This window comes from Macaca thibetana, chromosome 1 (assembly GCF_024542745.1).
Source record: "Macaca thibetana thibetana isolate TM-01 chromosome 1, ASM2454274v1, whole genome shotgun sequence".
Lineage (NCBI taxonomy): Eukaryota > Metazoa > Chordata > Mammalia > Primates > Cercopithecidae > Macaca > Macaca thibetana.
Genome location: NC_065578.1, coordinates 65,730,553 through 65,979,229, shown reverse-complemented (window position 1 = coordinate 65,979,229; position 248,677 = coordinate 65,730,553). Strand labels below are relative to the sequence as shown.

At 37.9% G+C, this 248,677-nt stretch overlaps 1 protein-coding gene across 15 annotated transcripts; it reads right to left on the bottom strand.

The window, feature by feature from the left end:
• Positions 1 to 5,101: 5,101 nt before the first annotated feature.
• On the bottom strand, positions 5,102 to 214,912 carry SGIP1 (SH3GL interacting endocytic adaptor 1). 15 transcript variants are annotated; one of them, XM_050762279.1, is made up of 26 exons: positions 214,537 to 214,912; positions 214,106 to 214,228; positions 123,982 to 124,045; positions 117,432 to 117,456; positions 110,316 to 110,372; positions 107,253 to 107,307; positions 106,367 to 106,542; positions 89,173 to 89,184; positions 82,216 to 82,227; positions 78,723 to 78,747; positions 77,747 to 77,798; positions 76,396 to 76,481; positions 72,708 to 72,800; positions 70,030 to 70,104; positions 67,398 to 67,898; positions 60,481 to 60,608; positions 59,411 to 59,537; positions 55,225 to 55,290; positions 54,232 to 54,291; positions 30,188 to 30,299; positions 19,986 to 20,141; positions 15,525 to 15,657; positions 10,573 to 10,775; positions 9,080 to 9,144; positions 8,370 to 8,534; positions 5,102 to 7,118 (listed from the first exon to the last, which is right to left on the bottom strand). In XM_050762279.1, exons 2-26 carry the CDS (start codon positions 214,113 to 214,115, stop codon positions 7,096 to 7,098), a joined length of 2,481 nt encoding a protein of 826 aa, XP_050618236.1. In that variant the 5' UTR covers positions 214,116 to 214,228; positions 214,537 to 214,912; the 3' UTR covers positions 5,102 to 7,095. The 15 variants fall into 15 exon arrangements, with proteins under 15 accessions (XP_050618236.1, XP_050618155.1, XP_050617121.1 ...); XM_050762198.1 differs by lacking the exons at positions 55,225 to 55,290; positions 214,537 to 214,912 and adding an exon at positions 116,356 to 116,439 and having other exon boundaries at positions 214,106 to 214,186; XM_050761164.1 differs by lacking the exons at positions 54,232 to 54,291; positions 82,216 to 82,227; positions 89,173 to 89,184 and adding an exon at positions 116,356 to 116,439.
• Between the last annotated feature and the right edge of the window lie 33,765 nt (positions 214,913 to 248,677).

Sequence of the window (248,677 nt, the reverse complement as noted above, 5' to 3'; positions counted from 1 at the left end):
AAATAAGATTAATATATCATCATATCAACACTTGGCTTTTTCAAGAAAAATTATTCAGCAGCAATTTTCCAATTCCCCTTAGACAGAGAGGAGAGAGAGAGAGAGAGAGACATACACACAGAGAGAAAGAAAGAGAGAGAGAGAGAGAGAGAGAGAGAGAGAATATGAATTAGACAGGAGACAACTCTTCCATGTATGTCTATTTAACAAAGCAAGAACTAAATTCTGACATCAAAAGTCAAAACAGCTATATGAATGATCATTCTAGCAACTTGAAAAGAAAAAAAAAATCTGACTTTGGATCTTGGGACAGTGGTCCTTGTGATAGTTACTTGTTGTATGATTTAAAATACCTTAGAGCGATGGTATATGAATAATATCAAACGTTTACTTTGCCAGATAAAAAGTCATAAAAGTAATATAAAACTGAATGAGTGAGATGGAATTAACATTTGTATGATATACTCATTCAATGGAACATTTTAAAATTATACATGGCTTATGATCTATCAGGCTGATTCACAAATTCTGGATGGATTAAAAACTGAACTATCTTTAGAGAAATGTAAAGTGATTCAGTTTGATTCTTTTCTATATGATAACAGACAATTTACCCAGGAAGTTTTTAAAGAAACGTTGTTGATTTGCTAAAAAAGCAACTGATTGGCAAAGTAAAGCAAAGCAAAAAAAAAAAGCCACCACCACCACCACCACCACCACCAACAAAAACCTGTGAAATGCTCATTAAGAGTAGAGAATCTCGCAAAATCTGTGCTAAACAGTGCACTGCTCTTGGCTTTCCCCAAAATGTTTTAAATATAATTTCTGACAAGCTTATGTAAAAATACTGTCAACATGGATCTATCATGATTCAGTTTCCTAAAGCTGTTTAGTAAAACATTGCTGCAGATTATTCACTGGCATTAATTCCACACTGCAAATAATTGGAAACATCTTCAACAGATGGAGTCTGATATGCTGGTCATAGGTGCAAGCCTTAAAAATAATACAAAAACAATTTTAAAAATTTTATTGTTTTGAATATTTTAGATGATAAAGTTAAATTCACTAAGAGATACTAATGAAATTTAAAATAGATAACAATTCATTTGAAATGACAGGAATTCCCTTAAAATTAAAACAAAATTCCAGAAGCATTTTTTCAAAGCATTCCTGGTTATTTTATTTACAATTATTGAAGGATATATAAACTAGTGTTAAAAGAAAACTTTTCCAAAGGTTTCTCAAGGTGTGCTTAGAAAAAAAAAGTTTTTACCTCATTCAATAACTTTCTTAAGCTTCATTAAACACTAACATTTATTATTAATGTCCAAGGAGAGAGAATTACAGTATAGGACCATTTGTTCTCAGACCACAATGAATATCTTCCAGAACACAATTTGTAAAATACTGGAATATTGGTGAGCATAGCCCAAATACTCTTTACTTCTTTCCTTTAAAACATTATGGGACATTAAAAAATATATTCGTTTTTTGCCAAAACATTTTTTTACAAGGATAAAGATGTATTTAAGACAGGCAAGGTATTACTCTAGGGATAGAAGGAGGCAGTTAGAAATCAAAGGAAAAATAATTTTAGAAGTTAATCCTGGAGAATAAATTATTATACCCATGGTCAATGTCAACTATGAGGTATCTTTTCCTCACAGACATACCCATTTAGGAAAGAAATCAGATATTAAACGAGGGCCAATCAAGAGATTCACCATGGTCAACTCAACAGACTTTACATTTAACATTCCTTCATGAAAGATATTTAGATCTTAATTAGATATCAACAATGCAACTCTAGCTTGCAGAAGATGACAGAACATTGAAGCAATGACACAAGAGAAAGGCAAGTGTTTTGTTGTTGTTTGTTTGTTTTAATATTTAGAGACTTAAGCAATGTATTCCTGTTTCATTTTCCTGCCATACACTCCACTGACAAAAAGGAACATTAATGGTAGCCATATTTAATTCATAAGTGAGAGAATGGCATTTAGATACTGTTTCCACATGATAAAAAAGCCTAAAGGAGCAGGGAAAATACAATAAAGCCTTAAGAGGAAAGTGCACACAGTAAAAGGTGGTGAGGCTGGTCATTCGAATAGTCCCTTTAATCAGTGTGACTTGGATTGATTTGTACATTTATATCAACCATTTAATTTGACTCATTGTATGGATACATAATATTACATTAAGTTTCAAGGCTATATTTAGAGATCACTCTTGTTTTTCTATTATTAAATATAATATCATGCTTTCATTTTTTAAAAAAATTTGCTGATCAGAAAACCATGTGGCAAAATGAGTACATTCAGACTGAATGGGATTTTGCTCAAATATATAATCTTTTGGAAAAGGAAAAGCTTAAACACAGACACATACACACACACTCATCTGTTTAGTATGTATCCGCATATTTTACTGTATTGTTCAATTTAATTTACAGCCTGTGGCTATTTTGAGAAAAAATATTGGTGCGACTCTTTTAGAATGAGGATACCACATGTTTGTAAAGTCAAAAGCTTACAAAATAAATAGGTTCAACTCACAAGTTAGAGATCTGAATGTCCCTTGCAAAGAAGGAAACATTTATTAGGATTTTGTGTTTGAATAAATAACAGCTTGCAACCTCCCTTCTACTTCAAGTCTTTTAAGACACTGAAGAAAAGGACAGAAATACGAAAATGAGAAAATGCATTTCAGGCTACTTTGAGACTGAGAGAGTATAACAGAGTAACTTTAAGAAAAAGATAGGAATTTTCCTAGGAAAAAAATATATATTTTTTAAGATTGTAGGCAATTAAGTGGACTGAATGAAAAATAAACTGACTAGAAAAATGTTTTTCATCTTAGAATTTAATGCTTAAAATCTGATATAATGTCAGAACTAAGAAGGACCTTAGAGATCTACTAGAGCAATGATTCTCAAATTTGGGGCACTTATCAAAATGTATATTCCCAAATCCCATCCCTAGAAGTTTATGCTGTCAATACAAATTTATCGATGCCTACTGTGTATAGCTTGTATGAACTTGATTATACATGTTACCTTATAATGCCTCAAAAGGTGGTTTATCTGAGTAAAGTAGAATCATGGAATTTCAGGGATGGAAGACATTGACATTTCATAGATCATTGTGTGTTGTTACGGTGTTTAACAATGTTTATCAGTCCCTACTATCTTCTAGGCATAGTGGTGACCAAGACAAAATCATTAATAAGTGATGATACAAAACATTAATAAGTGATGACACCAATCATACTTTGAGAAGCAGTGATTCTTTTTTGACAATTTTGTTATTGGAATTATCCTTATTTTGGTAATGGTTTTTCATGGTGGCTTTTACCTTGGCATTCAAATGAAGTATGTACAGTGACATAAAACAGATTTTTTTTCTGTTCAGGATGGACAAAGCAATTAAGGCATTTCCTTTGCAGTCAGAATAACTGGGTTACTTTCAGCTGCAGTGTCATTTTGGGGAAATTAATTATTCTATTTAAGCCTCAGTGTCATCACTTGCAAAACAGGAATTAAAAAGAATACTTACAAGTTTTTGATTGATAAGAGGATTAAATGAGCTAATATCTGTAGTGACTGCTACGTGGTAAACACTCTGTCAGTTTTTATTGTGTATCATTCAATTACTATGATTTTTACAAGTTTGCTTATAAAGCCTCAAAAGGTGGTTTATCTGAATAAATTACAACTGTGGAACTTCAGAGTTGGAAGACACTTGACAGATCATTGCATGTTGTTATGGTGTTTAAACCACGCTTTGGGGAGCCCTGATTTAAACTGTTGGAGAAACTCCTGCATTTCTTTGAGCTGTTTTGCCTACCAGGATTCCATGTGCAATTTTATTAGAAACAAATGCCCTGCTGTTAAGAAAAGCTTGAAAACCACTGGCAATCCCAACTCCTCATTCTAAAGATGAGAAACTGAAAAGGGCAGTGACTTGTCCAATATCATACAGCAGGAGTTAGGGGTAGACCCAACTGTAGTATTATAGTTATCTGCTTTCTAAAAGAAGATTTAGAAGTGGAAATATGTGTAATTATAGCTCAAATACTTTGCTGACTAAGAATATATAAAGCGAAAAAAATTCTGTAGTTTGACTGAGGGATTCCTATTTATTAACTCAAAACCCTTTGAATTGTGGACATTCTTTCTTTTACAGGTGAAATATATTCCCAAATACCATACAGTGAATTTCCATTTTGGCTGTGGGTGTAGAGAAGAATACAACTTTAAAAATGATTAAAAATTTAATTCTTAGTAATTATAAATTTCAATTATGATAAAATTCAGACTAATTCTTAATAAAAATTTATTTTTAAAAATTTCATGAAAATATGGAATTTATTGGAAAAGAAAAACATACTTTCCATGTTGCCAAAATAAAGTAGCATCATTTATACTTTTTATCTTACTAAAGCAGAACCTTTTAAAGACCATAACGTTCAGGAAATGGTGTTCTGGTTAACTGGAACCATTTCTTTTTGTTTTAACCCCTAGTACTGAAAATAGTTTTAATACCTACTAGTTCATTTTATTCTGACTTGGGAATAAAATGAACAAATGAATCTGACTTAATGTCTTTGATAACTGGACTCTTTCATTGCCTAGGATCATTTTCAGGACATGAATTCTTATTCTACAGTACTGTGGATATAGATGTAACAGGAGATTATAATCTACAAAATTAAAAAAAGAACAACAAAATGTCAAAATACAAATCCCTGATACCAGCTTTCTGTGTTATCATTTGAGGTCTTTTCTGAGAGATGAAGGGATACATTTTCTATTGAGGTTCTGGTTATTCATAGTTCAATCATTTTGAAATTGCTGACTCCCATTCTGTTTCATAAAGACCAATTAAGGAATTACAGGATTTCTTCATAGTTTCTAATTTAGTCCCTAGAAACATTTGAATAATGTTAGAGATTACTGTAATCTATGCTTTTAATTACATTTTAAAAAATCAATAAAATTATTTTTTGGGAAAAAACCCTTGCGTTTAATTACTAATTCATTCCAGAGCTATACAAAATAAAACAAAATAAAATATAAATACAAAGACATGAGAACCAGTAATATTTACACGTTTTTTAATATGCTTTGTATTAATATTCAAATTTTTAAATGAATTGATTACTTAAAAACACATTGTTATATCCATATGCTGGACAATTCTCAGTTTTCTGCTACTTACTCTCCATTGATTTTGGTGTCATAAATTCCATGTTTCATGGAATTTAGAATTTGCATTTTCTATTTTGGTTTCAAAACCAAATTGGATACCTTTACATAAAATGAGTATACTAATTAGTTTGTTCAAAGAAACTTCAACACCAGACTGCTTTAGGGAGCCGACTGAGAGTTTGTTGAATAGTAAGAATTTTCCCAGGGTAAAACAAATCATCTGGAACATTCTTTTGGTAGCAAGCACTAATAGAGGAGTACAAAGATTAATTTAAAAAGTTGCACTGTAAACAATTGCCAGTCACAATCTCATTTTAGAAGTAAGACTTTAAAAATTTAATTTGATTCTAAAATTTAAAGGGGCTAAAGATTCTTTGTTAAATTTGAGTGGATATAAAATGAAAATTTAACGACTAATTATAAAAATAATAACTTAATAATTACAGTTATTTAATAACATAACCTATAATATAAATTGGTTTATGTTTCAATAAGTTCTAGGACTTAAAGGAAAACTAACATTTTCAGATCTGAATGAGGGAAGGTTTTACAATTGAGACTCCTGAAGAAGTTCGTCTTTCTAAATGTTCATATGGTGGGGCCAGATTGAATAATTACAGTTTTTATTATACCTTGCAACGATGAAATGACATACATTTTTGGTAACTCTCCTCTTACTTCTCCAAGAATGGCAAAGATTTACAGTTTTATACAATGAATCTTAATCATCTGAAAGGAAATTTATTACACAGTAATGTGAATAGAATTTCATTTATAAAGCTTATTTTTTCATTCTCAAATGATATAAACAATGATTAAAATCCTTCTGGATCTAAACAGGGGACTTTTTTTTTTCCCTAAAATTCTCAGTCTCAGTGTTTTGATTTCCTGTGGAGAAAGAGGAAGACGCGAGGTATCATTCCCCCATACTGGATGAGTAAGATCATCTATTCAGAGTAATTAAGCAAAAGTTGTTAGCCAGTTCAGCTATGGAAAGTCTTGAAATCTTAAAATCACAATTTTGGTTTTAGTCTGACTGATTATTCAGCAATCCCCATATTTGCTAAACTGTAGAGAGGGGTGAGTAGTTAAGACTTCAACATCTTCTTTACTCTTGATTATAATTTAATATACTTAAACTTTAAATATGAATTGCTTTCCCTTTTTACACAAGTTATAAAAATAAGAGGCCCTGTTTGCACAGTTTGCATTTTTATGAAATTTGCAGTTTGAAAAAAAAGCTTTTTAAAAAGTGGTAACTAATGCTTTTCTTTGAATATGCTGTAACCTTAGAATTTTTTTCTGAAATAGTTTCTCAATTTAACCCACTAAACATTTGAAGATAGAATTTTTATTTAGCACTAGAGTAAAACATACTAAGGATTGAAGAAAAGTAAGTTTGTTTCTTTTTCTTCTGGTTCCACTTAAGTTTCTTTAATGTGTGGCACCCCCTTTATGACAGCTATCAATATTATATTTAAATTTTATATATTGACAAAATGCAATCTACCTCTGTAAGCATTGTGCCATTCAACAATACTACTATTAAATTTACATACCACAGTTTGAATTACACCCATTTCAGGAATGGTAAAATGCTAAAACTCAAGTGTCTAACTGCTTTACTGGAATGAGAGTACAATTTACAAATACAATAATTACATTTTAAAACCATTAACAATATTACACCTAGAAGTAAATACTGTAGGACTGGTCATCATGGTATTGTGTGAGGGAAATCACAGCTGAAAGTCATTGACTTTCCACCTGATATATCCCAAGTGCAGATATTGGTTTGTTTTCATCAAACCAAAATTAAAACCTGTTTCTCATACATCAGTTCTCCATTATATGAATCCTCCAAATCCTTGCATAAGATATTATTAGTTATCTGCCAAGTATTTTCCTGCAAAACAAAACAACATGTTAACACGTTATCTGCTAGTTCAATAATGTAATTATTATATGGGTAACATTTCTATTCCTCCTTCCCTACCCCTAGGAGCCAGATACTGCATACTTTAGAGGTGCAATACAAATAAAAGATACATAATGTTTCCAAATCAATTTTCAATTTTTCAGATCGGCTAGTTGACTTTTCACATTTCCATAGATCCACAATTTGCAGAGGTTTGGGGTTTGCCCAGAATAGATTGGGAGATTTATTTCTGGATGTGAGAATGCAACTTATTTTAGAAAGGGTGCTCATATAACTTATTTTCCAACTTGGATCATTTTCGAGAGTGAAAAGGGTATAATTAATAATTACATCAGTACAACAGGCATGAAAAACCAGGATTTATCCCAGCAAATCACTGAAAAGTATAATCACTCTAGTATTAGAGAGTTCCTCTCCCCCAGTTGAAAAACAAAACAAAACCCCATGGTGTGTGCCAAATAAAACTTGTCTCATGGCCACATTCAGCTTATGGGTGACCATTTTTGATCTGTGGCCTAGATTCTTTGAGTTTGTGATTAAAATGAAAAATAGATTCTCCCAGATCTCAGCTAAACCTGACAAGTCTAAACTCTATGAAGCCCTGTCAGAGAATAAAAAGTTTTCAGGTGGGAGATACATTAAAAGGCAAGGCTGGGGGCAGTGGCTCACGCCTGTAATCCCAGCACTTTGGGAGGCTGAGGTGGGCAGATCACGAGGTCAGGAGATCAAGACTATCCTGGCTAACACGGTGAACCCCTGTCTCTACTAAAATACAAAAAATTAGCCGGGCTTGGTGGTGGGCACCTGTAGTCCCAGCTACTCGGGAGGCTGAGACAGAATGGCGTGAACCTGGGAGGTGGAGCTTGCAGCTCTCCAAAAAAAAAAAAAAGCACACAGTATTTGTCTCGTTCATCAGTATAATAAAAGTAGGATTTACTCCATTAACCTCAGTATATACATCTATATAATGGGAACAACTAGTCCCACTTAAGAAACAGAGTTAGAAGTCAGAGCCTTCTGACTTCTGATTCACTGTCCTATTTCATTGTCCTATTTCTACTTCATTCAATACCTGGTTTGTTTTCTAATTGGGATGGGGGTTGGGAGTGGAAAAGAGGTGGAGGAAAAAGATGAGAAAATCACAATCTATTCCTCTTAAGGAAGAGTAGCTAAGGCAACATTATTTATGCAAATAAAAAAATCAAGATACTCATTTACCTGCAGCAAACCTTTTCTTGATGAGCGAAAATCGATACCCTGCTCCAACAAGTTCAATGTCACAGCCAGAAAGGGTGCTTCCTTCACTTGTGAACTGCACAACCAATGGAGAAGGTTTGCTTGGGCCTTCAGATAACTGAAATCTTGCCAACAAAGAACCCACCCCTAAAAAAAACAAACAAACATTATTACAAGGTAACAGTCAATGTAATATTCTGGATATAATTTTGGAGATTGCATTCAAAAATTAACATACAAAATCAGACTTCATTGACAAAATGGTGATTAAATGAAGTTTATCATTGAATATTATGAGCAACTCTATTTGCACACTGGTAAAAGTGTACTTTCGTGAGATGGTACCTCAAAATTTGAAGATGTGCTACTTGGAAGCCCTTGTATTTTCCAACCTATGATTAATATCTGAGGAGAGTGAAAAATGTCTAATCAGGGAGTGTGGAATCTGACACAGGATGAAAACATGCCTCCTTAAAAGGCCTAAACGATAGTTTGATGAGTCTGTAGAAAAGGTGTAAAAGAGAATTGATTGAAGAATTATTTGCTTTTATTAATTGAAATAAGTAAATGCAAAAATGGAGTGAAATATTCTGCTTGTTTTTATTGCTACATGTTTTGGGTAATAGTTGGCAAATACCTAAAAGCCATTTTAGCTTTACATGTTAAATAAAATAAGCTTGTGATTCCATTACCTCCATTTTCTGACTTCTGAGAGATATCAGGAATCTTCCACAATATTCTCTGTTGTTCGGCATTCCTAAAAATGAATTAGGTAAAAGGTTTTTGCATATCCAAGAGTTTTTGTTTAGTGGATGCTGTTTTTTTTTTCCCCAGATAGTATTAATTTTTAAAAATAGAGCTTGAAAAGTTTCACTACAATTTTAAAATTCCCTGTCTCTCTCTCCCCTCCCAAACATACATAAATCTCTTTTTTCCCTGTCCTTATTGTAACTAGCTAGAAAACGGTAAAATGAATATTTAGAGGACAAAGTAGAGCTAAAATTAAAAAAAAAAATAAATTTGCTGAAACATACATGGGAAGATAGATGGAAGTATTAGTTAATCAATTAATTAAGGTAATTTAAATTGGGGTCATGATCTGGCTGACATCCTTTTTTTTTTTTTTTTTTTTTTGAGACGGAGTCTCGCTCTCTTGCCCAGGCTGGAGTGCAGTGGCGCGATCTCAGCTCACTGCAAGCTCCGCCTCCCGTGTTTACGCCATTCGCCTGCCTCAGCCTCCCGAGTAGCTGGGGCTACAGGCACCCGCCACCTCGCCCAGCTAGTTTTTTGTATTTTTTAGTAGAGACGGGGTTTCACCGTATTAGCCAGGATGGTCACGATCTTCTGACCTCGTGATCCGCCCGTCTCGGCCTCCCAAAGTGCTGGGATTACAGGCTTAAGCCACTGACATTCATTTTTAAAACAAATTCCAGTTTTTGCTTCTGACAGTCATGTGGAAAAATGAAATGCTCTTTCTAGAACAAGTCCTATATAACAGATGATATAGGCACAATGTATCTATTCAGTTTCTAGTCCCATACCTTCTCTAGTGTGCCTTTTTATAGTTCAGAGGCTACAAAATGAAACACTACATTTCTCAGAGGCCTTTGCAGTTAGGGTCCTAGTTACAAATTAGGTTTACCAATTGCATGCACGGTTTGAGATTTAGAAGACAGAAAGGAGGCAGAGGCCATTCTCCCCCAGCTTTCTTGACTGTTCTCCTCTGACCAGCAGTCTAACTCAGATGTGGGGATCTTCTAACACCAGGGGTCCACTCTAGCCTCTAATTTGTGGGTGCCAAGAAGCACTTAAGGAGGTATCAATAGGAGCTTGCTGGTCCTAGGATCAGAGTTACAGCTGTGGCTTCTTGAATGCTGTGGCTCTACCGGTGGCCTTCTAATTTCTCTCCTTCCCTGGATTGTGGCAGGCCAGTTCTGTAGAGCTCTGGGAGGCATTTTTGGAGATCCAGCCTGTTTCTTTAGCACTTCCACCATTGTGTGAGCATTGAAGTCCCTGTTGAATTAGTTTTTGCTTAAAATAGCTACCAGCGGTTTCTATTTCCTGCCCTGAACCCTAATACACAGGCCCGCTGTCATCTCCTCCTACAGGACACACAAGCTCTAAGAAGTCTATGACCCCTTGACCCAGAGGAGCCCTTTGGTGGAGAGAACAGGAGGCTTCATACCAGACTGCTGGTGGGAGCACCGCCTGGAGCTTGGTGACTCCTCCATCGATGGGGACCAGGAACTGCACATTGTTGAGGGCCACAGCGGTCGTCATTGCATCTGTATTGTATTTGTAATCTATGCGCAGGTCAGTGCTTGAAGGTTCACATCGCCAATTCACTGCCAGGTTCAGGGGCGTGGACTGAATGCCCTGGGCAGACACCTTGCCAAATGACAGGGAAGAGAATATTTAAGGCTCGACCAATAATCTGAAACAAAACCAGAAGCTATGATTTTCTCCCACAGGGATGTTCTTAGATATCAAAATGTCATAGTGTTGTTTATGCTGCTCACAAGCAACTGTGAGTGACAGGCACCGTGAAGGGTGCTGTGAGAGAGAGCTGGGTGCTTCAGGTAAACTGTTACAGACTAAAAATAGCAGCTACTAGTCTCAGTGGCACTTTGGAGTTTCCAGTACACTTCATGTCAGTTAAGGAGGTGGAATAGTACACTGGCTGGGAGCTGAGGCCAGGAAGCTAGACAGTCCCAGGTGTGAATTCTGATTCTGCTGCTCCACTTATAAGCTGAGTGATCTTGGACAAGTCCCTAAACCCCTCTGAGCTTCAGTTCTTTCCTCATCTGCTAAATGGGAATTACAACAATAATATTTACCTATAGAGTTGTCAGGAAGATTGAAGGAGAATTTTTTTTTGTGAAACACTCAGCAGGATGCCTAGCACACACTAGGAATTACATTTTGATAAATGCCACCTATTAATATTCTTACCATATTTTCTCTTCAACAACAAACCAGTGAGTTAGACTAGGGTAAGTTATTATTACTCCTTTGGGATTTCATACCTGGTTTCAAGTCCTTACTTTGGCAAATCCCAAAGGGAGTAAATGAAGTTACTTCCAGTTTTTACTTCCTTTGGGATTCCTTTAGCTGGAAGTGCTACAGCGCTGGAATCTACTGTCGATACTAAATAGAATCAGCTGTGAGCCTCACCAGGAAAAAGCCAGGTTTGAAGAATCAACAAACATTGATCTAAAGACAATAATATTGATGTGAATTCTGGGTCCATAGCGAAAAATTTACAGTGTTACAATTTCTCGATCATTCATTATGGCGCTGAATAAGTCTCTAAGAAAGTCACCTCTCACAAGTACATGTACATTGCAGGGATCAGATGAGTGGTGTCTATGCCCTTGGATTTTTATTCATGGAGTGTGATGAGCTTTGCTGATTTTGAAGGATATAAACAACTGTCTAGGAAATGCCTGCACATATGATCACCATGGAGAAGGGTCCTGAGGGTAGATTGAACTCTGAAGGCAGGAGTGGCTGTGGCAGAAACAAGCCCCAAAATGAATTCTTTTATAAAATGACAGATACGGCTTTTGATGACAATTTAAGCTAGTTAACCATTATAGTTTTTAAACTTTGAAGATGATTGGCAGCATAATGCTTTCTGCAGGCAAACATTTATTTAGAAATCTATTAACTAAAGCAGATCAAAAGCAGAGCAGAATCCCCCTCCCCCACCCCTTTTTCTGAACTCTGTCTTCAGCAGTAGTTCTCAACCTGATTATAGTTCCTCTACCTGGGGAGGTGCTTTTTGGATATATGAAAATGTGTTTTTGATTGTCCCAATTTCTAGGGGATGCTTTTGGGCCAGAAACTAAATGTGCTGCGTTTAAGGGCAGTTCCACAAAATGCTAGTTGTGCTTCTCCACCCAATTCCTTGCATTGTTAAAAAACAACAACAAAAACACAGCTAAATAACAGCAAAAGGGATTCCTCAGAGCACACGTTAAAATAAAGCAGCAAGTCTTGGGCTGTTTACATTTCACAAATTACTTTGAAATATATTAGGCTATTAACTTCTTATAGCAAGCTATAAAATAGGTAGATATCATTATTACCCTTATTTGAAGATGAGGAAACTGAGGTTCTGGGATATTAAGTACCTATGTCAGTGGCCAGTAGAAAGCTGACTTAATTCTAGAATTCAGTATCTTGCCTACACTTTATTTATTTTAAAAAAGTAGAGACGGGGTCTCACTATGTTGCCCAGGCTAGTCTCGAACTCCTGGGCTTGAGTGATCCTCCCGTCTCAGCCTCCCAAAGTGTTAGGATTACAAGCGTGAGCCATCATGTCCAGCCCTTGCCTACACTTTAATACTTTACACAAAGTTCATACTGCAATAGGTGAATCCTGTCTAATTTCTAGATTTACTTAATAACAAACATGGAAATGAAAAAACTCTATAGGATTTAATGATTAAAAATTTTTTTTATCTGAAGTGAAGATGTACATGCAGTGTATATAACTAGCGTCCACGAAGGAAAGGAACTGCCATCTTATTTTCACACTTTGGGGATGCAAACCATACATGAAATTTAACTTCTGCCTTGAAATTTAATTTCTCATTCAGAAAAAGAATTACATTTAGAGTTTTCCTTTCTTATTTCCTTTCATTTCTCTCAAAGCATAAAGCAGTCACTAAGCATTTTAAAATATTTTGGGAAAAAGTTATATAAAATGTGTTTTCTATTATATTTTAATTTGTAAGTGATGAATTTATACCATATTACATATTTTTTCAGTATTATCCATAATGTTTGAAGAGTATATACTATTCTCACAAGGAAAAATTATATTCTTTTGCATTTTTGGAAAATATACCATTATATAGATATTTCACTTTAAATGGTTTCCTTACAACAATTTAAATAAATGTTTTCCAAAGCATAGGATGCATAGACTCCCTTGAGAAACTTACACAAAGTACAGATACTTGGATTGCATTCTAAACCAATTAAATAAAATAAAAAAATTAAATATATATATGTATCTGCTAGGTCCTAACACTCCCAAATATACATATATTACATGTATATTTAATAATGATATCTACCTGTATTTACATATAATATATAATATATTCACATATAATATATTCACATATAATATATTATATATTATATTCACATATAATACATCATATTTATATATTTGTATATTTTATATAATATTTTAAAATATTTATAGATATATTTAAAATATTTGTATAAATAAATATATTTATAAATATAGTATATATAACTATTATAAATAAATATATATATATTTAAATATATATAATGTATATTTCTTTTTAGCATCAATTCAGAACCGGCATTTGATTGAGAAACACAGTCGAGTTTGAGATATCCTGATTTTTATTAAAGTACAACTTTCTTCATTTTAAGAGAATTAATCTGAACATACTTAATCAAAAATCATAATGCATTAAAAATATGGTAAATGAAATGAGCCAGGCACAGAAAGACCAATACCACATTATCTCACTCTTATGTAAAATATTTGAAAGTTGATCTTGGCAGGGCACAGTGGCACTTTGGGATGCCAAGGCAGGGGGTCACCTGAGGCCAGGAGTTCGAGACCAGCCTGGCCAACATGGTGAAACCCTGTCTCTATCGAAAATACAAAAAGTAGCCAGGATGGTGGTGCGTGCCTGTAATCCCAGCTACTTGGTAGGCTGAGGCAGGAGAATCGCTTGGACCCAGGAGGTGGATGCTACTATAAGCCGAGATCGTGCCACTGCACTCCAGCTTGGGCAACAGAGCGAGACTTCATCTCAAAAAACTAAATAAATAAAATAAAATAAACATAAAAATAAAAGTTGATCTTATAGAATTAGAGAGTAGAATGGTGGTTACCAGAGGCTGAGGTAGTGGTGGTGGAGGTGGTTGGGGTGGGGGTTTGTTTAGGGAGATGTTGCTCAAAGGACAAAAAACTTCAGTTAGATGAGAGGAAGAAATTCAAGGATCAATTGCATAATGTGGTGACTATAGGTAATAACCATACACTGTATTATTGAAAAACGCTAAAGACAGTGAATGGAAAGTGTTCTCATCACAAAAAGAACTATGTGAGGTAATGCATATGTTAGTTTAATTTAGTCATTCCACAACACATATATTCAAAATATCATGTTGTACCTAATACAGATATACAATTGTACCTGTCAATTAAAAAATAAAAAGGTTTAAAAAAATCTAGGCAGTCAGCTGGTGTTGTGGCTCACGCCTGTAATCTCAGCACTTTGGGAGGCTGATGCGGGTGGATCACCTGAGGTCAGGAGTTCCAGACCAGCATAGACAACATGGTGAAACCCTGTCTCTACTAAAAATATAAAAAATTAGCAGGGCGTGCTGCTGCACGCCTGTAATCCTAGCTACTCAGGAGGCTGAGGCAGGAGAATCGCTTGACCACGGGAGGTGGATGTTGCAGTGAGCTGAGATTGTGCCACTGCACTCCAGCCTGTGTGACAGGGTGAGACTCTGTCTCAAAAAAAAAAAGAAAAAAAAATCCAGTCAGTCAAGTGGCTGGGAATCAATGAGAGACTCAGGCACTATCAGGATCCCGGTATGAATAATAATTTGAGGTAAGGTCAATCCTAGACACAAAAAGAAAGTTCTCATATATTGTATGTATCAAACATTGCTTTATTATTGAACTATTTCTTAACGTTAGATTTTATTAGAATTCTTTCATAGGACTCTCTTACTAGAAAAACGAAAGCAGATTGTTTACATTGAATCATTTAAAATAAGAGGTTGTAGTATAGTAATGTTCTTAACAAAATTATAATCATCTTGTTTATCAATATAAACTTATAATCTTAATTAGTATAATGTTCTGCGACTTCATTTTTTGTGGCACATTTCTCTAATTTTGTGATAAAATGTTTTACTTGTAAGCTTAAACTAATAAGAACATGTATGAATATTTTTGTCAGTAGTCCCCAAGTTGTCTTTTAAAGTTTCCATTTAGAAAAATGAGTTATAGCTTTTAAATAATGTTAAAAGAAGCATTACTTTGGTTATTTTTATTCAATAACAGGTACTTTAGACAACAAGTATGTCATGTGAAAGACATACTGACCATGTAAATAGGCTTACCTGATATTTGAGCATGTCAACGTTATAATATGTAGCCTGGGGTTTTTGTTCAGACACTTTCTTTAGGTGAGTCATCAAATTTGGCATGTTTACCCAGAATTCCTTGGTATTGGCATCATTTTGTGTATTATCACTGTTCATTTGGGAAGAAAAATGATTGAGTAGCATCTTAAAACAAATACAAACCCTACAAGAAGCATCTTAGCAAATTGTCTTCTGATATGTAGAGCCATCTTTTGACAATTTGTAGAGATTATTATGAATCTATTAACAGTGGTGTGGTTTTCGTACAAATACAGTTCTGAATGCTCTTGTGTTGGTAGATTAATATCCACAGGGAGGAGCTACTGTGTTGCTATCAGTCTCAGTGAGTGCTCAGTAATATTAACTAATTGCAGCGATAATTGGGTGCTTTCAAGAGTGAATTATTTATTAACTCAAACTTAATAGCCCTTTCTACTGCACCAGTTTTGTCTAAATTAGTCAGTTAATGCAATTAAGGAACTGAATACATTTATTTACTTTTGAATTACTTTGACCAGTAGTTTCTCAGAAATTATCTAGCGAAATATTTGACCAAATGTAAACATGGCCTTTATCACCAACTAAGCAGAAAACAGTGATACTAAAATTACCATGCTACCTTTTCAGCATTCATAATATTTCATCCATGAGCATTTAAATCATCAAAGATTTCACTTCACTTATAAGACGATCCTGGAGTTTAAATGACAATCATTGTAGTTATAATACAGAAGAAGAGCAGAATCTTTACAAGCTAAGAAGTTTTATATCCCTATGAGAGTCTTAGCTTTGCTCAGAGGCCTGTATACAGACCACTTACCCAATCTATCTTGCAAATGCTCATCTCAGTGATAAAAAGAATCAGGCAAGAGTGTACAAACATATAACTCATTTCCCATATAATGAGGAAGCTAAAGCCACAAGTGATTCAGTTACTTGTCACACACATTTGCTGACATTTCACTTTCAGAATATCCTATATAGTACAATAACAGTAGTTATAATTTCTTGAGCACCTATTATATGCTAGGCTTTATAAACTATTTCATTAAAATCTACCCTACAAAGGAAGAATTATTGTCTTTGTTTCTAAAGATGAGCAAACTTGTTATAAAAAGAGAAAATTCGGGGTTGAGAAGAGAGAAGACTGATACAGTGAAAAATTGAAAATACAGGTCAAAAGCAAGTTGCTATGATTCAGTCTCCAGAATTCCTATAAATCAAGAAAGCTGAGTAAAAAACACCAGGGCCTTAAAACTGTCACTGATCTGTTAGGAAAGGGTGGCCAAGTCTCAGTGTGACCAGTGTGGTTTTGCTGTCCTTGGATATAAGGTTATTGAGGACGAGGTAAAGCTCTTTGGCCCTGGAAATAGAGGAAGGGGGTGGAAAACACATGTTGTCCTGAAGACTTTGCCCCTTGTCGGCTGAGCTAGGGATGCTGATAAGGGCTATCTGAGTGTTTTAATTGAAAAGCATCTAAGTTACCCAAGCTCTCCGAGCTGTTGCTACACAAGCGGGCAGGAGGTAAGAGTAACAGAGGGTCAGTGAAATTAAATAATTTGCTTAAGGTCATGCAGCTAATAAGAAACAGAGCCAGATTCCAGCCCATATCAGTTGTACACTTTCCCACTATGCCAAAACAGAGGTTCAGAATTAATATCTAGCATCATATCATTAATTTGTACTAAGTAGATTTGAATAATTGGGAAATCCTCAATTATATAAAACAATTTTAAAGAAATACATTTGCTGAGTTTAATAGCAAAATAAGTTGTCGTAGGTCTGTGATAATTTCTTAGAGAACCTGCTTTAAAAAATATCCAAGAAAGCTTTGCCAATCAAATGCTTACACAGAGATGGAATTCTTAAATGCTCAAGGCTTCTTGAGCATTCTTCAGTCTCGTATTTGACTTGACATTTGTTCCCGCATATTTTTTACAAGCAAAACTTTTTTCACAAGAAAAAAGTAGACGTAATCTTCAATTTGACCCCTGTCATAGGGATTGCAAACCAAAATGTCCAGGGGCCATGGTCACATATGAAGTCTTCTTCAGTAAACATTAAGGAAACAATTGGCTGATGATAGACACTAAAGGCTGGGACTGCAATCTAGAATGATGCCTGGTCAACAACACCTTTTTAAAAACTGGGGATGGTTGTGGTGGTCGAGGTAGTGGAGTGGCACTGCATAACAAAACTAAAGAGTCTATAGATGACTAAAGGGTCACTCATCACAGCCCTGTTATAGTGATTAAATATTTAGAGTTCATAAGATCCAAATTAATGTGATATATTTTCTTTCTTTCTTTTTTTTTACTTTTGCAAATAATAATTTAAGGGTCTATATAATATTTTGGGAAGCAAAACCCTTTTGAGTGATATTTGATTCTATGTATAAGACCAATATGTTAATACATGTATACAACTTTTGCACATATGCGTAAGAACTTGGCAACATAACTGCCTAAAAATGCAACAAAAGCTGTAACTATGACACCAGTCATATTTACAAACAAACTGGCAAGATATTGGCACATAATTCCTAATTTCCGATGGAAGAACCTTGAAAAATAAACTGGCTCAACGTGCGCAATCAAAACACGGAGGGAAACTGAAGCAAGAATTTGAATTAAGAGACTTTTTCCATTCCCTCATGGTTTGCACAGTCTTGTATGGCAGATGGATGAATGAAGAAACACAAATAGATATGTCATTATTAACTGTAGTAAGTGCCACAAAGGAAAAGAACAGGGTACCTTTAGAGAGAATAACAAGAGGACAGAATTTATTAGGTTGGCGCAAAAGTAATTGTGATTTTTGTCATTTAAAAGTAATGGTAGAAACTGCAATTACTTTTGCACCAAGCTACTAGTTTAGGGCTGGTTGGTGGGGGTCTGGGGAGGAGAATGGGATAGTGTCAGAGGCAGAGTAGAGCTGAGACTAAAGGATGAGTTGGAGTCAGGTGAAGAAGGTTGAAATGATATTCCAGGCAGAGGAAACGTACTAAAAGCCGTGTTGTGGGAAAGGACTCAGCCTGTTTCTGAGATTGACAGGTCTTGCTGGAGCTAAAAGGATTCTGAGGCAGGATGGTGGGAGATGAGAACAGAGAGGCAGACAAGGTAAATAACTCAAGGCCTCAAAGGCAATGGTAACACGTTTAGATTCTGGGACAAGGGTAATACGAAGCCACCAGGGAGTTGTGAACGAAGATGACCTGATTTACTCATAAAAGACCACCTGGCTGTTAAAATGTACTGGAGACGGGCAAGATTGGATTCAGGGAGAGAAGAAGGCAATTGCAGTGCTACGGGGAAAAGACAGTGGTCACTTGGACAAGGGAGGTGGCAGTAAAGAGAAAAGTGGCCACTTCAGACAGAGCTTTGTAGATGACCATCAGGACTTCATGATGGAGAAGCTGTCAAGAAGACTCCTTTCAGCTCATTCACTGCAAATAATTAACTTGTATAATTGACCATTTTAATAGCATGCATGCATGTGGGTTTGTGTGACTGTGCATATGCATAATAAAGACATCAAATTCAGGTTTAATAGCTAGAAAATGTGAAAATTATATTTATATAAACAGATTTGCATAAGTTTATTTTATGTCATACATGTAAAGTTCCATCAAAGCAATGATCATTATAATGAAATTGTATTAAATATTAAACCTGTATTTGATGTCTTTATTATGCATCTGCACATGCACAATCACACCTACACACACAATTGATTTAAAGAGAAAGCCAGGCGCGGTGGCTCAAGGCTGCAATCCTAGCACTTTGGGAGGCTGAGGCGGGCAGATCACTTGAGGTCAGGAGTTTGAGACCAGCCTGGCCAACATGGCGAAACCCCATCTCTACTAAAAATACAAAAATTAGCCAGGCGTGGTGGTGGGCACCTGTAATCTCAGCTACTTGGGAGGCTGAGGCAGGAGAACCACTTGAACCAAGGAGGCTGAGGTTGCAGTGAGCTGAGATGGTGCCACTGCACTCCAGCCTAGGCAACAGAGTGAGACTCCATCTCAAAAATAAAATAAAATGAAATAAAATAAAAATAAAAAGATGCTCATACAATGAAAGGATTTTATTCTTGTTATTTGGCTCATTTCCCGCCATTGTCATCCACTGTCTGTTGATAATGAGTAAAACAGACAATGAATAAACTGTTGCTGATACAGATTTTCTTACTCTGTCTCTCTAACCACTTGAGATAGTCGGCCATTAAAACATGTATATGCATATGCAGTCACACACATACACAATCACCCACAACAAATTTTGATAGCTGGTAGATTCCATGTTTGAATCTACAAATATATTTGAGTGGTGGTAATTTCACTATAGTGCGACTCTCTTGCTAAGATATATCCCTCATCTAAGTACAAAGTACTAAGCCACATATATCTCTGGAAAATTTATGCAAAATCATATTTACCAGCAGAGAAGTTGGGGATTTGGCAGGACGTGTTCTAACCTGCTGAAATTTACCACCCGAAAAGTCAGAGCAGCTGGGGATGGGTTGTTGGCAAAGTGTCTGGTGATGCCAGCAGGAAATGACAACACCATTTCTCCAGTAATCTTAACGATACATCTGGCAGATCAAAACACAGAGAGGAAAGAGAGAGAAAACCGATGTCAATACACTGAATCAAACTGAATCAAAACAGCTGTGAAAAACAATTTATGAGGCAATGTTAAACAGCAGAAGAGGTGCAGAAGAGATAAAAGGTATTTTCTTACAATTCCATTAAAAAATACTTTAACTTCCATTTTAGGTTCAGGGGTACATGTGCAGGTTTGTTATATAGGTAAACACATGACTTGGGGATTTGGTGTACAGATTATTTTGTCACCTGGGTGCTAAGCATAGTACTTGCCAGGTTTTTTTTTTTTGCGAACCTTTCTCTTTTCCCAGCCTCCTCCCCCAAGCAGGCCCCAGTTTCTGTCGTTCCCCTCTTTCTGTCCACGTGTTCTCGTTATTTAGCTCCCACTTATAAGTAAGAACATGAGGTGTTCGTTTTTCTGTTCCTGTGTTGGTTTGGGAAGGATAATGGCCTTCAGTTCCATCCATGTTCCTGCAAAGGACATGATCTCATTCTTTTTTATGGCTGTGTAGTGTTCCATGGTGTACATATAACACATTTTCTTTATCTAGTCTACCACTGGTGGCCATTTAGGTTGATTCTGTGTCTTAGCTATTGTGAATAGTTCTGCAATGAACATACCAATGCATGTGTCTTGATGATAGAATGATTTATATTTCTTTGGGAATATAACCAGTAATAGGATCTTTGGGTCGAAGGGTAGTTCTGTTTTTAGCCCTTTGAGGAATCACCACACTACTTTCTACTATGGTTGAATTAATTTACACTCTCACCAGCAGTGTATCATTTCTAACTTATCTGAGAACTAAATGGTCAACATTTATTTTACAAAGTGACTATTTTGTTTTATATGTTTTGAAATGTAAGAAGAAAAGCACGGCTTTTCTCTTTCTGTAGAAGTCTATAGCTTCGCCTCATGAATAGAATCCTCTGCTCTGGTGGTTCTCCCTCACTTTGATTTCTGAATCTTTGGCAGCATATTTCAAGATAGTAAACTGTACAATGTCATCACATTATTTCTTGGGACTTGTCCTAGTTCTTCGAGTAACATGAGTAATGCCTTTAGCATGTTCTTTTATGTACTCATGAGGTAAAGTTTTTGCCTGCATGTAACTAGTTCTTCGTTCCATTAATTTGTCTATTTGGTAAAAATTGTAAAATCAGTCAGATAAGTTAACACAATGGGATGATAGTGTGGAAGGAAAAATAATTCTTTGTTTTTTAAAAAAAGACTTTATGAAGATATAATTGATATATAATAAACTGAACTTATTTATAGTGTAAAACTCCATGAGATTATATGATGTAAAATCATCATACAATTAAGAAAATGAACATTTCCATCATCCCTGAAAGCGTCCTTATGCTTTTTTGTAATCCCTTTTTGTAATCTCTCCCACTGCTTCCTTTCCCTGTCCCTAGGCAAGAGTTAATATGCTTCCGGTCACTATACCTTCTTTTGCAATTTCTAGAATTTTATATAACAGAATTGTAAGGTGTGTGATTTTTTGTTTCTTTCACTCCACATAATTATTTTGAGATTTGTCCATGTAGTTGTGTGCACTAATAGTTCATTTCGTTTCGTGGCTGTGTAGTGTATGGATATACCACAGTTTTAAAAAATACGTTCACCTACTGAAGAACATTTGGGTTCTTTCCAGTTTTTGCCAATTACAAATAAAGGTGCAATGGATACATGTGTACAGGTATGAGTATGAATATACCCTGTCATTTCTCTTGGTCAGTACATAGGAGGAGAGTCACTAGCTCACACAACAGGTGTGGGCTCTCAAATTCATTGCCTCTGCGTTCCAATTCACCCTTTACTAACTGCGCTGAGAAAATTAATGGACTTTTGTTATATTTTCTCTTTGCCTGCAGGAACCATGCTTAGTTTTGTCAGTAGAGGGCGCTAGAGAGACACTGCAGGAGAAAGGGGTTTTCCTTCTCCCTTCCAGCGTGCTTGCAAATGCTTGCTCTTGCAATGCACAAGGCTTATGTAGTGCCAGGCTGTTGCAGAGCAAGAGGTTGTGTGTGGTTCCTGCAGTGCATGTAGTGTCCCCAGAGTGTGAGTTTTGCAAGTCATTTAGCTCTAACTGTTTTCTAAAGTGGAAAATACAGCTGTGCATGAGGGTTTTAGTTATTCCACACTCTCACCAACACTTGGTAGAATTGAGAATTTAAATCTTAGCCATTCTCATAGATGAGTAGTGGTATCTTCTTGTTGTTTTCATTTGCATTTGCATAATGGTTAAGGATCATAAGCATCTTTTATGTGCTTGCCATCAGTTATCTTCTTTGGCAAAGTGTCTGCTTAAACTGTCTGCCAAGTTTTTAAATAGAGTTGTTTGTTCTCTTATTGAATGTTAAGGTTTCTTTACACATTCTGGGCATTTCAGTTGTCAGATATATAATTTGCAGCCCAGTCTGTGGCTTGTTTTGTTTTTTCTTTCTCTTAAAAACACATTTGAAGAGCAGAAGTTTCTAATTCATCAATTTATTCTTTTATGGGTTATATCTAATCCAGTCATTCTTTTGATGTCTTATTTAAGAAGTCTTTGCCAAACCCAAGGTCACGAAAATTTCATTTATATTTTCTTTTTCCTTTCTGAGACAAGGTCTTTCTCTGTCACCCAGACTAGAGTGCAGGGTGCAAGCATAGCTCACTGCAGCCTCAAACTCCTGGCCTCAAGCAATCCTCCTACCTTGGCCTCCCAAAGTGCTGGAATTACAGGCATGAGCCACTGCAACTGGCTCACTTATATTTTCTTCTAGAAGTTTAAAAAAAATCTTTGATTTTACATTTAGCTTCATTACCCATTTTCACCTATTTGAGTCTTACAATGTATATAATGTCAAGTATGGATCTCAGTTCATTTTGTGTGTCTGTGGATATAAATATCCAGTTGTTTCAGCCATTTTCTGAAGAATATTTTTTTCTTCAGAGAAGATTAAAACCATTTTCTGAGAAGACTGTCCTTTCTCCACCGAATTACTTTGAAAATTTTGTTGAAATCTAATTGTCCTTATCTGTGTGAGTCTATTATTTCTGGATTCATGATTCATTCTGTTCTATAGATCTATTTGGTCTATTTTTTAAGCCAATATCGCACTGTCTTGATTACACTAGCTTTATAATACTTATGAAATCAAGTGATGTTCTCTAACTTTGTTCCTTTTCATAATTGTTTGGGCTATGGTAGGCCCTTTGAATTTCCACATGAGATTTATAATCACTGCGTCAATGTCTAAATAAAATCAATTCATTGCCTCTCCGTTCCAATTCACCCTTTACTAACTGCGCTGAGAAAATTAATGGACCTTTTGTTATGTTTTCTCTTTGCCTGCAGGAACCATGCTTAGTTTTGTCAGTAGAGGGCGCTAGAGAGACACTGCAGGAGAAAGGAGTTTTCCTTCTCCCTTCCAGCCTGCTTGCAAATGCTTGCTCTTGCAATGCACAAGGCTTATGTAGTGCCAGGCTGTTGCAGAGCAAGAGGCTGTGTGTGGTTCCTGCAGTGCATGTAGTGTCCCCAGAGTGTGCGTTTTGCAAGTCATTTAGCTCTGCCAGTGCCTGGTAGCACAGACAGCTTCCCTGTCATCTGACTCATGGAGTACAACTGGCTGGGCTGCCACAATGCTCAGATCTTGCAATGCAGATGGATTCTTTTCCAGCCTCCTGCCATGTTCATGCCTTCTCCACTGCCATCTTCTGCAGTGCATGGTGGCGGCAGCACCCACCGACCTTAGCTTCCCCTGGCACTTCCCTCGGCCAGTTTTGTAGTAGAATGCCTCAGTGAAACACCTCCCCATGAGCAGCTGGAAGTCAGCTGGGCTCTCCTTATGCTAGGCCTGAAAACTCTCAAAGAAGTAAACTGGAGCAATCATAGGGCGCAACTCCTCTCTTAGGGATCACTGCCTTCGCCTGAGGTCCAGTGTCTTGCAAGTAATTGTTTTATATATTTTGCTCATTTTTAAGCTGTTTGAGGTAGAAGGGTAAACTGGTCTGTTATTCTACCTTGGCTAAAGCAGGAATTTCACGAAGCTCATTCTTCTTTGGGAAACAGTAAATACTTAAAGTGAGTGAGCTTCTTTATGATTTCCTCCAATGTCTCCACAGTTGACTCTTATAGTACTTCACCTCTAAGTTCAGGTATGTACTTTCTAGGGAAATTGATGTTAATAAATGAAAACTTTGCTCACATTGTAGCATGGGGTCTCCACATTGTCCCATAGTCACCTTGTATATTGTGTAACTCTAATTGATGAAACACACCTGGTTCAGGTGAGGAGCTCTCTGGCATACATTCAAAATAGCTTAAATGAGGAACTGCTATAGCCTTGTATGTTTAAGGCTGGGTTTGGGGCAGAGACGGGGAGCAGATGAGCTTCTTAAAGATGCCATGTGAGCCTCCCTCACTCAGGTGTTAAATCCATAACTTTGTAGTGCTCTGAATGAGATTTTTGGTTTCTGGAAGTCTGCATCTCCATCTTTCCTGGAGAACACTGCTGACCTCCCAGTTTGGGAGCAAGCTGCTGCCTTCCTTCTCTAACTTTTAGATCCATTAACCCTCTTTGTATACTAGTGCCAAATTGGTTCTGAGCCTTGACTTCCCCTCAAGCTGAGTCTACTCTTGATATTTGTCCATATGTGGACATGGAGAATATTGTTTGGCAGCTATTAATAAACTATTAGAGCACTTATAAAATTAGATTTCAGCACCTACCATCACTCAGTATATTGTTATTAGCAGTGGTGGCTCAATTGTTTTTTAACTGGTAGGGAATTTTCTCAGCTTTCTTTCCAGGTTGCTCAAAATGAGATCTAAACGGTGTCTTGGTAGGAGATAAAGTTTCTGTTTTGAAAGCAAGTCAGACAGGGGAGGAGGTAGCATTTATGACAGGCATCTGCCTATTCACTCCTAACTATGCAAGTTGTCATTATTATTTTTTCCAGTGGGGTGTTAATTTAAAAATGAGCAAAATAGCCTCTGCTTTCAAAGGGCTTAGTGTCGGGTAGAAGGTGGGAGAGGTAGTCCACGTAGCCCTGTGTAAGAAGTACTGAAGCCTCAGTTACGTTTCGGCATCACAATTGTCAGAGCCAGAACTTTTGCTGACTTAATAACCCATCCAGTGTCTAAATTGACCTGAAATGTTCTATAAACAAATGGAATATTTTCTATACTCACTAAATAATTTTATTTTTAACTTAAGGATTGTTCCTACCAGTATGCAGGGTGGCTACATTTCATGTGAGTTTGGATGTGGAAATAATGCGAGATGGAAATATGAATAGATGCTTACTTCATGAATAAAATAAGAAATCATGTGAATCCTCATAAATGAAATATTTGTCAAAAAATGGCAAAACTTCAAAGTCAACCAGCCAAGTGACTTATACACTGGATTTTCCCTAGTGCCATGGGCAGCACCCATTCGCTGGTCACAGAAACACTGGCCAGTTTTGTTCAGGGAATGTGTGAGGTCATCAGAGATGCATCTCTCTCATAAAATGTGATTTATATGTACTGCTCACTAAACTCCCAGATCTCTTTCTCAGTGTACATCTTTGTAGATGTAGCTTCTCTTCTTTTCTTTACAATTCCCTTTCTTTGGCTTATGTACTGCTTTTCATATTATGAGACTAAGTTCAAAAGAAGGCCTTTCCAAAACATTTCTTAATATCCTTTCCATTTAGCCTTCCTTGGTTTTTCCTTTCTCTGGGTTTGCTTGGAGTGGGTACAAATCTTTTTCTAGAAAACTGCGTTGCAGTTTTGTGCACATCTTATTTACTATTGTGAAGGCAAGTTCTGTGTCATAGGTTCTGGGAAGGCAATGGTGCATAACGCAGAACTCAGAGTAAGAACTCAGTGTTTAAAATATAAATTTATACATTTACATATTTATTTATAGGGTGCCTACACAATAAACCAGGCACAATGTAATGTGCTAGAATTGGCAGTGACAAATTGGACAAATGGTCCTTGTGCAAACCTCTAGTTTAAACAGGAAGACATATACTGAATAAATAATTAAAATGTGACGATAAAAGAAGGATAAGAGACAGCTGAGAAACCTAAGCTTTTCCAGGGAATTAGAGAGTTAATCTCTGACCCTTATTTTTAAGCACCAAGGTTCTTTAAATAGAAACTAACAGTGGGAGATGTGTTTCCCCAATCAATAGCAAAGGTCAAGGAATTCGCTGCCAGTGAGCTACTGAGAAAGTCTTACATGTCAGAATACCTGTTACAGGTGCTCCGAATATTTAGAGTATAACTATATTTAAATGGGTTACATATCATAGTATATAATAATTAAGATAGTAGATTTCTGTTCCCAGTGGATGGTCTGAGAACAAATGGCTTTGATGCAGGATGACAGGGAACTATAGACAAAATCAAATCCAAATGCCTTTGCTGCATCATTTCTCTCTTTGGTACCTTGGTTGGCATTATTTCCACCTGGTGATAGAACTTGAGTTGTTTCCTTGAAAGTGAATAATAAAGGAAGAGCAATTAACATGGTGCTGAAGATGCAATTAAATATATGAGTGTCACTTCATGATTCATTTATGTTTATAAGTTACTCATTTATAAGTTTCTGATTTCAAAATTTTAATGAAATATATTGGATCTCCCACCTACCAGCATACAGGACATCCTACAACTATTTGTGGCAATAAAATTGAAAACAGATATACATCCACAAGTCAAAGGCTCAGTTAATTTAGAAGGGTCACTAATATTAATTTGGCTCAAGTGCCATGTCATTGGAATGCCAAGGCTGCAGACACCAGGCTTACAGGTGCAGACCACCCTACACACCTGTCATAGTGTATTGGGAAACTGAACCAGGGTGAAAACTCTGGCTTATATTGTGACAGGCTGACAGGGGATAGGCTGCTATACCACTTACTGGAATTAAGAAATATGTTATTAAGGGCTTCTTGACTCCCATTGCACCATAGTTACATGTGTTCTATGGTGCACTTTTTATTATATTTATGCACAAGTCCTATTTTGCATATGAGCTGTCTTTATTACCAATATGTCTCCTGTCTAGCACAATGGCAGGTACATAGTAGCCATTTTGTAAATGTTAGGAGAGTAATTCAATTTAACTTGTTCAGCAAATATGCCTTGTCCTGTTTAGCTGAGGACACAACAGTGAACCAAACAGGCAAAATCCAGCTCTCATGGTGTTTACATTCTAGTAAGGAAGAAGACAAATAATGGACAACAACAACAAAAAAGATGTTAAGAGAGAAGGGCTATGGAGACAGAGAATGTGAGGTAAAGAGGAAGAAAATGTTGACGGGGTGGGGAGCTCTGCTATTATTTTATACAGAATGGACAGGGAAGGTCTCTTTGATAAATTTACTGAAGAATCATGAAGGGAATGAGGGGACAAGTCACTCAGAACCTAGGAGAAGAACCTAGGAGAGAAAGCATCTGAAGGCAGAAAGTGCAGCAAATGAAAACTCCTGAGGTGCGGATGGGTTGGGGTGATGGAAGAGAGACGCCAGGAGGCCATGTGGCTAGACTGGAGTGAATATGGAGGTGAGGGTTGGAGGCATGGTCAGGGATAAGGAAAGGAGTGATGGAGATGGGATCAGAGAAACAGCCACTGGGGTGAGGCTGGGGGAGTCTCCAAGGGCAGATCATGGAGGGTCTCGTAAGAGTATTATGAAGCATTTTGTTTTTACTTTGAACAAGATAGGAGGATTTTGAGCAGAAGAGTGACATGTATGTTGAGACTTTGTAGGGGTGCAAAAGTGGAAGAAGGGAGACCAATTAGGTCTCCCTGAATAAATTAGTGGATGAACGAATGAAAGCCAATTAGGAAGCAGACAAAGATGAATTCATTCTTGTGGATCCCCAGTGGTTTTCACTTAGGTATACACTTTCACTCCACACTCCTGACTACTCTAATTTTTAAAAAGGGCATTTCTGGCCAGGCACAGTGGCTCACACCTGTAATCCTAGCTCTTTGGGAGGCCAAGGTGGGCAGATCGTTTGAGCCCTGGAGTTCAAGACCAGCCTGGGCAACATGACAAAACCCTGTCTCTACAAAAAATACAAAAATTAGCCAGGTGTGGTGGCGTGTGCCTATAGTCCCAGCTACTCAGAAGGTTGAAGTGGGAGAATTGCCTGAGACTGGGAGGTTGAGGCTGCAGTGAGCTGTGATTGTGCCATTGTGTTTCAGCCTCGGTGACAAAGTGAGACTCCATCTCAAAAAATAAATAAAAACATAGAAGGGTGTTTCTGTCTGCTTTTCTCAATTCAGGCCAACCTGATTTTCTAAGGTATGGTCAGTAGTCAGTGGTAAGTATTTCTTAGAACTGGAATAACAGAAAATTATGCAAATCCTTTATCCAAAGAAGATTCTACAGAACAAATATGTATGAATAAAGCATATCTACAGCTAACGCTCATGGTGTCTACTTGCTTTAACAGTTCAGACGTATGCTCTATAAGAGGTAGCTTGTAATTTCTATTGATACAGGGATGTGGCAAATGGCCTTTCTGTTTTGAGGATGAAAGAGAAAAGACATGGAAAATCCAGAGTCCACAGTGTTTGTTTCTCTATAATATTCTGGGCATAGAATGAAACCTAGATGTTTAAAGAGACATGAAGTTGATAGATCCTAGCGGCTGGCTAGTACACTTAAAGGTGGAGTGACTAATTATATTAGTTTTCCAGTATAATATTGTTAGATTTCGAGTTTTAGATTTCTATATACACATTGACTTTTTCTTCTCCGGTTTTTAAAATTGTATTTATTTTTCTGAAACAGGGTGTTGCTCTGTCACCCAGACTGGAGTGCAGTGGTGTGATCATGGCTCACTGCTGCCTCTGCCTCCCAGGCTCAAGTGACCCTCCCACCTCAACTTCCCAAGTAACTGGGACTGCAGGTGTGCACCACCACACTCAGACAATTTTTGTATTTTTTGCAGAGCCAGGATCTCCCTATGTTGCCAGGGGTGGTCTCGAACCCTTGGCCTCAGCAATCCTTCTGCCTTAGCCTCCCAAAGTGCTGGGATTACATGTGTGAGCCACCATGTCTGGTCTCCAGTTCTTATGTCATAGATATTAAGTTTTTCCAAGCCCTAGTCTTTGTAAGTAAAAAAACTAAGAGCAGTTCTTTCCTCACGTAGGCGTTCCCTTTATTGATCATATTCAGACCTGGAATTATATTAATGACACTATTGAAACTAAGTCTGACTTAGTTGTTTAGTTTTCGGTGTAGATCACTAATCACTTTTAATCTTTTTTTGGATTACAAATCCCTTTGTTAAGTGATAAATGTTATAGACCCTTTCTATAGAATAATGCACATGTGCACACACATAAAATACACAATATAATTTGAGGGAAACCATCGATTTTCTGAATCCTATCTATGGAATTCCTTAGCAAGAGGTCAAATATTTAATTATATAAATGTATGCATTCAGACCAAGTCCATTGTCAGTATGTACATGTATAAGTGAAATCAGGCTCATGTAAATAGAAGGTGGTGAACTCTCCCTAGAATTTTTACTTTGCTCTGATTATAGTTTTTTTCTTTCTCTTTCATTTTTGGCCAGTTTTTCCTTACTTAGTAAGCATCACAGAAAATTTGTTCCCTTGATACTTTGAGTGTTTTGGGAAGGTGTTTTTTCTTTCATGTTCTCATTCCAGTGAACCATCGTTTTAATTTATACGTGGGTGATTCCCATCCAGGAAAGATTAAGACAATAAAAGACATGATCTGTACTTTTACTCTTGTGAGACAATAAATTTCCTCATTGTTGACAGACTGGGTTAGAGTTTTCTGTTACTTGCAACCAAAGCAGAATCAAAGATTTCTAGGTTTCTAGAGTAAGTTATCTAGAACCAAAACGGAATCAAAGGTTTCTAGAGTAAATTCTCTTGATACATTTTAAAAAGCATGAAATCAATATTCCTAATGACATTTTCACCTCTATTGTAGCTGTGCCACCTACTATTGCTAACTGAATTATTTTTTGCATGGACCAAGTATCAGGCTTACTTGCTTGGATCAGCTCCTTTGAAGTAGGCATTGACTGTTTCTGTAAATGCTGCTGCAACAGGGAGAGTGTCCTGGGCTCCCATGGTTAGGGGGCTGGGTCCCCTGGAAGAACCTGCATGAAATGAAAAGTTTTCATTTATTATGAAATTAAGAGACACTTTAGTATATGTGAAATTAAAAGCCCATTAAAGGATTAAGGAATAAAATCTACCCCTTAATGTTAAAAAAATGTTCTAAGAACCATAACTCTGTATATTCAACATAGAGCTCAAGTATTTAAAAGGAAATATTTGGCTAGTTTACAGACAAACACACTTGAAATTAATTCAATTACGTATTTTGGCACAGAAAAGAAAATCCAAGCAGAACAAAGTCATAGGGGTTTTCAAATGTTTTGCATAAAACATAAGGCAGTATTTGCATGACAGTTTGTACAGCAGGTGGTTAATAAAGACAATTATTAGTTTCCTATTTGAGCATTCAGTTCAATCAATTGCCCATACTAAAAACTTTTTTCATTTCTTCATTTTGAAGAGCAGCCAAGTGGTATCACATTACCCATTTTTTTTTTCCTGGATTATTTCCATTTCAAAAAGCCCAGTTACTCTCAGACCAAGTAAGCTCAAGTTTACATGTCCAAAAACATACACAACCAAAATATACACATTGACTTAGCACAAGACATAAATGCACTAATTCACACTATTAAAAATAACGCCAGCTCTCATATCTGTTGAACACCTGCTATACACAGGTGTTCATGCAGACATGGGCAAGGCATGTCTGTACGAACATGGTGCCTTGCATGAATAATCTCATTCAAATTCCACATTGGCCTTGTGGGATAGGTATGATTATTCCCATTTTATAGCAGAGGAAACGGAAGCTCCATGTAAGTGACTTGCCTAAGATAATATAGTTAGTTAAATGGCAAAACAAAAATTCAAACCTAGGTGTATCTCCCTATGGAACTCACGTTTTTCCCACCATACCATGCAGTGTTCTAAATGAAACATTTTCTGTATCATTTTACTGTAACCTGTAGCTTCTGAAAGCATCAACATTTAAGACTATTGTTTTTGTTATTGATCTGTGGGCATGGTATTGAGCAGTAAAGTTTTGGTAATTATTACATAAAGTATTTAATTATGTCACATACGCACTGCTTCCCCTTCCTGCCAAACAAAATGCATTTACTCCTCCCCACTCCCAGCATGGACTATATACTTTAGTGTTAGGCTTGTTTTCTTTCACCTTCAATAACTTTTGTCCTCTTCTCCAGGTCTGAAAACAATCTACCATTCGTACACCTCCCTCCTCAATAAAGCTTTCCTTGATCACTCTAGTTCATGCTAGCCTCTTTTCTGTCTCCTCTTGGCTTTCAATATCTTGGACTTGGCAATTGACAATTAATTTAACAAACAGTTATCTAATATCTAATATCTACTATGTATCAGGTATTATGGTAGGTGTTGGGGATTCAAAAACACATGGTCTTTGCCCTCAATGAGTTACAGTTCAATGTACTGATGTCATCAGCAGCAGCATTGTGATCATCAACATCATCAACAGTCACTAATCTTAATTACCTCCATTAACATTATTTGTTGCACACTTACTGTTTTATATATATTACCTATGTAAATGTATGAAGTAAGTATTGTCTTCATTTTACAGTTTGATGGAACCAAGGCTCAAAGAGTTTATACAACTTGTTCAGTCCTGCACAGCTGGTATGCATAAAGTTTAAGATTGGCACTGGGGTATGTATGAGTTCAAAGCTTAGACTCTGAGGACATTATTATTTTGCCTTCTTAGTACGCAATTATGTACCAAGTGGGCAATTACAGACTCACTGGGTGAGTCTGAAGTTGGAGTATGCATGGCTAAGTCTTTGCTGCCCATGGAGCCCTACATTTTAAAAGGGAGTTACAATGGCATTAGCTTCTTTAATGAGACCTTGACAGTCCCTAAAACCCAGCCTGGATGATATTGGCCTTCCACTAAATACGTGTTGAATTATCCACGGTTGGGTCTCAGAAAAGTAAGGTTTAAGCACATTTATAAACAATAAAGGCACAATAAACACAGGCCATTATTTTGTAATGGTGTTGTTCAGTTTAGTTGCTCTTAGTTGTTAGTTCAAATGTTTATTGAGCGACTACCAGTTTCTGGAGAAGAATGGCTTCTCTAACTGTTGGTTAAAACTAGGCCACAGTGGTAAGAGGGCTGGACTGTTACCACTCTATCAGGGTCATTGCTACTACGTGATTGAAACTTAGCGTTTGGTGAGGAGGATAGATAAATCTACAATCAAATGGAGTGATTTGATAAATTCTTTAAAAAAATGAGCAAAGCTCTATGAAAGCACTTAATGATGCTTGCATAGGTCAGGGAAGGTTTCATTAAGATGATATTGGAGCTGAAGTCTGAGGAAGAAGATGATCTTACAAAGAGTAGAAGGAAGGAGGTCTACCTTGTATCTACGTGTGGAGCTGAGCAGACACATTTAAGAAACCACAGCAAGTGTGGTACTGTTTGTGTGTGTATGTGAGTGTGGTGGGTATTGAAGGGTGACATGTGGAAGCAGATGAGGCTTGGGGAGTTAGCAATTAGGTCATGAAGAGTTTTATATAAACATTTAGGAAAATTTGTCTTTATAGCCATTAAAATCCTAATTCCTTTTTGATAATCTAATACAAATCTAAGAATACTTTTCAGAGCAAATCACACACATATATATCATATTTATTATTTAAAGTAGCATTATAAATTTCCTGAGGTTCTTGGGGTTCTGGAACTTGGCTTAGAACACCCTGAATGGAAGATGGGAGGCCTCTGAAGTATTTGAAACAATGGACGTCAGTTTAGAGCACGCTAGCTATGTAAATGTATGAAGTAAGTATTGTCTTCATTTTACAGTTTGATGGAACCAAGGCTCAAAGTGTGGTGCATAGTTTAGTGAAGGAGACGATAATGTAGATGAGGAGATTTCTTAGGAAAAAAGATAAAAATGAGGAGAGAAGCAGATGCTAGTATATAAAGGGAATGTCATCATCATAATATTTTTCAATTCTGCAAAGCATTTAATAGTCTTCTAGGATAGTCTTATGAATAAAATAGTAAAAGTTGTATGGATCATAGTCTTGCCAAGCGAATTGACAATTAGATAAATCACAGTATCCAATGAGCATGAATCAGTAGCTATACATCCATTGCGAAGGAACTGTCTAGTGGATTATCTCAGAGACTGGTCCCTAGTTTGGGCTCTTTAGTGGCTTGGATAAAACTGAATAAAGTGCTCAGAAATGGCACATTGTAGTGGCTAAGAGCATGGGATTTAGCATCAGACATACCTGGGATTGAGTCCTGTCTCTGACACTTGTTATCTAAATGATCTTTGGCAGGGATGATGTCATGATACCCACTTTGTAGGCCTGTTCTGAGGATAAAATGAGGCAAAGCATTTAGCATCGCGCTTGAACCACAGTAAGCACTCAGTAATGATTAGCTACTTTTATGATGATCATCATGGCAGATTCATTAAAAGAGCTAAAATTTTTCTTATAATTTTGAGGTACTGAACTGGAACTTATAAGAAAAATATCAGCAGAAACAAATGTAAAATTCTTATATATCAAGGTTTAAAATTAATGAAACAATTGTGGTTTGGTGAAAACTTGCTTGGTAGAAGAATACTTGAAAAAAAGCACCTGGAGGTTTTAGTTGATCATCAATTTTCTATTGTTGAGTTCTAAACCTCTTGCCTAGCTTGGGCTATATCAAAGGACGAGTAAGAGACACATCACTAGAAATGACGGTTGTAGTGCTTTTTGTTTGCTTGTGTGCTTTGTTTTAAAGCTCACAGATGGCAATTGGAACATATATCCACAAGTCAAAGACCACACTCTTCAGTGTAATGATACACAAGGCCATCTGTGGCATGATCAAGACCCATTTCTCCTTACCTACCTCCCCCCACGTCCCCCAACAACACATCCTCTAGCTATGATAACTTCTGGGCACTATAGTCCTTATTGTAGAACTGATCAGTGATGCCAGGGAAGGAGAAACACACAAAACAACAAACATTTACAAAGAACTTTCTTATCTTTAAGGATACAAAATTTATAACCCTAATTTCTTCACATCCATATACATTGCAATTGATATGCCATTTTGTGTTTTACTTTTTCCCACTTACAATATTTTTTATTGCTATTTAGTCTACATATCATTTTCTGCAACTATTTGTTATTCTACAAACATTGTCCAAATGTTGAACCACTTCTAGATAGCAATCTAAATCCATCTTTGTTTAAATTGGTATTGTTTTCCTTTTTTAATTTCCTTAAGATGTAATGTATTCCTACAAAGTAGAATGACCAAATCAAAAGGCAGATCAATGTTTAATTGACAAGAATACCAGGTATTTTGCATAAAGATTATACTCAGTGAAAATGATATGAGTAATAAATGAATGCTTTCATTCCCCCATAGCACCTCAGAGAGTTTTTGTTTAGTAGCATTATTGGAAAACAGGGCTAAAACCAGAAAAGTGTCCAAGATAATGAGAAATTCAAGCCTTATGGCCTAAGAGGACTAAGAGGGGCCTGGAAACTGTTTTCTAATAACTGAAATAATATTAACAGACAGCGACTCTGGAGACCAGAGTTCAAGGCTATAGATCTGCAAGTTAATAGCTCTGTGGTCTTGGGGAAATCTCTTAAACTTAGGTTCCCTCGATCATGAAATGAAGGCAATAGACTGCATAGTGTCTTTGTTTTAAGATCCTATGATTTTAAGTCGTCTATAGGCATTTAAAATTTTTACAGTAAGAATAACTTTCTAACAGAAAAATAAACTGCCCTGGAAACAGCATACCTTCACTGGAGATTTGGATGGCTCTGTCGTATTTACTGAGACACTACCATGTACAAGATAGTGGTGAGGACATAAATATGTAGTCTTTCAGGAAAAAAGACATAAACATATGGAAAACTAAATAACAATAATGTATGCAAACAAGAGGTTAGGTAAGATGATGGTTCAAGTGACATCACTATGGGATTATTTCACTGCAAGACTAATTACTAAATGAGTGGTATAGCAGATGCTATTAGTTGATTTAATAATGGAAACCTGGACTCTAGAGTCATATAGACTTCGGTGTGAATCCTGGCTCTTTGGCTTACCATCTGTATGTCGAGGGACAATGTATTTAAGTCTCTCTGTAATCAGTTTCCTCATCTTTAAAATGGTATAAAGATAGTATCAATGTTAAAGGCTCATGGTGAACATCAAACGGCATAACATTTGTGAAATACTTAACATGGTATGTACTTGAAAACATATGACTAATATTATTGTTTTTGTTGCTGTCATTTTTGTCAGGATGAACTTTACTGAGGTTGTTGAATTAGAATTGGTTCTTTGAAGTTGAGTAGGTTTCTAGGCAGAAACAAAGGGAGATACAAAACAAATAGAATTCTTCACTGAGCATGGAGTTAGCGCAGAATTCTTTCAGCTTCCTTCCGTCACTAAAATTCTATCATATAATCTGTGCATGTGTGCCTAATTTTTCACATATCACATAGGTAGCTATTATATTGATTTCAGTGGCTTGATAATAATACTTGTGTCAATAGGAGATAAAGTTGGTTGAATGCATGTTTATTTTATTCAAATAAACAAATTGATTATTTGAATAATCATAATTAATTTATTAAAATGTGAGTTCTTGTAATAATTAGACATTGTGCTAGGTGCTGAAGGATACACAGAAATGTATGAGGCATATCCTTCCCTCTATGGAGTTTATTGTATAAAAGAGGATTATAATATTAACTACAAATGAAACACTGTATGAAGTTAGAGAACAGTCTAATATTGTAATTATTGTATTATTGTTGTTAATAATAATTTACCAAGAATTCAATTGGAGGCAGTATTTATTGACATGGTTTTTTTGTCTGTCCTTCAATAACATCAAAAATCAAACACTAACGTGGCTTTACGTCCTTTGTACACTGGAGTGTACACAGGTTAGGTATAATTATCTCTAGACCAAAGTAACCCTGCTGGTAAGTGGTGAAGCTGAAATTCAATCTTAGGTTTTCTGGCTCTCTTAATGGTAATTGTAGCAGCAATGAAAATTTCTATCTCTTACTGGATACCAACCACTATTCAAAGGACTTTACTTATATTAATTACTAATCCTGGTAATAAGGTAAGTTTATGAGCGCTGTAAGTACCATTCTTGCCCTTGTTTTACAGATGAGAAAATGGTTTCAAGTCATTCAATAGCCTTGCCATCGTCACCTGGCAAGTAAACAATCAAAACAGAACTGTGATGCAAACCAAGCACTGCCTGACTCCGGATGCCACCATCCTCCCTACCTGGCTCAAGGAGCATAGAAGTCAGGAGAGAGTTATCTTAGGAACCTGATTATGTATTTGTGGTACCCCCAGAAGGATGAGTTGCTGCCATTAGCCTCTGGACCTCCAACAGAAAAGCATCTCCAGAGTACTGGGAAGTAATTGACATGCACGCTTTGAGGGGGTTCTGAGGAACGGAAGAGGGCACAGAGAATCGCCAGTGTGTGACTGTATGTTTTCTGAAAGGCAGTTTTCTGTGACTCTCATTACCAAGCAAGGTCACACAGATATACACATGTAGACAGGCTGAGGCTAAAAATAATTTAAATTCTTAATAGCAGCATGACTTCTGACATCTTTAAAAGATGAGGTCCTTAATTTATGAAAGCATTTCATGGGAAGACAAATGAAAAATGAACGTGGGGAAGGAGAACAGATTGTATATGTAAGTGTTTAAAGAAGAGGAAGAGAGTTTTTAGAAGAGAAATAAAAAATTAGAAAAAAAAGAGGAAAGAGAAAAAAAGCAAAATGCACAGGTACAGAAATTGAATACAAGTATAAGGTTTTCTTTTATAAATAAAGGAGCGTTTGCCTCCTGAGTTTAATCAAGGTGCCTCCTATGCACTTCTGCCAATCATGTGCAGTGAGCAAGCCTGCATTCAGGCAGGCCAGTCTCCTCTTCCTGTGCACTTTCTCCATTTTCCATATAATCTCGTTCACTTTGCAATGTCGAAGTTTAGCACTTTCTCTCATCAAAGCCAGCTCATGAAGACAACGTATATTCAGTTTTACATTTAGTATGAATTTATGTCAAACTAGTGGCTCCCTTGGGGGTATTGTGGCATTTTCACAAAATTAACAATAAATGGTAGTATCTATTATGTAATGTATTCATACTCTGTGCAATAATTCACGTGTGTTATCTTCCTTAATTTGCACCACCATCTCACCAAGTAGGTGCTATTTCAAACAACTGTTTCTTATAGGAAAGCTAGAGTGCTTAAGTAACCTGCTCAAATTCAGATAACAAATGCCTGCAATAAGGAGTCTAGGATGGCGTCAGAGGGTGTGGGCTTCAGTCTTGACTGTGCTTCTTCAATATTTGACCTGAGATGGTCAATGATTCTAGCTTCACCTCTGTTAAATTGGGACAATAATACCAGTGCTCCCAATCTTATCCAAATGCAGGAAGGATCTGCACCACTAATGCCAGATGCCAAGACAGCTGCATATTTTACCTTCTGTTCATCTGAGGTTGGAAACAGTCACCCCGAAAACACAATCTGAAGCATGGACAGCAGGAGAGAGTGGTCTGATTTGTTTACTGACTGTCCCCATTTTGCAGGCTATCAGGCCAAACAACCGCCCACCCTACCAGATCTGCTGCAGGCAGGGGGCAAATGACCCTTATGCCCAGGGATGACAATACAGGGATATAACCAACAGATGGAGACATCAGAAAGCCTCAGAGTGCATAGAAGAGAGACAATGCTCCAGAAGATATATGAAGTAGCAAAGAGTGAAAATTAGACTAGTTTTTTCTTTAAAAGCTGATTGTATTAGTTAGAATTAGGAAAAAGATAAATGAGACCCAACTGTATAATAATTTATAGAATATGTTATATATAATGCAGGGACAAAGAGAAAGAATGTTGGAAAGAGATTGGATTAATTCTGAATCTGGGTTTTACCCTTACTCTGTGACCCTGAAAAATTACCTGACCTCTCTGAGTTTCAGCTTCATCATATTGTAAAATGAAGAGAGTACCTTTTGCAGACATTCGGAGGATTAAATATGATGATACAAGATGTTCTATGTTCTTGTTATTTGAGGATAGTCAATAACAGAGAAGTCATTTAACAATTAAGGTACTTAAAATGGATACTAAAATTTCATAGTACATAATGACAGACAGGTTTGATTGAGATTCTAACCTGTCATAAACTAAACTTGTGAAACGATCTTTTATTAACAAAGTTTAAGCTACATTAATAATTGAGTTCTTAGAATGAATAAAAATAATTTGTGTTGATATTTTTGGGAAGGGTATATTTTTCTGATAAAATTGTATTACAGCTTTACACATCACCCAAGATTTAGGTTTGGCTTTGATTCATGATCGTCAATAGAGCATTATTGCAGAATTAATTGAGAGTTTTATACATTATTCTAAGGGTCTCTCAGTTTCTCGTCGTTGTTTTGAAGTGGCTCGGATGTAAGCTTATGCTTTTCCCTCTTTTTTAGTAATTAATAGTTTTAATTTCTGTTAAATTCTAAACTGACAATGTCTTTGGGTGTGATGAAAAGCTTTACATCACCAGTTTCATAGACTTCATGGAATCCTATATCCTTTCTAAGACTGGCAATTTCACTTGCAATAAATATGCACTGTATTTGCGTGGTATATCCATTGTTTATATGATCAGATGTCTACGGGAAAACTTATTCGGTTCTGCATTCATGTAATGGGTGGGGATGGACACCAGTGTTAATTTGGGAAAAAGTGTATTAGAATGAGGACTAAGATTATAAGTAAATAGTTTCATGTTGCTGTGGTCTTTGCTTGTCTTCAGAATCCAGTAACTGCAAGGTAACCAAGAGTGAACACTGGGACAAAGAGTTTCATTAGTTTGTGTAAATTACAGTACCTGGCACACAGTAAAAACTCAATAACTTGGCAGCCATTATCATTAGCAGTGAAGAAGAATTTGCCTCACAGTCATGACATGTAACATACTGTTTCAGGCTCTCCTCAGCACCAGATGCATTTAGTAAATGAGGAAAGCATAAAAAGAAAAGTAGAAATTCTTTCTATATAGTTCAGTAGAAAGAACTGTATCGTGAGAGCTTAACTTGAAAAGGTAAGTATGCTCCTGTGACATTGTAAATCTTAGCTGAAGTGAAGTTACTTGTTTATCATAGCAAAAACTTTTCAAAAATGTTTAGGATAGATTTGGGAGAAAAGAAGTCAAAATAAAGTTATCACATACAATTTTTTAATTTTTTTCCCTTTTCTCTAAATCTTGGAATATTATGATTGTAGTTGGCTTAGATTATATAAAATATTATATAAAATATATGATATATAAAATATATCTTATACGTGTGTAAATTGTGTGTGTACATGCTGCATATAAATATCTATCTCTATATAATATTTTCTTGAGTGTTTTGATACTCTTATACCATCACCTAATCTAATTGATAATAATGCTACCATGAGAACTAAAAGAACATATACTTTCTGAATTCTGGGGATTGTGCTAAATGTTCCACACGCATTTCCTTATTAAATCCTCACACTTTTAAGAAAGATGTATTGTTATCCCCATTTTACAGCTGACAAACTGAAGCTTAAAAAAGTCAAGAAGCTTCTGTAAGTGCTGCCTTGGCTTCTCCTGTCCCGAGTAGCATCAATTGACCTGCTGAGTGAGAATACAAAGGAAAAAGGGCAAACCTCAAAAGGGGAGGAACAATATTATCGAGTACTTGCTATGAGCTAGATACTGTCTTTTATGCTTTACACACAGTGCATCATTTAATTATGACTACAACCAGGTGTCCAGATAGGCATTACTACGTATTACAGATCAAGAAACTGAGTCCGAGAGGAGAGAAGCATTTACCCATGTTTTTGCAGCCAGTAAATGGTGGAGTCAGAATTCAAATCTAGATTCACTTGACTCCACACTTTTCCATATAAGAGCCCCATAGGCCTCGTCCTCACCCACGGTGGCACTGGGTGAGTTATCCTTGCTACATACTTTTCAGAATGCTGCATATTCTCCTTTATGAAAATGAGGAAAGTGTACTTAAGAAAGTCAGTTCTCCAACGAGAACACATGGACGCAGGCAGGGGAACAACACACACTGGGGCCTGTTGGGGGCGGGAGGTTGGGGAGGGATAACATTAGGAGAAATACCTAATGTAGATGACGGGTTGATGGGTGCAGCAAAACACCATGGCACATGTGTACCTATGTAACAAACATGCATGTTCTGCTCATGTATCCCAGAACTTAAAGTATAACAGTTAAAATAAAAAAGAAATTCGAATGATTAATAAACATGCTTGGATGCCCTAAATAAATAAATAAATAAGAAAGTCAGTTCTCATAGAGTAGAATTAAGAGTACGAGATTTCTGAGTATGTAAATAGGATTAGAGTTATTTCCAGTCTTCCTCCTCATAAATCTCTGCTCACTTGCCCTGGTTATATATATATTTCATGTGCATATATATTTTTTCACTTTTCAAATTCTGCTCAGTCCAGAAACATACAATCAATTGACATTTTTCTCCATGTTTGGTAGAGAATTTGTCTTCAACCTGGGTCTTTGCCTAGAGCACCTAAACTGTCATCCAAAATTAATGCCCACTTGAATTAACTTCCTAAAGTGTTTGACTCAGAAAATGAGAAAATTATACTTTCTTTTTATTATTGAAGTCAGAACAAGTGTATTCAACAAAAAAACTACTGTTAAATATGAACATAAGGCAGAAGACAAAGCCATAATAAAAATGAAAGAAAAGTGAATGTACACTTGTTCAAATTGATTTCCTCAGGTAGTCTAAAAACAGGATTTCCTTTGTCTTAGTATGAAGGCTCATACAGCCAAATTTTAAACACTTTCACATAGACAGCAGTGAGAGTTTGATCAAGCATCGGAAACAGCCAGCTATAGCGTGGTACTATGAAGAATACGAATAAATATATCAAAAGCTAATTTATGTAAAGCACTTGTATACAATGGCCACTGTGCTGAACACATTACATGCCTCATGTCTTCTAATCTCAAAACATCTCTTTGAGATACACTCTTTTAAATTAAACCTTAGTGAAGTTACATAACTTGCTCAAGGTAATTTGCTCTACAGTAAGTAGGGGAGGTGGGACTGAAAACCAGGTCTAACTTCCATTGTATTATTAAACCCTACCCTGTGTTAAAGATGTTCACCCCTACATCCTAGGAAGTTGTGATCCGAGATGTAGCTGCAGGCATAGCATGCCTTCTCAAAGCGGAAGTATCACCCCAAAGGGAGTAAAAATTGGTTCTTTGGGGAAGGTGAAAGAAATCTTACTTGTTAAATATATAAAGCACACAAATATACATATAGCACATGACCAGATGTACAGTACATCTGTGATATTAGAATTCGACTTGGGGAGCAATTAGGGAAAAACAAGGTCTAATAGAGGCTCTCTGGGCAAGGAAAGAGGGATAATGAAAAAAAAGTTTGAGAAGCACTAATCTCAGGCTTAAAAGGGCCAAAGATGTGAACGCCCCTGGACAACTCATCAACTCTCTTGGAAAATTAACAGTCGTCTACCAGACTGTGCAACTGCTGGTGGGAGAAACTGCCACATTCTTTGGAATCTAAGCTACAGGATTTTGAAAGATGAAACGAGTAGGTTATGACTGATATGCATCCTAAAGGGACACTCAGATGCTAAAACTGTATCTGTCAAAAATTTCTTGTTGACTTTCAAGGAAATTGTTTACTTTGCAACAATTTATAAGTAAATTCTGGAAAGCTAATACAGATAAAATTCTGGAATTTTTGATGTGTCACAAAATTAAACCATCAATGCAAAGAGTATAAAGAGGTCAAAGTTATAAACATATGGTACAGAAAAGTCATCACGCCACTATGATATTAACTGTAACTGCTGATGGCCAGAAGTGATTCAGATGTGTCTGCAGATTCTGAATACGAAATAGATTTAGGCTCTGTTTCTGATGGTTATACTGAAGATAGTGGCTTGCATTTGTCTATTATTATTGGTCAGGAAAAAAAATGCTTTTCTACACTTGAAAAAGTTTATTTTGCACCCAAAAACTTGTGAAAACAATGGAGCATATCCCAATGAATGGCTTCGTGGGATCAAGTAAATGCAGCACACATATTTGTGTGTGTATGTGTGTCAGTGTGTGTGTGTGCAGATACATGCAGAGAGGGTTTCATCAAAAATTTTCACCAAAACATCAAAAATGTTATTTCTACTACTCTCTAGATAGTGTGATTTTGGGGTGATATTTACTCTTTTATTTATACTTTCCCATGTTTGAATTTTTAAAAGTAATAATATGCTTAAATTAATGTCATGATCACAATAAAGCCAACTGTGAGCTATTTCTAAATTCTTTGAAGTGTCAAGCGGAATACTAGCATATGTTAAAATAAAATGATGCATAATTATACACTGTGTGATAATATAAACTATACACGCACACACGCAGACTCACATTCACATGCAAAATCTTAGAACTGAAAAACATCAAAATGATAAAAGCAGTCATCTACAGTTATTTGATTATAGATCTTTTTAAAAATACCTTTCTATTTTTCCAAGTTTTCTGTAATGTGTGTTACTTTGATATTGAGGAAAAAATGTAAGTATATATTGATTATGACTTTGGAATTTTAAATATCATTGAGATTTCTACATTTCTTCTTTATTTCTTTTTTCTTTTGTCATCTTTACATTTATTTATCAAAAAGAAAAGACAATAGATTAAAATATCAAATATTATAGATATTTATTATATTTATTAAAATATTTATTTATAATATATATTATATATAAATATTATCTCTCTATATAAATTATATGATACATATAAATATATATTATGTATAAATATTTTATATTATATATTTTATAGTATATATATTTTATAGTATAAATATTTATAATATTTTATATATTATATAATATATAGTTTATATCTTATGCATAATATAAAATATATACAAAATTAAAAATATTTGATTAAAATGTGAGATAAAGGTAATGAAGATGAGTAACCAAATTAAAATAAATGGTTTGATAGTAAGAAGCAAATTATAACAAAAAAAGTTTCAGATTATACTGAAAACAATAATTCATTAAAAAGAAGAAATACATTGGTGATCCAAAGTAATGAAGAAGTTCTCTTGTTTTGTTTTGTTTTTGTTTTAATATAACTGGAATTCAGAAAAATTTTGTTTTTTATTTATTTTTTAAATTTTACTTAAGTTCCGGGATACATGTGCAGAATGTGTAGGTTTGTTACATAGGTATACATGTGCCATGGTGGTTTGCTGCACTCATCAACCCGTCATCCAGTTTTTAAGTCCCACGTGCATTAGGTATTTGTCCTAATGCTGTCCCTCTCCTTGCCTCCCAACCCCTGACAGGCCCCGGTGTGTGTTGTTTCCCTCCCTGTGTCCATGTGTTCTGATTGTTCAACTCCCACTTATGAGAACTCTCTTTTATTTCTTGAATGGGTCCTTGCAGTTACAAATTGGATGCTGGTAATTTTGAGCACTACTGAAAGTTATTCCCCCAATGAGACTGATAAATATGATTGGAGAAGCAGGAAGAATGCAGTCTGCCACAGTTTGACTGCCTGAAAGCCTGCTATTTGAGCTGCTAGTTTCATAGTAAATGGGCTGTGTGTAAAGTCCAAAAAAGGCAAAAATCTAAGGAAAGGAGTAACCGACATTAAATAACTCATACTTCCTCTTCCTAGATTCATTTGCCACAGTGATGATTGCAACTTTTCCGAAACATCCTTGAACAATTAATATTACCCTTGGGACACTTCTCCAGAAAAACCTTTCATGTTTTCTCAGGGCATATTTCAATTCTCTGAATCAGATCTTAGGGGAAGTCATGCTGTTATTACACTGAATAGAAGACTAAGAAACACAGTTGTAAATAGCACACACTGCCTGTGTGAATGTGCGTCAGCAAGAAAAGAAGCCCCAAGGCCATATTCACTTGGGTCCTGGTGACTGGGTACAGCAGAGTCAGCAGAAGAGAAGACAAAGTCCACGACATTTTTTGTCTGCTGACAGTCCATGATGTGGCAGAAATGATTACACACACAGTGCAAAATAGTTGAAGACATAAACAGGTTAAAATCTTAAGGACAGTGACTTATGTTAATGCCTTATGTTAATGTCTCCCAGTCAATCTTTGATGTAATAAACGAAACGATTAATATGAAATTCTTAGCATATGCCTAGCACGTATCAAATATACCTTAATACTAATTATTATCTTAGGAAATGATTACTTTTCAATAGTACTTTATAGTTTGCAAAAACCTTATACAAGTAACTGTCTAAAATTTGTTTGGAGTATATGTGGTGCTGATCAAATATATCCACACCAGACACTTAAAAAGGCTTATAAATGGGAGCTTCTTCTGAGTCTTAGTAAAATCTCTTTGAATCACTAGTATACTTTCTTCATTCATTTATGTCAGAGGTTCATAAAAAGAGTATTCTGAAATGGGGTAGGCAGCCGAAGTCTGTGGACAGCTCTTCTTAAAAGACATAATAGGAACAAACTCTATTGAGGTCATCAGCCAGCAATTGCATGTTGAAGGCTCAGAACCATCCAAAGATGAAGCAGTTTCCCCCTGGAATTCTCAGCTTCTCCATTCTTTTCTCAGGAAGTTTGAAATCATTTGTCAAGTCTGCAGAAGTGCTATGATTTACAAATCCTTTAATAAAAGAGAGGGTAAAAGATTTTCTGCCACATCTCCCATCAGTGTTAACACAGAACCCCCAGGAGGACACTGCCATGCAGAACATTAGTCTCAACAAGTCAGCTTTAATAATGGGCTCTAGTGGAGGCAAAGGGTGTACAGCAACGCAGTGGCGTGATGCTTCCAAATCATTGTCTTGCTCCATACCAGCACAGAAAACACTGCTTATCATCTCTGCTGACAAGGAAGGGAAACCACGTAGCAACTCACAGCAGAATCAAATTGTCATATTTTCATGTAGAAGAAGACAAGAATGCCACAACTGAAACTTCTCCAAAGCAGCCAAGAACTAAGTAAAACACAGCCATGTTACAAGCAAAGGATGCGTGAAGTTGGACAACAGTTGCTTATATCTGAGTGCTTTGCATGCACTGTTCTCAGTGTTTAATTTTAATCTTGACCACAACCCTATGAAAGAGGTGCCATTATTACTCCAATTTTCAGAGGAGGAAACTAAGTCTTAGAGAGGTTAAGTAACCTGCCTAAAGTCACACATTGTGCTGAGGTTGTAACTAAGATTTAGAAGGCTTATTCCAGAACTCATGCATAAACACACATACACACACATACACACACACAGAGTTCTTTTTCTCTTTATATATGTGATATGAAATATCTATGATATGCAATATACCATGTATATTCCATATTTCATGTATATCATATATGAAAACATGATATATATCATATATGAAAACATGTGATATACATCATATATGAAAACATATATATCATACTGTAGATTAGTCATATATTATATATGATACATATCATATGTAAAATGTGATATAGGTGACATACTATATATGTATACTATATCAATATGTCAATATATCAATATATCATACATATGGTATAGAATATATGTGATACATATCATATCATATATGACACATATATTCCATATCATATCATATATGATATATATATTCCATATCCTTTTCTCTATTATCTCTATGTGTGTGTGCATGTGTGTGTGTGCATATGTATGTATATGTGTACTGAGAGCAAATGGATATGCGTTAATTATTTCTAATACTAGGATAATACCAAACATAGCTTAGGTTAACATTTACATATCTCATAAGATTTTCTATTAGACTCTAACATAGCAACATGTTATAGTGCTTCAAAGTAGAGTCTATGCAGGTATAATGTTGCTCCCATTTCTTCCATCACCCTAACTACTAGAACATTTTTGCAATTCTACCATTGCCTTTGCTACAGGATGCTTTATATAGGAAGTGCCAAACTCTTCTATTTCTTCTGTTCTTCTATTTCTTGTGAACTACTGGAAGGCAGAAGTTGTATTATTTCACTTCCATAATTCCAGCACAAGGGCTTGTAGCTAAGAAGAGCTCATGGACTGGTTGTGAAGCACTGAATGCAGAAATAAACGAGTGAATGTTCTTTAACTTTTCTATTCTGTTACTCATTTTCCTGCTCTGGGGAGCTATTTAACTTACACTTCAGGTTTTAAAATTGTCCACACATAGTAACCCTTCTTTTTGGGGGGCTCAGGACTTTCTGCTATTGTTGTTAGTTCCCCATTTGATTACTCCAGTCAGATGAGAAGTCCTGTTCTAGAATCTACTTTTGCACCCAGGGAAGTGCAGCTGACATGCAGGGTTCCGTTCCTCTATGGGGAGTGAAAGGCTTCAATCTTGAGCAAAGCAAATGCTGCCCAATGTTTATCTATTTTAAACCTATTGGATTGTGTTTTCTTTTGCATGAGAGACATATTCAGAAACAACTGTTTTTTGGACCATTATGGCCATAAGAGGAAGAAACTACATTATCAGTGAGTCTGATAGACACACAAGAAGCTTCTAAGCATAGTCACCCTCAGACACCCATGAGATCACTTTAGAGACCAGGAAGAGACCAGAAATGAGAAACAAATGCATCTTGGATGCAATACCTTCTTGGTGTCTTCCTTTAATTCTTATTTAATTTGATGCAACTTCAAGGCATGGATAATTTAAAACCTTTCCTATGTATAGTACTTTATTAAACAAAAACAATGTATCTTATCTGATTTTCCTAATTATCCTGAGAGGTGGTTATTATGCTTTCCATTTTAAAGATGATAGAACAGAGACTCAGAGACATTAAATATCAAGATCGCATGGTTATTGAGTGACACAACCAAGACCTGAGTAGCATAGTGGTTAGGAACATCAGTTTTGTGACATAATAGTAACTCCCATTTAACGTATTTAACCACTGACTAGCTGTGTTATCAGTAACTCCCCTTTAACGGATTTAACCACCAACTAGCTGTGTAATCTCAGAGAAGTTACCTAAGTGCTCAGAGCTTCTGTTTACTCATCTGTAAAATGTGATTAACAATAGTACCCACTTCCTAGGACTGTTGTGTGAGTGACATGAGCTTGTGGATGTGGAGTAACTAGCTCAGAATGTAGCCCATGTTAAGCGCTCATCAGCAATACATTGCATCAGCATTACTGGCAAAAACAGCAGCACCCCAGATATGCTGAATCCAAGCAAAATGATATTTTCACCAACTAGGTCCTCCTTGCATGGTGACATGCTTGGAACAGAAGGTAACACCTGCTCTCCAGCTTTCCCATCAGTAGAATTCTCACATGAATTCTGTACATTTGTGTCCTCCCTAGAAGCCTATTCCTTCCATTTTGGCCTAGGCCTCAGGCCAGAAACAGGGGACACTTTGCTGGCTTTCTGTTCTGTCACTAGCATGACAGTCCTACACTAACCATGAATAAGACAGGACAACTGCCTCAAAGAGCAGGACACCAAGTATAATCAGCATGCTGGTCAATGTCAAAATTTTCAGAACCAAGCAACTAATTTATTATGAAGAGGTAAAGTATACTACTGAAACCCTGGCAGAACTGCCTGATAGAACATTTTGCAGGTTCAGCTCAACTTTAATCTTCTTAACAGGTTTAGGCTATTAAAAAAACTCTCTGTGACCTTCAGTTATTTTAATAGAATGAATTTTTCATTTTAGATATACAATACAGTCCACATATAAAAACTCAGAATAGCTAGGGAGCGTGGTTCTAATATTTCTAATGAAGACAGTCTTGTAAAACTGCTTTTAATGTTTCTGTATTGTTTCCCCAACCTGGTCGTACTTAATGCTGTGATTTGCAGAGTGGGTACTTAAACATTTTCCTGTTATAGATTGAAAGGGGCCTTCAGTGGGGAAAGTACTATGTCCCACTTGAGAATAATGTGAATTTGGCATAGCCATTGCTTCCCAGAAAATTGGTCATATCTTCCAATTTTCCTTTCTTTAGTGACTCTCAGATGAATGAATTAGTATTCTTGTGACTGCATGTGAGAAATTTGACCTGTTCATTTCTTGCTTTATTGCTACGTCAGGGTAAGAAAAGTCGAATGCTCTATGGCTATAATTGTGACTTGCCAATTACTAAGCAGGGGTATTTAATAACCTGCTTAAGATGGTCAGACATTTAAAATACCCAAGCGTTTATTTTTTTCACAGAGATAATATAACTCCAAAGAGAAAAAATGTAGCTCCTATTATGTAAATGATTAAGGTCCTTTCAGAAACGTATTTTTCCTCTCTCAGGTCTCATCTGGATAATGAAAAGAACTTGAGTGTCTCCACCTGGGTTAGTGGACTGAGAACAGGAAGAACATGAGGACAGAGGTCTCAGTGGGGTCAAAGGCTGGTTAATAGGTACAAAATTACAACTAGGTAAGAGGACTAACTGTTAGTATTCTATAGCACTGTATGGTAAATATTGAAAACAATAATTTACTGTATATTTCCAAAAAGAGGATTTTGAATGTTCACAACCCAAAAAATGAGAAATATTTGAGATGATGGATATGCTAATTACCCTGATTTGATTATTATACATAATACACATGTATTGAAATATTACTTGGTATCCTATAAATAGGAAAATTATTAGCTGTCAACTAAAAATAAAAGGGAAAAATTAGATGTAGTATCAGGAAATTAGAGAGCTAGAAGGCTAGATTAGGGCAAAACCTTTGTGGTAAGGACTGAATGAGATTATGTAGGTACAGTAGGGTGAGGTGATGGAGCAGAGTGGCCTCTGGATAGGTGGCCAGAGTTTGAATCATTAGTCTCCTTTTTTTTTTTTTGAGATGGAGTTTCACTCTGTTGCCCAGGCTGGAGTGCAGTGACATGATCTTGGCTCACTGCAACTTCCGCCTCCTGGGTTCAAACAACTCTCCTGCCTCAGCCTCCCAAGTAGCTGGGATTATAGGCACATGCTACCACGTCCAGCTAATTTTCGTACTTTTAGTACAGGTGGGGTTTCACCATGTTGGCTGTGCTGGTCTTGAACTCCTGACCTCAGGTGATCCACTCGCCTCGGTCTCCCAAAGTGCTGGAATTACAGGAGTGAGCCACTGTACCCTGCCACTCTGTCTCTTTTGACTGTGTGACCCTGTGAAAGTTACTTACATTACCTGAATCTCAGTTTCTGCATCAGTGGTTGTGCAGGTGAAATAAGATAATAGATGGAGACTGCTTTACACATGGTAAATTCTCAGATGTTAACTACTCATATTCATTATTATTTTTATTTTATTTTTCATTTTTCAACCTCAAATCCCCCAATTTAAAACTGCAACCCTCACTATACTCTATTCTCCTTTCCTATTTTATTTTTCCTATAGAACTCATTATCATATTCATACTATATATATTTTACTTATTTATCTTTTTATTTTTAACTTTCCACAGTAGAACATAACCTCTGCGGGGACAGGGATTTTTTCTGTTTTGTTCACTAGTGGGGAGTGCCCAGGACAGTGCTAGTATACAGTAGGCAGTCACTTAATATTTGTTGAATGAAAGAATATTGCTTCCTAAAGTCCCTGGTGTACAAAAAGGGTGACAAATTCTTAATTATGAAACAGCTGAAATGAGACTTGCCAGGGGAATGATTTCCAGGGTGTGGCCAGAGGTGTGGAGTACTGAATAAAGTGGAGAGAAAGCTTGTTGGAGCAAAAATCAAGAGGCCCTGGAGCCAGCGTGTGAGACAGGTCACACACATACACTCTATGTCACAGGATGATGCTGGGAAGTGAGGTGGCACAGGGGATGACACGCAAGCTGCCAACACCTCTAACGTAAATGCAGAGGACTGCTCTGCCGTCAACTGTTAACAGCAATAAGGAGTGGAAGAGGGTAGAATTATCAGATGGCTGCTCTCACAATCAGGAAGGCTTTGGAAGTAGCAATAGGGAACTAAGAGAATCCAAACTCTGCCTGCTAGTCCCATGATGAACAATCCACCGAAGACTGAAGAGAGGTCTCCATGGAGAGTTCTACGGAACTGATGGCTCCTAAGAGTCAGGATTTTGTCAGGAAACAGGTGGACAAGTTCATCTGAGAGACTGAAATGTAGAGAAGGATACTGCTAGACATGTGATGTTCCTGGTGGGAATGATGGGGAAAAGACCAGTAAACAGCAGCACAGAGCAGTCTGGAGATGAGAGTGTGTGAGATGTCTAAGAGGCTACATGAGCAGACGATAGAGCTGATATTCCCACACGAGGCCACTTAAGAACTTAAGGCAGCAGACTTTTTGTTTGTTTGTTTTTTATCACCACATATGAGATGATTTTGTAGTTTAAAAATCTAACCAAGGAAAAGTGCAGCACATTTCTGGAAACATCTAGATGTTCAAACACTCTAGGGAATTGTTCAAATATCTAGCAGTCCTATCTTCTATTTAATATTTGTCATGAAAATATCTTGCCCTCCCACCTCAGAATACTTGATAGCTTCAATAGGATACAGTCTTTGATGAATTTAAAAAGTCATCACCATTTGGGCCGGGCGCGGTGGCTCACGCCTCTAATCCCAGTACTTTGGGAAGACGAGGCGGTTGGATCATGAGGGCAGGAGATCGAGACAGTCCTGGCTAACACGGTGAAACCCAGTCTCTACTAAAAATACAAAAAATTAGCCGGGCGTGGTGGCGGGCGCCTCTAGTCCCGGGGAGGCTGAGGCAGGAGAATGGCCTGAACCTGGGAGGCGGAGCCCCGGGAGGCTGAGGCAGGAGAATGGCCTGAACCTGGGAGGCGGAGCTTGCAGTGAGCCGAGATCGCTCCACTGCACTCCAGCCTGGGTGACAGAGGGAGACTCCGTCTCAAAAAAAAAAAAAAAAAAAAAAAAAAAAAAAAAAAAAAATCACCATTTGCAATCTTTACTGAGTTTCCCAACTTAAAATAAATATAATTCTTATTATAAATTCATATTTCAGTGAAGCTGTTTCTAAAAGTAAAACATTCAGAAAAGCACTAGGACTTGTGAATTAGAACCACTAACACTTTTCTATCTCTATTATTAACTTAAATTTGGAAGTGCGAAGCACCTCATGTTATCCTCAAATAAAGTCACAGGCCACTTAGTTGATTGGCTGATCAGTAGCTCAAATATTGACTAAGTGATAATGATATCTAAAGCATTGTAAGAATAAAATGATGAATAAGACAGAATAGGGTTTTGAACACTATAAAAATACTATTTAGAAGTCAATAAATAATAGTTGAAAAGCTATTTGGAACTGATGACTATTTTGATGTGGGAATCTTTCTTCTTCTACATTCCCTGAATGAAGAATTGAAGATAATGATAATTAATATTAATAATAACAAATGCAGGTAAAACCAGAGTGCCCTAAAAGAATATGTTAGAAATCCTATTCAATAAAGCATGTTGAAGGAAAATGTTTTTGCAGTATAAAAATTTAGGCGGGGGCCCTATTTTCAAGGTAAATTAAATTGTCACCATTTCTATGTCATTTTATCATCACAGCAGAAAAATTAAAAAAAATTCTTCTAGGTTTTACTAGCTAAAAATACCCAAGTCTAATGACTGTACATGATGAAAACAAATCTCCATGTAAAAAATATAGCCTTTTTTGCTCAGAGATAGCAAGGCATCATTTTTAGCTTCTTCTAAGGCTTCCCTTGATGTGCATTTGAATATACTTTTACCTGCATAAACATTTTTTAGCGAGAGAAACAGTGACACCGACATTCTTGATACAGCTATTCACATATCCTTTCAAGTAGCCTCCTTTATACTTAAACTTGAACAAAGTCCAAGATTAAGATAATACAGTACTAGAGATTTCAATTAATTTCTATTAAAACTCTTCTCGCATGACTTCTCTTGGCCCAAGTTGAGATGCTTAAGGAATTTGGATCTCACTAATTAAAATGGCAATGTTACCAAGTTTAAATACCCAGAAATCTACTGACAAATATATTTTCATAAAATGTGATATGTTATTCTATACATTTATTAAATATTTATATTTGATTGATAATATGTATTTTTAAAACAAACAGACAACCAAAAATGTCTTTAGATTGGTTTCTTCAAAAAGGATCTCTCTCTGTCTCTCAAAATAGATCCACAATAAAGCATAAACAATAAGCTGACACATACACTAGCCAAAACAAACAACAAAAAACTGTCAGAGTTTTTTGTTGTTGTTGTTGTTGTTGTTGTTGTTGTTGAGCTCCAGACAATTATTTGAGGTTGGCAAAGTGCCTTGCTTAATTTCCTAGCTAAAAGAAGGTAAACTACATCATCTGATGTGACCAGATGGAACCAAAGTGCCTTTAAGTATACAGGTATTGCTTTACCTCAAGATTACCAACCTATGCAACTGGAGTTTCTTCTTTGGCAACATGCCGATTAGTAAAAAAAAAAAAAAAAAAAAAAAAAAAACCTGGGCACTTATTAATTTCGTTTAATTCAAAGAGAAAATTTAGGAGGTCACAAGTTGCGGACTTTGCATCTTGGTTATCACAAAATTAATGGCCCAAGGCAATGAAGGCTTTGACTTCATGTGCAGAAGATACATCCTCTCCTGAAGACTGCTTATTCACCTGTCTTCTGCCGAGGCCAGTTCAAGAAATCAGGATGTCTGCGAAATTTGAAATCAGACCATCTTTCCTAATACTACCCAAGCTTTTTCTGGGTAAGTTCTACCTAAGAACTTCCATCTCTATGACTATCTTGCAAGCAAAATTCATTGTTGAGAGAAAAAAGCCACAACTATACAAACTATTTATGTATATCAGCCATTCTGGTTTTTAAAAATTGCATTAAAACACACACTCAAGTTACAAAAATTCTATTTTGTTGCCATGAAACACAAAAACAAGTTCAATATTTAGATTCAATTCTAGAGTGAAATGTGTTTTGGCCAACTTTTGATCCTGGGGTAAATGTAGCTATTTAAAATCCTAGAAAGTAGGATTTTATGTGATAAATTTTTATGTGTAAGATGGCCCATAAATTAAATTACTTAACCTCTTCCCCCACCATTAGTTTAAATGGACCATTTAATCAAATGACTGGCCTGTTAAGATGATTTAGAACTTAAATAGAAAACAGAAGAATGCTTATCCTTAATGCAGAATATAACAAATGATCAAACAGTGAGGTTAGATATTTGACATTACATTTATGTATATTTTCCTTAATCTTCTAAAATGGCAAGTCCAGCAATAGTTGTCCATTTTACTGGAGTTATCTTAATTGCAATTTCAGGAGATGCAGATCAAACTTACTAATATACTCCTTTTTTTCTTTTCCCAATTTTTCTGATCTCTTATGCAGCATTCCTTGTCATAAGAATGTTTTTACATATTTAGATTTTACAATAATAGATGTTGCATCTAAAATATTAATCATCCAAAACAAGTTAAATGCCAATACCAATCAAAAATGTCTTTATATTTGTTGCACTGCATTTGCAAAAGAGTTAGGAAAGAGCCCTGGTTGACAGAGTTAAGTTCCTTGGCCAAAAAAGTGTGTTTTGTTTTGTTTTGTTTTATTTTCAATTGACCTTAGTTCATTAAATAACCAATATTAACTGCAAATTAGCTTGAACTTTTTTAATGTGAAAAAATTGAAGATCATATACAAACCAAATTCATGTAGTATTTCCTTTAGTGTTGAATATTTTCTAAGTAGCCATAGCATTTTCATATGGAAAGCGAGACCAGAACTTTTGAAGAGAACTGGGACTTGGAAATGCAAATGAGGAAATAAGGATGAGGAGGAGTATAAATTAGAATCTGGTATGCTATGCACTACTTACCTTCAAAAGTCAAATAAAACTTTCCTCTGTCAAACCAAACGAGGGAAGGCTGTTCATTCTCTGTATGGCCAGGAGTTGAAGCGGGATGGGAAGGGTTAAGGAGAGGGAGAGAGAAGGACACAATGTGAGTTACAGAGCAGGTCATTAATCTCACTATAGGGAAGGGTGGAGGCACTACATGCCATTAGCGTGCAGGAAAAAGGAAAGGCTGGCAATCTACGCTTTTTTTTTTTTTTTTTTTAAGTTCAGGAAACAGAAAGCAAAAGCAAAGCTATGGAGGCCTAAAGGAATGGGCATGTGTTGGTGGTCGCTTGATACTTGGTGCTTGTGTGCATGGAGCGGAAGTCTTCCTGGCCATGCAGGGGCGTCAGCATATTTTAACTGCACTAATTTGGGCAAACTGTCATCCAGCAATTGCTGTATCCATTTCATCTTCAATGCCATCCCCTTCTATGTTTCCAAAAAGATAAACTCAGAGTTATGGATTGTAGAAAACATTAGCTTAGGTTTTAAATGACAAAGCATTGCATATCAATATAAATTTCAGGGAAGATGTCACATATCTTCCATCCCCTCCCCTGGAATCACCTTAGGCATCCAGACACAAAACACCCTATACCTATGTACCAAAGAGAAAACAAGATTACTAATGATGCTCTATTATTTTTAAATTAAAAAGCAGTGACCGGACATGTAATTCTGAGCAGTTAAATTATTCTTTCCTTTGTAAATTCACACAGCAATAGCATCTCACCTTTTTTGAACCTCTTCACTGAGAAACTGTCATGCAACCTGCTGTTTTTTAATATAGTCACTTAAAAAATTTCAGTGGCATGAGTTCCACGAGGAACAGTAAATATACAGGGTGCATCTGAGAGGCACTGGACACTCATGAGGTGAGGGGCATGTCCATGAAGTTTATAGCATTCAGATGGATAATGACTTGGATTTTTGGAATCTAGGTCTCTAGAGATCACTTGGCTAGCACCATACCTGCAGGCGTTTCACAGCGCCTTTCAAACGAGGGCAGTTTGTCATTAAAAACATCATCTTCTGACACTACGAACCAAAGAAACATAAACGAATGGAAAACAAAAACACAAATACAAATCCCAAATGAAATCAAGAAGCCCACTTTACTGACTGAAACACAGGAATCATTTTAATGGAAAAAGGAAACAAAACTGAAAACACTGGAATTATGATTACGATATAAAAAAGTGTTTTGCTTATTTTGTGATGATTCTATGAGAGGAAATTAAAATGTAAAAAAAAGCCAGGGTTTAGCATCTGTGAATTTGTCTGAAGTCAGCTCCAGGGAAGAAGTCACGCCCCATCTTCTCAGGGAGTTGTTAAAGGAACTGTCATTAAAAATTGACTTATGCAAGTGTATTTCACTCCAACACAATTCTCAAATGGTCAGACATATGTCCATCAACAAGAATCTCCTGATAGAGCACTGACAGCTCAATAGGATCACTCAGTATGCACCTTCCTCCCATGGGGAAAGTAGATGCTTTTAACATGGCCATAAAAAAGCAACAGTATAAATCCAAGGTCCCTGTATGAACTATCCCATTTCAGCCTCATCAGTATCCAAATTCAATTTGCCTTGCACCTGCCTTTGATAGTTATGGACTGTTAATTTTGAACAGCATTATCATAATTTTATCTTTGTCTATGGTATCCAGCTGTGTCTGAATGTCTTTGTAAATTGGTCACAACATCATGCATGAATTGGTGCTCTGGACTGTAACCAATTCAGCTCTTTCTAAGGTCTCCCTTCTCAGCAACTAACAAGTGCAAGTAATTGGGATTTTGACTCTATGTGATTTTTAAAAAGTACTCAATGTCACAGGTCTTATGCATACTATTACAACTTTAATAGAAAATGGAATAAAATCTGTACAAAGACCAGTAAGAAAGAAAAATGCAGAGAATGAAATGGATGAGGGTAGAAAAAATATTCCACAAAGAATAATGTTCCTTGGAAAATATTCTATTAGCTTGACTCCATATTTACAATTTAATGATAATATTCCTCATTATCTCTATTGTTATCTCTGTATCTTGAAACGTCAAGGAGCTTGGTTCTTAGAGTAACTTTAAGCAATTTCCCTATCCTCATAATATTAATAGGATTTCCCCCCAAATCATATAGTAGAGGTCCTGTGAGCTTTTACTAATGCAAAAGAACTTACTGTTTTTCATTGATTCTTTTTATTTATTTATTATTTTTAAAAACTGAGATGAGAATCTTGCTGTGTTGCCCAGGCTTGTCCTGAATTCCTGGGGTCAAGTAATCCTCCCATCTCAGTTGGGATTACCACCAGATTACCAATGCACACCACCAAACCTGGCTCATTGATTCTAAACTGTGCACTTTTTCACATTCTAACCTGTCTGAAATAATTAATGTAATAAAAAAGCATTTTATGTTAGCTCAACCAGTAGTTTTTCTCCCCTTTCTCAGTTGTATATAAAATAATGGTACATTTTTCAATCGAGGGTGTCAATTCAGTAAAAGGCAGTTGTATAGGAGCTCTTCCTTATGCGAGTGTGACAATACACAAAAAGTCCTATTTTCAGCTGTGGCATCAGACTTGCTATTGTGTAATCACAGCTGTCATGAGACATTTCATATCCAAAGTCATTTAGGGGCATTTTCTTACATGAATTGCTGTGTAGAAGGTTTAGACTTGCTCTTAAAACTTTAGTTCTTGAATTACTTTAGATTTGCCCCAATTTTGGCTCAAGTACCATAGGAAATGTCAAAAAAAAGTATTGTGGTGGGAGGGAAATGTTGAGCTATCAACCTCAGAGAATTTGCTGCTGAAATTCTCTACCTCCCTCACACCATTTGACTACATTAAGTTGACATTCCAAGTCAGTCGTGATTAGGCCCTTTGGTGTTAAACAGCCGAAGCGCATCCTCTCCGGAGAGGAAGAGCAGTGCACAGGAAGCCTGGGGACAGTCAGTCTTGACAATATATTTACTTCAGAGAAAAGTGGCTGTCAGGTGACCCACAGCAGGTGAAAAGACAGAGCAGGAGGGTGAGGAATTCAGCAGGAAGATGGACACCAAATAAACACAACAAAATCAGATTAAATCAGTATGCTCCTTAGTAATAAAGCAATGTGACTATTGTCTTACATGGCTATATATATTTTTTAAACCCGCTCTGGTTCATCTTGAAAGAACCCATACTAGATGTGTTAAGAATCAAAGTTTCTGGCCAGGATTTGAGATTTCTGCAGCAGAGAGTATAGAAACACATTGTACAAATATGCACAAAGTTCAAATTCTCTCTTTTTTTTTTTTTTTTTTTTTTTTTTTGAGACGGAGTCTCGCTCTTACCTAGGCTAGAGCATGCAGTGCACGATCTCGGCTCACTGCAACCTCCGCCTCCCGAGTTCAAGGATTCTCCTGCCTCAGCCTCCCGAGTGGCTGGGACTACAGGTGCCCGCCACCACACCCGGCTAATTTTTGTATTTTTAGTAGAGATGGGGTTTCACTATGTTGGCCAGGCTGGTCGAACTCCTGACCTCGTGATTCGCCTTCCTCGGCCTCCCAAAGTGTTGGGATTACAGGCATGAGCCACTGCGCTTGGCCAGTTCAAATTCTTTTTGTGTGCTGTTTTCTCTATGAATCACAGTGCATTGAAAGAACATGTTACAGGTTTATCTGAGGTCACTTGGGGCCAGGTTTCTGAGTGACAGTTTACTCTTACTTTCCTCTCTGACCAACAAGGCAAATCACATGAAGGAGGTGAAACAACTCATCTTGAAAAAGAGTGACAGTGTGGGGAATGGCTTATAGCAATCAAGAAGTATTAAGGAGATAGAATTTTAAAAAAAGTTACAGAAACAAACAAACAAACAAAACAGAGGGAAATGAGTTACTAGGCATTGAAAGATAGGAAGCCCTAAATTGCCCCAATTGATGTTGCAGACAGGAACAAACTTGGCTACATAAATAATGTTAAATATCTGTCTGTTGCTAACTCACATGAAACTAGGTAGCTGGCTCTATTTTCACCAAACTTGAAAGGTTCTTTTGGGAGGATCTGATTAAAAATATAAAGCATGTGATGTAGTTTAAATTCCCTTTGGGGGACTTAAGAGGCACACCTTAACTTATTTCTCTGGGAAAATAGGCAGTTCTTTCTCCAGAAGGGCTTCAGACTTTGATCAAGCTACTTCTCACATAGGCAACTGTGCATTCTACTCTTCCAAGAGTAGCAGAAGGAACTTATTTAGCTTTAGTTAACCATTCTCCCAAGCAGTGTGGGATGGGCCAAGTGGTTTACACTATGGAAGAGCCGGAGGGGAGTTCCGACAACAAAGGAAGACAGTGGGGAATGGGAATCCCATGGGAAAAATGGAATGGGAAAGCCCTAGGTGGGAGACACCATGCAAAAATGAGAGAGGCAACAGGACCTTGTCTCCTGCTGGGAGGTGGAAAAAGAGAGAGACCAGCTTTGGAAAGGGGAATGATGCTCCAGGCAAAATGAAGCATTGAAACCTTGGAAAACCATCCAGCTGAACAGCCATTCTCAACTCTTCATTTTCATCACAGCATAAGGAAAGAGGCATAAAGGCATTTCCTGAAAATGCCACCAACGACTTATTTCTCTGGGAAAATTGACCACACATCACTGAAAAGCACTAGAAAAAAAAATGTCGAAAAGTTTGCTCAGGTCTCACAATGCCGATGTTTATACCATTTGTCAACATAAGGACACCCAAAAATGATGAAGAAATGAAAGCTTCAAGAAAATACACGTTCTAAATTTTGTGATTTCTGATGTGGTACATGGTTGGAATTTAAACAAACATTTCCCCTCAAAGGAGACATTTTTATTTAAGAAATAATATCTAAATTACAAGACCTTCCTTGGCGATTTCTTCCTTATTTTTTGAATAGCTCTGTATGGAACAGCATAAGAAAATTCCTGCAAAACACAGGCGTTAATGTTCTTGTATTTGTTTATTTGCTTAGGTAAAGCACTTTGCCTCCTTTGCTGAGAAGGTGGTTTTAAAAGAAGAGTCAGGTAATAGTAGCAAAACACACAGCAAAACAATTTCAACCAGAAACACAGGGCCTTGGGGATTTCAGACAATTAAAAATAGCCAGTCAAAACCACAAACGGATTAAAAGAGAGGAGAGAATTTTTACCAACTGTGGGAGTGGTGGCTGCGCTCAAGGAATTGGTTGACGATATTGAAGAAGTGCTTTCAGCCCGCGCTAAGGGTGCTATTGGAGGAGGGCTGGAAGAATGAATGGGAGGGCTAAAAGGTCTGGACTGTAAGGAGAAGAAAAGAGATGAAAAGTTAGATACACAGGTTGCAGCATTTTTGTTCCATATTGTTAATGTCTCCCAGCCCCAGATACGACAACTTAGGTTTTTAAAGAATAGACGACACCATTTTTACACTGTAATTAATTATATCTATACGAGAGTTTGTGGAATTGAGCTGGAGAAACGATAAACCATAATATGCTAAACCTGAGCTTAGAGAAGCTGGGATCTGTGACACGGTCAGTGGGTCTGTTTCAGCACCGAACTCACATGCCCTCAGGGACTCAGCAGGTAACACAGAGTGAGAGTTCATACTCATCTAAAGCTAACAAAATACAAAAATACTGTACTGTGCTAGCTCAGTCAAATACTATGGACATCATTTGTTTGTGACTCCTGTGTGCAAATGCCAAAGAAATCTACCTCTGCCACAAGTCTCTCTTAATTGTTCACACAGAATGTTTTCCACTCCTCAGCCTTAAAACACACGGCAAGAAACTTCTGCAACAAATTCCCCAAGCCACCACTCCTTCACTGTATATTCACATAGTGTGCCTACTATGAATAAGTCATCTGCATTCTGGGATCAGAAACCAGGATTTGCCCTCTCTTGGAGTTTTCTAATATCAGACAAATATTGTGAAACAGCTCTCTTTCTAAAGGATTTAGTGCTATTGAATGTTACTATCATCATTTGCATCTAACCCACTGTAGCAGAGATGAGGGCCCAAGCATACCATGCCTGTCATTTTAGACCTTGGCTTGAAAGATGGCAGAAATTTGAGGAGGGTTGAAATGTACACTCATACCACAGTGACTGTCTTTCAGATGCCACCTGTCAAGGTTGTTTGTACAAGTTCTCTAAACGCTTAGACCTGAAGGCATTTGGAGCTTCTGTTTGTCATTCTCACTGTTTCTGAGCAAGTCAGAGCAGAAGGGAACATACCACATCTCCAACTCCAGGCTTGCCTGGTGGTAGCTTTGGCCGGGATGGAGGCCGGGGAGGGGGTGGAGGTGGAGTGGTACTGCTGCAAGGAACCAAAGGAGTGGCTGGTCGAGCAGGGGATGATGCACCTGAAAAACAAGCTGGTATTAAAAATGGCTGGAAACACAGGGGGCCAAAGCGCTGTTATCACAGTACAATGCCAGTCCCGGACACATTTATTTATTTATTTATTTATTTATTTTTGCCTTGGCAGTTACTACACTAAACACTGTAGCATTTTGTTTTTTCTCTTTTTTTTCTTAATAAAGAAAAAAAATTACTCAGTTCCACTATGGGTGATGGCAGAAGCTCATTGCCTTTTGTTGTCATGTGACACCCAGGGAAAGGTAAATCCTTTTATTGCTCTGTGACAGAGGGTAAGGTCTTAAGACTCTTGGCTGCGTGGTAGGTGCCTTTCATTATCATCATATACACACTAAACACATAATAAATTCTCTTGCATTTTGCATGTATTTAGAATTTGTTTATGTCCAAGATGAAAATGGGGGTTAGAACTTGAAGGAAGATGAATGATTTTTTCCACTTTAGGCTTTTCTTCTTCAAATGTGATTAAGAGAATTATGCTTTTGACTGTAGTTAAACTATGAGCGCCAACTTTATTAATGTACCCAAACACTGGATGGTAAGCAAAAGACAAAATACAAGAAAATAAATTAGATGTTGCATGAACACTTTGTATTTAGAATCTTAATAACAGAAATGCACTGAATTTAGAGGATTTTATTTTGTGAAGGAGGCTGCTTGGGAATCTGTCAATGCAGAGTTTGCCCACGATGATTTTTGAAAGAGCCTCTTGGATTTACTTTTCTGGCTGTCAATGACAAGCGCATGAAACACAGAAGACACACAGAGCTGGCATGCACATCAGTCAGCACACCAGTGGGGTCTCTGGATTCAGGAATCTGCCTAACTTCAGTCGTATGTCTGAGATACACAGGGAAACTTTACTAAAAACCTTTAAAAAGTCAAATCAATGTTCAAACCGTTCTTGTTCAGAAAAGTTCCGACTGCTCCTGAGGTTTTTGTCACTTCCGTTAGAAACACAGGTCTCAAATCATCCCAAGAAAATTCTAAGAAATCCTGCCCTGGGAAAATATCCACACTTCATCCCCCATACCTGCCACCCCCTCACCACCTCCCAAACAACACACCACAAAACTGGGCTCTCTGGAGAGTTTTTATATCAGCATCTCAGTCTCCAAATTCTCAGACTCTCAAAAGCTTTGAAGTTGAGCAGCAAAACCTATCATTTCAGAAATCTGCTGTGTTTTAAGAGAGTCCCTGGGGGATTAAACCTTGTGCCTTTTGTTTAAATAATCTGAAATCCTAAGTGTGTTTCTCTGTGTTGTTTATTCTATGTGTAATCACATTAGTGTGAAACCTACTAATTATTACCCCCGCTCCCTCTCTATCTCCACCTTCCTCTACCACTACCACCTGTATTCTTACTTTTTTTCTCTACTGGGCCAGGGTCTATGCTAAGCACTTTACACGTATTACCTTATTCCCCTGACAAGCTTTGGAGGTAGGTACTGTTAGGCATCTATGCAGAATCTGAAGCTCAGAGATGTTCAGTAACTTGCCTAAAGTCATGTAGCTAAAACTGTGTATGTACCTCCAAAGCTCACGCCCTTAAATGCAATCTCTTATAGCTTGAGATGGACTGTGGTGGAGAGTCCCACATTTTGCATAAAGTCTGTTCTTATTTTTGCTTGGCTTGCACATCTCTCTCTCAATATAGATGTTTTTAGTCTTTGGCTAATCTTCTCTTTAAAAAAAGGTATGTTTTGACAGGCCCCACTACAAAGTTTTCTTTTGATCATTGTGTTAGTAGATTTACACCCAGGATATTTTCAGAAGACAGAAGCAACAGCATAGAGATCAATAAATCTTTAAACAGTGAAGCCTCAGAACTTTTTTTTTTTTTTGGTGGTGATGGAGGAGGAGGTGTTCTATTTAGCTTTGTGAAAACCATGCCATAGGAAAGGCCCAAAATGTCTATCTGTAGGTCTGTTTCCAAGAAATAGTCTTTTGAATAATTCTAAAAAAAAGCCAACTCTTTATCCTTTTCCTACATGTTCCAGAACAAAAAAAAAATTTTAAACTCCTTTCAGTGATGCCTGGGAAAGTACTAAGGAGCCACCACCAAGGCAGTGTGGAATACTGAAAAACACTGGATGAAGAACCAGATGATTTGAGTTCTGGCCCTGCTGGCCTGAAACCTCAGCTTCCTTGTTTTAAGAGACATTGTTTCTACCTTACAAGGTATTTGTAACAAATAAAATTTAAAATGCTTATGAAAATGTTGACTATATAAAATGCTACACAAATAGAAAGTAGTAGATACTGGTGATGATGATTAAGATTGTGTTTTTTGATACAAATACAACTAAAAAGTTAAAAAAAAGTTGTTCATTGAAAAGTTAATTGTTTTCCTTTATGGATGTCCCATTGAAATCACTTTTTTCTGTACTGAATTGAAGTAATTGATTTGTTTTGCAGCTAGAAGGACAAGGATATTTCAGTTAAAACCCTGCTTGACCAAACCCTGAGGCTTAGCAGAGGATATTCAGGGCCTGAGGGGTATTTCACAATTGAACTAAGGCTTCACATACTTTTGTGAAATTACTCAACTGTTTCACATTTTATTAGTGTAGATGGCTATCATTTGCACATCTCTATCCTCACTCTTCAATTTTGAAATGCATTTTCATTTCCCCCTTAAAAACTGTTTATTTCCAGAACAATGCTGGAAAATGATTTGGACAGCACCACTGTTTAAGGTTTAACTTTAAAATCCCCCAAAACACTGAGTTTTGTGAGTTAAAAAAGGTTGGCAACCATTGACATGCTCTCAATCCATTCGTTGTTCTCAAGCTGGTTTAATCAATTTCTTTGGCAACCCCCAAAGACCACGTATCTACCGCTTCCACTTTCATTTCTTTTTTTATGTGTGTGTTGGGCTGGAGCAGTGGAAGCAGCTGGAAGACATGGTCAAGGCACAGTCTGTGGAATCCAACAGATCTGGGGCCGTATCCTGGCTCTGCTACTTACTAGCTTTGTGATTACAGCTAAGTTACCTTTTTGAGCTTCAGTTTCCTAATCCACAAAATGAGGCTAATAGTTCGTGCTGTTGCTGGGAGAATCAAGTGAGTTAAAACATATGCACTTTGAAATATGTGAAGAACTAAACAACCTTTCCCAAGTTGTGTTTCTTACACCATAATTATACCATTTCTTTGAACAAACCATTAAATATGTATGTAAATGATTATATGCTATGTTTCCCTCTTTGATGACTAACACATTAAAAGCCCTGAAACATTACTAATAGAGCTTTCTGCAATGGTGAAAATATTCTAGAACTGTCTAATAAGATAGTTGCTAGCCACATATAGCCACTGAGCACTTGAATTGTGGCTGCTGTATCTAAAGAATGAACTTTTTGTATTAATGTTAAGCAACTATAATTATAATTAAAATAACCCCATGTGGCTAGGCACTACTGTATGGACATTGCTGCTCTAAAAGACTTGTGGTTAGGAAATATATTCAGTTAATTCAATCCCAGGTAGCTCAGACTAATTTGTTTATTGACTTGTGTGTTTGCATATAACATCTTTAGTTTACAAAGTTGGAAAATGTTGCACTGAACATTCTTTCTTTACTTACTCCTTTCTTTCCCTGGCCCTCAAACTTGGTGCAAGCCAACAAAACTCTTTTCCCCCCGGCCTCTGGCACACAACCCCCATGGGAGAAGAGATAGCCTTTGCCAAGAACCAGCGTCTGCATTCCAGTAAAGTGCTGTTCTGGCCAAAATAGGTATTTATAACTTTTGCCATAAGGAAATTGAAGTTATTGGAGCAAATTCTTAACTTCCAACTGCTTTTCAACAGCAGGTGCCTCTTCTGATTCACAAGGTTATCAGTACTGTCTATACTTGGTCAGTGACAGTCACCTTGCTGTAGATAACATTTTAAAAGTGAGTGCATAATGGTATGCAATTAAATATGCTTCGAGAAGTGCAAGAAAGTTAGTTTCATCAGGCCTGATGTTATAAAAAGCAGGTAGTGAGAAGCATTGCTAATCTTTAAAACATGAGGCCATACCCTATTGTTTCAATCTTAAATTTATATTTCTTCCAGCTTGTAAATGTTCCATCAATAAAAGATTAAGCAGCAAATAAACTGGGACTTAATTAAGGAGATCATGCTGCAGAGTTTTATTTATTCACACGCTTCAGTAACCCAGTTCAATCTTTTACTTAGAAATCCAATCTTTTAATACCAGTAAAGTCAAGCTTTTTCCAGCTCAATTATTAAGATCAAGAGTCTTTACTGGTGACATTTTAAAATAATTTCAAATACGGGTATGGAAGCTAAACATTAAAATCACAACAAAACTCTCAAAAATTCCAGAAAGAAAACAAAAGTTCCTTTCTTCCTAATTAGATTAGTGATAAATTCAATTGGACAAATATCTTCGAGAGCTTTATGAAAGGTGTTCGATGAAACACAGTTGAATTACCAAAGCCACCTGTCCTCTCTACTCCTGATAAAGGTGTTTCCTTTGAGGACAGCATTGTGGCCTACCCTTGGAGGGAGGTGGGTATTCTTTAAATGTCCTTTCAGGAGTCTGAGAGCCTGGCTTAGGAGAGCTGCATAGAAAATAAAAGTACACACCCCTCTTTTATAATGGACAACTAACGTCTTTGGGTTTGTGGTTTGGAGGATTTACATAGTCATTCTTTATTATCTTTACAGGTAGATAAGGAGCTTTGTATCTCCCCAAAGACCTAAAAGAACAATAGAGGAATGGAGATGGATGCTGTAACCCTCTAGAATTAGAGGAGCACAGACCGAGTACATTTTGAGAGAAGACTTTAGGTGATCTTGTTGATGACACTGTGCAGTGTAGATGGGTGTCAGTAGTCAAATAAGTTTGGAATATTTATAACCAAACCTTACAAAAGTGCCTGGAGACCACACTGGTTAACAACATAGGCTCCAGATCAGAGAAACCTGAGTATGAATCCAGTTCATTGCCTCCAGCTTGTAAACTTGGGCAAATTACTTGACATCTCTGAGCCTCAGTTTTCCCATCTGTAAAATGAGAAAGATAACAGTATCTACCACTTGGTGGTGTTGTATGAAATAATGCACAAAAAGCATTTAGGGCCAAAAAGCATTTAGGGCTGGGCACGGTGGCTCATGCCTATAATCCCAGCACTTTGGGAGGCTGAGGCAGGTGGGTCACTTGAGGCCAGGAGTTCAAGACTAGACTGGCCAATATGGTGAAACTCTGTCTCTACTGAAAAACTGAAAAAAGTAGCTGGGCCTGGTGGCACGCACCTATAATCCCAACTACGCAGGAGGCTAAGGAAGGAAAATCGCTTGAACCCAGGAGGCGGAGGTTACAGTGAGCTGAGATGGTGCCACTGCACTCCAGCCTGGGCATCAGAGCAAGACCTTGTCTGAAAAAAAAAAAAAAAAAAAAAAAAAAAAGAAAAGAGAAAGAAAAGAAACAAACAAACAAACAGTGTGGTGCCCAGGACAAGAAACTGTAGTTTCTATTGTTTGCAAAATAAAGGCTCCCAAAGGTCTTATGGTAAAAATACTTGCTGATTTTGAATAGTTTTCCTTTTGGGAGGAAGAGGACCTGGAGACATACACACCTAAAAATATAAAACACTGGTTTTGTGTGCAGTACAGGTGAACTCCTAGCCGTCTTCTTGATCACCATGGACTCTGTCACTTTAAGCACAGAAGAATTTGCAAGCATAGAGCAAGTACTGCAAGACCTCATTGAAAGAGGCAGTGATGATGACTGAATATTAGAATTTCTCTCTTACTAGATTTAAGTACCTTTCACTTTATTGCCTCTTTCACAGCAAATGAAAAACAAATACATGGCACCCCCTGAAGGCCCCTAAACTGAACCCACATGCACAGGAAGGAAAGCACTGGGGGGTGTTGTCAGACAAATTTGGGCAAGAGTGGAATAAATGATATGGGGGAAGATGCATTTGAAAATCTTGATATTGCTTTAGTATGCATGGTAGGTGTTACCATAATTAAAACACACAAAATGAAGCTTCAAATAAGGAAAAAAAATAAAATTCAATGTCAGAATTGGCATAGAGTCCATCACCTGTCACCACACTTAGAGTTGACCTCATAGCCTGATGAGTGTGTCAACTGGTGAGAACAGAGAACAAGTTTGTCTTCAGTGACAGCTTGATGAGATTACAGATGCAATATATGTATCTCTCTTTTTTTTTTTCCTTTTGCCTTTTCCTAAAATCTCCTTTTCAAACCTTACATCTTTTTAAAGAAATTAGAGGGGTTAACGTGGTTCTTCCACAACCAAAAAAGAAAAGAAAAAAATTGGAAAAAAAAAAAAAAGAAACCCACCCACCTCCTCCTGCCTACATACACACACAACACACTGGCCCACAAAACCTAGTGTCCTTGTGGGGGCATCCGACAAGGAAATCAGACATTTAACATGAAACCTACTCTATGGGAAATCTGTCTTCCTAGAACTTTCCTGAATTCCAAACAATGGCATGACAGCTTTGTTTTAGAAATCAAGACCTCTTAACTGCACGGTAGACGGCAGGGCACACCTAAGGGCTGAGAGTGCAAGGCAGGACACATCCACAGACTTGGACCATGACTGTGAGCATCTACCATCTGATGGACTAGGACATGCTGCAGGGCCACAGGACACCCAGACCGGAGGAGCGAGGGCTGAAGCTCTGAAGCCAGCTGCCAGGCAGGAGGAGGGTGTTGCTCACACTGCAGCAGCCATGGCCATTCCCCGGCACAAGAAGCACACTCAAGCGTAAGACATACCACTGGTGGTCCCCGTACCAGGGCCCGAGCCAGGTCCGGGGGACGAAACCACAGTCCTGTAGGTGGGTGGTGGTGGGGGAGGTGGAGTTGCTCTTTGTCCCAACCCAAAATCTTTAGGAGATGAGATTGTTTCTAAGTAATCATCTTTAATGAAGGTCTGCTCAGCGACTTTCTTCTGGACTTCTTCTAAATTGAGCGGCGATGGTACATTGCGAGGAGGCCCGGGAGGCCCTGGGGGGCCCATGGGACCTGGGGGGCCGAGAGGGCCTGGAGCTGGGGAGTCAGCTGGGTTGTCTGGTGTAGCTGGTGGGGACACCACTTTTTCCCTTGGAGTCAACTCCGGAGTAACATGTTCCGGGGACGTATCAGAAAAATGGACCCACTTTTCTTCAGCATTAACAGCAACAGACTTGGGGGACAATACTGGCCCAAAAATGCTGTCCAAGTCATTGATGGATGGTAGTTTTTCAATTTTGATCTCTGTGGCTGACTGGTCATTTCCTGTGGTTAAAGTAGTTGATTTTAAACTTTAATTGACTTATAATTTGTGTGGGGATTGAGGGAGGGAGTCAAAGACTGGAAAATACATTGCTGTGTGAGGTGCCTCAGTGGGCGTACTTCATGATGTAAAAATATCTTTATTGGATTAGGAGCCTAAGGTGAGGGGAAAGATCCCCCCTCCATAAAGTGAGCATCATATTTTTATGCTATTATTTACTCTTTTTCGCAAGCTGAGCACAAGCCAGCTACTTTGACCATCATGTAAAATGCCGTGCATGATACTGCTCTCAAAGGCTCCTCACAGGTGCACAAAGTATGATCATTTTGAGAAGTTAGTGTCAGATTCACAGAGAAGTACATGCTCTGGGACTGCAAATTCCAAAAGCAAGGTCCCTTCTGAAAATCTGACCTACTAAAATACACATCACACAACATAAAAAGAATTGAGAAGTGAAAGCTGGCCTCATATTTTATTAAGATTGTCTACTCTCGTATATTAAATCAAGACTTTGGTGAAACTGATTATAATATTTGTTAATTTAAAAAAGTGATCACATCATATTTAGCTGTATATCCTCAACCTTAAAAAACACCAGAAACACAGTGCAAAGATTAAGAAGATATCACCACAAAGATACTTACAAACACAGATATACACACCCCACACACAATACACACATAGATTATTGAGGAGGCATTTGCTACTTATTAGAACTGTCACATATATACCTGCTTAATAGGGAAGAAAATAATTTTAAAATTTTTAAGTAATTTATTTTCTCATTAAGTCTAACCTGTCAACATCATAGGCATAACTGTGATATTTATCTATAGGATGTCATGATACCGAAAAGTCTCTGTTTTGCTAAAATATTAGCATAAGCTATTCCTTCTAATTCATAGCAATAATAAGAGAAAAAATTAAAAACGGTCTTCTACAGCTCTGTATGAAGAACTGCACTTTTAAAAAACTGAGATTATTCACATTACAAATTGTTACCTAAACAACTGGAAGGCATGAGCAGAAGTCACTTTACCTTTATATAACTTTTGGACTATATGAGCCATCTTAGTATTTCTATATTTCTAGTTTGAAAGGAATTAACTTTCAAGGTTCCAAGCTGTAGATAAATGGGGAAGCATTTTGCATGGTCCACAATATTTATAATCTTGTGCTAGTAGGTATATTTATATCTAACACAATTTGTGGAAATACAAGGGGCCAAAATGTCTTGAACCTGCAAACATCTTTACTTACGAAGCTCTGGATGACTCTCTATTGGGTTTGAGTCAATATAAATTTCATAAATGACTACATCTTGCTTTTGCTTTTGTTGATGAATGCCCTACTCTGCAGCTATCAAACTCACCAGGCTGCATAAATAGCAAAAGATGAAGCTGCAATAGAATTCCGAAGGTGATAAACAACCACATTCTAAGGGCCCAGGCACATAAAACAGCCATTACTACTTTTGACTTGCTAGTCTCGTAAGACTTGGCAGACTATAAGTTGTATGAATACATAGTATTGATTTTAATAGATGGTAAAGATATGCCTTAAGCATTATCTGTCTACAGGCATGTAGCAATTCCTTGCCGTATTTCATAGTCTTCACATGTCTCTTTGCCATGGGATAATAAATACTTGAATGACTACTGGAAAAAGAATTTCCCCACCACCAGTATACTGCACACCCTAGGAACCATTTTATGTCTTCATAGACTAGATAGTTTCAGTCTTAGCAAAATTGTCTTGAAAAAATACCAATTGTGCTTTGAGATTATGAATTTGTAAATCATTAAAATGAGATCCAATGAAGTGAGGGGTTAATTAAACAATGACTTTCCATATTGAGTTTTTTTTTTCTTTCATTTTACAAAATGGCCCTCATTCAACAAAATTATACCAAGGAAAAATTAATTGAGAAATTATTACTTTTTTTTTTTGTGAAACCTGGAAGTGGTGCTTTAAAATAAATCTGCATAAGAAATTCTAATAGAAGCAAAACTAAATGTCAACATTGTAATGTTTTTGTGTAGCCTACAGTTTTCAACACATCAAGGGCATGTTCATCCAGGGCCACTGCTCTGTTTGACACGTCATCCCAGAACTGAAAAAATAAAAGCGTACCTGGTCCAATTGTTAAAGGGGATCCTGTTCGGGGTGGGGTAGCTGGTACATTTTTTGGAGGCAGTGGTGGAGGTGCTGCAAAGAGATGAGAAATCAAGTATCATTGGTCATGTTCTTCCTAAGCTATACAACACACTTTAAATAAGCAGCATTTGGGCTTTCAGTTATATTCCTGCTATTGGAAATGGAATAGCAATCAATGGTCTATTTGTTTAAACTTCGAAGCCAAAGAACTGAAGCAGAACCCATTCAGATTCTTCCATTTTATGAGAACAAGAGAATGTCAAAAGAATGTTGGACAATAATAATAATATCACCATTTTATTCATTTAAATATGATTCAACACACAAACCTCAAGCGACAACTATGTCCTACCTCCTGTACTAGGAACTAGGGTCATAGGGTTGAATAAAAATAGCCTCTGGCCTCAAGGGATTTATGACTGACTGAATGAACTCATGTTAGCTGACAGTTACAGTTAAGGGTTTGATAATGGAAATAACAGGTTGGGTGGGGGCTCCTGTGAGGGGTTTTTAATCCAGTCAGGATCTTGGTGTCCGGATTGAGTTGGGAAAGATTTCTCAAAATTATATTTCTTAAATTTTAGTACATTTTTTAAAGTTAGAAGCAAACTAACTCCTTGGGTCAAGGAAGAATGAACAGATTCCTTTGACAAAAATTACAGCCAAAACAAGTATCATGGTCCCTACGAAGAGATTCACCCTTCTGAGTTGGACTTGTCAACTTTCTGTGCAAAGTTTGAAATTACTGTTTCAATGGGTTCATTTCTTCTTCCTCTTTCTTTCAGTGTATGTTTTCTTGTCACTGGCCCTATTTGGTAGATTCAAAGAGTTCACACTAATTCAATAGGCCATCCCAAAGTTTAGCTGTGAATCTGAATGCCATCCACTCTCTCATAACCTAAACGCAGAGGGAGGCAGGTGGGCACATGGCTGGGGAGTGCTTGCTGGTGCCTTCCACTTGACTAAATTAGGAAGAAGCTTTTCATGTCATTCCTCCCTCCTCCTCCCCTTCCCGTACTTTATTTATTATTTTTAGGTAGCATCCTGTTCTTCCACACAATAAGTATGACTAACAACTCTCATCCTAAAGCCTAGGAATATGTGGTTCTTAATCTTAGTTATGAGCTTCTGAAAACTACACCTCTAGTGGATCATATTTTCCCACAGAAGTTAACAGTCAATCAGGGGCTCTGCTCCTGATTAAGGATCTCTGCCAAAAATCAAGGTCATAATCAACAAAATACGATAAAAACAAATAAAATACTATAAAAGCCTACTAAGCTAAAATAGAAAACATATGCTGCAACTACAAAATGAGCAGAATGGTACAATGCACATCAATTAAACAACAGTCTGCATGGTGCAAAGTGCAACCACAGCACTTAAGACTCACAACTCTGAAATACCAATAGTTAAAACCAATACATCATCCCCATAAACAATTCACTTACTTTCTTGGCATTTAGGAAAGGGTTTTCTAGGGATCACTTGTATAGCTCAGGTCTGTAAAGAAAGCTTTTCAAAGAAGTTACAGCTTTTTCACTGGTTTTGTTTTGCAGGGAAAAGCATTCAAAATCATGCCACTGTGGTTCAAATATTTTAAAAATATGTTTTTCAAAGTTCAGAAGTTTTTAAAAAATTGTTGATAATGATGTTTTTCCTATCCTGTTTAATGAGAGAAACATCTTTGGAAAGGCTAGATCACATGGCTTTATAGCAATAATATTTCCAACAAACAACCTCTCAGCCTTTGATTATGAATCCCCTCGGTTAATTCTCAGGATCATGTTTAGGCACCAAGGTGCAAGCTCTGGAGATACTGAACTGGAAAAAGTATTAGTTGGTCTGTATGTGAGCCCAAAGGAGCAAAAATACCCTCTGCATCTCCCTCCTCCCAAAACGCATCTTTTTGAAATCCAGTTCTCCAAAGAGTGCCTTCCACAGGCGGCATGCTTCAGAGGCAGTATACTGAAAAGGGAATTCAATAAATCTGTAAGAAGGGTGGCTTTGCCTGATGAACCATCCATTCAGTCCAAATAGCCCAACCCATCACCGGTGAAGGGCTATCTAGATCTTCAGGACCTCCTTTCCCAGCCACCTGGGTCATGCTGGAAGAAGCCAGACTGATGGCAACTTTCACATACATTTACTCTGATCTACTGTCTCAGCTTCTGTCTACCATATAGCCTCAGTTCTCTTGTTCCCCAATTGTCACTCTTTTCTATCAATGTGTTCTTTCTGTCCCGTGTAGCCTCAGTTGTTCTATAGGATGAGCAGAGACCATATCAGACTTGTTCACCTCTGTGTTATATGATAGCTTAATGCCCGGAACGCAGTAGTTTCTTTAGCTCACTTGCTTCTTATTCTTACATATATACAATGAATAAATGAATGAATAAGCATGTGGGATTTCAGAAAAGGCTATGACTCAAGGTTAATAATTTGCTTTATTGTATTATTTTCTTCCTGTCTTCATAAGCTGCCCTGAGTTCTTTAACTTGTAAGTCTGTTAGAATAACATCTCTTCTTAATATTATTCAGTTCTAACGTTGCTTACGTAGACTTTCTAAGAGTTGCCTATGCATGTTTCACTATGCAGACAGACAGTAAAATGAGTCACTTATTTTTCCAGACAGAGCAGACACGTAACTTACTTCCAGTGGGAAAAGGCCTTGTTAACTTTGGCGACTCCATGCTTGGATTAATTGGTTGGCCTGAACCCCATATCTCAGGCTGGTCTAAAAGAACTGGAAACAAAAAAGAAGATTTCCCAGGGAGAATTAAAAAAAATCCCCATACTTTAGAACTTAAAATTTCAATTTCAATTCGAGCTTTACAAAATTATTTTCCTCTTGTCTCAGTACTAAAACATTAATTTAGGAATGTGCTGCTCCTTATTCTTTTCAAGCAGAGAATAGAAATAGGAGTGTGGTGAGAGTGTGGGTGGGAGGAGTATCTGTGTGTGTGCATATAGCTACATAAAAACTTTCAGAGCAGAATCTGCATTTTCTTCCTGGGTGGTCACTTAAGGACATTCTGAGTATCAGTACATGTACTGGCTCTGTTTCAGGTACCCATTTGAAAATCCAGACATTAACCCCATGAACACTTGTTTTGTTGTAAGTTCGTTTATTTAAAGCCTCCTATGAATATGCTTCAAAACCGAAATGCCTGCATTCTATGCAGTGGTTCCTATCCTTGAAGGGTTCTACAGGGTTTTTACATAAACCTTTTACAGCATCATAAAAAGAAATTAAAAACGCTTGGTGAATATGTTAAAAGAACCAGAAAAATGAGTGCTTAGACGTTTAACATAGGGCAATTAGGTTTTGGGCCTAAGGACACTGAATTTAACATTTCTTCTCTTTCTGCTTTCTGTTCTGATTTTTAAAAATAGCTATGACAATGCAAATAGTTAGTGCTTCTCAGCCCCTATCCTGTGGCAGGGACTATGCAAGTACTCCTGTCATTCATTATGTCGTCTAGGACAGGATGAGAAGTCAGTTGGATGCGGTTTGAATCTATCCTCTGCACTGACTGTAGGACCTTGGCAAGTTGCTTAACCTCTCTGCGCTGCCTTCCTTTAGTGTAAAGTGGAGATAATAAAAGCAACCTTAGGGAGTTATGAAGAGAATTAACAGATGAAAGATATATTAATATAGTATATATAAAATGTATATAAAACACATATCACAAGGCCAGTAGCTATTACTATCTATTCGAATACTCACACCACCACCATGTGGTTGAGACCAGTACCACTTGTGGGAGAGGAAACTAATGATTGGAGTGGTTTAATGAAGTGTCCATGGTAAAAACAGAAGAGCTAAGATCTGATGCAGCAGACCTAACTCTAAAATACATATTTTTTTCCCCAGACCATTTCAACTAGTGATAGAAAAATCTTTCTAGGCCAGGCACGGTGGCTCACAGCTGTAATCCCAGCACTTTGGGAGGCTGAGGTGGGAGGGTTACTTGAGTCCAGGAGTTCGAGACCAGCTGGGCAACATGGTGAGACCCAGTCTTTACAAAAAGTACAAAAATTAGTCAGGTGGGGTGGCATGTGCCTGTGATCCCAGCTACTCGGGGGGCTGAGGCAGGAGGATCGCTGTGGGAGGTCGAGGCTGCATTGAGCTAAGAACTTGCCACTGTATTCCAGCCTGGGTGACAGTGAGATCCTGTCAAAAAAAAAAAAAAAAAAAAAAAAAGGAAAACAGAAAGAAAAAGATAAATCGATCTAATGAAGAATGAGTAGATACGAAAGGGAAGTGTGGGTATTGAAAAAGCTAGTGTGGCTGGTGCAAAGGCAGGAACTTTACAGAAGTTCAGGGGCTGAAATCATCTAAAGAACAATTGGAACAATTGAGGCCACAGTCACAGACAGGTCTAGGTAGGTATCTCCTCTCCACCACAGGCCTCAGAGGTGGTCTTCGCTCTGTTTAACATGAATGCAAACATTCTCCAAAGATATGAAGCAGCATTTTCTTCATGAATTCAATGTGGAGCACAGCTTTGATTTTTAAAGAATGATTTCTATTCTTTATATAAAGTTTCCATATAGTTATGGGATTCCTTAAACGGGCAGATTTAGGTGCAACCAATCAAATTCCCTCTCCAGTAACCATACAATATGTCATTAAAAGTGAGACTGATAGTAGATGAGTTAATAAGGAAACTGATAGCCTCACTGCAAGGCCACTTTTACATAAGGATTCTAAGTTATGGGCATTTATATCACTAAAGGAGTATTTAGAAATGTTCTTTGTACATTTTCCTAACAAAATCATTGAAAATATTCGGTGTGGCTGACTGATGGCTGTCTCCCAGAATTCATTCTCCAGTTCTTCTATAGTAACAGAATTTTAGCTGGCTACATGGCACCCAATTCTCTCCAGTGGGGTTTGGCAGGAAGTGACCTGTGTCTCTTCTAGTTTTGCTCTTAGAATAGTTAGCAGTGAGTTCCAGTGGTCCTCACCCCACTTCCTCTCTTCTGAATGGGAGAGGAGGAGAGCTACAGCAGCCACTTTGGAGCCAGAGATAACAGTAACATTTTAAAGACAGCAGAGCTACTTTACCAGTCCTATATTGTTTACTTCTAGACTGTTAACATGAAAGAGTAATAAGATTCCATCTTGTTTAATTTATTGTACTTGAGGTCTCTTTGTTAATGTAGCTTATTCTACCCATTATGCTTCTAATTCTTGCCATCTTTAACACTTAAGACCTTCACCAATAGATCCTAGAAAGATAATATGTTATTATACATTTACCATGGTGCCCCTAAGTCAAATAATTTTTATAAAAACTTTCTATGTTAGCAAACATAGCTACTGGAGATACATGCATTAGACGTAAACACATTTCGGGAATAGATAAGATGCATTTTATAGAGAGTTGATTTTATATCAGTAAAGTACACAGTATTTACAGCCATCCAAAAAATGGTTAATTTTAAAAAGTTAAATCTTTAGGAATAAATATTTACTAGGTAAACTCAAAAATAATGGCAAAAATAAAGATATTCCTTCAGTAGCGTTTTATTTTTATTTTATTTTATTTTTTTGAGGTAGGGTCTTGCTCTGCTGCTCAGCTGGAGTGCAATGGTGTGATCACAGCTCCCTGCAGCCTTGACTTCCTGGGCTTAAGTGAACCACCCACCTCAGCCTCCCGAGGAACTGGGCCTACAGGCATACACCACCATGCCCAGCTAATTTAAAATTTTTTTTTGTAGACATGGGGTCTCCATATGTTGTCCAGGCTGGTCTTGAACTCCTGGGCTCAAACAATCCTATCTCAGCATCCCAAAGTGTTGGGATTGAAGGAGTGAGCCACCACGCCTGGCCTTGTTTCTAAGTTTCTAAATGATTCAAGGTCATTCCTGGGTCTTCAGGCAGCAAACAATGACTGTTGTGAGCAATCCAACTGAAGCCTTCATTATGAGGTGGGAAAGAGCAAATGTGGTCAGGGAGGCTAGATCCCAACGACAGTGGCAATGACGGGTGTATGAAGGTCTGTCTCCATTTGTGATTCTGTTGATACCTCAAATGATGATGGTCTGGTTCCCAGAGTGTTTACTCTGTGACAGGGATTTGTGTAGATTTGCAGTAATTTTTACTGACTTCTTTTGAAGAATGAGCTTGTTAGTAATGTTTCAAATCCTAAAATAATACAGATTTGCAAACTAAACTTCTGTTCTTGACAGCACACCTATATTGAAACTTTTCTTTCCCATGAAGATAATATGTTTAAAATATACCTCAAAGTACATACATTTTATCTAGAAAAGCTGTACTTCAATAAAAGAAAAAACAAATCTATAATATATGGAGTTTCTTTTCCTACCTTCTGTCTTCTGTTCATCAAAAGCTGATTCTAGTGGTGGGCCAAAGAGAGGAGCAAGGGCCGTAGTGTCATCAGGAGGCTTTTTGCTAAATCACACACATTAAGGCAAAATACAGAGAAAGGGCTCAAAAATTAATACTCAAAAAGATATACAAACTTTAAAATATTTTTCTCAGTAAAACAAGTGTGTGTGTGCACTAGTGTATACAAGCCCCGTTAGGACCAGAAAGTATTTTATGAGGATGTCAGATGTATTATGGGACAAAACAATTCATAGAAGGTGAGATCTTTAGTTCTCAGTGGAGAACTGAGGTGCTCATCCAATAGAAATAAGTTGAAGGAGAATAACTCTTTCAAAGCATCCTGATTCTCTATACCTAGAAGAGATAATACTAGAGCTGAGTTTACTGCAAAGCACCTTTCTCTAAGACCTCAAGTACCATTTATATTTGATTTCACCACATCTCTGTGTTGTAGTTAATGCAGTTTATAATTAGTGAAAGCCAAGCATAGGAATATTAGGTAAAAAGCCACCGAGAAGTTTCATCCTCTAATAGACTAGTTGTAACCTCCTAATACCCCAATACAGTAAATCTCAGAAAGAGAAGTATTATGAAATCAGGGGAAAACAGGAGGATAAGTTAAACTTGCATCCTTTCTCTTAATTATTACTCCAGACTGATTATTAAGAAAATGATGCATAATTATCTTCATTTCTTCTCCAAATCTGATTCCCCTCATTGATCCCAATGAGGTCTATATGGTATGGTAAGGGGCAAGGGGTGAAGAGGAGAGGGGAGAGGTTGGAGGAGGATAAAGATTGAAAATAATTCAGCTTTTAAATAGAAATAGCAGTCTTTTTATAAAACAATGCCCATTTGCACAATACTTACCTAACCCACAGAATACACTGTAAAATACAATGCTTTGCCAAAAATTAAAAACAGATAGGAAGATTCCTTTGGTGGGTGGCAGGTGGAATGCATCATGAGATGGTATCCAACTAAAAAGGCTTATTTTTGTAGGGCAATATAATAATATTGAAGATCAGCATTCCAGACACCAAAAGACCTCTTTAGAGAAAACTTTAGCTGTCCCATCAGGAAGGGGCCTGCACATTCTGATAGACAGTTACTTCAGATAAGTGCAGAATATTTCCCTAAAGGTCTCCCTTGGGCTGCACTTTTCAAAAATAATAACATATTTGACCATGATATGGATATACGGACTGACATATTTTGGTAGAGCCTTTGTTAATGGGAGCTGAGAGTTTAGCTCAAAGGAGATTTGCTTAATTGTTAAAAGTTCATGATGCCTTGCATAAAACACAACTAATGTTTTTCACACTCACCTTATAAGTTCTGGAGTTGGTGTGGAGCGCCTGGGTCTTGCCACTTCTTCACCTGATGCACAGGACAAAGGAACTTTTTAGACATATTTTTACCATTCCCTGATATGTCTTATAACCTACATTTGGAAACATTTAGAGATTTAAGTCCCATCAATAAGCAACTCAGTATGAAAACTTTGCAAAACAAACCTTCTCTCCTGGCAATGCAACAGCCATATATTAGGCATATGTAGTGGTGTTTTCTCTGGCATTTGTAAAACCTCATTAACTAAGGAACTTCCGTGACAAGCCATCAAATAGAAGATCTGGATAGTGCAGCACTTAGTGAAAGAGCACACCATTCTTGGAATGTCTGCTGCCTTGACTGGTTCTGCTTTCCAATGAAGAGAATACTAAGCCAGGCCATATGTGTAGGACATGAATCCAGCATTCTCTGCCTGTTCTTTTCTTAAAATGCCAAGAAAATGTTGTATCTTTAACTATGACACATGAATTTAGAATTTCCTAGGATGTGTTGTATGCAGCAGAGGAGAATTGTGCCCTATGTGTATTATAACTTATATCATATCGCTTTGGTTGACCAAAATTTTCATATCAAATAACACAAGAATGGGTAAGTTGCTTCTACTTTCAGTTCCTTCTGCCCGCCTGTTCTTCCCACCCCCAGCAACAAATACACACTTGATTAAATTCATTTCTAAAGTTAAATAATACAGCAAGAGTTGACAAATATAGAAAGAAAATAGCAATGCTTTTCCAAAAACATATTTATTTTCAGAACTTAAACATTAATCACTCAGAACCCACAGGGGCCCTCTATCATTACAAGAATTCTTTGCTGTAAAAGTAAAAAATTTGTAAGTCTTAAAAATTAAGCCCAGGAATGCATAATTCATATGCATATATACTCCAAGATCCAAGGAACTGTTCTTTCTTTTAAATCATACGCTATTTCTGGTAGCTAAGATATACTTACTGGATAAGTTCCTTTTAATTGCACCCTAGAATTAGAAATAGACACTATAAGGTTTAAGACCACATATATGTTATGTACAATATGTATTATTTCTGTCATTGCAATTAAACTGAACTCAAATAAATGCAGATAGGGAAATGAAATTTTTCTCAGAACCGCATTTAAGTAGGAAATTGTAGGTATACACACAGAAATCAGTTTTTTTTATTTCATTCAAAGATTATAGTGAGGAGGGAAGGGTAAATCATAAGTCTTCTGAACAACAAAAACCCCTTACCTGGGTAGATTTGGTAAATTAAATTCAAATATTGAATAGGCCATTAAAAAAAACCTCTTAAACTCTAGTAGATAAGAAAGTAAATCGAAGTTTAGCATATGTTTGATGCTTAAAAATTACAGAGTGTATTTAGGAGTAGTGCATGCTCCTTGTCAGGTGGGGTCCCCAGGTTGCTAATGGAAACAGTCATCAGTTTACAAATGTGGTTTTAACAGGTATAGGTGGCAAGTGTAAAAGGCAAGGGAAACTTGAGCCATCTGCCATTGAATGAACTGTTTTATTCAGAAAGTCAGGGAATTCCACCCTATGCACTCATCCTCCCAATTTATTTCACTTGCCGGCCACTAGGCCCATCGATTCGTGAATTGGAAGTAATGTCTTGTGTTCAAGACATCGTGATATTATTGGAATACAAACAGCCCTGGCAGGAATAATCTGAGCACCTCATCTCCAGTTTTTATAATGCCTTAGCATAAACTTATTTAGATAGTAGAAGGATTGATTAGATAAAAAGTTTTGATTAAAAACCAGAAGTTGTGAAAAGTTCTCAGCATGGATGCCACCAGAAAAGTAGACCACGAGGATGGCTGCATCGTGGGGTAGAGCATGGCTTGGGATGCCTGCCATAGGAGAATGACAGGGGCAGAGTTGAGGACAGGGAAAGCCGAAGTACATATAAGAAAGCATTCCAAAAGGTGAGACCATGAACACATTTGTTGGATGGCCACCAAACACATTTTTTTCCTCTTTTTAATTTTAGTGAAGGCTCAATTTGGTGGTCACGGATACATTTTCTTCTCTCAAAGTATAACATTAACAGCTTAGGACAAGATTTAGCGCCTCTGTAATCGACCTATAAGAAGCTTCTTTCCCTTGTTCCTAAGGCTGCATCAGCATTTTTTGTCCAATTTTGAACCCATTTATGCTAAAGGAGCAGTTTCAGTCTGAACAAGGATCCATTTGATGCTTTCTCAGTCTCTCAAACTACATTTTCTGGCTTGTTTTGTCTAATAATGTGATCTGTTTTTCTCTACTAAGTGTGCCATAGAGAGAATTACTACATTATTTATAAATACTTTCTAATAAATATGGCCACGTAAATCTGCCGAGGACATTATGGAAGTTTGGATACAGGTTTACTTTTGGAAAAGAAGGCTCTGTAGACAGAAATGATTAGATAACAGAAATAATTAGATAACAGATGTTTTTCTGGGTTATGAACTGTCAGATAGAATTTCATTAATAAGATCTGAAGGGAAAAAAGAGGGCCTTTAGTTCCAAGCACTCAATCACAAGATTAATAAATAGCATTGAGGGAACACAGCCCACCTAGTACTGTGAGGCCTAAAACCCAGGAGGTCCCAGAGACTGTATTTAAGACCTCTTTGTCCCTCTGTCCTACTCCTTCAAATGTTAATATCCATGAAACCAAGAAAGGTACAGAGCTCCTTTTGTAGTCATCAATTCCCAGGGGTGTCAATTCATTCCTTAGATATTCACAGTTGAAAGGCACTAAAGAAGAAGCCCCTGTAACATTTTTATTAAATAGTCTTCACGAATGAACAATCCCAAGTTAAGTGCAACCAAGACATGGCAGAAGTATTCAAGAAAACTCTATTGTTTAGAAATTAGGAAGAACAAAGCTAGTATCAATTTAGAAAGCAACAAATGTTTGAAAAATCAGCAGCAAGTCAGCAGCAACAGAAAAGAAAGTCCTGCTGTCTGCTGGATGGGCATACAGGTCTCTGATGACCTTAATGTTGCAGCATGACATATTTAGAAAAAGACTGAGGTGATGTTGACCACACAAACCACATTCAGGAAAAAAAGCCCATTGGATTCAAAAACCTCCCCTTGTCAAGTGACTGTATTTTCCCCCTTTCAATGCTTGTTTGTTGTTATATGTATGTCCTGAATAAATTTCCTCACTTTGAATAACTGAATTCACTCTTTTCATAATCTGTGATGTCACTTAACAGCTGGGTTGGAATCATCCATAGATTAGCGGTCTCTGCAGATACCGTCTTTCAATGGCATTAGCTATGTAGTTTAGCAGAGAACGACCAACTGGTCACCTGGGGCAGGGTATTTGCATCAAATAATAATTGACTAATTGGATTGGCACAGGCCTAGGGATATTTCAGAGAGGCTGTTTTCAGTTCCATTTCCTCTCTTAAGGGACTGACCAGGTAAATGAGTATCATTTCAAACATAACAAAGACCCTTCTTTTTGTTGCTTTAAATTCATGATACTCTTCAGCCGGGCGCGGTGGCTCATGCCTGTAATCCCAGCACTTTGGGAGGTCAAGGCGGGTGGATCATGAGGTCAGGAGATTAAGATCATCCCGGCTAACACGATGAAACCCCGTCTCTACTAAAAATACAAAAAATTAGCTGGGTGTGGTGGTGGGTGCCTGTAATCCCAGACACTCGGGAGGCTGAGGCAGGAGAATTGCTTGAACTCGAGAGGCGGAGGGTGCAGTGAGCAGAGATCGTGCCACTGCACTCCAGCCTGGGTGACAGAGTGAGATCCATCACAGAAAAAAAAAAAAAAAAAAAAAATTCATGATACTTTTCAACTTGAGGAAAATGACAGTTTCCATTTTGAACAATACAAATTAATATTGGTCTACCCTCCCAAATTTTGTCTTCTGTGATGAAATTTATTTAGAATTATGTGATAGCCTAGGAATAATGACTTGAAAGTGTGTCTCCCTCTCCCAAGATGGAAATTATATTGATGTATCAGCATATTCTGATCATTGTAAGTTATGTTGCAGGAACATATTTTGAATTCAGGCTTAAAAACAATGATAGCTTAAAAATGGTGTCCTTACATTCTTAATAGTTTTATTATTCTTTATTATCTCTTTGCTATCAACTTCTATGGTACTTTCTGGTGAACTAGGCCTTTTATGTACACACACACACACACACACACACATACACACACACATTCCATATATTTTCCAAATTTAGTACTAGGAGTTGAGATTCCCATGTATTAGTTTAGTTAGTTATGGGAAAGTGCTCTGACAATTCTAAAATATGCCCTTGGTACTTAAGAGGGTCAGAGGCTTTCAATCAGTAAACCTGTTTCATCTGCCTCACTCACACTGGGTTATCATAAATTTAATGGGAAACCAACCTGGCCACCTTGCCTTGGCAGCAATTTTCTCTATACATGTTTAAGGTAAAAATGTTGAGAGTTCTTACCGGGCTGCGCCTCTGTGATCAGCAAAAAGGAAGAGAGAACAGACACCTAGTCAGAGAATGATGGATCAGTCAAAAGTCTTGGGTAATAGAAAACTTCATAAGCAGCTAACCAAACATACACTCCAGAGAATCAGGCCAAAGGAAGACAGGCAGTCCTAGTGTTTAGGGCTTATTTAAACCACAGGAGGCATTGGAGAACCTTAAAGAGAGGCTATCCGTTGTACAATACAGCTTTGCTAAGGTGGATATGTAAGTTTTAGTTATGTGTACGTAAGAACAAGGCAGAAACATACAAGAAAACTTTACTAACAATGTTTAATGTCTTGCCATAGAAGTTTTTCTCTAGAAAGTTTGAGGAGGGGGTACTTAGAGAATAGAGAAGTAACCTGTTTCCCTACAGAGCAGGATGTTAGCAAATATAGACAATAATGCATTTTTCACGTAGTTAGGGTACAAAAAGAGCTTACAAAAAACCAGAGGCAGGATTTAGAGAGCACTTTTCCTTGTCTGGAATTTTTCTTTGGTGTTCTATGGAAGGTGTGCTTATAAGGATACTTTTGTGTTGAACGTTCTTGGCCTAGTGATTTGGGCGGCCTCTACCAATGTCATGTCAATGATGAGAATGTGATGGGAAAGATGAGGAGGCCCTCACAAACATAGTTGGGAATGACGAAAACTGTCCAGCAGCAACAGAACCCTGGTGGACCACATGACCTTAGAAAACACAAAATCAATGTGCAAAAATCACAAGCATTCCTATACACCAATAACAGACAAACAGAGAGACAAATCATGAGTAAACTCCCATTCACAATTGCTACAAAGAGAATAAAATACCTAGGAATCAAACTTACAATGGATGTGAAGGACCTCTTCAAGGAGAACTACAAACCACTGTTCAACAAAATAAAAGAGGACACAAACAAGTGGAAGAACATTCCATGCTCATGAATAGGAAGAATCAATATCGTGAAAATGGCCATACTGCCCAAGGTAATTTATAGATCCAATGCCATTCCCATCAAGCTACCAATGACTTTCTTCACAAAATTGGAATAAAACTACTTTAAAGTTCATATGGAACCAAAAAAGAGCCCTCATTGCCAAGACAATCATAAGTAAAAAGAACAAAGCTGGAGGCATCACACTGCCTGACTTCAAACTATACTACAAGGCTACAGTAACCAAAACAGTACAGTACTGGTACCAAAACAGAGATATAGACCAATGGAACAGAACAGAGCCCTCAGAAATAACACCACACATCTACAACCATCTAATCTTTAACAGACCTGACAAAAGCAAGCAATGGGGAAAGGATTCCCTATTTAATAAATGGTGCTGAGAAAACTGGCTAGCCATATGTAGAAAGCTGAAACTGGATCCTTTCCTTACAACTTACATAAAAATTAATTCAAGATGGATTAAAGACTTAAATGTTAGACCTAACACCATAAAAACCCTAGAAGAAAACCTAGGCAATACCATTCAGGACATAGGCATGGGCAAGGACTTCATGACTAAAACACCAAAAGCAATAGCAACAAAAACCAAAATAGATAAATGGGATCTAATTAAACTAAACAGCTTCTGCACAGGAAAAGAAACTACCATCAGAGTGAACAGCAACCTACAGAATGGGAGAAAATTTTTGCAATCTACCCATCTGACAAAGGGCTAACATCCAGAATCTACAAAGCACTTAAACAAATTTACAAGAAAAAATCAAACAACCCCATCAAAAAGTGGGCAAAGGATATGAACAGACACTTCTCAAAATAAGACATTTATGCAGCCAACAGACACATGAAAAAAATGCTCATCATCACTGGTCATCACAGAAATGCAAATCAAAACCACAATGAGATACCATCTCACACCTGTTAGAATGGCAATCATTAAAAAGTCAGGAAACAACAGATGCTGGAGAGGATGTGGAGAAATATGAACACTTTTACACTGTTGGTGGGAGTGTAAATTAGTTCAATCTTGTGGAAGACAGTGTGGCAATTCCTCAAGGATCTAGAACTAGAAATATCATTTGACCCAGCGATCCCATTACTGGATATATACCCAAAGGATTATAAATCATGCGACTATAAAGACACATGCACACGTACGTTTATTGCGGCACGATTCACAATAGCAAAGACTTGGAACCAACACAAATGTCCATCAATGATAGACTGCATTAAGAAAATGTGGCACATATACACCACAGAATACTATGCAGCCATAAAAAAGGATGAGTTCATGTCCTTTGTAGGGACATGGATGAAGCTGGAAACCATTCTGAGCAAACTATCTCAAGGACAGAAAACCAAACACTGCATGTTCTCACTCGTAGGTGGGAATTGAACAATGAGAACACTTGGACACAGGGTGGGGAACATCACACACCAGGGCCTGTCGTGGGGTAGGGGGAGGGGGGAAGGATAGAATTAGGAGAAATACTTAATGTAAATGACGAGTTAATGGGTGCAGCAACCAGCATGGCACCATGTATACATATGTAACAAACCTGCACGTTGTGCAAATGTACCCTAGAACTTAAAGTATGATAAAAACAACAACAACAACAACAACAAACACAACAAGCAAATGTATGACTTCTTCCTTTCGCTTTTCAAATCTTGATTATGGCTGCTATCAATTTATTACAACAATCTCTGATAGCTCTGCCTCTTTAGGAGCTTTCTGATGTTACACGAGTGACTAGGATGTGAGTGGGGAAAGAGCTGTTCGTCAGTTTCCCTTTCAATATATGGGCTAATGCATGGAGTCACCAGAAGCTACCTCCCAAAACCAAAATGAGGAGCACAAACACAAAGAAAGTTAGGAGTTTGTTCAAATGTAGAGGATATTCTTTCTAGAGCATAGATAGGAAGCAAAACTTGTAGCTTTTTACATCTGGGTAGGCCTCCATGGATATCTAGTCCAACTGGCTACATGCTATAGAGAGGAAGGTGAGGCTCTGAGATACACAGCTAGTAAGCAGGTAGAACCAGACAGAATTCAGATCCCCTGTTTCTCATTTTCTCATTCCTTCTATGATGCCAAGCATAGCATTGTTGAATGACTCCAAAAGCAGCGAGTCATTGTGATTAACATCCAGGAGTGGTTATTTTTCAGACAAGCTTATAAGTAGCTAGGATTCTAGACATATTATTCTAGACAATTTACTTGTAATATTACAGACTTTATTATTTGCCTTATTTTCCAGGTACTGCTACCCATTGAGTTCACCTTTCTTATAAACCTGCCTGGATGCACCTTAAATAAAATTGTAAAAAAAAAGGCCACATGAATACTTGTTTCTGGGCTTAAATTATCTTATTGACTAATCCATACTGTGTTTTGAGAAAAATTCAAACACTTTTATAAATGAAACTTTAGACTTTATTATTCTTTAGTGACCAAATTAAAAAGTTCTTTTGTGTAGAAAGAGGTATGGGAATTTCATGACAAACAATTCACTTTTAAAATATAGCAATTAGAGGACTAAAAAAGTGGCCCAAGATAAAATTGTGAGAAATATGCAAAATAGAATCTAGATTGCAAGCATTCAGAGGCAAAACCTTACATACAAGACACTTTATTATTAAGGCAGGTGCAAGAGTAATTGTGGTTTTTTGCCATTACTTTTAATTTAAGGTTATACAGAATACTTTTTCAAAATAATTTCAAATATATTAATCTACCCAAATTGAGTCATATCTTAATTTCCAATGAGTTATAAACCTATATTTTAATCACAAGTTCAAGGTTTAATTTTTTTTCTAGTAAAAGACAACCTTGTAATATAGCATTTTGGAAACTCCATTTGCAAAATGCCTTCAGCAGGGAATAGCTGTTCAAATTCATGTAGTCACAGGCTGATTAAACAGAACCCAAAAGACAGAGCTAGAAGCTGTACAAAGTGCAGACCCAGAAAGCCTCAAGGTCTTTAATTAAGAGCTATCTGAAAGCTTCAAAAGGAAAATAATTCCAGAAGCAAATGGGAGGGCTTTATATATGCCAATTATCACCACTGAAGAGCAAAAATTGGCTTAGGCTATGCCAGATAAGGACAGAAAAATTATTATCAGCCAGGACGGAAGGGTCTTTGCCTGTTCAAAATTTTGCTTTACCCTTTCTCCCATCATTTCCCAAGAATGTCAAAGCCTTTAGTGTTCTATTTTTTGTTTACCAATATACAGAATTTTCTTCAAAGGCAGAAGAAAACTAATTTAGTATCTGGTCTTGATATATTCTATAAGCTGAGAGATCTACGTCCAAAGTTGCAAACCCAAATGCTTGCAGGAGTAAAAAGTGGGTGAGGGATGGGGAGGGGGTGCTGGGAATCAGGCACATACACATTATGAGATTCTGGAAAACTGGCCACTATTCAGTGCACCCCATGTGCGCCACGTGAGAATGTGGGCTTAGTCCTGCCAGGACTTCAGAGAGATGATGAGCATCCAGATTTTTTTTTTTTTAATTTGAAATGTTCTAGTTTTGAAATGTGGGCTGAAATTGTTTTTAACTGCACAACCAAACAAAACACCTATTCAGTTGTTCAGAATCTGCAGGAGGTTAATTCACCTCTGATTGCAGCCATTTGTATCATACATAATAAGCACTCAGTAAATTCTATCTGCTGTTATTACTGCTTCATTTCTATGTCTGATTACTCAGAGACTTTGCAAGTGGTCTGCTTGTTTTCTGAACAAATTTCCTTCATTCCTAATTAAATACTGTGTTCACTACCTAGATTTCTCTTGGTCTTCCAATGTGGAAAACATTTTATTTTCCCTTCTACTTTTATTTTGGTGTTCAACTTAGAGATAACTCTTATTTTATATGTTGAGCCTATTTTCAAAGTGGATAAACACTGCTAATCTATGATTTTGTCACTGGAATGAAGATCGAGAATGTGGTATATTTCTAAAATTTATATAATTTTCAAAATGAATATATCTACCTAAAAGAAAATACTGCAGCCTACATCCTCAGTCTTCACACTGTTCTTATATGACATGGCAGTTCTGTTTTATTATCTTTTATATAACAGAGTTAACTTAAATTCAGTTAACTATGATACCTTCATCTTAGTCAATGTGAATAAAGTGTTTTAATATGTTTATCATTTCCAACTAACCAAACAATCTATCCCCCTTGTCACATTCATTAAATAACCCAGATTTTGAAGTTTTATGGCATCCTAATTTGCTAAATTTAGTGCTATAGGGAAACAAAGTTGAGAATGGGCAATTAACTACAAAGCACTAAACAAATATGATTTTTCTATAGCCTCATTTTAGTAAATTGAGTGATTAATGTTAGAGAATTTTCTAGGAAAGAATTAGAATATATGATCACTACATTTATTACTAAGATTCTTACGAGGATTCCTACTTGTTTTTAAATGCTTTAGGGTGAAGACAAACTATTTGGCAAGCATCAATTTGCCACGCTATTGTAGGTGTTTATCTGTATTTAAACTTCGGTCGACTACAGATTACAAGTTAAATTACAGCGACTGTCTATTATATTCAATCAGACATATTTGAGATGATCTTCTAAAATTTCATTTGGGAAGAGAAACGAAGAACCTGCTAGTCAATAAAATGACCAGGCCGAGGAATCAAGATGGACATTTCCAAAGAAAAATTAGGTGAGGGAGTGACAGGGGGAAATTCTTGCAGTTAAAATTAATGAAACTAATGAAAAAGAGAGAAATTTTAAAGCACCATAGACAAAATTCAGGCCACACAGTCCTGTGGATATTTGAAGTGGCCAAATTTGGTTAATTCAGAAAAACATTCAGGGTCCACAAGAATAAATGAAATTGGAAACTGCCACAGAACAGGCGATGCATGGTTGATTTTGAATTACTCAGAAGCGGGCCATTTAGCTTAGTAATAATCATAATTGTAGCTCCTTATGTTATTTTTGGAAACCTAAAGAGTGGGGCTCATATTTTGAGACATTTTAATGTTTTGGTCTCATATTTTTGTCCTTCCTGTGTCTCTCTTCCGCCTCCCTCCTATCCTATGGCTTTTCTGTAAGCACAGTATCCTGTATGTGGTGGAGTGGCTGCCAGGATTTGGTCAGTGGGAAGGATAAGAGGTGAAAGCACTTACTGCACCACGCACCTAGGTGCGTTAACAACAAACCAACCACTTGGTGCTGTGAACATGGAACATAATATTTTCCTATTTTCCAGCAGAGAGGTCACCTCTGTCAGCCATGCATCAGTATCCTGAGAACATGTTCCCAACAAACCAGGCAACCAAGAAGAGAACAAACTCATTTTATTTTTTGAGATCTGTTCCTTGTGTTGCTCTAAAATAAAACGATGTAGGTACATCGTATCAGACTTGTGTTGCCACTAAAAATCACCCACTGCTACTAAAAATTAACATCCAGGAGGTAATTTGCATTTTATAAAGATCCTCTTTTCCGGTCTCTGACAATTCCAGGAGGGAATATTTGGATTTACTAAAACAAAAACAAAATAAACCCCCCCAGCTTCCCTACAACTCCCCATTCCCAGGCCAGCTTCATAGGCATTCCAGATGCTACTATGTTGTACACTAATCAAAAATTAACTTAAAAAACATTTGCTTAGCTCATGATATGTATATGTAGCTTGACTAATTCCAGTGGAAACTGCAATAAATGAAACTTAGTACCAAAAATATTTGATCATATGGCTGTGATTGAGGCAGAGGTGAATCTTTACAAAATTACTCCAGGGCCCTTAATAACGGGTTTGTAAAATCACTTAGCAACCAACTTCCTTTTTTTTCCCATGTGGCATAATGAGACCTGGTCATGGTTCACAAAGGTTTGTTTTTAAAGTTCAAAACCTTGTTTAGGTGTTAAACACAGTCAGTCATTAGATATGCAGATAATGAAAATAAACAGAATAAATAATGTTTGCCCCAAAAGTGGAAAGGACTTATTTCTTACCGGACTTTTCCTCTAAAAGCGTAGGCATGGGGAGGAAGAATAAAGAGAAAATGAGAGAGGTGAAATGTATTTTCAAGAAGAAACAGGACAAGACTCAGGATAACCTTACTTAAGGCAGCTCTTGAAGGCACTGCTTTTATAAATGCTTCCTGTGGGGGTCTGATATGGTCATTCCTAGGCTGCTGTCTTTAGTTCAAGCTACAGAGGGCATTGGTGTGGACTTCATCTGGGCATCTAAGCACATTCTAAGCTTGCTCCTTCCTTCCTTCCTTCCTTCCTTCCTTCCTTCCTTCCTTCCTTCCTTCCTTCCTTCCTTCCTTCCTTCCTTCCTTCCTTCCATGTTTCCTTCCTTCCTTCCATGTTTCCTTCCTTCCTTCCATGTTTCCTTCCTTCCTTCCTTCCTTCCTTCCTTCCTTCTTCCTTCCTTCCTTCCACCCTCCCTCCCTCCTTCTCTCTTTCTTTCTCTTTCTCTTTATTTATTTCTTCTTTCTCTTTCTCTCCTTCCTTCCTTCTTCCTTCCCTCCCTCTCTCTCTTTTCTTTCTTTCTCTTTCTTTCTTTCTTTCGCTTTCTTTCTTTCTCCTCCTTCCTTCCTTCCTTCCTTTCTTTCTTTCTTTCTTTCTTTCTTTCTTTCTTTCTTTCTTTCTTTCTTTCTTTCTTTCTTTCTTTCTTTCTTTCTTTCTTTCTTTTTCTTTCTTTCTTTCTTTCTTTTTCTTTCTTTCTTTTTCTTTCTTTCTTTCTTTTCTCTCTTTCCTTTCTCTTTCTTTCCTTCTTTCTTTCTTTTTCTCTCTTTCTTTCCTTCTTTCTTTCTTTTTCTCTCTTTCTTTCCTTCTTTCTTTCTTTTTCTCTCTTTCTCTCTTTCTTTTTCTGACAGAGTCTGTCTTGCTCTGTGCCCAGGGAGGAGTGCAGTGGCATAATCATAGCTCGCTGAAACCCTCAATTCCTGTTCTCAAGAGATTCTCCCACCTCAGCCTCCCATGTAGCTAGGACTATAAGCATGTACCACAATTTCTGGCTAATTATTTTTATTTTTGTAAAGATAGGGTCTTGCTATATTGCCCAGGCTAGTCTTGAACTTCTGGGCTCAAGTGATCCCCCCACCTCAGCCTCCCAAAGTTCTGGGATTAGAGGTGTGAACCATCATGCCTGGCCTAATCTTTCTTTTGAATGGTTTACTTTTATCAAACGGATTTGTGGCTTGACAATAAAAAATTATGTTTCATAATATTGAGAGGAGTTGGAAAATACTACTCATGCATTGTAGCCAGGCATGGTCATGAAACGAAAACATGAGACTTTCCAGAAACTCCAGTCTCACCGGGGAACCCAGGACCTATCATCTTCTCCAAGTCACCATGGCTAGAACTGTCAGTTCTTCTTAGATCCCATCCTTGATTTCTCCCTATTCTCCACGTACAATTATGAATTCTTCTCCCTGTGAGTGGTCAATGGCCCCTCAGAATGCCCTCTTACTTCCTCAGCTCCTATCTTAATGAGGCCTTCATTATCCCTCACTGACAGCACATTCGCTTCCTAGCTGAAGGTCCTATTTCCAGCTTCATCTCCTAATCCATCCTTCACACTATCCTCGGAATCATTTTCCAAAAATAGTGAAGTGAATATATCATTCTGCCCTTAAAAAACCTCTTTACTATCCAGAAAATAGAATGCCAACTCCATTCTATGGAATTTAATGCTTTGGTGAAGGGCTGCAGCTTCCCTTCCCACCCTCATCTTCCTCCGTTGACTTTCTATGAAGCCTGCACCTCGCTGCACTCTCCTGGCTCTCTTGGATGTGCCATGCACTTACACGCTTCCCTGTCTTCTTCCCATGCTACTTCTCCCTCTCCCTGAATCAAAATTACTCATTTTTCAAGGTCAGTAACATTTCTTCCATAAGACCTTTCCCAGCTTTGCCTGCCAAAATACATTGCTCCCTTCTCTGGTTTGATTGTGACTCAGTCCTTTTGTTCAAAATAATAAATAAATATTGAAGGCCTTTGTATTTGCCTGACCTTTATTAGCCTCAGGGAACAAAGGTACACATTGCTAGTACATTTCTGCAATTTTTATTTTGTTCTGTATTGTTTAGATGTCTCCACTCGATTATTAACTCACAATAATGGCTATGCACGGATTCTCTCTAGCCCCAAACATAGAGTGAGGCATTCAACACAAGTTTATAAATTCCCTTTATGGGGAGCCATTGTAACATTATACAAATGTTTGAAGTACAATGTCTTTTGAAATAAAAAAAATAAATTGTTCTTTGAAATAGGGCTGAATTATATATGGCACAAGCCATGTGTCCTCAGTTGTAATGGTTCTTTCACCAGCTCCATAAATATTTCAGTTAGCTCCTACTTAACTGTTAATTTCTCTGCCTATTAGTGACCTCAGGTGCTACCCATGTTACAAATGTTCTAAAGAAGTGGCACAGCTTTGTACAACGTTAGTGAAGATTATGTGCTCAGATGTCCAGGGCAGAATTTTCTCCTAGAGCAAAAACTAATGCTTCAGAATAGTTAAGGGCCAAGAAAAGGGCTACATCCTTGTAGTTTTCAGCCCTTGAACTAAAACTCTTATTTATAAGGTAAATTTCTCAGCCTTTTCTAAAATAAAATGCATCTTATTTAATTAAAATCAGAAGAGTAAACGTGAACACACAAATGATAAGGGTTATCCCTCCCCTCCTCCCTACACCTCTCCACTTCAGGCTACCTGATATATTAAACCATCTTGATTTAATATGCTGTTTTGCTATGGCAGCAGCTATCAACACCTAGGCTATGACCTCGACCTCTTAGCTTAAAGGTTTCCTCAGAATGTTGAAAAAAAAATAAAAACAAAAATAGGAAAAAACAAATATATATTTGATTTAAAATGAGCTAGTAGCATCAGAGTTTATTTTTAATTATGGAAAAGATAAATAAGAGAAATGGGAAAGAAAGATATCCCTCTGGGCTTACTTGTAAATAGAAATGAGTAAGTGAATTTTTTGACAAAATATAAATTTACCTAAAATATAACCATTGAATGGTTACGAAGGACAGGGATTTTTTTTTTTTTTTTTGGTCCAAGAGCCTAAGAAAACACAATTTCTGACTTACAAGGCTTGTTGAAAGGCGGCTTATCCCGTAATCAACAGCTTTCAAGGAACTCATAGACCCCGACCCTCTGTAGCTGGAGGGTCTCTCTCTCTGGCTGTTATTACTCCAAATAACATGGTAAAATGCAAGTATTCATTCAAGTTAGGTTTGTTGCTACCTACATTTTTGCATGAGGGGTTAGAAACCAATTCAAAATTGAATTCTGTTTGAGAGTCAAAGCTAATAGAGGTGAATGAAGAAAATATAAACCAGTTTTGATGATCACTTACATTAAGGTTTTGTGCTCTGATTACATCCCTGCTTGCTGCCCAGCTTAACAAGGAATTGAGCTGTCATGGGAATTTTTGGCATCAGGCATCATAGAGTCGGATCAAGACATAAAATGTCAGGTTGAATCTGTAAGCCTTTTAAGAGTCTGCAATCATTGAACCTGAAAAATAGGATGACTGTATCCTGAATCTTTCTCTTTTTATTTTTGTTTATATGATGTATTTTAAGAGATAGGGTCTACTTTTATTCCCCAGGCTGAAGTGCAGTGGTGTAATCATAGCTCACTCTAACCTTGAACTCCTGGGTTCAAGCGATCCTTCCGTCTCAGCCTCCTGAGTAGCTGGGATTACAGGTGCATGCCACTGTGCCTGTCTCATTTTATTTTTATTTTATTTTTTGTAAAGACTGGGTCTCGCTATGTTGCTCAGGCTGGCCTCAAACTCCTGGGCTCAAGCAATCCTCCCAGTGTGGCTTCCCAAAGCACTGGAATTATAGGCATGAGCCACTATGCCCAGTCCGAATCTTTATATTTTAATAAATGGGATTCTATTATAAAATAATCACTTTGTCTTGGCTATTTATGACTACTTGGGTATTCACAAGAGGCAAAAGGATTATTCATTTATTAAGCCATTAACAGATATTTATTGAGCACCTAGTAAATACCAGACACTATTCTGGGGATATTAGTGAACAACAGAAAAGGCGATAAAAGCTCCAATGGGTTTACATCTGGTAGTAGAGGAAGGAGAAAGATAATCAGTAATAAACACTGTCATGCATTTTATACAGACGTTTTGGTCAACGATGGACCGCATATACGATGGTGGTCCCATAAGATTATGATAGAGTTGAAAAATTTCTACTGCCTCGTGATGTCATAGTGTGACGCGTTACCCATGCGCTTGTGGTGATGCTGGTGCAAACAAACCTCCTGTGCTACCAGGATTATTAAGTACATAATACTTGATAATAAATGGCTGTTACTGGTATATGGATTTACTATACTATTTATTATTATTTTTTGAGTATACTCCTTCCACTTATAAAAAACAAGTTAATTAACTGTAAAACAGCCTTGTGCAGGTCCTTCAGGAAGTATTTCAGAAGAAGGCACTGTCACCTGAGGAGGTGACAGCTCCATGTGTGTTACTGCCCCTGAAGGCCTTCCAGTGGGATAAAAGGTGGAGGCGAAAGACAGTGATGTTGCTGGTCCCGACCCTGTGTAGGTCTAGGCCAATGTTTTTGTTTGTGTCTCAGTTTTTAACTAAAAAGTTTAAGAAGTGAAAAGAAAAAATTTTAATAGAATAAAAGCTTGTAGAATAGAGTATAAAGAAAGGATTTACTTTAAATACTATAAAGAAAGAGTATAAAGTATTTTTGTACAGCTGTACAGTGTTTTTGGGTTAAATGTTATAACAAAAGAGTCAATACTTTTTAAAAAGTTTAGAAGTTTACAAAGTAAAAGAGTTATAAGGCTAATTTTATAAATTTAGGGTAGCCTAATTGTACAGTGTTTACAAAGTCTACAGTAGTGTCCAGTCATGTCCTAGGCCTTCACATCCACTCACTGACTCACCCAGAGCAACTATGAGCCCTGCAAACTCCATTCATGGTAAATGCCTTATACAGGTGTACCATTAAAAAAATCTTTCATACCATATTTTTACTGTACTTTTTTATGTTTACATATGTTTAGATTCGGAGATATGATTATGTTACATTTGTCTATGGTATTCAATACAGTAATATGCCATACATATTTGCAGCCTGGGAGCACTAGGTTACACCACACAACCTAGGTGTGTGGTAGGCTGTGCCATCTAGGTTTGTCTAAGTGCATTCTGTGTTGTGCACACAATGATAAAATTGTCTAACACCAATTAAGCAACACATGACTGTGTACTAATTAAATAAGGAAAGTATTTAGTATTTGAGAAGATGACAAATGCAATTTTAAAAAGTAGTGCAAATAAAGGGGTTCAGGAATTCCAGGGCAAAGGGTTTCGTGATTTTATATAAGGTGGTCAGGGGAGGCTTCCTTGAGAAAGTGACTGAGCAAATAGTGGCAGTTCGTGAGGGAGGTCACGACACAGCTATCTAGGGGAAGAGGGCTCCCAGGGAGCCAGGGAGGAGTAGAAGGAGAGGGAAGAATGGCAGCTGTTAGTCTAGGGCTGGGGGAATCTTGACAATGAGGCTCTTGAAGACCACCATGGAGATTCTGGCTTTACTCTGCGCCAGTGCAGCTTATTGCTGTTACTTATCAGGAGTTCTGAGGCGTGGACATTTAGTAACTGTTGGTGTTGAGAAGAGGCATGGGTGAAAAAATATCATAAAATATCTGGTTATGATATGTGCTGCCATTTGTCATTCCTCTTTGGAAACTCATTTTGATTCCCCATGTGCCGTGTTTAAAAAATAATGAAATTAAGATGGGCTTCAAATAGGTTACAAAGTGGAAAGGCGTTTTGGTTGGGCAAAACACACTGAGGTTGGTCCATCCGCCCTCTGTCTCTGTTGCCCGCATCGGGACAGGCAGCTAGGCTGGCAGCCATGGCTCTGCATCTCTTCTGTGCTGGCCGCTGTTTCAAGCTGCAGCTCCAAGGTCCATGGGCAGTTAGCGGCTGTCCTTTAGACAGATGTTAAGTTGGAAGGAAATATCACCTTCATTCTGTTTAGAAATGAAATTCTCCCCAGTCTTTGAGGAAAATTTTCTTTGACATAATTAATGTGAGTGATTCATACTCTAAGATTCTTTTTCTAAAACAATAAAAAGTACATTTACTGCTGTAGACTGCTGCCACTAAAATGAAATCTCGTTCAGAGGGCAAAGGGATAGATTTTTTTTTCTTATATTGTTACGCTTATTTATACTATTATTCACATATTTTTAGAAACTCCTTAGTAAAAAAATAAGTATAATTGTATAAGAAAGGTAATCATTGATACGTGACCTTCAAGGTTGAAGACAACTAAGTGACTGAAAGCCTCAGGCTTTAGATGAGAAAACGATCTCACTGGATGTGCACTAGGACTCACAGAAAAGAACACATTAATAAACTTTTTAAAAGAACCTACACATTGTAGATGAATAAACAGGAAACAATTACTCTTGTTGTTTACCCATCAAGTAGTGGAAAAAGAAACTTGGTTAAATTGAAGAGGAAAAGATCAAAGGAACTGAGAACCATAAATTTGCTCTGTTTGTAAAATAATGCGAGTAACATAAGTTGCATTATAGCAGAGCTAGATACGGCATACATTTTATGTAACGCCCCGTGGTGCATCCGTCCACCCAGACAATCAACAAGTATTTTCTAAGTACCTGCTATGTGTCATTCACTGATGTGGGACCTAGAGAAAATGCGTCCTTAGGGAAAAAGTAGACAACCTACAAACTCTGGGTGCAGGATTAGTTGTTAGAAACCCAACATTCAGTAAACGGTTCACAAAGTAGGCTTCTGTTAAAAACTTACTTTCAAAATTGATTGCTTCTTTACAGAGCACATTCTACCCTGATTATGGCCCTTAGCTAATCAAAATAGTTTTAAATTCTAAATGCTACTAACATTTAAAATTAAGGCAGACCTTAAAGATATAAAAGTTAGCCTTTTTTGATTACAATTAACATTATAATAAAAAGCATATAACTCAATAATTTGCTACTTCTACTGAGGCCATCCTAATATTTTATACGATGTGTCAATATTGTGAGTACATAGCCTTATTCAATTAAATTTTGAGTTGGTTACAGAAATTGAGTGTTTGTGATCTCCAACCATAGTGATCATGTTTCCAGAACCCTCAAATCAGGTCAGCTTGCCTGAGACAGTATAACACGATGTAGGAATTGTGTTTATGTAAGAAAAATCTAACCCTTACATTTACTCAGAATGTACAATCAACATTAATTGGAGAAATCATGACAAAGGCACTCCAGGTTGAATAGTGAATATTCATACAGCTCAAGATTTCTTTTTACCAGAGTAAGTGGGCATGAAAGGTGTGGATTTTAAATGTCAGGAAATGGAAGCTACAGAAAAATTCCTAGGAAAAAAAATTAGTAATGAAGGAATGAAAAAACAGTATCAGATACAAAACTAATTCTTCTGCATACAGTACATGATTTATTACAATGTTGAGAAGAAAAAAGAAAGTTTCCACCTGTTTTCCCATCTATCCTCTATAAGTCCTGGAAAAAACAAAAGGTGCATCTCATATGCTAACTCTAGCTGATTTTGGTCCAGCTGCCTGCAGGTCTGTCTAGAGGGGCTGGCTTCTCAGCCTGTATCTGGGATTTAGTGGCAATATCTGTTGAAGATTTGGGGATGGGGTGGCAGTTTATATGCCCCATGTTTGATACCCCTGGTCTAGACCAATCAAAATCACGTTTACCCTACGAAGCTTTCCTTGATGAGTAGAACGCAAGCTGAACTTCTGCCTTCTAATTCCCTGCATAAGAGTTCTGGGCTGAGTGCCTTGCACCAGAATGCATGCAATCTTTAGCCTCTCCTTGCACTGTGCACTGTTTCTACCAGGAGAGAATGCTGGTGTGTAGGAGACTGGAGCTCACCTCCTCCACTGATGACTCTTTGTTTTCACCGAACTCAATGGGGTTCTGAACCTTCTGCCAAAGTAAGGACAGGAAAGGGGGTGGTGTTACCAAGCAGCAGCAAATTCATGGATTTTGCTCTCTGGCAGGCTAATTTGGGGGTGGAAGGGTGGGTGGGCCACATGGAACAGGCAAACAACACCAGACTGTCTCCAGTTCAAAGCTATTTCCCCCTCCTCATATTTTTTTGGTTAAATAGTTATGCGTTGCAAATCTCCAGGATGAAGATTAAACTAATTGTTCCTTCATGGCTCAATGTCAGAGTCTTTATTTCACTGTATCACTTACTTTCCAGAGGAAGGGAGAAGGCACTAGCCTACATGCCAGGGCAGGTCGGCTCCTGCTCTCACATCATTTCTCTCAACCCTTGTGACTTTGCTCAAGTCCTCCCTCACTATTTTTATTTTCCTTCTGCTTCCTACAAGTCTCTGAACTTAAGGAAAAGGAAAGCAAAGCTGAGAATGTGATTGATATTTAATGGCGCCTCTTCTGGGAGACAGCACTGAACTTGGTATTCTATAATATTTTCTCCTGTCATAAGAAGGTAGACACATTTTTTCCCATTTTACAGACATGACATCTGAAGCTCAGAGTTAAGGAACTTGCCTATAGTCACATAGATAATAAGATACATACTCAAAAGCCTGTGTTCATTCTATTTATCCTTGTCTCTTGAACTTTCTGTGCCGGTTTCTCTGTAAAATGGGCTATCAACTACCTCCCAGATGGCTTAATAGTGCTGCTGCTCATTTCATCCTTTTGATCATGACTGGGCATTTATAAAACACATAGCATTATTATAATGTGCCATTGACATAAAAAGTGCTTGCCGATTGATTAATTGATTAGGGGAACTGAAATAAATGAGTCATATAAAAACAACATCATTCCTTAACATTGAAAACAAAAGTGCATACAATCTGGATATATAATCAGATAATTTCAATAAATGAGAAATCTCGTGTCACACAGCAGCGTTTAAGCCTGACCTGCCAAGGTATCAACTCAACCTCGCTCTCCTGTCACATGGTACAATATATGAAGTGCTGTACTGTAGAAGAGAGTCTGTGTGGATGGACTCACTGGGGAGAAAGTCTATGAGGTGAGCCCTTTGTGCTGGGATCTATATCCTTCCAAAGGTTTTTTTCATGTGGGCATTCAGAAATTGTATGTAAAATAGTTTGAATGAGCTAGAGAACTTTTTTTCTAGAAAGAGAGCCAATAGCTTTCATCAAAACTAGTATAATATAGTGGTTAAGAGTTCTCAATTAGAAACTGAACTTTCTGGGTTTAAATCCCAGCAACTTCACTTACTAGCTGTGATGCCTCGAGTGAGTTAATAAATCCCTCAATGTCTCAATTTTCTCATCTGTAAAGTGGGGATAATAATAGTACTGATCTCACAGGGTTGCTGGGAGGATGAATGAATTCTTGTATGTGAAGCATCGCATCTGACACAGAATTTGTGTTCAAAGCTGCCACTACCAAATTCATGACCATGACAAGTTCTCAAAGTCATCAATGATCTTAAAGATGACTTTGGTATTCTATTGTTATTCTGATTAATAATAGCTATTATTTACTAAGCACTTCTTTTAGACCTTACATAAATTTCCTTAGAAAGTACTAAGCACCTTATATGCATTATTTCCTTAATTCTTACAAATATCCTATGAAGTGGGCAGTATTATTAATCTTATTTTACACTCGATTAAGCCTTGACTGAGGCTTAAAGAGTTAAGTAATTTGCTCAAGGCTACATGGATAATAAATGCAAAACCAGAATGACTTACTCTAGAGCACAATTTCTTAATCAGTAAGGAACAAAATCCTTGTAGTTAAAAGACACCTTCTCAAGATAAGCCAGAAGGGATTATTGGCTCACCAAAAACCAAAAATAAAGGAATCCATGGCAGCATAAAAGATCACATCAAGGATTAAACCATGGCATTTGTCTTCTCACCTCCACAAAAGCCATGGGAGCCACAGGTTTTAAGGTACCTGGCGAGCACAGCACATATGCAGATGTGTCAGACAGTGCTCCGGGTGGGATTTGGAAGGAATGGAGATGTCCATATCTGAGATCCTAGGAAGGGTGAGCAAGCCAGAAGACCTGGAAATGGAGGCCAGAGGAATGTGGATTGCAGAAGACCACATCTTCAATCAGGAAACTGAAGTGAAGACAGGCAAGGGCTTGAACCACAAGAAACATTTCAGCTTCTGGTTGCTGCTAGATGTTGTTTTCTCAGACTGTTCAATATTTCTGGTATTAGCTCTCAGTGCCTGCTGCATGGAGGGTGCTCAACATATATTTGGTGAAATGATTTGAAGGGGGAGTTAGAAACAAAGTCAATTATCCATGATGCACAATGAAGTGTGCCATTGTGAATGTTAGCCTTCAATAGGTCTCCCAAAGAGTACCATATGTATGCAGGGGATGTTGGTGGTACTCAAAACAATTTAGGGATGCTTCCTTCTGGAATTATCTGCAAAACCAGTTCATAGGCATCACAAAAATTAACACACTTTCCCAGCTTGATGCTTAGGGTAATTAATGGGTAATTAATTACTGGTCTTGGTTCTAAATTACTTTTGGAAATTTGAGTTATTTATTACTTTTTTTTTTTTTTTTTTTGGTGAGATGGAGTCTCGCTCTGTCGCCCAGGCTGGAGTGCAGTGGCCGGATCTCAGCTCACTGCAAGCTCTGCCTCCCAGGTTTACGCCATTCTCCTGCCTCAGCCTCCCGAGTAGCTGGGACTACAGGCGTCCGCCACCTCGCCTGGCTAGTTTTTTGTATTTTTTTTTTTCACTATTAATGATATTCTTTAAAATGTGCTCTAGCATCTATAGCAATGAGACAATCTTTACATGTAGCTTCTATTATAAGTACTTGACATACATTAAATCATTCAACCCTCAAAATAGCCCAATGAAGTAGGTATGGGAGTCACCCCATTAATAGATGAAGAAACCAAGGCACTGGGTTTGCAACATACCAAACCTCATCAACTAAAAGGAGGTAGAACCTACTTGTTTGAGTAATTGGGACATCATTGGAATAAGTCTCATTTCTATTTCCCTCAAATTCTCTTAAAGGGAATTGTATCCAATTCAATTCAATTCAATTGTATGTTGAATTCTGACTTTTGTGTGTGTGTGTGTGTGTCTGTGTATGTGTGCGTGAAGGCATATTTCCTTATAATTCATTCCTGCACTGATTATTTTATTTAGCCTTCTTCAAAAAATTACTTTACTCTTTAAGAACAAAGCCATTTCTTGTATGATATAATGGAGGTTTGCTTCTACCCTAAATGTAGGGAGTGCGGTGTAAAGCAAGCAAACTACTGTTCGTGTTGCACCTGTCTCTATCTCCTCCTTTAGGGAGAGTGGTCTTTACACTGCACTAGCAGAAAGAGATGACCGTGGCAACAACCACCCTGTAAGGTAGCTGTTTGTTCCATTTCAGACAGAAAGAAACCGAGACTTTCACGGAGGTTTAAGTACCTTACCTAAGCAGTACTGCTAGCAAGAGGCTGAGGTCAGGGCTGTCACTTTTCCCACTGTACCTCAGTTCCTTCAGGGGGTATATACAAAGTTTCTATTTGTGTTTAAAGAAAATCAACCACAATTGTCCAAAATGGAGAAAACTAACTTAAAAGTAGTTCCTCGAAAAGGCGGATCAGATTTGGCTCAGAATTAAAGTCTGATACAGGCAAGAGAACTCCAAGCTGCTTTAACTGAATTCTAACCTCGAGATGTAGATACATTCTAATCCAGGACACGAAAACACAGTATGCTCTTAGGTTAGGAGGCTGAACATGGGGAAGCAGAGCATGACCCTTGAAAAAGGAGAAGTGTTTTTTAAAAAAGAATCCAGGTTAAGTAATGAAGAAACAAACAATTGCAGAGTACCAATTACACATCATGTACTGTTTTTAGGATCTTCTGCACAAAAAGTCCTTAAGGATTCTTATCATCCTTCCTTTACAGTGGCAGAAATGGGGGATCAGAACAGTTATGGGGCTTGTCTAAGGTTACACAGGCAGAAAGTGGTCGACTTGGGCTGGGACCCAGGACAATCTGAATCCATGTGACATGTGCTTTCTGTTACTACACACCTGCTTGTGATTAATCCAAAATTCTAGAACAAAATATTTAAACAGATGGCCAGAAAGCACTTGGAAAAGAAGGTGATAACCCTAGGTGCCAGCGCAAAGAAACAGGGCAAACTGAACCTATCACTCTCCCTGATAGGGTTTCCTGGCCTGGTAGATCCAGGCAAGGCCATAGACACCCCAGATCTCTCAAATGCAGTAATGTTTTGAAAAAAATGAATGAAAATATGTGCCCAGGATTAGGGCACAGTTAGGAGAATCATTGTGTGGTGAACAAAGGAGGCTGAAGGGTATTATTAGTGGATGGTTGTAAAACTGGAAGGTGGTGACATGCCACGGTTCTCTGTCCTTGGCCTGGTCCCATTCACGTATTTGTTCACTCACTCACTCACTCACTCACTCACTCACTCACTCACTCACTCACTCAGAAGCATTAATTGAATGGCAATGATATACTAGGGCTTACGTCAAGAACAGGGAATTTGGGATGGACACCAAAATGTGCCACGCAGAATCTTCTTCAGAAGGGTTCCTTGCACCAGCTGCTGGAAGGGCTATCGGCAGCCTTCAATTGTCAGCACCTCAGGATCTGCCTCAACTGCAGAGTGCTACCTAACCCAAGGGCATGCCCCTTCCTAGTGTGGCCCACATCAGAGCACTGATTGATTGAGCAGTATGAAGGTTATTCATCTTAGCCAAACTCACACTAACTCTGAAGGCTCCTACTAGTTCCCGAGTTTCCCTGGGATCAGCACAGCCTGTTGTTGGTTGTGTAAAAAAGCTCAACTTCTCCCTCTGCCCACCCCACACCACAGGTATTAAGTCCAAGGTCACTCCTTAATAAACATCCTGCACACTAATCTTGGAGTTGGAGTCATTCTGCTTCATGGAAAATTCACTGGTAAAAGAAGGGGCTTTATCCTTTGTTCATCCTTTAAAGAGTACAACTATAATCAAGGACAAAAACTATTTGGTTTAATAAAAGGAAGATTTTTCTTTCAACAGTGGAACAGTCTGCCTCAAAAAACAGTGAACCTGCATAAGCAGAGGGACATTGTACTGTTGTTGGAGTGTCTCTGTTCACCCTGCTGTTAGCTAACAAGCAGCACAGTATCACTAGTATTTATAAATTAGTGATTAGAAAATTATTTTAGAACATTCTGGATTCAATAGGCACTGGAAATAATTTTAAACATATATGGGAAGAAATCCCATTTCCTAATGAACTCCCTGAAATAATTTGAGATTACTTAATTCTAACCTTAAGATGCAGATACAATATAATTCAGGACAGAGTGGCAGAAACTAACTGTCAAAGTCCACCAATGGCCATTTGTTCTTTTGTCTTTTACTAATAAAACCCTGAATGTTAGCTGGCTACATGTTTATCTAGCAAAACACTACATTTTCCAGACTCCCTTGCAGCGAATGTGTCCATGTGATTAAACTGTGGTAGTGGGATCTGGGTGGTAGTGATGCGTGCAACTTCTGAGTTAAACTCTTAAAGAAAACCTCTTTCTTTTTATTTCTTCTTTCCTCCATCCCAAGGCTGGTACATGGAAGTACTTGTGGTGGTAAGGCAGCAGTGCCGCTCTAGGAAAGGGGAAGCAATAATGCAGAAAATTCCTGGGTTTTTGAGTGACCACTGGAGTAAGACTCTTTTACCTCTGGACTGCCTATCAGCTTTGACTTTTATGTGGGAGAGAAAGAAACCACCTATTTAGTTTAAGCCATTATTATTTTGGTCTCTGTTAAAAACAGCTTAGCAAATATTCTAACTTACACAGATACCAAATCAACATCTCAAACCTGGGTGATGTTCATTCTTTGCCCTGTAAGCATGGTATCTTATCAGCAGACTGGAACGTGATAAGAATAAGAACTATTACCTTTACCTGTGAGTTAACTCCTGTATTATCCTTCTGCCTTTTTGGTGTTCTGCCCCACATTATATTTTATTTCTATATAAAAATCAAGGGCTAAGGTAAAATCTGGACTACAATTATGTTTATTTGTCTAACTATACAGTAGGATTGTTGCCAGCAATTAAAATCTTGATTTGTCTTGCTGCTGAGACTTTGTCTTGAGAAGTAATTTTCAGATAAGTTTATATTGTATATACACATAATTATATGATTCATTCATTTCTCCCATTTCACTCATTAATTTGACTGTCCAATATATATAGCAAAACTATTCAAGTAAAAAAAAGACCAATTCATGATAAAAGAGATCAAACTAGTTATAGTTCATGGATACATATTAACAAATAAATGAAAAGAATAAGTGAGGCACAACTTTATCTTAAAAACTTCAAAAGAAACATAAATCAGAAGTCCAACGTAAATCATTGTTATGAATAATTTATTATTTGACATTTCCTCATTTCTATTAATGTAATGATTTATGCTTTTGTAGTATAAAAACCATAGCTTAAATAAAACATTCTGATATATCATTAACTGGTGTAGACCCTATTTCTTTTTTAGTACCTGAAGAAAATATAGATGTATAATTGTCTGCTCTTTGGGCTGGAAACATGTAAAGTCCAAAATCATTGTCATTTTTATCATGGCACCAGCTGGATTTCAGGTTATTTCTACTTATCTGGCTCTGCAGAGGAAGTGCTACATATGTCATTTATAAAATATATGTACATGATTGGGCGCGGTGGCTCATGCCTGTAATCCTGGCACTTTGGGAGGCCGAGATGGACGGATCACCTGAGGTCAGGAGTTCGAGACCAGCCTGGCCAATGTGGTGAAACATTGTCTCTACTGAAAATACAAAAAGTAGCCAGGCATGGTGGTGAATGCTTGTAATCCCATCTACTCGGGAGGCTGAGGCTGGAGAATCGCTTGAACCCGGGAGGTGGAGGTTGCAGTGAGCAGAGATTGTACCATTGCTCTCCAGCCTGAGCAACAGAACAAGACTTTGTCTAAACAACAACAACAACAACAACAACAACAACACTATCTATATCTATATCTATCCGTATCTACCCATGGGTTATCAAGGAGAGGGCAAGGATTCTAAAGCCAAGAATATGTTTTCAGTTACAACCTCTCTTTAAACTTATGTGCATCCAGAAACATGCTCACTCTTTCCTAAAGTAATGATAACAGCTTACTCTTCCACACCAAGTATAAAAAATTATAAATATTTAGGAATCACAGGAATAGGAGATCCAGGTTCTCACATCATAGAGAACAAAGTGGAGGTGTGGGTGCTGGGGACGGGAGCTGAGGGTCCCTTGGTCTGTGGTGTTGTTGATTTGCAGAAACAGAGTAACTCCGAGGTCACTCTCTCTGGGTGTCTCCATCTAGTTTTCACTCTGCTTCCCTTAACACTTTTTCTTCAGAATCTTAACCACACCATGTCAATATATTTCCTTAAAAACAGATGTTGAAAAGAGCTCAGAGTAAACCACCACTTTTTGCTGCATCCTCAGCAATGTATCTGGCTGGAGGAATAGCTACCAGGTAACTTAGCCATGCATATTCTATTCAACAGAGGGAATCTCTTCTTTCCTGGATTCAGCTACATTCCGGCAAACATCCACTATGTTTCTGGGACTCTGCCAGTACATTTGCTTTCACATAAATTTCTTCACTTAATCCTCTGAACTTGCCTTCTTTTACTTACCCCAGGTAGCTTCCAAAGGGCCAGTTTATTATATAGAGAATAAACTCAGAGAAGTGAATAAAATAAACTGCACAGACATGGCTATAAACTGGTTTTAGACACTTAAGGAGATTTTTAGTAAAAAATATTATTCAGTAAGTGAAAAATAATTTGAAAGATGCCACTGAAAAGTGAAAGAGTGTGCATTTAAAATACCACCATTACTAGAACTCACAGGCCAATATGTAACTATAAAATCTGCACCTTCCATTGCAGAAGGAAAAGAAAACTAATACATTTCATGCTTCCCTTTTCAAGAAGACATCTTAAAGTAGCAGGGGAGCATATGATTAAAAATTGCTTTAAATATTGTTTACTGTGGTTAGTTACTCTTAGCAATCATTTTGGTTGTCACCAACAGCAGCGATCAAGTCCGTTATAAGCATTAAACACTAAAGAAAGCATCATGATAGACATTTTTCATGCCGGTGAGGCAAAAGTTTATTCTCAAAAGACGGATGATTACAACTCATTTAGAAAGGTTAGTTGAGATGTTTCCTGAAGCATCTTGAAAATGGTTCAGCGTTTATTAACTGCCCTGTTCAAGGGGAATGCTGTACAGAGATCTCATCTCTCTAAAGAAGATGCCAAGAACATATTAGCTGCCAGTTTGAGAGCCTTCATCTGTTCCTCACAACCATTTTTAGAAAACAATGGTGGCATTTATCAAACAGAGAAAAGACTGTAAATGTTGGAACCCAGAATTCAGCAATTAAAGACATTTAGTAGCTGGGAATTGGGGAATGGAAGCGCAAATTGTGCAAAAATACCTCTTTTTAACCCCAAGTCTTAGTTTGTCTACAGGAAAATACCTATTTGAATAATATAAATAGAACAATTACTCATATCTGAGGTACCTTAAAGATAAGATTATTTAAGTCAACTTGATAATACAATAGAATGAAGGATATAAGTCTTAAGTTCGATTTAGACCATGATTTTGATTAATTTTTGGTTTTAGAGCATAGCAATACAAAAAATAACCAGTTTCCTTCCATGTATTTTCACGTGGTGTATCATAGAAAAGGAAACTAAGATGGGTTTTTAAAAATCACTGTTAGCAAATCTGTGAACTTCATGTTGTTTCTAGTTGCTAAGTCTGCATTAGAGATAAGTCTGGATAATCTTTATTATTTTTTCTTTTTAAAATGCTTGCAGGAAAATAAGTCAAAAGAAAATGTGGTTCCATGTGTTTTTCACCATTTTGAAAAGCACAAGGACTGCAATATAAAATAAGTACAACTTTCTCAAGCTAGAATGAGCTTGTTAAGGTCATAGAATTCATTACATGGTGACCATATGCAGGCTTCAATTTAAGGAGTTTCTGATTGACTTAATGCATACAGGCAGAACATAGCTCTGTTCAATCTCACTAAAGTTCAACACACACACACACAACACTCACCACTGGTGATGGGGAAAGTGCGATGTTGCCTATTGATGCCTTCAATTCATCTACAGTTGCAGCATTCTTAAGAATGTCTTTAGATTGCAATGGTTTAATCTTGATATTAAATTTCTTATGTGATTCTTCTTCTTCTTCCGATTCACTCGAAGAATAAAAGTGCTTTCCTTTGGTAGGTAGAACACAGTTAAAGATACATAACTCTTTCTTCTACTGGGAGGCAACCACTCTAAGACAAGAGTGTTTGCATATAGAGACAGCAAAAGTATCCTTAGATGGCAGAAAATCAAAGCAAAACATACAAAAGTAAAGGAGGAAAGGGTTAGAACTTATTCACCTTTCCTCAGAACATGATCAAGGATGGTGAATTTCACGAAGCAATGGTTCCAATATTCTACATTTTTGCAGCGGTCGACCATTTGTTGTGTCATACTCTGCACACACAGACAAGCACATGTGAGCTGACTCATCTACAGAGAGAGGAAGGCTGCTTTACAGATGATCCACGAGGAGTTTTAAATGCATCAGTGTGACATGCTTTGCCCAGGGATGAATTGTAGGGAGAGGACAGCAAGAGCTATTTTCTAGTTGCTATAAATGACAGTCATATCAGGGATTAGCAGACAGCCCCGTACCCACCATTTCCACAGTTGTTTTTTCAGCACATTTTTCTCTTTCTCCTCTCTCTTTTCTATGAATAGATTAAGGCAAAATGCCTGCTTGCTAGAGCTCAGGCTGTTCTCAGTGCTGTTTATTCATCTCTAATATTAGGGATAACAGGACTTGTGAAGATTAGGTTATTTCATTATTTTTGTAAAATCTGAATTTATTTTACTGTTTCTTGAGAGTGAATGAAAATTAGAATAAAAAAATAAAGAAAGGATATAGCCGGGTTCCTCGGGTCTGATGCTGTAGCCTTCTTCATCCAGCTCAGGTGAGTTCTATAAAACACAAGTGCATATGAAGTGATTATTATCCTAACAGCGATCAAGAAATTATTTTTTTTCTAGAGTCTTCTATTTAAGCATATAGAAAAGTCTTTTCTTTTAGGAGATGAAGCTTCTAACTTTTGGAAGTGAATTTTGAGCAATATGTTTAGATATTTACTCAAGGACACTTGGAGAGTCCTCCTACTGTGAAAATAAACAAGGAGGAATCAACTGTCAGTGAAAGAAAGCATTCAAACAGAATTTAACATTCATTTCCTGTAAGCAAGGACTGTGCTAAGCAACATGGGTGATAAGAAATGCAGATTACTTTTCCTCAGGGAAATTGAAATGTGTTTTGGTAGGTAAAAATTAAAAAGAAAATATAAAACACAAAACACCTGTGTTAGACAGGGTTTAAAGAAGAGGAAATTAGTGAAGTTTAAAAGAATCAGAGAGGTCTTTATGGGTCTTTCAGGACAGACAGGAGAGGGCAGAGTGGGAGCTCCTTCTAGATGGTAAGAAAGAGCCTGTTCAGAGACACCAAGATGGGAGCAGACACTGGGTGACTCAGATGGGGAAACAGAGGGGAAACAGCAACGGTGACATGGCTAGAGAAGAAGCTGCACAGTGGGAGATGGGGAGATGAGACTATGGAGGCCAAGAGGCCAGGGGAAGAGTTTGGACTTGAGGTAGCTACTGCAGCTTCTCAGCTAGGGTGGGGCATACTGAAAGCAGGATCTTAAGGAGTTCTGGAAGTATGTTCCAGGATAGCCTTGGGGCTGAAGAACTGGAGAAAGAAAAACTAATTCAAAACATGTGCATCCATTCAGGCAAGATGTGCTAAGGACATGGATCGAGTTACGGTGGGATGGGATAACTCAAGGATATTTGAAAGGATGGATTGTTGGTTCTTGGTAACAGATCAGTCATAGGAGAAAAAGCAGAGGGAAGGTTAAAGAGGAATCCAAGATTTCTACCCTCAAATTGTGGGAGAGTGCTGGTACTCCAAGTTGAACTAATTCTAACAGCAGACAACTAACATTTTTTTGGAAAGAAGCAGAAAACATAAAAAGGCAGTTTGTACTGTTGGGATTAGAATGATAGCATTTGGATTCTTACTACATGGTAAGCATTGTGACCCATACTTTACCTCACTGAACCACACAACAAACATATGTGAAAAGAATTATCCCATTTATCAAGGGGGGAAATAAGATAAATCAGACACCATTTCTCAAGGAAACACACCCAGCAAATGTCAGACCTAGGTTTTGACCCCACCTGTTTCAGACTATACCCTATGTCCTAGAGGGGAGGAAGATGAAGCATTTGTAGGTGGCCCTGTTGAAGTTGAGGTTGTAGGTCTGTCCGTGGGAGAAGGCAGAGTTGGAGAGTTAGTTTGGGAGTTAATAAAGCAGTAAAAGTGCCATAACCATGGAGAGAGAAGAGGGTCTACATACCAAGGAAAAAAATACCATTAAACAAATTCATTTTTATTGTCTATATTTAAGATATACAACATGTTTTGATATGCATATACATAGTAAAATGACTACTACAGTTAAATTTACATTTCTGTTACCTTCTATGGTTGCCCTTTTTATGTGTGTGTGTATGATAAGAGCACCTAAACCGTTAGCAAATGTTTAGTACTTTAGATATCTAGACTTCATCTCACCTTACTGCAAATTTGTACTCTTTGAGCTACTTCTTCCATTTCCTTTCTCTTTTTGTCCCTGCTGACTACTTTTCTACTGTTTCTATGTATTTAACTTCTTTTTCTTTTCTTTCTTTCTTTTTCTTTTTTTTTGAGACAAAGTCTCTCTGTTTCGCTCAGGCTGGAGTGCAGTGGTGCGATCTCAGCTCACTGCAACATCCGCCTCCCGGGTTCAAGCGATTCTCCTGCATCAGCCTCCCATATTTGACTTCTTTTTAGATTCTGCATATAAGCAAGATCATACAGTTTTTTTCTTTCTGTGTCTGAAACTCACCATTTTTTTTGAGCATTTATTGTGGTCTTCCTCTTTTCCTCCTTCTTCAGTTCTCAGAGGTGCTTTTTTTTTTTTTTTTTTTTTTTAAATACAAGTGTATTGAGGTCACTTACCTGCTAAAAACTGCCCCTGGCTTCTCACTGCATTTAGAATAAAAGCCAAGTGCCTCTGTGTAGCCAATAAGACCCAGCAGGGCTGGCTCCTGCCCCTCTCTCTAGCCTCACATTTGTAATTATCTTCCACTGATCCCCTCTCAGCCACATGTTCTCTCCTTCCCAATGTTTGTGATTTGGGTGCTGCAAGCACTGTCTCATTTCAGAGACCTCATCAATGCTGTTCCCTCTGCCTGCAATTCTCTTCCCCCAAATGTTCAGCCAGTTAGCCTCTATGTATATGTTAGGCCTTTGCTCAGAGGTCACATCCTCCCTGAAGCCTTTCCTGCCAAAATCAGGTTGACTTACCTCTATTCTCAAAACTTCTAAGAAGTAGGACCAGAGCTGAAACACCCAGATTTAATATTAGAAAAGCATTTTTTGAGCAAATACTACAGGCTAGGCAGGTTACTGAAATGTTTTGCAAATAATTAGCTCATTGAATCCTTGCAACAATGACACGCGGTCATTGACTTCTTTTTTGCTACTCGGCAAATAACTTCTCCAAGGGCACACACAGCTGATACGTGTAGGGGCTACATCAGGGGTGTCCAATCTTTTGGCTTCCCTAGGCCACACTGGAAGAAGAAAAATTATCTTGGGTCACACATAAAATACACTAACGTTAACAATAGCTGATCAGCTAAAATAAATAAATAAATCACAAAAAATCTCATAAAGTTAGACAAGCTTGCACAAGATCTTAAACTCAATTCTGACAGACTTTATTGCTCTTAGCCCCATCCTAACTAGGCTAGGCACTTCCTAATGACATGATGAGTATTTCACTTATTTCTAAGTCCTATTATAAGAATACCTCAACTCATTTTTAAGCTGTAAAATACTTAATAAAGAGAAACAATCTTCTGATACTCACATATCTTTCCCAATCAATTTCCGCATAAAATCCATTTGGTGCCCCATTGCTTTTCTTCTGTAATAAAGTTGAAAATGAATTTAGAAGGAAAATATTTGAATAAAAACAAAGGAACAAAGAACATTGAACTCTTATCTGCATTTAGCAAGAGCTATCAAAATCCAGCACTGGAAAGACATATTAGAGCAGCTTATTAAGGAGCCACATTTATGTAACGGAATGGTAAATCTAGCTGCCGTGACACTGCATAAAAAAGCCTACGTACTTATTTCACAAAAGATTGTAGGATACTGAGGCACAGGGATATTAATGATGAACTGTTCAAATTTTATTCAATTACTGAAGAATTAGCAGCACCTTTATTATAATTGAATCCTCTAAACCTACAGGAGATATAGCCGTGTATATATGTATTTTAAATGGAAACATTTTTACATATAGCCGTGTATATATGTATTTTAAATGGAAACATTTTAACCTCCATGCTGCTATTATATACAATTAGTTACAACATATCCAAAGAGTACTCATCCAAGTCATTAAATAATCTTTTAGCATTTTAGCCCTGACTCAATTTTTTTGTAACTACTCCCTTGATAAAACATAGAGGAAGTCAGCTCCACATCAGTTCATTCAGCTCCTAGTTATTAAAAATAATTTTTTAAAGGACTTTTCTTATCAAATTTTAAAAATAGAATTTGAGGATTAATGGTGGATTTTTGTCATTCGTGTGATCTGTGCCTCCGTGAGCACGTATCATTGCAAGTTGACTGGATGTCAGTACTACTCTCTTCTGATTATCTTAAAGTTTTCTTTGTCCCCTAGTACAACCATGACACATGGCTACAAGCACTTGAGCAAAGATGTGGCATCACCCAAACAGATATTGCCAAGATTTTCTATGTCTTGTGAGCAAAGGACAAACACAAATCAGGTTGGTAATGGAGGGTTCATTCAACATTCTTATATTTAGCACATGGGACAAGGGTATGTCACTGCGCATAGCAGATCTCAGAACAACACACATCAAACGGTGATGCATGAGGCTTGGACACAGGACCTCTAATTTTGCAATAACAAATAAAGGCCACTTGAACTGCAATGTAAACAACTAATACCCAATTTGACAAATAGGTGGAGAAATAAGCTTTTTATGTGTGCACATAGGATCACTAGATAACCCAGAATCATCATCATCATTGAATAACAGTGAATGTTGACTAGGCATTCAATGGAATAGCAGGGCTTTGGCAAGGGTAAATAATGCACAAGAAATAGATAATGTGCTCATGCCCCCTGCCTTCCAATACACTACCACGGCACTAGAATTTACAATGATAAGAACTGGGCCATGCCTTGCCTCCACAGACCAGCATCCATGGACATAAGGTCTGTGACCATCTCCCTCTCTGTCCCACTCCTGACATAGATTATTTGTATGCAGACTACATCATTTTAATCTTCTCACATAATTGCCTTCATTGAATTAGTGCTTCGGTGGTATTTCTTCTACTTTGAACAAAGGTCTTTGTAAAACCTGTCATATCAACTCTGCCTGTGTATACCCTACAAAGCTACTGTTGAGAACTGGTCCATTACATAATGTGACACTTAATACAAATGATTCTCTCACTTGGGTGTAGACAGGGCTCCTATTTTCTCTTTATCATATTTACTTTCTCTTTTAATTCCTGCTTTACCAATCTGTTTGTATATGACTTCTTTGCAAAGTGCTCCACTCCTTCTTAGAAAGCATATATAACAAACAAGTTCAATATAGACATTTAATTTATATTGATAGGAGATCAAAAGGACTAAGCAGATTCCAGAGAAGTAAACTCATGAATTTTGTGATCTAGGATTGTTATCCAAAACCACAGATTAGATAAATTACTGAGTTCAAAATTTTCAAAGTTCTACAGTTTGCTTCCATGATAATCTCATCTTTGTAACTAAGGCCCTTAAAAACCAAGATGGCTTATATGTTCAGCTAAACAGTTTATATATATATATACACACACACACACACATTTGTTTGTGTGTATGTATGTATGTGTGTACATATACATACACACATATATACATACACATGCATATATATAAATAAACATACACAGATACCTACACACACACACAGATACATATATATATATGTATATTTGTTTTTCTTTCTTTCCTGACAACATATATCTAATATTGTAGAAAGAAAGGTGAGTTCTAAATCTGACGATCTAGGCAGAGTGAAAATTTCCCAGTTTGCATGAAAACCAAAGGAAGACTGAGATAAAAGGGAAGCAAAACTTGTAGAAATTTTTTCTTCAAAAATAGGGACACTTTAACAACAAATACTAAAAACCAACAACAAATCATAACAATACATTATTTTTCGTAGATATTCAACACACACATGCACACACACACACACACACACACACACACACACACACACGGCTTTAGTAGAGGAATTTGGTCTCAGTTATGCCAGTGGATTACTACAAATATCTTTGGTTTTCCAAGTGGAAATTATCAAGTTAAAGCTAAGTCAGAGCCTGGATGGAATTCTTCTGGCCTAAACCCAAGAAAAAAACAATTCTTTGTTGGTTTAACCATTGAGAAAGGTGCAACTGTAGTACTAGTAATAGTGAAGATAATGAGTCTACTGATTTTCAAATGGAAAACTTTCAAGAAGAAGAAGCAAGGAAGAATATCAGTTACGTGGGGAAACACCACTTAAAAACCAGGCTTAATAGTGAAAGAAGTATCAGTTATTTACCAACATATAAACAATGATTTTTCTCTTAGAATTGTAATTATATAGATTTTTACCTCTTCCTTTTATTTTGTATGTTTTAAAATTCAAAAATCCTACCTTTAGCATAAGTAACTTTTATAACTTGAATATGACTATTATTTAAAGATAATTGAGGCTCACAGTGATGCTAATCATGTCTTCATAGGTATTTTACTTTGGTTAGCATATATTATCTGTTTTTATATAATATGATGGGCTAAATAGATAAATATAGTGACAGTTATGTTCAATCATACACTCATCAAAGTTCTCAATTTCCATTGGGAATGCCTCTGGTTTTCAAGGTCAGTTCATGGCCAGGTAATGATCCTTGGGTGGGGCATGTTAAAGGTACATGATATACTGCCTAAATATTATCTTTTCTCCACTGAGGTAGACTTGACTCACTTTGTAATTAATTCTATAGAACAGCACTGCCCAATAGAAATATCTCTGAAGAGGGCAATGTTCTACCTGTGTGCTATCCATGATGGCAGCCACTAGCCACAAGTGGCTATGGAGTACTTGAAATGTGTCAAGTGCAACCGAGGAACTGAATTTTAATTAAATAGTCACATGTGGCTACCATAATGTACAATACAGCTATAGGTACCACAGAGTTTGGGCTAGGGTCTGCATCCCTGACTCCATGTTCTTTGGTCAAATACACTGGTTCCTACAGATCAAGTTTCTGCCAAATTCCTGATGTTATTGAGATAGTGCTCATCCTAAGAAATGACTACCCAGTTTATGTGGTGATATTTCCATTATAGCCAAAGGCTTCTTTGTAGATAGTAGATTCTTTTTAAGATTTGAATTCCTGTCCTTTGTCGATGAAACAGGAAACACACATCTTTTATGTGTGATTACTCTTTAAAAGTACATTCAGATGTCAGTCCATAAAGTCTGTATGGTTAATTTAAAAATTGGCCCCAGATATTCAAGAAGTAATTTGGAAATACCTAAGAGTTTTCTTAAATGGAGTAAATGAAAACTACTGTGTTTTCCAAATTTTAAATTGGGATTTTACTCACTGTTTTTAATAACCCTTTGGAAATTTTAAACTAAAATCTGTTTCCTTACCGAAACTTTTTTTCCTCCTTCACGCGCACACTCTGCTTTGCTATTGTAGGGTGGTTCGTGTGGGCTGGGCTGCTGGAATTGATTGTTTTCATGTAGAAAAAAGTGGTTAAAAGATCTGCTTGTTCTTCAAGACACATATAAAGAATTACATGGAGTCAGCAAACATACCATAGAAGAAACCATCTCTAGGCCAAATCATACGGCCTACCAATCTTGGCAGGGTTCCTTAAGCAAAGAGTGGACTTTGGGGCCCATAATGAGGCTCTATTCAGCAGGCCAGCTTGGTTAGGCCAAGAGAAGAAGGGAGGAGGAAGAAGATGTGTCCCAGGCACTAGGGACCATGTGGATCTATTTCTTATACAGCCAGCATTTAATTTACACGTAGAGAACAGGCACAAGGACACACAAGAAGAGACGGAATAAAAATGTTTGTATTTCTAACCTAAGTGGGAAAAGTTCAGTTTAGCCTGGATCAAAGCCTTCCTGCGGGTCACCAATACATACAGCACACACAGCTGACAGCTCCAAATCTGTGCCCTTTCCTGCACACCTGTTCAGGGTGATAAAAAATGACCTTTGCACAGCAAGGGCTATGACCCTGATGCTCCAAGTTTATGTGTGGAGGGAAACTGGAACTGCTTAGAAAAAAGTTAGTTTGCCCTGCACAAATTAGAGTTTGTGTCTAGGTTAGGATGCATCGTCACACTTGGACACCATGACAGACAGCTCTGCCAGTGACGGGTACATTCAGCCAGTGGGGAGCAAGGCCCACCTTCATGCATGCAGCCCTGCCACGAAGCCTCTATAGGTTAAACCTCAGAAGCATTGTCACCAGAGATGAGCTTCGTTGAATTTTGAGAAACTGGCATTAAATAAACAACAGTACATTAAAGTTTATGTTCACCAAGTAGTTTATCAACATTAGGTAGGTGCACCACCACCTGTAGTTTGTGGAACTACATTAATGAAACCACACATTTCAACACTTGACATTCAAAAGGCAATAATTTGAAAGCTATATCAGTTAAGCAAAAGTGGACTGGGTCTATAGAAACAAGGGCTGAAGAAATCAGTCTGAGTTTGAAGGAAAATCAGGTTGGTATCTCTGAGAACTGAATGCAGATAGAAACTCAGATAGCACTGGTTTCTAAGATTCAGTGACCATAGTAAACGTGGAAAGCTTGGAGAACATTTCTTTTTTTTTTTTTTTTTTTTTTTTGAGACGGAGTCTCGCTCCGTCGCCCAGACTGGAGTGCAGTGGCGCGATCTCCACTCACTGCAAGCTCCGCCTTCCCGGGTTCCCGCCATTCTCCTGCCTCAGCCTCCCGAGTAGCTGGGACTACAGGCGCCCGCCACCGCGCCCGGCTAATTTTTGTATTTTTAGTAGAGACGGGGTTTCACCGTGTTAGTCAGGATGGTCTCGATCTCCTGACCTCGTGATCCGCCCGTCTCGGCCTCCCAAAGTGCTGGGATTACAGGCGTGAGCCACCGCGCCCGGCCTGAGAACATTTCTAAATAGTAAAACCAGCAGCTGGCTAATAATGTCCAATTACCTATAAAGCCTGTTTCTGAGGAAGTGCATTTATTTTGAATGTAGCCTTTTCCGGAACAGGTCTGTGTTATTTTCTAAGAAGTCAAAATTAACTAATTTATCTTTCCTAATAATCACGATCAGTGATATTTATGGCATTTCTAATTAAGTAACCAAGTGGGCACGACTGCTAATAAAGAACTTCATATGATTTGGAATGGTGAAGGACTTGGGGAACTCAGGCATGAAGCCCTGCCCTGGGGGGATGCATCCCCAGAATGACTGCTGGGTTCATTAATGCAGCACATACTCATCATTGCCTGCCACGTGTCAGCTGCTGTACCAGGTACCAGGGTGCACATTCTACCAGAGATTTAAACTGGTGCTGTTCAGAACACAGAGAATAGTGAGGCAGCAAGGGGCCTTAGAGACAATGAGCAGGGGTTCGGAGAAAGAAAATGAGGACAAGACTGAGAGTGGCACAGGTAGAGAAGCAAGAAACAGCAATCCAGTCTGGGAGCAGCGAGGATAGGAAGCAGAGTAGCTAACAGAGTTTGCAAAGGTCAGAGGGGACCAGAGAACCCAGGGAGGGGACCAAGCCAGAAGCAAAGAAGAGACACAGAAGCAGAGAGTACCTGAGACAGAGTTAACGAGAGGGCTCTGAGCCAGAAGCAAGAGGTGAGGAGAAGCTGAGTCTTCTGGGTCTTTTTTTTCCCCTGCTGAATAGAGCCTTGATTATAGTGTTACCCAATGTCTGATCAATTTCAGTCTATTTTCTTAACATTTCATGGTGAGAACCACACGAAAGCAAAAGGCACCCCAAAGCTAAGAACCTTGAGTCAAGTGTGGAAGAAAAATTCCTGCTATAGCTGCAATTAACACCCCAGTTTAGGTATAATATTGTGAAGGGTGATTTAAGAAATTTTTTAACCATCAGGTTTATTTTAGTTCCCACTCCAGCCCAATGAGCCTAATGTAAGTCCATTTCTTTTTTTTTTTCAGTAACAGCTGTTCTTTTGAACCTTCTGAATAGGCATCTGATTTAGATTTGAAGGAAGTCATTTTAGGAGTCGGTGCAGACTCCCATAAGCGCAACTCGGATAAATCTAAGCCCATGCACCACGGACTTCTTTAAAAAGCAAGAATTCTGGCGGCCAGCAAGGAGTCACAGCTAACTGTTAGATCTAAACCCAGTGGACACTTTTTCCTCTTTCAGACTGTAAATTCGGGCTTAAGTGGTTTTCAAGACCATCTCCTACTTTTGAATTTAATATAGAAAATGTATCTGCAGCACAACTACTAAAGGGGAAAAGCTTCTTTCAATTTTCTTGGATCTCAGCTTCATTACAACTTTGTGGCCTCTGTCGGAGAAAAACATTCTCCCATAATGAACTTTTGCATCATTAAATTGGAAATGAAATAACAGTTGATGGGAGCAGCCCCTGCATGAACTGTCTGGCTTGCGACCCACCATCTGTTGGCCTGCCTGCTCTGGGGCAGGGTTTTAGGTAAATGCCATAAATAAATCTAGCTTGACCAAGACTACATTTATGTCCCATGCAATTAATATAGAAAATTACAATAGTAAGAGGTCTAAAAAGTCATTCAAGGTATTTTTTTCCATACAGGAAAAAAAAAATGGGGCTTTGAGAAATTTAAACACAGCATATATTGACACAAACTCAGTAAAAATGGTTATTTAAATACTTACAATTCCATCTCTATCTGGTGAACCTCTGTAACAAAAAGAAATTGATAGCTATTATGCTAAGGAATCATTCTTGCCACATAGACTACAGTACAGCAGTAAGAACCATTAACCACTACCCTCCCCTTCCCCAGCATTCCTGCCCTGGTAAACCTGGCTAATGAAAACTAAATCAAAACAAATTGGTTGAGTGATATTTAAGTGTGGGGTATGTGTATGTGGGAAGGAAATTCTCATTAAAAAGTTGGAGCCCAAAGCCACAAGTGGGTAGGGTAGTGCCTTGGTTCATTTTTGAGAGGAGAGTTTATTAAAGAGACTCCACTCTAGCTGGCTCCATTTAAAACTATCATGAGGCAAGTAAACCAATGTGCTGTCTCACCTGTGTATTTTTAAGAGATGGGGTCTTGCTATGTTGCCCAGGCTGGAGTGCAGTGGCTATTCACAGGCACAATCAAAAGCATACTACAGCCTTGAACTGCTGGGCTCCAGTGAACCTCTGCGCCAGCCTCCTGAGAAGCTGGGATTGCAGGAGAGAATCACTGACCCCAGCCCTTATATCTTTGCTTCTGTGAATGGTCCTGAATTGCCTCCTACATGAGAAAGCTTCTGTGGTATTTTTCAACTTTATTTTGAGAATTGGTACTTTCCTCTGTATTTCTATGTTTACTTCTCCTTCCATTATAGAAGAGCAGGAAATGGAGAACAACATTTTGCTAAATGGCTCCTTCTGATGACTAAAGCCCAGGGCAGCTATTCTATGGTGGCACCATGCTGCAGTAGTCAAGAGCAAGGGCTTTTGAGTAAGATGAAGCTGGGTGTCCAAATAGCTCTGTGACCTTGAACACTTAACCTCTCTAAGCCAGTTTAAATAAGGTAATATAGAGAGAACTTACAACAGTTCCTGACACATGGTATTCAAAACTGTGAGTTGCTTATAATTCCTTTTCTCTTCCAAGATATCTCTTCACTAGAAACACGAAACTGCCCACTTGCAGCCACACTGGACTTTAAAGTATTAGGGGTATTTTGGAAAACTGGATTAGAGGAGCAGACGGAGAAACTAGAAGGTAGCCACTGTAATTTTGTAACTTCCCATTTTAATTCAGTTTTTAAGAGGCAAAAAATACAGGGATACTTATTACGCTTGGAAAGGGACCTGCATTATTTGGAAGAAAACCTTAATAAGTGCTTAAGGTGAACTGTGATATCTTGAGGAGTTTGGTGTGGGGTTGGAATCATTCTTCAGAAGGTGCAATCAGGTAAGAGAATTATTGCTTAATGGCAGGGAGCCAGTGAGAAAAGAGAGAGAGAGAGAGAGAGAGCAATGCAGAGAGTTGGTGGGATGCCATCTAGACTCCAAGGTGTGATTCCCTTTCCCCACCAACATCCCTTCAAAATTAGCGGAATATTCTACTTGGATTATAATACACTTGACAGAGTGCATATTTTTCATAACTAGTGAGTTCTGTGTCCACAGAGATGCAAAGGTGAATCAGTGATAGAGGGGCAAGAAACAGAGAACATCCTAATATTGAAAGACCATGGGAATGGACAGAAATCTTGAGACTTTTGGACATTACTTGGATGTGGAAATTAACCAGTTTGAAAAAATTCTATTTAAAATAGAGCGATAGGAAGAATCTTAGCTGACAAAAGTACTTGTAATGAGCCAGGCGATTGGTTAGGACCAAAGGATAAAAATAATGAAAACATATTCATCACAGAGAGAATGAAACAGGTGAGTAAATCCAGTAGGTTATCATGGTCATAGTAAGCCCAGGCTAGTAGGAGAGCACTGAGAATAGGTACCAATTCATACTCATCAAAGCCAATTCTCTTTTTTATATCTATATACTTAGTCTGCCTGTCTCTCTCTTTCTTTCTTTCTTTCTTTCTTTCTTTCTTTCTTTCTTTCTTTCTTTCTTTCTTTCTTTTCTTTCTTTCTTTCTTTCTTTTTCTTTTTCTTTCTTTCTTTCTTTCTCTCTCCCTTTCTTTCATTCTTTCTTTTTTTTCTTTTCTTTCTTTCTTTCTTTTTTTCTCCCTCTCTCTCTCCCTTCCTCCCTCCCTCCCTTCCTCCCTCCCTCCCTTCCTTCCTTATTTCCTTCCTTCCTTCCTTCCTTCCTTCCTTCCTTCCTTCCTTCCTTCCTTCCTTCCTTCCTTCCTTCCTTCCTCTCTCTTTCGAGATGGAGTTTTGCTCTTGTCACCCAGGCTGGTGTGTAATGGCACAATCTCAGCTCATTGTGATGTCTGCCTCCCAGGTTCAAGTGATTCTCCTGGCTCAGCCTTCCAAGTAGCTGAGATTATAGGCATGCGTCACTACGCCCAGCTAATTTTTATTTTTAGTAGAGAAGCGGTTTCACCATGTTGACTAGGTTGGTCTCGAACTCCTGACCTCAGATAATCCACCTACCTCAGCTTTCCAAAGTACTGGAATTACAGGTGTGAGCCATGGTGCCTGGCCAATATACTGAGTATTTCTTATTAGGACTTCAACTTACTAGGACTTAAGGTCTCTATATATGAGTATTTCTTACTAGGACTCCAACCTTACTAATGGAGCTGGGAGAGAGGTGATTGCATCAACTTTTGGGTAGGATGTGTTCAGAGGCACTGATCCATGTGGGGATGCCTTTGGGAACTGCAAGCAATAGATGCGGCAAAAGCTCGGAGATTGGCCTGGCTGTGGTGTTGCCCACTGTGGATCCAGGTACAAGGTCCTGTCAGTAGGGGATCTTAAAGGGGAGGCACTTGACCTCATACTTATTTCAGCTGTTGGGATGGTCTTTCACAATTTTTAATCAGAGAAACTGTGATTGTACATAGTGGCACTGGAGTCCTATTCTGATCCTTCGTCTTCTCTACTAATGGAAATGTGGCTCATGTGTCCAATGCAGTCAGTGAGCATGGTGGCTAAGGGCACCGGCTCCAGTGCCAGACTGCCTGGGAACAACCAGTGTCAATTTCCTAGCTGCAGAAGCTTGGGCAAATTACTTCACCCCTTTTTTTCTTGGTTTCTTTATCTATAAAATAGCCAGCATAACAGTATATACCCCATAGGGCTATTAGAGGATTCAGTGGACTAACAAAAGAGAAGAACCTGAAACAGTCCCTAGAACATAGTAAATGCTCATTAAATGTTTTCTAGAATAATAATTTTTATACACTATAACCCAGGATAGGGAGTGAAGAGATTTTAGCAGCCTCAGACAGTTGGGCATGTGTTCTAATTTCACTTTCTAACCCCCTGAGGTTTTATATTGTATTTTAAAATAATTTTTTTCTTTTTCATGGCAGACTTATTGTATTTGCTGACTTCTATTTTAAAAAGAATCATCTACCATGGACTTTTGGGATCTATTTTTTAAAGTTTCAGTTGCCTTTTGTAACTACTGTCTTTTTTTTTTTTTTAACTCTCCTATTTGTCTGGGTTTTAGTTCTACCCATTGATATTTTTTCTTTTTGGTGATGAAAGCACAGACACTGGATTTTAGACTAGAATATGGGCTCCAAGTCTTAGTTTCTGAGTAGCCTTCAGAAAATTACTTAACCTCCTTTGGCACTGATATTTCTCTTTAAAATTGACGTATTGCTGCTGTTATTTAATTACTAGGAAGACTAAAAAGGATATCAGCGCAACATATGCCCTGCACAGGGCCTGCCACTTAGCACAAGCTCTCTCCCTTCCCCTACCAGCTGCTGCAATGATGATCAAATCAGGAAACTCTGGTCATAAGCCCACTGTACATCTAAGGAGGTTCAATCAGCTGAAGTTGGTTCTGGTGTCTACCCTAGCAGGTTGCTGAGCAACCCATAGTGAGTTGTAGCAGCCCTGAAAAACAGTTTGCATCAACAAGGTTTCAATGATCACAGACAAACATAAGCATTTACTAAAGCTGAAGGGACAGCAAATTGCTAGAGCGCTTTCCCAACCCCTTTGCATTTATGATTTCTTTTCCGAGAATGATATGTGATCAAATTACAGAGTTCATGAAAGCATTAGGGAGTTCATGAAAAGCAAAGGCTTATACTAAACATACTAAACAGCTTGTTCTTTGACCATTACTGATGGTGGAACCAGCTTCAGCTATTTTGCTATCACATAAGTAATTTGGGACTCTCAAATGACAAGAAGTTAACGAAGGATACTTGGGATTCTTTAAACAAATGTCTTATTAGAGTACCTCAGAGAGATATTTGGCCTCTACCCATAGCTGCGAGGAATAACTCAGTTATTTTAATAACTTCAGAAATGGTGATGGAAGAGTAGTGCTTTGGCTACATGTAAATTAGTGCAGCCTGCCCTGGAGAGATTGTTCAACCTCTTCTCTCTCAAGAAAGCTTTTTCCTTTTTAACTTTCCTCGCATGCCAGAAATCTCCGGTTTGGTCAGTTACAGACATTGTCTTCCTTCAGAAATGGATTTAGTTTCTGTTAACGATGTTCTCCTGAGATCCATCGAATAGTGTCCCACACAACACCTGGCACTACGAATCCTATAATGCCTTCCCTTATATGACTCACATAGTGTCTGGCCCTTTAGGGAAATTCGATTCCATTTAGTGTAAATTTCTTTGTTGTTGTTTACAGGTGTGGAAAATGAGGCCCAGCAAAGTAAAGGGTAATTCCCAAAGCCATGGAGTTTGGGCCGTGCTGGGACTACAGCTCAGGTCTTCTGATCTAGTGAAGGCATCAGCACATATTCTGGGTGGTTAATGATTAGAAAATGGCAAACTTCTTAAGAAACAATGTAATTTATATAATCCTCAGAAAAATATTCCTAACTTAGTTATTTAGAAAAATTTGCAGGACAACAGTAAATGTAGTATCCATGAAATAAATAGTTACAAAAGAAAATGAAAAAAGAAAATATAAGAACTTAATATTTGGCATCTAGACAAAAAATAACTTCGTCCCCCCAATCCTTTACACTCTTTGGCTTAAAAAACTTTCAAGGTTTCAAGGTGGCCCACTGCCTATGGAAGTAGCCCACACACCTCAGCCTGGTACTTAAGGCCCTTCCTATCTGGTCCTGGTCTCCTTTCCAGCCTTGCCTTCCATTATCACCTTTACCTGTAACTCCAAAGTAGACAAACTGCCCCATTTGTCATGTCAATAAATGCCTAGTGGACTTTTCTACCTTTCTGCTTTTGCTTTTGTTGTTCCCTTTGCATGAAATACACATCCTCATCTTCTTGAAGGCCAAACTCAAGTCTCCTCCCCTACCCTGAAGCATCACTGATCATCAATCCAAATATGAGATTTTTCACCCTCAAATTCCCATGAAATCCCATCTTAGTTGCTTGTAAGGAACTTACACATATTAATTTGTGTCAGTAATAATAAGAGTACCAGTAGCTGCCATTTGCTGAGCATTTACTAAGTATTAGGTACCATATGAGTCATTTCAAATATGTTACCTCATTAGTTGTATAAACAATACTTTAATTTGTGTAGTAGATATTTTGTCTCATGAATCATAAATTCTTAAAGGACAAAGGCTCAGGGAAATACTCAGGATCTTGTGATAAAATTTATGCATGATAAAAATATACAGAATGAAAAGCTAAAGGCGAGAATAAATGTGGCTTTCTTCATTTTCACCTATGCCCATACAACTATTGCTGTTCCCTTTTTCTAACTTTCTTTCAGAGATTCTAGCCAAATGAGGGGTATAATGGGTTCAATTCTGATGTACAGCAAACTACATCAGATCTGCATTTCTACCTGGTCACAACCATCTGCAGCTGTGCTCTCCCTATACTGGTCGTGGGATGGAGTCTCAAGTTCCTGGCCAGTGGACTTCACGTATATAAGTTACCTGCTTGGCTCCAAAAGTCTACTGAGATTTTGTGTCAGAGCCAAATACTTCTGCAGGAGAATTCAAGATGGTCAAATACGTGGAAGGAAGTTAGTGGAATGAAACTGTTATGTCATTGGACATTTTCAGGGTCTATCAGTGTCTGTGGGCAACTAATTATCTTGGATATGATCACTTAAATATGTAAAAGCATCCCCACAGTTGTTTCTGGCTTTTGTTTCTTATTCACTGCTAAATATCCCATCATTCCTGAATTCTGTTGGTTGATTTACAATTCGGCTTGTACAAAATCTTGGCATCTCAAGTAAGAGCTTTGAGATGTTATGTAGTCTACATTTCTGTTTCTGGCTAGGTCTAATCTATCCAAACAGGTGTTTTGTTATTTCCTTAGTTCAGATCATAGGCTCAACTCTATATGTGGAAATGAATTCTTTTTATCCTTCATAAAATTAACAGTCACATTTTCTGCCTCCTGAGACTGCTGGGAAGTGTAATGATTTAAAAAGAAAAGAAAGAAACACATGATTAAAAACTGAACATGTGATGAAAAATTTTTACCTTTTTAGCATAAATCTAAGAACTGTTTATATTGAATAATTACAATTTACTCAGAAATGGGGAAAGCAAATAGTACACAATATCTGAGAAAACTGTGTGGCAATCTTATATTGACTGTGACAAGAGCATCTCTTATGCAAATAGCTTCTTCGAGGAGGCAAACTCCTAAAGTACATACGTAGAATCAGTGTCCTTTTCTTTCTTCCGTATTCCAAAGGCCTTCCTTGTACGTTTTTTCAATCCTGTGGGAAAACAGCAAAGGATCAAAAACTCAGCAACATTCAAGTGAACATATTTTGAAAGTTGTAACACACCAGTTAGACTTGAATGTTTAGAAAGCAATGAAGTTTCTGAAGTTGTATGTATAGGTATGTGTGTTTGCATATTCATATGACTCATTAATACATTTTTCAATAGTTATCTATCAAGGACTTCACACCATAAGTTCTTAGCACTATAAGCAACACAAGGATGCATGGGTATAGAAAAGATTGTAAGATTTTCTTAGACTACTGTTATTCATCACCCATATTGGGGTTCTGCCAAGAAGTCAAATCACAGATTTAGAAGAATAGCCATTTTCAGGTTAGACATATTCTTTAGACTGGGATAATGCCAAGACAGAGATCATGTGACCCATGCCAAGAGAACTGCACAGATCTGACACATCTCTGTGTCCCGTATTCCCATCTTATCTTTTACTACCTTCTCCAGTCTGTGGCTGCACTGAATTATGAACCATTCTCTGAACACACCCCAAAATTTGCACTCCTGTATTTCTTTCTTTCTTGTGTGGTCCTTACTTGTGATTGAAATGCTTTCCCTATTTTGTGGACATTTAGAATTTCACTTCATCCTTTAAGGCCCAGGACAAATGCCACTCCTTCTGTAGGGCCTCTTAATCCTGGAGGCGTAAGACACTGATTATTCTGTGTTCCCCCCCAAAATGTTGCTCTTATATGTAGGATATATCAAATGGTATCACCTATTAGTTTCTGTGTCAGTTTCCCTAGTAGACTGTGATCCTTTCTTGAACAAAGGCCAAGGCTCCCTCATTTTTAAGTCCAGATAATATTTGTGATTTAAAATGTCTTCCAGGAAGCACCATTCAAGCAGCACTAGCTAAGAAAGCCCTTTTCTTCCATCCTGACAAGCCAAGTACAGTCTTGGTTCTTTTCTACTCATCCTGTCAAAGCTGTTTGGGTTTCCCACCCCCTACATGATCCATAGTTACAGACATGCCTTCTGCGTCTGTTAGTGAGTATTATTCAAATAAATTAAATGTTTATGTATTCAAACCTTAGACTTGTTATTGGTGGTTTGGAAAGTCTTCTTGAGAAATTGGAGCTGAGAGAGTCACTGATATTTCAGATTTGTTTGGTACTGCCAGGTGGAACAAAGGGAAAAACAATGACAGAATCAGTGAGTTGATGATACGTTTTTCCAAAACATGTGAGTCAGCCCAAACCACTCAGATTATCTGAGTCATTCATTATCTGCCTCTTAGGATACTACTCAAATACAATCTTCAAAATGTCTCTGTTCCGTCTAATTTTGTATTTTAATAGTCATCCATTTAAGACATTTAGGTCTTTAAAATGTCACTTTTTTAAAAACTCCTCCCACATAAAACTATTTTCCGTTACTTACCACATGATGAGTTTATAGGAAAACATATTGATATTTAAAACTACCCACCCATAATATTTAGAAACATCTTCTCCCCTTTTATTTTTTATTTTGTTTATTAAAAATTTCTTTCTCACCTCTAAATGTCTTATTCCCTTATAAGGACAAAGTATCATAGTTACATAATCATCAGTCTATCCCTACAATTTTCCTTGGGTTTCAAGTCTCCTAATTGGCTTTTCTTTGCTTCTGATTTAGCTTTGAGCTCACAATGAATGCCATATTCAGCAATCACCACTGGTTTTTACAGGACTATAAAACCAATGCTATTATCATCTCAGGGTTTCAAGTGTGTTATTTCCTGTAACTTGACCTATGAGATAAAAAATAGCATGCCTTACCAAATATATCAGAAAATATACACACATTCCAGTACTCTTTGTATTAAATTGGTAACAGAACGGGAAATAGTAGTTTTCCATAGACCCTGTGCTGGTTTTGACCACCAAGTTTGGACAATAGCCAACATGAACTAGGTCATGAACATCATGAGTTGTCCACTTCCCAGTGAAAAAAAAATGCACCGAATCAGGATCCAGGAGGCAGAGAGTCCATTCCCAGCATCAGTTCTAATTGCATAGCTTAATATAAGTTACATTACCTTTATGTTTCAGCCTCTCAGCCTATAACAAATCAGCCAATGATAAGAGACGAAAGAATCTGCACATCTTCACAAAATGCCATGCCTATATCTGTAGCTTTACTTTCACTGGAAATCATGTTTTTAACACATGAAATACACTTATACATAGAATGTAAATAGGAATACACCAAAGATGTGAAATTCTAGAAAAAAATGCCCTAATCAAATTGTTGAATAAGAAAAAAATGTTGGGCCAGGCTCAGTGGCTCATGCTTGTAATCCCAGCCCTTTGGGAGGCTGAGGCGGGTGAATCACTTGAGGTCAGGAGTTCGAGACCAGCCTGGCCAACATGGTGAAACCCCGTCTCTACTAAAAACACAAAAAATTAACCTGGTGTGGGAGCACACACCTGTAGTCCCAGCTACTTTGGAGGCTGAGGTGGGAGAATTGCTTGAACCTGGGAGGCAGAGGTTGCAGTGAGCCAAGATCATGCCATTGCACTCCAGCCTGGGTGACAGAGTGAGACTTAATCTCAAAAAAAAAAAAAAAAAAAAAAAGGTTGAAAATATTTTACTTCTTCAAAAGTGGAAAGGTTTAAGAAGTTTACAAAAAATATGAAGGAAACTGAAAGACTAAAGCAAATGAAGTTATGAAAGTCAGTTTTTCATACCTTAATGAATCTTTTAGAAGATCCAAGGAGAAAACAATCGCAACAACTGCGTTAAAATTGAGTGAAGAGAGGTGTGCTCATGTCTTTTGAGAATTCATCAAAAAATACTGAAACTCTTCAACAGAGAGCAACAATAGTCAAGGATCTTACAGGAATAACAAATTTAAGACACTATGTTCAATAATCTGATAAGTTTTAAAAACACTATATCTAATGATTCTCCACTTCAGGTAGTTACAATTACAGTATAATTACCTCTAGGGTGGAGCATAAATTTTTTATCAATTATTTTTTTACCAAAAATGGGAGGGCAAAAACTAAGTGTCCTTTAAGAAATGCAATGACTTTTCTCTTGCCAACATCAAAACAAAGTCATCTAAAGGGAAAGAATTTTACTGTCTTGATAATCCGGGGTTAGAATGGTTCTCTCCCAAGCTATGGAATTGAGAACAGTTTCCTATGTGAATCCAAAACTGCTGTAATTCATCAGCCACACTGTGTGTCTGTCCTGTGCCCCTAACTTCTCCACCGAATTCAGATTTCTTTAGCTTCTTTTGGTGTTGTGGGAAACAACCACAGACACACACACACACACACACACACAAATTAAGTATAAATGGATTTTTAAAAGGTTGAAAACTTATTTCAAACTAGGCAGCCCGGTTATAATGTTACCAGACAAATGCCATCAATATCTTACCAGATAAGATAAATAAAGCAATATACGTAGAAATAGATAATAGTGATAGTGTCAAAAATACAGAATGGGAAGAAGTTTTGTCATTAGAATACTACCAGCTACCACTGCTGAGGTCCTGCCTATTGCCCAGGCACTGGTTGCATATGTTGCCTCATTTAAATCTCTTACAAACTTTGTGAAAAAGTAGGTGGTATTTTTCCCTAAAGTAGTGAGTCTGAGAGTTTGCCTAAGTTAAGTTTTATTATCTTCATCCCCAGTGAGGAAACAGGAGGCTACTCTTACTCCAGTACTCCCCAGAATGTTGGGGTTATTCAGGGCTTTGTCCTAGGCACTTCTACATCCTTTTCTGAGCGTGATTTCATCCACCAATGTGGTTTCATTCATCATATGTATGCAGAAAAATCCTGAATTTATAGGTGAGACCCAGCACAATCTCATGAACTTCTGAATACAGAGTACTTCTCATACTCAGGCTCCTACAGAGACACCAGATTTCTTCAAAAACCTCAGACTCTGCTTATAATACATATGTAATAAAAGATGTAAAGATATGCCCAATCATTTAGTTTCTAATTATCTTGTGAATGAAATTCCTTTTAAAATGAAATAGCTCTCCATCAACAGATAAATGAATAAGCAAAATGTGGCCTAGCCATGCAATGGAATACTATTCAGCCATAAAAAGGAATAAAGTACTGATACAGGCTACAATATGAATGAACCTTGAAAATACTATGCTAAATGAAGGGAGTCAAATGCAAAGAGCCACATATTACATTATTTCATTTATATGAAATTTCCAGAGTAGGCAAATTGATTAATACAGAAAGCAGATTGGAGGTTGAGAGAGGCTGAGTGAACGGGGAAAGGGGAGTGGCTGCTTAATGAGTACGGGTTTCCTCTTGGGGTGATATAAAGTTCTGGAACTTGATGGTGGTTATGTTGCACGACATTGAGAATGTACTAAATGCCACTGAGATTTACACTCTAAAATGGTCAAAATGGAAAATTTTATTTTGTTTGTATTTTACCATGATAAAAAAGAAATGGAATAGTTCAAGCCTGATTATTCTGTGACAAGGGAGGACAAGGAGGGGAATAAGTGGGGAAGAAAAGAAAGAAACAAGGCAGATTGGCTTAAAAGTTTGTGGCACATGTTACTGCTTTTGTTTTTGTTTTGTTTTGCCAAAAAAGTTGTCAAATATTTAGTAAAGAAATCAATACAGTCACGAATTCCTGTTCATAGTAACCTTCAGTATCAAGAAAGTAATATTTCCATGAGAATTTACAACAGGACATCCAGCTTTTCTTGCTCATGTGTCAGATGTTTGCAAAAAAGCTTTTCATAAGCAAATGCATTTTTGTCATGATGCTTGCTCCTTTGATCTGTTCTCCTAAAATCACAATATTATATTAATCCCACTAGATGGTGAACTCCATGAAGTCAGCAGCTCCATCCATGTGGGCATCTTGTTTATTTTCACCTCCCCATGTCGCATGAAAAGAACATTCTTTAAAATCATTTGTGCAATTGTATTAAAAGAGAGGCACTATTTCTCAATCCCCTTTTCAAACTGCAAATAAGGCCCCATTGGAAGCTTATGAAGGCAGTTTGTCAGGGCAAAACCTCTATTTTAAAATGAAACAGAAAAACGTGCATAAATACTGTTTCATGAAACTCTTGGCCAAATTGGATGGTGATATAAAATACATTTTTTATGTGATATGGTTTGGCTCTATGTCCCTACTCAAGTCACATCTGGAATTGTAATCCCCACATGTCAAGGGAGGGACCTGGTGGGAGGTGATTGGATCATGGGGGCAATTTCCCCCATGCTAATGAGGGAGTTCTCACGAGAGCTCATGCTTTAAGTGTGGCACATTCCCCCTCCTCTCTCTCTCTCTCTCTCTCTCTCTCTCTCTCTCTCTCTCTCTCCCCCCATCTACTGCCATGTAAGATGGACCTTGCTTCCCTTTCGCCTTCCACCATGATTGTAAGTTTCCTGAGGCCTCCCCAGCCATGTGGAACTGTGAGTCAATTAAACCCCCTTTCTTTATAAGTTACCCAGTCTTGGGTAGTATTTTTATAACAGTGTCAGAACGGCTAGTACATTATGATAGACTGCAGGTCAGAAACAGTTTGAATATCATTTTTAAAAAAAAACTTTAAAAAATAACTCTCTTAATTTGAAACAAAAATTAGTGTGTTTACTGGTGTTTTTTTCTGAAGCTTCCCTAAACTAACTAAAAAAAAGCCCATGAAGCACCTTAGAATGTCCTGACTTTAAAAGTATACAGACCTGCAGGTGAAGAAGAAACTGTACAGCAGAAAAAATAAACTATCTTTATCCATTTGCTTTTCTCCTGAGTACAACTGATAGGAATTGTAGGGATTCATTAAATAAACATCAAATTTTGAATTGGAGCCACTTTTAAATTTTACACTGAAAGGAGAATTGTTTAGAGGAAGGCTTTAAAAAAAAGGAAACTTGGACTCTATTACTAATTTTAAGTAAAACATCAAAGTCTGATACTCCAAAGAACCTACAGAGTTTTTGCTTGTTTAGTTTTATTTCTATTTTATTTTATTTTTAAAACACACCTGAAATATTTTTGTCCATAAAAATGAAGACTGTTTCTGTAGATTGCCAAGTGGAGGTCACACTCCTGGAGCCGAGTCCCTAACAGAAGACACTGAAGTGTTTGCATTCTGTAGGCAGAAACTGAGGACCAAACTGCTGGCCTTAACTCGCGATGCTGTCTCCTAGAAGTGTAAGTGGAGAGTCCTGCCAATAACTCCTCCTTTCTCTCCTTGTCCTGTATTCCCACCACTCCATTGCTAGTAACAGAACAACATGGAGAGGCCAAATATAGAACGGTCACCTTCTTAACAGCATCTTAGCAGAAATGGGCTTACCACCCAAGCTAACTTAAAGGGACTGGGGTGGGAAGAGAGGTGGGGCAGGTACAAACCAGAAAAGAGTCAAAGACAAAGCCAGGTTCTCACACTGGGGCAGGCAGAACCTGCGGGAGAGGGTGTTCTGTCTTAGAAAGCACTTCTTTTTTGCCCACCTTCCTTACTCACCTCATAATCTAGATGCACATTGCTTTCTCTAAAAGCTCTTTGTGGTGGTGTTAGAACCTCCATATAAACGTACTGCCTTTAAAACTGTTGAAAAGGCACCACTTTTGGAGATCATGTTCCTAGGGTGCATTTGCTCCTCCTGCCTCCCATCACTCACTGTGCTTTTAAACAGAGCTTGGACAAGACAATGACTAGGAACAAAGCCAGCTCTAGGAGTGATCTAGGCTCTGGAGAAGAAGAGGAGCTTTAAGAAGAGGAGATATGTTGGCAATGACCGTGCTTTAGGATCAATATGTAGAACCCAGTTAATAGTGGAATGCGATCTGTTCCTCACATATCTCCCCCAGAAGCATGCAAATCATGCTTCCAAAAACTGAAGTAGGGTGACAGGGTGGAAGGAAGCAAAATATGTGACCTTACTCAGAATCCAAAGATCTGGGTTTGAAACCCAGTTTGACTGCTTTCCAGCAACATTGATAGAGAGTCTAAGAGATACTGTGGTACTTTCCATATAAGATTCGTGTTTTCACAAGATAGGAGGTTTGGAGAGACAATCTTAATTCTCTCTGTAATCACTAGGGGTGAGGGAAAGGCAACTCTTGTTTACTGAGAACCTTGCATGTGCCAGACACTGTGCCAAACACTTTAAAGCAGACCAATTCTTTCAACAACCTGAGAAGGTATTACTAACTCCCTGTCTTTGGATTAAGAAACAGACTCAAAGTGAGTAAGTTTCTCTTTCACAGTCACTAAACAAATGAGTAACAAGGCCAAGATGTTGAGCTAGGTCTGTTTGGCTCCAGAGTCAAGCAACTTCTTTCAGAGTGGTCACGATGATTATTGCAGTACCTAGTGCACAGAAGACATGTCATCAATGTTTGTTTAACAATTTCTTTAAAAGCTGCTTGGTGTTTATATAACCATTTTTTTAAAAGCTAATGACTTTTATTGATGTTTGAAATCTACATTCCATTGGTGTCCAACTTTTTGATATTTATTTGTGTATATAGATGTATTAGGGAAGGAGGAGAAGGAGCCCCAAACTATACCAGATGCACCAATCTGAATACACAGGCCTTCGGCCAGAGAGCAGAGACTCAGAGTGAGGGATGTGCTGAGACCTCATTACATTTTAGGTGGGAAATGTGCACAATGATACAATAAAAACTCAATTTAGCCCAAAACATATATCATAAAAAAATTAATAGACATAATGTACTGAGTACTTGTGATGTTTCAGGGAATTTATCAGGAACTTTCTTATCTCAGTCCAACACAATTTAATGAGATGGGAGCTATTGTCATATTGATTCTACATCATGGCACATGAGAAGCACCTGATGCCAGGTCGCACAGGTGATAAATAGCAGAACACATTTTAAAACACCCTCTGCCTGACTCCAGAGTCCAGGCTCCTCATGACTTTGGAATAGCTTTTGTTACTCATCACAATTCATTTTATCCTCTTATTAAAAACAAAAAAACAGGAATGTGATTTTTTGTTTGAAAAACTGGAGAGAGATTTTTAGGCAAGTTAGGCTGCACATTTCTTACACACAAAGGCGGTATTTTGCAAGTTTAAATCTTTATATGCTGCCCAGTGAACATAAAGAGACCCAATAAATATTTGCTAAATGGATTATTTCTGTAATAAATATAAATTTTCAGCTTGAGTCTTCATTAACTTGGAGGGTTACTCAAAGGTGAATCACATGTAATGGAATTACTTATTTTCTGCAGGAACCCAGGCCAAATATTTGGTCTCAGTAATAAAAAACAGGCAAATTTAATTGCCCTGGGCACAATGCCGCATATTGACAGCAACTCTAGACTGGCTATATCTTTTCATTATGATGCTCACTGTATTTCTGTCAGAAAAGATTAAGGCGCTTTGTGTATCAGCTTTCCCTCTAGGTTTTAAATATAGTCACTGTAATCCAATTCAGATTCTTTGTCATCAGAAATTCTTACAGAAAGACATAAAACCAGTTAAGATGGAGGCCAGTTGGTCCAATGATTTTTTATGATATTTCTGATTTCCCATGCATAGACTACTGCCTAGGGTAGAAGAGATGCTTCATAAAGGCAAGTGCCAGGAAGTAGAAAATGTAGAGTTCAGTGTCTAGCAGTACCTGGTGCAAGGTAGTCATTCAGTAAATGTTTACAAGCCGTTCTACAGATTTGCAATTCTTTTTTTTTTTTTTTTTTTTTTTTTTTTTTTTTTTTTTGAGATGGAGTCTTGCTCTGTCTCCCTGGCTAGAGTGCAGTGGCGTGATCTTCTTGGCTCACTGCCAGCTCCACCTCCCGGGTTCATGCCATTGTCCTGCCTCAGCCTCCCTGTTCAAAGTTGGTCAGCATGTGGTTTTGGTATGAATGCTTCACCTACATTTTTACTTGACTTAAAGGAAATCCAGGTAATCTCTGTACTTAGTACGCACAAAACCTCTCTACAATACCTCATCATTCTGAGCTGAGCACTGAACCTTTTGGGAGAAATCTTAAGGACACACGCCATTAGCGATAAATTGCAAAAGGGTCTGATATAAATGACAATTTGAAGTTCAGATTTGATATATAAAAAATCATGCTGAAACACTGAAATGAGGATTTCTAGAGGGCAATTATGAACTTTAAGGTGCTAAAATTGACTTTTAAAAAAAGAAATATTTGTTCTTTTGGTAACGTAGAAGAAAATGTTAAAGAAGATGGTCATGAAATAGGTTTGCTACAAAGGGACTTGGTGTTTGCTGTGCCAATATTAATGTAATGATGAAGTTGAATATAATTGGGAAGAATTTTAAGCAGGTGGTCAACTTCTGTTAAGCTATAAGAATAGTACAAAGATCCATGGGAAGTATACATGGTTGTAAAGTCTGAGCTTTGAGATCAGAAAGATCTCAAAAATCATCTTCACTCCTTCCTAGGACAAGTTTCTTGACCTCTCTGAGTCTCAGTTTTCTCAGCTATCTATCATAAAAGGTTTTTGTAAGGTTTAAATAAGTGTAAAAACCCAGTACAACACCTAAAATATATTGTGCATCACTTTATGCAGATTTTTCTGCTTTTCTGGGAATTTTGATAGTTATAAAACAACTAGAAATCAGCTCTTTTAACAGATCACATAAAAGAAACTAAATGATACAGAAGCCTCATAACTCTATTCCTTTAGAAATAAAAATATGACATCAGAATTTGAAAATAATCAAAATTTCAAAACCTCAAGCTTTTCTTGGTTAGAGCAATAATAACAAAACCAAACTCAGTCTCAAGAAATGTCACTGACTAACATCTATCATAAAAGGTAAGTGGGGATTAAAACACTCACAACAAGAAAAATAACTCTCTCATGCAGCAGGAAAATACAGCATTGATGAAGCCTTCTCTTTGTGCAAGTCTGTTACAAACTTCGATTGATCGGTTGGTCTTTCCAGTGTGATCTGAAAGTAGGTCAGTGCTCCTTCTACTTGGGTTAGGGATATCACAGGATTTGGAGTTTCCTGCCCAGCCTATTTGGGAGACACACAAGTTTTGCATGAAGGAGAATACTTTAAACACTAGGTAAATTAATTTGACCTGTTCCCTTAGAACCTTGATCTGTAAAAATGTTACTTTCTTTTTCTCTCCTTCATTTTCTCCTACTACAGTCATTTATTTTCTTCACATCCTTCTATCTCCAGTCCCTCCCTGGCCTGAAAATGACTTGTAGAAAGCATTTAAATTAATGGTCCTGCTCAGATAGACTTTTTAGGCATAAAGAGAAAAATTCAATTGAATTGTAATTCACCAAACCAAATGAGGTTTAAAAAACCCTCCATTTTCCACAAGAAAATAAATTCAAAAGAAAATGAACTGGATAATACCAGAAATGCTTTTCTATATGCCCTTTCCCTTTTATATTTCATTCAGGGAATAGGGGGCCAGTCCTTCCGTAAAATCTATAAATTCTTATTACATGTATCATTTGATCGCTCAACTTAACTTATTCAAAGGTCAATTTAAAAAGGAAGCTGGTGGATGTGCGCAGTGGCTCACACCTGTAATTCCATCACTTTGGGAGGCTGAGGCAGGCAGATCACCTGAGGTCAGGGGTTCAAGAACAGCTTGGCCAAAACGGTGAAACCCCATCTCTACTAAAAATAGAAAATCAGCTGGGAGTGGGGCGCATGCCTGTAATCCCAGCTACTCAGGATGCTGAGGCAGAAGAATCATTTGAAACTGAGAGATGGAGGTTGCAGTGAGCCAAGTTGACACCATTGCACTCCAGCCTGGGCAACAAGAGCAAAACTCCATTTTTAGGGTGGAGGCTCATGCCTGTAATCCCAGCACTTTAGGAGGCCCAGGTGGGTGGATCACCTGAGGTCAGGAGTTCGAGACCAGCCTGACCAACATGGAGAAATTCTGTCTCTACTAAAAAAAAATACAAAATTAGCTGTGTGTGGTGGTGCATGCCTGTAATCCCAGCTACTCGGGAGGCTGAGGCAGGAGAATCACTGGAATCTGGGAGCCAGAGGTTGTGGTGAGCTGAGATCATGCCATTGCACTCCAGCCTGGGCAAAAAGAGTGAAACTCCATCTCAAAATGGAAAAAAAAAAAAAAAAAAAAAAAAAGCTGGAACATATCCCCCATTAGAATTCTTCTGGTTTAATTCTAACCTACCATGTGGAGGCAGAGAGGTAGATAAAGTAGGAGATTACATGATACTGCCCTTTCTATACACCACAGGCTATTAGCCAACTTTATTTAATAAGGATCTATGAAGTCTACTTCTAAAAAGGAATATAAATGGTTTAAAAAGTTAAAATTATAGATATAAATATGAAGTTATTTTTGAAAAAAATCAGCCATCAGATAAACACACATAGAAATAAAAGGTTTTAAAGGAAAATAAATGTGCAGTATATGCTCTAAGTTCTTTGGAGAGGCCTTAAAGGCTACCAGGATGCATGTAGAGTGATCCTGTTTGTAAGATTTATAATAATAATGACCATTGATATATTTATCCATCTGTCCTCCATCTATCCATCTTTTGGCTGTAAATCACAATAGGTAACAGAAATTCACTGTCGTGAAATTCGTCCTGTTGGATCACATAAATCCATCAAGTTACAGTGAACACCTGCTCTCCCTTCGTCTTTCCTCAAGTCAACTCTCTTGGAAAGTTAACCCTTGGCAGGCTTGCAGATTTATTAAGCCATTCCCTCAGAATTTTAGAGTAAACAATCATGTCATTATTATCTGTCTTTACATACAGATCTTCTATTTCAAACAGTTAAATACATATTTGTTGCTCTACTAATGATTCTCAGATCCTAGGTCCTCATATTCACCTCGCAAGAATGGAATGATAATTTTTCTCATCACTGGTCAGTATTTTCTTCACCAGTTGTCCAGTATTGGGCACGGATGTAACTCCAGAATTTCATTCAATGCTTAGAGTCATCCAAGCTCTGGAGTATTTGGCATCACTATCAGAAGATTTCTTCATCTTCTCATTCAGTGGTCAGTAGAAAAGGAACCTATTCAGTATCTGTCACGTGCCAGAGACTTTTCTAGACTAGAGATACAACATCTAATATTACCCTCTGATTATGTGCAATCAGAGACCAGTTACTAAAACCCTGAAACACTCTTTCCATTAGGTCACTGTTACCCACTTTAGTTATCTACTCATCGAAGGGGCATATAGGCATTATTGCGTGGTGTTTGAGGTGAAGAGTGACATGAGGTGAGGTTGCCAGGAGTCAATCATACAAGTTTTAGAAAGTCAAGTTAAAGACCTTAGATTTTAGGCTGGGTGCAGTGGCTCATGCCTGTAATCCCAGCACTTTGGGAGGCTGAGGTGGGCACATTGCTTGAGCTCATGACTTGGAGACCAGCCTGGCCAACATGGCAAAACCCCATCTCTACTAAAAACACAAAAAATAGCTGGGCATAGTGGTATGCACCTGTAACCCCAACTACTTGGGAGGCTTAGGTGGGAGTATCCCTTGAGCCCAAGAAGCAGAGGTTGCAATGAGTTGAGATTGCACCACTGCACTCCATCATGGGCGACAGAGTGAGACTCTGACTCAGAAACAAAACAAAACAAAACACACAAAAACTTAAATTCTAAGTGGAATGGGCAGTCGTTGAAAGTCCTAAAGAGGTAGACAAAGTAGGACAGGAAAGTGACATCCTCTGATTTTTTTCCCTATCAGCAATGTCTATTACCTAGTGCCAGAAAACTTTAGGGCAATAGTAATTAATTTCTATAATACTCACTATGATAAGCTAAATAAATAGAGTGTTTTCTACAATACCAAAAGACAAAATTATATTGAGTATTGTTTTAGTGTTAAAAGTGCTATGCTGTATACTTGTTTAAAAGCTAGCATTTAAATTATTATCTGTATTTGAGTTATGAAATGCAAACTCTCCCTAACTAGAATATTTAATTTACCAGAACAGCTGAATACCTGAACAGTTAACTCTTAGAAATGTTCTAGTTTTGACAGTAATAAGCCAATTCTGAGTTTTTAGCACTTCAGAGTTTTCCAGTTGTGACAATATGTAAATATACCAACGTTGACAATCTTAATTGGGATTTAAACTAATTTAGAGCCTTCTTTTTAAACCTCCATAATTCCTGAACTCAAACCCTCACAGAGTTTTGTTACATTGCCAGTCAGACATGACATCAGATTTTAGCTTTACCACTAACTGTGTAATGTCAAAAAAAAATCATTTAATCTCTCAAGAATTCAGTTTCTATGCCTTCTTCACACGATTATCGTATTAAATGAGAAAATGGGTTTGGATATATACATAAAGTGCTACCCAAGCAAAAATTAATATCATTTATTGATATAATTATTATTACCATTTCAGTTGAGAGTTGAGAAATAGTAAACTGTCATAGTATACATCATATAAAAGTAGAGTCCAACCCATTTCAAATGGTAAGGTCTTTCTCTTCCTTTGTTAATACAGAAAGGGGAGGAAAATCCACATCTCTTCGCAAATCATCTAACAGTGTGCTTTCCGACTCCTTCTGTTATAGTTTGGATGTTTGTCTTCCACATCTCATGTTGACATTTGATCCCTGATGTTGGAAGTGGTGCCTAGTGGAAAGTGTTTGGGTCATGGGAGAGGATCCCTCATGAATGATTTGGTATCATTCTCAAAGCAGTGAATGAGTTTTCAAGCTGTTAATTTCTATGAGAGCTGGTTGTTAAAAAGAACCTGGCACCTCCTCCCCTCCTCTCTATTGCTTTCTCTCGCCATGTGACCTCTGCACACACTGGCTTCATTTCATCTTCTGCCAGGAGTGTAAGCAGCCTGAGGTCCTCACCGGAAGCAGATGCTGGTGCCATGCTTCTTGTGCAGCTTGCAGAACCGAAAAGCAAATAAACCTTCTTTTCCTTCTAAACTACCCAGTCTCAGGTATTTCCTTATAGCAACACAAGTGGACTAGGACACCTTCTGTTGAATAACATTGACTCTAAGATTCTGTAACATCTTATTTAATTTTCAGTAATCTATTAAGACAATCCAGTGTTCACATGAGGCATGTATAAACTGAAGCTGAATCCATCATCTTCCTCCCCAGCCAGTTCTTTTGCCAGGGTTCCCTCTCCAAGTAAACTGGTGCCATCATCCTCCAAGATGCTCCATCCAGAAACCTAAGAAGTATCTTTGATTTTTCCTTTCCACATCCAAACCAGCAGGGAGTGCTGTTAGGTTTCTTTCTTGTATCTATCCAATCTGTTCACATGGGCTTCTCCCATCGCATGAAGCTATCACCTTTGAGACATGGCCTCCAAGATTGCCATGGAAAAGGAAGAGAATGTGAGGATGTCACCTCAGATACTTTACCACTTCAGCCAGGAAGAGACAGAATTGTGCTTATATACTGTTGGCCAGCAGGAGTTTGGCTTATGGACCATGTGGCCTCACCTACGTGTGAGACACTGGAAACAAAGTCCCTGGCTGTGAAGTCACTCCCCAGCAACAGCTCTGCATATGCAGAAGAGAAGCTTGGCTCTTTGGAAGTCAACTAGCTGTTGTTTTCAAACCCTGTTATCCCTTCTCTGCAGCCCTGAGCTCTAGTCCCACATAATTAACTGGCTCTGCCATTTACTCCTGATGTTACTATGAATAAACTTACACTTCTCTCAGCCTCAGCATCCATATCCACAAAATGGATCTTATCTCACAGGTTAATTATGAAGACTAAATAAATCATGCATTCAGAAACTTAGCAAAATCAATCACTTATCACAATAAATACTTTGGTTTTTTAATTTTTATTTTTTATTCTCATAGGTTTTTGGGGAACAGGTGGTGTTTGTTTACATGAATAAATTCTTTAGTGTTGATTTCTGAGATTTTGGTGCATCCATCACCCAAGTAGTATACACTGTACCCAATTTGTAGTCCTTTATCCCTCACCCCCTCCCACCCTTTCCCACCGAGTTTCCAAAGTCCATTGCATCATTCTTACACTTTTGCATCATTGTAGCTTAGCTCCCACTAATAAGTAAGAGTATACAATGTTTGATTTTCCATTCCTGAGTTACTTTACTTAGAATAATGCTCTCCAGTTCCATCCAGGTAACTGCGAATGCCATTATTTAATTCTTTTATGTGCAATAAATATTTTTGGGAAATTGAATATGAATGTAACATTTGACCCCGGGATAATCCTTAAAATTGATGGAATTAAAAAAATATATATACTATGACTTACTGAATTACTTTTTTCCCCTAAAGCTGCTGGTTGTTCCTGTTCCTGTATGGTGACTTTTACTGAAGGATTAGAAAGAGGCGATGATGAGACACAATTAATGAGTAGCTAAATTACATAACATCAGGGAAGAGATGAATGTCTGGTTCGGTAAGATAAGCAAAACTGAATTCCAAAGAAATTCAAACAATAGGCACACAGCCACACAGAAAATTTTAGACGAGCCTGGTCTCAAACTTTCATCCCTTTACTTCAGTTTAGTATGCTTTACCAAGTTGCTTCATTAGATATGACTGGGTATATACGTGTAATAAATAACTATATATAATCACATAGAAAAGTAAATGTTGATATCTTCACCTAGAGAGAACACAAACTCATACCTAGTTTCTGTAGTACTCTAGCATATAGAGTAGTTTTAGTTTTTTTGAGTATGGTTTTTGTATCTACTTCTACACTAAATATATCTATTTACTTTCTAAATGTCTGGAACAGTGCAGTGAACCCTATTTGGCTGAATAGCGTTACCTGAAAATCTGACTCACATTTCCAGTGACGCTAATAACTTTTTAGTTGAAATTTGGCTTAGCATTTTGATTAAATTTTCTGTTAAGTGCTCTAAAAAGACTTTCAACTGATGAGATTATAACTTCAAAGGCAGAAGGAAAGTAAAGGGTGACTTTAATAACGATGAAAAAAAAAAAAAAAAGCCCAGAATAAGATATCATTAGAAACAGGGTCTGTAGAAAAGCCAAGGTCCAAATGCCAAATCTGAATGAAGCTAATTTTGTGGTGCTCTCCACAAATGTATTTTGTTTTTTTCTAAAATAGTCACATTTACAAGATAAATTATATACTGAATTCAAAAGTTTGCTAGCATCCTAGTCAGGTTGGCTCAGATATTTCTCCTCTGAAACTCAGTTGAAACCAGAGGCTAGCTCTAGTCCCTTCTGTTGAGTTGCTAGCCATCTAAATACATCCACACATCTTGTTCACTTTTACCATTTGGCTTAAGTGGTGCAAACCTCTGTGATTTCAGCAGAATTCAATCTGTTAGGAAGTCACCAGAACACAGAACTCCTTAGCTGGTGTGGCATTAGGACCTGGTCTGCTATATTTCTCCAGTTTTATCTGTCACTGTAACTCTAAGCACTCCACTCTGAAACCAAACGAAAGTTATTTCTATTCCCTAAACAAGTCTGCACATTTGTGGTCTACGTATTTGCTTCTGTTTGGATGACTCTCTCTTTGGATGATCTTGTCTTCAAACTGGCCACAGAAACCTTCCCCTTCTCAAGCTGGTTCAGAAATGCCTCACTACACCTGCTGGAAGTTGGATTTCAAAATGGATATTTTTCCCTTTCTTCCAAATTTCACTTAAGACTTCATTATAAAACTTACCGAATTTTGCCTCATATTACAGTTTACATTGTCTTTCTTCTTTTAGATTTTAAGCCAATTGAAGGCATTCGTCTTATCTCATTCATCTTGTGCCCATTGGTGATCCTAGTTCAGTGTCCTGACTGCAGATGGAACATTCACTATGCTGAGAAGAGGGCTCCAAGCCAAGCAAAGGCTCAAGTATCAAAAGTGACCTTCATCCCTGTGGGATATAAGTGACCAAACCAGGAGCTCTTAAATTAAGTCTTCTTCCATTACTGAGGAAAAACAAAAACAAAAACAAAAACCCTCGACTAAATACTTATTTGCTCATCTACACTTGTAAAAGAGCATGTGTCATAAATACCACGAACACCCTAAAAATACAGCAAAGTAAATGAAGAAGTGGAAGGAAAAGTGAGATTAAGGCATGACGAGTCCATACAACACTGAAGAGACCCTCACACTCTCACTCAATGCCTCCTCCCTCCTGTTTTAAGGTTAATCTCCTTTTCCATACTAGAAAAACAGCAGAAAATCAGAATGAGCCAAGGGGGCAAAGTTAAACATAAGTATTAATGGGAGCTGCCAGAGGGGAAATGAAACATCATATACTTCAGAAAACCAGAGAGCTTTTATCTTCACGCCAGCAGCCCGAAGCAGAGCAACAGTGTCTGGTAGCTCTGCTGAATTATAGCACAGCATGCTAATTGATATTCTAAACAATGATCAATGTGAAAAATGCTTTTTAAATGGTTTTAAATAGTTACAAAAATGTAACTTTTCATCATCAAAATATAGGTTAAATTAGGTGTAATTGCTTTTGCTTAAGAAACGTATTAGTAAGAATATATATACATATATTACAGATTAGAAATATCATCAGATATGAGGTTGTTAAAGGATACATCTTAATCTCCCAGAAAATGAGATTCTGTAAAATAAGAAGAGCGAACTGTAAGCTAGTATTTATTAAATGCCTGCCATGTACTTTTCATGCATTATCACATGAAACTCACAGCACTACACTGTGAAGTGGGTATAATCATCTCCACTTTGCAGATGAGGAAGACCTCTCTGAGAAGTCCTGCAATTTGCCAACATGGCATGGATAGAAAGTGATGAGCCTGAGTCACATTCGGGCTCATGGAAACCCAAGGCCAGTATTCTTGCCCCATTTTCACGCTGTCTGGATGGGTGGATGAGGAGTGGGCATGTGGGGTACACAATGCCTTGACTATGTACACACTGAACTCAGCTCACACACTCTTTGGTGATTCTCCTCATGCTTCCCCTATTTTCCTCTCCCAGCACTCCTGGGAACATCTGCTCTATCTGGTCTGTTCTCTCTGGTCCACTCAGTTTTCTTGCTAGCGTTGTTATAGAGAAAGAGATTTAAATGAAGAGAGAAAACAAAAAGCAATAACAAGAACTGTCAAGGATGGCAAATGGGAACCAAATATCCCCTTTCCACCAAGTGCTTGCTTTTTAAGTAGGCTTCACCTCTAAAGCATATGAAAAGGTAAGTTGTCAGGCATCTTTGTGGAGGGTGTCCCCTGGTGGAGGGGGGTGGGGCATTACCCTAGACCTTTCAGGGAATCCCCTGTTACAGAACATATCCAGCCAAATAATCAGAGGGCAAGGGGGAAAGCAGTACTGTTTCTATCTCTGAATTGTTAGTTTTAATTTTAGTGACAGAGTACAGTGATGACTTCTGGCTTTTCTCTTCAAATACTTTCAGCCATCAATTTCCAGCCAAACCCACCCCACCACCATGGTGCAAGCACGTCTCATCAGCAATTAAGAAATAACTTTGAATGTCCACTTGAATTCTGTTACTGAGGATCAAATGTAGTAAAATTCCTATTACAACATAGTACAGTTCACAGAAACTGTGCATGGCTCCAATCCCTTTTTCATCAGGGTATGTCTTTTAAGATTCTATAAAAACATATTCATGAACATGGTATGATAAGTCTTACACCACATAGCAGTGACTCTTAATCTCTTTTTGGTCACAAACTCCAGTGAGAATCTAACAAAAGTTATAAATCCGCTCATAAAATACAGGCAAGAACATATCTACCAATCCATGTATAACATTCCCGGGAGTTTACAGGCTGCCTAAATGTATCTGCAAACCCCAATTTAAGTCCCTCACTCTGTAGGAACTCAATATATATAGTTTTTGCATTAATGTGTAAAAACAGTGAATGATAAATTATCTTGGCAGAGACAACCCAGCTATGCTGAGCATTATGATGACTCTTTGTCAGATACTAAATGAGTTGCTTAACACCTTGGAAGGAATCAGAGCCTGAGTCAGGCTTAGAATACACAGTATCTGTCCCTGGTCTCATGATGATGGATGCTGTGAATTACAGTCAATCAGTCAAGTCCTCTGTCATGTCTGCCTCATGGAGCCTTCCTATTTTTCCTCTGGCTGGTCTACTCATCCATCTGTTTCTATTACACAGCCACAGTGCTTTTGCTGGCCCCGCAGCTTTCAAAGCTGAATAGAAGGAGAAAAAAACCCAAACCAGTTATTTAAGAAGCAGAAATAGAAATAAAGAGCTTGGTCATTACCAATGATGATAAAGGAAAAAACAGACATAGTTCCTACTGTGTGATAATTATTTCATACAATGCTAAACCCCCTCACATACCTTATCTTGTTTAATCCTCAAATCAATCCTGATGGGTAGGTATTATCCATGCACACTTTTTACATGTGGGTAGCAAGAGGTTCTGAGAGATTAACTGACTCATGTAAGATCCCATGGTGAATAAACAGCACTAATATGTAAATATATTTGAGCTTGACTACAGGCCTAGTATTTTTTCCTACTACATAATGCCTATTTTTTAAAAATCTGAGACTTAAGTTCATGCTTCCTATATTTTGAAATTATCTATGTCTGAGAGATCTCAGATCTTCCCCAGATGAAAAGATGTGCATGGAGGGAGGAATAAAGGTGACTTATACCTTCCATAACACTCAGGTGAATTCCAACATTGAGGTTAGGTGGTCTTGGCTGAACCACAAAGCAATCGAAACCTTACCTGGAGAACTGGGCCTCAGTCCGGGAGCGTTCAGACTCACACTGCCTTTTCTCTCAAGACATGGCTAATTGAACCACAGACATAATCAGTGGTATTGAGCAATAATTCCTAAACATTGTATCCGCTTTCCATTCACCCTCAGACACCAAATTAGCCTTCACCTGCATGTCCTCTGGATCAAAAATAAAAACCTTGATGAACTGTCATGACAAAAGTGCCAGCTTGTTTTGGGCTATAAAGGGGTCGTGAGTCATTGTTTGGGCTGTATTTGTTAAGGGCTCTGAGACACACTAGATAGCACAGTAGTTTTGTGACATCTGGACTGTTTGCCTCCTCTCATATACCTTTAAAACACAGTTTGCTATAATGACTGTGGCATCAATCTCCTTAATTCAAGTATCCAGGTTAAAAACAAAGCCACATCACAATTCATTAGGAAGATGACTTGGGGGTGTCACATTTCTCTTTTCTGCCTTGACAATTGCCCGTTTATACATTTTTTAATGTCTCTACTCTTTAAGGGAGGTACCTGGTGTAAGGTAAGGAGCTTTATCTGGGAATTACTGCCATAGAGCAATTGCCTGCTCACATGAAAAGCCTTTAATGTTTACTCAGAGGATGTCTCCCAAAGTCATACACAGAAGGATGAAATGGATGCTGTGTATGAAGAACTGAAAACATTTGCTATTTGTAAATAACACTAAATAAGAAGAAGACAGTGACAGAAGATGGGGCTAAAGGGTCAGGTCATGGGGGTCCCTTTGTTCCACGGAAGTGGCTTGGACTTCATTCTGAAAGTTACTGGATGCAAATGTAACGTTTTAGTGAAATATTTATGGGGTTAGATTTGTATGTATCAGGGAAGATGAAGTGAAGAGCAAAGACTAGACATAAGGAGACCAGTTTAGAGAACGTGGTGACAATTTAGTCAAAATATATGATGGGAGCCCTAAAAGAGGAAGTTGCTCTAGAAATGGAGTAGAAAAATAGTGAATTAAAGAATTATTTAGGAGATAAAGTAGGAAAAACTAAGTGAATGATTGGATATTGGGTTGAGGGAGTGGAAAAAACTCAAAATGATTCACAGTCAGAAGTAAGGGGCTACAGGTTGACCAGGGAAGGCTGAAATGTCTCTGACTGTACAAACTACCGGTGAAACCACTGCTGATCCAATGCAGTAACTCACATTTTTACATAGTGGTGATAGTTTGTGAATTGAATGTTCATTACATTACATATTTCATTATCCCAACCATCCTATGAGATAAGCATTATTTTGTCCATTTACCATTGGATGAGAAAACGGGTTGAGAGAAAGTTAAATGGACTTGGTCAAGGTCACAAAACAAAGCAATGGTAGAGTGAGGGCTCAGACACAAGTTTATACAGCTAAATGTAGAAAACAACTTCTTTTTAAGTGAAACAATATAAATTGTCCATTTTGACTATTTTGGTATTTTCATGTTATTTGACTTGGCAGTATGCTATGTTGTTTCTCTGTGGAGGAATCTCATTGTCTGAGACAACCACGATGGAAATGCTTTTTCATTCATTATTTCGGCATCTTTCTTTTGCTGGTGCATTCTAGTGGTTTCTTGCATGGAATATTTTGCTACATTATAAGATGAAACTCAGAACTCTGGTAATAAATCCAAGGGGTGAGAAGTCAAGTAACTTCTTTGATCAGTAGAAACATGTCCTTCCTTCCCCAGCACTTTTTCTTCTTAAATATCTCATCATATTTAGCATACCTTAGAGGTATTTTTCCAGAGACAGATCCTACCTATTTCACCAGGTTACCATGAAAGTAAAATAAGATAACACATATAATGGGGATTCATAAACTATAATGTGCTGCCCAACACATTTTTCTGTGTTGTTATTCTCTGATCAGTTATGGAATAAAAGGAAAGAAGACAAAAAACTATAGTCAATATCCTCTGGACTCCTTTCCAATTCTTAGTATATTCCCTCCATTAGCACATTCCAAAGTTCATCTGAGATTGATAAAGCAGCTAGCTGTTGATTATATCTAGCTATTGAAAATGAAAAGAAAATACTCCATAGCAACTTTTGTTATTAAGATATTGGGGGAAAGTTGGAAAGTGATTGTTTAGACATAGGTCTATCAAAGATAATAATCTTAACCATACTTAGCATTGGTCTCTTTTTCTCACTAATTTATTCTTCCATTCTAGACCTTGCTTTAAGCATTTTGCTTAAAAATATTAGCCTTTCTACCCTGAACATTTATATTAAGCTTTTAATCAAGTGTCTCTCAATGTGTTTCATAGCTCTCAGTGTGTTTCCAGCACACCGTGTGGTCTGTGTGATTGGTTCTAGATTTTTATTTCTGATGCTCTATCAGAGGCAGTACAAGTTAATATTCTAATTCTAGTCCTTTAGTTTCAGTTAAAAAATTTCTTTATAATATATCAAACAATTGAGAAAGCATTGTTTGCTAATTTTTAAAATGAAAATTTAACTTGGTGGATCACTAACCACAGACACTGTCCAAATTCTGTCACTCAGAAAGTATGGGATTTGATATATAATTCTTACACAGGAAGTGATTTCTATATAAACCCTAGTACACATCTAATGTTTATTAAATAAAAATCTCCACTTGGTAAGCACCATGAAAGATTTGAAATACTTTTTTTTTCATAAATAGCCTGAGAAACCATTATTACTTTGTCCTCAAAAACTGAACATTCTATTTCTTTCTCTTTTTCCAAGCAAATGCTTGTCAAAAAGCATTAGCTTAACATTTATCATCTATTTTAGGACTGATTCATTTAGGCTTCACCTACTTGCAGGATATATAAGGTGAACTTTCTCATATCTTTCTCCAGATATACATTTGTAAGGCAGAGAAAACAAGCACACAAACAAATCCCATTGCTTGCCACGGGTAATAACTAGAGCAGAGAACGTTATTTTCTTTCAGAGAGGCCAAAGTTTTAATTGAGGGCTTCATTTTCTAATATTTCTAAAAATTTATGTAAAACATTCTTACTAAGTTCTGGTAAACTTCTGGTATTACCATGAGCTAAATGTGCAAACTTATTACAAAAAAAGAATCTCTGTTTGTAGACATCCAGTTATTATTAGTAATTTTCAAGGTGAGCCAGGAGACAGCATGAGATATACCTTTACATTGGTATTTTGCACCTGTAGAGCTTTTGACTGCTTCGGGGCTTTTATGTACAGTATTTCATTTGTTCTCCATAACAATCATGGCAGGGAGGCAGATCTCATGACCGTTCTCTAGAAGAAGTTCCCGGGGTTCAGAAAGCCCAAATCAGAGGTTTCCAGTCATGGTCACATGTGGATGATGCAGGGAGCTTTTAAAATGTTCATATCTCCATTGTAATTCTGGGATTGAGGCCCAGGAATTTATACATTGAAAAGGTCTCCAGGTGATTCTGATGCAACTGCTTCATGGCTCAGTATTTGGGAAGCTCAGGTCATATGGGTCGAGTTTCAGGTCTCTCAAATCCTATGACAAGGTTCTTTCTGTCACCCACCCAAGCTTTGAATCTTTCAGATCTATTATTTGGACTTTAAATTTGGATCTATTTGGACTTTCAAGCTGTTCTAGTAGAAAATCCCTGGGGTCTGAGAGGCCAATATTCTGCTTTCTCCAGATCACTGATTCTCAGCTTAATGAGGTCTCCCCTATGTACACCTGAAGTTAGCAGCTCCTTGGTCTGTATGTAAAGGAATTAGGCAGATATATTTGGGACATTGCATCAGAAAGGTGGAGTCTACAGAGAAAGGGATCCATGTACTAATTTAGGGATATTGCTTTACTAGTCTGTTATTAGGAAAAGCTTTCTGAATCAGAATGAAAGTTGAACTAAATTAGTATTTTTTCAAACTGCAGGCAACAACTCATTAATCAGTCAGGAAATCAATTTACAGGGTCTTGACAAGCATTCTAAAAATGAAATTGAATATGGTAAAATGTAGGCCTCCTTATATACAGGAAGAATATGTATTTTGGTTTATTTCTGCTTTTTTTGTAAAGTACTTCACTTTTGATTTTTATATGTATATCTGTATTCTGGGTTCAGTGGAACATGTTTTCATTACTGTGGGGGATAAGTAAAGAAATTTTGAAAACAATGGACTAGATCATTTAGCTTTCTTCTCATTATAGATTGTTAGGATTCTATTCTTTTCTCTCTCACACACACATGCACACACTCAAAAACAAACAACCCCTCCCCAACTCTGATAAAAATAATGGACAGAGAAAATTATACATTTTCTGAAGCACTATAAAGGTTGCTTTTAGCAGAATCTTTTTACTTCTTTTGACTAGGACTAGCATGTGTGTACTGGAAAGCCAAGCACTACAATCTGTGTTCATATGGAGAAGTCATTTTCACTGGTAGGAAAAGGGTTGAGCACTAAATCACCACAAATTTTCAAAAACAAGTCTAAATTAGTAAGGTTTTACAATATAAACTGGGTTTACTAAACACCATCCCAGGAGATCCTTCCTGTTTTTGGTATCTTACCTGTTCCAAGCTACTCTACACACTATTGGTGGAGTGAGTTTTCAAATTTGCAAACCTAATCACGTCACGCCCCCACCTAAAATTGGCACATTTTCTGGTAAAATCCACAGGCTTGCAAGGCCTAGGAGACCACTTATCATCATGACCTAACCTACCCACTGGCTTTACTGGCTGCTCTCCCTCTGACACTTCATAGTCCAGTAACATTCAACCACTTGCATCCTTTCTAACGGCGCACTGTTTCAGCCTCTCGTTTCTAAGCACACTCCTCTCTGCTCTGAATTCCCTTTCTCAACATGTTCACTCAGCAAAACTCCTACTTGAGCTTTGGGATAAAACATAATCATTGCCTTCTCTATGAACGTTGCCTTGTTAGTATCCTCTAGGTGGAACTTTTTACTCTTTCCTTACTACAACCATCAGAACTTATAAATGTGTTATTATGGCAACTACCATGGGTGTGACTTTTCATCGACATGACTTCCATTTCTAGGAGGGGTTCTCTGCGCTAGTTCTCCTTTGATTCTCTAGTTTCTAGCGGAATGGTAGAATAAATGAAAGCTATTCAAATTGAAAAAAGATTCGACCTTGGATAAAAATTTTTGTTTAAATGTGAGCCATAATAACACAACTTATGTAATGAATTTCGTTAAAAAATTAAATTTCTATAAACTTATTGAAATGAACCCAAAGGCACAAAGGCTGACTGTTTAACATGCTGTTCATAAGGCTGCATGTTAAATGCCACTGAACAAAGGCAAAGCAAAAACTCACTGAGCCCGAGAAAGCTGTGTCTTAAATACCCATTACAATGGAGACCAATGTGTCAAATCTTGTAAAGGTTCTATCAGCATTCATTGGACCTTGGGTTTTAATACTGCCCACCCCTCTGGGTCACAAAGATGGTATCAGGGATCATTTCTGTGAAGACTGAAGGGAAAACCCAGACTCTCTTTAGTGTTCAATTGGAGTTCATCAGGTTGAAAATAGATCCCAAGTGTCCAATTCCCTGAAAGGCAGGATCAGCCATTTAGCCACAGGAAACCCGAGGAGAGGGTAATATTCTCTATAAGACCTCAGAGTCTCCTTGGTTACAGGACCCTAAAGTTGTTTTAATATTGTTTTAGCATTTATTTAGCCTGAACAAAAATCCTCACTCACAGTATTGTGTACATTTTCCTCACATACTCAAAATCTAGTGGGGCAGCTACTAAGGCAGCATAAATACACTTGTAGTTAAATAAGATGTGTAGCATGGAAGTCTATCTTTCATACTGTACATTCAGACTGACAAGAGAGGAGGCGCATGAGGGTTTGGAGAGAGAGTATGGCTTTGTAAAAGGGATTCTCCTGGGAGGAGAATCAGGACACCAGGATTTTGTTTGTTTTATTTCTGCCTCTGACTTGCTGTGAATTTTTAGGCATGTCACTTAGCCCCTGTAGCCCCAGTCACCTACCAGTGGTGTAGATTTGGGCAAGTCACTAAAACCGTGTAAATCTCAATTTCTTCAAGTACAAAATTCGGCTGATTATACCTATCTTATGGGATTTTATCAGGAGTAAATGAAATAACATGATGAAATATGTTCCCCTATGCCCTAGGGCAAAGGTTCCCAAATTCACTTGATGTTTAAGTAACATTTTCATAAAACAGAAATACCTAACAGTTTCATTCATCAAGTAGTTAGGTTCGAATAACTTGAGCATTTCTGTCCTTAATAACTTAGTAGTTGTTTGAAAAAATGCACAGAAATTGAAAGAAAAATAACAACTGAATTGTATTTATAACTAACCATAATTATTTACTAATGAGGGGTATGTTGCTTGTTGAGCCCTGGGTAGAACACTGCCTTCTTCATTTCACATTCTACATTTTTTTGTACATTTTTGTACATTTTTTCTACATTTGGGGCTGTGCTTGCATTTCATCCCAGTAAACCTCTAAAACTCAGCTTTGCAAGGATATGATGTCATCTAAAGGAAGGTGGCATGGTTTTATGGTTTTGATCTGTGTCCCTGCCCAAATCTGATGTTCAGTTGTAATCCCCAGTGTTGGAGATGGAGCCTGGTGGGAGGTGATTGGACCGTGGGATCGGAGTTCCTGTGAATGGTTTAGCACCATCCCTTTGGTGATGTTCTGGTGATACTGAGTTATTATGGAATCTGGTTGTTCAAAAGTGTGTAACACCTCCCCGCCACTTTTCGTCCTCCTGCTTGGCTGTGTCAAGTGCTGGCTCCCTTTCACATTCAGCCACGATTGTACATGTACTGTAGAATGTACATCCGCACGTACATTCGACATCTACATGTACATTCAGAAGATGCTGCCATGATTCCTGTACAGCCTGCAGAACCGTGGGCCAATTAAATCTCTTTTCTTTATAAACTACTCAGTCTCAGGGATTTCTTTATAGCAACATGAGAACAAACTAATACATACGACCAGAGGTTGAAAGTGTGAAGTACCTTAAGCTCATTCAGCATCTGACAGATATCACTTCGTTTTCCTTGGAAATGTAAAGCATTCCAAAGTTAAAATTTAAATTTGGTACACAGTTTGGAAACCGTGGCTCTAATAAACAGTAGGTACTCAGGGGCTCTGAAGTAGATGAATTATCTCTTTCAGGTAAACCATTCTATGATTTGTTAGTTTTTATTGCTTTCCTTATACTACTAGTCTGGATAGAGTACATGTAAAGAAAATCAATTAAAATCACCCATTTCTGTTGTTTCTGGATTAAAAGACCCGTTTACTATCAAATCAAGTAACTAGTGTCAGCATCTAGATACTGATCATCTTTGACATTTAAGGTTGCTACTTTAATTATTGCAAAAGGGACAAATGTCTTTTTAAAAATATACACTTGCCCAAGAGAACTTACTTTTCTCCATGCCGGCCAGTTGTGTTCCCTTTCTGCTTGAACTATACAGGACTTTAAAATCTGTTCACAGTTTACCAGCTGTATATGGAACTACTTTTTCAGGAATGTTGTATTTTAATGCAAAATCACTCAATTTGTAGACTTTTTATTTATGCAAGCTAAAAACATTCAGCAAGCATATGAATCTTGCTTAGAAGAAGTGAAACTGGGAAAGGAAACAAAATGTTAATGCATAAAATCCTGTTTACGTGGCATGGACAGGGGATAGAGTACTCTAGAAAGTCCCATGCTCTGAGAAGGAGAATTAGTACATAAATGCTGACCCGGGGGCTCCATCTTGTGTCAATGGCAACTTACTGTTAATGGCTACCTTGAGTGTGCGTTGAGAAGGATTCTGAGGAAGTAAGATCTTCAGAAAATTCTGTGCGATGATCAATCAATGATGTCTGTCTTAGACTGGAGAATCAGGGCTAAGTGGAAACATACTTGCTGCATGTTTGCTGTCTCTGGCTGAAAATATATAGTACTGCAGAATACTCCCCCTACCTCTCATTTTTAAGGGGACAAAAGCACCAGATCTCACTTTTGCTTAGTTATTTGATCATTTCATATTAAAACAGAAAATAAAACAAATAGCTATAAACTAACATTCTGTCAAGTTTTAAATAAGGTGCTCAGGCTGATAGAATGTTGGATAAACAGTTTTCTGTTATAGAAAACCAGATACTGCATTTTCTCACTCATAAGTGGAAACTAAATGAAGAGAACTGATGAACACAAAGAAAGGAACAACAGACATTGGGGCCTACTTCAGGGTGGAGGTTGGGAGGAGGGAGAGAAGCAGAAAAGATAACTATTGGGTACTAGGCTTAGTACCTGGTTGATGAAATAATCTGTACGAACCCCTGTAATATGAGTTTACCTATACAGCAAACCTGCACATGTACTAAAGGAATTTTTTAAACCAGTTTTCTGTTTTAATATTGATAAGTCAAGCCAGATTAGGGAGTAAATACATCTTTGGGGACTGTCTTCAAAGTAAAAATATTATGAAATTTTAAGAATACAGCTACCTTAAGTTTGAAAATATTTGAGTAGCAGTCTTTCCTATTCTGAAGGAATAATTCCCTTTATTTGATACTTAATTGCAATAGATGCAATTGCAATCCTTGAAATGCTCATTGCAGATCTTTTTAAAAATCTTTTGAGATAATTGTAGTGTAAGAAATAACAGACCCCACATACCCTTCACCCAATTTTGTATTACAGTATTAACATCTTGTATAATTACGGTACAATATCACAATCCGGAAATTGACATTGATGCTTAGAGTGGCAGAAGACAGTCAAATGCCTAGGCTGATAGGGGCAGGTTCCCAGTGGAACCCCACCTCCAAGCGGAAATCAGTTCAAAGCCTGAAAGCCAAGCTGCAAGTTAAATCCTTGGACCAGATTGAGAACTTGTCTTCCCCTTTGGTTTGGTTTCCTCTGATTTGTTTCCACCTTTCACCTATTTTACATATACCTACCCTTTCCTAATTGGTTTGTCTACACTGTTGTGCCCATCTGAGTGGTATCTTTGCTTTATGTTTTTTGCATACTCACAAACTAATCAGCACACACTCCCCATTCTGAGCCCATAAAAGGCCCCAGACCCAGCCACACGGGGGACTTTCCTGCCTTCTGGTAGGGGAACCAGTCCACCCATCCTGCATTCCCTCTCCGCTGAGAGCTGTTCCATCACTCAGTAAAATTCTTTTCGGCCCTCTTCATACTTCAATGTCCGCATATCCTCATTCTTCTTGGGCATGGTACAAGAGCTCAGGAACTGCTGAATGTAGGTACAAGCTATAACATTGGTTAGCTGGGGCATGCCAGCTGGCTTGCAAAGTGACTGAGAAGAAAAATCCTGCATCGATACAATACACCCACCTTATTCAGATTTCACCAGTTTTATATGCACTCGTGTAGGTTTGGATTTTAAATGTGATTTTATAACACATGTAGATTCTTTTGCTCACTACCATAGTCAAGCTACAGAACAGTTCTATTACAAGGATTCCTTGTGCCGCCCTTAAACAGTCACAGCCACCTTCCTCCTCCCCCTCTTCAAACCACTGGAAGCTACTAATCTCTCTTCCATCTCTCTAATTTTGTCATTTCAAGAATATGAACAAATGGACTTATACAGTATGTACCATTTTGAGATTCGTCTTTTCAACACAGCACAATGCCCTTGAGATCCATCCAGTTTGTTGTGTGCATCTGTATTTCATTCCTTTTATCACTAAGCAATATTCCATAATACGGGTTCCATATTATGGCTTGTTTAATTAATCACTCTTACTGCACATTTTATGAAGAGGTTAGAAAAGCTAGTAAATGGAAATAAAAGCACAAGCTCCCTTACATGCACAAAACCTGAGAGTGGAACTCAGGAGTTCACCAATATAACTTTTATCTTTATCTGCTCATATTTTGTGAGGTTGCGGAAGGTTTGAAAGTTATCACCCTTAGCATGGTGAAAACTTGATTAATAGAAACAGCACACTGATGAGAAATAATGTGCTTTCAGCTCTAAGTAGGGACTGATGATTTCATTGTGGCCTATTCCACGGATCACAAGATACATTTTACTCCCAGTAAAAACTATGAGCCATTGGTAGTGGCTGACTAGAGGACAGTGATGAGAAGAATTCGGAGGGTGAGTTCAGGCTTAGCAGAGACAGAACCCAGTTGATGCTTGATGTCCGCCATAGGCACTGGCAAAGATATTGCCACTTCTGTGCCAGCTGTTTGTTAACAGTAGTGTTAACAGAGCTAAAGAAAGGTCACACCAGCTGAAAAGTCAATGACCAGCACGAAGTGTATGAAAACAATATTTAGAAAAACAACCTGATGGCTCACGCTTGTAATCCCAGCACTTTGGGAGGCCAAGGCGGGCGGATCACGAGGTCAGGAGATCGAGATCACGGTGGAAACCCGTCTCTACTAAAAATACAAAAAATAGCCGGATGTGGTGGCGGGCGCCAGTAGTCCCAGCTACTCTGATAGGCTGAGGCAGGGGAATGGCGTGAACCCGGGAGGCGGAGCTTGCAGTGAGCCGAGATCGCGCCACAGAATTCCAGCCTAGGCGACATAGCCAGACTCCGTCTCAAAGAAAAAGAAAAAAAAAAAGAAAGAAAAAAGAAAAACAAACCTGATAAATGTATCTTTGGCATTGTTCAGGTGAGGAGCTCCCAGTAAACAGCATGTCCCTGGCAAATTTTTCTTTGTAGTGTGAAAGGATGGCTCCAGCCAGGAACTCCTTCATTACAATCTCCTGATTTTTTAGTCTGAATCCACACACATGCAGGAAACATCTCATTCTGAGAGAGAAAGCACTCACCAAAGGAGTTAAAATATTTTCTTCTCCTAATATTTGAGTGTTTAGAAAGTGACAAGGAGAGTGTTAATGCATTTTCTACACATTACCTCATTAAGTCTCCCACAATCTTGTGAGGTTGGGTCCTATCATTATCCCCATGTATAGATGAGGACTGAGGACTTGAGAAATTCAGCACACCACCCAAACTAGGAGAGGGATGCCCTCGCTGTGCGTCTCCACTGCCTGTCTTTCTCCTTAGCCTTTTCTTTCTTAGTACAAGTTAATAAACCGGAGTTTATTTTACATTCAAATCTTTATATACAAATCTCTGGTGAGTCTGGGTCGCACGACTGCTCCCACATTCCCAGAGCCTGCTCATCTCGAAGCACTGGCAAAACCAAGCACCTGGATCTCCAAGCCTAAGGACCAGACCTGGGAAATGGAGACCCAAGTGAGTTTTCTGAAACCACTTCGCTTAGTTGTGAACCAACCTTCCTAAACCACACTCTTCTTCATCACACTAACAAACCACCGAACAGACCTCATCACAAATGATAAAACTACTGAAAAAAAGTTACATTTACACGGTAAGAAAGTAAGTTAATGTTAATAACAATATGTCTAATAGTTGAATTGGAGCAATTTCCCAAGGAGACCTACAAGGAAATACAAAGAAATAATTTGGGGGACTAAATAAGTGTTAGAAATTTTAGATAGGTACACACCTTTACATTTCAGTGAAAAAAAAGTTTCTATTTTTTCCTTTCACATAGCTGTTGATTCCCATTGGAATACCCTATGAACAACCTTTGTTCTCACTTCTAGATTTTATGGCTACAAAAATATTAAAAAATTTCTAAATGTATACTCACTTTCCACTTTATAACTTTAAGTTGTGAAGAAAGAAAAGCACACTCTTGTTCCTGGGTAACCATAATAATAGTTTTATTTCATTTCTCGTAGTAGTATTCATTAAGAAACATTCAATGCTAATCAGAATATGTATTCTATTCTTTAAGAATATTATTAGATAAATATTATTTAAAATTTTGGAATCTCTTAATCTTATTTAGAAAAAGAGGAAATATAACAGATTTTTTTAAAAAGAAAAACTTGGCAAGTTACAGAGCAAATGAGGACCAGAAATGGGTCTGTTTTTATATCTTTTTTAGAGACGGGGTCCTGCTCTGTTGCCCAGGCTGGGATGCATGGAGATCATGGCCCACTGCAGCCTCCACTTCCTGGGCTCAAGCAATCCTCCCATCTCAGCCTCCTGAGTAGCTGGAATTACAGGCATGAGCTGCTGTGCCTGCTGAGCTGGGTCTCTTTTTGACCTATCAAGTGAAATTCATTGTGCCTTATAGCTCATCCCAGTATTTCATGTTTTCTAAATGACTAGAAGAGACCCTTACAAGAGAGCTATGTGTCAAATCAGCCACATATTGTAGTAAGTGCTATGAGACAACTGATGATCAATCAATGTGAAAGGCAAACAGAACTGTAGAACAACAGGGAGTCTTATTCATTGCTAGTAGAAATGCAAACTGATACAGCCACTTTAGAAGACTATCTAGCAGTTTCTTATAAAATTAAACATACTCTTACTGAATGATCCAGCAACTGTGCTCCTTGGTAATTAGTAAAATGTGTTGAAAACTCTGTCCACACAAAAACTTGCACACTGATGTTTATAGCAGCTATATTTATATTTGCCCAAACTTGGAAACAACCATGATGTCCTTCAGTAGGTGAATAAATGAATAATCCATTGTACATTCAGACCATGGAATATTATTCAGTGCTAAAAAGAAATGAGCTATCAAGCCATGAAAACACATGGAATAAGCTTGAGTGTATGTTACTAATTGAAAGAAACCAATCTGAAAAGGCTACATAGGCCAGGCGCGATGGCTCACGCCTGCAATTTCAGCACTTTGGGAGGCAAAGGCGGGAGGATTGCTTGAGTCCAGGAGTTCAAGATCAGCCTGGGCAATGTGGTAAAACCCTTTCTGAAAAAAAAAAAAAAAAGAAAGAGAGAGAGAGAGAAAGAAAGAAAGAGAGAGAGAGAGAGAAAGAAAGAAAGAGAGAGAGAGAGAGAGAAAGAGAAGCCTACATACATACTGTATGATTCTAACTATATGACATCGTAGAAAAAGCAAAACTATGAAGAAAATAGGAAGATGAGTGGTTCCAGGGGTTAGGGTCAGGGAAGGATGTCAGAGCACAGATCTTTCAGGACAGTGAAACTATTCTGTATGATTCTATAATGGTGAATATGTGCTGTTACACATTTGTCCAAACCTATAAAATGTGCACCACTAAGAGTCAATCCTAATGTAAACTATGAACTTTGAGGGAGAATGATCTGTCTACATAGGTTTATAAATTGTAACAAAGTTATCACTCTAATGGAGAATGCTGATAATGGGGGAGGCTATGTATGTGTAGGGGCAGGGGATATATGGGAAATCGCTGTACTTCATGCTCAATTTTGCTGTGAACTTAAAAGTTCTCTAAAAAGTCTATTAAAAAGAAAAAATACAGTAAGCAGGACTGGAAAAAGAAGGAACTTTATCAAAACAGGGATGAGAAAGAATCTGTGTTCATCACCTAGATCATTCTAACAGGCTTATGTTGAGGCTAAGAATCAGATCTTTGGCCTAAACAAGGTACAATTATCTGAGAAAATTTTGTTGTTGATAATTGAATCAAGATACTTTGTAAGGAGGAATATGGCATTACTGGGGAAATGGTTTGATAAGATACTTCCAGACCAAATTCAGAACGTGTAGAAAGGCTGTAGATAGAGGGAAGGGTCAGAGACCTCTTCTCACTCCTGCAGTAAGATGGTCCATGCTCAACTGTAGAGAAAATTCAATGAACACAGAAGATGTCAAGTTTACTGTGGGTGCATGATATAAAAACATCTCCATTGCCTTAAAAAATTTACATTGATGACTAATATGGAGGTGTTGGTAAGAGTGCATTTTTTGTTGGGGCAGTTTGTAAAGTTGTCCACTGACAACTGGGCTACAGAAAGAAAACGTATTTCTCATTTTAAGAAATTCTGATATATGCCAGGTGCAGTGGATCGGGTCTGTAATCACAGAACTTTGGGAGGTTGCAGGGGGCGGATCACTTGAGTCCAGCCTGGGCAACTAAGGACACCTCATTTCTACAAAACATTGAAAAATTAGCCAAGCGTGGTGGAGCATACCTTTTCAGATTGGCCTCTTTCACTTAGTAATATGCACTTCAGCTTCCTCTATATATTTTCCTGACTTGATAGCTCATTTCTTTTTAGCACTGAATAATATTCTATGGTCTAGATGTATAAGGTTTATTCATTTACCTACTAAGGACATCATGGTTGCTTCCAAGTTTTGGCAAGCTACTTGGAGGCTGAGGCAGAAGAATCCCTTGAGCCCAGGAAGTCAAGGTGGCAGTGAGCTAGGATCACACCACTGCACCCCAGGCTGGGCCACATCTCTGTAAAAAGTAAAAATAAAAAGCAAAATAAAATAAATTCTGATATACAGAACCCACACTTATACAACCAATAATTAGACAAAAATTATTTTCTAACATGTTGTCCAATTTCATAGAGTTTACTAAAGGACTCCCTTAATCAAACAAACAGATGTAGGTAGATTCTAATTGTTCCTAGGAATGCACAAGAAAAATATACATTAAAAAAACGTTTGTTTTTATCTCCAAAGTGAGTAGGATTATCCAGTGGACCACATACACATTTGCTTGTCCTACTAAAAATGGGAAACAATATTAAAAAATGACATTTCTCAAAATGAGTATGAAAAAATTTGAAATTTGCTAGCCTCTCTTATCCTTATGTGACTGAATGACATCATTTTGATTTTGAATTAGACATAGTGGTTGTAGGGGATGCCAAAATCCCTTTAGTACCTAGAGTCACTTGAGGTCTCAGTCTAATCCTGCCCCAAGGAATTTAACACCTCCATGGGACAACTCACACACAGGGAACAAAGAGAGAATCTGCAGCATTCTATCATCATGTGACAATTGTGTGTCACTATCTATAAATGCAACACAAATTTCACAAGACAATGGATAATAGTTTTATTGAAGGGATGAGACTTAAGCCAGGCCAAAATGATGGAGTAGAACCTTGATAGTAAGAAAAAATTTGAGATTTGTATAGGCGATGGAGGGTTTAAATAGCCAGATACTTCCATGACTCCTGAATATGATTCCTTAAGAAAAAAAAATCTTTACTTAAAGAAAATATCTTAGGAATATGCTGTCAAACACTCTCATTGTTGAGACTTCAGGGCTTGGAGGTAATTACATATAAAGAAATGTGGCATCAGGAGAGTGTTTTTCACAGGCATTTGGGTTTTTATCACAGGCATTGTTTGGAAGCTGGTTGGTGGGGAGGCATAAAGTCCCATCACAAGCTCAAGAGCCCCTGGGAAAATCCATTCTTCTGGAATTTATGGCCCAGAAAAGCCAATAGTTTGAATTTGCTTCAAGGACTCTTGCCCTTCTAGTCCAGTGTTTAGGGAATTTGTTTTATTTGTTTTTGAGAAAATAAGATAAATTGGGATTAAGAACAGAATTTCTTTTTTGTGTGTGTGCCCAAATTACTTAAGAAAACAAAGTCTAAAATAGGCACGTCTTAGCCTCTTCAGCAAACATTTAATTGATTCATTCTTTTTCCATTCAGTCATGAGAAATTTCTGAATCCTTCACCTTCTCTTTACCCCAACTCCAATAAAAAAAAAATACTCTATCAAGAAAAAGTTACCATGTAGGTATTAGGAATCTAAGTGGAAGAAAGAATAATGATGACATATTCAGATGCTAAACAGAACACAATATATAATTTAACATTGATTAAAACAGGCCCATGTTTTACTGTTGGAGAAAATTTAAGGAAAAATAAGAGTTCTGTTTTTGTTTCTTGTGCTAAGTAGATAACTTTTGTCTTTTCTTATCACATTTCTACCAAATTTTGCCTTTAAAATTCTCAAACCAAGGAGGCAGCATGTTTGCCTTACGTAAAACCTGAAATTCAAATGCTACTGCTACTAATGAAGTTTTGGATCCTTCTATGAAGATATTCAACTGAGAATATATTGCTAATGGTCTGCAAAGAATAAGACACAAACTAAATGTGAAACCAAAAGGGTAGTAAGAATGAAGAATGTAAATAGGACATCATCAAGGTTAACTGCACTTAGAGCTTTACAGATCACAGGTCTGGAGTGAAATTTTTAAAAATGCAGAAAAAGACACTAACTAGAAAGAGTGAAAAATTAACTTCTTCAATTAATTATTATTTCTTTTATTTTGCTGTAAAACTCAAATTACTATAGAAAAATTTTAGACTGACTATATTAGACTATATTAGACTGACTACATCTCTGCCTTGGAACACATTGACTCAAATAGTGACAAATGTTACATATGCACAAATCTGTCTTTGATAGAACATTGAAACACTGCTGCTCTACTTTTCTTCCACAGTCCAGTGAAGTAGGGGTGGTTCTAATATATTCTTGTTTTGCAGGTAGAGATGCTGAAGGAAAATGAGGGCAAGTATTTTCCCAGAGATACTACAGTGGGTCAGGGGCAACTTGGGTGATAGGCAGCAGCAGTATTTGCCTTAATACTTTCATGTTTTTAAGGAGACAAATATATACGCAGCTATTCCATTTTCTTTAGTTAGTGATCATAAAAGATGATCTGGCAATCTCCTGAATCAAAGAATAAAACATGGCTCCATTGGAAGTTTAATAAGTGAAATTATTACAAAGAAGATCTAAATAACAAACAGATCATATTTCCATAAATACTTCAGCAGATTTCGTTTTTGAGTTCAAGAGCTAATATTGTAATTCAGATGAAGTAATACCCCATTGATTTTGTTGTTGTTGCTCTTCTTGTTATTGTCTTGTTTAATGAAAAGAAGATCAAAAAGCAAAAAGTGCAAGTAATAGAGGTTCCAGGTAAAGGTTAAAGGAAGTAGATGCTTTTATTGAGAGAAGATTTAGTATTACCAAGTTTTACAAGGGATTTTTCCTTTCTTTCTCCTCCCTTCCCTTTCTGGCCTTCATCGTCCTTCTCTTTGTGAAGATGATTGACAGAGGATCAAACAAGAAAAAGTGGGCTTATTTAAGGTAGAGGCAATGTGGTTAATTAAATAGGATCTTTGTTCCACTATCAGACGGATGACTCCCCAGAATTTGTTAAGGTAATGCTAGCTAGAATTAGCAGTATCCTAGAATGTTCACATAAGTACTGGGAGTCTAGGAACCTAGTTATACAGGATTAAGCAATAATAAGCCTAATTCCAATCTGTTATGAACAGGGGTTTTCAACATAACAAGAGGCCCAAAAGAAGTCATATAAACACTGCAGGGATTGGGTAAGAAAGTTGATTTATTTCATCTGAATAATACAATCTGAAATAAGAAGCTCAGTGGATGGTTCAATAACAGAAAAGAATCAGTGAACCAGAAGTTAAAATAATAGAAATTACCAAATCTGAAAATAGAGAAAATACACCAAGAAAAAAAATGAACAGAGCCTTAAGGACATGTGGGACTATAACAAAAAAGTTATCATTTGGAGTCTCAGAAGGAGAGAAGAAAGAAGGCATAGCTGAAAAAGTAGCTGAATAAATAAAGGCTTAAAATTTTCTACATTTGTCAATAGACACAAACTCACAGATTCAAGAAACTGAGCAAACTCTAAAGAGGATAAACCCAAAGAAATGATACATGTCATGATTGAACTTCTGAAAATTAAATACAGAGAATAAATTCTTAAAAGAAAACAGAAAAAAATGACACCTTAATTGTAGGAAAGAAACACTTCTAATTGACAGTGGATTTCTTATCAGACACTATGGAGACCAGAGAAAAGCGGGACAGTATTTTTTAAGTGGCAAGAAAAGCTAAACAACAACAAAAAACTACTATCAACTCAGAATTTAGTACCCAGTGAGTACATCCCGAAGAAATGAATGAAAATCAAGACATTCTTTGATGAAAGAAAACTAACAATTTATCACCAGCAGACCTGCTCTAAAAAAATAGCTAAAGCGGACTCTTTAAATAGAAGGAAAAAATAAAAGAAGAAAATGTAGAACATTAGGAAGGAAGAAAATAGCACAGCAAACAAAAATATGGGTAAATATAATGGGCTTTCCATCTTCTCTTGAGCTTTATAAATTATTTGTAGTGGTTTACGCAAAAATTATAATACTTTCTGATGTGGTGCTAAAAGCATATAAAGGAAATATTTAAAACAATTGTATTACAAATTGGGAAGGATTAAAGGGCATAAAGGGAAGTAAGGTTTTATACTTTACTCAAATTGGTAAAATGATGACACCAGTATACAGTAATAAGTTATGTATATATGATGTAATATCTAGAGCAGCCACTAGAAATGCTATACAATGAGATACACTTAAAAACATCATATAATTCTTAAAAAGATGTTCGAGTAACCTTCAGGAAGGCAGGAAAAAGAAAACAGAAATGAGGAAACAGAAAACTAACAAAAATTGCCATAGTTAAATTCTAATCAATTACATTAAGTGAAAGAGGCCTAAATATACCAACTAAACGATAAAGATTGGCCAAGGGGATTTGAAAATATGACCCATCTATATAATGTATACAAGAAACTCACTTCAAATATAATGACCTAGGCAAATTGAAGGTAAAAGATGGGAAAATATATTATGAAGACATTGATCATAGGAAAACAGGAGTAACTTAGTATCAGATAATGTAGACATCAGAACAAGAAAAACTGCTGGAAGCATAAAGCAAAATTATATAATGATAAAAGACACATTAGCAATTCTTAATGTTTAGGCATTAAACGATAGAGTTGCAGAATATGTGAAACAAAAATTGATAGAACTGAAAGAAGAAAAAGACAAATCCACAACTGTAGTTGGAGACCTTAAGACCTCTTTCTCAACAATTGGTAAATCAATTAGACAGAAAATCACTAAGTTATTTTAGCAGAGCACTTGGAGACAGTATTAGACTTGGAACATCTCTAACATAAACTCTTTCATAAGCATGGAACTTGGTATTCACTGGATTCCTTAGAAAACTCCAAAGCTCTTGGCCTGGCACAGTGGCTCATGCTTGTAATCCCAGCACTTTGGGAGGCTGAGGCAGGTGAATCACCTGAGGTCAGGAGCTCAAGACCAGCCTCGCCAACAGGACGAAACCCTGTTTCTACTGATAAAAAATAAAACAAAACAAAAACCACAAAAATTAGCCAGGTGTAAAAAAAAAAAAAAAAAAGCCACAAAAAAACTCCAAAGCTCTTTTTAATCTTTCTCAAAATGGCACCGCCCATAGTGGGGGCGCTTAAAGAGTCACCCTGCTTTCTCACGGACTTTAAAATCTGAAGATCCAAAGTTAGCATAACTTGATATCCTAGACCTATTCCATGCAGAGGAAATGTTCTGACGTGTCATAGCACAAAAGGCCTAATAGACATTAAACTGAAGGCAGATACAAAGACAGTGGATCAAAGTCTCAGGAATACAGAGTTCAGCACAAAACAAAGGTAAGATTATAGAAGACTGTCAAAAACAATAAAACAGAACAAAACAAACAAAAACATGGCTAAGAATGCCAGAAGCACCACAGAGAAGGGCACATATGAAATGATCAATAGGGAAAGGCCTCCGGGCAAGGTAGAAAACCATTCTGTGACTGGAGGTAAAGGCACAGAGCAGGAAATAGACCCAGAGGGAAGAAATAATTATGATGATGGAAGAAAACGCACATGTGATTGGAACATAGTTCAAGGAAGACTTCCAGGTAGAGATGAATTCAGTTCAAGGGAAAGAGTAAGAATTTACAATGCTTGTTCTTTCTTTTTGTTTTGAGGGAGAGAGGTGTTATACCTAGCTGCCAGTCTACAGTTGTGTGAAACATTTGAGAAGGTCATGAAGAAAGGTCAACACAGCAATAGTGTCAGGAAAACACTAAGCACCAGGAAAGAAATCCCCATATATTCATCTATCATATTTGCTGAATAATACCCAGGAGCACAGAAATTTGCCTACAGGGAAGAAGGTTTTACTTAATTCATATACCTACCACTACCTTAAAGCTGTTCTCTGTTAATTAAACGTAATGCATTAACCTGTTAAAATTGTTGTCATGTTTCGGATATTCCTAGATATATACCAATATGGGAATCCTTGAAAATTACAACCTGGTAAGGAAGCTAACATGGTACTGTGTGGACCTAAGTGATTCTAGTTCATGAAAAAAGAAGAAAAAACCCAACTTGTGAACATTTAGATCAGTTTAAATGTACTTGTTTACATTTGGTGTTACTGAGCTTCCTGGAGCTAGAGAAATTTTAACAGGGGCTAGAGGAATTTTAACAGGGGCTACAGAAGAGATATTTGCACTGTTAGCCAATGGAATGGATGACCTCTGAAGTCCTTTCCAACTTAAAGATTCAGAGATTTGTTTGTCTTTAAGGAACATAAAGCTATTTATCTAGGTGTTGGGGAATCCAAACAGCATCTGATAAGCATTTATTATCTTCAAGGGCTATGGCTGATGCTTAATTTAAACTTTATTTATTTGTAGTATCTATACTAGATACAGGTATTGAAGATACGGAGATTATTGAGATACAATTCATAAATTCAAGAAGCTTACAGTCTAATTGGAAGTAGACACCAAACCAACAATTTCATTTTAATCAGACAAGTCTCTGGTGTCATTTCAAAGATAAATAAAAACAGCAACAACAACAAAACAGGACTCTAAAAATTCTACTTACTAATTTATCTCAAATGCATTTCTTGGGATCACTGGTTTCCTCTTGGAGCTAGACTCTTCAGCAAAAATGTCCCAAGTTTAACCAAGTACAACTTTTAAGTCACCGTAGAGATGAAACATTAACCTTTATGAACCAAAGTTAAAGCCATGCAACAAAAATTTATTGAGCAGCTATTATGTATTGACTACTGTACTAGGAGAGATGACATCGAAGATGAATAACATTCCTCCCTTCATGGGGTTCGTAGCCAGTGATGTAGACAGGAGCAAGCTACGTGAACAAATGCAACACCAAGTGACTAAGGAGTATGCAGAAGAAAGACACTACTAATTGGGATGTAGGAGGGAAATAGATGGGGAATAGGAAGCCTTAACCAAGGATGTAAAATGAAGCACAGCTGAGGCTGCATAAGAGTTTCCTCTTGAGTTTACCTAATGAAAGGGTATTTGGGCTTAGAGGATTGTGCTTGAATGTTTAATCATGAACTGAGGAACTTGTATTTTTATTTATGAAAATACAAATTAGGATCATGAATTTCTGCAAAGGTGAAACCAGCCTTTAAGCAAATAGTTAATACCAGTAGTTGACAAGCATGAGAGTGCATAAGAGCAAATTAGGAAGTTAGTGCAATGCAGTTATTGGGGCCTACACCCCAAAAATCAGTAGGATGGGGTGAATCTGAATTTATAATAAGCAGTTAAAAATTTTCTAGTGCTAACATTTCATAGACTACACTTTGAGAATATTTTAGATGTATCCCAACTTTCTTACTACGAGGAAAAGAGCTAATGGCTCATCTTTTGTACAATTCCATCTTTCAGTCTCACCAAAACCACTTAAACTTTTCTGACTTACTATTATAGCTGAATTTTCTATGTGTATAGCATAGACATATCTCACTTTCTCCTTGATAAATACTTTGTAGGTGGTATCTAAAAAGCCATGTGTAATTCAGATATTTATCAATCAATTGATGTCAAACACATCAGAGATTTGATATATTTGAAAATGTTATAAATATGTGTGAAATAAAATCATCTAATTTTTGTATAAATCCAAATTTAAGTTGTTTGCTTTAAAAGCAACATATGCCTGTAGATTATATATATATATTTATATATATGTTTTTATATGTATTTTATATTTTTATATATATATATTTTTTCTAGCATAGAGCAACTTGTTGCCACTCTGTTAAACAAAGATCTAAGGATTTAAGAATGAGAATCTGGGGCTAATTTATCTTAACAAAATCCTAAATTATTCAAGGCGGATCATCTTTCTGAAGTACCATGTACTTTGATATACTTATAGGCATATTTGTCTCACATTCTCCTTGATAAATAGTTTTTAGGCAGCATCTAAAAAGCCATGTGTAATTCAGATATTTACGAATCAATTATTTCTAATGTAATTATGATGTTTATTTCATGCACAGATGACTCTGATTACTTCCTACATCTTTGACTGGAAACTGTTAACTCTGTTTCCACTAATATAAATTGGCAAAACACTTTACAAAAAAAAATCATCTTCAGCCACTGAAGTGCACTTTCCTCCCACTTAATCAAAAACTTAGAGCTAAATGGCTTCCCTCAGATCATCCAGAGAGCAATGACTCTCCATTCATATTTGTGGTGTTAAGACCTGACCTGTTTTCATACAAAGTCTCCCTGGAAGGGATGCTGATAGTAAGGTTCTTCTACCTTCATTCACCAGTTCATCTGGCTACTTCCTCTGAGAACAAATACTTCTGAGCAAATATTTTCATTTTCAGAAGCAATGTTATGCAAATAATGTTTTATATTATCTATCCCATTACTATTCTAGTTCACTTAGTCTCATTCAGAATTATGAGCCCTTTTAAAATCAAGATGACCTTTTCCCAAATTTCCAGATAACCCACAACCAACCTCTTTCCCAGCTCTAAAGCGTGGCTGAATGGAAAGTACATTGAGGAGACTATGGAAGACATGGATTCTGACTGATCCTGTTACCGCCACTAACTAAGCAGTCACTTCTTTTTCTGAGGTAAGATACTTAGAATCCATTCTCTTTGTCCCAGAGATATAGTTCAGTGTCTCTCCTTTTCTTTTTGTATAATTTTCCTGATGCCAAAGTAGTTGATTACCTAGCTTTGTTTCTACTAAGACACCAACTGTGGGCCGTGCTATAGCTCTTCAAGGTACACATTGTTCACCAGGCTGCGTTTCATCGTTACAAGCACCCCACACACAGAGTGGAAGAGCCCACGTGGACAGCCAGATTATGCACAGACAACGGATAATTTGTGAAGCGAATTCTAATTAGTGTCCCTTGTGCTTCTTCATTTGTCGAAGTAAAATTTAGTAAAAGTCTCCAGTCCTCTTTTATAATGGTGAATTGTTAAATAAATCAAGACCTAACTCACATTTGATGTCATGTATCATAAACGCAATCACTCTTCAGTGTTCAGCAGGGACCACAAAATAAAACTATTAATTTGGAGTTTTCTCATGAATCATGTATAATAACTCACTTTGAGCTGAGCTGAGGATGTGCCAGGCAAAGCATTTTAAACTTAAGAGAAGGTATGAACTTCAACACATGAATTATTTTTATAGAAATGGATTTAATCATAAATAGTTCTTATTTATTCTTTAAGGCAATATTGGCAGAACCTATTAGGAAATACCTTGTTAAGAGTTATTATGCACAATTAAATGTAATACAAACTATATTTTTTATTAATAACTATAACAATACTAAGATTGAGTTCCTACTATTTACAAGGCACTATTCTATGGGTTTTGTGGAGACATCATAAATACTTTCATTAACAGCATGAGCTAGGGATATTATTACCCTTATTTATACACAAGAAAAGAAAGGTTGAGAACATGCTTGAGTTTGCATAACTAGTAACTGTTCAAGCTAGAATTTAAAAATATACAGTCTGAATGCAGAGTTTGGACTCTTGAACCACTGTACTATGCTGCCTTAAATGAACTAGTTGGCAATTTAAACAGATAGGGTTTATTGGTCTAAAACAGTGAGGTTTAATTATACACTCTCATGTCTTAGAATGTTTCAATAGAGTGAGGTCTTGAGTTTTTGACCACTAAGAAGATAAGTAATTGTGACAAGAAAAAAGTTACAAAATTTCTCCAAATTTTCCGTACATTTTCTTAAGCTCTTGGTATATATGATGGCTTTTCTATAGAGTGCACAGATCCAAACAAATGAAGAAATCAATATGCTTTAGCATAAAACTTAGAAACAGCTGATTCTTAGTTACAATAGCTCATTTTAAAAGTGATGTATGTTTGCTGTTGTGATTTTATACTGTATGAATAAAGTTATATATTCTGCTAGCAAAACTAGAAATTATTTCAGCATTGCATCTGCTTCATAAAAAGTGCTATGTAGTCGTGCATGAATCAAAACATTTATTGAGTACCTACTGTGTACCAGATATTGAAGATAAAAATAGTTAAGAATTCTTGTATAATTAAGAAAAACAAATATATAAAGAAATATCTACAATAAATTGTTATATTGGATGTTTTTATTAGTTTATTGATTACAAAGACACTACACTGAGTGTTAAAGACATGGTAACAAACAAAATTATTGCTGTATAGGGAAAGATATATGATGTACAAATAAATAATATGTCGTGTTGGATGTAGAGAAGTATTATGAACAGGAAAAAGCAGATTCAGGTAGATAGGGAGTTTTGAGGTAGTGATCGCTATCTTAGGTGGTATGCTCAAGAAAGACCTTTAAGGTGATATCTGAGCAGAGACTATGTAGTTACTATGTAGTTATCAGGGGAAGAGGGTTTCAGGCAAGGGTAAGAGTAAGTGCAAAGACCCTAAGACAAGAAAATGCTTAAAGGTACAGGAAACAGCAAAACCCTCATGTGGTTGGAGAGAGGTAGAAGTGGAAATTGGAGTTGTAGTGGGGCCTTAGGTTATATAGGGCCTTGCAGACATACTGGTTAGGAGTCTGGGTCTTTTTCTGAGTGTGATGGAAGCCATTCAAGCATATTAAAAAGATGTGACATGATCTGCCTTAAATTTTAAAAGGATCACCCTGCTTGTCATGCAGGTAATACATAGAAGTGGGGCTAAAATGGGAACAGAGAAGATAATTAGGAGGCTATTAAAATAAACAGCTGTGAGTATATTGTGCCTTAGACCAGGGTGAAAGATTTGGAGAAGGTGAGGCGTGATTATATCTGAGATACGTTCTGACAGTAGAGAACATAGAATAGTTGGTGATTGAAAGTGGAATATGAAAAATGGAGAGAAATCAGGAATAAATAGAAAAAAATGTTTGGTTAGAGCAACTGAAATGACAAAGTTGGCATTTGCTAAGATGGGGAAGAGGAGACAATGACCAGTTGTTTTTGGGTGGGATGTTGCCCAGAAAGGTTTTGTGACAACAAATGATGGTTGAGGAAAGTCTTCGTTAGGTATTATAAAGTTAGGAAAGGTGATCCAAGCAGCATGGACAAGGATTATTTCCATTAGTATAGGCACCAGGAGCCAAGGCAAGGGTGGACAAAAAAGTAAGAATATTGTGAGAATTACAAGCAGTCTGTTAGAAGTGAAACAGAACATGTTAAGATTGAACCCTAGTAATGTGGCCTAATGAACTTGGACAATATTCTACAGGTGCCTCGCTACATGCACAGAATTTAGGAAACATGGTCCAGATGCACAGCATTAAAAAACTTTTTCATTTCAAGTCTGCCCTCTGCCACAATCTCATATGGATCTCTTTTTCTATCCTAGGAAATATCTATGTCTATTGTCTTAGGAAACTTTATAAAAACTTCTGATAATAGGCATTCCCGTGTCTACCATCTTATGCCTGTCATCTCAAACCTTAATGGTGTCTCTACAGACACTTAACATGAAGGTCTGGGACAGTGAGAGATTGGTGAGGCTGAGTACATATAACTTTGGGAAGCAGCATGTTGGGTACTGACATGGTAGGATAAGCAGTTACTCCTCTCCACCTTAGCCTCTTAAAAGAAAATTAAAATAAATAGTAACAATAACAAGACTTGGCTACTCCTATCAGTAAATATGTGTGTAATTTTACAGGCCCAAGAATAAATAGAAGTGAAACCACTCTTCTGGATACTTAAAGAGGAAACACATGGTTGCAGATGTGTCTCTGAATCATCAGTCTCATCTGACTTGTAGATGCACCCCCTAATTCTCTCTGCTTGCTGTTCCGGATATTTGCTTCACTACAAACAAATACCATGTACTTTGGGAGGCAGAGGCAGACGGATCATCTGAGATCGGGAGTTCAAAACCAGCCGGACCAACATGGAGATACCCCATCTCTACTAAAAATACAAAATTAGTTGGGTGTGGTGGCACATGCCTGTAATCTCAGCTACTCAGGAGACTGAGGCAGGAGAATCCCTTGAATCTGGGAGGTGGAGGTTGTGGTGAGCCGAGATCTCACCGTTGCACTCCAGTCTGGGCCACAAGGGTGAAACTCCATCTCAAACAAAAACAAAAACAAAAACAAAAAACTCTTGAACCAGTGAGTCCGTTTGTACATTTAAGGGCATGGGGATATGTACCGTTTGAAGCTGGGCTCAGTCAGGACTTTGAGTTTCTAACTGAGTCAGTTAATGTCTTTGCCTCTATACCAGCTTGAGAAAAAAGTGGATAAAAACAATTTCTTTACATATCTTGTAGGAGGGATGGGCTATGTGAAATTTCCCTTTATGAAATGCTTCACAAATGGCTAAGCAGGTTAAATATGTAAGGTATTTCATAATATAATTCAAGCTTGTGAGTTAGCATTTCTTATGATTTGATTTTCCTGAGCAGCTTATAAACTCCTCATGGATAGGACCTAATCTTTTCACCCCAGTTCCTACACCCATTGCTCATTAGCCCCACTTGGGAACCTTTTTAAAGTCACAAATTTTCAGTGCTGCAGATATCCTGACTCAATCTCCAGGGATGGGCTCAGGAATAGGAGCTCCCCTGTGACTCTGGTGATTGGGGAACTATTATTACATGACATTGGATATTTTCTACCCCCAATAATGCCCAGTACCAGTAGTAATAGGAATGTATTTCTAAAAATGGAAAAAAATTAAAATAAAAATATCTTTGCAAGAGGTAAATTTTTTTAAAAGGTACATCAACTTATAAATAACAATGAGATATTTTGGTTAGAATAGGTTTTAATAGAGCAATGATTCATAGAAACCAACCTTGATGCTAAAATTAAACATCTGGTCTTCAATCCTGACTTCATGTAGAAAGGGAAAGTGATAAAGAAGGGAAGAAAGAAAAATTTCAAAATATAACTATGGTTGAGACTGCTGTCATTGTCCTATTCCTCCTCCTCTTCTTTTTGGGTGTGCAACACACAAACATACACACACACACACACACACAGAGGACTGCGTTAGTATCACTCTTCTAAACTAATAATTAGCGTATCTATTCCAATTATTAACTATTTGAGCACCTCCTATGTTCAAAGCCCCATTTTACAAAGAAAAACAAATCCCTGGAATCGTGCTTACAAGAGAGAAATAGGATAAATACAATTGTCACTATAATACAAATAAATGAAGGTAACACCCATCATAGTCCCATGGACCTCTTTCCTCTTTGTCCTTCACTTACATGCAACGAGGCCCCGATGTGGTCAGAATAAGAAGCCAGGAAGGATGAAATTAATCAGTTAAGCATCAGGGTTAGATTAGATTAAAAGCAGAGACTGCTTATCAAACCAAGATACAAGCAAATTAAAAGAAATTGTTCAGGGTCAGTCTGTAAACAAACATTCTTTTAAGGAGTTTATATGAAGTAGACCAGATTAATCAAGGAGACCTAAGAATTCATGCTGTAAGCACATGCCATGAACTGAGTTGGAAAGGAAGTCCAGAAGAGAGACCAAGAAGGGCCTTCATGGAGGAACAGATACTTTAAATGAACCTCGAATAATGGGCAAGGCATTTAACAGGCAGAGGTAAGAAAAGGACGATCTCAGTAGCACCTTGCACTTCATCTGGGGCAAAATTCCTTGCCAGCATTTAGCAGGCAGGTAGTTATTCAAGACACTGGGTTCCAATGCACTGAAAGTTGCCTTTTTCAAAAACGAAACAGAACAAAATCAAAAACACCCTGAAGCATCCTCAGCTCTCACTGCTGCAGCTGCATGCCAAGCACCAGGCATGACCCAGCTGAAGCTGCCACCCTGAGCAGGCAGCAGCTCTGCTTGGGAAGGAGGTGGGAGGGAAAATAAGACAATAATTCCCCTTGTCTGATTTGTAATCACTGAAGACTAATCCCCAGATCCACAACTTCAGATGACACATGGCTAATCTGAAAGCATATTCTTTCAAGAGGAGTCTGGCTTGTGGCCAGTACCACTCTTATCTACTCTGAGAGGAGGGATCAGGAAAAAGAGAAGAGCAAAAGGAGAAGGAGAAGAAAAGAAACAAACTGCAAATCTTTCTAGAAAATTTAAACAGACAGATTTCTGGAGCAAAAATATAGAAGGGGTTGATCTGGGAGGTCTTCAGATATGTATTAATATTAAAGGTTGAGGTAATAAGAAAAATGGCTATCAATTCCTTGAGTGTTCACATGTGCATTGGTTTTATTACCTCTTTAAATCCTTGCCATGACCCAGTACTATCATCTCTATTTTGTAGATGAGGACACTGAGGCTTACAAAGGTAAATAACTTGAAGTGTTTCACAAAGCTTTTATGTGGTGGAGCCAGACTTTGAACCCAGGCTGCTGACTCCAGAAGCCCATGCTCCCAGCCCCACATTACAATGTTCAACTACTTGGGCTCAGCAACCAGAAGCTACATGGTTACAGTTATTTCAGTTCACAGGACAGGGAAAGATTTTCCTATTTTTTTCCTCCTCTTCAGTGATTTTAACTTGATACTACATTAGAACCTCCTTTTCAAGAAGAAAAATGCGAATACTAACACGGTACCTCCTTCTTTGTTAGCAACTTTAAAATAATATTTATCTTTAGGACCACAGAAGGAACCCTCCCAAGTCCCTTCTGCATCTTATTAATGTGAATTCTCATTTTCTGACATCTTGCTGCAATATATAAATAAATATTGGTTTACTTTGGATCTCTCCACCTTCACTCTCAGTGCAGTGCAATGTGTTCCTAGGAAAAAGGGTCCTGCAGACTAGACATTTTGCACGTGGCTCCTAGTGTACTGATGAAACTGCTACTGAAGCCTGGATCTGTTGGAGCCTGAGTCACTGATAACAAAGGCAAATGCTGCCTCTACTTGTCTTTCCAAGACACTCACATGACAGGTGGTTTCTATTTAAGCTTTAAACATACACACAGCACACATTTTATTTACTTTGAAGTGTGTCAGATTCTAACTGTGAATGGAAAATAAAACCCTTGATATGATATTACCACAAACTATGCATGCACCAGGCATGAATAATTTAGGGTATACAGCGTTAGAAGTAAAGAGGCTTTAGAAGTCTGACTGGACCACTCTCATTTTTCTATTGGTGAAAACTGAACCCCAGTGGGCCGGCATGACTTTCATGAAGACCCACAATGAGTCACATAGAGAATGTCAATACACATGGGTTTGATAGGTTGTGTATTTGCTAAATTTAAATTTGTACCCAGAGTGCTTAGGTTCAATTTTGAGGTTTTTAAAATGGCTACTTTCCAAAACCACAGCAGTTAGAGAGGATTTGGGGATGCATCTACAAGTAAACGTAAGATCCAAGTTGGATCTAAATGTAAGGCTAAGTAAATTTAAGAGTGAAAAGTTGGCCAAATGAAATGGGGTCTTGCAGATGCACATTATCGATGGTAGTTAGGGCCTTAATTTATTCTTTCTCCAGCAGTCTTATTGGAAATCCACACAGTACCTAATATAAACCCTCCCATCCTCTTTGCAACGTTTTCTAAATTCCTGGCAGACCCTTCACTGTTATCTCCATGAGCACATATATATGCAAGCCTTCTAAGCAGGACAAAATTATACACCATGTGATCAGGGCTATGGAGATGATGTGCCTTCTACGAGCAACTTTATAAACTGCTCGAAAGACGTCTTAAAAAGTTCTATTGCTCTCAAGTCATATGCTTGCCCACATTTTGACAAAGTATAAGGTTAAATCTATTTTGTAATGGAAGAACATTTAAAAATAATCAACTAGCACCATGGTTTCAGAAAAGAAAATAATAGTTTAACACTCCAAAATATCAGAGAGACATAATCTCTAAATAAATGTCTTGAGCAAGCGCAGTTGGCAATCTGACATCAACTATATACACACATATACGTGTGTGTGCATGCACAGACATGCACAGAGACTACGTTGTCTTAATTTTTACCATTTTACTATACATTCAAGCAATCCACAGACAGGCATGTGGAAACAACAGGTATAAGAAAGGGGGAGCCAGTGAATGTTCTGAGAAGGGGAAGCAACAAGAATAGATTTGCTTAAGAAAGATATGTTTGGTGACAAAGGCAGTGAATTAAGGAGAGTGAAGGAACAGGTTGATACCTCCTATGTTCTGCATATAAAGCATATTCTCCTTTCCTTTAATGGATTAAAAACAATCTAATTGTTCTCATAGATGTATACCACATGTGCCTAATTAAACAATGAGAATGTATATAACAGAATTATACTAGGTGATGAATAAAACACGGTAAAGAGTTGGAGATAAGCACCAATAAGTAGGGAGGATGAAGAGGGTGGGGACACCACGACAGAGAATGGTTAACCATTTGCCAAACCAGTTTACTCTCCTTACTGGATACATAATTAAGTTACTTTTCCAAGAGGCCTTTGCAATTAAGTGTGCCATGCAACACAGTGGAACTTGAGTGGAAGTGATATGGGGTTCTCCCAAGCTGAGAGAGTAGAGAAATAGATATGCCTCTTTCCACTTCCTATCCCCTTCTGCCGGCTGATTGCAGAGGACTCTGAGATCTTAGAGATACAGGGATGAAAAGAACCTGGGTCTCTGAATGACTGCGTGGGAGGCTCCTCACCTACGAGGAATACGTACATTGAATTCTTATGTGAATGAGGAAACAAACAAATGTGCTAATGTGAAGCCACTGTGAGGTTTGGGGCTGTTTGATGGACCAGCCAGCAATACCCTAAAAATACTGTATCCAATTATCATGCCTAAGCTTAAAAATAAACCAGCTTTATTTTTGTTTTTAAATTTAACTTTTACTTTAAATTCAGGGGTACACGTGCAGCTTTGTTACACAGGTAAACTTGTGCCATGGGGGTTTGTTGTACAGATTATTTTTCACCACCTGGGTATTAAGCCTAGTACTCATTAGTTATTTTTCATGGTCCTCTGTCTCCTCCAACCCTCTCCTCAGTGATAGGCCCCAGTGCACATTGTTCCCCTCTGTGTGTCTATGTGTTCTCATTTAGCTTCCACTTATAATTGAGAGCATATGGTATCTGATTTTCTGTTCCTGCATTAGTTTGCTAAGGATAATGGCCTCCAGCTCCATTCAGGTTCCTGCGAAGGACATGATCTCTTTCTTTTTTACGGCTGCATAGTATTCCATGGTGTATACGTACCATGTTTTCTTCATCCAGTCTACCACTGATGGGCATTTAGGTTGATTCCATGTCTTTGCTATTGTGAATAGTGCTGTAATGAACATATGAGTGCATGTGTCATTATGATAGAATAATCTATATTCCTTTGGGTATATACTCAGTAATGGGATTGCTGGGTTAAATTGTATTTCTGTTTTTAAGTCTTTGAGAAAAGACTGTCTTCCACAATGGTTGAACTAATTTACACTCCCACAAACAGTTTATAAGCATTCCTTTTTCTCTGCAACCTCACTAACATCTGTTATTTTTAGACTTTTTAATAATAGACATTCTGACTGATAAACCAGCTTTATTAAGATATAATTCTTATCCTATAAATGTATAATTCATGATTTTTAGTATATTCACAGACTTGTGCAACCATCACCACTATGTAATTCTGAAGCATTTTTAATCACTCCACAAGGAAACCCTACACCCATTGGAAATCTCTCCCCAGTTTCCCCCAACCCTCCCAGTTCCAGGCAACCATTAGTCTACTTTCTGTCTTGATAGATTTGCCTATTCTGGACATTTGGTATAAATGGAATAATGCAATATATCTTTTGTGACTAGGTCCTATCACTTGACACAATATTTTCAAGGCTTATCCTGTTATGATATGTATCAGTACTTCATTCCTTTTCATTGCTGAATAATATTTCATCTTATATGTATATCGCATTGTACTTGTCTTTCGTTAGTCTATGACTCACGTCAAATTTTTATTCTCTCTGTTGTAGGCCCTTGAAAATATCCTAGCACCACACTGAAGAGGAGATCCTTTTATGTAGGGGATGCATAATCAGTCTTGTGGGTTACATTTTACCAAAAATTATGAACTTAAAATCACTCAGAAAGCTTGAAACTACTATCATAAGTTGATGATACACAAAATCCCTAAGAGTGAAAAAAAAAAAAAAAAGGAAAGTGAATGTTTTCAAGCGTTTGAATTCAAGACTTAAGGACAAAATAATGCATTGCAGCTAAACAGCCTGGGAGCAGCCTCCATAAGGACATATTTCGGGGAGGAACCCAAGAAACTAAACTAAATGTCAACACAAAGCAATTAGGTAGAAATTAGGTATTGCTGGGTCAGGAAAAAAAGTTCATTAAAGGAATCAAGTCTCAGTGTTTTTCTAAAGATAAATCCCAGCTATGCTAAAAATCATTAAATCTTAATGACAGAGTCAATTTGTTGGTGGTGTTTACAAACGAAATACTAGCATATTTCTGTCACCCGGGAGTTTAGAACTGTGATTGTCTTTCCATTTTAGGGAAGTCAAATCTCTGAGATTTACAAGATAGGAGAAAAACACTGCAAGGTAGAAAAATGGTCTTTCTGTATTTCTCTCTCTTTAGGTCATAAGGAGGACATGCACAGAGAAAGGATCCACTCTGCAGGCATTCATTTGACAGGCGATTATCATGCACCTCTTGCTTGTTGGGCACTATGGTGGTGCTGGGAGTACAGAGACAGAGAGACATTGGCTTGATAATTACAACAGAATGTAGTGAATCCTGTAAGCGAGTCATGGAAAAATAAGCAGGTTGAAGAAAATGACTAACTCTGGCTAAGCTGTTTGTTCCAAAGGAAAATATTTTGTGCTGTGACTTTAGGGGTAAGTACATTTGTCACCTGAGAAGAAGGGCAAGGAAATTCTAGACAGTGGGAATGGAATTCACAAAGACTTGGAGTCATGAAAGGGCATATGGTGGGTTTAGGAAAAGGAACGTTATGCAAGGAAGAATCATGGGGAATGTAGAAATAGGTCAAAAACTAGTTTGGGGTCAGTTTATAAAGATACTTGAATGGCAAGCTTATGAGTTTAGATTGTGTTCTGTAGCCAGCAGAGAACCTGCAGATTATTTTTAAGAGTTACATGACTGAATAATTTTAAAATTTTTACTCTTTAAACAAACATGAAGGAGAATAATATAAAAATTACCATATGTACATCAACCACTCAGTTGTCAAGATGAATGATTTTTAAAGCAAATCTTTCACCTCATGTCATTTCTAGATATGTACATATGAATTTGTTCTTATCCAACCACAATCCATTTTCTAAGCTAACTAAATTAAAAATATTTTATCGGCATCATTTAATTAGGTCTACATTGAAATGTCGCATATCTTTTTAATAGTATGTGTGCTCAAATTGGGACCCCAATCACTGTCTCATGTTGCACTAGGTTGTAGTGATTCTTAGAGATCTTAATTTAGAGCACTTTCTCTTCCCCCCACCCTCTTAACATTGTCTTACTGGAGAAACCTGGTGTAATGTCCTAGGACTATTTCATATACTCCATTTGTCTGTTTGCTTCCTTGGTGGTTTCATTTAACGTTTTCTTCTATCTTTTTTGTTTCCTATAACTGGTAGTTCACTCTCAAAGGCCTAATCCGATTCAACTTTAATTTGTTAAAGGCAGGAATACTTCACAGGTGGTGCTGTGTACTTTATATTGCATCCCATTGGGAGGCACTTATCTGGTTGACTTACCCACAGTTACACTAAGACTTATCATCAGATTTGTTTCCAAGAGGACAATTTTACAAATGCTGTATGAAATGTGGACTATGGTGAAGCTACTTTGGTAGCAGGGAGATCAGGAATTACAGTCTTACAGGGGAGATGAAGTGGATATGACCTGAGACAGGAATAGCAGAGAAACAGAATGACAGACCCAAGCAATAATTCTCAAATTGAATTACTGGAAGACTGGAAATTTACTACAAGTTTAAATGGAGGATGGAGTCATGGTGGGTGAGCAAATGATGAGGACAAAAAGACTATAAGCTCCATGACAGTAGGGAACTACATATGTTTTGCTCAATACTAAATCCTTAGTGCTTAGCACAGTGCTTGGTATACAGTAGGCACTCAGCAAACATTTGCTAAATACATATATAATGAATGATTTGATGGATAGATGGCACTGAAACTTCTAAAATAGAAAACTATTGGGTATCACACTATTAACAAAGATCAAATAGTTGGCGAGAGAATGTGAAACTTCCTTCAAATTTAATTTACCTGCAAGATATTTGTCTATTGACTATTAGTGCCTCAGGAAAATGCTTAACATTGTAAAGTATTTCACACAGTTCACAGCCCAGGAATGTGCAGAAAGACCCAAATGAATCTGAGTGTACTCTTTGGAATGCATACCTGGATTATAGGAATGGAGGAATCAACTTTGCTTTCCCTCTACACCACCCTTCCAAACCAAACAGGGGAAGTTTCCAAAAGTTCCTACGATGATAATAACGGCAGAATTTATGCATGCACACTGATGGCATTTCACATAGTGAAATTAAGACCATTAAAAATAATAATAGAACAATACCAAAAAATGTTTTATTGAAAAGATCAATAAAACCTATATGCCTCTAGCCAGGCCAACTAAGAAAAAAAGAGAGATGTCACAAATTACTAACATCAAAAATGAAAGAGAGGACATTACTACAGATTCTGTGGACATTAAAAGGATAATTAAGGAATATGATAAACTTCTCTATGCCCACCATTTGATAACCTAAATCAAATGAACCGATTCCTTGAAAGGCATAATCTGTCAAAACTCACATAAAAAGAAACAGACAATTTGAATAAGTCTTTATCTATTATAGAAATTGAATCAATAGTTTATAACTTTTAAAACAGAAAGCACCAGGCCTGGATGGATGCATTGATTAGTCTTACCAAATATTTAGAAAAGAAATTTTTCTAATTTTCTATAACATTTTCCAAAAAATTGAAGAAGGGATATTTACTAACTCATTCATGAGGCCAAACCAAAAATATTACAAGAAAAGAAAACTACAGACCAATATATCTCGTAAACATAGATATAAAAATTCTCAATAAAGTATTAGCAAATCAAATCCAACAATGTATAAAAAAATTATATACCACAACCAAGTGGGAATTACACCAGATTGGCAATGCTGGTTCAACATTTGAAATATGTTAAATAAATGTAAAACTAAAATAATCCATTACATCAACAGGCTAAAGAAAAAAATCACATTCTTAAATTAGTAGATGCAGAAAAAGCAGCTGAAAAAATCCAACACCCATTTTTGATTTTAAAAAATCTCAGTAAACCAGGAATAGAGGAGAACCACCTCAATTTGATAAAGACTAGCTACAAAAAACCTACAGCTAATAAAGCATTATGCTTAGTGGGGAGAAACTCAAAGCTCTTCTACTAAGATCAGAAACAAAGCAAGGATGTTCTCTATCACTACTCCCTTTCAAAACAAATAAAGGAAATAAAAGAGATACACATTGAAAAGGAAGAAATAAAACTCATTCTCTCTGGGTACTCCATTCTCAAGTTTCACCATTTGGAGACTGTAGCCTCAGGCTTGTGTCCTTCCAGGTATAAACTCGGGAGAAGAGATCAAGTACCTCATCCCATACAATTCTCATAATTCACTCTCATTTAACCAATTTGAATAATACCTGCATTCCTGAGGCAACTGCTGATGTCCTTTTATTTTTTTCATAAGCATCATCATTTATTATTCTGATTGGCCAGGCCTGTGCCACATGCTCTGTGCTATATGGGGTAGCAGCCAGTTCCCAAGAGAAATTTTGGATACTATTACTAAAAAATAGTAAACACTCCCTCAATATCTAGTTTATTGAGAGTTATTAACATGAAGGGATGTTGAATTTTATTGAAGGCCTTTTCTGCATCTATTGAGATAATCATGTGGTTTTTGTCATTGGTTCTGCTTATGTGATGGATTACACTTATTGATTTGCATAGGTTGAACCAACCTTGCATCCCAGGGATGAAGCCTTCTTGATCATGGTGGATATCTCAAAATAATAAGAGCTATTTATGACAAACCAATAGCTGATATCATACTGAATGGGCAAAAGGTGGATGCATTCCTGTTGAAAACTGGCAAAGGACAAGGACGTCCTCTCTCACCACTCCTATTCAACACAGTATTGGAAGTTCTAGCCAGGGCAATCAGGCAAGAGAAAGAAATAAAGGGTATTCACATAGGAAGAAAATAAGTCAAATTGTTTTTGTTTGCAGATGACATGATTCTATGTTTAGAAAACCCCATCATCTCAGCCCAAAACCTCCTTAAGCTGGCAAGCAACTTCAGCAAAGTCTCAGGATACAAAATCAATGTGCAAAAATCACAAGCATTACTATACACCAACAATAGAAAGCTGAGAGCCAACTCATGAATGAACTCCCATTCACAATTGCTACAAACAGAATAAAAAAACCTAGGAATATAGGAAACAAGGGACGTGAAGGACCTCTTCAAGGAGAACTACAAACCATTGCTCAAGGGAATCAGAGAGGACACAAATGGAAAAACATTCCATGCTCATGGATAGGAAGAATCAATATTGTGAAAATGGCCATACTACCCAAAGTAATTTATACATTCAATGCCATTCCCATCAAACTACCACTGACGTTCTTCACAGAATTAGAAAAAACTACTTTAAATTTCATATAGAACCAAAAAAGAGTCCATATAGCCAAGACAATCCTAGGCAAAAGGAACAAAGCTGGAGGCATCATGCTACCTGACTTAAAACTATACTACAAGACTACAGTAACCAAAACAGCATGGTGTTCGTACCAAAGCAGACATATAGACCAAGTGAACAGAACAGAGACCTCAGAAATAACACCACACATCTACAACCATCTGATCTTCGACAAACATGACAAAAACAAGCAACGGGGAAATAATTCCCTATTTAATAAATGGTGTTGGGAAAACTGGCTAGCCATATGCAGAAAACTGAAACTGGACCCCTTCCTTACACCTTATACAAAAATTAACTCAAGGTGGATTAAAAACTTAAATGTAAAACCTAAAACCATAAAAACCCTGGAAGAAAACCTAGGCAATACTATTCAGAACATAGGCATGGGCAAAGATTTCATGATGAAAATGCCAAAAGCCATTGCAACAAAAATGAAAATTGAAAAACAGGATCTAATTAAACTAAAGATCTCCTGCGCAGCAAAATAAATTACCATCAGTGTGAACAGGCAACCTACAGAATGGGAGAACATTTTTGCAATCTACCCATCTGACAAAGGTCTAATATTCAGAATCTATGAGGAACTTAAACAAATTTACAAGAAAAAACAACCCCATCAAAAAGTGGGCGAAGGATATGTCTTCTCAAAAGAAGACATTTATGTAGCCAACAAACATATGAGAAAAAGTTCATCATCAATGGTCATTAGAGAAATGCAAATCAAAACCATAATGAGATACCATCTCATGCCAGTCAGAATGGCGATTATTAAAACGTCAAGAAACAATAGATGCTGGTGAGGCTGTGGAGAAATAGGAACATGGAACCAACCCAAATGCTCATCAATGATAGACTGGATAAAGAAAATGTCATACATATACTCCACGGAATACTATGCAACCATGAAAAAGAATGAGATCATGTCCTTTGGAGGGACATGGATGAAGCTGGAAGCCATCATCCTAAGCAAACTAACACAGGAACAGAAAACAAAACACTGCATGTTCACACTCATAAGTGAGAGTTGAACAATGAGAACACACGGACACAGGGAGGGGAACATCACACATGGGGCCCTGTTAAGGGGTGGGGGGCAAGGGGAGGGAGAGCATTAGGACAAATACCTAATGCATGTGGGGCTGCAAACCCAGATGACAGGTTAATGGGTGCAGCAAATCACCATGACACATATATACCTATGTAACAAAACTGAACTTTCTGCACGTGTATCCCAGAACTTAAAGTAGAATAAATAAACAAAAAAGAGTAAATGCATCTGAGGAAGGCAAAAACAATAAAACATTCTATGTTTTATACTATATTTTAATACCTATCATGTTTTCATTATTATCCCCACATGACAGATGAAAAACTAGACCCATCGATTGGTATGGTTAGGACTACAGTTCAGGTCAACACACTCTTAAATGTGTTGTTTAATGTGGGGACTATCTATTGTCTCCAATTAAACTGTAAGTTTCTTAAATGGTGTTATTCCATTGGACTAGATTCTGCTGCATACGAGGATTAATATTCATTACTCAAAAATTAATAGAAAGAACTCTTCCCACAGAAAAAGTGCATTTTTGTCTTGATGGATAAAATAAAAGGTTTTGGAGGCAAATATATAAAAATTCCCTTTTTCAAATTAGTAGTTGTTATTCCTAATGTCTCTGAAACAAAAATGATGGATGGAATATGAATCAGTGCCTAGGAAAGCTGATGGCCCCTACAGACAACTCTTGCTCATTATTTACATCGATCTTTAAAAGATCTTATGATGCAAATAGCAAATCAACTGACAGACTGTGTTGAGATGGGTTCTTACCAGTAAGGAAACCACCCTGGTATTCCTCTAAAAACAGGATTTACAGTTTCTGGTTGTTCCAGCATATTCTAGCGGAATGATTAATTTCTCCCAATAAAAGTAAGACATTAAGTGAATATATCTTTCATTCAGTGTAATGGCTAGTTTGGGTTGAATCTAACTGAAGCCATAAGAATCTAAAATATTTTACTTGAAATAAAATTTACTATTAAATGGGCTGGTAAATGAGAATGAGATGACTGCTTACAATTTACACTACACTTGATTTCAGTATTTCCTGCTCTCTGCTTTCTTCTAGAAATAAAACATGGTAGCACTAATAATGTTTTTCTTGAAAACCTACACTTTCTATTCTACAAGAGTGAAGACAATTCTTATTGTACTCACCACCCAGTGCCAATACATAGTCTAGCACAGGGAAGTGAACAAAAGTGTGTTGAATGAACGTGTAAACAAATGATTTATTTTAACTTAGAGAAGCGAGAGTCTTCTAGCTTTTGGATTCTACCGTAACCAGCTTTTTCTGGAAATCTAAGCCCAAATTTCAGCAAGTCTTTCCCAACATAACCTCCAATTTTAGAAATCTCTCTCTCTTCAGAGGTACTTTCTGCCCATACCTCTCTCACTTGGAATTTATTTACTGCCTCATCATTTTCATGCATAGTTCTATTGTCCCCAATTAAACTGTACGTTTCTTGATGCCAGAAACCTTGGTTTATCCTTTTTATGTCCCTTACCCCTTAATACAACTCTAACATAATTAAGTTTGAATTTCTATTCATTTCTGATAATGACGACAGTTTTTGTAAAGACATCTCAAAAGTAACATGGTAAGATGTTTCAAACATAAAATAAATGAAAATCAGGCCATCAAAAATAAGAGCCCATGTAAATGAAAGAAAAGGGATAAATTATTTCAGAGTTAGTTACAGTATTATACTTGGACAATAAATTTGGTTACAAGTTTTCTAGCACTAAACTGAAAAGGGAGACACCCAAATTACATGTCAGATGACAATGCATTGGCAGAAATGTTTTTCCCCTGACATGGAACTCAAGTAGAAATTTACTGGGGGAATCACTGAAGCATAAAGCAAACTGGCAGTGGAGTCAGGTGGTCCTGGTTTTATGTCTACCATCTGCCCCCTTCCAGATTGCATGACTTTGGGCAAGGCACTTAAACTCTCCAGACCTCAGTTTTTCTTCATTTGGAAAATGAGGACTGATCATTATAAGCACCACAGGGTTATTGTAAGAAGTGTTACTATTATGCTAGTTACATAACAAAAATACTCACTAGTACTATTGCATGCTTACTATACGCCAGACACGAAGTTGAGGGCTCTAGGTGTAAAATCTCATTTCCCTCTAATTTCCTCCTTGGGAAGGAGGGGACTGAAGTAACTACCCTAAAAGCCCACAGATAGCAGATTGTGTGATTCTTGGTGACCCCTAGATCCAAGTTAATTTCTTTACCTTTGTGTGGACTGGTGAACACCTCCTACCATATTATTTGTAGAAAAAGAATAACTGACGCAGCATGATTTCCTGCTTGTATTGTCTGCTCAGGATTACAGGGCATCTTTGGGCTGTATGTGGACCAGTGTAAAGAGGAAATGACAGATGACATAGACACTCTAAGTATCTCAAGAATCACCTGAAATATGTATTTTTCCATGCCTGCTTTGCCTGCTTTGCTTGTGTACATTTGTTTAGATAGGTCAGGTCAAACCACAGCTTCCTCTGACTCGATGTCGCTGAATTTTCCCTGGTTACTGCATACAGTAACATATTGCCTGTCTAATCTCATCTGGTCACTCTGTACTCCAAGGAGATCTTAGTTCCAGATGAGGCGTAAGTCGTGAGAGCACTTTACCATGTTAGTGAATTACAGAAGGGTCAATGGACTGAGTCTGAGGAGAGCTGAGTTCAAGTCCAGGTATGCCACTCCTTAGCCATGGGACATAGGGAAGGCCATTCTGAAATCACCATTGGTAGAGTGAGTCAGCTGAACTAGTTTAGTCATTTCCAAATTGCTTCTTTAGAGATCTGTCTCAGAGACTATTACAGCAGGGTAAGGGGGAGATTAAGATGTTTTCAACTCCTAACTTCAACCTAAGCTGCTCCAATTTTATCAGTTTTTGTTTATTGAATGTTGACTTTAATTTGGTTTAAGAAAGGGCTTCTGATCTGTTGAACTATATGATTGCTAACAGTCTGGGTTTAACAATCTCTGGACACACATCTATTCACTGGCTGCCCTAGACAGGATCTCTGCGTTACAATTTGCCCCTAACAGTAAGGGATAGTAGCTTTCTAAGAGTTAAGGAAGAGACATTCATTTTTCTCTTTGCTAGCTTCTGAAAAGAAGTCAAGTATTTCAAATGATATTCTTTCTCTTCAACTATCACAGGAAGACATTGGTTAGAAGGGAGATCAGATGAACTGGGAAATTATTTACTGCTTCCAGCAAATTAGTTGGGTGGAGGAGGGGGTGGGGGAACAAACTCTTTCTCCCCTTTAGCACTGCTGGGAGGAAGTAAACAAAACATTCCATCCGATGTGATTCAGAATTTCCCAGCTGCTAAGCCAATCAGCCTGCTGGAGAACTCTAAACCACTAGCACTTTCCCAAAACATCATCAAAGCACAGTCTTCTCTCGTGAAGAGACAGGAGCCGAGTGGACCGAGAGCCAGGGTCACAGTCAGGAGATCTGGTAGTTGTGTCTCTTCCCCTTCACCTTGGTGGAATCGGGCAAGTCACTCTCTTCTCTGGTCTTGGTGACCAAATCTGTTAAAGGAAGGCTCTGGACTAGATTTGTGTCTTGAAAGTTTCTTCTTGCTGCAACATGGCATGTTTCTCCAAATAACCCGGGAGTCAGCCAGATGGACAGCTCCAAGTCCTCTGGCTTATGTAACACTTCGCAGCATTAAAGTAGAAGCACCTCCAGTGCCCACTGTGAGACACACTGACCCTCCCCTATTACCCCAAGGTTTACTGGGTGGGTTATACTCCTCTTAGGCATCTCTTGTTCAGATTGCCTATTTATACCAAATTCTTGATGTTTTGGTTTTCTTCTTGCAGCTGATTTTTTTCTCTTTCTACTTCATACTAATGTTTCCAATAATTCAGGACAATGCCCCTGCCTCCCTGTTTTTTCTTCAATTTCTTATAAATACCACGTGTAAGAGAGTGTGGGTAACAGATTTTAACAACAGCAACAATAAATAGGGAATAACAAAGGATTACATTACAGCAAGGCAGATAACATTTTAAACATTTCTATTCTTAAAAATCACAGGCCATTATTATCACAGAGAACCCTTCGCCTTCCAAATCGCCTCGCCCCTCTGTGCATCACCCTGTTGCAGAACCTTGCTCATGCTCCTCCTTCCTGTGTCCCCTCCTGGGCAATTCCTAAATACTTAAAATTTTCCAATTCCTTTTGTAGAGCAATTCAACTTTTTCTTTCCCCTTGATTTTCCTTGGCTCTGCCCCGGGGCTAGTTTTCCACATCTAAGAAGGCCCAAAGTATTTTTGCTAAAGAAAAAACCAAAATAAATAAACAAATTGAGCAAGAAGTTTTGATCCTAAGCATATTCAGCTGCTGGTGGTAACATATTTTGCCACCCCTCCTTGGTGAATGGAAGGGAACCTATCCAATTAGTCCTCTTTGTCTTTTCTCAGCTTGGTGCTTCCATTGCAGTCTCTATCCCAGTCTTTACTGTTCATATACTCCCTCTTTTGCATCCCCCAGAATTCTTCCCTGCTATCATTTTAATCCCTTCTAAAATTCTATCAGATACAGGATTTCCCCCCTTTAGAGAGAAGAATTTTATCTCCCTGAAACCCTCATCTAGCAAATCTTCTTCTTTTAAAATTTCCTCTAATATCTATTGCATTTGGAAAAATGAAATGAAAAATTAAAACTAGCTGTTGTGCAGAGTCTAGATTAGAAGTTGCCACTCTCCAAAACTGCAAAGGCAGGGACCGTTTCTACCCTGTCTGTCATATACTCTGGCACTCTACTGGGTGCTTAGCACATAGGAGGTGCTCACTAATATATGTCAGTGAATGAAAGCCAGATTTTTTTTTTTTTTTTGGCTGAAAGAAACTCCCACAGCTATTTAAACTGATACAGAAGAAATCTTGGATTTGGGAAGTCAGGAGCTGTTAGCATGTATGACTACTGCTATCTGTGACTCAAGATTTTATCAGGAATGGGCAACCAAAGGCAAAATGATGAAAACTGGAAGCAAACTTTAAGCCTGGTGTATTTTAACTGATCTTGTTTGAGGACTTTATTGTAACTTTTCTATGATGCTGAATGTAGAAATGAGTACTAATAAAACATGTGTCTGTTTCAGACATTGGCCTCCCCTTACAATATTTCATTTGAATAAAAGGCCTCTGTGATCTAAAGCAGTAAGAATGTCATTTGAAGACTATGACATGGTGATATGTGAGGCGCAAGAGAGTCCGGCAGGTGGGACTGAGTGTCTTCCTCACTTGTGCCATGAACATAGTATTTTACTTTGCATCCTACCACAAGCACCCTGTTTTAGCAAGCTTCTATAAAGCAGGTACTACTCATGAGACAATTAACGTCTTAATTCTGTTCAGTTAAATATGAAAGTGCTCTGTAGACTCCATTTTCAATTGAATACTTATTAGTACCCTTTTAAACATATCTCCTCATTTTCTCAAGTTCTGCTATGTTCTATGGATCACAATCTCTGACTTCCCACACATTTTTTGACAGAGAGTAGATTTTTTACCATGCTTATTGACCAAACTGAGGAAAGGGAACAAGGCATAGTGGAAAGATTGTAAACAAGTCATTTAATATCATAGTCTATATATGTGCATATCAAAAGTAGCATAAAGTTAAGCATGCGAGAGTCAAGCTGACTGAGTTCCAGTCTCAATAGTGCCACTACCAAACAAAGTGAATGTCACTGGGCAATTTAATTGATCTTTCCGTCCTTCAGTTTTTGTCATCTGTAAAAGGAGAAAAATCATATTTCTGTGACTTGTTTTGAGGCTTCAATGACATAATGCCTGTTTGGTAGCCAGAACAGTGTCTGGCACATAGTAGGCACTCCATTAATGTTAGCTATTATGAGTTAATAATAGTTGCAATACTATATAATCTTTCAGGGGTGTTTGGGAGATTAGAGAAAATATGTGTAAATAGAGGTGCTACTTCAAAAAAGAAGGCATGTAAAAATATAAACGTGTTAACACTTACAATGGGCTTACTCTGTGCTAAGTGCACTTTTCTTTATATTCACGCTTAACATTCACAAAGGCCAAGAGAGGTAGATGCTATTCTTATCCTCATTTCACAGAAAAGGAAACCAAAGCATAAAGCTTAAGAACTTGCCTAAGGTCACGCAGTTAGTGGCATAACTGAGATTTAAGCTGGGTAGTTGGGCTTCAGAGTCTGTGTTTTTGTCCACCATGTTGTCCTCCTTTTTTTTTAAGTAACATTTATTAGTAAATGTTTGTTAGTAAATGAGGAAAAAGTTTCACTCAATGTGTCTCTTGTTATAGGAATTTATATCAAGAAATAAATTCTCTTAACACACTTTTAAAAGTAGTTTTTGGCAGTTCAGTGGGTCTCCCAGGAATGTTATTAAGAAACCTGGTTGTTTTTTAATTGCTTATGGTAAAATTTATCCATAATTGCTTACTGCAAAATTTATCTAGTGTCTAAACAGAGGAAACACGTCGTACAATGCTGGCAAAAATCAATCATGAGATTTCAAGGGCTGGATCAATAAAGTGTTGGGCATCAGAGTTCCCTCTCTTTAGGGATAAACTACAAGGATAGAGTGCGGAACTAATGAGGGTGGGCCTGAAAAACGTACAGTATTTCAATTAAGTCAACAACAAAATCAACCGGGTACTTATTTCTGCCCTACATTGTAATTATGTGCCAATGATTAGCTTCCCGGTAGAAAGCTGCAGTGAAGGTTATTTTTTCACAGCCAAACCAAACAAATTAGAGGTCAGGGAGAAAAAATTCAACGACACAAAGAGAAGGGTTTGAGCCTCCAGACCTCTCTGCTGCAGATCTGTGATGAGATGGTGCATTGCTCTTCTTGAAATAAAGCTCCTTTGCTGGGGAGTGGATGTGAGTAGACATATACACTATGTTGGTCATTTGCCAACTTAGTACCTATTCTCTCTCCCCTCAGCTATGACAAATTTCCTCTTTCCAACATAATTTGGACATATTTCAGATATTCATTCCTCTTAATATTTATGTGTTTAAAGGAACATTGACCCCCTCTTCCCTGGCTCCAGCTAGTGGACTCTGATTATCTTCATTAAGCTAAGCCAATCGCAGTCATCCATCCCCCTGGCTAAATAACTGGGTTGGAAACAGACCAGCGACATGAGGTGTGAGATGTTTCCTTGGGGCTTCTGGGAAATGTGTCTGGGTTCTAAACAGAGACACCAGAGACATTTCTTTTCTGCCTCTGGACATTGTTTTATCTGAAAGTGATGTCCCTCACAGTCACAGCCATTTCTGAAGGCAGAGGATGGCAGAGTAGAGAAACGAAAGCCCAGGTCTTTAATGACATTGTGGAGCCATGTACTCTACTGCTCCTCAAGCTTGCTTTTGACTCTGTCTGCTCTTTCAGTTGCATAAAATAACAAATGTCCTCCTTGCCTAAGGCAGTTTGAGTTACAGTTTTCTCTTCCTCGAAGCACTAAACATTCTAAGTCATAGCATTCATGCATGTGCTTAAGTAGGCATGTGTCGGTATTTGTATTTATAAGATAGGTTAAGCCAGGCTACTTATAGGAAAAGTCGTAGCTCCATAAGTCAGGATAAAGCAGGAATTCAGGATCTGCTCAAATATCTGAAAAATGGCAAACCTGTCAGCTTACTACCCAAAGTATGAACCAATAGCATCAGCCTCCCCTATAGTCCTGTTAGAAATTCAGAATCACACACCCCACCCCTGACTTTCTGCATCAGAATATACATTAAACAAGATTGGTACATGTTTTCTGCACACACATAAGTTGAAGAAGCATTTTCCAAGGATGCTTGAGCCCTGGAAGGGAAGCAGGAGAAAGGGGCCCAGCAGTACACGGTTCCTAAGGATCTCCTGAGGAGCTCTCAAGTTTGCTTAGCATCTTTCTCCTTTCCCTCACCACCAGATGAAAGGAAGGGCCTGGAAGTCATTTACACCTGCTAGCCCCTCTTTGGGTTCCCTCCTCTTAAAATTTTTCTCTTTGATTCTTCGAAACCAAATTACAACTCCTGCATGGTAGGATTCTAGAATTATTAATCTGGAACCCAAGTGACAAAGAATGCCTCTCTCTGATAAAATGGATGCTGTAGAAGGTTTTTTTTTTTTTTTTTTTCCCCCTAAACAAAAAGAACTACACACCCACAAAACCAGACATTATTTGTGAATTCAACTTGAAGAGAGAAAAGACCAACTGAAGGCTAAGCTAACCCACAACTGCCCATTTAGCACAGTGAGGTTATTAGACTATATAATATAGTCTAATTCTGTGACTTGTTTTGAGGCTTCAATAAGATAATGCCTGTTTGGTAGCCAGAACAGTGTCTGGCACATACTAGGTGCCCAATTAATTATTAATTAATTATATTTGCAAAACCACATAATCTTTCAGGGTTGTTTAGTATTATATATTTTCAGTATTATATACTATATAATACAATATATAGTCTAATATACTCACTGTGCTAGATGGGCAGTTGTTGGTTAGCTTAGTCTTCAGATTACATAGCCAGGCAGGACTGGCTGCAAAGTCTGTGGGGCTTGGTGCAAAATGAAAATGCAGGGCTCCTTGCTCAGAAATTATTACAAATTTTAAGAAAGTGATGGAAGAGTACTAAACCAAGTGTAGGACCCCTCTAAGCCTGGGCCCTTACGTGCAGATTACAGACCCATGAAGCCAGCCCAGCTCTCAGGGTAAAATGAGCAGGACAGAGATAAATGCCATTGTCTCCAATTTTGGAAAACCTGGAATCAAGAGAAATTGTCATTGGAACAGGTCTATAACTGCTTCATGGTGAATAAGAATCTGTGATAAAACCACTCATACTATATATCATTTATTCATTCACACCTACCACATGGAAGGCATACTGATAGTTTCCCAGAAGCAAGTTTTTTAAAAAAAGTATTTCCCATTCCCCATCCTCACAGAGCTCATGTTTCAGGAGGCAAACTGACATGCAAACAGGCCTATCATATAAGGTATCTGATTGTTACAATGGAAGAATTCAATAAGTATTAAGTATTTAAAATGGAATCACAAATCCACAAAGTGTAAATGTCTTCTTTAGATTAGAACATTTCCATTTCTAACAAAAGTTAATTTCAGGTTTGGCACAATTCAGAAATTAGGCCAAGAAATAGACTGTTTTTGGTAACAAAAGGCGAGTTTCTTGTTGGGACATTATTTTGCCTAATGGAAATTTTGCCTAGCCTGTGCTTACCTATTTCTCTCCACATGAAATCTGATCATTATTCCTCCTTTTCGTTACCTACTCCTTCTTACACATTTATCCCAATCTGGTTGCCAGAGGTGTGCAGACCAAATGAAGCGACCCAGTTCCCTGATGTATTTGGAGAATGCTTGGTATATTCTGTCTGAGAGACCCAAACGTGTGTAGGAGAGGATAGAGAGATCTGAATTTAATGTCAGGCTCAAGTTAAAGGGAAGAAAACAGGCAGCTTACTTTAGACCTTCCAAAGCCCAGCAATACTGAGCAATTTTCACATTTTCAAGCACCAAATCCAGTTAACTTTTTGCAGAAAATTCTGATTCAGGCTGCATTTGATTAGAGCACTTGATTTATTAGCAATGCCTGCTCTGAGTGTGGAATGGGAAAATTTCAAAAGCCTTGTGTCACAATCATTTGTACAAAAATCTAAAGCTATTTCACTGATTCAGAAATAGAGTTCACCCTTGACATTTGGACAAGAATTCCTAAATTATAATTACTACTCTAGAGAATAACAGACCTGTTCAGATGTGAATGCTGGGCACTCAGCTAGATATATTCTCTAACTGACCCTACCTAAACCTCTGCATTCCTAAGTGGATGATTCATAGTCACATCTCAGGACACCTACAAATTACTCCTTGTTGTGATTCTAAAGTGCATTGTACAAATACAAAAAATCTGAATGTTAAACTTGTAAATATCAAGGTACTACTATAATTGTTGTCAAGCAAGAACTCAGAAAACATAATTTAACCAGGCTGACATTCTCTTAAATAACTGGCATTCACTAATCAAGAGCTGCGCTTTTCTAAGCGAAAAGCTTTCAAGTAGAGCAAAAATATTAAGGTTGAATAACCAACAGGGGGACAGTTTGGGATGTTTTGTTTTACAGATCATTTTAGCCATGATGGGTTCACTCACCCTTTAAAGAATACTTTCTGATCTCCACGCTCATTTGAACAGGGTCCAGTTGGCGTCAGAAGTAGGGCACCTTGCACAAATCATCCCATGACTTGTAAGTGGGGGTGGGGAATTCTGGAGCCTTGGTTTTTGAGGGTACCAGTGACACATATCCAAGGCCATGCTTTGCAAGAAAGCCGGGCACACAGCCTGCCCTCCTCCAGCTCCATTGCAAGCCTGGAAGCAAGCCTGCACACGCTTTTGTGAATTTGAACCTACATCAAGTTGAGCCAACTCAATCAGTGGGGAAATACAAATGCCCACTTCATTTTCATTCAGTTGATCAGAGGCTTGCAGTGAAGAGCTGCCTAGGACAGCTTGCCAGAGAAGCTCCAGGAAGTAGGGCTTCCTTAAAGAAGGCACATCCTGCCGTTAGCCTTGTGGCATTTCAGAGGGCCCGAGAATTCAAAGGAAAAAGGGAGAGTTCCAGCTAGGGTGAGGCTGTTATCACTGAGGGCCAAAACACAAGAGCAGACCTATTTATAAGCAGCCAGGAGAGCATCTTACCAGGGATTATGAATAAGCAAGAGCTGAATCTAAAGAACTGTCCATTCCTAATAAGATGATTATATTATGCTCCATTGACCAGAGAGGCTGACTTAGGAGCTATTTTTGTTTGTTTGTTTGTTTTAGTCTTGGCATTACTCTTGTGAAATACTCAATATTTTCCTGTATTTTGCAGTGATGTGAGAGGCAGCATAGTATAATGCTAATGATTACACATCTGTAGCCAGAATCGCTGGGTTCAAATCCTGGCTTAACCATGTTCTAGCTTTCTTACCTTAAGCAAGTCACTTAACCTCTCTGAATCTCAGTTTTCACATCAATAAATTGGGGATAATTTAGCACTTACATCACACTGTTGTAAGTATAATGAGTAAAGTACGGATAAAGGACTTGGAACTGGGCCTGATACATAGGTAGTGCTTTTTTCTCCTCCACCCTGTAAGAGATATGGCCATAGCTAAGATTCATCCAGTTCAACACCTTCTTATAGTTTCATTGATTTTGATCTTCCTTAAATGGATGAAAACAAAGCAATTCCCTGAAATTAAAAGACCGTATAGCTGCTAAATTGATGCCATTGGGTTTAGAAAATTCTGAAGTGAATTGGGCTAAATTAGTCAAAGAAACCTTTGTGGAAGGGAGTCATTTGTTAATTCAATCAACATTTACTAAGCTGTTATTATGAGCCTGGGATTGTACTAGTGTTTGGGATACATCCCTCTTGATGAACAAGAGGGACAGCACTCTTTTCTGTACTTGGGCTGGGTCTTGAAAGATTTGGAAGAATTAGATGAACAGAGTTGCAGAAAACAGTACTGGTAAATGTTCAGATATAAGATAAACATGGTGGACATGGGAGAACAGAAAGTTTATTTTGGGTGGGTTCTGTTTATTGAAACCCAGAGAACTTGATAACACAAGTGATGGAGAAGGAAAAATGGAGGTTTCAGATGCGAGCAAGAAGTGAGCACTATGTATATGAAGAGGGCACACATGAAGAACTAGGCGGCAAGTTGGGTAGAGTCTGGGAATATGTGCAGCCTGAAATCTATTTCAGGATTCCGGGAGTATCATAATATTCAGATTTACAGTGGTGGTGACAGAAACAGGGAAGAAAAATACAGAGAGGCATTCTGAATAGAGCACTGATAGTACTTGGTGACTGAACTTATGAGATAAAGGAGAAAGAAGAATGAAAGATGATTTAATGTTCTCCTAACTAGTTGAGATGATTTAAACATTAACCTGGCTCCAGATAGAGAATCTCTAAGGTTACTCAGTTGAAAGATAATCACTTTCATAGACGCATTGTATAGATGAGTGCCTTATCAAAACAATATGTCAAAAAATCGGTAGCAAAGTTGGAATGGTATTTCCAATTTGTGACTCTTTCTACTAATACTCTACTACAGATTGAGTATTCCTTATCCAAAATGCTTGGGACCCAGAAGTGTTTTAGATTCTGAATTTTTTCAGATTTTTGAATATTTGCATATGCCTTATGAGGTATCCTGGGGATGAGACCCAAGTCTAAACACAAAATCCATTTATGTTTTGTATACATACCTTATAAACATAGCCTGAAGGTAATTTTATACACATTTTAAATAATCTTATCCATGAAACAAAGTTTTCATTGCATTTTGATTGTGGCCTATTATACGAGGTTAGGTGTGGACTTTTCCACTTATGGTATCATGTTACTGCTCAAAAATTTTCACATTTTGCAGCATTTTGGATTTCAGATTTTCTAGGATTAGGGATGCTCAACGTGTTATACCAAGGGAAAGGTTACAGTAGCATGGATAACATATAGGCAGGCTCAAAATTGCATTATTTGCATTGGCTAAGGGCTTATTCTGTCTGAACCTTGGAGAAAGCATCTAATCTCAAAAGATTGTAAAAAGCAAAGTAAAAGATCCTTAACTCAGTAGAGCTCAGTGGTGTTGGGTTCCTTCCTGTCTATACTTGATCTCAACCTCATTTAGACTCTGTGGAGCATCTTGTTCTGAAATTGTATTGACTTGTGGGTGGAGGAAACACACATTAAGCAACTACCATAAGATAATTCTTGGAGCTGTATTAGATTCCTTAGAGGATTTGCTCAGTGGTAATGGAACAAAGTATGTTTGGTTGGTACAGGAGACAGGATAATGTAAGCTGTAATGTGATTCAGTGAGAGAGTCGCAGACAACTGCAGCATAAAACAAGCAGCAATGAGTAAATGAGGCCTGTCCAGACACATCCTGCTGGACACTCAGAAAGTGACCACTGGCAACGGTGTTTCTAAACTTGGATGCCAACTCAAGAGTGCCAGAATGTCAGAGCTCGAAGGGAACGCCAACATCATTCTGACAAACCTATCATTTTACAGATGAAGTCACTGAGGCCAAGAGAGGGTAGTGTAGGAAGGAGGATGCACAGCAAAGTGAAGGGAGCAGCACTATGCGGTGATGAAGAGCATAAGTACTGAGGTATTGAAATCCTGTAGATCTTAGTCAAATTATTTCACTTCCTTGGCCTCATTTTTTTCTTTTTTCTTTTTTTTTTAGACTGGAGTCTTGCTCTGTCGCACAGGCTGGAGTGTAGTGGTGCGATCTTGGCTCACTGCAACCTCCACCTCCCAGGTTCAAGCAATTCTCCGGCCTCAGCCTCCCGAGTAGCTGGGACTACAGGTGCTCACCACCACACCCGGCTATTTTTGTATTTTTAGTAGAGGCGGGGTTTCACCATGTTGGCCAGGTTGGTCTCAAACTTCTGACCTCAAGTGATCCACCCACCTTAGCCTCCCAAAGTGCTGGGATTATAGGCGTGAACCACCATGCCTGGCCGTTGGCCTCATTTTTGATGACTTTATTTTTAAGATGAAAAAAAAAATGCCATCTATAACAAGAGGCAGTGAGCATAAATTAAATGCTTCATGAAATGTTTCATATGCAACAGGCTTTGAGGGTCATTTTGAATTCTTCTTTACTGTCTCTGCTCCCCGCATGCACATAAAGTTATCATCTATTCCCCAGTGCCTGACTGTTGTGGTGCAAGTGAACAGGAAGCCACCATTTCCCCAGCTTTCTGCCTACCCTCTGAAGACTGCAAGACTCAGGTCAACCGTGACCCAAACATGGAGCTATCACCCCAGCATTGTGCATAAGGGCAGCTGGGAGTTGGAGAGATGGGAATTCCAAGAGTTAAGACAAAAACAAAACTTGGCTGATGTGTTGGTCTCTGAGGTCCCAATGGCAGTCAGCCAGCTCACTTTGCTGTGGACAAGGGGAGCTTGAAAATGAGGGAATGAGAAACACCTTAATGGGAAAACTTATTTGCTTTTTCTTCCTGAAGGAAGGGTTTTCCTTTATAGTGATTGAAGTAATTTTCTCTCTCACCCAAATAATGGGACTTCCTGATGTAAATTACCTCTTATCATGGAAATGTAAACAACAAAAAAGAAGATTAATTAGGTGAGCAATTATTATGTGCCAACCACTAAGCTATGTACTTTACATATGGTAACTTATTTATTCCTCAAAATAAACTGCATGAGATAGGTATTGATTTTAAAGCTGAGAAAAGAGAAAGTAGAGGCATAGAGAAGAGAAGTAAATTAGCCAAGATAGTGGAGCAGTAAGTGAAATTGGGTTAAGGTGTAAACTCAAGCAGCCTAGCTCAAAAGGCTGCTGTCTTATCGATGCTTTGCTGCTCCGTAAACTTGCCTGTCTGAGGGAAGAACGAAGGCAGAGACCACAGAACAGGAGGAACCCAGGAAGAAGCAGCAGCACTATGCCAACCAGGCAAGAGAGCAGAAGGAAAGAGGGAGCAGTGTGATGGCGCAAATGAGCACACAGTGCAGAAAAGAAAGGTGAGGTGGAAGCACCAAGGGTAGCATAACCCTAGAAACTGTGTTGTTAAATGAATTTTCTGAAGTCTGTAAAGACTCTTTAAGATACATAACAAATAGCCAACAAAGTGGGCAGGTCCAAGAACTCAGAGGACGTGATGAGAAGTGGACAAGCGGCTCCGCATGAAGTCTCCCCTCATGACAAGGGACAAGAACCTCTCCAACTCAGCTTTCTTAACAAGCCCATCATGACGTCTGGTGGTAAACGCAATGCTTCAGCGATCACACCAGCTAGGACTCAGTGGTCCCATCCTGCTCTGCTACTCCCTACCCGTGCATGTGATCTTGAGCCTCAGTTTCCTCATCTATCAAATGGGATTAAGACTACTCCTCATAGCAGAATGGCGAGAGATAGGTGATCCACTATTTATATAGCCCCTCACTCAGAGCCTGGTACACTGATAAGTTGTCCAGAATAATTAATAATGAATGTTATTACTACTAACCTTGGGTCATCTTCTATGAGTTAATTTCATCTCAGAATCTACAATCTTGGACTTTTGCATACGTTGGAGTCAGGTGCCTTATACATGGCATTCACCTATGAAATTGGTTTTCATGCTCTGACTAAAGAACTTATGATGATAACAAGAAACACAACATGCAAGTAAAAAGGCAACACCTAAGAGCAGTATTTGTATTTACTGCAGAGCAAACAGCATAAATACTCTATTTCAGGTCTATAAGTAACTTGGAGAGGACTGGCATGTTTTTACATATTTCTAAAATGTATGTCTTATTATAGTTATTGAGAGTTGAGCATCTGTTAAGAATATTAAAATCAAAAGAAGTGTTAAACTTTAACTACAATGAAAGTATTAATATAAAATTGGGAACTATAACCTTTTCCAAACCACAAAGTCATAATGACTATATTTTTTATATTAAACAAAAGTCAACTGATGATTTAATTGCCTTTGAAATGCTAAAAAATTTAAATTCTATTACAACTGAAAGTAGGAGATGTGCCTAATAGATTGTTAAGCAAAAGGTGGAAATAGATATTGCATTCTAACATAGGAGAATTGCTTTAAGTGCTGAAAACAGCATTGCAAATTTCCCTGAAACATCCAACATCATTCATTAAAGTTTGCTTTAACATACAATGCCACAGAAAACTAAAATATGAGAAACTACAAACCAATCTGATTTAAAATAACCAGAACAAAGACATCCTTAATAATAGTTTTGTTAGCTCTATCATCATTTGCTGATGTACCATTAATATGGTGAGTTATAAACTCTCTGAGCCTCAGTTTTCTCATCTATGTAATAAGGACAGTAGGTAAGCATGCTATAATAATCTTAGTTATTATCACTATCAATTGCTGTGGTGCGGAGAATGCCATTGTTCTGCCCCATATGGGAATACAGTAAGTTTAAATCCTCAAAGGTAAAAATTAAGAGACACTATTTCTTAGTGTTTCACAATATAACTTTGAGAATCAGATAGATCAGTGTTCAAGTCTGTGGTCATACCACCTTGAACATGCCTGATCTCGTTAGATGAATTCAAGTCCTAAATATTTAGGCAAGTCATAAACTCTCTGAACTTCAGTTTTCTCATCTGTGTAATAGAAATAATTATCTTAGTACCAACCTTATGAAATTCTTGTGAATGTTAAATGAGATAAATGTTTATAGATATTTTAGGAACAACTTCCGGCATGTTGCAGGAGCTCAAGAAATGATAGCTATTTTTATGTTAGTAAATCTGAACATGACTCGAATATTTCCTCCTCTTGTGGGAGGGGCAGTGGTAACAGCTGTATATACTTGTTAAGAGAAATTATGGAACGCTTCTTGGATAACGTTATTCTCAGTCTTTTTTTATTATGCAATATCCAGAGATCTAGGGCTGTTCTGGGGTAGCTGGGTTTTGGTAAGTTACAGGGCAACTATCTTTTGGTAAGGTCTAATTAGAGAATGGGAAGAAAAGGAAAGGAGAACTAAAGCCAGTTATGAGAAACTTTAATAGAAGAGGTGATTCAGGGCTATTGGCTATTAAGAGCTCTTCCTCTCACCAATCTACTAGGAAAATCAAGGGTTCGCCATACATAGGTTTACGTAACACATATGCACTGACAATATAAAAAATAAAAAATAAACCATAATTTCACAGCCTTTGGTGTGGAGAAACGATGAAGTCTGAGGATTAGATTTATGGCCTACCAGTGGTGAACAAGAAAGACTTTCTCAAGAATAATGAGAAGGAATATCTCCCAGGCTCATAATTCAGCCAGAGCAGGTGCTTATAGAGCAGAGTAGGTATAGCAATGAGCTCTTAAAAAGAACGCAAAGATACTGGGAGGGACTCTTCTTTTCTTTTGGAAAATTCCCTAAAAGATTCCTGCTTCCTTCTGGAACAACGGAGCAACAGGGCAGTTGTGATGTTAGGTTTGGATGACACCTATTTAGGAGATGGAGCAGTAAGATCAGAGGTCTTCTAAAGATTCTGGGGAGTCAGTGTATGGATGGAAACCAAAATATGAGTGTGTAGCCCTAGAAACTGCTCAGATACCTGGTCAAAAACTAGGTAAGCTGGCAGGGGTCGGGAAGCACAGATGTAGGGCACATCTAGGCAAGTGACCAAGAATATCGTAAAAAGACATTTTGGTATTATCTTATAGCAAGTTCTGGGGAAGTTTACTGAATCAAGGATATGCACAAGCATGGGGGTGCTGATAATATTAACAATGCCAACCACACTATAATAATAAGGATAACATAAGCAACTGACTGTAAAAGTAACAGGAAGTATGTTTGACTCTACACACACATAGTGTCATTTAATGCTTGCCACTTTGACTCACTCTCACTTACAAGGTTAGGTCCTTATTTAAAAAGCTCTTCAAGAATCCCATTCAATGCTTCCTTCACATAACTTTGCTCACTTATAATCATATAATTATCTGTGTTATTTTAATGTCATTGTCACTAAACTGTAAGCTCCACAATGTCTGTTTCATGAGGTTTGCTCACTATGTACATCTAGTACCTAGCACAATATTTGAAACCTCAATAAATACTTGCTGACAAGCTTGTAATTTGTGATAGTTTAAAAGGAAAAAAAGAAAAAAGAGAAAGGAGGAAGCAAGGAAGACAGGAGGAAGGGAAGGGAAGGGAAAGGAAGGGAAGGAAGGAAGGAAGGAAGGAAGGAAGGAAGGAAGGAAGGAAGGAAGGAAGGAAGGAAGGAAGGAAGGAAGGAAGGAGCTTGAAGCTCAGGCTTGCCCAGGGGCGCATAGCCAGCAAGTCTCAGAGTCAGGATCTGAATCCAAGTAATTTTTAACTTTCAAGCCTGTGCATTTAGCTGCTATATTATGTAAGAAATTATAAAAGAAAACCAGAGGCCTGTTCCTGTCCCAAAGGAAACTAGACCAGGAGCAATTCCCACGTACAGGAAGCCTTGCATATATTTTCCTCTTGGGTAAAAATGCAATTTAGGGCATAGTAAGTTTTGGCACCTGCAGGTAGGAAGAGAGGGCTATAGAATTGGAGAAGCGCACAGGTGAATCTAGTCAAGGCAGACTGTAGGTATCTCAGTAGATGACATTCAGAGAGAACACAAAAGGTTTTAATGGAAACATTTGGAGAGAAAAATGAAGCATGGAGAGGTCAACCTCTGTCAACAGTAAGATCTCTTAAGTATTTCTATCTTTCTGATCTGGCCTAGAGAGAAAAAGCCTCAGTGATGAAAGCCAGACTAATAAACTAACTGATTCAGTATCAGAACAGCTATCAAATAATTGAAGTGCTTCAAAGATATTTAAAGATAAATACATTAAAAAAGTGCACGATACCCTTGGATCTCCAATATCTTCATCTTTTTCAGTTGTCAGCATGTCTTTGAAAAAGCCTAATGCCAGAACTATTTGGGTTAGAGTTTATTCAATAGCTAAATTAAACCTTCACTTTGAGCCTACAGACCTCAATAGTGATGGTGCCAATGAGTGGCTTGGGGAAGGGCACCACCATCCCTTCCAATCTCCATCAGCTTTCCCGCAAATAAACATAAAATTTAAATAAAATCAGAATATTTATTACTCAAACACAGATTCAAGATAATCACTCTTCCACTTCCTCAAAAAAAAAAAAAAAAAAAAGCTATAATGCCATCTGAAGCTACTAAAGTCCATCTGACAACACAAGTAATTGTCTAAAGATGCAAGAAAAAGCATGACCTTCTCCTTCACCCTCTCCAGTGGCTTTTCCTTGCTTCAGAATCCATTCCAGATCCACCTCCACTGCTCACAAAGCCCTGCCTGATGTGAATCTCCTGTTCTTCTCTCCTGCCTCTGTTCCCTTCCTCACTGGTCTCCGGCCATGCAGGCTTCCCTCTTATCCTTGAGTTCACCAAGGCCCAGGCACATCACCCTGCTGTTTTCACTCCTGAAATGCTGTTCCAGAGCTTCACAGGTCACAAGGTATAGGGGTCTCAGTTCAAGTGCCCCTTCTCAGAAAAACCTTCCCTTACCACCGAAAGTAGCCTTTACCACCACCCCTCCCATTCTCCACCACATGATTCTATTTTGCCTCTTTCACTGATTTTAACGTAATCTGAGATGATCTTGTTCATTCATTTGGTTTGTTAATCTTGTGTCCTCATACTTGAACTCAGGTTCCATGACAGCAAGGTCTGTATGTGTCTTGCTCACCTGTGTCTCACACCTAGATGCCTGGCTAGCTCATCGCCTTGCACTGTCACTACAACACTTCCTATGTGTCTTAGTCAAAAGTTGATCAAGAGTGTGATGAGCTCTGTTCTTCATTGTGCCAACTTGAACTGGGCTGCCATGAAGACAGAAGATAGCAGGAAACTCAAGAGAAGAAATCCAGATGAAATCATTTGATCTGGCATTTAGAAGGAGAGGATTAGACTTTGCTGAAATTGTATACAGAACTATATTTGGGTTTGTAACTAGTACAAGATAGATGTCAGTTGAACACCCTTTAAACTGCATTTTAAGTTGTCCCACTATGTATCCATTATTGGTAACAATATTTTTATTCAGTTTAACAAAATTCCATATAGCCATCCCCATTTAAATAAATCATTAAATTTGGAAAGGTGCTTATCTTCTGGTATCTAAAAATGAAAAACAATCATTTGTAGACATGGAAATTTAAGGATATTGGGGAAAGGGGTTGTCTGTAGCAGGGATTCATCATAGAGTTTTAAAATGAGTTGGTGCCTTCAAAATATCTAACCCAACTCTTCAGTTGAAACCAGAATTTTCAAGATAGTAAAACTAATAATGCTCTAATACTACATTATACTTACATAAAAAATTTTGCAGCTTTCAAAATACTTTCACATATATTTTAATGCTTCAATATTCAACCCAGTAAGATTCAGGAACACTCATATAATTTACCAGTCTATAGATGGAAAAGCAGAGAGGTGATGACTTAACCCAATAGACATAGTCAGGACTTGCAGAAAGGACATGCCAAATTGGTTCTTACCCACCTAGGAAATTCTTGGCCTTATCCTCATAACCAATAAAGAAAGGTGCCAGGAGATATCAGAATTTTTCTAATTAAAATCAATTTCTCTTTACTACCTTGCTTTCTTTCCCCAATGTTAGAGCCTTGTCTAAAGTCACTCAACTGGTTGGGGCAATGCCAGGACTAGAATTCAATGCAGAATTCTCACCACCTCATCAGGATAACTTATTAAATAAGAGCCAAGAAGTCATACCATACCATGAGACTCCTTAATCTGAGCAATTTGTCCTCAATATACAAATCAAGCCTAAATATTTGATGACAGAGGAATAGTGAAACAAATTATGATGCTGATGAGATCACCAAGGGTTAAGCAACTTCAGGTTGTCTGTCTCCAAAGCTCATGTTCTTCACTCAACAAACTGTAGTAGTGGTTGGTTCGTTCATAACAATGAGATTATTTGGGAATTTAATTTTCTTCTACATATCTTCTTATTTTGCAAGTTTCCTGCAATGAAACCTGGCCTCTTAAAATCAGAGGGAATGATGAAAGGAGTCAGGCAGACATGTGTGAGATACTATATTAACTGCACACTCCTGGAACCAGAATGTGGCTCTCAGCCAGTGTGATCCTACATGGCAGATGGGTGCTTTGGGAAGAGCACAGGAAGCACGATCCAGGGCATTGCCTGGCATCCAGGAACTTTACTGGGACCTTTGATGTGCACATGACAATAACGTTTAATAAGCTTTTACTATGGACCAAATAATCTTCTAAATGTTTTGCATATTTTAACTCATTTAATTCTCATAATAACCATATGCTAGGTGACTTGACTCTTTCACCAAAAGTTTGTGATCCCTACACAGGATTCATTGATTAAAACTGGGTATTTATTGAGCATTTACACACATGCCACACATTGGGAATCCTAAAGTGAGTAAAATATGATCTCCACTGTGGCATAGTCCTTGGTTTTTAGCAAGGAACAAAGCAGGTATAAGAATGTGCTATGCCTAAAAGAGAATAGTAACTAAGATTTATTGGGAGCTTAACATTTTGTCTTAAGAATGCACCGTTAACCCTTGCCTGAGTTACCGGCCTGCCAGCCTGCCCTACAAATTTTGGACTTGCCACGCCAGTCCCCACAACCATGTGAGACAATTCCTTATTTAAAAACTCCTCTCTCTCTTTCTCTCTGTATGTATGTACACACACACACACACACACACACAAAATATTTGTTCAGTTCTGTCTCTCTGGAGAACTCCAAGTGCTACAAGTGCACTTTCTGATATAATTTTTTCAACCTTACATGATTAAATTATCCATGAGAAAGGCTGTTATCATCATATCCACTTTCCTGAGGAGGAAACGTGTTCACTAGCTCCCTAGGGTCACACACACAGGTTTAAGCTGGATCAGTCTGACTCCAAAGCCAGAGCTCTCATTTTCAACCTGCTGCATATGTGAAGGCTTCACTGAAGGCAGGCAGTCTTTAGTTAGTGCTTGAAAAGTCAGAACAGACTGTTTCCATATAGAGAAGGAAAGGAATGGCAAGTTCAAGGGCAAGAGAATGGCAAGGAGCTCTGTCTGGCTGGGCCAGTGAGCGATAAGGCTGAAGGCAGCCTATGAGTGAAAGCTTTGCACAGCACACTAAAGCATTTTGACTTCATCTTAGAAGCGTGGGAAACAAGCAAAGGCAAATGAGGAAATTGATGTCTTTGGTGGCTGTGAGGATTCATTGGAAGGTGGAAGAAGCAAGGTCTGATCAGATGTGTTAGCAGGGGATGAAAGAGAGAGAACAAAGTCAAGAGCTATTCAGGAAAGACAATCTACAGTTCTTGAGGACCTACTGATGTAGGACAGGAAGGAAGGAGGAATCAGGAATGAATCCAAGCAGTGACTCTAGCTTGGCTACCCGGTAGACATAGTTCTTCAAATTAGGGCACAAGGAGGCTAAGAGAAACTTAATGGTTACAGTCAATAGCACAGGAGTAGGGTTCTATCTACGATCAGGCTTGGAGACCATTTCCTGCCATTGTTACCAGAGCTGCTGCTGTGAGCAATTTTTGACATGTCATTTTTGGTGATTCACTAAGGGCATTTGTAAAGGTGGGTGCACAGGTAGATCACCTATATTCTAGTGGGTTTTGTATGTTTGTCTGTTTGTGTTTGAGACAGACTATCCCTCTGTGGCCCAGGCTGGAGTGCAGTGATGTGATCACAGCTCACTGCAACCTCCACTTCCAAGGTTCAAGTGATTCTCCCGCCTGAGCCTCCTGATTAGCTGGGAGTATGGGTGCACACCACCATGCCCAGCTAATTTTTTTGTATTTTTGGTAGAGGCAGGGTTTTGCCATGTTGGCCAGCCTGGTCTGTAACTCCTGGCTTCAAGTAATCCACTTGCCTCGGCCTCCCTAAGGGCTGAAATTACAGGTATGAGCCACCTCGCCCAGCCTATATTCTAGTTTTATTCCCTGTATTTCAACTTTGGGAAACTGCTTGTGGTAAGGAATGCAAGGTAATATCATCTCATGTGCCCATTCCAATCAATTCACAGGAATTTCCTGGAATATGATGTTGAGATAGATACTACAGCTAGGGGGAAAGATGGCTGTGATTGATTGGTGATGCTGTACATGTTCAAGAAAGGGGTGGCTGACCACATGGACGTTGAGAATAAAGGATGATGGAGTATGCTTGTAACTTCATGGTATGGTGAAGAGGAGAAAGAAATCTGTAAGGTCTATCTTCAGGAAGGTACAGTAATAATCTACATAAAAAACAAAACAGCAAGCAGTAATATCTAGCCTCCAGAGGCTAAGAAATCCACAAGTAACACCCAATAGAACAATGGAAACTTCTGTTTTATTATTAGTTATCATTGCCAATCTCCTACTGTGCCTAATTTATAAATTAAACTTTATAATGGGTATATAGGTTGAGAGAAAACTGAGAAAAAAACTGGCATCTGTAGTACACTCTCAGATGTATATTTATTACTTCATTTGCTCTTCATAATGACTCTATGAGGTAGGTAGCCAGCATTATTCTCCCTTTACAAATGGGGAAGCTGAGGCCAACCATTCCAGAACTCACTCAAGGTCACCAGTACAGAGGCGGTATAGTCCCTCTTCAAGTCCTGGCCCTTCCCCCTACACTGTACTGACTCACTGAGAAAATCAAGGGAGAGAGCTATAAATGGTCACATTGTATGTGTACTCAGTAGAACGATGACCCTGGGGACACATTCATTTGTGTCTTTTGGCAGTCATCCAGCCAGCCTCAGCACCTTTGAACGTGAAAGACACCATGGGCTCCAAGTCTTTGTCTATTCACAGTTTTGGAATCATTACTAAAATAAACTTTGACTTGTCCTCTTACAGAGAGAATAAAAATCCTTAGGTAAGCCTTTTCATTTGGCCTTGGTTTCTGCAACTATAAAATGAGGTTGAACCCATTTGGTTAATCTTCAAATGATGGTACACATTATCATGTTTTCATGATAACAGCCACAGTTTTCATAAAATATCAGTGAACACTGAGCTGTCCTTCTCAGGGGGAAAAAAGGGCTTTTGTTGGTGGTGGGAACCAGGCTTTTTGATAAAATGTGTGGTAGAAGGTAAGTTGTGAAAGTTTAGAGTCTACTGGACTAGTGACATCACATTGTGACCCTCTTCCTCAGAAAACTGTAGAAAAACAGGGAGAGCTACTGAAAAGAGCCCACTGGGATAAAACCCTTCTGTATGAGGTGGCCTTCTTCAAGTTGATGACTGTTCTGAAAGATCATGACCTGATAATAAAATTAACTCGCTTAGTTCTGAAGAAGGCTTTTGAAACATCAAGTCAGACTTAAGCAATCTACTGTTTACTTGCCAGTCAGAGACCTAGGTCAAACACTTTAGATATGAGTAAGATTTTCCAGTTACGCCATTATACAAATAAACAGCACTTAACTAGGAGTCAAGCCTGGCTGATATGTGCTGGTTCTGCCACTAGTAAGGTGGTCACCTTGAGCGTCACTTAACCTTGGTGGGCCCTAGTTTCCTTCTGTTTAAAATAAGGATAGTAATGCAAAAGTTCCTCCTTATCCAAGGTTTCATTTTCTGTGGGTTCAGTTACCCACAGTCAACTGTGGTCTGAAAATATTAAAGGAAAAAATTTAGAAATAACCAATTAATAAGTTTTAAATTGCATGCCATTGTGAGTAGCGTAATGAAATCTCGTGCCATCCTACTCCATCCTGTCTGGGACATGAATCAGTCCTTTGTCCAGTGTATCCATGCTGTCTACACTACCTGCTCTTAGTCACTTAGTAGTCGTCTCAGTCATCACATTGTTGCATATCACAGTGCTTGTGTTCAAGGTCAATGGCAGCCTAACACTACATCACAATGCATACGTCATTCACTCCATTTCATCTCATCATGTAGGCACTGTAACATCTCACATCATCAGAAGAGAGGTGCGTACTGTATAACAAAATATTTCGAGACAGACACCACATTCACATAACTTTTATTATAGCAGGCTGTTATACCTGTTCTAAATTTTATTATTAGATATTTTGGCCAATCTCCCACTGTGCCTAATTTACAAATTAACTTTATCATAGGTAAAGTTAATTTTACCTATGATAAAGGTAAAATTATCATAGGTAAAATTGATACCTATTGATTGATACCTGTGAAGGTGTATATATATATAATCATATATATAAATCAACTTTATCTCATATATATGTATAGGAAAAAGCATAGTGTATATAGGGCTTGGTGATATCTGTAGTTTCAGGCATCTACTGGGGGTCTTGGAACAAATCCTCTGCAGGTAAGGGAGGATTACTGTACTTATTCTTTCTACCACACAGAGGCATTGCAAGAATAAAATATGTACATGCAAATGTGATATCATATAATAGACTCTATGCTTCTGAAGATGGGTTACATTGTTGCCTTGTGTTTTGCTGTCATTTTCATTGTGCCTAGTACAACAACTGAGATATCAGAAACACTCCAGATGTATCTGTTTGATGAATAAAGCATTTTTAAAACTTTTAAGCATGTGCAAATGTCGCATAATCTTTGACAATGCCCTAAGTGAGCAGAATATTTTCCTCCTTATATTGTTTGTAAAGAGAAGAAACATAGGTAACTCCACACAGGCTTTCAAAAATCCTAAAACACTAGTCTTGACACATAACAGAAGTGGATATGAACCAAAAATAAAAATGAAAGTTTTTGGTATACACCAAAAAACATGTGAGTAGATGTGTAATTTTGATCCTGAAATGACCCTTTCGCGGCATTTACATCTTTTCTGTGAAAATGTTCAAGCCTATAGGCTGAGCTCTCAGCTGCAACTTTGGGTTTGGAATGGTGAGCTAAGGCAAGGACATGATATTCATTCATTTATTAAATGTGTGAGAAGCATGAGCCCAAGGGGCACTGTCATAAGACATTCACAGAACCAGTATCTGAATGCTAGACTTCTGAATGCTCACCTGTCACTTGATCCATGGATCACATAGGCTCATGCTGACTGACTTCTGCAAAAGGAATGCCACATGGGCAGACATTTTAATCTGTTTTGTTCACTACTGAGCTTATAGCACCTAGAACAATGCCTAGTGTGCATTCGATACAGAATATTTGATGAATAAACAAACAGTTCTAGACTAGGAGTTGCAGAAGAGGGTTGCCATACATGCACTTTTTGTGTTCCAGTACAGGAAAGAGGCAAAACTAAATTGTGGATGCAAAATAAAAATAGAGAAAAATTAAACTAATAAAAGGCAGATAGTAATGCATTTGAATGATTTGTGTGTCGGGGATGAATATATTTTGAGATGAGAGGAAAAGCAGTCAATCATTAGAATTCAAACTTTGGAGCGAGTAGATGTGAGGAATCCCAATCATTCAGCAAATGCCAGAGACTGTTAAAGCTGGAAGTTCTAGAGGTATGGTAGATCAATTATCTCATTTTGTTTGCAAGGAAACAGAGCCCAGGAATGTAAAGTAACTTTCTCATGGCATACAGCCAAGCAGTCACAACACTTAGACTCAAACTCAAGTCTGACTTCTGGGTTCATGTTCTTTTTACCAAAAAGTCCAACTGCATAAAATCAGCTAACACATTGAGCGCCTAAGATTAACAAATTCTTTAATCAGGAGTAATTTGCATCTGAAAAATCTCATATACCATGACATCGTCACTGTACACACAAATACATAGAACAACGTTGCACTCATTTACATTCATTCATTTATTTAAAAACACTTTCCCAGATTCCAAGTCAAACCTGCTAGCTTTGTAAGCCACCATTTTCAGGCTTGGTCATAAACCAGAGAAAAGGAATGAGAACCCAGGAAGGGAAAGGTGGGATGGAAGAATGAGAAAAGTAGAGAAAGGAAAGGCAGAAATGCAAGGAAGGCAAAGGAAGAGAGAAAAGAAAAAAAGCATCAGGATATTGACAAAACTGACTCTGGGAATTCTTTGAATGGTGGTGCTACAATGTGCCTTTTTTCATTACGAAATCATTTCCTAGGAACTCATCACCAAAACAATTCAAGCTCAAGTACGTATTTTAAAATGAACTATTTCCTTTTTTTTGCATTTCAATATATATTATCTGTTTCTCACAATTTATCACTGCAGAATATTGCCTTATTTCCTAATTGTTTCATGTTTATTGATTTTATTTCTCCAGTGAGAATACATATTTGAGCATTTTTTTCTTACGTCCATCATAATGCCCAAAATAATACCTAATAATGAATAGTATACAGTTATCTGAGTCATTTGTATCTAGTTTTGTTCACTTATTCAATTAATAAACATGTTAAGTATTTATAGTGTGCCAAGAGCTAAGGATACAGAGGTGAATATGGTAGACCAGATTTCTGCCCTCGTGGAGCTTACCTCTGAGTGAGAGATTCAGCCCATGCATTGAAAGCAACCACAGGCCATAAACACAGCTCTGAGGAGAGAGAGCGGGCTGAGATGGACTCAGTAGCCCAGGATATATGTTTGAGATGACAAGGATGATAGCAAAGGCTGCCTGAGGAGGTGGCAGTTTTGCTGGGACCACAAGAGAATTGGTAACTCCATGACCTGCAAAATGAGTGTTTTAGGCAAGGAAAAAGCCCTGAGGCATGAAAGTGTTTATTCTGAACACCAGAAGGCAAGCAGTATGGCTTTCAGTGTGAGTGAAGTATTTGATGAGCTTGAAAAGGCACAGCAGGCCAGAGCATGCAGGGTCTTGTAGCCTATGGATTTTAAGAGAAATGGGAAGATATAGAAGTTTTCTTAAACAAGGCAGGCGTGTGATGTAAAGTATTTAATTCTAGATGCCTAATATCTTTCTAATATCAGATCTTTCTAATACCTTGCAGATGTAGTTAACCAACATACAAGTTCCAAGAATAGAGGCCCATCGCTTCCCAAGTCTAAATGCACTTCTCCAATCTCTCCCCCATGGAAAGCTTGCCATTGTGTGCCCATACCTACATTTGGTAGTTAGCACACAAACCTATGAGATCCAACACCTCTGCCTCACCCCACTTTTTCCTGCTTTTACTATGCTCCTGCTTTTTCTATTCTACCTATGACCTCTTTCTTATTCAGTTAATTTCTCCAAATGGGACTTATTCAGACACGTGAGCCCAAATTCATTATAATCCCTTATCATTTTTCTCTCTTCTAACTCCTTTAGAGTTATCTCAGTAAATTCTCTCTCCCACTTTTAATCCAGTCTGTGAGTTTACATCATGACTTTACTCATAATTTAAAAGCAGTTCATATGATAAAATTGAATTGGGAAAAGGTAAGCTACAAGTATGAAAGTAAAATTGAGCATAATTGAAAAATCCAGTGTCATGAGTATCTAAAACTTCTGAAAATACTTAAAGTATTTGATGGTATTCTAAAAATACCTTCAAATTTTCTCTCCAGCTCTTCATTGCCCTCCAGTTAAAGCTTCTTTCCTTCAAACAGCAACATTCAAAATTAAAAACACATTTAATGCCATAATTTTCTTCTATTTAATTACTATGAGAACCATACTGTTCTTTACACATTTTATAGCAAATATTTGGGATGTTAACTAGATATTGGGTTAATAGCCTTTGATGGACTTGTGCGAGACTCTATTATTTGTATCATTATTCCTACAGGAAAACAGGTTCCAAGTAACCAACTCACAAACAAACTTTCAGGAACACAAAAATTGTGAGTTGGTAACTTCCTGTCCCTTGTTTATTTGAAACATGGATAGTGTATGTGCTACATCCAACACAAAGAATGATCCAGAGTTTTCTAGTATGGTTTATCTAATTTAACTTTTTTAAAGACTCCATATTATTTTTAGAAGTTTAATGTTGACCCCTGACACTTGGATGGGAACATATACATCTAAAGAGGTTCTTTATGACACAGAACACTGGAGAAGATGAGAAATTACACAAGTGATGGAACATATATTAGAATCTTATATCTGCATGTTTAGATTTTATAAAGTAATTTCATCATTTAAAGAAGAGAATCAGTAGGAAAATTAGAAGCATTCCCTTTAAAACTTCTTAACTAACTATAAAATGAACAGCTCCAGATTCAAGATGTCTTGCTCTTTTCTGACCAAAGAATTTTCCAAATGTTATTTAGTAAAACTCTCTTTCTAAATAGGAAAAGAAGTTCTTAGTGTTTATAAGGTTTATTGCAACAACAGAAATTCAGTTACTCTTGAATTATGCAAAATTTTTTAAATAATGATTTTTGGACATAAAAAGCATTAATAAGAAATTAAAGAGTATGGTTCTGTGAATATTCATATTTAAAACAGAGAGACACAGAATATGCAACCAAAGGCACTATGGCCTATTTTTCAATTAGGTTAACATGCCCAACCTGAGGCAAAGCGAAACTAAGAGATTCCTAGAGGGTCAAAAACATGAGCTTTGTGGTTAAATGGATGTAGGTTCAAATTCTACTCCACCATTTTTTTGCCTCAATGCATTATTTTTACTTTTGAAATGTAGAAAAAGACTGAAAAAAGCATTGTATACACAATATACTTATTTTCAGGTTTTTATGAGTAGTAAATATAATAAAATATATTTAAAAATATAAAATATTTATATATATTAAAAATATAAAATATATAAAATAAATATAATAAAATATATTACCCTGAATATTATAATTAAACCCAGTAATCCCTTCAAAATATATGCTTGTTAATTTTTTAAATTATCATATAAAATGAAACCACTGGCACCTAGAAACTTATCTTTCTAGTATAGCACCTAAGAGCCTGAATATGGAACTGAAAATGCAAAACACTTTCAGTTGGGCCTACGTGAACAAGGAAAGTACTTTCTAGACATCCTCACACATAGACAGATAGCCCAAGAAACTCTGACTTAGTTCCAGTTGTCTTAGAAAGGATAGCTAAAGAATGCCGCTTTCAAACTTTAATAATAATATATCAAAAAAATAGTCCTTGAATAGTTACCCTAACCACACAGACTTCATTGCAAGTTTAGCCAGCATGTACACTCCTTAGTTAATAATTCCCTTTGCTCATCATCTTTCCCTTCATGATCATGTGGCTTTCTTTAGAAAGGAAACAACTCAATGCCAACCACTGTCAAAAGATAAGTATGCAGGAAGCAACAAATCAAGTCCCTCAAAAATATGTTTTTTAATTAAAATACGTTAAATGAACCATGGAGCCACAAACTACTAATCACCGGCTTGCGGTCCCTGGGGAATTATTTCGTTGACTTCCATGATATTAGGATCACTGAGGAGGTAGTAACATTTATCATCTATGATAAGATGGATTTCCAATAGACATTGAATGAAAGGAGCCTATATCCTGGTCACACAAACAAAACGTAGTTTACTATGACCCACTCTGCTGAATATTTGTTTACTCTTGCTTTACACAAAGTAGAGAAGTGCCTTTGAAAAGTTGCCATGGCCATGCTTTTTCTGAGTAGCAGACTAAAACACTTTAGCAATATAGAAATGTACATACTCATGAGTGCAAATATATGTTTTCTTCCTTTCCAGAAATGTGTTTGTGTGGATGACTCTATGTGTGTGTGTGAGACACACTACTTGAGAAGAAATATGATTTTAACTAGATGTTTGGTGGCACATTCTCCGAGTCTACTGATGTTTCAACAAAAAGCTGCAATGGCAATTTCGGGGTGCCTTTGATGAGGTTCCTTATCTTTCCAACGTTATTGTGGTAGATGTACAGAGCCTGGCAATCTCTAGAGATGAGTTAAGTGGAAATAATAATTATATACCACACCTTCAGAATAAGAGCAATTCAGAGGTGAAATTCTGCCATGCAATACTGGAAACATGAATGTATATTGCCAAAAAGACTGTCAACTAAGTTGGAAGGCAACTGATAGAAAATTGATTTTTGGTTAAGCTCCTATTTGCTTTTCTAAGGTCACTGAACTATTAAGATAATAAGGCTTAAAAACATTTAAGTAGGAACTATGGGTAGAAATGAATGTTAATTTCATTTAGCTATTTAAGCCAGTGGGAACACCTGTCCAATTTCTCTTGCAAAAGATCTGGTGAAAGACAACTGTATCCATAGTATAACCTCTAATTCATACCAGTGCTAAGATAACATCCTTCATTAGATAAATTTGGCAAACCCAGCAATAGTGTTAATTCAGCTCCAGAACAAGTCTTTGTTGCAGTTCTCATTTTGGTTTAGGCAGCCTGGATAAGCTTATCACAGGGCTTTGAACTGGCATTCTTGGATGGCACAATAGACCATATTACCGGGAGAATCATTAATGAGCATCAAAAAACGTTACAACCTTCAAAGAAGATACTTTAGTGCCATGGTTTGCAAGGCAAGAAGTAAAAGAAAGAGCATCCAATTCTCTGTGCAAGACCGAAATCTAATCAGAATGTGTGCAGATGCATTTTTAAGAAATGCTATATGAAATTGAGCTGGAGAAATACAGTACCTCTACAGGCAAGATTTTTTTCTGAAGAAGATAATCCACATGAATTTTTAATTGAAAAGTGCATAAATAATACTCTTTCTGTTTGTCTTGCCTTGCTATTCAAAGATTAAATCCATTTTGATTTAATGAAAATGACTTAATCTGAGAGTGTTAGCAATCTCAATTTATATAGGCCTGGATTTGAAGGACTAGCTTGAGAACCTTTTGCAAACAAGACTCAGCTCCATGACAAAATCATACCCAACCTCTCTTTTAAGGCTATCTTCTAAAATCTGTGGGTTTTGACTCTAGAATTCTTCACTCCCCCAAATCACATTGACAATGTTTGACATGATGACAGGGAGAGCAAAAAGAATTCATTTCTGCCAAATAAGTACAGGCTACACTGCTGTTTTTAAGAAACCATCCTCTTCTTATTCCATTTTGGTAAATTTCTAAGCAATAGTTAAAATCCGTAGGACAAACCTTGGCTTAAGAGGTGGCCTCTCTGCCATTTTCATGGCTGATTTGAGACCCATTATGCACTCAATTCTGCATTGTGAAATCCAGGCTGGGGACAAATTTCTGCCTGTCATCTTAGGAAAGGCCAGGAGTTTTGCACCATCCTATAGTGTGAAAACAGAAAATCAAAGCCTGCATAGAGCTGCTTGCTTCTTTCCTGATCAGCTTGCTGCTTTTTTGAGACAATCTTGGCTGTCACAGTTTCAGGTTGGGAAGGGTAATTTAGTAGAATAAAATATAGTTTAAATAGCATCTCCCCAGGGAAAGTTCCTCCTTGAATATACAAAAAGATCATCAGCAAATAATCATTTGATGCTTGGCTAAAAACCACTGGACAGGGAAAGCATTTAGGGAGCATAAAATTCTTTTTTAACCTAATAAGACCCCGAATCAGGAGGCAAGAGGCCCGGGTATTTTCCTTATATTTTTCATTCTGTTGCAATTACATTCTCATACAACTACAGTTTATGGACCAAATTTGCTGCCCTCCTATCCCAATAATATGATGTAAACTGCAGAGATAAAAATACCTTGTAAGAATTTTTATAATTTTTAAACAGTTCACTGAAAATGTCTGTGTGGATAACTGTGTTCATGACCTCTCCTGTCTAATGTCAATTTCAGAAAACAAGTTTCCATTGCAAATGTTTAATCAGTGTAGTCCCAGGAACCCAGAACAGAAAACCTTATCTTCTTGCCCAACTTATTTGCTTGCAAGCTCTTTCCTAGCTCCATCTCAGCTCCCTGCAAACACTTTAGGCTTTTCTCTCTCAAAGGAGCTGGGAGCTCTGTAGGTTCTGAGCTAGGCAGCAGCCCTGTGGTTTGATTCCATTAGTCTGAGCCCAGATCCACTGCAAGCAAACTGCAGCATTTCTGCTTGCAAAACCTTGGCAACCAGGTTCTAGAACCGCCACATACACTGGCTGCACATATTCTTTAACGCTGTTCCGCCCAAACCTTGCTTGAAGCCAGTCAACCACAGCCGAAAGCATCCTACCTTCCATCATGGTGGCAGAATTGCATTCCTTAATTTCCAAGGAGTCTGAAAAAACACAGGAGGATACGATTCCAGGTCCCAGCTAAGTCCTCACCACGCCGCTGCTGAGGTCTATCGCGTCCGCTGCCGAAGCCAAAGGAGATAAGTGTTAACTCAAAAGACAGGCCATGGATGCTGCTGGTGCTGCTTCACCTACAGGCAGGCTACCAGGAAGATGCTGAGAGAAAGGGAGAGGAACGGCAAGCCGGCCGAGCTGCACCGCCTGCGCTGCCTCGGCCAATCCCTTCAGCTTTGGACCGCGTCACATGGTAGCCAGCCTGCATCTCCTGACACAATACCCCCGGAGAGCACACAGAACCTATTTCCCGTCCCCATTCCCCTCCACCCCCATCGCCTCCCGTTTGTCACCAAATACACAGCCCCTTCCCCACCTGGTGACGCACTTCCCCCGCCCCTCCTCGTCGTCTCCTTAAGCTTACAGCAGCGGCTGGGTGCCCGAGATTAATTCCAAGGGCTGCCACCTTAACAGGGGACTCTGGCGTGAAAGGAGCACCTAAGTGGCTTGCTGCGGAGGGGGTTCTTTTCTTTTTCTTTCTTTCTTTCTTTTTTTAAGAAAAACTTAACAATTCCGTGCAGCCTGAAATCTTAGCAATACATTTTTAAGCTCCCATTCCGGTGTCCTTTTACCCTGAAGGAATTCCAAATGTCAGTGTCGGTGGCCTCCGTGCACATCTGTGCGCCTCTCTCTCTCTCTCCGTCTCTCTTTCTCCCCTCCCACCCTTCATTCAAGAGAGAAAAATCAATCCGACTGACGTCACATCATAAACAATTATCCCCAAAAGGATGATGCAGAAGAAATTTCACCCCAGCTGCCTTCGTGAGAGCCAGGGAATTAATTGCGCATGACATGCCGAAGGGCTGGGAACTGTCATTAAAACAAAGAAACAAAAGAACCCACCCGAGTGGGGCTCTGGAATCAAACTGGCAACGCTTGAGATCATTTCTGGGGCGGGAGGCTGGAAAGGGGAGCAGGCAGGGAGCGGAAGCCTGAGCCCGACCAAAGACAGCTGTGCACGCCGGCTCCCTCCCACTCCAACCTGGGCACGCCGTCCGGGCTACAGACGGGACCCTGCGGGGCGCCCTTCGACGACCGAGTTCGAGTCCCGCCGCCACCGCGTCCTCCCTGCCAAGCGCACACGGGAGCTGCCTCGCTTCCCCAGGTGGGGAGCTTTTCTCGCAACCGACTGGGAGTGCAGCTGCCAACTGCAGTCTCTGTAGGAAACAAACTTTCTCGTAAATGACACGTTTCTCCGCAACGCGCCTCCTGCATCTGGAGTTGCCTTCAAGCCCATTCATCCACCCAAGTGGAAACCTGGAGGGAGGCAGTTGTGCCTGGTTGTGGCGGAGCCCAGGGTTTTGAAGCTTCCAGGGATGGGATCTGGGTGCTGTGCAGCTGCCTAAGTGGGAAGTTATGTCACTGGGCCTGGTTGGGTTGATTCTGTCACCTGACTGCTCTCCAGAGAACCTGGAGCCTTCCAGAAGGGCTCAGGCCTGGGGAATCTACGACCCTTGGTTCCCTTCAAGAAAGCTCAGACAGCTAAGGAAGAAAAGGACAGGGCAGCCTATGAGAGGAAGAAGGAAGAGAAAAAGGAAAGGAGATGGGAGGAAAGGCAAAGCCTTCTTTAGAACTCAGGAAAGACAACATCAGAAGTGCGCGTTTCTCCCTGTATAATCTCACAGCATGACCAGGAGAAAAGCTGTTACAGTAGAGAGCAATTGTGAGCATCAAATGAAAATGTACTCAAAATAACTGTAAGAAGACGCATGGCATGATCAGGGTTGAGCCTGTAATGTATTATTAATCATTTATATTAGCAATATACTCATGAACTTTTTCTATTGCTCAGGCCTGGACATGGCCTAGCTCTTTCGACCAAAGCAAATATGACGTCCTGGTGACTGACTGATGTAGCATATTCATAGTTAAAAAACAGAACACAGCTCCTTAGCAACTTAGAAGTTTTGGAAAACCCATTGTTCTCCCTAAGGACACATATTTCAGTGGCCTCTAAATTTCAAAATGAAAATCTCCGGGGAGATACAAATACTTGTGACTTTTTCCTTATGTCTCTAAGACAGTTAAATTTTAAAAGGGGAGTGAATTCTTAAGTAAAACCTGCCTTGAGTACAACTTACACTGCTCTGAAAACGACAGGGGTATTATTGCAAAAAGGATTAATTAGTGTGTGTGTGTGTGCATGTGTGTGTGTGTTTAGCAATTTTTATGTAATGATTAAGAACATTGATAGGTATTGGTGTCAAATAGATGGGCACCAAGGTTTGTTTCTGCCACGTAATGAGCTCTGTGACTCTGAGCAATTTATGTAATTCTCTGTGCCTCACAGTTTTCTTATCCTGAAATGGAGAGAATAGTAATACCAAGTTAATTGGGCTATAAATGGTAATAATAACAAACCTGTATTAATGGCTTACTATATGCCAGACAGTATCCAAATACTCTGACAGTAAATTACTTAGCATTGTGTCTGGAGCATAATAAGACCGGCATGTTAGCTTTTTAGTATTAGTATTATTACTACCAAAGGGCTGGCAGATGCATCAAAGAAGTTTGCAGCCAACTGGGAGTTGTACCAAAGGCACAGAGAACAAGTTAGTGAAAGACCAGGTGATGCATCCAAAGATGTAACATGTTGGAGATTTCTGAAAGGCTGCTAAGTGGGAAATCAGAACCAAATGAGGTTAATTAGGAAAGACTTCTTTTTGTTTTCTTACAGAGGTGAAATTTCAGAGTTCAGAAATTAATTGGAATGGGCTTGAAGTGGTAGTTCTAAAGAATATAGGGAGTTGTAAGTAGGAAAAAAGTCTCATGCAAAATCTGGAGGTGAGTGCAAGCACTGAGGTGCAGGAGTGGGGGCCATTGTTAGGATGTAAGGGAAAGGCAGAGAAACCCAGGCTGCCTGCCTTCTTCCTCCCAATATAAGTTTTACAGTGTGTTAGAGTAATCCTCTCTAGGATTATTTGGTATGGGTACACTTCAAGTTTTCTTTAGACTTGCAGCAACTATCTAGAGACAGCAAGTCAATGGAAAGATTCTTTTGGTCAATGACTATTTATAGGAAAAGCAGAAGTGTGTAGATATTGTCAGAAAGGGATGTGTATTTAAAGGTGGTAAAGCTAATCCCAAAGGCTAAACTTCACCACAATTTCATCAGCTGTGTGTATTTTACCCTTTAAAAAGAAGACGCTATTACCAATTATAAGAACATCCAATGAATGAAGTTGTTTCAATAAAATTTGCTCAAATATATAATCAAAAGAGATTATCCTAATTGTGGTATTTTCTCATAGGTTTTTTTCTTTTTCTTTTTCTCTTTTTGAAAGAGTGTCACTCTGTTGCCCAGGCTGGAGTGCAGTGGTGAGATCTTGGCTCACTACAGCCTCTGCCTCCTGGGTTCAAGCTATTCTCCTGCCTGAGCCACTTGAGTAGCTGGGATTGCAGTCATGCACCACCACGTGCACCTGATTTTTTTTTTTTTTTGTATTTTTAGTAGAAACGGGGTTTCATCGTGTTGGCCAGGCTGGTCTTGATCTCCTGACCTCAAGTGATCCACCCGCCTTGGCCTCCCAAAGTGCTGGAATTACAGGCGTGGGTCACCGTGCCTAGCCTCTCATAGGTTTTTTGAAAAAAAAAAAATTGTTTCGATCAAGAACAAAGACAATCCTTTAGGTTGTGATTCAAATTTTATCACTTCATAGTATAGTTTTTGCTTGCCAGCAAGGGCAAAGGAGAATATCTAGCCTCCAAAATCATGGAATACCTTTTGCAATTCTGAAATGAAAGTCAAAGGGTATATGGAAAAGATTGGGTGAATAATTGACTTGCATCAAAGTGCAAGAATTGCTCAGGAGTTCAGCTCAGGATGTGAATGTCAGCCCAGATCGTACAAGGCTCTGATATGGTACTTATGACTGGTCCAAGACCAAAAACTTAATTGCTGAAGTCACTAGACATTCAATATTTTTTTCTAAAATAATATTTGCATGGTAGTAATGACTGATTACGTCGTGTTTTAGAATGAAATCTTATTATATTCCTACTATAAAAGCTGAGCTTCTTCACTATCTCCCAATTTTAGGTTTAAGGGGAAATTTGTTTGTATTTTAGAAAGAGAAAGAAGACAATGAGAATTGAGTCACAAAGAAAGGAGGAAAGAAAATTAGCACTAAAATATGTATCCAGATTTGTGTATTTGTTTGTGTATCTCCAAGGTAGTGCTCTTAACATGACAATTGACTCTGCCCCTTTTGCTATCCCCATTGAGGTAATTCAGTGAATGTAGAAGGAAAAGTATTGCCCAAGTCCTGGAAATTGGCAAGACTGAAAAATTGGAATTCCATGAGATGATGCAGATGAAAAAGAGATACATATATCTTTGTGTGTGTGTGTGTGTGTGTGTTCCCATGGTTACTCTACTCTTGGCTAAAATAAAAGAACTCCAACTTGAACTAACATGGGCAAAAAGTGAATTTATTGAGGTAGCTCATAGAATTATAGCAAGAACTGAACAGCTGAGGGAAAGCAAGAACCAGGACACTCCAGGAAATTTTGTTACCTGAACCAAGTACTCAGAACTCTCTCTGTCTCTCCCAACATGTCATCTCCTTTTCTCTTACCAATTTTTCTCAACATGATCAGAGCCTGACCATTAGCATCCCCTAAGCTCACCTCTTCACAGATTTACTAGCCTAGATCTCCTTCAAAAAACTTCCAGGGAAGGACTGTGATTGACCTGGCTTGGATCATTGTTCACTTTTCAAACCAGTCAGTGGGGACCATGTCGATGAATTCTCACGATAGATTTTTTTTTAAACCAAAACTTACATTGGACTTAGTCATATGCTCACTACTGTGACTATGTATGTGTATATATATGAGTTTCTATGGCAAAGAGAACCCCTAACATGATGGGATCCAGAGAGACACCAGCAGACCCTGTAGTCATGCTCCTGTTTCCCTGGGGGGAAGACCCTATGTGCGGGCCCACTTACACCAAAGACAAGACATGCCCTGGTATGCTTGTCACCCATTGGTCTATGAGCAGCCCAAGAGCCATGTGTCCATACCTACATGAGTGCTGAAGAAATTTATATCAGCTGAGAGTACTGCTTAAATAGACTTACATTGATAAGGATAAGCAATAACGACTGAATCCATGAGAAAAATCAACAGTTTCAAAAGAGAAGGAAAATAACTACAGCTCACTGAAGCAGAGGAAATGTCTCCACTGAGGCAGAGGAAATGTAGAGAACTTGAGAGTCACGTTTTTTAAAATCTGTTTTTCAGTTTTGATATAATTTCAGAGATACAGCAGCAATAAATAAGAGCAGATTGCTGTGATAAAAGAGCATACTGAGAGCCAGAAAGAGTGCATGGAAGTAATAAAAACATTCTCATTAAACATTTTAAAATGTTATAGCTATAAGCAGTGATAAAATGGGTACTGCCAAGATTGAACATTGATAGCCCAGTGGCTATGTGCTTGAAGCATAAACCTACAACAACAGCAACTGACCCAAGCATAGTGGAATTCTTTCTCTCTTTGGAGAATCAAATCACTCCAATGCAATTTTGACAGCTCAACAAACTGGAAAAAGAGAAAAAGCTCCATAAAGCTTCAACTTATGAATTATGAAACATGACAAAAATAATTAAAAATAGACTATAGCTCAATCTTACTTATGAATATTGATACAAAAATTGAAGTAAATGACAGCAAACATAATACAGCTTTTCAAGAACATTGTATATTATATTAGACTTTAAAAGTGAGAAAAAATAATTCAACATTAAGAGAGCTACTAATACAATTTACAATACTAAGCTTTTAAAAAGAAACTTGTATAATTATCTTCATAGTTGCCAAAAAGATATTTGATAAATTTCAATTTATATCACTTATTAAATAAATAAATCTTAACAAAGAAAGAGATATAAAACCTCCTTAGAATGCTAAAATATACATATCTTGACCCCAAATTGGCCATGTTTTAAATGGAAACATAGTGAAAATATTTTCATTATCAAGAATAAAAATAAAAAATAAGACAATTATTCTTTATCATCACTGTTATTTAATATTTAATACTATTTTATGGATGCTAGCCAAAATATTAGGAAGAAATAGAAATAAAATTATGTCAGAGATAGTGGTACATGCTTATCACACTATTTTCTCCATCTGGATACACAGGAAGACTGTATTTGCCAGCTTTCCTTGCAGCTGGATGGGGTCATATGACTAAATTAAGACCAATGGAATTTTTCAGGCCTGGCCTTTACAAACATCCTGCATATTCTCCATACCTTTCTTCCCCTCCCAAATTTCAGGGAGCTGCCTGGCCCTTATCAGGCTTTGAATGTGTGAGAAAACTAAACCTTCATTATGCTAATCTGTATACTATGTATATAAATATTTACATATGTATGCATATTATACATGTCTTAGCCTGTTTGGTTACTATAACAAAATGCTATAAACTGAGTAGCTTATAAACAACAGAAATATATTTCTCACAGCTCTGGTGGCTGGGAAGTCCAAGATCAAGGCTCTGGCAGGTTGCGTGTCTGATGAGGGCCTAGTCTTTGCTTCCAAGATGGTGCCTTGTTGTTGCATCCTCCAGAGGCAATACTGTGTTTCAGACGGCAAAAGAGGTGCAAGGGCAAAAAGGCTGAAGATTGTGTGGAGCCTCTTTTATAAAGGCCTTAATCTCACTCATGAGGGAGGAGCCCTCATGGCCTAACCACTTCCTAAAGGCCCAATCTCTTAATACTACTACGTTGGAGATTAAGTTTCAACATGAATTTTTGACAGGACCCAGACATTGTGTCCATAGCAGTGACCAATAACTTCTCCATTTCTCTCAAGCAAATTCAGATTGGCTATCTGTCACTTGAGGAGGAGTCCTAAATGATTCAGTCCGTTCCAGGAAGTACTAACGGTCAAAAATCATTAATATTGAGACCTGTAAGCATATGCAAAAAGCAAATGAAATGCTAGAAATAGGAGATAAAGCCAAGAAGTTGCAAGTCAGACAGTACCGAAAGTGGATTAGAGAGTGAGAGACAATGGAAGTGAAATCATTTAAGACCACTTACTTTGAAAGAGCTCTGTGAGATCTGAAGTTCTTTTCTTTTTAAAGGTCACTAGCCAAAATAAGAGGTCAGTGTTCAGCTTAGTTCAAAGATATGGATGAAGTTAGAGAATAATCAGAATATTATAAAATAACATAATTTCTTTTAAGAATCAAGCCCAAAGAAGGCCATCACCATCCTAAAATAGTGTTTTTCACTGGTATCCACTACCTTCTTTTTAATGACCATTACAAACTAAATAAATCTTACACTAGAACCAAGGGAAAAAAATAAAAAGGAAATAAAAGACATTTGAATACATGATATATCATATTAGCTGAGTAACTTAGGTTATATAGAATTAACTCTTAGAAGAAAAAGTCTTGACTCTTGGTATACTTAATTTCAAAAGGATAATGTGTTGAGGTTTAGATTAGGAGACAATCAATCTTTGACAATGAACTGCAGAGGCACGTACCATCTTTAATTACATGGCTACTTAAAAAAAAGCTTTCTCGCTCTGTATTTTCATTTTGAAAATATAATATATGAACTTAATTTTATAACTGCATTTAACTGGGGATAAGAGTCAAGTAGCAAACCCTAAGATGTCAGTAATTCATTGGTTCACCTTGTAATTGCCATAGCTACCAAGGACTTCAGTGCCTTGACCTCGGGAAGGGAGGGGTGAAGTTTGGATTGAAGCTTTATTTAGCAAATCCTTTCCATTCAAAATCTATAAGCTCCTTGTGCCTGTCAGCTACTGTCCAGAAGGGGCCTTGTCAACAGATCCCATTCAAGGGGGGCACTGCAGAAGCAGCGAAAAGTAGGAGGAGCCTTGGGGGCTTCTGCTATAATCAGGCCTATCACATGTGCATGTGCAGTGCTTTTACTGCTCAATCTCAGCTGAAAAACACCTTTGCATGTGCACAGGCCAGTAGAAATAAACTCCAATTGCTTCTTGTAGGTTTTGTGATTATCATCCAGAACAAGAACAGTATCCAGCCCAACTCATTTCAGAATCTACTAACAGTATGAATAGTCTGACAAAATTTGTTGAAGACTGAGAATTTAAATGGATCAATATGTGTCCAAGCTGTAATATTAATCCTGCAACCTATTCACCTAAGGCTTTAAAGATTTGGAATGGCTTAGGGTTTATACCCAAAATATTGGAGATGCTTATACAATTGCTTTTTTCCTTCTTTAAGAATTGGTTGTGCGCTAGTTACTCATCTTCTTGGATCTAGGCCATGGTGAAATATTTCTAACATAAAAGGGACAAATTACTAAGTTCTCTAATCTTATCTCTTTTACAGTTGACAATTAAACCAAGTTATTAGACCCATAAAATGGAATCAGAGAAAGGTCTTGCTGAATAAATCTTTTCAATTTCAGGGTTGCTTGATAAATAGTGACAGGGGATATAAATTCTATTATGTGAGAAACTCTACACTTTAAATTGGATGCATAGAGTGGACTTGAGAAATGGATTTGAGATGAGAAATATATTCTCTTTGTGAACCAAAGCAATGTCGTGATTGCTAATTTTATTAAGGCATTAACTGATTATAATTCAGTATGTTAATTTAACATTATGGGTGATAAGCTTTGCGCTATAGTTCTGGTCTATAATAACCCTGGGTATATTTGTAGCCCCATTGTCAGGCCGTGCCTTTTTCAGTTTCTTTGAACCAGCATCATTGATATCTTTCATCTGTAGCTTCAGCTGCTCTGGTTGTGAACCTACCCTGACAAAAGCTGGAAAAAATGTTAGGGATTGCATTCATTCCAAACAGCAGGTGAAGCCTAGAATGATTTGTGTTTGCAGTGTGGTATCAGTGTGCAGAGGACGAACTCTGAATTCTGGAACACACTCCACTGTTATATTCTGGTCTACCCGCCTAATCTGCCCTTGGTTTTCCTGCTGGTTTCTTCACAGGACCTGCTTGAAAGGGGCTCAGTCCCATTTTCTGGTTTTATCAAACAATTTCCCTAGTATCCATTTTCCACTGGCAGTTTTACATCACTGGGCACAACTACCACAGGGGTAATGGGTACTGAATATAAACCAGCACTAGATGGTCACTCACTGTATCAGTCTCGGTTTGTTCAAGAAAATAGAGCAAATGCAAGTATTAACAGGTATAATTGGGCTTAATAAAGAAAACAGGGCTTACACAAATATGGAAAGAACTGGGGAAATATTAATCTGAATGGCTGAGGCTGGAGAATCCAGAAACAGTCACAAATATCAGAGTGAAGCACAACAATAGGCAGAGAATGGTGCCACTTAAGGGAAAGTTTTCACTTCTCTGTGGCTGCTAGCTGAGAACTTGTGAGGAAGTCTGGAAACGTAATGCATGGAATTGCAATGACTTTCCCAAAGTGCTTCTACCTTTCAAATCTCATGCAAGTTGTTCTTACTGGAAAATTCGAATCCAGGACCACGTGGGGAAGATTTTTAGGAAACCTGTTTCTCAGGCTCAAAAAGGAAATGTCAAGATGTTATCAAATTCAATACAACCAACCTAGCAGAGTCTCCTTTAGGGAAACTTAACATCTATTCTTGTTCTTTTTAACCACATTTAACATCTAAATAAATAGTATAACAACATCATGCTTTTAAGTAGCACAGTGCAGCTATCCTTTAATAACAAAAGACTAACAAGCCCTATTCCTGAAGAGGAGATTCAAGTCCTCTATGTCATTTTAACTATCTCCAGATAATGTCTATCCATCTTTAGCTGAGTTATGCTTACCCCTTTGATGTCCTGTAATATAATACAGATACTGAAATATATGGTTAATCATTCTTATAACATCGTATATTAGATAATATAAAATTGAAGATATGAATTCATTAATGTATATAAATGTAAACAAAGCAGTAAAGAAAATGAACAAAATTAGTATAATTACTATTTCTGTAACTGATGATTTGGTAATAATTGGTGTTTATATCTTTCTTATTTCATTAAAGTTTGCTTAGTCACTTTGTCCTCAGTAAGCAGTTTAGTTGGTTGTAGTTCTTTGCCCAGTGGAGTTACCCAAATCTTCCCTAAGGATCTCTGTCATTAGTGGTTCTGTCTGGATTAGGTTTCTATAGTTTCCCATTATCTTTTGCTGTAGGACTCAGGAGTACTAAGAGGCACTCCATGGAGTCTTCTGAGTTCTAGTCACACCCTCTTTACTCCCATTTTGTACTAGCAACTTAATTTCCCCTTTGTAATCAGGATGAATTGCCTCAACCCTGTAGTAACACCCTACTTTGCTGTTGGTCCAGTGGCATGAGGTGTGCATAGTGGCCAGAAGGTACTCACAGCTTCTGGTTCATAATGACTATTTTTATTTCTTTTCATCTTAGGCGTTAAGATTTTACATGCAGCAAGCTCAGGTTGCAAGAACTGGAATGAAAAATTTTGCTGATAAATTTTTAAGAATAATAATGAGAGAAGTCAGTTCTATTTCTACCCCATGGTTCCTAATTCTATGTATGTTGGCTATAGGTGAAATAACACAATATACTGATTGCTGATTCAGAACACATGCCAAGCAAAGTGTGTCAAGCAGCTAAAGCCCTGTGCCTTCAAAAGGCCACGCCAGTGTTATATCAGTTACCTGCCTCAGGATGATGGGAAACATAGCAAGACAAGTAAATTCTGAGGGTATGAACCTACTGCCGCATTACATTCACTATAAAATTATTTCTTGGTTAAAAGCATTGTCTGTGTAGAATAACCAGACTGTGAATAAGGCATCCTGTAAGTCTACAGATGATTTTAGTAGAATAATTGTCAGTTGGGAAGGCAAATCCATATATATGCATATATCGTACATAAATGTTTGTGTAAGTACAAACAAATCTCTGCCACCAGGCAGCTGGCTGGCCCTTCCAGAGAACAGTACCATATTGGAGAAATCAGTATTGATCTTTGTTTTTGGCTGGCTAGTCACTCAGTACAGGATATAGCCAATAGTCTTGGTGAGGGCACAGTCTTTATCCCTGCTGCTATGGCCATTTTGATCAAACACATTGGGCAAGGAAAGCTGTAGCTGGAGAAAGAGACTGATTGACATCCACACACAGGACCATCTTGTCCCTTTGATTATTGAAAGTCTCCTCTGTCATGGTAGCCCTTTGGTAAACATTTACATGGGAACCAAATATTCTCATATTCTGTACCAATTTGGAGAATTGTATTCATATATCCTTTCTTCAGATCTCTTTGTAAACAATTTTCCAATTTTGTGCCTTCTAATTCCGTGATCATCCAGCTAAACTGTTAACCACTGCACACCCCCCACTCCCCGCCCCAAAACAGCGTAGATCCATACCTTGGCCTAGATTCCCCTCCAAGCAAAATGAGCAACAAGTAGCATTACTCAAAGTTCTTTTCTCTCGAGGGTGTCCTTTACTGCCATTCTTCAGGGTCATCCCTGAGTGCTGCTGATGTGTTGCAGCTACCCACATTCAATTGTTACCAGAATATAATGCAGAACCATCTGTAAAAAAAAAGCTTTGTTGTTGCAAATAAACTGGTCATAGGGGACTAACCATAAGGCCATAGGAGCTGAGTAAAGGAAATGAAGTCTTGCAACTGGAGTAGAAGCATTAAGAGTCTGAGTCATTGGCCTGTGCAAATTACTTGTGCCTTCAAAACCTGCTCAAGTCCTGTCCTATATGTATCTCTTCTACTTGATGAAATGCTGTTGTATACATCCAAATTTATAACTTGGGGAGCCAGAAAACACACATTTTATGATGAGAAACTTAGGTCACATGGTAAGTTGGTGGGCAAGCTGAAAGCTGTTTCTCAAAAGAAAAATATTTATCACAGAAGACAACATAGCTTTATTAGCTTTATTACAAAATTCAAAGGCTGGCGGTGTTATTTATCTTTAGGAGCCTGCCAAGACTTCAAACAACATTCGGATCTGTCAAGGAACTTCACCACCATTAGATCTGTAGTGTTATATGGCTCAAGTGGTGAAGCGACACGAACTGTACCTATTGCAGAGCCTTCTCTTGCTCTGTATCCCACTCAAAACTAGCAGTGTGAAAAGGTTACTCAGTAAATGAATCAAAGCAGCATGACTAAGTAAATTATAGATAGCCTGAAGATCCAAATGGGCTTCCTAAGTGTTATGGCTTTTTCTAGTGGTTAAAACCACTTGTCTCTCACTTTCTAGGGAGTATCTCAATATATCCCAGACTACAGAACTCCTAGAAATGTTACTGAGTCCACAAGTCCTGAATTTTGTGGTCCTACCACCTGTCATGGGTTTTATTAAGGTATTCTAGGATATTTGCTGCTTCTTGCTCAACAGTCCTAAACAGCCTGATATCTGCTCACTAATACTAAACAGCCTGATATCACCAATGCAATGGGCTAGAATAATATCCTGTGGAATTGCTAGGCAATCAAGATTCCTGAGTACTGGATTAAAACAGAGGTTGAAGTAAGGCAACATAGTGAAAGTGTACTGCTGCTCTTGCCATATAAAGGAAACTTTTTTTCTACATGTGTTTATTAACAAGTGTAGAGAAGAAACATCCACTAGATCAATACTGCAGATAAAATATCAGGGACCGTGTTGATTTACTCCAGTAAAAAGCCACATCTGGTCAATAGCTTCTATTAAAGTCACCACCTGATTAAGTTTATGGTAATCCACGATTCATCTTATCTCTGCACAGGCCAGATAGGGTGAATGGGCACAGTGATAGGGACAATAACCCTCCGTATTCCAAGTCTTTGATGTGGCATTACTTTTGCTTTACTATTTTAATAAGGAGATATCTATCTGGCAAGAGTATCTGCTACTCCACAGATCAAGGAACTAATACAGGAATTCTGAGTATGCCTTTTCTAACTATGCATTCCAGAACCAGGAGAATAGCCATAGGCTTGGAGATCAAATGGGCCTACAGTGAGACAGAAGTCCCTACTTTGACTACTGGACCATAGTAGTGTTTAGATCTCTAGGAATGAGCATCAGTTCAGACTCAGTTTCTATGAAACCCTGGAAAGTTTGGCTGGTTTCATTTTCCCAGCACACAGTTATACTGGTAAATGGACAGAGTCCCCTTGGAAAATGCTGGGAGGAAGACTTGCAGTATAAAATTTTTTAAGTGTAGCAGAGCCTTTACTCACAGTAACCTAGTGTATTAGTTTTCTATGGCTGCCATAATAAATTACCACAAATGTAGTGACTTAAAATGACACAAGGTTTAGAGGTCAGGAGTCCAAAATGGGTTTCACTGGACTAAACACGATGACATCTCTTTGGTTCTGACTCTTCTGTCTTACTCTTCCTTTTTTAAGAACCCTTGTGATTGCATCGGATCCACCACCCTAGATAATTCAGGGTAATATTATTTTGAGTTCAGCTGATTAGAATACCTTATTTCCATCTGTAACCTTAGTTTCCCTTTTGCTATGACATATTCACTGGTTCAGGGAATGAGGATGTATATACCTTTGGGGGCCATTATTCTGTCTACTATATCTTTTAAAAAGGGATCTAGATCTATAATGCTACTCAAGTCTGAGAATTTGTTGAGAAAGCAATGACTGTCAACTGTAGTGATTCATGCTGGACCTCTGTCTCCAGACCAATTTTTGGGTTTTATGTGTTTATTTTGCTTATACAAAACAAATAAGACTTTAGTAGGTAGTTAATTATGGTCCTGGGAACCCCATGATAAATTAGACCTCACCAAAGATTTCTATAGGCCAAATCATTCTGATCACTTCTTGGACCTTGTTGTCCTGGGATCTCATCACCTATTTAATTCAAGGAGCTCATTTCCATGGCAGCATCACTTATTTCTTTGCAGAGAACTGCCACTACAGAGCCTTTTTATGGATGTTGATGCTGCCTTTGCCAATTTGTTTCTCAATGCCTTGATGAAGTGTGTATACTCTGGACCCTCCCAGGTGACATAACTAGCAGGTGGGTAAGAAGCTCATTCATAGTAAATATACTCCAGCATTCACATCTCCATAAGCCTTTGGATGCTCTTTTCTACAATAGTGGTTCTCAACTGAGGTAAATTTTGCTCTCCAAGAGGACATTTTACAATGCTTAGGGACATTTTTTATTATCATAACTTGGGAGAGGTGCAACTGACATCTGATAGCTACGAATACTGCTAAATGTCTACAATCCACAGTCCCAATGACTAATTTTTAATCCCAACAAAGAATTATCTAACTCTAAGTGTCAATAGTGCCAAAATTGAAAGGCTTGCTCTATGATATACCAAGAGAGTTTTGGTATCTTAGCTTCATTAACTATAAGCCACTACTGAGCCCAGATGTCAGTCAACCAGTCAAGAACTGTTAGAGTCATTCCTAGCTACTTGAGATAGTACACTGAATTCATAATCTCTAGTTAATGCATCCATATTAAATTCAGTTTGACCCAATATTATATTCCTCCCACACTGGTCTAACACCCCTAAGAAATCTTCTCATCCATGTTTTCCAAGTTTCTGTTGATATAAGCTGTCAAAATTCTGCACTTAATACCTGACCATCTGGTTTATACTGGGATTTGAGTCATATTAAAGGTCTAGAATCAATGGAGTTGGTGGGGGTTAGTCTTAAAGATCAGCACTCACTTATAAGAAAACTATCCCTGGAGTAGTCATTAGTCTATGAGTAAGAGGAGTCTCACACTCTTACATAAGAAAGGGAAGATTGCTTCTTCTGGCAGGGAAAGTGCAGGGAAATTTGGAGGTCCCAGGTTTTTGGCTTAATCAAAATCTGGCCAGATATCCTCCTCCCAATTTTATGGGTGGAGCTCTTTCCCAATCAATGCCCTCAATTTAACACAAGAGACCCTGAGTGGATGTGAATTCAGATTGTATTGTAGTTCAGCCACCCACAGGATTTCAACTCTGAGGCCACAGAAGATAGAGTTTCTTTCAGGACAGTCTTAGTTTTCTGATTTTTTACCTAGCCTTGAGCTGGATTTTTTAGTCCTAAGTGCATTATTCTTTTCCACCCCCAAGTTCTTTATTACATTTAGAAGCCATCATTTCATCCCACAGCCGTTATATACATGTTCTATTGTGGCAACTTACATCTTTGACTTCTATTGGTACTTGACTCCAGATGACTACCATGATAATTTAAGTAACTATTTTGCCACTGCCTGCTATAGTGATGCTCACTGATGCTGAAAATGAAGGCTATTAATATCTTTAAATCTAATCAGGTGAGAGAACCAATAAAAGATCCCTATCCATAAATTTATGTGTGCCTGAGACTACTTTCAATTCCCAAAGTTGCATTAGTTTGGGGTTGATTGGGAAAATGGAGCTATGACAAGTATTATAAGAATAAGTATTTTAATATAGGAAGTAGAGTTTACAGAAATTGTTAGGATCTACAGGGTTTGAGATATCTGGAGTGTTGAGGCTGGGCAACTGGAGAAATTTTTATTGTGATATTAGGGAAAGCACTGGAACAGAAAGCTGCCTCTTGTGGGAAAATCTGTAAACCACTTTACTTCAAAGTAGGAACTTGTGAAGTCTGGAAGCCTGTCATGTAGGATGGTCATTATCTTCCAATATAATAGTTTCCGCTTCACTTCTGTTTTTCAAATTTCATGCAAGTCTTTTCCATTGACAAATTTCTAACCCTGAAACTTACAGGGAAAGGAATTTTGGACATTGTAGTTTTCAGCCTTAAGAGGGACTGATGGCGATGGTTCCAAGTTGCCAACAACAAATGTCGCACACTCACCAATTTTATAGTTACTGGCAAATCTCCATTTTCAAACCACCACAAGTAACAACCCTAGTGTTTGAGCACACGCTTATTTGACTTCAATGTGCTTTTGAATATTCCTCCCAGCATCGGTGGATTACCTCTTAAAAGTAACTGCTGAGTGTTTGATCTTGGGACATGTTTTAATTTTGATTGTCAGATCATTACCTTGGTTTGGGGGACCACATTTCTGAGTCACTGGTTTATATGTTTGAACTTAGTTTTGACTTTGATATGCTTTGGGTTTTTGGAAACCAAGTCTCCATAGGTAGGTAGGAGGCACTCTGTTTTTCCTTTCCTCTATGGCCCACCACTCACACTGATTTTAGTTCAAACATCACTTCCTTGGAGAAACTTAGCCTGACTTCCCACAGATCTAATCTACTCTGTCAGAGCAGATTAGCTATACATTCTCATAGCAGCACTGTGTAGTTTTTATAGTGCTTTTATGGTGTGCAATTATATATTTGTGCAATTATTTCATAAATGTCTCCAACTCCTACTAAACTGTAAGTCTCATGAGTACAAAGACTCTATTTTGTTTGCTTACCATTACATTTTTTGCTTACTATTACATCACAGTGCCTGACACATAATAGGCATTCAGTAAATATTTGATGAATTTGTCATTTGATAGCACCATGGCATCCCTTGCAAAGGTGATGGCATGATATAAAGAAAGGAGTGCTAATAGACCATCAGGAGAGCTCTGTTCTAGTTTCACCTTGGTTGCTATCTTGTTAGATGACCTTGGGTGGATAACTTAAACTTCTCAAGTTTCAGTTTACTCATCTGTAAAATGAAGCAGTTGAACCAGAGGGAAGGTCTATGGCATTTTCGAGTCTGTACCTTCTTGTATGACTAAATATTGTACATTTAATTTTCTTAAAATGGGATGTACTGTCATATATTTACATTGAATATGGGGGATGCAGCAAATGGAGGACATTGAGTCCCAGTTTTTAGCTTTTATAGTTTTTATAGTGTTGGGTGACTGGGGTTTTTTGTATCAACAATAGCAATCAAAGCCTATAGTATGTATGAGGCAGGAATCTTTCTTTGGATTCAAGATTAATAATATATTCCTTATTTTTACTCATTTTTATTCATTTGGTCAGTTTTATGAATTCCATTTATAATACCACTCTTCCTGGAAGGTAGCAGCAGGTTTTAGTGGCAAAGGCCTGGGCTTGGAAATCATATAGATCTGGTTTTTCATTCTGATTCTTCCTGCTAGTCACCTGATCTTGATGAAATAACCACCTCTATGAGTCCCTGATTCCTCTTCTATAAAATGAGAATGACTACCTATAGAATTCTTAATGAGGATGAAATCAGATCATCTTTGTGAATACCCAAGCACAAACGCTGAAATATGAGAGGGACTCAAAATATTGAATTGAATTGAATTTACAAATGAGGAAGTTGAGGCAACAGGGAAATTGTGTGTGAGTGCGTGTGTGTGTGCATGTGTTTTGCCCAAGCTCGTGCAACTAAAGCACTTGTTTCTCAAGTTTTCATGGCTCCTCGGTCTGTCTGGCAATCATGTGAAAAAGGAAGGTGATGAAGTATGAAATAGGATCATCCAGAAAATAAGCCATGTGAATACAAATAGTAATCTCATAGGTGGCATAAATAGTTATCAGTACCTAAAAGGACACTGAACACTAAGAATACTGAGCACTTTGGTTTTTATTCCTTTAATCTTCTTTAATGTCTATCTTGGAATTGCATGGAGCACAGTGAAATGCATGTTTTATACAATCAGACTGTCAACAAGTTAATTCAAAATGCAATACAATTTTCTTTTTTTATGAGACAGGTTAACTGTACTGACCCCCAAATAACAGATATTACTGGGGGCACACCTTTCAATAAAAGCTATTTATAATATTTAACTATTAAAAAGTTTCTAAGTTTAATCCAATATCAACATACTCAACTCTGTATTTACTCTTAACATTCATTCTAAATTTGATCAAAATTGTCAGTGAATTGCATCTTCAAATAAATGGAATTTACTCTCTAATACACATCCCACATAAATGAGCTAAAACCAGGTTTTTAAAAATCTTTTATTTTAAGTTCAGGCATACATGTGCAGGTTTGTTATACAGGTAAGCTTATGTCAGGAGGGTTTGTTGTACAGATTATTTCATCACCCAGGTATGAAGCCTAGTACCTATTAGCTATTTGTCCTCATCCTCTCCTTCTTCCATCCTCCACCCTCTGCTAGGCCCCAGTGTATATTGTTCCTGTCTATGTGTCCATGTGATCTCAACATTTAGCTCCAACTTATAAGTGAGAACATGCGGTATTTGGTTTTCTGTTCCTGTGTTAGTTTGCAAAGGATAATGGCCTCCAACTCCATCCATATTCTTGCAAAGGACATGATCTCATTCTTTTTAATGGCTACATAGTATTCCATGGTGCATGTGTACCCCATTTTCTTTATCCAGTCTACCATTGATGGGCATTTAGGTTGATTCCATGTCTTTGCTATTGTGAATAGTGCTGCAATGAACATATATTTGCATGTGTCTTTATGATAGAAAAATTTATATTCCTTTGAGTATGGGATTGCTGGGCCAAATGGTATTTTTGTTTTTAGATCGTGGAGGAATTGTCACACTGTCTTCCACAATGGTTGAACTAATTTACACACCCAAGAACGGTGTAGAAGTCTTTCTTCTCCGCAACCTTGCCAGCATCTGTTACATTTTGACATTTTTGTAATAGCCATTCTGACTGGTGCAACATGGTATTTCACTGTGGTTTTGATTAGCATTTCTCTAATGATTAGTGATACTGAGGTTTTTCATATACTTGTTAGCTGCATATATGTCTTCTTTTGAATACTACCTGTCCATGTTCTTTGCCCACTTTTTAATGTTGTTGATTGTTTTTCTTGTAAATTGGTTTAAGTTCCTTATAGACACTGGATATTAGACCTTTGTCAGATGCATAGTTTGCAAAAATTTTCTCCTATTCTGTAGGTCGGCTGTTTATTTGTTCGTAGTTTCTTTTGCTGTGCAGAAGCTCTTTAGTTTAATTAGATCCCATTTGTCAATTTTAGCTTTTATTGCCATTGCTTTTGGTATCTTTGTCATGAAATCCTTGCCCGTTCCTATATCCAGAATGGTATTACCTAGGTTGTCTTCCAGGGTTTTTATAGTTTTGCATTTTTCATTTAAGTTTTTAATCCATCTTGAATTAATTTTTGCACACAATATTAGGAAGGGGTCCAGTTTCAATCTTCTGCATATGGCTAGCCAGTTATCCCAGCACCATTTATTGAATAGGGAGTCATTTCCCTCATTGCTTATTTGTGTCAGTTTTGTTGAAGATGGTATAGTTGTAGGTGTACGGCCTTATTTCTGGGCTCTCTATTCTGTTCCATTGGTTTATGTGTCTGTTTTTATGCCAGTACCATGCTGTTTTGGTTACTATAGCCCTATAGTGTAGTGTGAATTGGATAGTATGATGCCTGCAGCTTTGTTGTTTTTACTTCGAATTGCCTTGGCTATTTGGACTCTCTTTTGGATCCATACAAATTTTAAAATAGCTTTTTCAAGTTCTGTGAAGAATGTCATTGGTAGTTTAATAGGAATAGCATTGAATCTATAAATTGCTTTGAGCAGTATGGCCATTTTAAGGTTCTTCCTATCCATGAGCATGAAATGTTTTTCCATTTATTTGTGTCATCTCTGATTTCTGTGAGCAGCGTTTTTGTAATTCTCCTTGTAGAGATCTTTCTCCTCCCTGGTTAACTGTGTTCCTAGGTATATTATTCTTTTAGGGGCTATTATGTATATGACTGCCTTTCTGATTTGGCTCTCAGCTTGACTGCTGGTGATGTATAGGAATACTAGTGATTTTTGTATGTTGATTTTGTATCCTGAGGCATTGCTGAAATTGTTTATCAGTTTTAGGAGCATTTGAGCTGAGACTGGGTTTTCTAGATATAGGATCATGTTGTCTGCAAACAGGGATATTTTGACTACTTCCCTTCCTATTTGGATGCCCTTCATTTCTTTCTTTTGACTGTTCTGGCCAGGGCTTCCAATATTTGTTAAATAGGAATGGTGAGAGAGGGCATCCTTGTCTTGCGCTGGTTTTCAAGAGGAATGCTTCCAACTTTTGTTCATTCAGTATGATGTTGGCTGTGGGTTTGTCATAGATGGTTCTTATTATTTTGAGGTATGTTCTTTCTATACCTAGCTTGCTGAGAGCTTTTAACATGAAAAGTTGTTAAAATTTATCCAAAGCCTTTTCTGCATCTATTGAGATAATCATGTGATTTTTGTCTTTAGTTCTGTTTATGTGATGAATAACATTTATTGATTTCCATATGTTGAACCAACCTTGCATCCCAGAGATAAAGCCTACTTGATCATGGTGGATAAGCTTTTTAATGTGCTGCTGGATTCGGTTTGCAAATATTTTGCTGAGGAATTTTGTATCAATATTCATCAAGAATGTTGGCCTGAAGTTTTCTCTCTCGTGTGTGTCTTTGCCAAGCTTTGGTATCAAGATGATGCTGGCCTCACAGAATCAGTTGGGGAGGAGTCCCTCCTCCTCAATATTTTGGAATAGTTTTAGTAGGAATGGTACTAGCTCTTATCTGTATATCTGGTATAATTCATTTGTGAATCTGGTCCTGGGATTTTTCAGTTAGTAGGCTATTTATTATTAATTCAATTTAGGAGCTTGTTATTGATCTGTTCAGGGATTCAATTTCTTCCTGGCTCAGTCTTGGGAGTATGTGTGTGTCCAAGAATTTATTCATTTCTTCTAGATTTTTCTATTTTATGTGCATCATATTCTCTGATGGTTATTTGTAGTTCTGTGGGGTCAGTGGTAATATCTCCTTAGTCATTTCTGACTGTGTTTACTTGGATCTTCTCTCTTCTCTTCCTTATTAGTCTACCTAGTAGTCTATCTATTTTATTAATTTTTTTCAAAAAATCAACTCCTGGATTCATTGATCTTCTGAATGTTTTTTTAATGTCTCAATCTCCTTCAACTAAGCTCGATTTTGGTTACTTATTGTCTTCTGCTAGCTTCAGGGTTGGCTTACTCTTCATTTTCTAGTTGCTTTAGTTGTGATGTTAGGTTGTTAAATTGAGATCTTTCTAACTTTTTGATATGGGAGTTCAGCGCTATAAATTTTTATCTTAACACTACCTTAGATGTGTCCCAGAGATTCTGGTATGTTGTATGTTTGTTTTCATTATTCCCAAAGAATTTTTTTTTTCTTTTTTTGAGATGGAGTCTCGCTCTGTTGCCTAGGCTGGAGTGCAGTGGCACAATCTCGGCTCACTGCAACCTCCACCTCCTGGGTTTCAAGCAATTCTCTGCCTCAGTCTCCCAAGTAGCTGGAATTACAGGCGCCCGCCACCATGCCAGGCTAATTTTTGTGTTTTTAGTAGAGACAGGGTTTCACCATCTTGGCCCGGCTGGTCTTGAACTCCTGACCTTGTGATCCACCCGCATTGGTCTCCCAAAGTGCTGGAATTACAGGTGGGAGCCACCGCACCCGGCCATCCTTTTTGATTTTTGCATTTTCGTTTATTTCCACAGGTTTGGGAGGAACAGGTGCTATTTGGTTACAGAGTAAGTTCTTTAGTGGTAATTTGTGAAATTTTGGTGCACCTATTGCCCGAGCAGTAACACTAAACCTAATTTGTTGTCTTTTATCCCTCACCCCCCTCCCACCCTTTCCCCTGAGTCCCCAAAGTACATTGTATCATTCTTATGCCTTTGCATCCTCATAGCTTAGCTCCCTCTTATGAGAACATACAGTGTTTGGTTTTCCATTCCTGAGTTACTTCACCTAGAGTAATAGTCTCCAGTTCCATCCAGGTTGTTGTGAATGCCATTAATTTGTTTCTTTTTATGGCTGAGTAGGATTCCATTATATATAAAATTATATATATAATTCCATTATATATATAAAATATATATAAATCGTGATATATATATGTATCACAATTTCTTTATCCACTCATTGATTGATGGGTATTTGGGTTGGTTCCATATTTTTGCAATTGCAAATTATGCTGTTATAAACATGTGTGTGCAAGTATCTTTTTTGTACAATGACTTCTTTTTCTCTGGGTAGATACCCAGTAGTGGGATTGCTGGATCAAATGGTAGTTCTACTTTAAGGAATCTCCACATTGTTTTTCACAGTGGTTGTACTAGTTTACATTCCCACCAGCGGTGTATGAATGTTCTCTCTTCACTACATCCACGCCAACATCTTTTATGTTTTGATTTTTTGATTATGGCCATTCTTGCAGGAGTAAGGTGTTATCACATTGCGATTTTGATTTGCATTTCTGGGTCATTAATGATGTTGAGCATTTTTTTGTATGTTTGTTGGCCTTTCGTATATCTTCTTTTGAGAATTATCTATTCATGTCTTTAACCCACTTTTTGATAGGATTGTTTGTTTGTTTCTTGCTAATTTGTTTGAGTTCCTTATAGATTCTGTTTATTAGTCCTTTGTCAGATGTATACATTGTGAAAATTTTCTCCCACTCTGTGGGTTGACTATTTACTCTGATGACTATTCCTTTTGCTGTGCAGAAGCTCTTTAGTTTAATTAAGTCCCATCTATTTGTCTTTGTTTCTGTTGCATTTGCTTTTGGTTTCTTGGTCATTAAGTCTTTGCCAAAGCCAATGTCTAGAAGGGTTTTTCCTATGTTATCTTCTAGAATTTTCATGGTTTCAGGCCTTTGATTTAAGTCCTTGATCCATCTTGAGTTGATTTTTGTATAAGGTGAGAGATGAGGATCCAATTTCACTCTTCTACATGTGGCTTGTCAATTATCCCAGCACCAGTTGTTGAATAGGGTGTCCTTTCCCCACTTTATGTTTTTGTTTGTTTTGTTGAAGATCGGTTGGCTGTAATTATTTGGGTTAATTTATGGTATCTCTATTTTGTTCCATTGGTCTATGTGCCTTTTTTATACCAGTACCATGCTGTTTTTGTTACTATGGCCTTGTAGTATAGTTTGAAGTTAGGTAATGTTATGTCTCCAGATTTGTTCTTTTTGATTAGTCTTCTTCGGCTATGTGGGCTCTTTTTTGGGTTTTTAGATTTTTTTTTTTTTTGTAGATCTGTGAAGAATAATGGTTGTATTTTATGGGAATTGCATTGAATTTGTACATTGCTTTTGGCAGTATGATCACTTTTACAATATTGATTCTACCTATCTATGAGCATGGGATGTGTTTCCATTTGTTTGCTTCATCTATGATTTCTTTCAGCAGTGTTTTGTACTTTTTCTTGTAGAGGTCTTTCACTTCCTTTGTTAGTGAAACTAATGAAGGAACTTACTTGATTCCTAAGTATTTTACTTTTTTTGCAGCTACTGTAAAAGAGGTTGAGTTCTTTATTTGATTCTTGGCTTGGTCGCTGTTGGTGTATAGTAGAGCTGCAGATTTGTGTATGTTAATTTTGTATCCTGAAACATTGCTGAATTAATTTATCAGATCTAGGAGCTTTCTGGAGGAGTCTTTAGGATTTTCTAGTTATACAATCATATCATCAGCAAACAGTGACAGTTTAACTTCCTGTTTACCCACTTGGATGCCCTTTATTTCTTTCTCTTTTTTTTATTGCTCTGGCTAGGACTTCCAGTATTATGTTGAATAGAAGTGGTGGGAGTGGGCATCCTTGTCTTATTCCAGTTCTTTGAAGGAATGCTTTAAACTTTTCCCCATTCAGTATTATGTTGGCTGTGGGTTTGTCATAGATGGCTTTTATTACGTTGGGGTTTGTCCCTTCTATGCTGATTTTGCTGAGGATTTTAATCATAAAGTGATGCTGGATTTAGCCAAATGCTTTTTCTGCATCTATTGAGATGACCATGTGATTTTTGCTTTTAATTCTGTGGTGTATCACATTTACTGACTTGCAGATGTTAAACCATTCCTGCATCCCTGGTATGAAACCTACTTGATCATGGTGGATTATCTTTTTGATATGCTGTTGGATTCAGTTAGCTGGTATGTTGTTAAGAATTTTTACATCTATGTTCATCAAGGATATTGGTCTGTAGTTTTCTTTTTTTGTTATGTCCATTCCTGGTTTTGGTATTAGGGTGATACTGGCTTTATAGAATGATTTAGGGAGGATTCCCTCTTTCTCTATCTTGTGGAATAGTGTCAATAGGATTGGTATCAATTCTTCTTTGAAAGTCTGTTAGAATTCAGCTGAGAATCCATCTTGTCCTGTACATATATATATGTCCTGTCCATATATATATATATATGGCAGTTTATTAAGTAGTACTAACTCACATGATCACAGGTTCCAAAGTAGGTTGTCTGCAAGCTGAGGAGCAGGAAATGCCAGTCTGAGTCCCAAAACTGAAGAGCTAGGAGTCCGATGCTTGAGGGCAGGAAGCATCCAGCATGGGAGAAAGATGTCGGCTAGGAGGCTAAGCTAGTCTCTTTTCTAATAACAAAAATCACCTTTGCTCCATTTCCCAACAAGTTCCTCATCTCCATCTGAGACCACCTCAGCCTTGACTTCATTGTCCATATCATTATCAGCATTTTGGGCAAAGCCATTCAACAAGTCTCTAGGGAGTTCCAAACTTTCCCACATTTTCCTGTCTTCTTCTGAGGCCTCCAAACTGTTTCAATCTCTGCCTGTTACCCAGTTTCAAAGTTGCTTCCACAGTTTTGGGTATCTTTTCAGCAGCGCCCCACTATACTGGTACCAATTTACTATATTAGTCGATTTTCATGCTGCTGATAAAGGCATACCTGAGACTGGGAAATTTACAAAAGAAATAGATTTACTGAACTCACAGCTCCACATGGCTAGGGAGACCTCACAATCATAGTGGAAGGTGAAATGCACATCTCACATGGTGGCAGAGAAGAGAAGAGGGCTTGTGAAGGGAAACTCCCGTTTTTAAAACCATCAGATCTTGCGAGACCCATTCACTATCATGAGAACAGCATGGGAAATATCTGTCCCCCATGATTCAGTTATCTCCCACCAGGTCCCTCCCACAACACATGGGAATTATGGGAGCTACAAGATGAGATTTGGATGGGGACACAGAATCAAGCCATATCACCGGCTCTTTTGACTGTCAGTTCCTGTATTGTTTTATTGTGAGTCTTAGCTTCCTTGCATTGGGTTTCAATGAACTCCTGCATCTCAGTGATCTTCCTTCTTGTCCATATTCTGAATTCTATTTATGTCATTTCAGCCATCTCAGCCTGGTTCAGAATGCTTGCTGGAAAGGTGGTGGAGTCCTTTTCAGGAAAGAAGGCACTCTGGATTTCTGGGTTTTTGAGTTTTCAGGGTTTTTGCACCGTTTTTTTCTCACTTTTGTGGGCTGATGTTCCTCTAATCCTTGAAGTTGCTGACCTTTGGATGGCTTTTTTTTTTTTTTTTTTTTTTTTTTTTTTTTTTTTTTTTTTTTTACTATTTGATGACCTTGAGGTTTGATTGTGGTATAAGGTGATTCAGCCAAGTGGCTTCATTTCCAGAAGATTTTAGGGGGCCAACACTCAGCTCTGAACTCCTGGACTGTGTGTTCTGACTGTGGGGGACTTTTATTGGGCCCTGAATTTGTTCCCTGACTCCTTGAGATTAGGAACCCACTGCTCTGGGGGTCCAGGGATGAGGTACTCCCAGACTGCTGGTCATTACCCTCCAACAGGTGGTGTCAGGCAAAGCGTTTCATAATGCAGTGACAGCAGGATCCATCCTCATTCTCACGTGCCAGCAGCAGCCTCAGTGGCAGTGGGGAGGTGAATGCTCATTGGCTGCAGCAAGGTGCTAGAGTGCCTGCCTCTGTGCCTGGGTTCACCACAATCCTGGAGGCAATGTGACTGTGGGCAGGGTTGGGGGCCCTGCTGGCAATTGTGTGCAAGGTCATGCTGGTGGTGGTGGTGGTACAGGGGTGGGGCGCTGGTGGGTGCAGGTCTGTGTGCCCTCTCTGTGCACTTCAGGCAAGGTTGATCTCTTCAGGCGTGGCAGGGTCTGCTATTTTCTGTGCCTCATTTCATTTCCCTGGTGGTATTGGCGTAAGGGGTGGGTGCTGTCAGGGGCAGGGCTGGCTGGCTCTGTGCACTTCAAAGCTCTCACTGCAATGACAGTGGATGGTGGGGGTGGATTGCTCCACTGCTGCAGCAGTGGCAGGGCAGGGTGCACACACACACATACACACACACACACACACACACACACATGCAGGAGGGACAAGTAAGGCAAAACCTGCCCACCCGTGTGTGCCTGCAAAACAATGTGGACAGTTGCTTTGGGCCTGGGGGAAGCTGTAGTGTTGAGAGGGAGCGGGTGGGCAGGGCTGGTGTGCAGTGGTGGGGACCACCCCACTAGAGCTCTCTGCTGGTCAGGCACAGCCCACCAGTGCAGAAGCTATGATGTGGGCCCTCAGGACACCCAAGGCTGCTCTGCAAGCAGGCCCAGCAAGGCTGGGGCCTTGGGAGAGGTCAGCAGACCAAGGGGTGCTCAGGTCAGACCACCCAGCCTGATGGGCAAGACTGCCCTGCAGAGTTCATGTCCCATAGTTCCCCTAAGGATAAAGTCTCCTATGGGAGCAAGTCCAGCCTAGGGGGATGGCCATCCCTGGCAGCTGCTCCACTACAGATGCTCCTGCACCAAACCCTTTGGGCTCCAGAACAGCTGGCCTGCTGCCCCTCCCACTTCTCTAAGCAGCTCTCCCTGTTAACTTGAGTGTCCAAGGTGGTTGAAGGGGTCTCCTCCTGCCGGGATTTCAGAGGCCCGTGGCAAGGATGGGTTGTTCCTCGCCAGTTCAACTCACCTGTTCCCCAAGAGCTGTTGGGGGCCAGGAATTGGTCCCAGCCCAAGATAGCCCTATGGAGGGTTTCCGGCTTCCTCCCCCTTCACCCCAGCTTCTGTGTCTTCCCACTGTCTACTTTCCGTGCTCTCCCTCTGAAGATCTGTTAGGAGTGTGCAGGTATTTTCCGTCCCTTGGTGGTAGCTGTTCTACCTGTCTGTGTCTAGTCAGTCATCTTGCCGTTTCCTACCAATTAGCCAAAATGCTCAGAGAAAATAAGAATTTTAATTAACTGAGAAGGAGTTCTAACACTCATTTTTTTTCCTTCTTTGAAACTTAAAAATCTTTCAAGAAAGAGATTTTTAAAGTCTCTAGTTATGGTCTAAAAATATGTACATTCCTGGAATTTTTTTTGGCTGATATCTAAGAATACCTGTCTTATTTATTTTCAGTGACTTATTTAATCTATGCATATTTTCTGAGTATTTGCTTTAATAGAATTTGCTAGGTGCTGGGAATAAAAGAACAGAAGATGTAGCTTTTTTTCCCTCAAGATTTCAGTCTATTGTTATAAACGACTAACTATAATCCCAAAGTGATTGTTTTAATTGTCATTGTTGTTATTTAATTATAGAAATTTTCCTTTTTAAAATATAAAGCAGATCAGGTTCTAAAAAGTTACTCCTGAGTCCATTTGCTTATAGCTCTAAAGTGTTGCAAAGGAGTCTCACATGTATTACTTTGATGCAGTTCCAACCAAATTGTAGTTTGATTTGTCCCTTCGCAGTTTTAAAGCGGGAATCAAATTTCTACCTTATTGATGGTTATTCTCTCAGATAACATTTCCTGAAATAGATCAGTTAGATCAGTTTAATCTGCATTAAAAATTAGCAAAAGCCAATAATCAGCTCCTCTCACGACCCACACAACTGATGCTCTCCAGGGCAGCCACAGAACGCCCCAGTGTCTGTTGGCCTCTTCATTACTCCTTTGGTGCTGTGCAGGGATCAATAGGCCTTGAACCATTGCACATTCAAGAGCTGCACTGAAGCGCTCATCAATACATTTTCACCTTGCTTTGTCTTCAGTGCTTTAACAAGGTTGATCCTTCTCCTCAGTAAATATTAAGTTAGCGGGCTTCCAGCATGGATGCTGATTCTCAAGCCATACTTAGAAGGTTATTCATTCTGCCCTTAATGCTTCCTTATGTCTTGCTGAAGCACTGTACTTACTGTTGATGGCATGATTTAATTTTTGTCCTTCAAAAATCTTTCCTTCTCACCGTACTGCAAATTCATTCATTTGCAATATTCATAATCTTCTCACCACTCTCTGATGTTAAACATTCTCTCTTTTTTTCTATTGTGCATATATCCCTCTTACTACTAGCATTTTCCTCATAGTAAACTAGAGAAATATAGGACAATTATCTGAAAACATTAAGGGTGCCCTTGTGGTTCTGGTCAGGAATTTAAGGTGACTTCCATTGGCATAGCTGAATGTTTTCCCCTAGACACTCCCAGTTGAGATGCAGATGTGGAATACTGAGATTTGCATTTAGCCAGGGTTCTGGTTTTGCCTTCAGGTAAAATAAAGAGAGAGATGGGTACGGAATTGAATATGTGCAAGTAAGTGACTATAAATATTGACTTTGGAATTTGTAACTGGATAAGAAGCAAGAGAGGATATTGGGGCATTAAGGTGTTAACCCAGAAGAAAGAGGCTAAAGCACAAAATATGATTTAAAGAGTTTACTTGAGCCAAAGCTAGGAAGCTGCCCAGAAGACTCAGACCCAAGTAACTTTGAATATAAGCTCCATTTGTTACAAGCAGATTTTTAAAGGAAAAAAAAAGGCGGGGATAGAGGAGTGGGCTGATGCAAAGTTATTTGTCAGGAATTCTCATTGGTTTACAGAAATAACATTGATTAGTGATTGGCTACACATTGTTAACCTATAGGGTGTGGGTTGTAGTGTCCAGTGCAGCCTTATTAGGTTAATTAATAGCAACTTGGGGCAATAGCAAGCAGTTTCCAGAGAATAATGCGTAGCTCAAAGGTAGGAAGTAGGACATGATTACTGTCTCATTTTAATGCCTCTCCGAGTCTGATAATTTGAAAGGACTCAATTCCTCATATAAAAAGTTCTTTTCTTTCCTCAAAGGGATAGTAAAAAGGTAAAATGATCAATTGAAGGTAGGTGCCTTGAAGAGTCAAAAGATGTTGGAACCAGCAGTCAGCGTAGAGGGAATAAACTGGAAAGATGAAAGATGGTGATCAGAGAGTGGGGTGGAGTTATGGCCAGATTGAAGTTAGCAGTCTGGACGTCTACCATGTGATCTGGGGAGTAAGGTTGCTCCAGTAGGGTGAATAGCAAGATCCTTGGTGGGCAGATATTAAGAATCTGAGCAGTCAGGCTGTGAAAGTTTCACATATGCATATGTTGAAATCACCAACAGTGCAGATATAATAATAAGTAGTAGAGACAGCATGAGAGTGAACTAGGAGCTGAAGTCACCAGAAAAATGTGTGTATGGGGTAATAACTTGGGGCTCAGTAACTAATAGCCTCAATTCCTGTAGACATGGTAATAATGTTACTGAAAACCTCAAAACAGAGCATAACCAACAAGCACACTTAAGCCCAGAAGTCAGTAAAACATTAATACTATTAATTAAATTGAGCCTTTTGGTGTTTTTATCTGATAGACAACTCACTTCTAAGAAAAGGTCTGCATGCTCTACCAACAAATAAAAACTAGGAAAAATCTCCGAAAGTCCAGGTTTCTGGGTCTTCTGGTTTTTGGGTCTTCTTTTGGAAAATGGGAAGCTTTGTTAACATCACACTCATACAGATACATGGGAATAATAAACTAAAGCTAAGTGCTGACTGTCCAATCAGGGCATACTCTTTCCAGTTTGTCAGTCTTCACCACCCCCTCCTAACCACATCTAGCTTCCCACCCAGTGACTTACCTCTCTTCACACGGAAAAGTGTATCAGGAAAGTATATGAACCCCACCTTACTAGAAATCCTAGCTTTGTTCATATTTTTCCAAGTTCCTAATATTTGGAAATAGAGAAGCTTCAAATTTTCTTTCTTTCTTTTTTTTTTTTTTTTTTTTTTTGAGACATGGTCTTCTAATCATCTGACAGATTCTTTTTGCCTGTGGCATAGATAAGCCCAATTCACTGAGACAGCACTATTGCAGTAGAGTTTAATTAATGCAAAGCCAGCCAAGTGGTAGAATAGAAGTTCATTATTACACAAATCAGCCTCTTCGAGAACTCAGAGGCTAGGGCTTTTGTGGGCAATTTGGAGCTAGAGGATGGGTGCTGCTGATTGGTTGGTGATGAAATCACAGGAATGTGGAAAATGGATGGTCCTCATGTGCTAAGTCCACCTCTGGGTGGGGAACACAGGACCAGCTGAGTCATGAGTCATGGTCTCAGTGGGGTGAGTTGCCAGAATGCAAAAGTCTGAAAAATATCTCAAGAGACCAATCTTAAGTTCCACAATAGTGATGTTATCTACAGGAGCAATTGGCAAAGTCACAAATCTTGTGACTCCTGGCCACGTGATTCCTGAGCAGTAAGAGATTATAGAAAAACAAGCTTGGGACAATGACTGGTAATTGTTTAGCTACACCTACATTTTAGCAGAATTCAGGTCCCTCCCATAATTCTAATATTTAGCCTTTCATGCCAAAAATTCAAACAAAGGTCGTTTCCATTCCTGATCAGGAGGAGATCAGTTTTGGTAAGGGACTATTATCAAACATCCTTGCATTAAAGTTGAACTTTAAACTAAATTCCTCCCATGGTTAGCTTGGCCTACACCCAGGAAGAGTGAGGACAGCCAGCCTGTGGGGCTAGAAGCAAGATGGAGTCAGCCATGCTAGACTGCTTTCACTGTCATTATCTTTGCAAAGGTTGTTTTAAGTTTGCTCTGTTGCCCTGGCTGAAGTGCAGCGTCATGGTCATAACTCACTGCAGCCTCAAACTCCTAGGCTCAAGCAATCCTTCTCTCGCAGCTTCCTAAGTAGCTGGGAATACAGGCACATGCCACCACACCCAGCTGAAAGTTTCAAATTTTCTAAGTTAAAAATTGAAATAGGCTGGGCGAGGTGGCTCACGCCTGTAATCCCAACACTTTGGGAGGCTGAGGAGGGCAGATCCCTTGAATTCAGGAGTTCAAGACCAGCCTGGCCAACATGGTGAAACCGCATCTCTACTAAAATACAAAAATTAGCCAGGTGTGGTAGTGGGTGGGTGCCTTTAATTCCAGCTACTTGGGAGGCTGAGGCAGGAGAATCGCTTGAACCCGGGAGGCGGAGGTTTCAGTGAGCCAAGATTGCACCATTGCACTCCAGCCTGAGCAACAGAGCAAGACTCTGTCTCAAAAACAAACAAACGAACAAAAAACCCACAAAAAACAACAACAATAACTAAAAACGTTGAAATTGAGAAACTTTTGAATATTTGACATGAAGCTTTTAATGTGTTTTTGTTTGTTTGTTTTTGTTCTCATGGTTAGCCTGTTTCTCTTAAAAGTAAAGTTGAGAGAAGGAAAAATACCTGCACACTGTCCTCTCTTTTCAGTTGGACTTTAGGTTTACCAAGTTTTACCCCACTGCTCCACCAGTTCACAATTAATTATGCACATTGAGAAATTGTAACATATCAAATTATGTTGTAAATGTATTGTTTATTTCATGGAAGTAAAGATTAATAGCTTAAAAAGGGCTTTAAAGATTGTATGTTCAACCCTATCAATTTATAAGAGAATGGAAGCTCGAGGAGTTAAAGGAATATGGCCAAGTTCGTGCAGCCACACTGCACGGCAGAACTTAAATTCAGATTCTTTTCTTAACTCCTCCAAATTATATTTAAAGACCAATTTCTTTAGTTTAGGATTTTTGGAAATACTTTTATCATAAAATATTGCAAAGGCAGAAGCTTACAGAGTTGAATATATTATATGTATGCCTACCATCCAGCTTTATTGAATTTTAATATGTATTTAGATTTGGAAATAAAATATAGGTAGAGTCGAAGCTCTTCTCCCATGTTCTGCTCCAAAATTCTCATCACTTCTGCCTTTCCTCAGACGTAATGATCTGAAAAATTTGGTATGTTTCAGGAATTCCTTTAGGAAGGATTTTAAAAGGAAATAAATTCTAAAAATAATTACATTTACAGAGAGTTTTTATTCTTATTAAACTCAGTAAACCTTTAATGTTAATAAGAGAATGCAAATAAAGTTTATTTACAGAAAGAAAAAAAAAACACCCAATGGAAGGAAACCGTCGGGATATGTCTTTCAGCAAAACCCCAAACTGAAACTAAGTTTTACTGACTAAAGATCATACATAAGAGGCCTTTTGGTTTCAATAATAGGTACCAAATCCTGTTTCTCTATGAGTGAAAATGGAGAGAGATGCTTCATGGGCACGCAACCATGGAGTAACAAAAAGCCCCATGGCTCAAGGGGTCCTTTGCGTGGCTTAATGCTCTGTTATTGCTGTCTCAAAATTCTAGATAATTTTCAAACACAGGGCACCATATTTTTATTCTGCCCTGGGCCCTGCCAATTATGTTGCTGGTTCTTGTTCCCAAGGCGAGTGGAAGCTAGCTACCTTCTAAGCACTCTTGAGGTGACAACAGCTGTCAAACCCACTTTGTCCTCAGGAGGGTGCTGTTCCACCTTTAATACTCAGTCCGAGTCTTAGATGCAGACTTTTTGCCTTCATTCCCCAATGTGCAGCTAAATATAAAACCAGGAATGTGTAAGTAGGATTTTAAAGTCTGAGCTGCTCCAAAAGAAAAATAGACATGGAAATACAAATAGATAAGGATTTGTTATCCATTTGTTGAGCTTTGACTTTGTGCTGGGTGCATGGTAAATTCCGCATTTCTTTAATTTGTACAACACTTTATGATACAGATGTGATCATTCCCATTTTACAGATAAACTGAGAACCAGACAGTTTCAGTATCTTCCAAAGAGTAAATAGCTAGTAAAAGGAAAAGTTAGAATTTTAGCCCAGTTCTGTCTGCCTTCAGAGATCGTAAGTGGAAGTTTTGTTTGTTTTTGTTTTTAACCTAGAAATGATAATTCTAGAAAGAGCCAAGTAACAGTTTTTTTCAAGGTTTTTTCAAAGCATTTTTAAAAAGACTGTCCGTGCATTAAGTCATGTCATTCTCATAAAATGAGGAAGATTTTCCATGGTACATCATGTACTTTTTGAACCCACCTTACTAATTAGATGCAAGGTCCTGTATTATTGTGCAGTTCCAATAATCATGCATCTTAGCGTTTATTTGTCCAGTGAAAAAGTTAACTATTTATTGTTATGTTAAAATGCAACCCAGTATACCTAGTACCCATACAGAAAACGCGTTTCCTTGCAGGAGTTTATATTATTACAGTATAAGTTGTTCTCTACTATAAAATGAAGCAGTGGTAAGTACCACATTGAATATGACATTTCCTCATAGGGTTTAAAGAGAGAATCAATATCAGATTAAGAAAATTCCCTTTGTTTCTCAGTTTATCATCATAAATGGGTGTTACATTTTATTGAATGTATTTCCCACATCTACTAAATTTTCATACGTTTTTATCCTTTCTTAAGAACACAAGGGGTCCAATTATATTAGTTGGTTTTTTAACACTTAAAATCTTGAATAGCTGATATAAATTCCACACAGATATTATATATTCATTTTGTTGTAGATTACTGAATTTGGTTTGCCAAACTTCTCTATTGTATCTTTGTTGCCTATTGAATCCATTTTTGATTTTATTTTTATAATAAATACCTTTCTTCTACTTTCCTTCAGTTTATTCTCTTGTTTTCAGTCTAACTTCTTGAGCTGAATGCTTGGCTCGTGTATTTTAAGCCTTCCTTCTTTTTATTTCCCAATATTACCATTTACAGTACACAATTCCTTCAAATACAGCTTTGGCTGGACCCCACCAGTGTTTTAGTTTTTACATTCAGTATTTTGTTTTCCATTATGAGTTCTTATTTGATCCACGAGTTGTTTACAATTGTATGCTGAAATAAAAAAAGGTTAAAAATAAAATAATCTATAATGCAATCTGTGAAATTTTCATAGCCTTTAATTCTCTAATTATCTTTAGCTTTGCCTAATATTCTATTCAGCCTGTCCACTGAGTTCTAATTTCAGTTATTATATTTCTCATTTCTAAAAGTTTTGTTTCCTTTTCACATCTTCTTGGTCATGATTTAATACTTCCTTGGTTCTTTAAGCATATTAAACATCCTTTAAAAATATCTACTAATTTTAATCTATAAATCTTATCAGATCTAACTCTGCAGTTTATTGTTTCTGCTCACTCTTGCTTCATATGACTTCTGAGCTCATATGACTGGAAACCTTATCTGTATCACTTTTTGTGTGGATGATTTAATGTGATTAAATGTAATTTTCCCTAAAAAGGATCTATTCATGTTCTGTCAGTAAGTTACCTGCCAAACACTACCACCACGGGACTACTTTCAACTAAATTTTTAAAATTGTTTAAATTTCAAGTTCACTGGCCACACTGAAGTGTGAAATCTTGCCCAAAGTCGTGTGACAGAGGGCTTATGTTTGAGAACACTCAAAGATTTATTTTCTTTTTATCTTTCTTCTCTCGGTCAATGTAAAAACAAATATCTTCACTACAGAGCATCTTTTCTCTACTTACTCCTTAAGGATATCATTTTTCATGCCCCAGATGGAAAAAGTGGTTTCTGGACCATCTTCCCACTTGGTCTCTCGTCTCCCAGTTGAAGCATTAAGGACCAAAGACAATTTCAAGGCAAAGAAC

What these genes read in the sequence shown, in the direction of transcription:
- SGIP1 (XM_050762198.1), bottom strand. An exon ending in AAATTGATTGGGAAAGATAT is followed by an intron (nt 107,308 to 110,315) that starts GTGAGTATCAGA and finishes TGTGTTTTATAG; the next exon opens with AACTCACCTGAGCTGGATGA. An exon ending in CAAGAAAAGGTTTGCTGCAG is followed by an intron (nt 7,119 to 8,369) that starts GTAAATGAGTAT and finishes TTTGTTTTGCAG; the next exon opens with GAAAATACTTGGCAGATAAC.